The sequence below is a fragment of the Neodiprion lecontei genome, chromosome 1 (assembly GCF_021901455.1).
Source record: "Neodiprion lecontei isolate iyNeoLeco1 chromosome 1, iyNeoLeco1.1, whole genome shotgun sequence".
Classification (NCBI taxonomy): Eukaryota; Metazoa; Arthropoda; class Insecta; order Hymenoptera; family Diprionidae; genus Neodiprion; species Neodiprion lecontei.
The window spans coordinates 1232175-1499250 of NC_060260.1; the positions used below are offsets into that span (position 1 = coordinate 1232175).

At 45.3% G+C, this 267076-nt stretch overlaps 6 protein-coding genes across 18 annotated transcripts; 3 read left to right on the plus strand and 3 right to left on the minus strand.

Annotated features, from left to right (window-relative positions):
* The first annotated feature begins 2909 nt into the window (after nt 1–2909).
* LOC107224574 lies at nt 2910–8579 on the plus strand. The gene is made up of 2 exons (XM_015664675.1): nt 2910–2917; nt 3125–8579. The coding sequence occupies exons 1-2, from the start codon at nt 2910–2912 to the stop codon at nt 8577–8579; spliced, it is 5463 nt and encodes a 1820-aa protein (XP_015520161.1).
* Nucleotides 8580–10865: 2286 nt separating this feature from the next.
* Nucleotides 10866–141983, minus strand: LOC107217103 (protein pangolin, isoforms A/H/I/S). 9 transcript variants are annotated; one of them, XM_046735407.1, is made up of 13 exons: nt 141574–141983; nt 140310–141069; nt 138905–138980; nt 122148–122251; nt 33509–33731; nt 27814–27904; nt 26498–26593; nt 26143–26280; nt 22843–22925; nt 22595–22725; nt 21726–21891; nt 18695–18764; nt 10866–14919 (listed from the first exon to the last, which is right to left on the minus strand). In XM_046735407.1, the coding sequence occupies exons 2-13, from the start codon at nt 140457–140459 to the stop codon at nt 14478–14480; spliced, it is 1770 nt and encodes a 589-aa protein (XP_046591363.1). In that variant the 5' UTR covers nt 140460–141069; nt 141574–141983; the 3' UTR covers nt 10866–14477. The 9 variants fall into 9 exon arrangements, with proteins under 9 accessions (XP_046591363.1, XP_046591355.1, XP_046591347.1 ...); XM_046735399.1 differs by having other exon boundaries at nt 140310–141084; XM_046735391.1 differs by having other exon boundaries at nt 141323–141983.
* Nucleotides 141984–146614: 4631 nt separating this feature from the next.
* Nucleotides 146615–153236, minus strand: LOC107217102 (transient receptor potential channel pyrexia-like). Its single transcript, XM_015654476.2, has 8 exons — nt 151523–153236; nt 151034–151286; nt 150761–150963; nt 150480–150686; nt 150074–150408; nt 148828–149389; nt 148380–148630; nt 146615–148289 (listed from the first exon to the last, which is right to left on the minus strand). The coding sequence occupies exons 1-8, from the start codon at nt 151934–151936 to the stop codon at nt 148124–148126; spliced, it is 2391 nt and encodes a 796-aa protein (XP_015509962.1). The 5' UTR covers nt 151937–153236; the 3' UTR covers nt 146615–148123.
* Nucleotides 153237–153302: 66 nt separating this feature from the next.
* LOC107217113 (cysteine-rich protein 1-like) lies at nt 153303–159524 on the plus strand. The gene is made up of 3 exons (XM_015654488.2): nt 153303–153437; nt 158736–158888; nt 159123–159524. The coding sequence occupies exons 1-3, from the start codon at nt 153398–153400 to the stop codon at nt 159164–159166; spliced, it is 237 nt and encodes a 78-aa protein (XP_015509974.1). The 5' UTR covers nt 153303–153397; the 3' UTR covers nt 159167–159524.
* Nucleotides 159525–162482: 2958 nt separating this feature from the next.
* LOC107217101 (paired box protein Pax-5) lies at nt 162483–242239 on the minus strand. 5 transcript variants are annotated; one of them, XM_046740130.1, is made up of 12 exons: nt 241322–242239; nt 227808–228033; nt 225228–225257; nt 188069–188234; nt 185135–185332; nt 173452–173705; nt 168771–168856; nt 168319–168598; nt 167251–167349; nt 166719–166949; nt 166343–166438; nt 162483–165880 (listed from the first exon to the last, which is right to left on the minus strand). In XM_046740130.1, the coding sequence occupies exons 2-12, from the start codon at nt 227950–227952 to the stop codon at nt 165567–165569; spliced, it is 1899 nt and encodes a 632-aa protein (XP_046596086.1). In that variant the 5' UTR covers nt 227953–228033; nt 241322–242239; the 3' UTR covers nt 162483–165566. The 5 variants fall into 5 exon arrangements, with proteins under 5 accessions (XP_046596086.1, XP_015509961.1, XP_046596097.1 ...); XM_015654475.2 differs by having other exon boundaries at nt 167251–167346; nt 227781–228033; XM_046740141.1 differs by lacking the exon at nt 227808–228033.
* Nucleotides 242240–257849: 15610 nt separating this feature from the next.
* LOC107217100 lies at nt 257850–258586 on the plus strand. The gene is made up of 2 exons (XM_015654474.2): nt 257850–257966; nt 258032–258586. Exons 1-2 carry the CDS (start codon nt 257864–257866, stop codon nt 258391–258393), a joined length of 465 nt encoding a protein of 154 aa, XP_015509960.2. The 5' UTR covers nt 257850–257863; the 3' UTR covers nt 258394–258586.
* The last annotated feature ends 8490 nt before the right edge of the window (nt 258587–267076 follow it).

The window sequence follows — 267076 nt, forward strand, 5'->3', positions numbered from 1 at the left end:
CGATTGGGCGCAGTCCCAATACGCTGCGATCAACGCATCGAAAGTTACAGCCAAAAAACGAAAACCTGAATTTTCGACATTTTTCAGCAGGTGCTTTTTTCCTCGTATCTTCTCTCCCGTTGATCCCGCGCTCCTTTTGCTGCGTTTTCTGAGTTTCTTGGGGTCCAATTGGTCGGGAAAGAGTCATAAGAATCAATTCTGAGACGAAAAATTTTTTGGTCAAAAAAAAAGGAAGGTTAACCCCTTTGTATTTTTGGCGAAAATTTTCGCGATTTTCAAAAGTGCTGGAATCAATTCTTTCAGGCACTATTCCGACGTAATTTTGCGAGGGAAATCGATTGGGCGCAGTCCCAATACGCTGCGATCAACGCATCGAAAGTTACAGCCAAAAAACGAAAACCTGAATTTTCGCCATTTTTCAGCAGGTGCTTTTCTCCTCGTATCTTCTCTCCCGTTGATCCCCCGCTCCTTTTGCTGCGTTTTCTGAGTTCCTTGGGGTACAATTGGTCGGGCAAGAGTCATACAAATCAATTCTGAGACGAAAAATTTTTTGGTCAAAAAAAAAGGAAGGTTAACCCCTTTGTATTTTTGGCGAAAATCTTCGCGATTTTCAAAAGTGCTGGAATCAATTCTTTCAGGCACTATTCCGACGTAATTTTGCGAGAGAAATCGATTGGGCGCAGTCCCAATACGCTGCGATCAACGCATCGAAAGTTACAGCCAAAAAACGAAAACCTGAATTTTCGACATTTTTCAGCAGGTGCTTTTTTCCTCGTATCTTCTCTCCCGTTGATCCCGCGCTCCTTTTGCTGCGTTTTCTGAGTTTCTTGGGGTCCAATTGGTCGGGAAAGAGTCATAAGAATCAATTCTGAGACGAAAAATTTTTTGGTCAAAAAAAAAGGAAGGTTAACCCCTTTGTATTTTTGGCGAAAATTTTCGCGATTTTCAAAAGTGCTGGAATCAATTCTTTCAGGCACTATTTCGACGTAATTTTGCGAGGGAAATCGATTGGGCGCAGTCCCAATACGCTGCGATCAACGCATCGAAAGTTACAGCCAAAAAACGAAAACCTGAATTTTCGCCATTTTTCAGCAGGTGCTTTTCTCCTCGTATCTTCTCTCCCGTTGATCCCCCGCTCCTTTTGCTGCGTTTTCTGAGTTCCTTGGGGTACAATTGGTCGGGAAAGAGTCATACAAATCAATTCTGAGACGAAAAATTTTTTGGTCAAAAAAAAAGGAAGGTTAACCCCTTTGTATTTTTGGCGAAAATTTTCGCGATTTTGAAAAGTGCTGGAATCAATTCTTTCGTACACTATTCCGACGTAATTTTGCGAGAGAAATCGATTGGGCGCAGTCCCAATACGCTGCGATCAACGCATCGAAAGTTACAGCCAAAAAACGAAAACCTGAATTTTCGACATTTTTCAGCAGGTGCTTTTCTCCTCGTATCTTCTCTCCCGTTGATCCCCCGCTCCTTTTGCTGCGTTTTCTGAGTTCCTTGGGGTCCAATTGGTCGGGAAAGCGTCCTGTTAATCGAATCCGAGACCAAAAATACACTCCAATATCGCATGAAAATAAGGAAGTTACTAATGCACAGCGTTTGAATGTCAATGTATCATATATTTTCAGTCATGATTTATGTGTACAGCATATATTTAATTCTCATGCATTTAAAAATGTAGGAGTTGTTCGTTAATTCTTCAAGCTCTTTTGCCGTCCCGCGCGGTGATGGCTTTCGTTTCTCCGAGGTTCAGCTACATCTGAAACAATAAAATGAAACATCTACTTATTATTTAGTGATGACGTGGCCATGGTATAGCATAGAAGTAGAAAAAGAATTGCGCTTAATATACCCCCCTTCGAGTTTGGACCTACAGGTCATCCGAACAACTTCAATCCAAATGAAAATGTTGAAGCGTATCGCAAGAACTTTACGCAATACTGCAGATAATCTTACAAATAATCCGTGTACCGAAATTCACGCAATTCGGACAGGTAGTGTATGAGAATATTTGACAGTCACCGTGAAAAATATATTTTCGAGAACGGCGTAAAAGAAAATCCAATACGAGTTTTATATCTGATAAAAAGAGAACATACAATTATACCTTTTATCGTCTTGAACTGTTCTTCTGAATTTCCTTGCCCCATAGGCTGCTTGATTTGCTCCACAATATCCGACAGAAATACGGTGCTCGTCTCAACTCCTTACAGCTTTTCTGAGCATTCGGTTCCATTTTCAACCCTGAAAATTGTATTATCAGTACTACATTGTCATACTCATTCTCGAATATATTTATAGGATTGTCGCTATCTCAACGATTTTTACACCACATGTAGTAGTTCTTCATTGCCGACGCACTAGTCACACAAATCGATTGCGCGAACTTCAAAGTTGATGTGGATAATAGATCAAAAGATACAGCCGAAAAACCGAAAAGTTCTTCATATTCTCTTTGTATTTTCTCAGACGTTGGTTTTCTGATTACCAGGTATTTTTTTCGGATTCCAGAAGATCCAAAAAGTGTAAAAATAAGACTTCTTCTTTGTAAGAAATTCAACTGAAACGCATCGAAACACACAACGACTCACAGTCGCTTTGCAACTTGTCATCGTTAATTCCGCATTCTTTGTAATTGATCACTTGTTTCAACCCAATTTTTACACGTCAATCCCTCAAGCAGTGGACGCTATCGTTCTGTCTGATTTATTTTGGTCTTAATGCAAATTTATAAGTATACTGATACATTATCTCTACAGTAACATGCTATTCCATTCAAGTTATCTGTAGCGAAACAATTTTCTGCAAAATTTGCATATTCATAAGAATTTCACACATGGTTGGAGGTTATCTACGCTTTAGTTAACCATATTATGTACTGTATGGTGTTTTGAGAAAAATAAATGAAAATGGCAGGGTAAGTCGTTTTGTATAAATTTTTTCCCATAATCTCTTTATTAGAATTCACAAGAGTACGTATTGCACCATACATTCTCAATGGAATCCATTCCGTAATAATCAAATAAAATTACTAATTTTGCTTAGTCGAGCGAATAAGGAATCAATCCGTTGTCAAAGACAGAATATTTCTGTGTAATTGACCAGGGATTTTCATAATCCGTAGCAATAAAGGAAAAGTCAAGGCAAACACGGAAGAAAAAGAAAATGATGATAAAACTAATCACCTCGAAGATGCTGCAGAATCAAAAGATCAAGAAGAAAAGGCAACAGTTCATCATGACTTTGGCAAACGTTGGCATAACTTCCGAATGTTAGATCCATCTTCTGCTATTCTTCGAGGATCGTGGGCGATGACTCATCCACGGTTCAAGCCAAGGAGTCGTGGAAATCAAGGAGCTCCGTGTTCTGTGGTGGCCATTGTGTTTGGACAATTGTTCGAGCCGAAGGACTGGACGAAATACATGGTCGACAGCGTCCTTGAGTTTGGTGACAAATTGTTCCTGATGAGCGCAACCAGGAACCGTGTTCTCCCGGGAGTGTACATGACCGTGAATCTTGTATATCCGGAGTTTTTCGTCGGCGATTACAAGTGTACAATTTGTACGGAGGGCAGCAGCGTATACGGTAACCTCTTCAGCGAAAGCGTGGGCTGCCCGGACTTCACCGACGGCCTGCAGCGATTCTTCAAGACTAACGACGCCGGCGTGGTAACGACGCAAGGTATTTCGGTGGCAATGTGGCGTAATCGAGGCTCCGGGTTTCTCCAGTTTGATCCTTCAGAGCGAGGAGAAGACGGGAGGAAGCTTAGATCGGGTACCGCATGCCTGATGTACTTCAAGTGTATGAACGACATGCGTGAACTTTTCCTGAGCAACACGGAGAAGAAGTTTGACTCCCGTTACTGCATCGCCAAGATAACAATCCTTCGAGTTACGCCCATCCAAAGATGTGGCTTCGATTCGTTGGGTAGCGGTGAATGCGTCGCACAGATCTCGGGTATGGTACCCAACAAAAAAGTCCTGAAAGCGATCAACCCCCTCGAGGTAGAAGACGGGAAACCAGGCTGTGCGACGACCGGTCCTCAGGACTCTAAGCCAGCGGTATCTGCAGATATGAAAGTGCAAAAGGAGCCGCTCTCGATTACGATATCAAACTACAGCATAGGAGAGAAATTCGCAGCCGAGCCTCTCTTTGACCGTAATAACTTCGACACCGGTTACGGGTACTACGATATGCACGTCAACGTGCCGTCAACGTTTAAGGAGCTGCCAGGGGATATGGCCATACTGCACGGCTGGACACATGAAGGGTTCGACATCTACAAAGGCAAGGGGGCCCAGAACGTCACGAATTGCGTCATGGCGATCGGAATGAAGAAGGTACATGCGGTCAGGTCGTGGCTGAGGCCAAGACTGGATGAGATTCTTGCCCTGGGCGACAGTGTTTACGCTGAAGTAAAGGTGGAGAAACCGAGCATAAAGTCAATGACTGCGAGTGACATGAACGATACGAAGTTCAAGATCGAGAACAAGAGGCTGATCGTTGATGTGGACCTTGTGACCGTGATCGGAACGATCAGCTCGAAGATTCCCTCAGTTTTGAACCTCAGACAGGCCTTGGAAGAATTTTTCCTCGTAAATACAGAAGGCGTGTTGGAGTGCACGTCAATGGCTGTCGCAGTGTGGACTCAGGAGGATTACTACTACACATTTGACCCTCGACAATGCGGGCCACTAGGGGTACGCATCGCGGAGGAGAAGGGAAAGGGCGGAAAGGGAGGTAAGGGTAAGGCTGCGGTAGGTTCGAGCGAAAAAAAGATAATCGGAAAGTGCTGTGTGATACGATTTCCGAATCTTGACTCCCTGGTCGGTCTGTTTCTAAAGAACATTGACCCAGCTAAAAAGAACGATCGGTTTACGTTGCGGCACGTAATCGTGGTTGAGGATCTGCCCGGTCTGCGTGCGTGGAACGACTTTGCACCTGGGGGACTCGGAAAGTGGGTGCTGCAAGGATCAATTACCAACGAAGACGAGTCCCTGGAGGAGGAGAGCGCTGGTCGACAAGGCCTGGCGATCCCAGTTGTCGCGTTAGTCAACGCTAAGGAAACGCCGCCTGCAAAGTGGACAATGGACACGGTTGACGAAGCGATACGCGATGGCGATGCCTACTATAACTGGTGCCAGGAGCTCATACAGTCCGACGACGAGGAGAGGAAGTTCCTCGTCACCGATCTCCGGAAGGATTTTTACATGAAAAACAGGAAGATCAAGGTGGAGTACGAGGACTGTACAATCGTTGGCAATCTAAAGGCTCCAGAGAATGGCGACCAGCTGAATCTCATGCGAGGAATAACGCAATTCTTCAATACCCAACAATACGGCGTAGTTCAGGTGAAGGACCTGAATGTCGCTGTATGGAAGTACGAAGAAGAGCTGAAAGATAAATCCAAGGAAACTTCGTACTACTACTTTGATTCGAACGCTAGGGGTAAGATGGGCCAGCGAAATTTCGAGGGTGAAGAAAGTGAGCCTGCATCTTGCGTGATACGCACCCTAGAATTACCTCTGCTGGCCAAGTATGTCGAGGAAAATATTAACCCAGACGCTGAAGGAGTCACCGACGAGTTCATGATACACGGCATAAAAGTTGTTTCGATAGGGCAACCTATGACCGAAGACGAGATGGAGAAGGATAAGCAAACTCCAATGAAGCCGGATCTAAATCAGTACACGGCTGTGGGTGACACGGGTGCTTGTCTGAACGGAAGCATTAACCAGGGTAACGAGGTAATGTTTAAGCACCAGACGCGTAACAAACAACAAGCAGGAACGGCTCTGGTCACGCTGGCGATGACAAAATTGTACAACCCGCATCTGTGGTACAGAGAAGTAGTGGACGAGGTACTCAAGATTGGTAACAAGTTGACCTTCGAAAGTCTGGAGAACCTTCCAGAGCCCGAAGAGGAGGAGGAAACGCCTCGAGACTACCTCCACACGAACGAGGTGAACGACGAGTTCTACATTGGTGTTAATCACATAAGCATAGGCTTGGACGAGGAAACTGTGACGGGGAAACCGTCTGAATTAGCCAAGTCCTTGGAGGAATTTTTCGAGGAACAGACGCACGGTGTTTTTAATTGCGGTACGGTGATAATGCCCGTTTGGAAGGAGGGGAATGTCTTCTTCACGATGGATCCAAAGGGGAGGGACAATCGCGGCGAGCCTAAGGAGAAGGATGGTACGGCCGCTGTAATGTGGTTCATGAACATCGCAGCCCTGGCCAGTAGCATACAATCGTCGATAGAAAAATCCGACGAAGACTTCACGATTGACAGCGTCACCGTCGATAACGAGTACGAGACTCGAGTGGCGGAGGGAGACCGTCTGCAGAGGACAACTTCGACCGAAGAACTATGGCACAACTTTCCGAAGTTGTCGGAAGGTGTTTGGGGCTTCTCGGGTACGGTGACGATGAGCGATGAGAAATTCAAAGAAGAAAATCGGGACAATCAGTCAGCTGCTGTCGCCGTGATGGCCGTGGTATTCTCTAAGGTCTATCAACCCCGATTTTGGAAGCCCCAGGTTCTCGACGAGGTGATTATCACCGGGGATAAGCTGCATTCAAAGTGCACGGAGAGGCTGGGCCGGGACGGAAGTCAGAAGGTGAACGAAGTAATCACAGAATTCTTCCTATCGAATCGACGGATTGACATCACTGTCAAGGACTGCGTTCAGGCCGGCGATCTTGCCGGGAAACCACCAAAAATGCAAAACCTCCAGGCTGGAATCGACAAATTCTTCGACGGAAATGATTCCGGGGTGATTTCATCCCGTGGGACCAATATAGCGGTATGGAAGTTCAAGGACTTTTACTACTCTGTAATTCCGAATTCTTCAGATGGCGGAGATATTTCCGGTGTGCCGCGAGTCCTCCGATTTTCAAACACCCGACTGCTGGTGGAGAACTTGCTATCAAGCCTGGGCAGCGAGGGAGACTACGAAATAAGCGGGGTCGATATCGTCGACTGGAACAGACTTCCACCCTGGAAATTTGACCCCAGTCTCGGCGTTCGCCCCGCGAATTTACCACCGTTGAATGCCTACCAACGGATGACCGGCGCACGTGCCATATTACGCGGTACGACGCACCAGGGTTCCGAAATATTCCCAGTCGCCATACGGAACAGACAGACCGCCGCGAACTGCGTCGTGGCCCTGGGCCTATCGGTGATAAAGAGCCCGATAACGTGGACGAAGAAGTCACTCGACGAAATTCTGGTGGTGGGCAGCAACGTGCACAAGGAAACTACGAAGGCTAGACCAACGCGGACGAAGATCAAGCCGGAAGATGTGATCAGGGTCTTTTACGTCGGTGTGAACATCCTCACGGCTGACGTAGAGGGCGGTACGCTGACCGGGCAGGTTGCACCAGAGCCGCCAAAGCCCGAGGAGAAGGGTAAGGGCAAGGGCAAGAAGACAGCAAAACCGAAGAAAGACAAGGGCGGAAAGCAAGGCAAGAAAGGAGTTACGAAACGGGAACCACCGCCTCCACCACCGACAGTAATGCTCGAAGAAGGGCTACCGAAGTTCTTCGAAAAGAATCGTGCCGGTGTGCTGATGGCCGGAAGATACATGGTCGCGATCTGGATAGATCTGGGGGTGTACTTCATCTATGATCCGAGATCGAGAGACGAGCATGGACTGCAGGCAGATCCCGGAACTGCCTGCGTAATGTGGTTCGCCTGCATCGAGCCCCTCTACGACGTTATAATCGCAAATCTTGACGAGAAGGAGAAGTACGGGGAGTATTCGATCGCCAGGGTGATCATCAAGACCACCCTAATCAAGCCGTTGCCGTGCCCGGCTGGTTTCCGTCCAGTTCAAGATTGCACCGCTCCGCCGATCCCCGTTTCCCCATTAAAGAAGCTGACGACCCTGGACGTGGAGACTCTTTCGGAATACCTTTACATCGACGAGGAACTGAGTGTTCTCAGGGGGATTGGTCATCTCAACGACCGTAGCTTCGCAGTGACGACTCGAGGACTTCAGAGCACCGCGGTCGCCGCGGTCGCGATTGTCGTCGGATTGCTTCACGTACCCTCGACTTGGACACCGGATTTGCTCGCCGCAATAATGGTGTACGGGGACCAGCTTCACGCCGACAGTGTCCGCGTCTTCAGACCCGGCGCTCGCGTACTCTCGCCGAGTGAACTGCTCACTGTGTTCATCGTCGGTGATTTTCGAGCCAACATAAACATCCACCATCACACAGTGGCCGGCCTGCTCCATGTCTACGACCTTATCGAGGGACTGACCCTATTTTTTAGGAACAATTGTTCCGGCATACTGCATCTCCCGAATGTGGCTGTCGCCGTGATGCAACACTATGGAAAGTTCTACCTCGTCGAGCCGTTCTCCAGGGACGAAGCCGGCAGAGCAACCCCGGATGGGCAATCGTGTGTTATTAAGTGCGAAACAATATCGAGGATGGCTAGAATATTTGTATCCAATTGCAACTACAAAAAACCCACTGTTTACACTATCAATGCTGTTAATGTACTCAGCCTGCACTTTTTCTCAGACGCCAAAAACGAATGTCCGCCACCATGTGTTAAATAAACTTCAAGCGTGAAATATTCTTCGTCCATTTTGTCAATACTAATAAATTCTGCAGTGTGTTATCGGAGCCTTACCGTGTGTTCACTCTCATTTTATCCCCGCACAAACTCTATTAGTGCACACATGCGAATTAATCCATGGTGAATTTTTGAACAAATGTTTCAGACCCGAGAAAATTTTTTTTTAATATATTTAACAAGTTAAACGATGGCACAAAACTGAGACGTTGACATGCTTAAAATTTTGATTTAGTTTTTAGATCATGATTATCACTCCTCCGTTAACGAGCGCTATCCGTCATGACGGAAAATAAAGTCAAAAATACTTTAGCTATGATTTCACCATCGAGCAAAGGCTGAAAATCGTCAATTTATCGAGAAAAATTCACACGTAAGTGTTCACGCGTATCGCGTACAGTTCAGAGTCTGATTTAAAATTTATTGACCGAAAATAATTCGTAGTGTTAAAATTTTTAGCTGAAATATTAATGATGCTGGAATGGTTTGAAGTGAATTATATTACATAACGGACTGTTAAACTACATTCTCAAATTGCTAATTTTTATTTATAGTTTTATGACACAAATCACTTTTAGCATCTATATGAGTAGGAGTACATGCTATACGAGAATGAATTTGTTTGATACAGATCACTTATTAGTGTAAATACAATATTTCAGTTACACGCTATAAACTAGATACTTAGAAAACACTGTACAATGCAGCTGAACTGTCAGATACTTTACATATAATACAAGCACTCTTGGGAATGAGACATAGCCAAGCGACGAACAAATCGTTTGAATTTTTATTATTTAGTCATACCTCTGGTACTACTAAATCCGGAGTTTTTCCCGTTAATGGGCAGACGCACTACACTATCCTCGAGGCTGGATGCCCGAGTATCGAAATGAAAAGAAAACGAAAAAAATTAATAGTACGATTGTAAACATTGCACGTCGTTCGAGGCAAATAAATATATGTCTTTATTTACCGTCGAACATTCGTGTCTGTACACGTATATAAAAGTGGAAGACTAATAAAGAAAGTTAAAATCATGAATATAAGTACACACAATGCTAAAGTAAACTAAGAATATGATTATCAAGACTTTTTCTTCGCTTCGACTCTTTTTGCTCTGTTGGTTCTACAACAGTAATACGTACAGTACGTTTGCATTTATCGTGGAAGCCTTTTCGTCACAATATTGACTGTTGTAGATTCACCGTAACAATACGGTATAACTAAACGCTGGATAACGTTATTTATAATTCAAATTACGATATCAAGCTGCCGTAATCGGTTTTTAAAATCATCAATTCAGTTTACAGAGTAATAAATTGCCAAATGAAAGAAAATATTGGCACATGTTGAACCCTGCTTCAGCGATAAAGACGCTACATTTATCAATTAATTTTACATTAACATTTAACCCGTTTCTATATTTACTATCGGTGTATTTGGCTGCCTCTAACGTTATGCACAATTTACAAACTGCGATAAAAACTAATTAGATAACGCTAATCGAAATGCGATAGGTTGCACGATGATTACGATCGAATCATTTAATTTAATGGGCACATTGCTGAAAATCCGTTCTGGTTTTGTCTCATTCCTTAAAAGTGTAAAATTGCAAATTGTGGCACAGGTAGGTATGATTTGTATTCGTGTATCTCAAATAATCATCTTCTTTTTTTTAATATTATATCGGTATAGTATACAGGGATCCGGCCCAGCTCTCCTACCTGCGCCACAAAGCATATTACAGCAGGTGTCAATAGAATACATTATACAATTTTATAGTCTTTTCTTGTTGTGTCTGTTATTATTATTTTAATTATATAATATGTATAGAACAATCCATTAGATTGTTTCTTTTTCTGTTCGTTTATTTACTTTATCTCTTTATCCAATCGCGACACGTTATCATTTAATCCTTTCGTCGACTATGCGGGTTTTACTGCTATTGTCAAACGCAATATTATATAATCTGAAGCCACGATGGTGTTGGATCAGTATTAACAAGATACACCTCTCCAACACTATGTTAGACAATGCGGTTTTCGTCTCGGCGATATTTCAACTCGCAATTCTTATATTTCTTATATACGACACTAGAGCATGACCTCTGGTTTGAGATATTGAAGTGTGCACTCCTTCTGCCTTTCCAAGTTATCTCGACAAATAATTGGCAATAATTATCACCCCGAAAAAGGAAAAAAACAAAAAAAAAACTAAATCATCGGAAAAGTATTTGAAAGAGATTTTAAATCATTCATTTTGTATCTATTGTTAGGATTTACTTATTTTTATTGCTATTATTATTTTATTTTTGTAACAAAAGCTCAGAAAATTGCACACCTCAAGAATACATACGGCAGCGGCCGACAGATGATGCCATTGGATCAAAATAATTATTGTAAAAATATCTATTATTCATATATAATGTTGGCATGATGTTCTTATGGCACGTTTAGAATATTATTCTCGATGTTTACGTGGTCTCGCAGCAACGTATACATGTTAATCATTATTACAAACATTGGATTCAGTCAAGAATTTCCACGAGTTTTTTTTTTGTTTCGTTCATTAGCTTAGATACATCTATGAATCGTTTTCTATTGTGTACAGTGTGATATACAAGTTTTTCGTCCCTCTTTTTTTTACTTAATAATTCCTCCATTGCACTTTCCCATCTTGACAATAAATGCACCTTAAAATATATATCATGTATGTATGTACACAAGCAGCTATTTGTATAAACATAGATATTCACTCAAACAATTGTGTAAAATCTCTATTGCATTCTGTTCACTTTTTGCTTCCCTCCTTTTATTCTTTTCACGTTCGCGGTGATGGGAAAAAATTCAAGTTGCACCAAAAACTGTGCAAAAAAAAAAAAAAAAAAAATCAACGATTAATGATTACGTAACGAATTTTTATTAAAGGAGGCTATTATTTTTTAAATATATTTAACCTTGGGTTTTCTTTTCTTTTCCTTCATATACTACAGTACAGTAGAGGCTCGCGAAATGAAGTATGGAACATGTTTTTGCTTTGTAACACAAATTTGAAATACAAAGAAAAAACTGTTTATTGTAAGATTATTAATAATTAACAAATGTGAAAGGTTTTCCCTGAGCTACAAACATGAAAAAGTACAATACTTCATCTTCAGTAGTACACATGTAGGCCCAGGGATATAAATGCAGCAAATGATAAATACGGCCATGATTTGGTTATGAAGAATAAAACGGAGAAGATTAATCAACAAGATGAAGGAAATGGTCTAAATAGTCGACATACAATCAACAGAAAAACATTTTCTCGATGTTAGTACTTCAGAAGAGTAAAATTGAAAAACATAAGAATGCGTCATATGATTGGCGGAAGATGATCGGTGGAGCAACCCTTTCATTGGTCGAAATTCGTAGGAGCTCTATCAGTACTGTATAGGTAAATAATAATTACTTATTGCACTCTTAAAAGAATTCAAATTTAACATTTATAATGTACAAACTGTCATTAAAATTCTATCAAGAAGAACGAAACAGAATAATATTTCACGGACGATGCGGATCAAGGTGTCAGAGATATATGTATAATGTAACTGTATATATAAATTTGCATAAGACCTAGAACTGAAATTTTAAGATTTAAAAACTACTAACGTATGTATAAAGTTATTGAAAATCTGAAACTGAACGTTTTTACATGATTGTACGTGTAACAATGATGTAATAATTTTATAACTTTCATTCAAGCTCCACACAATCTATAAATAAAGTACTATACCAAATAAATCGAACGTTTAAAATATATTCTAAACATCATAACATAAAATCATCTTACAATGTATTTCGTTAATAATTGTTGAAAACAAATTTTTTTTTCCTCTTCGAACTCGTTTGAAATTAAATCAAAAAAATATGGTAGAGTGTATCGTTGATATCATAAAATATTTCTTGTATTATCTTTCGTGTAAGAATGTAAAGGCCTTGAGAATCCCAAGATGAAATGTTTGGATCTCCAATCTTTCGGTAAAAAAGAAAATATCTCCCTGACACCTCTGTATGTGAGAAATGTTCATTGCTCTGCCGGATGAAGATAAAAAACAAAAAATCCCTCTTACCCTTGTACAATGTCAGTGACACTTGAGGGAAAGAAAAAGTTTAAAGAAAATAAAAGATAGAAAAGAAACGTTACAGAAGTGACTTTCCAAATCTTCAATACAGATGAAATCTTTAAATAACGAAACATTACGAACGAAAGAGGTACATTTGTTGATAATTCAAGACAATCTCACAACTTTCGTTTAGGAAAGTTTCGTATTATTTGAAAATAGCCGAGACCTTGTATCGCAAAGCTAGCAAAAAGCGGAATAATTACTGTATCATCAGATGATTCTGTTAAGAATTAGAATGAAAAGAAGTTCTGAATTAATACAAAAAATCACCGATTGGTTAGATAAATTGTCAATATTTATCTAAGTATGGCCCATAATATTATGCTACGGAGATCCACGGATAGATTTGGTGAACAAAACGGGTAAATTTGACAAAACCCAGAGAGAGAGAGAGAGACAGAGAGAAATTAAAAAAAAAAAAAAAATACTTACAACATTGGTAAGACATCTGCCAATTATATAGCTATTATCGTCAAGTTGAAGGGGGATGGGAGATGGTAAGAAAGGGGGTGATTGATATTCTAAAAACAGCCTTAAATTAACGACTTCGCACTAAAGAGATCTTATGCTAATTAATCAATTGTATAGACTTTTAAAAAAATAACAAATTACATACAGAAGATAGATATTTTGACACAATGACGTTGAATAAATGAATGATAAACGCTATTTCCTTAATTAATTAATTATTTTCTTCTTTTATCTATGTGTTTTCTCTTGTGATATAATTATTTATAGAATATAGTACCTGGCACAGGAACATGACATGTCAGTCATTGGCATCACAACGTAACAAGGACTACGAGCTGCAGTATACGCACTTCACACTACACTTCAAGTCTTTCATCATCAATGCAGTTGAATATCGAGCGATTAACTACAGCCAGACACTTGGTCCTGAGTATTTCTGCATCATTTTCATCATTACATTGTTCATATGTGTGTGTTTGGTTGTTTAGACACTGTCTTTACAAGTGGATATTTGCAAAAGGCTGGATAATTATAAGTGTTTCAAAACTATATTGGACACATATTTCCAAATAATTATTCGTCATCATGTTTTTTTCCAACTTACTATTCATTTACTTTGAAATGTTCAAAAATATTGGGTAAAAGTGAAGTCAGAGCTGAGTAGAAACGAAATATTTTACAGACGAAATTTTGCAACAAACAAGAAGTGAAATTTTCTAATTCAGAGGCTGAAAGGAAAAACGGACTGGATCGATTAGTACTTTTTCATTTCTAGCATACCAGAAGTTCAATTTAATTTTTAGACTGCCAGTGATTTTAATGTATATTCAAATAACCGACGTTTATATTTATTTGACTATAGCTTAGCCAGTATACGGTATACTGGCCAAGCGGCGGCGTAAATGTTAACACCACCTCCTCTCTTCCTTGTAAATTGAATTTTTGCAAAATCAACACATTATTGCGCCGCCCGAGTGAAAAGAATATTTTCAATGCATTATTTTTAAACTGGTTCGTCAAATGACTTCATTTTTTCGACTTATTCATGCTTTTCCAATCCATCTCTTTGACCATTAGCAAAAGCAAGAAGGTAAACGCGGAAAGCAAAGAAATCGTAAGTGTTTTAAGGAAAAAAACAAGCTAGTTTCAAACGTTACGATTATCCAGCCTTTCTGAACTTAAACGTAGTTGAACCCCGATGACACCGAATATTATAGTTTTGTCACTTGGGGCTGCCCAGGGCTACGTGACACTGATAGCAGGATTAGATGGGCCCGAGGGGGCAGGTCCCACATCACTTTTTATACACTGTCCTGTCAGTTGGTTCACACTGAGCGGATTGTTGATGTCATGGGGATTGGTGCCAACCGGGTTCCGATGAGGAGGCGCTGGCTGAGCTTGAATCTGAGGCAGAGGCGGAGGAGGCACCGGAGGCGTTAAGGGACACGGACACGGGCTGGCTAAGCTCGAAGGCGAAGGCAATACCAGCGACGGGCTGGCCAGACTAGAAAGAGCCGAAAGTCCTCCGGGACTGCTCAGCGACTCATCTTCTTCAGGAGTGCCCGCTTCCCCTACGCTGCCCAGGTTATCCTCCGAATGATCGTCATCTCCGTCCCCATCTCCGTCACCGTCGCCATCGCCATCTCCTCCCTCCCCCATATACCTGATACATTTCTTCTTACGTCTGGAATGAATGAGGGACTGGTTACTCATCGAATAGTTGATTTTTTCCAGTTAACAACTAATATTGTATACGTAAGTTTGAAATATATGAATATTCATATTACATAACTAAAATAAAACATCATGCTCACTCGTCGTTGTTATAAAAACTGGTATTACATGTGAAATTTGACATTACAAGATACTATATATGTATAAGATGCTCTCTGCTAACAAAAGGATATAGAAAAGTTTCAGTTCCCTTCGTATCCAATTGTTATGCACGTATAATATTTTTGTATATACACACATACATACATATATATGTTGCTTTCCTCTTAAATTTGTAATACAAGCTTTGTATGTAATTGAACACACGTCGCAGAAAATGTCATGCTCAAAAGTTAAAAATCGAACAAGCATAACGTATAAAATACACATTAAAGAAAAAATTAATCGAAGGAACGAATCAGCCTGCAATAAGTTTGGTCGTGTATCTAAGATAATTTTGCTGTAAGGTATGTGACTGATATTTCATGAAGTGCCAATTGGCAAACTGAGCATTCTGAAACTTTGATTGTCATTGTTTTATTTTATCCTCTGTCCATTTATTGCAGCCTACAAGTTTTGTTGAAAAAATTATTACAGGATTGGCGTATATCAATGAATTGGATTATTTGGGTAAATATTTTGCATAGCAAAGCAATAAACTACCGTCAAAGTGAGATCTATTTGTCAGCTTAAAAAATGGGAGATGTGACGATTGTGGGAGAGGATAAGTTTTTGTAATAGATCAAAAACCCAAGTGGCTATGATTTGTAAATAGGACTGATTTGTTCTTAAAAATTCAATCTGTGCAATAAACTTTTCTCTTCTCAATAAGGGGAATCAAAAGATTCGAAAGAAGGATTAATGACATGAAGACAATAGACTTACTATAGCGGTTTCTTATCTTTGCCATGCATACTTAACAATAAGAACTGAAATAAAAGAAATACTACTGCAAATTTTCAAGGCATATTAAGTGAAAGCAGGAATCGAACCTGCCGGTATTTCAGCACTCCAGTCGAGACATTTACCGCTCTGCCATTGGCTCTCATTATTTACCTCTTAGCTAAATTTATTAGTTATTATTATTGAAAAACGATTATATAGTTGAAATATCGTAGAATACATATAATAGTTGTTACACACACATTGAACGTGAAAAACTGAGTATTACCTAGGCATATGGATAGTATGGCACACAAGTTCCACGTGACTGTAATTATTGCATGAATATTCAAAACAATACGCACGCTATATTAAAATTAAGAAAATTAAGTAAAGGAAAAAAAAATATATTATTAGAGACTAAATACACATATGTATACAACACAACATTTGTAATTATATATGAATTGCCATGCTAAATTAGAATTATAAATCTATATCAACGACTTGAACCGAAACTGTTATAATATATTATACAGATTATAGCCATGCTAAGGGTGACATCGAATAATGTGTAACGAAAGAAGGACAAAATAATAACAATAATAAGCTGTAAAGAGCCACAACAATGAGAAACAATGCGAGCATTAGGACTGTACTCTGCCGCTCACTATGTTATCAGCTCTGCCTTTCAGACATCTTTTCTTCACTTTCTTCAGTTTATCATCATAAACTCCAAATCGAGACAAATTGATATTAATTATCCTTGAATTTTTTCAAATCTTCAACCGACGACATTACGACTGAAATAACTATGAAGACTTGATACTCTATTCAATGCTTAAGATTGATGTAGTAATGAAATTACTAAATCCCAACTGCAAACATTAGCAAATTTCATAGTCACGGGTGACTCTAATTTTGCATGTCGTACGCCGGGAGAGAAAGCTGAATTTGAATTTAGTGTGAATGAAGGCAAGTTTGAAAGCTGATGAACAAAGTAAGTGCTAGTTAGCCCATAGGTTTAAGTCGGGACTGACCACTGTTTAAGAAGAAGTGTTGCAGTAGAAGGGAGGCGATAGGCTTGACTAGAGATTAACATAAGTGGGTTCCTGCTGAGGCGAGGAGGCATTGGAGGCGGTATTAGTGTTTGAGGGGGCGGAAGATACCCCGACTGTACCACCGCCGCCTCCAGCCCCGACCCCGGCCCCTGCGCTACTTCCCACACCATGATGTATTATGCTCGCGTGGATGCCCATCCCTGCTCCATGCTCCACTGGGCTGCCAAAACCAACCACCAGCCATTAAAGGGGCGCTCGTTCAACATCTTAATCCCACGTGTTAAACTTCATACCATTTTCATCACGCATACACAATTACTAAATTTATCCAAATGTTCGTCGGATACACTGAGTCACATTTTTGTTTTAATTTTTGCTCTTTTCAAACAGTCTATCAACGAACACAGGTAAATTATTTCACTAATCAGAAAATATGTCTCCCAAGTATCAATTTACAAACGTTCCTTTCGCCTTCTTTCAAAGTCAAAACTCATAGTGTAATCAGCATACAATGTTGACGTATCGTAAAAGTACCACTTCTCGATATCTAACAACGTCTCTCATACCTTATAATAATCTACTGACCAGAAAGGAATTTTGTATGATTTTGTTCAATTGGGGCTAATTCATCGTTCATGTACAATCAAAAACGATAAAATTTTGGAGAAGTTCAGGCTGAAACATCTCAATTTTACAAGTACATTGAAATTCATTGCATAAACTGTTTATTTCTACAGTAATGATGCGTCAAAATTTTTCTCACTTCACGTACAGCGTATACAAGGGGGGACGTTTATCAAGTTAAATGAAAACAAAAAAAATAACTAATTTCAGATGTTCGCTAGTTCAAAGGATGTTGAAAAATTATAAAACTACGTGCAGATTGTGTTAATCAAGTATCACATAAATTATCACAATATTGTTGTGTTTGGAAAAGATTCGTTGTCATCATAAATGCAATAATGGGATTGATTTCGCCCCTTTAATGAGGTACACATGACATTCACAAACCCAGTCGTAGGAGTTAGGGGCATTTGTTGGGATATTCTATAGTACAGAAGTTAGTGGAGCTAGACAGGTGGTATGATCGCAATACTACTGTGTGGATTCTAGAAGAGTTATTTACAAGCAGCATAGGTACTATATCATAAATAGTCCATTACTGGATAAAAAAATGCATTCGTACGTTGGAAGACACATTTTCTGACAATCTTTTCATTGCCACTTCTTTTTTGTTCGTAATTATTAAAATTATTCGTATAAGTATAGAGTATACGAAATGCAAAGGCTATAGATTGTACGGTTTTCTTGATAGTAACATGGAAAGGGTCAAGGAAAAATGTTATTTCTGTCAAACGTAATTATATTGCAATCATATTGTCACCTTACAATAAAAACCTGTTTCTTTGTTAGACTCGTTAAATAAATACGATGTTTCACAATCGAGTATTTACAGTTATACAGAGACTATGTGTTGAATTACGTAGTATACAAGTATTTTAAAATGACCATCGACAGTAGGTGCAACGATATAATTTCAAGGTGCTCGCAGTTAGAAGCTTTCCAAAAAAGTCAAATGTTAACTATACAAGTTACAACATTCCAAAAGCTCTCCTTTACCCTTTTCCATTAAATTATATTTATATATACACACATGAATCAACTAACGAGTGTAGTCAAGGCTGAAATTCAGTGAAGATTCATCATCATCGCCATCATCTTTAGCTTTAGAAACCATAAACACCACGCACCTATATTAGTAGTATGACTAAATATAATAAAGTAATAGTACGAAAGACGTACCTGCAAGGTTTACACCATTGACTTTGTTGGTCTAGTCCGTACCTGGCACGACATTTCTTCATGTTATTACCTGAGGATTGATAAATGAGATTTTAGCACAAGGTCTAGAAATTATAAAAATTAAACAACAGGCATATTCACTAAGTTTGTTATCAAGGAAAAAAAATATATATAATTAGAAACTTTTGCAGTGATATTGTGGCCTGATCGATACAAACGAAAATAGACGGAAAAAGCTCTGAAGAATTTTTATGCACATTAGTCTTGGATAGACAAACTACCGATTGCTAAAAATGCAAAAATAGAAAATGCAATTAACTACCGCAAGACAAAAGATCATCACGCGGATAGAATTCATTTCTTAAGCAAAAGAACGTCAGGGGAAATCCCTCGATGAGATGCTAAACACATGTTTTATTGGTATTGTAACGTTGGCTCTCCAAAATAGAACGAAATTGTGATGAAATCTTATAGCACGTACGATACTTCAGTAGAGAAAAAAAAAAACCTGTGTACATTGTGTATATCCATCCAAGAGTTTGACTATTTCTAATTACATCTTGGTCATGGGTGCTTTGTTATTTAAATCTTTCATGAATCAAGTACATCTTCTACGTATTGATAATATGGAATGCATTCAATTCTATAAGATACATTGGTATCACTTAGTGGAAAAATTTAAGGACAACTGATTTTGTTAAAATGTTATTATACTTTGCTTGGGATAAAGAGTAATTGGCAAATTTTAAAGCTACCTGGAATTATTGTCCCAGTGATAGAATGGTAAGAAATTTGAAAATAAATGAAATGCAGTACTTGAAATTTAGGCAACTCGTACTCGGCAACATAAATTGATATGTTGCAATGAAATTATTATGTTGCAAGCTCTACGATCAGGTACGTTAAAAGAATTCCTAAGCAAGCGATAATAATATATGATAAGTATGTCATGCAACACTTTTAAGAGCATAAAAAGACAAGATAACTACATTTTCTTTTTCGGCAAGTGCGTCACAAGCTTTAGGCATTAAACTGAATAAATATATAAATATATATATGTATGTATTTATATTTATATATATATATATATAGATACTTAAGCTTGTAGGCGTTTAAAACGAATTAAAATGGATTTCAGGTACTTGGATATGTAATTAGAAATAATAACAAAAAATTAAGGATCAGGCAACATTGAAACGATCAAAGGAAAAAAAATGTATAATTGAAATTGAACAGGAGAAAAATGACTTGTGAGAAAAATTAAACATTTAGGATTGTCTGATTGCGGAGTATAAGGTCCCTGTAAAAATGCAAGATGGCCAGCGTCCCCAAAGTTGTATACGTAATCAACATGTATATATATATCCATGTATAAATATATATCCATGAATTTATACATTATATAAAAATATTTTGTGTATATAAATTTACACATATATATACATAAATGTGTGCATATGTATTTGTTGATATACGTATACACATACATACGTATACATTATGTAATATATGATATTGTCCCAAAACCCCGAAATGGGGGAAACATGCAACATAATGTAGTATGATAGTAATAATAATAATAATAATTTTAATAATAATCATAATAATAATAATCATAATAATAATAATCATATAGTATGTAATAATATATGTAATAATGGGGGGATTGTAAGAATGTGTGGAGTGAGGCATGTGGGTACCTCCAGGATCACTGTTTGTGTCTTGTTTGCGCTTCCTCTTCTTAGTTCGGTTGGTATTTGCGCGGGAAGACCAGTCAGGGTAAAGCTGCATGTGCAACTGTCTCTCCCGTCGTGCCAACTCATAATACTTGGCCTGTTCCTCTCGCCCTAGCGCGTGCCACTACCGAGAGAGAACCAAACACTTTTGTAATATTGTACAAGAACCGTGTCTAAACAATTATGTAGGTAATGTCATCAAGGAAATATCTATGCTACTGCCGCCACCCTGTATATTGTTGCTGTTGCAATTTACTCAAGTTAGAGATCATGTAGGACAGAATCATCTATATTCAATATTTCAGTAACATTGGGGTCCCTACTTTCCGTTTAAAGTGCTAGAAGAACAGCCTAGTTGCCCCCCTCGGTTGCACCGCTTTAGTTTATCATCCGATCGGTACCTATAATTACAGGGTGTCTGATAGGGGTTTCGAAGTGGTTCAAATGAATTCATAACTTATCAACAAATTTCATTACTAACGTTACACGGGTCATTTTGTTGCAAACAACGTTAACTGTGGATATTCCATTATTATGTCGAGGAAAAATTTAGAGAGTAAAACTCTTTCCGATAATATTGATCAAGGAAATTCAACGACGATGAAGATACCTCTGAAAAGTAACAAGGACAGATCAGAGGTGCAAAGTAGATTGTGAGAAAAGATATTATAATTATTACCATTGAAGCGGATAAAAACAGATAGAAATGAAACAAGAATAATTTAACAAATAGGTACACATTCATTGAGAGACAAAAAAAATGCAGAACTAGAATACTCCACACTGTGTAACATGTGATGCGTAATTACACCATGTGTTACAGGTATGATGTAAATTTACAATTCGTACCGGTGTTTAAATCCACAGAAAACATATTCGACCAACGGCGTAGCCGGTAAGGTAATGAAATATAAGAAAAACAAAATATGAAATAAGAAGAAAAAAAAAAAAAGGAAACAACAGTGATTAATTTGATGAGGAGTGAATTCGACGCTACACCCTTTACTAGACCTACCTACCAGACATCCTGTACAGACTTTGAGACGAATACCGCTTTAGGGAGTTGGCCAGATAATGCATATTCGCAAAGTCCGTTTCTGCTGCCACATTCCACAATCCCCACAGACAATCCAAAAATAGCAATTTGCTCAGAGAATTATACAGAATTATTAAAATAAATGAAAAAACAAAAAAACGCACAAAGACTTTGATCGTTTCAATCAATCAACCAATAGGTAGTATTAATTATTATAATGATTAATAGGGCCTGCTGTTCTAGCACTGGAAAGTGGTACCTCCGGTGGGATCTGCGGAGCGCTCTTTCTTCCTCTTCTTCTTCTTGCTTCCATATCCGTAGTTATCCCTCGCGCTCCAGCCAGGGTAGCGCTGTTGGTGAAGATGGCGCTCCTGTCTGGCAGCCTCATAATACCTCGCCTGCTCCTCCCGACTTAGCGAGTGCCACTGCGTATCATATCCCCTTTTTGTTATCTTCTCTACTCCATTTTTTTTTTTATTCTAATGTTTCGTTTCTGCTGCTTTATTTTATTTTGTTTTTTTTTTTTGTCACAAACTCTTTAGTACCGTTTTCTGTTCACGTACGCCATCAAAACACAAAATAATATTTTCCTCCCACCCAAGTTTTCCGTCGTACGTGTACGTGATACATAATATTCATTCCATAGATCCCACCTACAATGCTCTATATGTATATTATTGATTGAATGAAAATAGTATTTAGTAGTATATAGTTTACAAATTGTGTACGGGTGTACAAAATACAAAAATAGAAAAAAAAAAAATCAAGTGTTACGATAGACAAAGAGAGAGGCATGCAAACCTGGAGTATATGTATACAACTATGTTACTGTTATTCATATGGTTTGTCGTATCGAGATTTTGCGATCGACGTCCAATTATTTTTGCTGGGAATATTTAGGCGTTGGCGAAAAAATAAAAACTATCTCTGGTACGGTGAAACAAAATCTCGACTCTCAGTTCCAATCGACTGTCTCGTGGTATACGAACGCACATCGTGAGGTCTGAGGAATAAACTGATAGATCTGAGTATTGAAGCGGTCTTTACTGTTACCTCAAATCTCTGACGTGGATTCGGTTGACCGATTTATCTACCAAAAAAAAACCATCATTGTTAATCATTACTCACTCGTCTTCCCAATATTTGATTAATAGCAGCGCTCTCCTTTAACGTACACTCGGCTACAACCTTCGCCCTCATCTCCTTCATGTAGAGCATGAACGCGTTGAGTGGTTTTTTTATATGGGGTTTCTTTTTATCTGATGGTTAGATAAAACAGAGAGAAATTTTTTTAATGACAATAATTCAATCGATTACATAGACATTATTGATGGAAGCGCGACGTGACATAGAAATTTGATTGCAGATTATCTCACCTTGATTATTCTGTTGACCCGTGTCTTGATTTTTTGTGTTATCTGTTGCTAACGACGTAGAATTTTTCTGATCTATCGTAGACCTGAAATCAAAAACGAAAAGGAAAATAACTAAAACGGACGTGCCATAACACAACTTGAACACAGTATTTGGCACAGTGAACGATACACAGTATCCAAGCACCCAAAATTTACCGTTTAAAATAACTCTGTTTGTTAGTATCGCTCGACAAAGTATCATTTTTCATAGACTGTGACGACGATACGACTGTGGAATTCTGCGTGCTATGCAATCGGTCCGTTATACTAGGTATAGGATTATCGAAGAACGGTTGCGGCATCGACAATGGATTTCTTATAAAATTCTGAGGCCCGGCTGTATTCCAGCTCATGTGTTGCCACATTCTATGTCTCGCCTCGACCATAGCCAGTAGTTGCATAAAATTAGGCTGAGTATTAAAGGAAGCTGGAGGTGCAACGTTCCTTGGCAAAGTCATATTAGACATTTGAACTAGACTGCTCATATACAGCGCCGTCAACACTTTATGATCAGTAGTCGGTGAGTTGATATTCGCTGTCTTTACCGCCTCTTGAAATATTCTCATATTGTCATCGTCGAGTTGCTCTTCGTCACCCTCGGGTTCAGCCTCCTCGACTTCCTCCTCCTTAGCCGCTGCTCTTACTTCTTCGTCGATGACTTTCTCCCTCGTCTTGACACTGTTGTAATTGTTATTTTTAATAAACGAAGATTCGTCGACCCCCTCATACGCTCCACTATCCTTCTTTATCACTAAATTTAATGGCTCTAAACATTCGGGCTCCATATCGCCATATGCAAAATTATAAATTACGTATGTGTGTATCTCCTTTTTATTCTCATTTATACAGGTATGTAATATATACGTATATTCAAACGTCTATTAACGCCAGTGTCTGAAAGACGCGTTATTTATTTCTCACTCCATTAAAGACATTTTCTTTACGTTCCGGTCTTCTTCTATTTACTCCCTCTCTTCGTGCGTGTTGATATTCACGTTTCAAGATCGACGTCAAAAATCGCAGCAATGCAATGCGAAATCATACTACACCTAAATATCCATTTACGTAGCACCCCCGGTATTATTGTAACATATACTATATTTTAAGCGTGTATAATAATCACCCCCTTTTCAATATTGCTGCTGGTAATAACTCTCTACTACCTCCTCTTCATCCCCCCCTTCGCCTCGTCAATGACCGCGAACGTACGATTGATTATTTGCTGTATACGAGGACCGTCGTCTCGTTGCACACGGCACACGGTCGTCATTGCAATTCATGGAGCTCTCTCTTTCTCTCTTTCTCTCTCTGTCCCTCTCTCTCTCTCTCTTTCCCTACGACTACATTGTTGTAGTGGTGTATAGTACCCTATCAATGTATAATTCGCGCAAGGGGGTGAAAATGGCATTTTTTTTTGGCGGGACGCGGGCGGCGCTACAGTCGCCCGACGCAAAACAACCACTACCGTTACCATCCACCACCCTTCTTCAAGCGCCGACGCGCGAATTTACCCGACGACTACTACTACTACTTCTACGACGACGACGACTCATTATTTATTACATTCTCATCTCGGTTCAAAAATCACCTCACCCTTTCTCTCCGTTAACTCAATCCCGATCCTAATAATACAACCTACTTTCCCGTGCCGCGAGAACCAGAACGATGACGACGACGCTTGACGATTTACAAAACCAGATTTTTATTGTTATTGTTAACCCTCTGGTTATCATTATTGTTACTGTTATTGGTGTTTTTATCATTATCGATAACTATTCAGCCGGCGGGGGTTTTACGACGATCCCGTTGAAGTTTCTAAGAGTTTATCGATCGGCACCCGCAGCAAGTTTAACCATACTTTAGGACATGAAGAGGATTTGTAGCTGCAAACACTTTTCAATTTTGGGTATCTAAAATTCTACATAAATCAATGCTGAATAGGTCTGCGCTACAGTTGCAATCACGGCAAAAGTTCTTTACTCTCCCCGGTTGTCGGCCGTTATTTAGATGTCAGTTAGTTTTTTATCCCCCCCCCCCCCCCCCCAAATCTGTTTCCTTATCTTACAATTAGTCTCTTTTCTTTTGAAAGATTCTTTACTCTCCCCGGTTGTCAATGTTTATTTAGAGGTAAGCAAGTTTTTTTTTTCCTATTTCGTCATCAAATCCTCCTCCTTATCTCACTATTTTCCTTTGGGGAACCATACATCCGGCGCGGGTCATACAGAATGCAGCGTCAGGTTATATCGGAGAGATCCGCAAGTAAAATTATGCAGGGGAAACCAGGTACTAATGTAAATTAGAAATCTGTTAAGAGGGTAGTAATGATCAATAAACGCGACCCCCCCCCTCCTTGCCGCCCCAAAGTCGTCTATTGCAGCGCAGACGCCCTGTGTGCCTATACATAGGTACATAGGTACACACGTAAATACATACACACGCAGCAGCACTACCCCCCTGATGCCCGATCCGCGAATCTGTCTCTTTTCATTCCTACCTACGACCCCCTCTCTGTCTGTCCATCTGCCTCTGTATGTGCGTTTAATGTCGCCCCGTCTCTCTTTTTCCGTAACGTGCGCGCGTTACTCAACTCTCAAAACCGTTCAGCGTTAACACGGTGTGGCTGTGGCTGTGGCGGTGGCGGTGGCGACGTCAACGACGAACCTCTGCCTCTGCTAGGTTGACGGAGGAGGGGTGGCTTCGAATGATGTAAGGGTAGTTTTGAGGGAGGTGCTACCCCCGGTGGATACCCGCGAAACTATTTTACCCATTGCACAACCGCTACAGGGACCACCACCACCGTCTCTCCCCCGATAAATGCCTTATCCGAGCTTCCTTATCATTCGTTGATTCATCCTGTCTGAAGGGTATCTTCACGCGATTATCGAAAGAGAGCGTGGTGGTGGTGGTGGTGGTGGTGGTGGTGGTGATGGTGATGGTGATGGTGATGGTGATGGTGATGGAGGTGGTGGTGGTCACATTTTTTATCGACTATTGAACATCATACCTATAAGCTATATCCTTTCGAACAGATATCCAATTTTCTCACCATCGTTAATAATAATATTTATTTATTCGTGAGTGCAGACTGTTGATGTGGGGATGAAAAGCACTTCGTCTACGGTTGTATATTATCGAATCTTTGTTACGCGCGATATATTTTATTTTATGTTTAATTATGATCATTGCATCGGCGCAGCAGATGCGTAACAATTGGTCCGTAAATCGTTTGATGGAGGAAGAAAAAACCCGACTAATCCTCACCTGTGATTGTGATCCAAGGTAGAATGGTCCGGCTTCGGGGCAGAAGAGACCAGCGGATGTGAGGCCAACGCGTGTGCGTGCGGACTGAGACCAGGATGTGGAGGCATGAGGCCGGTTGGTGAAAATCTGTACAGCTCGCTGAAAAATTCACACGGCTATGTTACATACTTGCAATAACTGATCGAACCTAATGAACATACAAAGACTTTACTGCAATCCGGAGCATGATTACTGCGATGCGAATACTTCGATGAAATAAACTAGTCAATGGGTGTTACAGGTATGATGGAATATAAGATGTAAAGAAATTAATTTTCACCCCTCTCTCAACTTCTCTTAGTCTATCGGTACCAACCTTGGTAAGCTTGAACTGGTGATCGGTAATCCCGTTGGATAGGGACTCCGAAATCCAGCGCTGGCAGGAGATATGGGATACATGCTCGGGGTGTGCCTGTAAGATGAATTATTTTTTGTTGTTTATTTTCAGAATCTAACAGTGAAGAAAAACACAGGCGCAAACATATACACACAGAGTTAGAAGAACGAAGACAAAAAGGAATGAAAATTCGAACCGTAAAAAATTAGAACGCGTGAGCGAGGGAAAAAGGACGAGGATAATAGAAAAAGTAAAAGAAAACGGAAAGAGAGCGTAATCGGGCGTGGAAAATCTCAATTTGGGGCGGGTCGGCCAGAAGGCAAATAACGAGCAGGGAAAAAAACCGGAGGCGATGGAAGAGGCCGAGGACCGGCAAAGGGGGCCAGAGACGAGTGAACGAGGGTGTATTTGACCTAATAGACCGGAACCAAGAGGATGACCACCATCGCCACGACCGTCGGTCACCCCACCCGACGTCGACCCTTATTCGCGCCACTTGGGCTCAGATTTTCTTGAGAAACAAGACTAGAATCCGTACAACAACGATCCCATGGGAATTCCACTTCGACGAATTAGCCTCACGCTATATAGAATCGACGGGAGGGCTACACGTGTCTGCTGTTGTAGGTACGTCAAAGACGGTAGTTGAAAAGAACGAAAACCGCCTCCGGCGCACGAGCATACGTTGAAAATGGATACACGTTTAAGAAACTGCTTAAATCTCGGTATCCACATTTACATATTATACGTGAGAAGTTGGGGGGAAGATATGCGATTACAAAGATCCGTGATCCAGAGATGCAAGACTTGAAACACTTTTGATGAAAAATGAATGAAAAAAAAAGAACAGGTTGTAACGAAACGCGGTTAATATTATAAAGGAGCCATGTAAAACAACCTAACCATATAGAAGTTGTATGATAATCGGTTACTTCTTGGGTGCTATAATTAGGTTTCATATAAAAAATGATTGCGATCTACTGTTCTCGATAGAAGAAACTTTTGCAAGAATTTTGACCCATTTTAAGAAACGTTAGAACCGATTGTTTATTACGTTACATCGACATTTTAGCATACAGCTAAAAATCGCAAGAATCCCCTTTCTTTTTCGGACAAGTAGCATCTAGTTAGTGGACAACGTTGAAACAACGGGAGGCAAAGAATCCTGACACGATTGAGTGTCACACAAAAAACTCTTACGATGAAATATAACGTCGAGGTTCATTCGAGTCAAGTCAAACTTGAAGAAGCAACACAAAAAGGAATTCTTGTGGTAAATGAACCACTGTACTCACCAGGATGCGGCGACTTGCGTCATTTCCGGGCTGAGCATCGGGTACGAGTATTGGCCAGTCGGAAAGGGGTATATCGGCGCCCTTGCCAGACCTAAAACATGAATCAAAAGATTTTTCTATCGCTCGACGATTTCCGCATGATAATACAATAAAAAAATTATAATTTGGAAAAAAAAGGTGAACGAGAGAGGCGAGAGTTAGTAGTGTAGTAATCAGGGTAAAACATGGATCGTGGACGTTGAGGCGGTCGTGTTGTTTTTGATCAAGCTAATGTCCAACGTGTCACCAGGAGTGGTTTTTCCGATAGACGTAACTGGAATAGAAAGACGCGGACAGAGGCATCCAAGGATAATAGAAACAGGGTAAGGTACGGAAGAACGAGTGTGTGTGATTACAACTGACCGAATAAATTTTCATCAGACGATAAAGTCATGATCAGGCTTGGCTTACTCTGTCTCTCCGATTTGATTTCTTTTGTAATATGTTATAGCAGACTAGAAACTAAGCGACGCGCATGTTTTTTGATCTGCCATTATCACTTTAACGGGGTGAAAATGATCCACAAAGATGAGCACCCAACGGGATGATTTCTTGATACGCTTGATGGACTTGAATGGAAACAAAGCTCAAATGTTTTATTAATGAATAGAAGGTTTCATTCGAATCCATTAAGCGTGTCAAAAAATCATCTTGTTGGGTGTCCATCTTTGGGGATCACTTTCACCCCTTTCAAAGTATTTAATAGCAGATAAGAAAAAAAAATCACGTGTCGCTTAGTTTTTAGTCTACTGTGACATATTACAACAGAAATGAAATCGAAGATATGGTTCCTTGTCCGAAATACCTTGACCAGGGTCTGCTGGGACATCAGTCTGGCCTGATCGAATTGCTACTCGGGTGCAGTCTTGATCGTTACCAATTGCGGAATAATTGTTAATTAATTGCGCGGTACCTTCACGATCAGTGGGCACGTAGTATTTCTATCACGTATAGATTGTACGTTATACAGCGAAGGGTGTGGCTGGTTGCGGAGTTTGCTCGACGGTATAAGCTTCACTTTAATGTTTGCTCGTAGAGTAGACGTGTATTTTTATACACCTATGTAATATTCACAACTAAATTCGAGCAATGTATGTACATGTTTTATATTAAACAAACGGACACGTAACATAGTAAATAAAGGTACGCGTACGATACGCCTCGATGGATTTTTTTGTTTCTTTTCTTTTTCAAATCTCGTTTTGTCAAAATACGTTGCGAGGGACGTCCGAGCTGTTTACTATCGTAAATGAATTCCGAAATATTTGCCCCGAGGGCTGGACCGCGAAACGTTTATTATAATCTGACGGTAAGTTATTTGGAATTGTAATCAGGCTGGTTTACTGGCACCGTTGGTGTTGCTGCGGCATCTTCTTCAAGCACGTGCGTGAAAATGCACCGCAGCACGCGATACGCCGAGTCGGCTTTGCCTGCGCTCTGGAAGGCGTTCGTCCATCCGTCCGTTCGTTCATTCGTCTCAGGATTTCCGACTGCTCGTTAACGAGGCACCAGACACACAGAAAATTGGAAAAAGACCGAGCGAGCGAGCGAGCAAACGAACGAACGAACGAACGACTGGAGCCGGCTGAGACCGTAATTACGTCGTTGCCGTTGCGGTCCGAAAAAAAGGAAACAATAAACCCCGCGCCTGCACGACGTCGGTTTTAGTCAAGACCGTGTATTTATTTATTTTTCATTTCATTCCTTTTTTCCCTTTCTCTTCTTCCTTCGTCCAATTGAGTGCGGAAAACGTTTATTATCTAACCACGCGATGATTGAGATTTATCCCGAGGTGTAATCCGACATTCTATACTAACGAAAGGTGAATAAATAGATGGAAACCTAGGGGGATGAATTATAGAAGGGTAAAGCGAAAGATAAATCAATTTTTCAAAGTGGGCGCGACGGGAATTTTTTTAATCTCACGAAGAACGAACCTTTTCAATGTATCTTAATTCATCCGCGACATTGTTGCGTTCATTTAACGCTCGCTAACTTTCACGAAATGATGCTAAAATCCGATTTTCGTCATCGTACCGAAAACCGTTTGAAACCAGAGTAACATAAAAGGAATTAAAAAAAAAAAAAAAAAATTGAATGGGAAAAACATCACAGACCACGCGATCGAGAAGGGCGCGTGCCTTTCGCAAGAAGAACAACGTCGCGCGATTGTAGGGCTCGAATGTATAAAGTAAGTGCGAGGGGGACGCGGATCACCCGAAACGACTGACGATGCTAATAACGCCCAGCAGGTTCGAAACGAACGATCCGGGGCGACCGATACGGCCACGACGCGGTTCTCCGTAATTATCGACGTCGCGACGTAACGAGGAGTCTTTTTCTGACGGAACGACGGACAGACGGACGGACGAACGCGGCGGGGGCGAGCTTTTAGCTCCCGATTTTGTAACTGTAAACCGCCCCTCGATACCCGTGGCTCTCCCACACGCCAACACACGCGCACGTGTTGCGTATGTGCGTGTTTAGTTTGAACGCGGAATAAAATACTCAGCTCGACACACGTTCCACGTGCTGGGCACCACCTACGGGGTTTTAATGACAGACTCCGGTGAACAGGACTCTCTCTACTCCAATTTTCTACCCCTGTAACCCCTGTAGAATATAGCGATGTAGCGAATATAATTTTACCCGGTTAGCTAAAGGTATATTAATTCCGCCGCTCGATCGACTGGACGATTCATCTCTGCAGGATGCGTAGCTTTTTCAGTTCCCGTATTAAGCTTTATTTCCTGATGATCACGCCGTAAGGGTAATATTTTTCGACAATTTTCACAATGTCAAAGTCCAGCAATCGATCATCGACATCGTTCATTTATCGGAATGCCGACAATGAAAGAGGTACGAACACAGCCGGTATTTCCGTTTCCAAATCAGGGTGTAATGCATCCGAGGGGGGTGCATGTACAGTACCGACCGGCTAGATATACCTATAAGGGACTTCGGGTGGTTGTTCGTGAATAAAAGAGTAATTTTCCGGGTGGTGAGACGCCGATAATGGGGTTGCAGACTGCCGAGTCGACTGGAAAATGATTAAGCACACATGACGGAGCTCGCGGACTCGCCAGGATATTGCCGTGCGGCCCCCTTTCCACCCCCCTGCCCCGACCCCTCTTCCCCCGATTTCCACTTTCCGCCGCTCCGCCCCCCCCCCCCCCCCCTCCACGCCTTCATTCTCCTCGAGTTGCTTCGCCGCGGATAACTGCGGCCAGGCCCAATTCCAATCCCAGAACGAGTCTCCAGCCCCCCCGCAGAATCAATCCTATCTTCATACCGTACCCTCGTTCCTAACCCGGTCAACGATCTCCCTAACAGCTCTATTCACTCCCGCTATGAAATACTCAAGACCTATATATCCGTGCAAAGAGATTAACGAGCAATTTGGGTTAACCGCAATACTCTCTCTGAGGAAATTTATTACGTAGGAAATCCACAGGGCGTTCGAATCTTGCGAATTTCCTCCTGGATTCCATGTCGTTTTTCTTTCAACTCTGCTAATTTCATGACTCGTGTGAATAACATGGGGTTCAGGGAAAAAGCTAGACAGCTAAAATCCCACGAGGGTCTAGTTCAAGCAGTGCAAGCTGGTACTGGATAGCGTCTCCGCCTGAAAGGTGGTACGAGCTATGCACTAAGCTCTAGGTTCAAACCGTGAGAGTCACCCTCGAAAACCGATTCATTAATCAGTCACCACGGTTTGCTAACAAAGCGACTAGCGACGTCGTCGCCCTTACAGAGCCGTTTCAGGGGGTAGGCTGTACCTACATGAAAGCAGAGCTATTGGAGCATCAGATGATGATAGCAATGAGCTGTTCCATTGGATTCGACGATAAGTAGGTATATATCTCTCATTGTCATTTCTCGCAATTATACGATTGACGATGGATAGAGAAATACTAATCCACGTCTGGTTCGTAGGAATGGGTCTAACCATGGTGCGCGGAAACAAGGTGTGCTCTAAACAAAGTCACGACAATTCTAATTAAATATAAGTGGCGTCATAGTTTTTTTTACACCATTGAGTTTTTTACAACGTGGTTTTTTTTTACACTGGTTCCACTGGCAAGACAAGACATAGGTAAAAATGGAGAAAAATATAATTCTTGCTTGACGCCGTCGATCGGGTTATCCGCGCCGATGGGGGCGAGGAGGGGATGAATCGGGGCGCGGGGCGAAGGCGGCGGCATGAGACGCAGAAGAAGCCCCTTGACCCGGCGCCGAAGGGAGGCATGCCATGCCTGGCTGATTAGCCTAATGGTGAGTTCTCCTCTTATTCTCGTACTCGACGCCAGTTCGCGAGTCAGAAGGGTCTTCCCCAGCTCCAAGCCCCGACCCTCGGACCCCGAGCCGTCCCTGCAGCCTCTCGACAACCCCACAGAAGCTGCTTGGTCGCGTCTCTCGAGCGTCGACTCGACTCGACTTGACTCGAGAGAAATATTCTTCCAATTATTCGCTTAAAAATGTAAATATTTACCCCCACCCGCTACCGGTGCTCCGCGCAACCCAGCTCGACGGATCCACCTGCGAACTCACAGTCACGTCATTTATTTCAAGCCGCTAAATACCGGGTCACCCTCGAAACGGATCCGAGAGCTTGATATTCCCGATGTACGCGGAATGTACGGAACAGAAATCCTACGTTTGAAGCTGTTGCTGGACACACGAGGGTTCGTTATATCAATACTTATCGAAATTTAGGTTCGTAGATAAGTATTGTAGATACAGGTACATGTATGTAGAGATTTGAAAATAAAAGTACGATTCTATGTAGCCACTGGTTCATTATCAATTTCCGTACAACTTACTCGAGGCGTGTGATCCTTCACCCTAATGATGACCTGTACCCACCTTTCATTCGAACAATTCACTCTTCCACTATGTTTATAACGATCGAATACAGGTGCGGCTACGTACCTACAAACGTATGATTGATCGCTTGGTGACGATTAATTAACTGAAACACCTAGCTAATGAGGTACAACGGAACAATGCAATTTCAAGTATTTCCATCACCAAATGTATTCGTTACACTAAAAAAAGAGGGAAACTTTACATCGATGCAACGTCACAACTGTCCCTTTTTATCATTTTCATCTTCCTTCCACAAAACATAAGTTCTTTGAATATTTGAGAACAACAAAAGTCTATCGGTACTCCCGACGAAGGATAATTTGAGCTTCGTTGGGTTAAAGTGTCCCATTGACAGTCCGTACGGCAAGTGTTGTATCAACATCCGATCCGAGTCGACAAATGAATTTCCCCTCTCGAAAACTTTGCCACAGTTGGATATGATAACAAGTTGGTAACTAGTTTATACAGGTTCGAGTGAAAGTTTTGCGGGGAACGTCTCTTAGCATCCTCGTTATACCGAAAGAACGAAGGGAAGAGAATTCGTCTATGAATGGTTTCAGGAAGTGGGATTGCCATGAGGATGTTACGTGATGTAGATGACGCCATTTTGAATCCGTGCAAGCTGATGCGAGTGTGGTATCTCTGTCGGGAGAATTTCAAGGAAAGAGTGGGAGCACCGACCGAGCTGCAAGTGCTTGTGAGTTGCGAGAGGGTGCAGGTGGTGTGACGGCGCGTGTTAGTATGGCTGATTGTGTTCTGGGTGGGTATAGGCGGGGGGGCTGCTGACCTGTGGAGGCTGCTGCGGCAAGGAGTCGTTTCCAGTGCGTGGGGTGTGTGGATGGGCCGTGTGGTGGCCAATACTCACCGGCCGCGGCCGCTTTGCTCACGTCCAGCGTGCCATAGGGTGGAATTCCCATGTGCGCCGGGGGTGGCTGAGACAGGTGATCACCGTTCGGGCAAAAGAAGGGTAGACCACTCGGGTGAGTGCCAGCCAGGCCCATCTTGCTCGCCTGAAACAGAACAGCGGAATGCTAGGTTAGTCGTTGAAAGGGGCAAAATGATAGTAGTTCGATTAGTTTGTGCCATTATGCACCATGATTCGCATCGACGAGAGCTTGGCGAACCAAAAATATCATTGGCTAAGTATCTTTTCACCGTCTTGTGATCCATTCACAGAATCAGTATACAACGGCAATTACAATGTATAATTTATTCTACCCCTCGTGATTTCTTATCTTTGGATGATTGACCTGTGAATAAGAGGTTTGAATGGTCCGCGGATAATATGGAGGGTATATCGTTATTCAAGGATTCTAAGAAGATGATGAGAGATGAGATTCGAGGAGTGGGTTTTTCAACGAATATTGTTCACCGTCGTTTCGAATCACTGCGTACCGGGGAAAATTGAACTTTGATACGTAGAAACGAACGAACGACTGCAGCAGAGATACAAGCGAGATATTTATCAACCGGGGCGGAATACAGAAGCGACCGAAGAATATTCTCCCTCCCGCTCCTCCTCACAGAGAGCTACTCGTTCAGATTGAAGGACTAATTTTACATTTTTTCCCTCTCTCAGTCCCGTTTTCTCCGCATTGAAAATTCTTTATTCGTATGCCGGTAAGCGTAAAGGCAGTGGGCTAAAATTAGCCGAGCCGATGTTTTTCAATCGAAACGGGAGGGAGGAAGAAGGCTGCGCCCTCCTCGCTCGGTCGAGCGATTGAGACGCGGCTACAGATAGAAGAGACCGACTGAAGGTGGTCGATGGGTGGAGTGGTTTCGCCCTAATCAACCGGTGCTTACCACGAGGACTGCGGTATCGCGGATTGATCTCACCGCGAGTAAGAGGCCAGGATCAAAGGGCTCGCTCTCCATCCACATAAGAACTCGAGAGAGTAGCGTGGTGGCTTCCTCGGGAGTGCAGGACTCCTCGGAACGGGACGGCGACTCGTCTTCATCCTCAGAATTTTCGCTTCGTTCTTTGTCAAATTTCCGCTCCTCGATACCGGGTTCCGACTCCTCGACGTTGTTCGCCTCGTAGTCAGGCTCAACTTCCTTCTTGACTACGGGCTCGAGGCTTTCCGCGGGCGGAGGAACGTCGTCGAGGACCCAGGCCGCGACATCCGCGTCGTCTACGTCGAGTCCAACGTCGCGAGCGAGACCCCGAAGCTCGTCGAGTAGCATCCGGTCCTCGTTGTGCTCAAGGACGGAGTGTAGCCGCGGAGAAAGCCAAGGCGGTGGACCCGGAGGACCGGAGACGGGGCCGCGAGCGGCTTCCGGTTCACCACGTAGGGCCGACCAGCTCCGCGCGAATGTTTCCGGCCGGACGTTAAGCCAGGCGCGATGCAGCCCGACGAAGGCCTCCTTCAGGGTGAACTTCTTCACGTGTCCGGCGAGCCCGAGCTCCGTGGCCCCCCGTCGAATGTCGAGTATACCGCTGGCCAGCAAACCACCTGCCAGGCGAACTCGAAGCTCGTTCGTGACGAGCCGAGGCTCTAGGACGTCACCGGGAACGACGACGAGACGAACGAGACCGTCGGAGGTGACGCACTCCGCTTCCGGTGGCAGGTAGTCAGCGCCTTCCGCAACGAGCACGGCTCCGTCGGGATGCATGGCGGCCGCGGCCGGTGCAAACTCGTGGTGAAACCACCAGAGGAAGAGGTCGACGGTCAGCGAACCGCGTCCCCCGCCGGCGTAGACGACTGGCTGAGTGACCATGTTAACCCGCCATAAACACCGCGGTCTCCAGTGCCTCCCCGCTACCAGGAGTCGCGTTCGATGTCGGCCCTCCTGGTCCGCTGCGCCGACGACCCAGACTCTCTCTCCCCGTGGCGAACGCCGTCCGGGCAGAGCCTTCCAGTCGACGTGACACACGTGCGCGATGTAGACGCGTCCGGGGTCGAATTCTTTCAAGGTCGAGCGGAGTGTTTCAAGGATGCCCGGTGGGCTGGGGGCGGCGGAGGCGGAGCCGGAGCCGGAACCGCCGGGGGACTGGGATGACTCGTCTTGGTTAGGTTCGGGGGGTTCCGGTTCCGGCAGGCCGTGCCGCTCCTGCCACTTCCGGATCCAATCCGGGGTTATCGAGTCGACGAGCTCGCGCGTCGCTCCGGCGATTCGCGCTATGCCGAGCGCCTTCCGGCGCAGACGATCCGGTCCAGGCACCCCCGTGGTGGTAGTCGTCGTCGTCGTCGGCGTCGTCGAGGTCGGGGAGTCGGACCTGCCCCGTCGGCACTTTTCGACCCATCGCGCCAGGGCGCTCTCGAGACCCTCGGCGTCCAGGGGTTCGCGCAGGCGCGCCGCGCCTCGGCATCGACCCTCTCGCTGCCGCCTCGGAGCCGCGGCCTCCTTCTCAGGCGGCATCTCCGGGCCGCCGCTGCAGCTCTGCTGCATGAACACTCCACCCCGCACTCGACGCGCTCCTCTCCTCGCCACTCTGGCACGCACACTTTTCACCCCCCGTAGCGACATCGCGACTCCTCGAAGAGGACTCCGCACGCACGACCCGGGCTTGCCGGTTACGTCGACGCTGCTGATCACGGTGCTACGGGCGCTACCGATGCTCCCGTCGCTGCTGCATCAGGCGAGCCGTCCCGCGACCGAGAGGTGACTGAGCGGCTGCGACGCAACCGTCAAAGGCCCGACCGGGAACCGGAGGGCTTTGATGTTCCGCCGCCCATCGCGCACAAAGCGAAAGCGACCGAGGAGCGTGGGGATCTCTCGGTATCTCTCTCGGTATCTCTCTCCTCTCTCTTCTCTCTCTCTCTATCTCACTATCTCTCTCTCTCGCAACCCCAACGCGACCCTCCGACCCGCCAACGCGACGACGTAGTAGTATGTCGCCCGCGAAAGTTAGCCGAATTGATGGGCGCCGAAACCGAAACCCAAATTTGCAAAATCAAGGCATCTTTCTTCGCGTGTTATAATCCGCCCGCCGCTATCCACGGATTGTAATAGAAACGGAAATGCAGCCTCGTATCTCGCTTGGCTATACCGCGAAGGTATTCCGAAACTTGTAGAGACCTTGGTAAAATATATCAACAGACTGAACTGGTAGGTGACGTCGTCGACCCTCAAAGTTGACGTTTGCTAAAATAAGAAAAAACGCTGCGAATCAATTCTTTTTTTTTTCAACAAGTAAAACGAATTCGAAACTGTTCTCTAAATGCGTTAATCGATTAGAAAACAGCACAGAGCTGACATCGAGGAGTGGAATATAAAACTAGAAGCCACGGTGATTATACAAATGGCAGTAAAATTGCAGATTACCGAATACGTGTAGTTTTGTTTAATCAATGTAATGACAAGCGGATATAAAATAGGAAACAAATTAACTCCAAAGTTTTTAGCGATATTCATTGTCTCGTTGATCGAGAGCGTTCATTTTTCTTCTATTTGTAATGAAAAATATGTTCAATATGAAATTTTTGGTGGTTGTACGACCGAGTGCCGCACGCGAGTTATGTAATAATTAACGTGCAAGCCTGTAATGAATTCACCCACATCAAAGCCCGACGCGTGACAACGTTTGCGGTCTGTTGCCTGTCGGGTGCAGCGCAGTGATTAACGTTTATCGAAACGAATTATGCGAGCTGGTGCAGACGACAGGAATCCGTGTCGCCGCGTAAACAAGCTGGGAATAACTAACTCGACAATAATCCAAACCGTAAGAACGTTTCGCGGAACTGAAACCACATAAACATCGGAGTTGACACACCGTATGAAATCGACCAGTAGTAGCTCCCCGAAGCGAATCGGACACGGACGAAAAGGGTAAAGTAAAAAGCAGACCCCCTGAAAATTTTACACGTTGCGGAAATCAGTTTTGGAAGATAATCACAATGTCGCTTCTACGCACCAACGAGTGAAAATCTATCTACCTGGTAAGAAAATAGTCCACTGAATTAATGAATTACCTGAACGTGTTACATTTAATGAGTGAATTTCGATGATAACTGCGTACTTTTCTTCTATTTCTTGCTTATAATTGAACAGCGCATTTGTCTATCTCCAGAAAGAAGCAATCTGCAGAGAACGAAAAAGAAAAAGTCATACAACCGAGAGAAGCTGTCCGTTAGTTCTATACAGGGGAGGTAAGAGATGGCGTAGTGGATAGTTTACCGAATCAGTGGTAATAACTTATTCAAGATTTCGAACCGCCAGTTACTTAGCAAATAGCTCGGCTCTCTCGACTTCCGAGTAAATAGATCGAGATAAACGAATGGCCTGTATCGAATAAGAGATTGGCCGCCCTCCAGCAGCTCGCGTGTTCTCCTCTTTACGCGATTCGTTACCAGGGAATAACGGAGTGGGAAGTCTTTAGACGGCAGCAGTAACAGCAGCATCGTGTTTTCGAGTCAGTCATGAATGAGGAGATGCCGTTTACTGCAGCAAGGCACAAGAGGCAGAGGCGTGCAGCAGCAGCCTAAAGGCGAGCATCAACGTGATAGCGAGAGATCGAAGCGGAGTGAGGAGAGGAGCTAAAAATGTCTGGAAATTGGCTTTCTCGGTAGTGACGCACCACCTGCCTTATATACCTTACAGGGCAAGGCAAAGCAAAGCAAAGCAAAGCAAAGCCAACGCCAGCGCCAGCAGCCAGAGCGGGGCACGGTGGAAGTGCATGAATTATTCGAAATACATTAATCCGACGGCTTCCAGTGGAGTTCCTCCATTTTCCTACCCGTGCAGGCGGGGGATGAGGGCGTTGAATGGAGCCAGTGCTCGGTGTACCCGGGGGCGGTGGTGGCCAACCCCGAGCTCAGTTGCCGGGGCAACGTGGGAGCCAGAGGAGGTGGAGGAGGCGGCCAACCGGGGGTGGCGGTGCTCAACGGCGAGGGTGGAATGGGACGCGGAGATGGAGATGGGAACGATGCGGGAAGGTGTGCGAACGAACGAACGACGGACAGCCGAGTTGTTGGAGCTCACAATCAGTCTCGATGATGGCTCGAATTATCAAACGATATCTACACGAGGATGCTCAAGCCTGGGAAGATGGGCTGAGGATAAGGGAGGGGGAGAGAGAAAGGGAAAGGGGAAGCGAAAGGGGACGACGAGTTGGGAGAGCCAAAGGATACGCTAAATATTCCATATCCCACGGCGGTAACTTTATATACACACACGATGTACAGAAGAGACACCGTCAAAGTTGACAGCCAGGCGAACGTGACGTACAGTTATTGTGTGTGTGTATATGTGTGCGTTTGTGTACGCAAATGCCGCTGATGGTTATTGAAACTGTTGTTACATATCTATTTACAGGCAGAAATTGTTACAGTTTGACGGTATAACCCATAATACCGTCACTGCATTTATTCTCTTAAAAAGGGCTTATCAGCTTAATTCTTTAAGCAATTTTAAGCAAAAATACTCCGATACATTTTGACGCAGAAATAAAGAATATTTAGAGATATACACGTCAACTTCGAAATAGACCAGGGCACACCCTTATGTAATTTTTTTTTTTCATAACGAATCGCGAGTTCAACTATATCTATTTTTCAGTCTCTGGATAAAGGGGTTGCCTGCATTCTGCTCCGTTGAGATGATCAGTTTGCATTTCGAGCCACGCATTATACAGGGTGCAAGTGTAATTTATAGCGACCCCTTGCGATCGGTCGATTCGTTTGATGTTGTCCCAAATCAATATAGACTGTATATACACGGGTACATATAGCCGTGCAACATTTTGTGTTATACCTACATAAACATGTACGTGTACTTACGCGTGTGCACACGGCAGGAAAGTTGGGTGTTAAAAATCGTTGAAAAGTGTACAGAAGTGAAAATACCTTGATTCGTTTTACGGAACGTTTTATTTTATCGAAGAGACAATTCGAGGGGGGTTGGAAACGTTTTCTCTGATCGTCCACGTCTCTCTTGTTGCCGGTCCAAATTTGAGGCGACATCAAACGTGCAACAACGCGTGTCTCACAGGCTCCTGCCGATTCTTTTTTTTTTCCTTCTTTTTTTTCACAAGTAGGCACGTTTCTGCGAAAATTCCTGCGATTCGCGACTTGGAAACTGTGTCATTGGCGCGACAAAAGGGAACACGCAGAGGGGCTCGAGCGCAACAAAGGCGTGCAACACCTACGCTTATGGGACGCACATATCCAAGGCTCGCGAAATAACGTCGAGATAAAAAAGGAAATAAAATACATCGAAAATATCACGGTTGAATGATTCGCGATTGTTGAGTAAAAGGGAACACCGGCATATAACAGGATGGTGTGCTGCATGTGCTCCGAAGAAGAAGAAGTGGAAGAAGAAGAAGAAACTCGAACGACAAAGCGATTCATAAGTCTTGTTGAATCGTTACACTTACAGGTATACACACACGGTAACCCCGTCAAGCGAGTTGGTACAACCCTTGAATCGCACCTCCATAAGTAGTACAAGGAAATAAGATGAAACAAGACGAAATTACCTCAGAGAGTTTCGATAATTGCCTGTTATCCGTGCATGCATACCTACCCAAAGAGACTCGTTAGAGGGAAGAAGGAGGAAAAAAAAAACAAAAAAATTAAAATAATACAGATCGAACGAGTTCCATTTGTATACCCATATAATAGGGACTTTAATTTGCTGGCAATTTGACCCGGTGAAAGGATTGGCTGCTAAATTATCGCCTTTCAGAGCTGTCGCACACACCTGAAAAGGTAAGGCACCTACCTGACAGACAACTGGGTTAAAGAGTTGTACATGCTGCATTTAGTTTGGCACGGGTTTGCAGAGACAAGCGCGCTCGCCCCAAGTTTCAAGACACAAGAGTTCGAGACGCAACCCGTCGCTAAAGGACCACAGCACAGAGTTATTGATTAGATTTTCAACTTGTTCGCGCTTCGCCCCTTCGCCCCTTCGCCGGCGACCCCTTAAAAGCTCGAATTGGGTCGTTGCACAGGTTTTAAAAATGCAAAGGAGATCCTCCTCTGATCTCCACGAGCAAAAGTTGAAACCTTTTCCTACCTGAACCTGCGGCTCCGATCAGGTGACCTTGATTACGGAAACACTTCTGCAGCCAACCCGAGATGAGATCAGTGGTTCTCTATTTTACCAACAATTAACGTATTTCCGTAACCGTTTAAATTCTCTTCGTGAAAATTCGATGGGTTTCAAGTAGGGCAAAAATCTTCCTACAACCGTCTAGAGATGGCGCCGCTGGCGATGTGGAGTGACGTCATACGGCAGTAGCCAATCGACGCGTGTTTGCCTGAAATTGAGATTTTGCTCCGTCGAAACAACAGCGATAAATTTTTGTTTTGCCACTATGATCAAAGATACGGGACGTTCGACTCTCCGTTCGTATCAAACAGGGTCAAGAGAGTTCCTCTCTGGGCAAACATTAGCGTTAGCGTATACATGTACCTAACCATAATCGAAGTGGGCCGAATCCCATGTGTGAGGATGAAGATAAACGGAGGGGATGGCACAGGTTGGCCGGCTGGTACGCGGAGTGTTATCGACGACGGACGGACCGCACCGGAGGCTGTGCAGGACATGGCGTACCTGCAGGAGAGGGCCGGTTGAGGGCCGCGGCGGCCAATCCGAAGGAATCGTCGCCATGGCAACCGGCGCCTGCGTCCACGGGGTGCACGTTCTACTTTTGCCGAAGACTCACGCCCCCGCACTGCCGCTACAACGATGGTTATACCGTCCAAGTGTCGAGCGCTCCGAGAAAATCCCGTCGCCCGCAACTTACTTTACTTTATAAACGCCAAACCTGGCCCGATATTTTCCGCTAGATCGTATTACGACACTTGGCAAACTTCTCGTTTCAAAATAATCGTCTAGCATTACGTTTGAGTGGCCCAATGTGCCGATGTGTTTTTTTTCTTTTTTTTTTTTTAAATCGATGTTCCGTTTCTTTCAATATGTTGAGGTTGTATGCTTTTGGGTCGCTGCAACACCGAGTGCGTCTACTTAACGACAAAAAGGCACGAGTGCACTGAACGGTCAGAAAAGCACGAGAGCTCTCTGCCACCCCGGGATATTTCTTCGAGGAAAAGTGGGTCTCAAGGTTGGCGAACATCCGGGAATTTCCTCTGGGACACTCGTTCGCGACAAGTTTTGGAAGGGCGGTAGAGATCCCGGAGGGGTGAAAAATGTAAGAAGAATAGAAGCGCTTTAAGAAGAGTGGAGCGAATATGAAAAAGCAAGAAAAGGCTCTGCAGGCACGTGGCTCCTCACGCTTCAACCACTCGAATATAATAACAACAAGAATAATGATACTGAAGAAAAAGGCTGAGCCCAAGAATGGCCTGAAGTCGAGGTACGGGGGGCGAGAAACAAGTTGAAAATAAGACGGAAAAAGAAGAAGAAAGAAGTCGAGAAGTTCCTCTTCCCCGACATCCGAATCTACTTCTCCGCCACACTTCTTCTACATCTTGCTTGAAACTATTCTCCCGAAGCGTCGCGGCGACAGCCGGCGCTAACGGCTCTACACACAGACGAGGTCCAGGTCCTCGCCGTAGCGTATTGTTTATTTCGAAAGCCTTTGAACAATTGAACGGGGCACCGCCGCGCCCTCGCTTTAACCGGAGGCCCGAGGGTGGACTGCCAAACCCAGCAGCCGACCACCCCCCCCCCCGACCCTTCCAAACTTCCTGACGTTGGCGCTGCGTAATTACGTATTACTGTTACGGGGGAAACTCTATACCTACCTACATTCGAGGTGCAGCGACAGTTGTGACAAGGCGCACACGTACACGCGCCCTGGCGAACGCGATCCAGAACGTCGCCTGTGCACCAGCTAGACACGGACCTAGTTGGCTTTTGTGCGAGTCACAAAACAGCTGCCGGCTCGTGCTACGCGCGCATCGTTAGAACGTCGTTTCACTTACAATCAGGCGTCTTACTTTCAAGATGATTCCCGTTTCTTACGGACCAGTGGCCACCCTGGATTATATCGAGTAGGTACGTAAAGCCGGGTCCGATTTCCGAATCTTTCATTTTATATTCAGCATTTTCTTCACCCTCAGCGCGCTAGCATTTCTGGATTGAAGAATCGCAGCACCGAGCATCGAGGCATGGGGGGGTCGCGAGGTGCTTTCGTTGGTTCGCTGGTTCGTTTTCCTCGAGGTATGTTTACCTAGTAACGACTTATTCAAGGCGCTTTTGATCTCGCGTACCTCGACTACAAAAATATCCTTTTAAAGTAAGCGGATGCACGAAGGTGGGTGGGCGTTGTCGGTGTGGGTGTGTTACCGCCGAGGGGTGTGTACGGCCTATTTAATATACAAAACCTATTTTCGGTGAGCGGTTCTCCCGGTGGTGACGATGGTGATGGTGGCATGACGGTGCCGGCCTTTCCGCCGATAGGCTTGAGCTGTATGCGTGGCAAAAATGGCATCAAAGGCGGGGATAGCGACGCACGCGGTGACTCTGCGCGACGCCGATGCCTCCGCATGGATACATAGGTACAAAGATTACGTTGCCGCTGACTGATCGTCAGCGGGAAACAACTTTTTTTTACATCCATTCGCCCTTTACCTTCCCTCTCACTCTTTCTTCGTTCAGCTGTACACTTTTCCGCGGAATAAAAACTTCCTCGATTTATTCTTTTCCTTTTCTTTTTTTTTTTTTATAAACAGCCAGTCTCAGATTCATGAAACATCGTCGTCCTCTAAGTCGGGGTTAGCGGCAAAGCCATGACGTTCAAGCTGCTGCAAGGCTGACATCCACCGGCATTGCCCTGTGTACTACAATCAACGAGGAGCGAGCCTCCAGCAGTCGTTTGATCTGAAAAATTTTTATACACACAATCCCACCTGCGGGTCAAAGTTCATCATCCGTTAAAACGCCAGTCCAAGTCAATCGCGCAGCAATTTTTCACCCGCGCTGCTTGTGACGCCCGTTCTCATTTTGGTCCATCGACACCGCATACGTTAGACACGCCGAACCAATCGGACCTGACGCCCCTTGTAATTAAACCCGGAATTCGGTCGACGACCCGAGGTGAATATTTTCAATTGAAAACCGCAATGGTGTTTTCTCAACCCTTTCGATCACAGAAGCCATTACAGCGATACCCTTTTTTTCGTTTTTATATTCCGTGCAAGATCCTGAATTTTTTTGCACTTTCAGGTAACTGAATTGCGTGACTGAAAGGATTAATCCCGCGACGGGAGTTCCGAAACTCCAACTTTAGAGCTGGAGTTTGACACGACTGATTATTTATTCGTAATATTCTCTCTTTGGGACAAGGTTTGGCCTTGTTTTTGCTTTCTCTCTGTTTCGCCACCACGTCAATTCTCGTATAAGAAGACCGATTCTCGTGAACCTCGACGCCTCCTCGAGCTCAGCTTAGTTCAGCTCAGCCGAGCTCAGCTCAGCTCGGCACCAGTGCGGCAGGGTGAGTATAGAGGTGGTACTTTATCCACTCAACGACCTAATCTTCTATGGCTTCAGTGTTTCCTGCGTGTCGACGCGCTCGTTTGCCACTCGACGATCTAATAGCTCCAACTTTACTTCCGTTCTCAACGGCGTTTATAGGTGTACTGCAGCTATAAGAGGAACTCTGCATGAACAACGCGAGGCCTGCGCGAATGACTCGTCGGTAATACATGAAAATAAATGTTGCGGGACAAAATTTTCCGGTCTGATTATTGGCAGCTTGCTTCTTTTGGCCTAAGTCCCTGGTTCTTGTGCTGATTTAAAGAAAACCTGCACATCTCCTGCATATACTGCGTGTGCGTAAAAAAGCGTGACCTTTGAGGTGAGAGAATTTGCAGGACAACGACCCGAAGCTTGCGGTTTCGAGATTGCATCAGGACGAAATTTCTTTTTTTTTCGTGTTTATCGTTGTTTTTTCATTCTTTCTTTCTCTATCTCTCGCACTTTCCTTCCTGGGTTCCTTTTTATTGTCGAGAAGGACAAGAGAATGCACTCGAACCGCCGACCGCCGGTGCAGCATTGCAGTCGGAACTTTAATGGGTCTTGAAGCCGACACATGACCCGCGAACCATAACGCCAGCCAACCTCGCTTATCTCCGTGCGATAAATTTCCGCACCGTTGGCACAGCTACTCGACCCTTTCTAAACTTCCGGGTTTACGTCTCGAATCAATTCTTTCCTTTTCCACCGCTCTTTTTATCCATCGCAGCTTCCTTTCCACTTCACAGAATTAAATCTCACTGGGCCCGTGCACAAAGATCTTAGAATTTATTGTCCAGGCCTTGATATAGCAGATTACACTAATCTCAGACCCCCCCTCCCTTTTTTTTTAACTCTCCTCATTTCTATAACACCGCGTTAAATATATTACGGTCAATTGAACGAGGAGAAAAAAAGAGAAGAAAAAACGTTTGCGCTCAGAAACGTCACGTGGTTGTATACAATTACTTTATTTCACTTTATTATTCAATTTTTTCGTTTCCCTGTCAAGAGAGAAATAAAGGTAGGAATTGTGAGAAACGAGGCCGTTGATTATATCAGAGGTAATTAAATTTCCATCACCGTTTTGGCATTTCATTCGCATTTGAAACTGAAGAGAGATAGAAGGGGGGGGGGGGGGGGGGGAGAGAGAAAGAGAAAGAGAAACGTGTACAACGTATGTGTATATGATCAAGAGAAAAAAAAAGAACAAATAATGCAGGGGTGTAAAACAAGGAGTAAACATAACGAATAACTGGCACCGTGTAACTTGCGTGTTTTCGTAATTTGATAAATAGCGAAATCACGAATTAACGTGACCAAAATGTATTATATGTATGAAGAAATTTGAAATCACGTCGTTGCGATACCGCTCGTTTGGCATCAGAACCCCCAAAACAAGATCGACCAACAAGAGTTAACGATAAGCGGAAAGAAGTGAGATAACAGGAGAGTGAAAGACGCGCGGATGGGATCTCGAGAGAAAACGAGAGAGAAAGTAGAAAACGGCTCGTATGCACTCGGTGGGAAGCAGAGGCCTACGGTGTCGGATATTTGCGTGCGTCGTTCTCTATTGGCAGCATATTTATCAGAACATCGAGTGTTGTCGGGGTTGACGAAGGCCGAAGAGGAGAAGTAGAAGGAGAACAAGGACGAGGGCGTCTGTCGGCAGGATCAAAGGGCGGCGCTAGCGCTAGACGACTGCTGCGTCGAGTGAGGAAAACCGGGGAGGAGGGAGGAGAAGAGGACGATCGAGAACGTATACGTCGCGAGGGATGGATGGATGGATGGATGGACGGATATCCACGAAGGAAAGAAGCGGACCGGCGTACATCCCATATACATGCGTACAAATACGGGTCCGCGTTGTGCGAGGGAAGGCATTCGGCTGAGTTTGAGGAACGCGGGAAGGAGAGGCGACAACGAGCAAATCTGATTTACACCCCACTTGGCCTCGCGACCCTCCTGCATCTTCGGCCCTCTTCTTCTTCTTCTCCTTCTTCTTCTTCTTCTCCTTCTTCTTCCTCCTCCTCCCCCACGACAACCCCGGGGGTTCGAAACCTCCTTCCTTCCAGCATGGCCTCGACTTTGGCACACTTCGCAGAATGCATACTGAACAGGAAGGGCAAAGTTCCTCGATCTGGAGTTACACACGCAGCTACACACACAGTCGTTACACCACCTCCGTACCTGGTTGTGTAGTTTACACGATGTTTCTCCCAATTGTAAACTTTTTCCATTCCTTGTTTCGGGTAACGTATGCAGTAGTAAAAACTTTATACACTGCCGGGAGATTCTTAATGAAGACGAATGAATACGGTTGAACGAACGGCTGGAGATATTATTACTCGTGAAAATCGACGTCTGCATGTAGAGCACGTTTCGTGTAGACGATTTCGATATTTATTTGTTCTCATGCTCGCGGAATGATGAAACTGAGAGAGATAGATAGAGAGATAGAGATAGAGAGGGATAGAGAGGCGATCTAGTTCAAGAACAGAGAGGGATGGGATGGCGAACAATTCCAAGGAATCAATTTCACCCCTGCACGATGATAAGGGATGTAGGTATAGGAAGCAGGAGTATCTTCTTCACTCAAGGCGGGGGGCTGCTCGAAGGGATGTTAAGTACAGGTACGCGCTATGTTCCTGTGTATTTACCAAAGTGCCCTTTGACGCCGAGGATCCGGATACTCAGCCCTACTGGCTATTAACAGACTGCCCAACGCTCCGGAGAGGAATGAAGAAGCGAATATTCAGCCCTGCGAGGACAAAGATAATGCGGTGTCACGCACCCGTTACACATACTCGTATATGATTGGTACACGCTGCCCGATGCATAAGCTTGTGCATAAACGAACGAGCGACGTCGGTCGGTAAACTTTCAAAGCTATACACCGTGTCGCAGAGCAATTGGCTAGACAAAATTACAGGCCCACTCTCCCAGTCATCCATTGTTTTGCACGTGCCCGGTGTAATTGCCCGATATTAAATCTCCGTCGAAGGTATGTGGGACGAACGATTCATTCGCACCGTTACGGACACTGCGGACAGACGCGTTATGGGTGTGGAAGGTTTGCCTCGCGACGATTGCTCGCTCCATATTGGTGCACAGGTGGGATTGGCATAACGGAGAACGTGCGGCAAGTATGCGAGTATTAATATTGCATACACCGCGGAGCAAGGAAGACTGGTACGTACCTCCAGGGAAAAAGCACGCGGCTTGCTCTGTTTTATCCGGATGAAATTTTGTCGAGAGTTAATCGGATTCTTTGACTTTTAACTCACCGCTGTATGTATGTATATACAACGAAACGAACCTGAGGGAAATGCAGAGTGCACGACTGCCTCGAGGTTTGCAGGCTAGCTCTATATATATATATATATATATATAAAGAGAGAGAGAGCTGATAAATTTTCTATTACACGAATTGCATTATCCGTCCTGCGCCCCTCTACCTGTATAACGGCAAAATTGAAAGGGGGCTTGTAAAAACTCGATTAGAAAATTTTCACAGGGTAAGATAAAAGCGCGCAACAACGGAGCGAAAGAGAGAGCCGTTAACACGTCGAGCGACGTGAAGATTGTTACCGGGCTGGAAATGAGGAGCGGGACGTGCTGACGTGACATTACCAAGAGGAGTTAATTGCAAACGACGCGATAGTATGTACCTCCCTAAATTACGAGGCAAACTAGCTAGAGACTTTGACACCCGGTTGCCCCCTTCTTCCGCCTTTTCTCCTCAGCACCGTCTGCGTCGCTCTCTCTTAAAACACCGTCACCTAAACGCACACACAGGTAAATACCGAGGTAACGTGGACGTAATGCACTTGAATTTCTCGTCTCTCCGAACAGCGTTGACGTTTCAAGCTTTCGTGTATATATACATACTGAGAGGAATAGCACGAAATGTTGACCGTCTTACCCCGCCATCGTAGAAACTTTTTCTAGTTAGATGTACAACAAACTAGATTATACTGTACATTCGGCTATACTTTGCAAACCTCTGTTTCATCAAGTTTTCGGTTTAACCCTCTTTCGACTCGACTCTGCATTTCACACATCCTCTGACTACAACGACTTAGCAAAACACAAACGGGTATACCGACCAAAGAAGTTCCAAGTTTCACAAACTAATAGATCAAAAATTCTGACGATCATAAGACACATCGGAACGGTCCTTAATCGATTGGCGGAATGGTCGATCGAATGATTAATAATATCGAAACGAAAATGCCCAAAAATTTGTTGCACTTCAAGGTTTACATACACGGCCATTATAGGCGGTCGTAAAAAGCAGAGTATTACATACATGTATCATGAGGGGGGAGGATATATGTATTTCAGGGAGGGGGAGGGGGAGGGGGTGAACGAAAGCTGTGCGCAACACGTATCATTGTGTCGAATCTGGTCACAAAGAGATCAGCGATAGGATCAGTCCACGTGCCTCTCCGGGGCCCCCCGTATTTTCCGGGACTGTGCCGTTGGTCTGTTCGCTCGTTCGTTCATTCATTAATTTGCCAAACAGCGAGATCGTTGAGCCCAAGCCATGGATGCAGGCAGGGTCCGCTTCAGCCTCCGCCGCATGTCGCTGCCACGCAGCACCGGCCGATACGTACGTACGATATAACTCTGCTGATACGATCCTCCGAGCTAAGTGATCTTGCCAAATTACATGTTATTACCGACGCGTTATTAGTCGGGTAATAACCGGTGAGAGTTGGGGCGCGTACGTACGCTTTCTTCATTTACATTTAACCCTCTCCTGCATCGCTGATTGCCAGGTGGGGCAATACTCCGATCATTCGGTGGACCAGATCTCGACCCGGTGATAAAAATGCTCTCGTTTTTAAATCGTGAAAATTATATCGTGCGGAGCGTGACACGTTGGAGAAATTCGGGTGTTTTGATGTTTGTTTGTCTTTTTTTTTTTTGCGCTTCTTTTCTCGTCTCTAATCCGTGTATTATACGAATTCGTGTGATCGAAAATCTGCCAAATTAATTTTTAATCGTATCGAAAGGTACAAATAACACATGAATGTATTTAAACAGCGAGTGTTCGGTAAGTGTGACGAATATTATACCACCGATTGGTTTGCAAGGGAAAACAAGGTTGAGGAGGACCTTTATAAAGTTCCAAAATCCGCCTTCGTCGTTTCAATGGTGGCAATTTCGCGGGCTTCTCGTTCTTCCTCAAAAATGCAAATTTGGTAATTCAGGTGCCGCAGCAGAATGCCGCTTTGCATTCGAAACGACAGCGACAACGAGCCCTCACAAAATTGATTTTTCGGCAATAACATCTTCCGAGAAGATCCCCAGGCAGCCGGATGAGAAGGAGCGAGGAACGACCGCCTGACAAACGATAAATCTAAATACGTTCGAGATGCCGCTGCTGCCGCTGCCGCTGCCGCTGCAGGCCGCTTCTTTCGTTCGAACGCGACAATTAGCACCGCATGCTTTCGCTTCTCGTTTTTCACTACTTTGTCTTTTTTCTCCATCTCTTCTCCTTCTTCTTCTTCGTCGGAATCAATTACGTTTATCGCCACGATTTATTACACCGCCTATACAGTTAGTGTCACACATTTTCGTTTGCTGCTCTCCGATCGAGCGTCTCTTACGTTCAACGTCAAGGGATCGCCGCAAGTGATGCGTATGTCTCTGTGCGTGTGTGTGTATAAATATGTATCTATGTATATGCTGTAAGATTGTGGATTTATCTTCTACTCGTTACTGAGATAATTGACCCGAGAGAGGTTTATTTTTCACAACCGTTTTACCGGAATAAACGTAAAATTAGAAAATTAAATCAAGAAATTTGTTAAAGAAAAGGAAAAGTGAAGAAATAAGAAGAAAAAATAAGAGAAAAAAGTAACGGGGGTAAACTCCCAGGATTTCTTTTCCCAACCCCAGCTAGTTTGAATATAAAATAAACATTGCACCGTTCGAGATTACACCGTCGTTGTCGAGTACGGGGAGGTAAAGAGGAAGAGAAGTTTGAGACGGATAAAGAAGGAAGGAAAGAAAGAAAGAAAGAGCTATACGTCTATTTCGAAACGTTATTTACATTCCTTCGTATTCTCGCGACGATCAAAAATATCCTTGACTTCCGGTGTTGGTTGAGCAGAGGCTGAAGCGGCGGGCGATGCGATGCGATACGATATAACCTGAACGCGTAGGATAACGCGTACGAGAAAGCCTGCGCGATCAGCATACCCGTGTCCATGTATGTACTTTCGGCCGCACCCCCCAAGAGATAGAGACAGAGAGAGGGAGAGAAAGAGAGAGAGAGAGAGAGCGTTGTGGGAGCCGGATAGCCGATGTGTGTACACACGCGTGTATATTCATCCAATGTATATACATCCATACATATATATATATGTGTATATGTATAGGTCCACTCGTCGTTCTTTAGTCAAAAACCCCCGGCCCCCGACCCCGTTTCAATCGAAACTTCAAACGGTGCAGCATGGGATCATGATTGGAACGGGCCGACGTGGTCCCGGCTAAGCAGCAGCAGCAACAGCAGCAGCGGCAACGGCAAGGGATGACGTCGTCGCCGAGGGGGGGTGGCTTCGGGGTGTATTTTGAGGGTGGCCGAGGGCGGTTCTCCTCGCAGCCACCCCCGAACCCCCGACTCCAACTCATGATGAAATTCCTAGCATTCAATCGCAGTGTAACGGCCGCGCCGGCGACCCGCCTACGAATATCGCGGCCCCCCGGCCTCTGGGCTCTGGGGCTCGGACGGGCCTCGGCGTAGTCAGCCAACGTTGGAATTCAAATACGTTCCGGGAGATTGGAAAATACGGTCGATCCTTACCCGATACACCGACCCACCCCCGCGTAAATACCTGCCCGGCTTCGGCCTCGGCGAGCGAAGAGAACGTAATATCGGAGAGGAACGCGAGAAGCCCGCGCAGCGCCGAGAACGCCGAACCTCGGACCTTCGATTTATTCACCCTGGCTGTGTGTACCTACTTCCTTTGCTCGATCTATAGGGTGGATGATTCTGTCCCTTTGACCATCGCGTCGCCGCGATGATCTCGCCGAATGGAGATAGAAAAAAAATATCGAAGAAATATTGTCGCTATCGTTGCTAAAGTGGTAGTAGCTAAGATCTTACTACTTATGATACGCTGTCCAGACATTTCGGAATGCAATGGAATTTTTGATCGAAGAATTAACGACGTACGTCGAACGTGCAATCCTCTGTAACATAGAAGAGGATTTCAAAGTAATCATTTTGCAACGATTTCAAGGAACGACGAATCTGGGAAAACGTTACTAGGTAGAAACTTGATAACCCAATACGCATACCAAAGATTCGTCATGCTTGTTGTATGAATCGTTATGCTCGTATACCCGCGAATTTATCGAATCTAAGACATGCTGCGGTAGTTCAGATGTATCGCGTTTAAACGATCAAAGCAATATAGATGCGAAAGAATCACGAAACAAATACCGAATAACTACAGTTCGGGTCGGCCAAATAGTATAGATGTACAACGCTCTTGAAGAAAAAAAAAAACATTCATCTTATCATTCATTCACATTATGGGATTTGTATAGGATTCATTTAGGAATAAAACGAGCCATTATCCGTTGAAATTGGATCAATCATTTGATCTCGCTGATTACGAATCACTGAAATGGTTCGATGAAAGTTCATGGATTCCATTCCCCTTTCTTTTTTGTTATGCACCAAGAAGATGATAATTTTGTGATAAAGCTTATCAGATCCTAATCCAGTTATTGATTTCAAGCATCCGTCTACTAATCTTTCCGTTAAAATCGGGTCTCCGAATCGGGCATTATCCTCTAGACAAAATTCTCAGCTCCCGATTGGTGATAAACGGGCACCTTGATTTTGACAATGAATCCGCGAAAGCAAAACGTTCCGGATAGAGCAGGAGTATCTATCAGCGTACGGTGTGTGGGTTGGTAGATCTGCTCGAGACAGAGGAGGTTAAACTTTCGGAACTAAAGTGAAGCAGCGTAGGTTTGGGATGCAGGAAGGAAGGGTGGGAGAGGCATGGAGAGGCAGACGGTTGCCTGTATTAAACTCGAGTTGATGTATCCCCGGCAGGTTTGCGATTAGCGCACCAAGTTTCCTGAACGTGACAAATGGAAATGGCCTCGGCGTTTGGCGCTTCGTACCTTCGTTCGAGGGCAGGTACAGCCTAATTACCTACCCGAGCCCACGGGCAAGCAGCAGGGTAAGTCTCACCAGCCTCGCCGCGGTTCTGTCGTTGACACCAAAGACTTAACCCCACGTTCTCCGTCAAACTCTGGGCACACAGTGGTGGTGGGAGGGTCGCCGCACCGAGAACGCCGTCGTCGTTCCCATTCCGTGTTCATGTGCGCGTGTGTAATAATTAAGCATGCTCGCTACAACGGCGATCCCGAACGGATTCAAGGGCTGGTTGATCATTTTTCCGGGCACGAAGCTAGGCTGTTCGGTGTTTTGTCCGTTTCAATTCATCCGGTGGAGTTTGAGAATTGACCACATTTTACATACCTGTACGTGAACTTGCCTCGTAAGGTTACAGAGATTGGAACGTATTTTGAAACGGGTAATTTACGGCGAATCTGATTTCGCCATATCGTACGATTTACATTTTAAATGCAAAGTTTCGATTTCCCGATGAGTCCGCACGATATCGCGCAGAGCCGATTTAGGCAGACCAAATCTTTAAAATATTTCTCCCCCTGGGTCTTATTCGCATTTTCAAGAAAAGCTTGCGGATTGTACGAGGATTTGCGTATTTCGTATTGCACGCACACACAGCGCGTTTTACACCCACGCTGGCTCTCGCTCTCCCGATCGGATGGAAAACCTTACAAATATTAAGAGCAGCCCCTCGCCCACCGGCTTCGGGGGTTATTTCCTCCACCTCCCGATTTTCTCCGCCCGCCCCCTCCCACCTATTTCCTCGAGGACACGGCCGACCCCACGTTGCGGAAACCTCGCGAGAGCCGATTTATTTTTATCTCTGGCTTCGGGAGGTAAAACATTTTCCCCTCCTCCTCCTTATCTTTATTTTTCTTCTTTCTTTTTTTTATATGCATGCACATCCATTCCACTTTATTTCGTACCTTTTCGCCACTTGCTCTTTGCACGATTTGGCAAAAAATAACGTAGGTACCAATCGATTTCAAAGACCGATAATCCGTCGTAAAAGAAGTACATTATAGAATAACAAATCAACGCAGAAAAGTACCTTCTGATGTACCGCGTAACGATTGCTTGACTAATTTGAGTAATCCAAGCCCAATCGCATTTTAGCAAAGGAGGAATAGATTTATACTGAATATCCGGAGGAACTTTCAAATATTTAACCATCGGTCTCTCCGCATCGAAAATTACGCGCGCGCGCGTGCGTCTGTGTGTTTGTGAGAGTTTGCCGAGCAGGTTACTGGCTGACTGACTGACTGGCTGGTTGGCTGGCTGCTTACAGATCAGGAAAACCCGGACTGTTTCTGTTTAGCTACTGATGAGCGAGACTCGAACGCGGTATAGAGATGCACATTACCAACACCCTGCAATCCAACCTACCATCTGTAAGGACTCCGGCGAGAGAATTTCTCCAAGTGTCGAGGGAATTCGAACGCTCGAATTAGCAAAGCGCGATGCTGTGCATACACACACACACACACACACACACACACACACACACACACACACACACACACTGCGAGGCACGGTACCGGTGAGTGTAGCTGGGAAAACAGGTTTATCCGCCGCACAGATTACACGACCGAGTTCAGAGCAATAACTTCGTTGGGCGAAAGAAAGGTGTTCGATGAAACGAAGAAAGCTTATATCAATAACACAGACTGCAGGTTTCCATATTAAATTTTCTCAATATTCAGACGTGCAAATCCTTGATTTGAGACGTTACTCGACCACGAATATAATCGTACGATAGTCCGGATCTACTCGTCATAATGACGATGAGGTTGCGATGGATTAAGAGTGACGCCGAAGAGGTAAAATGAAGGACCATCGTAGTCGGAGAGTCGGACACACAATGGCGAACCTCAGAGGCGGACAAAAGGACACACGTACGCGAGCAGGCGGCGATATGGATGGAACGGCGTTCGAGGCCAGCGCTCTTATTCACGTTTGCGTATATTTTCCCTCTGCTTTTAGTATATTGGTATGGCCTCATCCCCGGTTCTCGAGGGAGATTTCACAGGGCACCGCATCATCACACAATCCAAGTCCGAAGTCGGTCTCTGGACTGGGACAGAGGATGCCAATGGACGGACAAAGTTACACCGTCCTGGCAACAACCCGACCAACTCGACTCGACTCGACTCGACTCGACCCAAGAGTTTCTGCCGTTCTTCCCGGTCTCGCGGGTTTCACCCTCTTTCCGTCAAAAATACCGTCCCTGCGAACTGTTGCTTGCACAAAGACTGTCCCTTGCCTTTATTACACCGCGATGTAGTGTGCATGTAGCGCAAGATCGACTGGTCAACAACAGCCGAGCCTTGATCCCTATCCTTCCACAAATCCTGCGATAATACCCATGGATTACGCGGAGACATCGAAGCACCCTTATTTGCGAAAACCGCAGCATGTTTGAAGTCAACTTGTTTGACAAATGAATAAAAACATTTTTTTTTCCTTGTTTTCATCCCGAAGCTCGAAGAGTACCGAAGTTTACGTTGACAGAGTGTCTCTATTTTCTTCCAACACCGTCTTCCGTGTTCCTAAGATCTCTGATTTTCCTCTCATTTTCCACTCGCTTGACGGGAAATTGTTATCAAGGAATCGGTGCTAGGGTGTGTTCAACGTTCAGGGTGTAACCGACATACAAGAATGGTCGTTAGCGCTGGATCCGCGCGACCTTTGGGTCCGCCACGTAGCCACTTCCGGTCTCGAAAGAACACCCTAGCCTTCACCGTCAGCCTGGAAGAGCGTCTCGTCTCTCACTCCGCAACGACGCCACGGCGTCCTTAGGCAAGCTCCTTTAATTCACTGATTAGGCGCGGGGACCATAACAAGGACCGGAAGACGATCGGACTCCATTTTTCACCCCTCCTCCTTGACTGCCGCGAGCTTTTCCCTATTGTGCACCATCGATGGCTGTCTGTGTGCTCAACACAAGAACTGATGGTCTTCCGAACGTGCAATAGTGCATACTGCACTCCTTATATTGATACAAAAAACGCCAAGATTGTTACTACGATACGGCAAATTGGTTGGTGATTAAATTAAGATTAGCAAAAAAAAAAATTAAGACAAAACAAATAAACAGGATGAAAAAAGTGAAATAATGTTGTAATCTAACGGATGGATGAACTTTTCAATTTCAATAGATACACACACACGCAAATGGTCTGATTGCATAGATATTTTGTACTATCATTTAAAGCTGCGATTAATTGGTCTACCAATTTGTACACATCAATGCATTTGATGTACCTAAAATAAAAAAGAGTATGAAAAAGCATCGACGATTTTAACGGGGAGTAATATAATATTTCTTTTTTTATTTCTGAGGTGAGTTTATCCCTTCTTCATAATTTCCGCATAAAATATCTTTCATCCATCCATTACCTCGATTTATCTCTCTTTCTCTCTTTCTCGTTCAGACTCTTTTATTACGGCCAAGTTGATTACGAGCCTCGTGGCCAACTGCAGTCCTGCAGAGCTGAATCAGAGCACACAGAGTATAGAAGTTGAGGAGGAATGAGGAGCGAGTTTCTCCGCTGAATAATGATGATTATAAACGGTTAATTTAATTACCAAATGCAGAGAGTACGACTAAAGCGGTGTATGAATGCGGGAGCCAACTGAATCCGCAGCTCCATTCACGCGGGCACCGTTGCTTTTCCATTTGATTCCGCATCCGGTGCAGCTTTTGGTTTTGAAAACGCACTTCGAACGTCGTAGGTAGTTTCCATAGACGGTAAGTAGCGGAGAGACAAACACGGAGCGTATGCAGGAAATACCGACCCAAGGTACTTCCATGGTTAAAACCGATCCCCGTCGTTTCATCCAGCGGGTAAATTCTGCGAGAGTGCGATATTGTTCATACGTGCAGCGAGAAGTAAGAGTGGAGTTAGGCGAGTGGCCCGAACCCTCGATCCTGGTGGCTGCCGCTGGTTAGAGGGTGAAAAAAAAGGGAAGAGTATAATGTCGCGAAAGCCGTAATTTTTCCATTATGCTACCGAGACAAAAATGCGTCCGCCATGCTCCTGACGACCGCGAGACGGGGGCGAGGAGGAATTTCTTTTTCTTTTTCTCCTCGCCCCTCGGCGCTAGTTTTTCCTTCTCTCCTTTTTATACCTTACATTTTTTATTTTCAAATACTTTTTTCTCTCCTCCTTTATTCCTTCCTTTCGCTATACATATACGCCACGCAGTGAGGAGTCATTCCCGCGGCTGGCTGGCTGGCTGGCTGGCCCATTAAAAAGTTGCAATTAGCATTTAAAATATAAACCTGAGCGAGCGCGGTAGGAGAGACAAAGAGTGAAATGTCTAATGAAAAGACCTTTTAGATTGGCTAAATGCCTTTCATTGGCGTTGCTGCTGCTGCTGCTGCTGCTGCTGCAAAGCTGTGGTTTAAATGAACGTCTCCGCTGATTGGCCATTCGTATTTCATTCGGAATATCGTTTCTCGTTCTCGTCATTCTCGTTCTTGTCCTCGCATGCTCCTTCACTTTTCCAAGATTCATCATAACAGTATCGTATTAAAAATGCATATAATAACCAGAAAAAAAAACCAACAAATGAAAGACGATATCCATATATGTATATATATACGTTTTTGACATTTTTTAAACTAATCAAACGAATCATCGCTAATTATGATGACGTAGCGTTATTCCCTTTGATAACGGTGTGTCAATTGATCGAGGAAAAATGCATTGAAAATACAGATTATGCGAGTGTACGGAATGCGAATCGAGTAAAAGACTGGGAGATGACTCGCGTTCGAGAAGAGAAGACAGAGATTCCTTGATATTTTACAGTCGGATGCATCTATTGTCCCCCGTTGCTGGCTCAGCTTCAGCCTCTGGCTCTCGTGATTCGCGCGGCAGCCCCAATTATGGGCCTGGGATGCTCTCTCTTGCGCGTGTTAGTCGCGGTGACACGCGACGAGGAGAATCGGAGGAGCGGGAGGAGAGAAAATGAGAGAAGGGGGGAGGAGAGTCGGTATCCTCCCGGCATCTCGTGCATCTTTCAGTAAAATTTTAATTACAATCGTAATTATTCGAAGAAAGTTTTGCTCGAATGCAACAAACTAACAATCCCCGCAAGGCCGCGCCGAGTAGATGCAAACGACAACGTTGAAACGCGCGCGCTTGGTGAAATTTTCACAAAATGAATAATGTAAAATAAAACATGGATGAAGAGGAAGGGGAGGTGGGGGAGGGAAAAAAACGAAACAGAGAAGAATAAATTGAAATACGTCAGGTACCTAACGTGTAAGATCCAATTCCACGTAATGACAAGGGTACTACAGGGGTGTTTCCCTTTTCTCAAATCTCATTACTGCCCGGCCAAAGTGGATGTCAACGAAAGAAAAAAAAAAAAAAAAATGGAAAGAAGAAGCGAGGGACTATCGGCAACGGAGGGAGAAAAAAAAACCAAGAAAATATGTAAAGAAAACACACAACACAACGCATCCAGACGAAATAATCAAGAAAAGAAATATACATGTACGAACAAAACTGAATTAATATTCGAGCTTTTTTTCATATCAAAGAAGCGTTGCATTGAGCAATGTTGAAAAAAAAAATTAAAATTTTTCTTTTCACCGAGAGAAAAAACGTGTGACGTGTGCATTGTTGCATAGATCCCCAACCTTGATTATGGCGGTTCGGTTTTGGCGAAAATATTACCATTATTGCCAATCTTCAATCATTTTCCGTCACGGGAAACGACTGGGAAATTTTCGATTACTTATCCTGACATGAACTTAATCTCAAAGACAATTTATACCAATTTTTTGTTTCTCCTCTCAGTGTAATAAAACTGACGTGTCTTTTACTACAGACAAAAAACAAGATCCTTATGGAATTGTCAGGTGAGAGGTTGTACAGCCTTGGTAAGAAAAGCATGTAATTGTCGAAGAAATTTTTTCAACGGTTTATAATACGGTAGCGACAGATACACGACAAACAAGCAAGTTGGCAGTTGTAAGGTGCAGCTAACAGCAGGCGGGCATCGGGCAGCACGCGATTCATTCACGAGATAGGCGGTGGTCTAGTACACCTTGGGATGATCAACATCAGCAGCAGCAGGGGACAAAACCGACTACAAGAATACCGCGGTGGTGAGTTTCATTCATAAGTGGGAAAACTAGAAAGCGAAGGACAGAGAGATGGAACAGAAGACGTCATAGACGTATAAGGTCCGACGACGAGGTCCTCGAGGACGATCAACCGTAAGACGTCGGTTCGTAAGAGGTGAGCAGCCATTAGGTCCGGCGCTCGTTCGCTCATTCGGTCAGCATCAGCGACCCTCGCCGAGCCAGCTATCTACTAAGTGGTTACAACTACTTTATAAGTGACGTGCTAACGAAGTGTGTAACAGCCTGTAAATAAGGAACCTGTAATTACGGGCGGTCTGCCGCGGACGCGAAGAAGGCCACCCACCGGAGGAAGACGAAGAGAGGCCGAGGAGTCGGCGAGGAGAAGGAGGAGTGCAGCAAGTGTGGTCGGTACGCGAGTGTGTGTCTGTGTCTGTGTGTGTGGGCTGCTCGCGCCATACTGTCACTGGGCAACGAGGAGCGAGAAGAGAGCTCGGCAGCAACGGCAGCAGCAGCAGCCCGTTCGTTCGGACTAACTAACAACCTCCTCTCCAACCGGCCTGCACGGCTCGCCACTGCGGGCAGAACCGGCGCCTTGATCTTGCCGACAAACAAAACTCAACGGGGGATGATAATCACAGTCACGCGGATACCGCGGTAGTAGCCGCTACCAAAAAGGACGAAAACGTAGACCGCCAGGACCACCGGGACCTGATAATCGTCGTCCAGGACCGCGCCCCGCCCATCACCACGGTTCTTCCCTCAATTTTCACTATAATTCGGTACCGTACCCAAACTTTCAACGCGGCACGATGACCGCTAACCAGCCTTGAAAGCGAAAGAAAAAAAGAAAGAACTCCCAGGTATTTCGTTTCCTCGTTTCCATATGGTTAGCCAATTATTTGTCATCTCTTCTCGATTTTGGATTATATCTCTTCAGGGATGTAATCCATACTCCGGTTGTAGGTATATCCCGAGTAGCCGGATCACGGGGCGTACCTCAAAGTTTGCGCAACATATAATGCACGGTGTGTATTTACTTATTGACTGTACACCGTGCGCCTGGTGTTTGCGATTCCCATGTTGTTTGCTCTGGCCGAGCGAGAAATCGGGCCTCTGGACACGGTAGGTATAATATATACACACATGCGTGCTCCGCCGCCACGTAGGCAGGTAGGAGGTGCGTGTACCACCAGCCTCTGCTTCACAGGCTCGCTTGTGTAGCACGCCGTATACGCGGTGCACGCAGCGCGCCTTCTTCGAGGAGGAGGAAGAAGCGAAGGACGAGCCTTCGGCACGTTACGTGCCCGGGGTGGGAGCACCGCTGTCAACGCTTACCTAATAACCGTTATTACATATGACAATCAATTTCCCAGTTTACCCTCGGCAGTACTTAATGCGTGGTTACGGCCCCCGCTGGCAGGCTACACACTCGACGGTATTATACTCGTATACCGTACGTAGCCACGTACGTCGGCGAGCGGGGAAGAGAGAAACACCGGTGGAGAGGAGAACCAGTTGAGACAGCAGACCGTAACTTCCTGCACCTCCGCCGAACGAAGTCGCATCGAAATGTCTAATCGTCTCGAAAAGTTGTACAAGTTGTTTCTGATCGTTAAAAATTGAATTCAAACCCGAAACGTTGGAATGTTTTCTGAGGTTTTCCCGGCACTGTGCGCTAACTTGGAGGTGTTTCATTTTTGCAGAACGAATGATATTTGAAACAACGGTCCGTCCGCTGTCTTTTTAACCGGGCACCTTTTCCCATCGTCAGACGTCAGCGTACGTCGGACAAGCAATATAAGGTATGTAGAACACGGTCGATTACGACGTGACAGTAAAGCCCCCGTCGCCCCACGTGTCCTCCCGTATGTCACAGGGGCTGTCAAACAATGGGGATAGGACATCGCATGCATGCAGGTAGGATTATGCCGTGGAACCCCTTTTCCCGTCGGCGGTAGTGCTGATCCCGTATGAACATACGCGAGCGGAGGGATCGAGGAGGGTGCGTATCGCATCGCGTAACGGGAAAAGGAGGGCGGAGAAGCGAAGCGAAGAGAAGAGAAGGGAATACGCAATGTTAAAAGGACAGACAAAAGTGTAACTGCATTGTCAAATAGAAAAATCCCCTACGGGACGTCGATGGCACAATAATGGGACAGATTATAATCTTGTCTGCTCTTCACTGCGGGGACTTCCTCGCTGACGCAGGGGTCCTGAACACCGCGTGTATATATCCAGTCCGCCAAAAACCCTCATAGTTCGATCCGTGCATGGAGAGAGGGAGAGAAAGAGAGAGAGTTGGTTAAACTCGCGTTGTATAGTGGATTGCTGATACTGCTGCTGGTGATGCACGCGGCCACCGCTACAACGATGATGTAGTAGGCATACTATCTTGTCCAACTATTGACGGACATGCCTGCTTACCAACCGGGGCATGACATGCTATAGCCTAATTAAGTAGGCATAATGGATCCAACAGTTGTGTGCATTGTGCATCCAGCCTCTCCCCACTCTTAGGCTTGCGGCGACACTCGCTCGTTTCACCCTGCGATGTCCAGTGAGTGTAATACCATGTGATATGATAAATGGGCTGTTCTCTTCTTGTCGTTGCTTTTTTTTCTTTCAACTTTCGGAAATCCTTGGTGACACGATAAATGGTTTTTCGCGTGAATTTACACATTTCAATTAAGGGGGAATTTACACCTCCACCATCCGGTATCGATGATACTGCCTTCATTGGAAATGTTCTTGGAAACTTTAGATCGGCGAACACAGTGAAGTTCGGAGGCTAGAGTTTGAATCTGGTGTGGAGAACGAACGAAGAGTAGGAGCAGGAGACGGAAGGTGGGGTGGTTCTCTCTTTCCAGCTCGACGGAGCCAATTCAGACCCGGAATTTATCGTATCAATTTCTGCTCCGCGGAGTGGCAAAGAGCTCGCTCGCTTCGGTGTATTAGCGCCAACGTTGCCTCCACTTCGACCGGGACCGAACCGAACACATTCGCGAGCGAACGCCGTTGTTGGCAATACGACGGTGCGCGGAGTGCCCTGTATACAACGGTGTGGGAAGGGTCGACGTATTGTTAGCTGGGCACGACCCCCGTCGTCTGGCTTGTATAGAACGTCATGGAGCCTCATTCGGGTGCATTTTAACCTCAATTACGCGAAAAAGATCATCGCCTTACTCATCGAGTGGTTTTTCACCCCTCTGTAAGAGAGGGTAGCACAACTCTATCATTGCTGGCTCGAGCAGCCGCGTCAACGACAAGCTCCTTACTCACCTCATTCCCTTTTTCTCCCATGACTTGACTTGCCCGACATAATTCCTGAGAAATCAGCTCTTTTCACCTCAGGCTGACCATGTAGAGTGGATTCTTGAATTCTTTGTAATTGCAAGGTCCATTCGGAGACAGTCCGCGAAACATGGTATAGTCGGCAGGGGGGCGAACGAAGGTAGGTTGGTTTGGGGACCTCTTCAGGCTTGCCGGAGAGCAAAATGATGCATCATCCGTCGAGAGGCCACCTAGCTAACCAGCAGTGAGTTGGAGAGAAAGAGAACGAACGTTGGCGTTGGTTGCCGGTGTGGATATCCAGTGAACCTAAGACCGGTCGCATTGATCTTCGGACAAAAAACAATCGCCGAACCCATAGCTGCTTCTCTCACCAGACATCGTCCTATGCTTCTCTCCGTGCCGTTCTCCACCGCTAGTGCCAAAATATCAACGAAGGATGGGGTAGAGTATAGTTTACATACCCGACCGTGACTCACCCAAATAACCACACGATATCTACGTGTATAAAAATAACCACAAGAGAACACTCTGGCGATATTTTGTTTCTTTTCTCTTCTTTTTGGGCTCAAATTTTGAGGCAAAAATTACTCGATACGTACATACCACATGCATATATATATATATCTTTCCAACAAGAAAGGAAAGATAAGTTATACACGTGCCGTGCACACGGGTCAAGTCGGTTTGTTGGACTTCCAGCGACTCACGGAGACACCGTTTGATCTCAGATGCAGTTCTATTTCCCTCTATTTATTCCTTTGGTGGATAGGATCGAGAAAAATCTGACCGAGCACAGGGTAAACGTTGTCAATCAAAAGAAAAACAGAGAACGTTGTTTGTGTTACAACCTTAACCTCGACGTTGAAGAGGTTAGAGATACGCACACGTATGTGTACAATAATATGTATTTAATACACATATGCTACAGTCGGAGAGAACGAATCGGAAAATGAAAAAGCTGCTGAAGAAATTGCGTCGGGATGCAAAAGGGCGAGAGGATTGGGGGGAGGGGGGATGTGACCGGAAAGTCAATGAACGCACTTTGTCCCTCTGCGGACAATAAACTTTTCAAGTTCCATATAACCGAAGTTCCCCCCCTCCCCCCCACCCGTCCAGCATCCCAATTGAAACGAATATGGGAGAGAGGAGCACGTCAGGCAGCAGAAGTGCTTTCGTTTTCCACCGGAACGAAACGACAGAGCCGCATATGTGTGTTATGTACTCGAAATTCTGATAATTCGAGACCACGCTGCCGGTACGGCACGCACGTGAGTATATGCGTTATTTACGTGTGTCCCCGGGGTTTCTGAATATTCATACACGCGCCGATAACTCCGAATGTACCTGGACGCGTGTGCGTGTCGAGCCTCGAGTGTATACCCGACTCCAAAAAGGGTCGTTGCGGGCCTGAAGTGGTCCTCCGCGCAGTCGATGGCTGGTTCCGTTCCGTTTCGTTCCGTACGTTCACCGCGTCTCGATTCGACAGGGTTGTTGTTCCCGTTGTTTTCGTTTCCCCCCTTTCCTACCACCCCGCCACGCCCTTCGTATTCCTCTTTCAATTTGCTTTTGTATATAACATTTTTTAGGCAATGATTAGCACGCGTGTCGCCACCGCGGTAATTCTCGTTCACGAAAACATTCAGTCATAGTTTCGAAGTTGCTGCGAAGATCGACGTGGCTCCAACTACCAAATTTCAAACATCCGAATCTACTTCAATTCTCGTTCGAATTTAACACCGTGTATAGGGAACGGCATTTCTACAAATTCCCAGACCCGGTTGTTCGGCATCCGATCCCGATCTTTTTTGTCGATTTTTGCCCGGAGGACGACAGCTGAATTTCCGTCCCCACCTTATTCAAATTCGCTGCTGCTCGACCGCGAGTTCGCCTTGCGGTTTTGGATGCGACGTGGATACGTGTAGAAGAAATGTGGGTGTATCCTTGACCATAGCATCCTTTTTACGTGTCCAGGTAGATACCTGTATATAAGCCTGTTGGTTTTCAGATTGAAAAGGTGGTGGTCACAATCAGCGAAGCGGGCGTTCTTCGCGTATACATGCTGCTTTATTTCTCACTGGTAAAGTCGCGATATTTTTTCCTCCTTTTACACCTGTCCCAGCTCTCTTCTTTCCTCGCTGCCATATTCTAATCCACGCGAGTTGCACGCCGACCGGCGAAAAGAGCCGCATTGAAACGATCACGCTAACCTGCACCTCGGGGAAAATAATACCCTGTACTTCTTGTAACCTGTTGCCACCACCACCATCACCATCACGCGAAAGTTTGAATCGAGTTGAATTACAAGGTGGTGGGTACGGTTGCCTGCCCAACACCTAACTATGGGAATTTTTGACAAAAGAAATCTGGTAAACGTCGAGATATTCTACCTCTAACGAGGTGCAATTTTGGCAGAACAAGCCGCGTTCAAAGTTTCAGTCTTAGTCTGATGTCCATTCAGGATTCAAGAAGCTTAAAATATATTCTACCGCGCTTACATACGTTATTCATAGGTATAATCGCATGGCTAAAAATTTCAAGGTAAGTATTTTTATTTCTTCTTTTCCGCTGTTCTCCTCAAACGATCAGATCGCCGCCGCTGCTGCTGCTACTTTACCTAAGGCATGGTAATCGTTAGGTGGAATTGGGTTGGTGGAAACGAAATTGCTATAGAAGGAAAAACAAAGGGGAGTAAAAGAGGCGGGGATCGGCGCGTAGGTGTGCTGCCAAGTGCGACGACGTTCTTCTCGCTACGAGCTAATGCAGCAGCCGCGGTGAAATATTCATCAGACTTCCAGAGCCGGGAACCGTCGAGACCCACCCTTTATATCTGGTAATTACCCTTTTCTCTCTCGTTCTCCCCCCCCTCCCCCCCCGACTCGCTCTCCCTCGTTTCTCTTTACCCTGCTCTCCGGCTCTCCGGCTCTCTCGTCACCCTCTCTCAGCCTCGCAGCCTCGCTGCCGCCTTCCTGGTTCCGCCCGTTTTCCGGAACGCGTATATACATACACATACATACATACACACACACACACACACACACACAATTCCTCTTCGCTCGCCATTCCCGTTCGTCCTCGCCGAAGTTCGCCGCCATTTCCAATATCCCCGTTAATCCGTATACCTCGACGTTCTCCGCGCGTCGTAAAATTCAACGTCAAGATAATTTCGGACGAACGGTGTGCAATGATCAAAATTGATTATCAATTCAAGGCGTTGCGTTCGCAAGTTTCTGCGGAGCGTTTTTTTTCTTTCTCTTTTCTCTTTTAAACATTTGACACGCAGTTACCGCAGCCCCCTGATGCACATGCGGTGTAATCAAGTATATTAAGGAATACGGAAGGAGAGAAGAGAAGAGGATGTATGGGTGGATGAAAAGATAGAAAGACGGGGGTACAGGGAGAGAGAAAGAGAGAGAGAGAGAGAGTGAGAGAGATAGATAGCATCTGTAGTACGCTCGCTATCGGAGGCGGGTTTAAATATTTATACGCTAATGTCTATGCATCGGCAGACATCAAAGCAAGCCCCAGGCCTCCTGCATAGTTGATAAAAATAAATTTTACCCGATATACATATACCCCCGCCACCCAGCCTCCTTCACCGAACCCATCCACCTACTTCTTCTTCTTTCGCGGGGCTGTTTCGCACTCGCGTATATAGAGAAGCATGGTTTGTTCCCCTTCTTCTCTCGTAGATCCTTCAGGAATTCAACAGCGTTGTCGAGGAGTACATGCAGGTGAAAATCGCCGTGGGTGAACCTCTTGGAAAAAGTTAAATTATATCTTTTCTTTTATACCCACCAACCCTTTTTTTTTACCAACCATTTTTCAAACCAATGCATTCCAAAGTTTCCGTCGCGTCGGCTTACGCACGCCAAAACAAAAAAGAATTGGAGGAAAAAAGAAGGTATGTAAAAAAAAAAAGGACAGAAGAAAGTAAAATAAAACAAAAGTTGAAAAAAGAATGACACACACACGCGGTTTGTTTGCCATGGGTAAACTTGGGAAAAGAAGAAGAAATCTTCGGGGCGACGAGACGTTAAAGCAAACACGAAGTCACACACGACGACGAGGACGAGGACGAGAGAGAACTCGCGAGGAGTAGCTCACCTCGTATACCCCCCATCCTCGTGTTTCAAATTCGTTTCTTTTCTTTTCTTTTTTTTCTTCTTCTTCTTCACTTCGGGACAGGAGGCTTTCTATTATACCTATCCTTATTTTCGCATTTACATCGTGAAATCGCTGAATCGCGGCGATCGGTTTGAATGGAAAAAAATCATTCAAGGTAGGTGTACCTATTCGTCAGCGCAAGGGAAATGATAAATAATAACAATAGAGAAAAAAAATCAACGCGTGTGAATCTGAATACCATGTAGGTATCCTGTATTGTACAGTTTATACATAATACGTTACATGACACGTCCTCCAAGTAACCCTTTTTTTTTATATACATACGTTGTACCTTTGTAGGAGGCGTATGAACGACAAACGACTTTTGATCGTATTTTAATAAAACAACAAAGAGAGAACACGCACCCCTGTACATATACTGTATAATCTATACACAGGTAGGTATCTGGATATACATACGACACGTTTATACATTATTAATATGTATAGGTATATGCTATACATCAAGTGTTCGCATAGCTTTTTTGCAACGTGCAATCTATATTATACCGACACTTCAATTACACGACGTCGCGAAACACTTTTGCACGCTCTTTTCTGCGCTCGTTCATTATAATTATTTATTCATTCATTCTTTCATCTCCTTCCTTTCATTTGGCATGCATATTTGTTTGCTTCGAATCCCATCCAATCCGCAGATCGGTTTAACGACTCATCGTTATGCCTTGGAAAAGAATTTTGTGTATACGCGTTACGTATTTTTTGCTTTTTTTTTCTTCTTCTTGTTTTCTCACCTCTTGAAAAACCGAAAGAATTAGAAAAATCAAGACGAGATATACAGTTATTTGAAAGTTACGAGGAGGCAAATGAAAGACGAAGATGGCAGGGCATTTGAATTTTCGATACGTTCTTTTTGTCACCAAAGTGTATACCTGTACGACAACTTGGCATTAATTGTAAAAGCTGCTTATAAAACGGTAGTAAAGCACGGACGGCATTACAACGCGACGAGCGTGCACGAAACCGCATTAAGAGTAGGAAGAAAAAGATTGCCCATACGGATTAGCCGGGAAAAATCGATCAATCTCGGTGATCGACGGCGGATTAACAATCTGAGATAATATTGTGCCTGTCCGTCGGTCGGTCGCGCATTGCTCGCGTCATTCCAGGTACATAACACACGTCCATAATGTGACTATACACGTGTGTACACATGCACATATATATTATACCCACCATGGTCACAGCTTGTTATATTGATACACAGACTGTGCTTGGGCCTTCCGATATAACACTGTCCCCGTTTAAGATAAGGCCGTGTGCCACGGGACACGGGTTGTTGTTGCTTATAACATGCGGTGGAGGAGGGAGGAAGTCAAAATAAAGAAATTAATTTTACAAGACTGATTCCGATGACGAGTCTTTATAAAAATAGTAAGTTGAGTCATTGTTCTTCCTCCTCCTACGTCGAAAAATCAGGGTGAATTTTGACAATGGATGGGATTTGGGTTACGGTAGACATCCACGTACCTACACATATGTGTATTTTTATGTGTGTGTGTATGTATATATATATATTACTGACCACGAATTCCCCGGTCGAGCGGCGTCATCGTGGTTGGATGGCTTCCCGGTCTTACGGCGCCGGACAATGTCCACCGCCACCTCAACCCTGGTTCCCGATTCGATTCCCCCGTCACGATAGTCGTGGTAGTCCGTAGTCGTTCAAATCTCCCGAGGAGACTCCCCTCGCTTATCTGCTTGCTCCTCCATCAGCGATGGTGGCGTCTCTTGGATATTTCTGCCTCTTTCTTCGCTTCGTCCTGCACCTAGCGGTCACACAGAGTGAGCCGTTGGCCCGAGAGCCAAGGGACAAGACCATCAACTTTCGGCGACGTTCTCTTCTCGCTCGCTCACTTTCCCTCCGCGTCCCGAACGACCGAACGAACGTCCAAATATTTACCCTCGATTTATCCACCTTGGCTAAGCCCTCTATTCACAAGAGGATCTCTCCCCGGATGGCTAGTACATAATACGCCATTATTATATCCGGCCACGGTCCATTTCACGCAAGGGATTCTGACTGATTTCTCCTTCCTTCCTTCTCCTTCCCTAGGAGATCCACCTTTTCTTCTCGTTTGTTTGTTTGTTTGCCCTTTCTTTCTTCTTACTCTCGACTATGCAGCGCAGCTCTACAACTCGTCCGACAGACTCTGCTGCTCTACCTACTCTTTTGTATCGTGTGGCTTTTTGCACACGAATAATGCAGATCCTCCGAAATTGCAACGAATATAATATAAAAGTGCAACGGAATGAGCCTTGAAATTACCTTCGGTACCTCAGCTCGGGTTCGCCTATTTCACGTTCACGTACCTTGTATACAAACACGGAAAACCCATCATTCCGCACAATTGCTTCGTTATAATGAAAACCGTGAAAATTCACCATCGAAATAAGTTCAATGCTTCGTTACTGTTTAAGCTGGGTTCAGGTCGCGCATCAGACAGCTCCTCCTTCAAATTTTTACGATTATTTTGAAACGAGTAGGGTTTGGCATTGGCCAGGATACTCGGCCTATGCCCACGGCTTATCTGACAACGCCAACTCCTGATGCTGTGGTTCGACGAAGCGGCAGCAGCAGCAACTATCAGTTCACCTTGTCACTGATTTATTTGCGTTCGAAGCGTCCTGTGTGTATCCCAATCAATCATTCCGGGCAAACAGGCAGCGGTGGAAACAAGCATGGCTTCCCTACGCGGCCCTTATCGTCTCACAACTCCTCCCCGATGATTTCTCCCCCCCATCCCTCACCCGTCACCAGTCACTGCAGCGACGGTGTTACGGTAACGGAATATTTACCAAACACCGTTGATAACATTGGCAGAGTACGACACCGTTGTATATCAAGTCAAACATGTCATTCAATATCACCTGCGTCGGTTTAAACCTACAGCAGAAGAGCTGGCGTCGTTCATGTTGTACATACGTGTCGCACGATTTTCATAAAATTCGTTATTGAATACAGAAATAGGTCTATGGTATCGAGAAAAATGGGGGAAGTAGAAGATTCTTGATTAGTTACTTGCTATCATTTTCTACAAACTCGGTATAATCGCTCGATTTTACACGGTGTATTCTCGTTCCTCATACTTCACATCACATTGTATCTACCGTGTGTCGATATAATAATTAGCGCGCGATTGTAATCATCGTTCGTTTGAGACACTGCTCGCTGAAGGGTGAATGCGAAACGATAGACATCACGTCGAGGTAGGAGAGTAATTTTCTAGGCGGAATAACTCGATAGCGACGATGAAATATGTACGATTCAAGTGGCACGATACCTTCTATCTACTAGGGGTGCATCTCGAGAAATGACGGACGAGCGTGACGGACTGCACTGCACGATTTTATTCAGATTTAAGGAAAACACGCTACCTGGGACTTGACGTGCCGGTGGATTGACTGCGTATGAATGAGAGTTCAAAGAGGAAATCAATCGGAAGTGTTTCATCCTCGATTTTCATAACACGGTAGGTTTATTTTTTCCAAATTGCATTTTTTTTTTACACAATCACGTACAGCCAAATGAAGAATAAACATATCCTGAGTACCTACGCGCGGGTTGATTAAAAAGTAAATGACAGGATAAGAACAAAGGAAAAGAAATTCGTCGTTTGCCGGATTAATAAGGGGGGATGATCTCCGCGACGAACGTTAAGCCGGGCGGTGATATTTAATCTCTGTTAATACAGGGATCGAACGACTGCCTGCGTACACGGCATTTTGCTGACTTCTGCAACGTCGCTCCTTATCCTCCACGTCCGCGTCCCCTGTGTTATACGCGAGTCTTCGGCTTCTCATTTAACCGCAAAACTTATCCTTCACTCTTCCAGGGAAAAGACAGAGGAAGAGAAAGAGAGACTGGAATTATTAATGAGAAAATTTGAAAGAAAAGTTCCGACCAGTTTCAAATTATAAGAGGCGTCAATTTTTTTTTTTTTTTTTTTCTTCTTACGAAAATTTAGTACGATTTGTTACATTGCTCGTTCACGTTTTTATTTCTCACATTATTTCGACGGTTTATAGATATTAATAAACGTAAAAATCGAATTCTTCCACAAGTGGTAAAGGCATCAGTGTACGTTAGAGAAATAAGAAATTAAACCACCGGAAGAGAGATAAATCGATTGGTTATTTGCTCGAATGAAATCGCATTACGTTTCCCGAAATTCGATAAAGAAGAAAAGAAGACGAGAAAGAAGAGAGATGAGTGGGAGAAGGACAAAATATACAACACACGAAATGCGCCAAGATCCAGGAGAAGGAGGCAGGCAGCAGGAAGCGATAACTTAGTTAGGGGAGACTGACGACGAAGAGAAAGGAGCAAGAAAAAGGAGGAAAAAGAAGGCAGAAGCGCGCGCAGGGCGCGGCGCTGAACCAGATAGAGGAATTTCAGCTATTTTCTGCCATTTGCTCCTTCCTCCGACGATCCTCGTCGTCTGATCTCAGTTCGTCGAAAAAAAAAAAAAAATAGAAAATGAAAAAAAGGAAACGCAAACCGCCCCCACCACTCGTCGCCAAATTCTCCCAAAGACACGAAGAAAAAAAAAGTCACGATAAATCGAATCAATCATCGTTCATTGGGTCTACACTATATGTACAAGGGATTTTAATTTCACGATAGTCCAACAATGAAAGTATTTCCCAACAGGTCGCATCGCCAAATTAAACTTACATACATGTTTACAGGGTGGCTACTAAATCTCCGCGACGAAATTCCCTGACTTTTCGATGGTTTTCCAGACAAAAGTCTTATAATTTTTCCTGACTAATTCGGATAAATTGGTTACATAGCAAATTGATAAAAATATACACATTTTCCAGATAATTTGTTTTTGTTTTTTATGAAAGTACGAACTGTTACTTGGGTCAGACCGTCCCATCTAGCCGGCGAGCACAATCGTTTGTAAGGTAATATTTAGGAATATTCAAAGTTCAAAGAGAAATTTCCGGCGATGGTAAAAAAAAATTTGTTTTCGATCCAATTTATCTAAAGCTTAAAAAAATTGTGGGACGTATTTGTAAAAATAATAATAATAATAATAATAATAATAATAATAATAATATATTAAACGATTTCCTGACTTTCCGCAAAAACTTCTAACATTTCTCTGATTATTCCCGAATTTCCTGACCATTCTGCTATGACAATATACGTCATAAATATAGTCAAACTAAACTTGAACCATGAAAAAGTTCTGACCTACGAACGAGGGTCGATTCGTCCCCGTGATTTGATTGCAAGTTGCCTGTGCGTACAACAAGGCGAAGGTTGGATGGTAAAAATAATAGAGAGTGGTAAATTGAGATGTTTTGCGGGCGTAGGTGGGTGTCCGCAAGCCTCTTATACCCATGAGGAACGCCTCGCTCATGCACGACGACCGAGAGCAATGAATTTTTTATAAACTTTCCCCGTACGTGGCTGCGAGGAGCCGCGTTCTTAGATACCTACGAGAGGCCTTAAGACGTGGCGCAGGTACGAGGTAAGGTTCGATTCCCGTTTCCTAACCACAAGGGCGACCGCCGACTCCTCCTCCGAGGTTGACACAAGCCGAGTTTATGCAATCTGCTGCATGATTTACCCAAATTGCAGCTCCGGAATTACTTCGTAATTATTGCACAACACGCAACGGGGCGCAGCGACTTGGAATCAATCCCCGGCTTCGAGTGTACCAAAATAAAAAGATGGAAAAAACTTTGCAACAAACTAGTGAGGATCGTTCGGCATATTTCTGTCAAAATGCAATCAGCAGCCACATCGATTAAGACGATAAATATGGAAATTTGTACATTTACTTTCTAGATACATCGATTCTCTCTTGTACGAATAAATCGTCGTCTAAATCAGAGGTTGAAAATAACGAAAGTGAGAAAAGTCTGCACCGCTTGAGAATAGAGAAAATAGAAAATCGTAGCAGCTAGGTAAATACTTAAATAGGAGAGGTGGAATTGTAAGGGCATGAGCGGCGTAAACCGGACTTAAGGAAGCGGCGGCGAGGTGCCCGGGCCTCCATCTCCTCCTCGGCGACACATAACTAATGCAAAACTCCGGGGTCGCGGTTTATACGACATTCTGAGCCGGGCGTCGCTTCTCTACCCTCGACTGTCGCGTCGCGCACTCATCCTCGGGGGGAACGACGACGACGACGACGACGAGACATACGCCGAGTGTGTTAGTACCTTCCACGCGTGCGAGCGAACGACACCAACACACGCGTGACGGCGAAGTGCAAGACCTTGCATCGTGGTATGCAACAGACGGTAAAATTCGTGCATCTGCGTCATCGAGTACGCGTCGCGTATTATTCGCGAGAACTGTGAGTGTATAAAATAACGAGCAAACGCATTGAAGACCAATTTGTTGTAACTACGGAGGACAGAGGTAAGGAGGGCTATCTCTTTGTGGATAAAAAGTATCCGTAAAATAGAGTAAAATTGTTTGTAACAGGGCGTTGCTCTAGGAAAAGTTTCACATGCTTCATCGTAACTGTCAAGTTCAGATTGAATTTGATTACATATTAATGTCAGTGTATAGAAAAGTTGAAACGGAAATTAATATTTTTCACCTTTCGAATACCCGAAGAAGATGAATGGACAAAATCTGAGTTTGTTGATACGCTGTATTAAAAGTTTACTAAATTTCAAGTGATCCGAAAGTTGCAAAATAACGAATTTTTCCAAAGATTCATCATTACATTAACGTCGCAAACTTCAGCCCAATTATTAGCGCCATTCTAGCGACTTGTTGAACCACTATCCGTCGCTTTTTGTTGGACACTTTTTCAGTTGTAAACCCATGTGAGATACTTCTCTTTACCTCCACCCTCCACGGTAATAACCAAACAGCGAAAACGACCGGAAACTGACTAGTTCCTAAACAATACGATTATTGCCATGCCCATATACGTCTACAATACTCGAATTCTACGAGTAGAGTAATAAGCGAATTTCCGCGGGTTAGACAACCGTGCAGTTAATTTTCGCAAACGTCGGCAGGCTGCAAAGTCTGGGAGGTATGAAAGCGGCTTTCGTCGTTGGTCCCGCAAGCCTCTCAGCCTTCGCGGGCGAGGAATTGGCAATAGGAAGGTATTAGCGTTGGGGGGCGGGGGAGGTGGAGGGTGGGAGGAGGATAAAGTAGCTGCGTATGTTGTACGGATGTGTAGTACCTACACGGTAAAGCGAAACGCGGGGCAAGTAAGTTCGCAAAGCATTTGACGGATGCGTAGGAGAAGATGAGGTAAAGAGAAGGTGATGAATGGTGGTTTTTTCTCGAAGAGGAGACGAGCAAACGGAAAAGTTGCAAGCTTGGTACGTAACGTACAACGAGTGATGCATTTTTGTTGCGCATTTAGCAACACTGAACCGACACTCCCGAAAGCTCAGCCTTAACCCTTCAACAATAAATTGTTATGTAGCTAGTTCCGAGCTCTCCGTATCTTTGATTTGCTGATTCTATGATCCGCGGAATGAAAATTCACTCGTTCGTTATAACGCAAGGATTGATCGAGTGGCGTTTGGTACGATGACCTCGGAGAAAAATGGTCTCTCATCCCACACGAACTGCACATACGTACAATATCCTGCACCGAAGGATCGAGTGAATTCGAAAAGGGAGAAGAAAGAGAGAGAGAGAGAGAGAGAGAGAGAGAGAGAGAGAAAGGAAGAGTGGAAATCCGAGCAACCTGCAACCGCCGTCCGAGGAAGGAACGACGAATCGAGATCAAGAGGCACTTGAAATCCGGCCGTCCGGCACTTTGCGGAGTGGAGAGCGAGAGCTTTTGCGGCCGTTGTACGGCGGCAGAATGTTGTAGGTAGTACGTGTGCCTTAAGGTACAGAAATATGAGGACGGGGTGAAGGGGGGGGGTGGTTATAACAAGGGGGAGGTGAGGAGATCCCGGCGGTCAGACGATCGTCTACTTGTACGAGTACCGCGTAGATGCGACGAAGCGTGGAGCCGCAGCGGAACCGTGAAAATCATGCTTCAACCGAAGTTTATAGCTATGTGTATACATACACATATACATGTATACAGATGTACGTATGTATGGCAAAATCCTCGACAGAAAATAATAATCCCCGGTACCGATCATTAAATTGTTCCGGCGGTGGTTAACACTAGGAGGAGCGTGCGCCGAGGAGGGTTGGTATGTGCTGCCGCTTCCCTTCCCTGATTGGTCAATTAACGAGTGCATTAGAAAATAACGAGGCTTTACTACCCCTGCAGTGGGTATCCCCGTCTCGCAAACGTTCTCAAAACCGCCGCTGTTATACACCATTTTCAAAATTCAGCTTTACACGCGTAATTTATGCATGTTTATCGTATGCCAAGCAACTGCAGCGTTAATGCAATTTTGATGATTGCTTTCAATGTAAGAAAATAAGAATACTAACAACAACAACAACAACAACATCAGTAATAATAATGATAATAATAATAATAAACAATAAATCTCTGGCTATGTATAATACACATATATATTATATTGTATGTATCTACATGGGTATACGCTGTGGTTTTAATCACTCGGCGTGCGTTAATTAACCGCGGATAAATGCCCGCAGCGGTAATTACTTCCGTAGGATTCTGGTTTACGGTGCGAAAAGTGTTTTTTTGAAATTCATCAGAGTACCTAGATGTGCGTATAATATATATAAGGTTCTGCAGCGGCCGTATAGGCAAAGAATTGTAGAATAAGAAAACCTTACGTAGCGCAATTTAAAAATCCTTTGCGTCTTTTAGCTTTCCCCGCATGTGAGATTGGGTGGAATATTTTTTTAGGACGAAGAAACGAGAACAGCCTACGTTTGCGGCAAACGTACTCGTAATTCCGCCACTTCACGGTTGCGGCGTAAGGGATATAGGTGTATATTATAAGTTTTGCAAAATACGCGTACGATCGAAATTTCATACGGTATTTCGAGTAAAAGCAACGACGAGGCAAAAAAAAAAATTAAAAACGGTCAAAAGATTTGCGAAAAATTCTGACAACAAAAAAACTCGTAAAACCTGGAGGAGTAAGGAAAATATTTACAATTCGCTACTAATTACTGGGATATTTTTTATTTATTTTTTTCTGTACACCGTACAGACTTACATATACATTAGTTTATTTTTTTCGTATCGTGATCCGCTTAACGATTGTTCATGAAAATCAGTACCGAAAACGAAACAGGGACATTAAGGTGATGCGATACTCCTATTTCGGTGACAAAAACTGTTATCCAAATTTCTCCGAGAGGATTAATCTTCCGGATAAAAAACGAGAACAGCCAACCGCGGAATTGTTAGGCGCAGTTTGTCGTTGATTGATGAACGATTGATTGGACCGCGATACGAAAAAAATGTACCAATATATACATGCAAGTTTGTGAGGCGTAGACATGAGAATAAATAAAAAATATTACAATAATCGGCACCAGCCTCTAATTATTTTCCTACCTCCTCCAGGTTTTACGGACAATCTTTTTATCAGTATTTGCTACAAATTTTTCGAGCGACACCTTAAAAAAAATAAAAGTTAAAAAAATGAACCACCCTAATGTACATATGTACATTGTACATACAATAATAGCTTAACGTATGTACCTATCCGTTGGTTACAGGTACGCGGGTCTGCACCGTTGGTTGGTCAATAATGAATCTGATAATAATTACACGCCGCGACAGTACGTTAATCTTTGATTGTATTCTCGCGTGTCAATTTTAATTAAGCGCTTAACCTATGATCTTGTACAAGGTGGGCTTTACACGTGTAAGTTATGTACGTCCAACATCGCGTACTGCCTGCGACAGTTTTCTGAAATATTAGTCGCAGAGCAATTTTGAGTCACGGTTAATTACAACCCTTCATCGTCGGCGATGCGATGGGATCGTTAATAAACCGCCAACCTGTTCCATTCTATATACCTACTTATAGGTGGGCGCATACGAAATATCCATTCACATATAATATGCGAAGCTCACGAAACGCGCTTATTAATATCCTTCATATCGCCCGAACCACTTAAAACTCAAATTCTACTTCGTTATTCCTCCAAAATTCAACCTCGGTTATAAATTCGAGATGATGCAGAGTTCTGCATTTCTTGTACAAAATTTGACGAATAGACTTTTACCAAATTATCAACGTTTCGAATCTGATTGTGCCAATTTATTAAGCTTTCACAAATTCGGCGCTAAGCGCGACGTTCGTTCTTTGACTTCCTCGGATTTCAATCAAATTGCACGTTTTCGAGCCGGGTGTCGGAACTATCAAATTCAGCTTCCGAATTAGAAGAAAATCTTTTTCATACCTCCCGACAAGCGTTACGCGTTATAAAAATTCACGTACGCACATGACAGGTAAAAGGCGTGTTCCCTTAAGATACAGGATCTGAAAGCGGAGCCACAAATCGAGTGCAACCTTCAAGTAGGTCCAATCCTTACCTCAAACTGGTCGGTACTTGGTGCTGGCCAGTGATCAGTAGTGGTTTAATTCGAAGGAGATAAAGGTAGAAAAAGAGATAGCAGATGCTAGTCTCTAATTCATGATTTGAAGAGTTTCGACTTGAAAAAAAGAGAAAGAAAAAAAAAAGGAAACTAAGTTCTCCCACTTTTGTCGAAGCGAAATTTTTACTTCTTTTCTTTTTTTTTATTTTTGCTCGTCACGCACGTGTGTTTTATTTCCCCGCTACTTCGCGTTTGGGCGTTTGATTTTCTGTAGGTATACCTGCAGGCTCGCTCCTTCGCCTCTTTGCGGACGAATGCTGATGAATCGAGGGGCTCGAGAGGCCGAGGCTCGTCTCTCTCTCTCTCTCTCTCTCTCTCTCTCTGTCTCTCCGTCTCTTTCTCTCTCTCTTTCTCTATGCTCTCGTCGATTGTACAGACCGAGGTGGCGTGGTGCCTTCCCGAGCCACCCGCTTCTCTGCCTCCACCGAAAACCCACCCACCTCCTCGTATACCTGCCTACCTGCCGCTTCTCTCGACTCGGCTCGGCTCGGCCTGACCTGGCTGACTGCGGCAACCCACCGAGGCTGCCGCTGTTGCATTAGCATACATCCCAACCGTGCCGAATTTATTTCAAAGTACCTTCCACTTGAGATTATTTTAAATTACTAATCACCCGAGCGTAACACCGAGCATCTGCATCCTTCTCATTCTCCTTCTTCGTAACTCTCACCTTCGTTTTTTTTCCTTTTCTTTACTTTTTTCTCTCACAGCTCGACTTACCTGTAACAGAAAAAATGAAGGAATAGAAGGTTAACAAATTATTTTCCAAATGTCGTCAAAAGTCTTACATATTATACGCGTGCAGTTGTGACACGAGAGAAAAAGAAGAACACTAAGAAACGTACAAGAATAGGCTATACAAATGAAACGGAATGACAACAGGGTCATTTGTAACATTTCTTTCCGGAAAAAGAAAAAAAAAAAATACCAAAAATTTCTCCCAACTGCGCCAAGTCCTCGACCAAACCGTCCTGCGGGGAAAAGATTTATCGAAACCTGTAGATGAGTATAAGGATTGCCGAATATCTGTACGTGTAGTACAGCATCGGTGAAGTGGTAGTCGGCAGCGTAGAGAGCAAGTCGACGATCCATAAATACATATATATTGTAAATTTAGAGGGTAAAAGCCCGGCACTCCGCGACACGCAGAGCGGTCGAAATAAGGGATGGAGGGAGGAGAGTTTGCGGATACAGGTTGCTGTGGAAATAGAAACACAGAAGAGCAAGAGGAGCCGAAGGTGCTCCGGTGTCCGGCAGGCGGGCGGGAACGGTGGTGCGCGGTTGCAAGACGGAAAAATTATACGGCTTGTACATAGTACGATACACGTGTGTATGCGTATATATGTATGTATATACGTCGAGTGGCGAGGAGCGAAGAGAACCGGGAGGAGGGACGGCTGTCCTCTTCTCCCGACTCTTTTGCCCTCCAAACGGAATACTCGATCGCGATTAAACATAGATTGAGAAAGGGGGGGAGGGAGGGAGAGAGAGATATAGACGCACACAGAGAGAAAATCCACACACGCACACGGGACGCCTCCTACGCTCGCTTTAATTTTACTTTGCCCGTCCTTTCCCGTCGACTCGACACTCCTCTTTTACATCCCTTCATCCCCCCATCCCCTTTCATCCCTCATCTCGCACTCTGCACTCGGTCCACCAGTCGGATGGCATTTCCGCTGCCAGCACTCACTCGCCAATTCATCCATCCGCCTACCTTTTCATTTATCCGCCAGGCACCGCATACGTACGCGTATAGAGGCACACGCAATTATGTCATTCGCATTGAATTCGCCTTTCGGTAGATGCTTTCTTCGAGCACCTGCGTCGCAGGCATACGGATGACGGTGATAAATGGTAAGATGGTCGCACCAGCAGCATCCCTGCAGCATCGAGCGGAGAGCTCGTTAGGCCGAGGTCAATTTTTGGACAATAGGATTTAGGGTTTGATGGCATGGAATTAGGACGCCGTTGCTTCGCGTCCGTCCCACGTCCGTTGGAACAGAGCGATGCGGGAATGCGGAGACCATTGCTTTGGGATGGCTCGACGCCTCCGAGGCCATCAGGAATCAATCCGTTCTATAGCCGGCTTATAGAGTCTCCAGGGAGGAAGACGGAGGAAGAGAGAAAGGAGGAGAAACTTTACGGAGCTTTTCTCTAATGGAACCGTTTAGACGAAGCGTTGAGAGTGGCTTAGTTTTAAAAGCTCCGTTGAGAAATCCCACCGACCGACCGACCGACCGACTGACTGATTCAGTCACTCACGATCAGTCGAAAAGAAATGCTGTTTCTGATGCAAACTAAACGGGATACTCGTTCCTGGCGGTTGACTGCAGCAGAGATCAGTAACCGATGGGACACAAAATGAGACGTACACCACCTCTGATTGCAAGATGTTTTATTTGAACATTGATCAGGATCAATCACGGATTGAATATTTTATAGATTTCGTCCTCGTGCGTAGACAGAGAACGAGACTATGACGACGCCACACGCGAGGATTGTCGGGCGTTGTGTGAGAGAGGGAGAAGCGCAAGTCGCGCTTCGAGAAAGACAACATCTTCAATAATATATCAAGTTCGACGTAGGCCAAGGATAACTTAAAGCGACAGTCGCGTCGGGCGAGTCAATTTGTATATAGGTAAACAAGTTTCGTTGTCCGCTGTAATATCTTTGGGGAAAGAAAAGAGTCGCAGGTGCTCGTCGTTCATTCTCGCCCGCGTGATCCCGTGAAAACGGTCAGAGAAAAGGACCAATTACCCAGTACCGATACGCATCGAGAAAACGTTCCGTTCTCGTCTTCAACGCGCAGGATATAAGAGAACCCGTCTGCAGGTACTTCTTGCCTCATCGAGTTATAAGCGGAGAATGGAGTAAAGTGAGAAAGGGAGGCTATTGAGGATTGTCGAAGTATTTCACCGGTCCGAGAAGAAGCGAGAGTTTCCTGCATAGCTGATCATTCTGGGTATATGTATGTATGTATGCACGAGGTGTACGTACGGAAACGCAGTCAGAATGCAAGTCGACCCCGAAGAATCGGGATGCCGTGGTTAGAGTCCGAGAGAAACGGAGAAACGACATGAAAGAAGACGAGGGGAAAAGAAAGAGAGAAGTCTTTCCGAAGGAAGAAAACGCAAAGGAGAAGACAGAGAGAGAGTTAAAAAAAAAAAAAAAAAAAACCAACAACGAACGGGGAGAAGCAGCCGAGGCAACGAGACAGTGATAATAACGTAATCTCACGGGTCATTCTCCAGACGGACAGACAGCGTTAGGAACCACATTTTTCAAGTCATGCCTGTTAATGCGGTGAACAAGGGGCTGACTCCGTGCCATTCATTGGCGTAGCTATTCGAAAATCCACTTGGCCTCACTCCCTGCGTATCCACCTGAGCTCATCCTCGGAAGAACCTGATATTTCCACCGCGAGTTCGCTCCGAGTCTTCTCCTCGTTCCTCGCTCACGTGTGCCTGGCCAACATCTGTCCTCGAATATTGGCCAAGTTCCAACACAGTAGCTGCACCGGTAGAAACCGTTCAATTCGCGGCCGAATTCAAGGTCGACAGTATCTGGTCTTCTTAGTTGTACCTAGACTGGTGAAGGATCTTCCCAATAAAGTATAAAATACAATTGTTTAATCTGTCCGGCTTCTCTTGTACAAACGACACAGAAGTCAAGAAGGATCGCTTAAGAGATAGCTGGGGAAAATAAAATGCCGGAATGGTCTTTGAATCAATTAAGAAGACGGAGTGATGATGATGGTGACGGTGATTATGACGAGGAATAATTTCTCGCGTTGAAAAACGAACGACGAGTACGTTATCTTGAATAATATAATCGAGAATACGGGAGAGGAAGAAGACGCGAAACTATACAGCAAACTAGCCACACTTCCAATTATAACTCCTTCTCGAGCTTTGTTTCATCAGTTAATCGCATGCGACGAAACGCCGTCCGTAGCCGAATATAACACCATGGAATAAAGAACACAGCATCTAGATATCCGTCATCGTGAGGGAGAGGAGTTTCACACTTGTAGAAAGTGTTCCTGAAGTACGAATAACGAAATACCGCATGGCCGTCGCGCCGGTAACTCAGACAGCAAATTCCGAAAGAATACGAAAAGTATGGGAAGAAAGACTGGAAGACGGGTGTTTATTATAATACCATAGCGATGATGAGTGAAATTATAAACCGTTCATCCCGCCGCTGCCGCCGGTCTTGGGTTTTATCCTCGGCTTCATTTGCTTATTCATTTATTTATTCATCACGTGTTTTTTTTTTCCCCCCTCCCCCGCCATCTCACCGTTCGACGCCGCGCACGCGATTTTCGGTGGCACCTTCTTTTCAAGTGCTGCCAAGACCCGCCGGCGTGATACGCCATTGGCATCGGGGGTCCGGACTCGGCGCGGTCCGTCCGTTCAGGTGATTACGCTGTCGCTCCGGGCCAGGTCTCTCTCTCTCTCTCTCTCTCTTTCTTTCTCTCTCTCTATCTCCCTCTCTCGGCCCCGGGACCACCTCCTCCACTGCCACCTTCCTCGTGTCCTCAAACGAGAGAGGAAAAGAGATCCTGAGCACGGACCGGTGGAGCGAAGGAGCGAAGAAGAACGAAGGGAGGCGCGGAGGGCGAACGAGCGAGAGAAAAATAGAAGAGAAGGAGAGAATCAAGGGATAGCGTGAAAGGTGGGTCTCATCTCGCTCGAAAGTCGAATCAAGTTGCTCACGGGGCAAGAAGGGAGACGAGGAGGAGGAGGAGGAGGAGGAGGAGGAGGAGGAGGAGGAGGAGGAGGAGGAGGAGGGTCGCCCCTCAGTCATCGGCCCGTCCGATGTATTATTTCTCTTCTCCACCTTTAATCAGGTGTTAAAATACAAGGGTCATCCTGCACAACCCCCGCGTGCGGTGATATTATTTCTTCCATCCTTCAAACATTGTGGTTACTCGCAATTAACTGTACGAAATGAAAATGAAAAAAAGAAGCACGAAAAAACGAGTTTTCGAATCAAGAGTTATTGGCGAGAACAGGAATGTTTTTTTTTTTTCGTAGGATTACAATTGTTGCAATAAGTCAGGAACAGCTTATCCAGTTTGATTAAACATCCGTTAACCTCTAATCAAAGAAAAATAACCTCGTGGATTAAAACCCAAATCATAAAAATCCTTGGATTCGTTCTCGATGTAGATATCGTCAGACAAAAAGTTCATTAGGCACCGAAAAGGTGATGTGAGAATGGTCATAGCTGATTCCCTGTGCATCAAATCGTCGTGACCCATTGAAAACTGAACTTTGAATTTTTGGTACGACCGTAATAACTTTTCATAAAATCACGCCAGAGGAATACAGATACATGACGTAGGCGAACGGTGACCACCGCTTTGAATTTATGGATACACAGATCGGAAAAAAGTCCCTCGATAATTCGCGTGACTTGATCAACGGAACGTGCGCTCTCGCTCTACTCGTTCGTTCGCTCACTCAGTCACTCACTCAGTCATTCACTAGCCAGCTAGCAGCTACTACTCGCGCGCATTCGCGCGCCGCTCGGTGTGTTAATTAGTTAAGGTTGTTGGTAGGGACTAAATTACACCTCGGCAGCTACTCAAAGGAAGCAATTACTGGTGTGCAACCGGAGGGGAGTCCCAACTTCGTTCCTGACTTGCTTCGCTCTCCTCTCCTCTCCTCTCCTCTCCTCTTCAGCTCTTGCCCCGCTGGTTCTGGTTCTGCTTCTGCTTCTGCTTCTGCTTCTCGCGTCGTTGGCACAGACTGAATGGATGGATGGATGGATGGTGCGACGGCGTCGTTCAGACTTGGTTCACGGTATCCTTCGACGCTCACTCAACTACCCATCGTTCGCTCGTTGGCTCGCACTACACGCGACCAACTCGCGCTCGCTTCTTGGTACGCCCCCCTCTAGGCAACGACTGCACGCATGCAGGCCCCTCGTCGGCGGTAGCGGGCTTTTCCAAATACATACCCAACTGCTGCTTTTTTTCTTTCCAAACGTCGACGAATTCCACACGGCGAGTTATTAATCATCGATCAATTTCACACGACGTCGGGATTATAAAAGCTGAATTTAATTACTACGCCGATTGTGCGAAGGGATAAGCCCGTCCGTCTCTGCCCGTCTACTCCTTCACCGTTCACGGTTGATCACGGGCGATAAGCCGGCAGCGAGCTCTCCGATACACGCTGATGATAATTTAATAATAACAACGCGGTAATCACGATCGCGAAGTCGAGCGGACCGCGGCTGCAGGTCGAGATGACAAGTCAGCAATATTTCCTAGACCGTATCTCCACCCCCGGTCACATTCTTTCCATCCTGCAGCATCGGTCAACGCTCGGTAATTTGGAAGTAATAAAATCGCGATAAAGCGATAAAGCGATAACGACACCTCGGAAACCCCGAAACTCGACTCGAGCCGGCGTCGATCAAACGAGGTGATCGCGTGACAGCTAAATTCCAACGTCAAAACTTTCCACCCCGTCGAAAAGAACGAAATAAAGAATTTACATCACTTGCAACTGGTAACCATGACGGTAACGCGTGTGAAATTATTATTCCCGCACAATAATACTGCACAACGCAATGATGATGATGATGATGATACTGCTGCACTGTTGTATAAAAATCGGAAAATTTTACAAGAATATAATAGAGTCCCGTCTGTCTGTCAGCGGTGACGGTTCTGATTGCAATTGGTACGAGAGAAAGATGAGAAATATCCGAGGATTTATTAGAGATCCTCGGATTGAAGCCAGCCAAGGCGGTCGAAGTAACTCCACCCTCACCGCGAGCCACCGCGACTCACCAATCAGTCAGTCAGTCAGACAGTGATTTAGTCAGTCTTCTTTCTTCCCGAGTCTTGCATCCGAGAGTGAACCGAAGTGGGCCACTCCGTGTTCATCGAGGACCGATTCCTACCCCCCTGGCCCCTTTATCGCAACCTCTTCGCACTGCTCGAATAGGTACGCGTTATAAAGAGAACCCTCCTCCGTATTCGGCGCAATGCTTTCATGCTTAATTCATAATTGTACGCTCTACCGTGAAGCCTCTGACTGTTGATTGAAGATTACAGCTATTCCCGTTTCGTATCTTCCTCACTGCCAATCATTACCGTATCTACACTTTCGCGTCCTCTTCCCCTTATGTACTTCTTCATCTTCCCTTTTCGTACAAATATGTAAATCCCTACTATTTACTTTTGATTCCATGTGCCCAGAGTTCGCTGGATTTTTACTGACCACTCCAAGGCCACTTTAATTTAGCAAAAAAAAAAAAAAGAAAGAAAAAGAAAGTAAACTCTCATCACTCTAGAAAATATATGTGATTTTTATATACTAGTAGATACGAAAAACGCGAGACTACATTATACTTAAAAAAAAAAAAAGAACTTCGCTCTGTATGTCAGAAACACGAATGAAAACAGAATGAGGTAAACCTCAGTTTGCAAACAATGCAAGAAAGAAACAAAACCAAAGCACAAGCTGAGCTCTTTGCACAAAGTGGTAAAATGCACTCTCTCTCTCTCTCTCTCTCTGTCCGTCTTTAGCATTGTTTCAACGTAGCTGAGAGACACAGGGAGCCAGAAGACACGGCGGTTGTTGCGGGAGATCGGATCTCGTCGTCATCGTCGTCGCAGTTCCAGCAACTCTGATCCTGAGCGATTCTAAAGGTATGAAAGCATCGCTTTAGTGAGGGCCGATGTTCAAAAAGTAACAACTATACAGGCTGGTCGTCAACCGGGCACAGCGAGGGTCGAAGCACAAGGAGTCATCCGTCGTTTCTGAGGGTGTTTCCTAGCTTCCTCGCAGTTTAAAACTTCGAAGGGCGAGGTGGTTGGTGCCCCATGCGGTGTGCCCAACTCGGCGACGTCAACCAGCAGGACCCTGGATGGTCTACGTCGTATTTCCAGGAAGGAGACCGCCTCCGAGAGGTTCAAAAATCACAGAGCCTCTTTTTGGGCTCCGATTTACACAATGCGAACCGAACTACTCCCTCCTTCTTTTTCCTTTTTCCAACTCGGTCGTCCGATTCTCTCTCTCTCTTTCTCTCTCTCTATCTCTCTTTCTCTCTTCTGAGATCTTCGTCCTTCGAAACGAACGAAAAACAGACGAACGACCCCTGTACAATGGCACTAGTAAACTCGTCCGCCAAGAACAATTGGTCTCGTACATGTCGTTCCTCGTCTAGTTCAGTGAGGTTTTACATGGACTCAATATATGGATGCTGGGTGTACAGCCGAAACAAAACGTTGAAAAAGAGAGACAGAGATAGAGGCGGATTAAAATACGGCCACGTTACAACCGTTCACAAATTCAACGAGCCTTTGGTTATTTATTAAAAGACTTTTGCTGACAGAGGCAGCAGCAGCAGCACAAGTTCTAATTGGAGGGCCCCAAACGCTGTTAAGGTCCTTAAATTAATAACCATAGCTGAAAAACTGACGAAATATATCGATCCCGAAAAGCAGGTAGAGGTAGAGGTACATACATTTAAACACACACCGACGCACCATGGATCGGCGATAATCTCGTTACACGCGAACGAGGATGATGATCGAGTTTAGCACCACACGTAAGAGCATAAACGAAACTGATTGCGAGTCGAGTCGTTCATTCGTCGTTGGAACGCGAAAAGGTGTATGACATGGAGAACGATGAAATAGCGCGAGGCCAGCGTGAGCTTCTAACCTAAAACACACACTGTCAAATGACACACGTTGCACGGTGTATCGTTTCGTTTCGGAAAATGCAGCTTAGTGCTGATGACTTGGCGTGTTTGCCGATGAAAATCGCGAGGACCCGGCTGCCGTTACGCTGTACCAACTAGTCGCAGCTGTGTGCAGGTCGACGTTTCACCGTGGCAGCAGCATTTTTAATATATCCTCTGGCAGTGTTTGCACGTCTGTCATTTGAAACCTCGCCTCGCCTCGCCTCTCCGTCCACCTCCGGCTGGGCTTAGAAGGAGGAGGACACAGTCCGACTAGAGCGACTCGCTTTTTTTCTTTTTTTTTACATCTCTCGCGTTTTCGTGGCGCACGGCAGCACAATGGCACGAGAGAAAAAGGGGATGAGAAGGCGTTCGCCTCTGGCCGGTCGGTGCAGCCACCACCACCATCGCCACCATCACCATCACCACCACCACCACCACCACCTCCACCAGCCACCAACCACCAGCAGCAGCAGCAGCAGCAACGGTAAGGCACACACGTCTGTGTACGCAAGGGTTGGATGAATATAAAGGGTAGGACTTCCGGGCATAATCCGGCGTCGTTCCAGAGAAGCGCCGGGAGTCGCGTTAGAACAAATCAACCTCAACACCGATCCCACTTCTTCTCACTCTCCTCCTCGCCTCCTATTGTCAAAGTGTGGGACACCAGCCCAAGGCTACGTTACCCCGATTGGGGGGTACCGAAGACGCTGTAAGCGTTCTGCACACATACATACACAAATGCTATAATGATGCACGGAATACTCGCTGAGCGCTAGATTCTCATCCGAGCGAATTTTAATTAACCACCGCCCTGCAGCAGCAGCAGCAGTTTCGACTCCGTTCGACTGTCTATATTTTTTATGGCGAAGCCTTAATTGTTAGAGAAACATTTTTCAACTGTTGTACGAATGAACAAAGAATAAAATAAAATCCAACCCTATTTCACTTTAATAAAAATCATGTGTCACTGTGACGAATTCCTCTGATCTGTTCGACAAAAATTTTGAGGTATTTTACATAGAACCGCACTCACTGAACTTCACAACATTATTTCACTTATGGCGTGTAATAAAATGTGTATAATTCGGTAAACTTATTTTTCGTCTTTAACAATGTAATTCAGATCTTCGATGACTTGAAAATTTTTACTCGTACTCATATCTGTACGTATATCTCTCCGATTGTCTACATCGAACATGAATACACAATAACTGGAAAATCTATCAACACTAAAAATCTTTCTGGTCAAGTATTACGAGAAACAAGGAAGTCCAATAACTTTCAGGGCGTCCAGTTCTTTTTTTAAAACGATTTTCCACATAAAACTTACGATTTTTTCACGTCGACATCACGTACACGATAAATGAAAATACAATGGAAATACGAACAAGAATAGTTAATTTTCGTAACCTCGAGATAGATACAGATCTACGGTCAAAATTTTTCTAATACTTCAGTGTTTCAACGACAATTTTCAAGATTTGACTAAATCTTTATGAATCTAGATTCAAGTTCACAAGATTCCAAAGAGGACATGAAATTCCATGAGATTTCCAGGTTTTTTTCCATACGGTATCAAATTCCATGAGAATTCCCTTCACGACTCGACACCTTGCATCCTTGATTATCGTCGCCGATTTTGTTCATAAACCGTGAAAAAATTTCTCTCATCGCACCCGAATCACCCTGTACATCGAGTTTCGCCTGAGAGAAAGAGATAGAGAAAGAGAGAAGATAAAGAAGAATGAAGAGGGTAGGAGGGTGGAAGGGAGGGGGGAGCAAACAGACAGATAGGCAAACGCATGGCTGTCACGTCGAGACGAGCGTTGAACGACGGTATTTTCCGTCGTTTTGTTACTCCCGGGTAACTCCCGGCGATGGTGATGGTGATGGTGATGGCGATGGCGATGCGTGTGTGGCAACGGCAACGGGAAAATGGGAACAGTGCAAGCAACGAAGAGAGGAGAGCCTAGCATCAGCGTCTCGTCTCGAAGCCTGCAGCCAGCCAGCCAGCCAGCCAGCAAGCAAGCAAGCAAGCAAGCAGGCAAGCAGACCTCGGCGACGTGGGGTCGGTTGTGTTTTATTTACTCAAGACCAGTAGCGAGCGAGGAGCAGGTAGAATTCCACCGGTGGAATCTTAATAAGGGTGGGCAGAGGTTCTCCTCTCCTCGCCTTACGCTCGTTCGTTCTTTAGTTTGGGTTTCAGCCTCCCGTAGCGTTTCCCCCCTTTTTCTCTCTTTTCTACCCACGTATATACCCCGGAGAAAAAGATTACCGAACGGAAGTCTCATCTCGTGTGACCATCCAGTAATTAAGGCAGATATTGTATTCATCCACGAAATAATTTTGTATAACGCTGACTTACATGTTTTGTTGTAATATCCTATTTCTGCATCGGTAATGCAGGTATCATTTTATGGTAAGACCTTATCGTCATACCGCACAACATACGGTTTTTATAAGCAACGTTCCAAAGCATGATTAAAATAGACGAAAAATTTCTGAGATATACACGATATTGTACTGAATTTCGTGATTTCGTTAACGTAAATCGTTTCAAATTTCATACGAAGTAACATAAGATTTAGACGTTGCGTGTATGTGTTACATATCTATACACACATACACGCCTATACGTGTACCAACAGAGAAGTTTGTCAAGTTCTCCTTCAACTTGATATGTGATTAAGTATAAAAAGCAACATGCCCTGTATTTCAGAATCTCGGACACGCCCATGTAAAATCACCGATGAATGAATAGAAGCTGTGGTACATATTCATATATATTTATCTATATATATATGTGTGTGTATATATATATATATATATACACACGTTATGTATGGTGAAGAAGCAGCATCAACATAATTATAATGCACGAAACGTTGGCAGACCCTAGACGAAACGTACTATTACGTGAATATAATATAACAGGTAGTGTATACCTGCAGTATCATATATAAGATGTACATACTCGTTGGGAAACGAAGATGAAGAAAAATGAAAATAAACTCGAAAGGAAAAGGTGGAATGGAAGAAGAGAGAGAGAGAGTGATGAAAAACAAAAGAAACAATGCAAATGAAAGACTAAACAAAAAGGAGCGATTTTTTACCTCCATTAGCTGCGCGGTTACCGGAAGTATACGCGACGTAATCAAGGACTAGAGAATGTGTTTAGACTGGTGTTGATTTGCAGGTCTGAAATATCGCCAAAAATACACGGGAGGATGACGACGATTCTCTATTTCAGAGTCAGCGGTTGAGTTGTCGCGTGAAGAAAAGAAGGAGAAGGAAAAAAAAATCAAAGTAAAAGCAAGGCAGCGTCCAACGATACGAACCGCAATTTTATACGAGGATGAAGTTGGTAAGGTTACTCTAACGGAGCATATTTAGGAGAAATCGTTACCTCGCAACTTTCATGATCGTCTAAGACTTGATAAACCACGATAAACAAAACAGACTGATATTCTTAAAAATCAACTCCTCAAAAGTGATTAAAACATCGAACGTAACCAACATCACCTTCGTGATTTTGAGTCACTTAAACAATAACTTTCGAAGTTATCACCACATCAAGACTCACAAGTGCATCGGCGAGGTGGTGGGAAATTCGCCGCACAGACCCAAAGTCAAAGAGAGAGCGATGATCAAGAGTCTTGGGGTAGGTAGATATACAATGTACGTACATTGCATTGGTGCATGCACAGTGGGTTACACGCGCAAATATAAGCACCGAAGAGGACGTCCGTGGTTTCGATGCGCGGTCCTCAGTCTGCCGGATGGTGAAATTATTGTTCGTCATTATGTACCAACCGTAATCCGCGGTACCTACACATGTTACGTCGCCGCAGGACCGGGACGAAGGGACGAAGGGACGACGAAGGGCCGAATTTCATCCCGCAGATGCCGGAGTCAAGTGCGGAGGGGGGTAACGGGTGCGTGAAAATTTCGAGTACATATGAATATGAGGACGCTGCGCCCTCGTCGGATTTCGCGGCTGCTATCGCATGTCGGTATGTATGTACGTACATAAATTCTGCGGCAGATCATCAAGGCAGGGGGATGCGATCATTGGATTTTTCGTAAGCCCGTTACGAAGGCTCGTCAGGGAGAATTCTCTACAGAGTGTGTAAAAAAAAAAGTCCACACCAACCACGTAACGTAAATGCGTGAGATAGTAAGCCGAAGCTTTTTACAAAGAGGGATGATGACGGGGGAGAACCACAGCTAGGGCTGCATATTATATAAGAGCAATGAACAGATCCGCTAAAAGGGATTATGATTCCCGTGCTTTAAACCTCGTCCCGTTCCACTATCATCTCTCCTTACTCGTAGATGTCTGAGCCCCGCGTAATTGTCGTTTCGCTTCCTACGAGATGGTCCTGCTGCAGTTACAAAGTGCATATACGTTGGACTGTATCAAAAAAATCGAATATTTTTTTTATAAAAACTTCAAGTCGAACATATTGTTTCAAATGACGAGAAAAAGATGCCATCCAAGTTTCAGCTTTAAACATTAATATTTAGAGATGCGTTATCGATTTTTTATTTCCCATTTAAATGACATGGGAAATTTTTTTTATTCCAAACTTTGGAATTTTATAACTCGTCAACGCATCAGCGTATCAATAAGAACAGAACGTATTTTTGTAGGCAATTGAACGTTCTACAAAATAAGGTCTCGTTGTCATTTTATGATAAATCGTGAAACGTGTGCGGGTGAGAAACTTACGCGTGTCTTTTCCGCGTGCGTGAAATAAGTGAATGCTTTCGAATAAAGGAAAAAAAAAAAAACATGCACCTCGAGTGCATGCTGCACGAGTCAATATTCATCCCGCAAAAATTGACGAGTACAAATGCTTGTATATATAAAACAATTTTTACACGTCGCGCTGTAACATGTGCACCGCTCCAATTTGCCGTACAATTCGCGCACGTAACTACATATACACGCGTATGTGTTTTGCAAAAAGAAAAAACCAACATACAGCCGTGCATACACAAGAGGCGCACGCATGTCGGTAGGTACCTACATAGAGATTTGTAAACCCCATCGCGGCAGCATCGCCATCGCCATCGCCATCGCCGGAGAGCCGATAACGCTCCACTTGGTTCGGAAGCCCCTTTAGCGTGGGGCGCAGGCAGGCAGTCAGCCACCCTTGTTATAGGTACGTTGGTTGGTACTCGGGGGGTTCTCTCCTCCTATTTCTCTCTCTCGAGCTTCTCTTCCTCTCTCATCGCCTGCACCGACTGATTCGTCCCCCCCCCCCCCCCCTAGCTGCCACTATAGAATATCGCAACGCAACGAAACGAAACGAAACGAAAGGAAAAGAAAGGAAAGGAAAGGGAGTCCCTCTCCACCCTCCCGGATTCAAACCTCGGCTGAAGCGGTGAATTATGTTTATATTACGATATTAATAGCGGATAATAATGCCCCACACCCTCGACCCTTGTACACCCTTCAGTCTGGTGGATACGGTTCCGTGCATCGGCGTGATCATAGTGGTGCGGCAGCAGGTTGTTTGCCACGGTGGTTATGTGTATGTATATATAGTAAACGCAGGTGATTTTCTCACCCTTCACGATTTTTTCCCTGCAGCCTGCGTGCCAACGTGTACGCCTGTGCAGACAACGTCATCGGTGCATTTAGTAAAAAGAAATATGTATTTAACCGCTGATTGACAAGAGTTAAGTGATTGAAACAATAAATCAGACGTTGCGCTCTATACCTGTAAGCCTTTTCTCTAAACCCATTCTGTGTATGCGAATATACGCGAACATTCAAGTTACATAAGCCCGTAAATTTTTTTTTTTTTTCTTCGCGTAAGTAGGTGATTATTTTGTACGTAGAGAAGGAAAAACAAAAAAAAAAATAAATAATTATTATTACGATAGAACCGGCATTAAAGAACGATTTACTTGAATACAAGTGTGAAAAGCAGCATGAAGTTGGATGTATGTAAGAAATAAAGAGGGGAAAGAAACAGTGACCGAAAAAAAAAGTAGAATAAAAAAAAAAGAAATGGTCGACTCTTGGCGATCGCAGCTGGTGATAAACGTTCTTTAATTTTGTATATTTGGAAGCGTGACCGCGTACGCCCGTGGTTCAATTACCTACCTACTGCGGCGTCGAGAGGAAGGAAGAAGGAAAGAAAGACAGAGAGAGGTAGAGAGCGAGGGGGGGGGGGGGGGGGGGAGAGGGCCGGGGGGCGAGAGAGAGAAGAAAAATTAATGAATAAGAATGGAAGAGCCGGAGCGAACGAGCGAGAAAGAGTGAGAGAGAGAGGGAGAGGGAGGGAGAGAGAGAGGGAGTGAGAGGAGATGAAGGATAAAAAATGAAATAAAATAAAATAGCTGAGAAAAAGATGCCGGACCGGTTCTTGTGTCAAGAACCTCGTTGGTTCGGAACTCCGTTCGCGCCTCGAACCTTTGATCCGGCGTCTTGTTACAATTTCGAAATTTCAGTCCCCGCTAATTTTGTTAGAAAACAATTTCAGAACCCACTCATTCGCTCGCTACCTTACCTCTTTTCGAGTTTTATCAACCGCGTCACAAACGACTGTTTGTATAAATTCCCGCCGCCCGTTGTGTATCATACACATAAACATACATATATACGCATTCATATGTACAAGCGATAAATTAATTTCTTGGAAAAGAAAAGAAAACTAAAGCGATGCTGAAAAACGTCGGTATGAAATTATTATTATTATTTTTTTTTATTTTTATTTTTTTTTTTCATCGAAACGGAACTCTATGATTTCGATGCTGCCGGGTACGGATCGAAAAGAAGCGAGACGAAGAAACGGACAAACAAGACTAGAAAAAAAAAAAAAAAAAAGAAAATAAGGAATGTGGTGAAACGGAGAATCATAAAACGGAGTGTAAGAGAAAAATCAAAAGAAACAGATGGGAAAAAGTAGAAAAGAAACGTGGCCAAGCCCTTTCCAAGATTGGCTCTGTATAAGGATAATCGCATAGCTGCAGCCTCAGCCTTGCAGCTTACACTACCAAGAATCGGAACCGCGGTCTCTCTTCCATCGACATCATCGTCCCAGCAGTAATTCCCTAACCCGCATCTCGTTATATCAAATCGTACAATTAGCACGTCGTTTGTTGGATGGTATATGGGTGGCAGTAAACGTATAAAGTGGGACTCCTCTTCGTCCTTTTATTTCGTATTTCGATCTCCCCGTTCAGTGCACCAGCGCCTCGTTCTCATCTCCCGAGGAACGTCGTTCGTCCGAAAGATGATAAAAGAAAGAAACGACGATCCTACACCGCGTTGCTTCCGGTCGCCGAAGACGTAACTAATCGAGTCAAATCGTGAGAGGATATCGGAGAAATAACTGAGACGAGATGTTATTACAAAAAAAAAAAAACTTCTAACCATCAATTACGATCAACGTTTCATCCCGAATACCGACATTCCGTTGGATCGCAATTCTGGCCCAACTTCCGGCACGCCTTGGAAACCCAGGTGCGGCCTTGAAATTTCACCACACAAGGATGCCTCGATTTTACTACAGCTGTACGCGTACAGTCACGCGGCAACGTTTGGAATAAATAAACTCTGAGAAATTACAATAGAGAGGATATTTCATTTGCGACCATCAACCTCACCCGACATCAGGATTGGTGAAAACGAGGTGATTCTTTTTTTTTGGGAGGGGGAGATTTGAAAATCGAAAAGGCCAATTCAACACTGTGTATAATTAAACAAGAAACGGAGGACCGGATTGAAAAAAAATATAAATGAATAACTGACCACGTGATTAAGCAGAAAAAGACAACGATCTAACGCCAGTCTTGTCGACGCAAAGGTCACGTAAAATGAATCACTTCGGAGTTGAATCAACTTGAATAAAATCTTTTTCGGCACAGGTATGCATAATATAGTCGAAGAGAGATACGTGTAAAGAAACAGCGGCGGTACAACGTTTCATTAACGACGTCGAATATATGTAGGTGATAATATAATGCTTGCGAGTATCGTTCGGTGCTTGTATGATAAAATGTGTATTATAATCGATGGTCTCGGACCGGAAATGAATCACCGAATGCCATTTTCGAAACTCTCGTTGGTCCTCCTTCTCCTTCCTCTTCTTCTTTTTCAGCTTCTTCTAGAATCGTTCAAACACAGTCTCTAACTATTAAAATTCCAGAAGCGACGCCAAGTCAGCGCCTCCCGCCTCCTCCTCCTCCTCCTGCTCCTCCTTATCCAGAAGGAAGTGCCGTCGCAGGTATATACGCGTAAGACGGTTATAGACGCAGTGTTGGACTGAAAAATCTAACCGTAGACCTGGTGGACGCACAAAAATACAGACCAAGTATATCGCTCGTTGGTGCATCGTCGCAGGTAAAAGACGCGACACCTTGTGAACGTGAGAAAGCAGCGAGAAATTACAGTCAGAAAAATGTCCGTGTTATGACCATTGACCAGGAGTAATCGTTGCAGCAGCAGCAGCGACGAAACTAAACGAACGACATAAAGTAAGTAGTACCTCCCTAACCTATAGGTTTAAAAAAGACGAAGAATGATTTTTTTCTTCTTCTCAAAGGTAGATACGTGAGCGCGTAGAGATGACGACGACGACGCGACGTCCGGCACACAAAGACCTCGGGGACGAAACGTATATTTCACCGTCTCACATTTTTCTGTATAATATGCAACGGCATTAGGGACGAGCCTCGCAAGGGACAATTTTTTCCCCATTCCATTCATTCGTTCATTCGTTCATTCATTGGTGTGAAAAGACGACGAGACACATTACCAAATGCCTGGGGCCGTATCTAAAATGCAAAACGATACTTCGTTACCATCTAGTATAATGTATAGTATAGACGCTGGGTTGGCGTTATTCTCGAAAGATCATCATGGACCTGGGACATCATCGGTAGTCCATAACGGAATTCTAAGAGCCAAGGGAATTTAAATTTAGCAGGCCGGTTGTTCGGTCAAGAACCGATTTAATTTTTCGTTCATTTTACAACGAGAAAATCCCACTTCGAGTATTGTTGTAAAATTTCATCTACATTAATCAACAGCGATTGATATTTTATAGACTAGTTAGAAATAAGAAATGAAAAGAAAAACGGTCATCTCAACAAAATAAATTATCGTAGAGTAAAATCTGACTCTTTTATTGGAATTTTAACCACGTTAAAATGATTTCAAGTATAGTTTTGTCAAACCGTTTCCTTCCGTCTTACAAACATATCATGTAATTCGTTGCGTATACTCAGTATACCGTACCCACATGTAACTGTAAGTGTATACTTGTCATCAGATTTCCAAAAATTATCAACTTTCAACGGAACATTCATCCTCCTTACAAGTCTCCCGAATCGTCAAAAGTAGCGAAAAACTCGACGATCAATGAATTATCAACCAAAGTGGGAAGAAAAGCGATAATCTCAGATCTTTCTCGAGTGGGCAAAATCGTTTCGTCACGTGTAAAGAGAGCGCGGTACGCAGGCATTTTGCCGTGCGACAAAACAACCCATGGCTGATAACCACAGCTGGTCTCCTAGCCGCATCCATGCAGGTTTACGCGCGATACAAGGAGGGACGAAGAGAGAGGGAGAGAGAGAGAGAGAGAGAGGGAGAGAGAGAGAGGGAGTGTATCTGGCACTCCACATCTCTTCTCGCGGCGTTCTCCCTAAGCGATGCCGCGCGTCGCGGCGGCGGCGGCGGTGGCGATGCTAAGCTAAGCGAAGCCCTCGCTCTTTGATCTTCTGCTTCCTATATATAAACACCCGATGAGAGCACCGAACCGAAAGAGAAGGAGAGACGGAGGGGGGGGGGGGGGGGAGCCGAACGGGAGCAGAACACCGTATCGCTATGATCTCGTCCTGAATCATCCATCGCGATATGTCCATAAGCACATGGTTAAAAAGAAAAAAAAAAAAGAAAATGTCACATATACATGTGGACGATTAAAAACATACACATATACATCACGAATAAATCGAGATTCAAGTGAGAAGTATACGTACTTTTATGATATAACGAGAGTTGATTTATTCAAACCTTTCCTTCTTCTTCTCAATTTTAAATCGCGCAATGAGAAAAACAACGAATCATGGCACTTGCAGAGAACCAGAAAAAGATTGCCCGTACAGCGTTCTGTGGAAAATTGGTTAGAATTCGAAGCCGTATAACGCGTTGTAATAAAATCGACGATAGATCGATCGCAGTGATAAGACTATCCTGCTGTTAAAACTTTAACGAGTATTTCGATACGAAGAAATGTAATTTCTCTCCCTCCCTCTCTCTCTCTCTCTCTCTTTCTCTCTGTCTATCCTCACTTCTTTCTCGCTTTCACTCCTCAGCGCACCCAAACGACGTTAGTACGCACACATGGGTATAAAATACCGTAGTTTACATTCTGTCATACATGTACCTGCGGCTGCAGGGTGCGCAGGGGGCGAAGGCTAACGAGTCAGACTTGGAGCATAAAGTATTGAACGAAAGCTAGGCGGGGCCCGTCGTCGTGCACCAGAGCAAAGCACCAGCACCCAGCAACACCGACTGCTATTCGACTAGATGCTCGCTACCAAATACACACCGCGAGCATACCTCTATGCCTAGTCGTGATCAGGATGCGAACGAACAGCGCCATCCACGTTATGTGAGAGGCGTTAAACCTAAATTATACGTATAAGTGCATGTGTGCGTGTATAAATTATACACCGCCGAATGTATTATCTACGTACGCACACACGTGTACGACGTGATATACAGACTGTCGAGATGGATTGTTATTTATTGGTAGACGATGACAATAGTCCAATGATTGCCTACTCGTTATATTAGTAGGTTACATGTGTCTGCGTAATACAACATATTATAATATGTGATACGGAGACCGCTGGTATATGTAAATGAAGTTTAAAAAAATCCTGTGAAAATTGTAACATGCGTTACAGCCTACGTCGGGTATATCTCTGTAATAATAATAGCCTGCTGCAAAGGGAGCTTAGAAGAGGAATGAAAAAAATATTTTCTTTAACGTAAGCACGTTTTGTACAACAATGAAACCCACGAATAAACCTTGATCGGTCGATTCTTCGATTTTCTCCAAATCTGTAATTCCTCCCTCTCTCTCTCTTGCACGCGATGATTTTTCATACTGAAAAATCTCAATAGTTGAATTACAAACGCTTTGACGAGTCAATATGACAGAACAATTAGGAAACAGAAAAAATAAATAAAAAAAAACCTATTGAAACGCAACGGTTTTAGGTATATCCGAAAACGAATGTTAAAGAAAAGTCTACGAAATTCCTCCTCTCTTGGCGTATGAAGTTTAGTTGGCAGTCTGGTTTATTATAATACACGGTCGCGCACTGCAGAGGTACCATAAGCAAAACGCGAACTTGTCTTTGAAATATTTCTAGAGAAATATCCGTACACGCGAGCTGGGATTATGACGCTTTCTCTCTCTCTCTCTCTCTATATATATATATAATGCATAAGGAGCAGAAAAGTCAGCGTGAACGGTGCGCACTGCACATCACGCTCTTCGTTTAATCCAAAAATATGAAAATCTTTGCTGTAAAATATAACAAACAGAGAAAAACTGGATATATTTAATACCTACGATATACGTACGTGCAATTTCAGGAGAAATTGCAACAAAAAGAAATATGAATTGAAAGATTCTTACATTTTTATACCAGTAGAGGACGATCGCTTTTCTCATCTCGTAGTGTAATTTGCCGTGCAAAAATAGAGAAAAAAATGAAAAAATAAAAAAATAGTTCTTTCATCCGTTGTACAAGACGTATTATTTGTTACACGTATTATATTACCGACTACACCTACATACAAACTCGCATCAGTGGAGTGAAAAGCAGCGATTAGCCGTGCGACAAGTGCGGAGAGATCTTACCTAATACAACCCACCGGCGGCACAACCCGTTGGGATTTCGGATTAATGTCGGTAGGGTTATGATTTTGACACTGAGTAGACATAACTCGAAACGGGGTCGCGCCCCAACCCCGAGTGGATATTATACACACACACACGCACTCACGTGTACACTTTGCACATGACCGAGACGGATAGCCTAACGGAGCATATCCTGTACGCCGCATCCGCACAACCATAAATGCAGGAACATCGAACCCCGACGACGACGGAGTGTAGGAAAATATCATGGGGAGAGTCGTATAACCGGGGAAATATGAATGTTACACGGTTAGTTGGGTAGCCAAAGTAGACATATAGACGTACGCGGGCACGCACACACGAAGAGTGGAGAGGAGAGCATCAGAGCCCTTCTCGCCTCGTTTCTGCTCGGCACTTGTAACCGATTACCTCGCAATTATGGCCCATATTGTTATGTTAATAATTCGACCTGCAACCCCTGGGTGTGAACAGGGGTGTGCTTTTCGTCAAGGGGGGGTGGGGGCGGGGGGAGGGGAGAGGGGTGAGATCCCGATCCCCGTATAGAATGACGTTATAATATTTCAACACCGCAACTTTGGGGTTGCTCGGTCAATTGATAAATCATTTCATCCGCTACAACCTGTACGTTATTTATCTTATTGTATGGGTATGTATCGCATAGTACACGTATAGCGTATATCTATAAAAAGACGCGACAGGTTAAAGACACTTGTATACCCTGTGTAACGTGTACAACCGACAATATGTGTAAAAACTGATTTCAAAAACATCGATAAAATATTTTCACTTCTTTTTTTCGAAATCAGTAAGCGAACGAGTAAGTACCGTCGTTTTTGTTTTTTTTTTGTTCATTGTTACTGCCAAGATGTCTGTGCACTTTGTGAACAACGAGACGACTAAAAGAGGGGGCGCGGATACAGAGAAATGAAATTGAAAAACGATGAGGAAAAGAAGACGAAAAAAAGTAGCGAGCGAACGGTTGGATTAATTAAGAAAATTGTTGGGAGGTGGCTAATTTAGGTAAGCCGCAAGCAGATCTGTAACGTGTGTAAATATCAGTGTCGGCGGTGAGCGCGTGCGGATAGAACAGAGTAGAATAGGGAATAGAGTAGAACGGAATAGGTGGGTGCGGAATGGACAACCGCACGCAATAATTGATGGGGTGCAAATGGGGTCGAGCACGGCGCTCCTGTAACAGCCCGGATTACCAGAGATACGTGTTATATTTATTTAATACACCATGAGAGTGAAGAGAGAGGGGGATCCAACCCCCGACCGCGATCATCGCAGCGGCACGAACTCGCCCCGTGGCATCGTACATAACCCCATATCGGTTATTATTTCTTTCTCGCATGACCGTCGCCTGACAATGGTATCAGGTTAATATTCCCATAATACGCACCGGCAGACCTGCAGCAGCGTCATCCCGCGTACCAACCCTTCGATTCTATTTGGTATTGTGCGCGAGGCTTTTCGCCGCAACCCCTAACGTTTAGAAATCGTTTAGGATTGATACTCTGTGTATAGCCGCGTAATATGGATACCTCCCCTGCGCGGTTCGACTTTTTTTCGTTATTCTTTTTCATTTCTTTGATTTCGCGCGCTAGGGATGTCAGCCGCGTGGCGTGGTGTAGTTTCTTTTCGTAACCGCGATAATTGCGATAAGTATACAATAAGGTATGCGTGATAGTTTCCGCGATATAGTGTATCGATACAGCAGCACGATACGCTGTCAAATAACAGAGAGGGGTTTAATCTAAGCTTGGATTTATACGGACGTTTCTATAAATCCATATAATAATCGATCCATTTATTTATGATCTACGTATTTTTCATACGTATGATAATAATGAAAATTACGATTAAAATCTATGAGTTTATACCTACGTGATATTATTTTTGCTGTGCATGATCTTGGCTTGAAAATGAAATGATATGGAATAAACTGAGAAAATAGATTCAATATTGAAATAAAAAGTGAATTTAACGTCGACAAGCTTGTACACGTACAATTATAATCCGAGTAGAAAATATTTACCCGCACTATATTTTCTTTCTTATACGTGTCTGTAATTCCACGAATGTTTAAAATTTACCGGAGGATTTGATACTTTTATTCGATAAATTTATACAATGTTTCGATTAAATGTTTGCTCATATTCTGTCGGTGCGTGATTCGCAAAGTTTACGGTAAATACTACCGCAGACACTTGAAATAAAACAGCGAGACGTCGCGTCATTAAATTCTCACAAACACTCGCATTTTTTAGAAAATGCTACTACAACAACAAACCTTTAAACCTAATAAGAATTAATTAAAATCAAAGTAGTATTACAGGCATCTGTGCAGGACCAGCGCACACGAATGTGTAATATAATAAGGGTCCGGGTTCTTATCGAGCGAGGCGATTAGTCGAAATGGAGGAAATAATAAAAAAGAAAGAAGGAAAATTAACCCAAAGAGAAAGAAAGAAGGGAGGGTTTGAGGGAAGGAAGGGGATGATAATTGGCCCCTTGTAACGTTACACGGCAAACTGCAGCAGCAACCCAACGACGACGTACGTAATTTCTCCGCTGCGCCTTATCTTCCTGCACCTTGTGGGATTATATTTAAGAATAAAGAGAGATAGACAGAGTGAGGGGGAGAGAGGTAGGGCACACACGTTAATCGACGATTATCGTAGACACGGTGAAGGTGTAAGAGAGGAATTTAGGCGTTGCGTTCACATCAAGTACGTATGTGTCCGTATGGCCCACCTTAACCCGTGTGCATATTACAGAGAGGAAGAGAATCCAAGCGGGGGGTGAGAGCAGGGGGGAACACAGGTAGGATGGTGGCAGGCATGGCACGCTATATTGTTCATAAATTAAATACATAAAACCGTCGCAAGACGGCTCGTTTGATCCAAGATAGAGGATATTATCCTACGTATACGACTCTGTGTCTGCCCTGCGTGTACGGATTTATATATTTACGTTGTGCGTGGTTGATTCTGCAGCGCGCGGAGTCATTCCAGTAGACATGCGTACACACACGTGCGAAGAGAGTGAGGGAGATAACGCGTAATGACGCTTATGCCGCAGCGATTAAACCGCATTGAATAGTCTAGGATATAACAATGGTATAACGAGAGAGCTCGATCCGTGATATTCTGTCGTTTTGAATTCCATGTCTTTGAAAAGATCACGACTGAAGGCTGAAGTCGGTAACGTCGCCGTATCGAAACGTTGAAAGAAAAATAGTTATTTTGCACGTTTGAAATAGGTGGAAAAGTTGAATTTACAAAATCTTAGTTTGCTCATGCTTTATATTCAGGAAATCCTAATGTTGCAAAATGACGAGTTTTTCTAAAAATGCGTTGTTACAATAACGTTTAACAAACTTCGGCCTGATAATAGATAAAGTCTAGAACCTAAGCGCTATTTCAGTAGGTTTATACTTGCCAAAGTGAATATATTCCTTTTTTTTTAAAAAAAGAAAAACAAAAAAAAAACCTAAGCAATGTACCAAGTTTCGTCTAGATAACATCATTAATTTTTGAGTTATTGTAACGGGGATGATTATCTCCGTACCTCGAAATGTCGCGATCTGGTGATATTATACCCAAGTTTCCAGTATCCGATCGACTATAATAACTTCGCCACTTTTCCGAGCACATCAAAGCGGAACGGTTGAAAGAAAAACACTGACTCAAATGAGAGCCAATTATTCACCGAGCAACGTGAATATCAAATCTTTCATACCGCGGGGAAAAAACCAAAATAAAATTATCAAAGACGAATGAAAGGCTAAGAAAAATTCCAAAAATCTACCATGCCCATCCGTATATTCCTTGATAATTGCGCAAGAACGACAATAATCATCTGAAAGGATGTTATAAAAATGTTCGAAAAATCGTACGACACATCCATTGTAGGCAAATTAAAGTATTAATCGTCGACGCGGTTTAACGGTTTGGTTTGTTAACGAGTAACGCGTCACTGCACGGCACGTGACACGTGTCGTCGACGTCGAGAGCGCAACAACGTACGGATCATGTTAGCAGCATGCACCAGGAGGTCGTCAGCGAGACGGCGGCGTTGCACGAAACAGCCTTTCTTTATCTTTTTTTTTTGTTTCTTATTTCTTTTCTTTATTTCTCAAACTCCTTTTTATTCCTTTTCTCTGCATCGGTCCGCACAGTATTCGACGTATATTGTACAACAACTCTCGGTGTATTCGTACGATCGCATACCACAACAACGCGTTGAGAACCACTGTAGGTTGTGGCACGTCCGGTGGGGAGAGGAAAAACCAGGGCTGTCCACTAAAAACCCTGAAAACCCATAGGCGCCCCTCTGGGAATGAAAATCACAGACACAAGTCGAGTAAAGTTATTGCAACGATGCGTGTTTAGGGAAAAATCGCTAATTCGCACCTCAACGACTTTCCGAAATTTAGAGCAAACTGTTTATAAACAATGTATATATATATACTCTTATTCTAAAGAACCAAATCCTTGAATGTCATTCTAAAATTGATCGATGACTTTTTTTTTTCCTCCTGACGTACAGTTACGATAAGGTTACTATCTTCAGTCTCGAAAATAATTCGCCTGCATTTCTGATCTCGAAATTTTTACCTACACTCGAATTCGCAACTTTTCCACCGTTCGTCACCCTTCGACTGCCGTGCCAGCGAAATTTTCCATTTAAGCCAATATCTTTTATCGTAAATTCGTTACGCTCTCGCGATTAACGCTGTCGTTTACGGAAGGGCGGGTAGGACTTCAACCAGCCGACACCCCTTGCGCAGACTCTGTCATCTCGAAATCCCACATGCAGGATGTACACCCGATAGGGGTATCCAATTTAATGAACAATCTATAGTCGAGGCACGATTATATTATATAGCAGGCAGGTAGACGGCTCAGATCTATTCACGATATATTATACACACCGTGAAGGGAACCAAAGGATCATTCCTCCCCCTCGCAGGAAGAAAATAAATTACCTCTGGATTGTTTTGAATAAATGAAAAAGAGGGAGATGTTCTTTTTTTTCACCATTGTTTCGGCGTTTTCTGTCTTATTTTTTGTTCGTTTTCTTCGTCAGAATATAGAATTACTAAAAAAGAAAAAATCTTTTTCAAAAATATTTTATCCCCTCTGTAGGTACTCGAACACTTCCACATACTCATAATTTATTTTAAACTTTCACCCACCACAATCCCAGCGTAGCTGGTCAGTATCCCACCAAATTTTGTCGTATTAATAAAATCGACCGTCTGCGTAAAAATGTGCGGAAAAAACCAAATAAAAAAAAATAAAGAGGAAAGAAAAACGCCGAGGTAAAAACGAAAAAAAAAATAAAATAAAGGAGAGGAGGGGGCCGGGTTCTCAGGTCCCATTCTTCGTCCCTGGGAATGAAACCGCGGAGTGGGAGTCGTGGTGGCAAAAGAGGGGCGGGGGCGGCCAGGGTGAATAGTGGAAGGGAAAACGAGCAAGAAGAATGAGAGGAGCGAGGCTGGTAGATCATGTCGCGGGTTACAGGGGGGCACGCGGGGGACAAGCATCGTCGCGGTAACGAGGATAGGAACCGCCGACCCGTTCTCGACGCTCGACGCGTTGCACATTCACTTACACGTCCACGTCCTCAGACACGGACGGCACCCACGGCCCGGTCCCCGATCTGCTCTCTTCTCCTCTCCTCTCCTCTCCTCGCACCGCTTCTCTCCTCTCCTCTCCTCTCCTCTCCTCGCCCCTCATCACCGACTTCTTCCTCTTTTCCTCCGCGCCGCCGACCAACGCACCACCTCCTCCTTACAATGTTGCCGCTTTGCGCTTCGCGCCCGCGGTACCCCGGATTACATGCTCGGACAAGCAGTCGCGGGGCCTCTTCGAGGATGAAAAGAGAAGAAAACAAAAAAAAAAAAAAAAGAAAAAAAGGATGAGAGGGAGGGGGGAGATGAAAAAGTGGCGGTATCAAACTTGCGTACCTTTACGCTGTAAGTCCGGTTTTTCACCCCGTCACAATAAACGATCCATTTATAAGTGGGTGCCCTCGTCGATTTCGACACTTCGCAAACAAGCAGGATAAAAGAAAAAAAAAAAAAAAAGGTTCAACGATCTTATTTTACACGCAATTGTGAAGGAAACCACTCTAACGCATTCTCGTTTGACACAGAAATAAAATGAACTGGAGTATTTTTGATCAGAATTGCGAATATAATAAGACTGTTGCTAAGCACCTTTTGGAGTTTTAAGATACGTGGACTTTCGATATTTGGCGATGTATTCGACAAGTCGAAATCGACCAGGGCATCACCTTAAGACGCCCAAATGAGAACCGAATGTTCGAGTGAAGAAAGTATGCGCCCGACGTCGGAAAACGAAATCCAACATTGTTGCAAAAACGTTGCATTTGATCGAATAATTTTTTCTCCTCTTTGCCCAAAGTAAATATATTACATCACCTCCGAAATGAGTACTGAATTATTCGTTTGTACAGACATACTACTTAGTATCGTAAAATCAAATATTTCGTACATTCTATCCAGAAAATCAAATCTGAAAATATACGTAGTACCGATGATAATAATTTGTACAAATCAAATAAATATTCGGTTAACCGTTATACAACATGAGTATAAGGCAGGAATTTATTTAATTCAACCAAATTTTGCTTCGGAATTAAAACAAACTTTGTTTTTCCGATTGAACTGGCGACTTCTATTTACATTTGAATTCCTGAATTTACTTTTATCCTCTATAAAGTCAACTTTTCATTTCTGTTATTATTCAAAACTGGGGTGATTCTACAAACAATTCGATTTCAGTCAGGACGATTATTGGCGTACTTGACACACGGTCCAATCTGACACCAACGTAAAATCGTTCCATGTTCCTTGACTCGATTCCTACGTATAAAATATATTTTCTCCGTTACACGTACAATAATTGTTCACCTCATCTTTCCTTCGTTCCTGTATTTTCCGATCATTTTCTTCCCTCCTCAATTCTCGATCCAACAAGTGATTACGATCGGCATGAGAAGGCGGTATTTTCTGTACATATGTAACCTAGGACATAGAATATAAGGTATTGAAAAGGCACGACACCCAAGTTCGCGTGCATCACGCTCGCTTGCTCGCTTCGTTCGCCTCGCCTCGCCTCTCGTATTATCTCCATAGTTGTTAACATCGGCACACAGTTTGCAAACCGTCATGTTTACACGATCAACAGGCTAAACATCTTAATCGTTAATCGTACGTGACACAGACATTCGTCGCGACGCGATTCTCGATTGTATTTTTCACCAAATTATATACCTACCCATATCTATAAATAAACAATCTTCAACGAGCACGATTCTCAACGGAAAACATCTCGCAGGATGCATAATGTAGGTGCGTAGGTACGTATAAGCGTGAACGTAGGCCTATGCGGGGTCGCCATGGTAACTCGATATCCATATTTCTCTCCACCCTCCGACCGAATTCCCTCCCTCCCCGGCCCTTCGCTCTTACTCTTTGTTTCACGCTCTGCGCGCAAACTCCAGCGTGTATGTAATAGCTATGTATGTGCAATGTACGGATGTAAATACCTCCGCACACCAATCGCGTCGTCTGACGATGAAACGCGCCGTTTCAACCTTGCGGAATGAAATTTGATACTTCCAAGTTCCTAGTTTTTCCACGCGTTAAAGAAAATTATTTCTATTTATTTTTCAGAAAAGATGGCGACATTTTTCTGAATATTTTTTCGATTTCTTTTGATACACGGACATGTATCTAAAGGATATCGGCAACCGATCTCGTTCCAATCGGTAACTTTAAATTCCTCTTAAATAACAACGATCGATTATTCGTACGCTGTGTCCATATCGATAAATCGATCTCAAAGGTAAAATTTGAAAATTCTCCGTTTGCATTCGCGACCACGTTTCTTTTCCTTTTTTTCTTCTTACTTTTCTTTTGTGCGATACACGGAGCATCCAGGAAGGAGGAGAAGGAGAGAACGGGATGATTCCAAGAGGTAACAAACGACGGGGCGTCAGTTTCGTCGTTGAGAAGAGAAGATGAAGAGGAGATGAAGAGAAGAAAAGGGAGAGAGAGAGGAAAGAGAGAATGGGCCCTATCTCTACGGGTCTGCATGGGATCGGTGATGCGGGAGGAGCCAAAATACAATATTTATGTTTATGCCGCGGCGTGTTGAGGCTCGGTATTTAAGTTGTGTAAATCCAATATAAACGCCAAACGTGCAATAAATAACAACGTCGGTTCGTTCGTTGCGGTCGGGGCAGCACGGAGAGCTTTTTCGAGGAACGGGAACCTATAAGGGGTCCCAAAACCCAGGCGTTATACCTGCAAGGCCCGCGCATATCCAGCATCCTCCCTCCTCCAGGTCCCGAGGGCCTTACACCTCTCCCTCTCTGTCCCTCTTCCTTTTCCTTATCCTCTTCCTCTTCCTCCCCTTCTTTGCCGAACACGACCGCGTGCACATGGATGCGCGCACAAGTGTAAGAAACAAGGAGAGGCGAGAGATTGCCGGATAATTTTTCAAGCCCCGAGAGTAACGGAACACCGCGTCGTCGTTATTTTATGCTCGTAAAAGTTTTTAGTATGTACACGAAAACTGTGATACATGCGTAACGAGTCGATAAAATGGAGAGTCGAAATTTAAGCTTTGCAAAGTTTTGAACCGGGGTAGGTAAGCGTATACGTACATGAGTGTCAGAGTTGGGCTTCGTTTGAAAGCAACGTTTTTCACGATTTTCCGCTTCTACTTGAAAAACGAAATTGTTTTGTACGTAGAAAGAAGTATATCGTATTTTCCGTTAAGGATATCTTTTGAAAAGCTCACTCTCGGAACTCCTCCACATTCGAAAAACGTGAGGGAAATATTTTTTTTTTTTTCGTTCGATTTCGAAAAAAATTCTAACCTTTGACTCAAAGTTGACAATTTTATGTGAAGGTTCGTGTTTCGAAGTCTTTTGGAAGGCTGAACAAATATTGACTAGACGGCAAAATTTCGAATTACACTTTTGCACGGAATTTAATTCTTTGCACAAAGTTCTTCCTATAGGATAAAATCGTATAGTTTAACGCGATTTACTTTTATGTGGCAACAATTTGAAAAAGAAAGTGACATCATTTTTCCCAGTGATATTAAAATGGCGAAAATTCAAATTCCACCAATTAGAGATATCATCGTTTCTTCATCGAAGATTTCAAATGAGTGTTTCAAGCGGAGTCTCGGAAAGAGGAAAAAAAGAGAAAGAAAAAATATATATGTATGTCTATTCCAAACGCAACAGTCTATAATGCAAGTATATATTATAATACACGTATGTCTATAAATTACGCATCTTCCAATTATGATAATTCGATATAATTGCGAACCGATAATTAATAATCGGTGATTAGATCACATAAACTTGCTTGCTGGATGCTTCTATAGGAGTAAAAAATATATAGAAGCATGACTTATATAGGGTGGCCATAAATTTTTGTGAAAAAAATTCCATAACATATCCGGAATTCCCATGACCTACAAAACCTAGTTTTCCCTGACATTTTTCGAGTTCTAACAATAAGTTACTAGAACCTAAATCGTTCAGCTTATCGACTCTGTAATATTCGATTGAAATTCAATACGAATCGAAGAAACATGTTATGTATGTATACAAGAAAGAAAAGAAAGAAAAAATAAAAGAAAAAAAAACCGGTCAAAGCCAATCAGTTTTCTCGACAAAAACCAAGTAAACTTATTGCCTTAAAAAAATCATTCCTAATTCCCACGATAAAAAAACTGATATTTTCACTAGTTTTTCCAGATGTGTGCGACACTAATTTCCAGATTGCACAGATCAAGGCACCTACAAGCAAAATCATCCTTTCGCTGCACTCTGCGCGTCCCCCCAAAACCCGGCTTCTTATCCCTCTCCCTGCAACGGTTGACCAGGGTGTCCAGCGCGTCCCTGGCACATGTGAATTCCCCTACATTTCCCGGTCTTCCAGATTTCCCCGACAGCTATAAGACACCCCGTGAACGCTCTTCCGGGCATAAATGCCAGGGCGTCTAATCGTCGATTGTGCGACGTCAACGGCCGCAACGAACGTTGATAGATGCTCGCACCCACGGTGCTTCATGGTGTTTTGCGACGTTGTTGTGTAGGTATAGACGACGCGGCTTATACCGTATATAGGACGCAGGCAGGTGCGCTGCGGCGGGACCGATTAGACTCGATGGGAGAAGGGGAAGCAGGCTGCATGGGGTGCGGGCTGCTGCATGGTTATAGCCATATAATTGCGGCGATTCGTTAAACCTCGGGGAACCGTTTAGTTACATCGAAAATTTCCGGTCAGATAGACTTTAAACCGCAATTCTATTAAACGATGCGATCCCCCCGCCGCCTCGCCGCCCGCTGCACGATATCGATGCTTATAACACAGAACCACCTCCCCATGCGTGACCGCGGTATCGATATATAATATAATATATAATAACACCCCGTAATAAATATACGGGGTTCATAGCCCTGCAGCCGCATCGAGACTTGCAGCGCCTGTATCATAAATATATATATATATATATATATATATATATTTATACATATCTATATTATACATATAATGATATCAAATTTTTTTCATCATTTTCCGTCATAATCGACACCGTGCAGCTGTGAAATATTGTAATTATTAATTGAGAGTCTGCGCAATATATATATATATATATAATTTCGGAGTAACGATTCGGTAAAACTTTCGAAATTCCGACATCTCCTTAATATTATAAACTGCAGGCATATTGCTAGGTGCAGGATATGTATAACTAAAAATTGTGAAACGGTATGGATTATGCGAAAAACTGAAAAAACTGCAAGGAATTCATTAAAAAAAAAAAAAAAAAAAAGAGTATCAAGGATTACGTATCACACTCCATCTCGAATACATATCCGAAGTATCATACTTTACACCCATAAAATCAGAGGTACAAAATATAACATGAATATGTACAAAGTGGCGAAGACGAGATGAACACTCAACACGGGGGTGATCGGAGTGTCGCTCTGTAGTTATACACGATACGACGTCCTACCTACATATATAATCGAAAAAAGTGTACGGAGGGGGCGGGGGGGTTGATGAGTGGAGAACAATGGCAAGGCAAGGGGATAAAAAACATACTGTTAGGTATTAGTGTGCACGTCTCTTCATCGTAATACCCCCCCGGAGAATATACGTTATAGGTATCTAAGTTTATAGCACCGAAACTACGACAAGCATATTTCCGAGTTCTGTACATGTAAGTAATAACGAGAGATAAATAATCCCCCCCCCCCAAAGAGTAGCGACATGCGGCGAGCGGCACACCGGTAAAGTGGAGGAAGCGTAGTAACAAGGGTCTCAAATACTTCTATACTCCTCTCTCTCTCTCTCTCTCTTCATCTCCCTGCACATTTTTCTCGCATCTCTTCCCGTAACCGGAGAGAAGAATATTGTTCTCGTGAGTAGGCGACAATTACAGCCTCGCTAATGGTCGCTGTATTCCCGACACCATCGTCAATGGTTGTGGATATCCAGCCCGCGCGTACTCCGCCGTTTGCCCCCGCCCCTCCAAGACGACGTATTAGCGTTTATGGTGACGAGAACCGATTGCTTCCACCATACGCACCGGACGAGGCAGAGTAAGGAATGAAGGTGGGAAGGAAAGAAGGAAGGTAGGAAGGATAAGCGTTGTCCCTCGCCGTTCGAGGATGACATTAATAAGAAGCGAGGGCGCGGAGATGAGATGAGATGAGATGAGATGAGATGAGATGAGATGAGGCGAGGAGAGGAGAGGAGAGATGAGAAGAAGGAAAAACTCTAAAGACCGACTTTACACAAGAGGATAAAAGGATGCGTGTAGTACCGCGGTACTACGATGCTTTTAAACGACGAACGAACCTCGCTGCCGGATCGCTCGACGCATTACAAAACGTGAGTGGGCCGTATCATCTATCTGCGGAGAGGGAGTTTGAAGATGAATACATCACGTATTTAGAGAAAATGCAGGAATGTTGCAAAGAGGTGGGGAGGGGGAGGAGGAGGAGGAGGACGAAAAGCGAAAAGAGAGGCATTATCTAAATGCGCGACACTCTTCGGTTACACACGTTATCCACCCACGCCCCCTCCCCTCCTCTCCCCGACATTTTGCACCGCTCTTTGTCTCTCCTCTATATCCATCCATCTTTACTTGTATGCATTATATATAACACATATATGGAGATATTTATCTCACGCGATGCGTAACTTGGGATTCTCTGTCAATTATCGACTATCAAGACCATCGGCACGGGAGAATTTCCAAAACTTGTACTACACGAATAGAAAAATATTGTAGATTTTACATTTTCGGTGGTAAATATATGTAAATATATATAAATATAATCGGTCACTTGGGGTGATTTTCACGCCAAACATTTTTCAAACTCTTCGCAGAGTCTCTTATTGTCAGTCATGGGATCGGGCCTCGTGGCGTCGTTCTTCGTGCAAGATAAAGGACTATTTTTTTAAATATTTTTGGCACTTTCGTTAACTTTTTCCGATGTTTTAAAATATTGAAATAATCAACTTTGGTTGGTAAAACTGATGGAAGTTTTGCCGCGATTCTCAAACAATATTTGGAAACTTGTTTTTTTCCAAGATTTTTAAAACTCCAATTTTCAGCAAAAACGTCACTTTTGGGTTGAATTTCACCCAATGTGATCGTTATCCTCGTCTCTCGTTTAGACAATGTTTTTTCGACGGCTAGTAGAAACGCGTGCATGCATACCTATGCACGTGATATACGGCAGGCCGAAAGTAGTAGCTTCACCTCTCGCGATGCTTAACAACCGCACACCATAAGCTGCGCGAAGCGCGCTCTTCGAAGCCTTGTCGGAAGTATTTTTCACGGTAGTGCAAAAGAAGTCTGCTCGAAGGACGGAGCAGCGTTATGACGAACGATATAACCGTAATTCACCCTGGACGTTACGTGCAAAAACGTTTCGAAATCATCTCCTTCTCGTTGTCAAGGCTGTTAAAAACGGTGGATTAATGGGGCCTAAGTGGCATCGTCGATTTTGCAATTAGCTTTTTTGAACCGCAAAGATTACGGCCTATGGTGATCTCGCGTCAAGCAGTTGAGCGCAAAGACTGTACAAGGAGCACGATTCGCTCAAACGGGTGAATTGACAAAACTTGTCAGAGCGATCGTACACGTTAGGTTTATTTTTTGTACCACTTTCGTCGCTGGTGTTCCTTTAGCACCAAAGTGTCATTGGTTTCTGGGATGCCCAAGATGGAGTAATCGATGATCTTGCAATGCGATTCGTAGAAAGTCCCACCCGCAGGGTTTTGGAACTTATAGAACACTAGTGCCCTCTTATTTTGGAAAAAGATTTGTATGCGTGAAGTTCGTGTTCCTTGCATAGTCTCCGTGAGGATGAGGTTGAGGGTTGGAAGGAGAAGAAGATGACGACGAAGAAAAAGAAGACGACGAAGAGCAGCGAGGCGAAGCAAACCGAAGCTAAAGGCGAGTCGGGAATGAAGAAAGACCGCGCGCGTGGTTGTTAGTAAAATTTGAAGGATGCGTATAAGTATAGCTAAAAAGGCAGTCGGTCGGAGAGGCGCGCGCGCGCCAACGGCGCAATGCGCATCGCACCGCGAACTCGAAGAGGCATCGTCGTCCGAGAATTGCCAGAGGGCGCTAATGTAACGAGGCATGTAACGAAGAAAAACGCATCATGCTCGCTTGCAGCGTAAACGGAACCACCGCCATCATCACGGTGCGTAAGTCGACTTCTTCGGTCTACCTACCCGTAATACAAACGTGTTCCCGTGATACCGCGTATCATATATTATACATACCATAGTCAAAATATGTCGCACGCTGGCGATGACTTGGCGTTACAGCGACGCCTTGTTCAAAAATTAGTCACGTCTGATTATGGTTACGTGACGAATACACACTGTCGGAAGAATTCAGAGTGCCGATAAAAGTCCACGCCGATTAGTGTAAGATTAAGCGTCATCCGTGTAAGTCGTTCGATTCTTGACACCAACTGGTCTGAGAATCAACACCCAAAATAGTGCGGACTTCTCTGGAATATTTTCGGTGCTAGATCTAACACCGCATTTCTAACGGTGTAGGGGTGTTCTGTATCTGAAATCTCGGGTACTTAAACTCGGCTTCGGGACGGATTTTTTGTAAACCTCGAAATCTTTGGGTAGTCCGAAATCTTCTGGTACCCGGCAAGAAGGTAATCCATTTTACCCGACTCGACCCAGAGAATTTCAGTACCCGCACACCCCTGTAATGGTCGATGGTAAAATCATTTAACGACGATGTGCTAATGACGCAGATATGAAAGAAGTCGAGAGTATATTTCTCGGTAAGCCTCTAGTCCGATTTTTTGAGAATAGAACCTCTGGAATTCGTAATTTCAGGCGGCTACGAAATTGTTGTCCTTCGGATTGTCCGAGATTTCGGAACTAACATAAGAAATTTTCGAAAATCTCTGTTCGGTTTGGTAATCCCGGTATTTTTGGAGAAGCGAGAACAGCAGTGACCAAAATTTTCAAAAACTCTACAATCTTCGGTAAGCCCGAGATTTTCGGGGAAGTCGGGATTTTTAGGTAACTCGAGATTTACGGGTACCAGAAATTTTTGGATAATCCGAAATTTCCGAGTACCCGAAAGTAATCCATTCTACCAGACTCGACCCGACCCGAAGAATTTCAGTATCTGCACACACCCAGTGATGAATAATGATGATCGGATAACGAAGCGAGGAAAATGATTCGTGTAATACCTATTTTTAAATATCCAAGTATTATCAATTGAATAAATATATCGACGAGGATGATAATCGAAAATTCGTTATCCCGGGAAAAAAAAATAAACGATGCACCGATTAATCGAATCAAAAAAAATAATCGAACAAGTCTCGATTGAATCGATAAAAATAAATTGATTCTTTGAATATGAAATGAAAATTTCGTAAATTTCAGCACGCAGTCTTGACAGCGGAAAAGTTTAATAATAATTTATAGTTTCGATCAATAGTTTTCAAAAAATCGATAATTCCGCGTCATTCTTATCAGCATATCCAAAGAGATGTATCAGTATGCAGGTCTAGTCCACCGGAAAAGGTACTTAAATTGTTTTCTCAAGTACGGCTGTGTAATCAACGATCAGAGGGGATCGCGTGGAATGAACAAGGAGAAACTCGAACGCAGAAAGGAGTACGCCCGACCACCATGGATCGTCCACGTCTACGGGGATAAGGTGCACCACACCCCGCGTAGTCGCGATTGTCGGTTGTTTTAATTAACACCACGTTAGGCTAGACCGGATTTCGAATGGTGCGCGTTGCGTGGGTGCCGGGTATGCCGGTTGCGTTCGCTGGTGGAGTTGGAAGTAGTGGAGGAGGAAGCCTCCGCTTCTTTTCTCTCACTCTCGCCTCTCTCGCGCGAGATACAACTCGAGAAGAGAGATGAGAGAAGAACGAACGAACGAACGAACGCTCGGCGATAACAACGATACCGTTGTCTCGCGCAGCTGTTGCCACCGACCTCCCGTTGTCGGTCGTATCTTTCGCTTCTTCTATTTTTTTTTTTTTTCCTTCTTATACCCTCTCTTTTTCTCTCTTCCTCGCTTCATCTCTTTCCCTGATTTAAACTAAAAGTGAATAAAAAAAAAAAAAAGAAATAGATAAAACCAACGAAGTTTGCTATTTCTTTGAAAACGATAGCGCTTTTTTTTATCATTCCATTTTCTGTTTCTTCTGCTCATTTTCCCCTGGGTTATACATTTCACAGAGATGATACATTTCTTTTTCTACCATCGTCCGACGGTGTCCACCTGTCATATTTGTGCGCCTGTGTGCGTGCATCTGTGTGTGACGTATATTATTTAGCATCGCGTCCGGAGGCGTTAAAAATTGTCTTGTTAAACACGGAAGTTATTTTTCCATCGTCGCCCCGTACATGCACCGCATGATGCACAAACAGCATCGCTATCGAGTCAAAGAAGATTCCGACTAATTATTATCGCACCACGAGACTGCACCACGCGGTCTCGATCAATTTTCATTTGAATCACCGTCTACATGTGTGTAGATAGATTATACGCAAAATGATGAAACGCACAATTTTATTGAAATATATACAATTCCATATTTTAGCAAGGTTATTATTATTTTTATTTTTATTATTATTATACATCGTATATCACGCCAGACGGAGAAGAGAGATTAGAACTGCGTCGAGATTTGATAATAATAGTGATCAAAGAATAAGACGAAAATCAGAAAATTACAATATACGACGGTATCAGAGAACAGAAAAAAAATACGTCAGTTGTCGATAAATCGTAGTCAATAATTAAAGATTCTACCTATTATGATCACACATTTGGAACGTCATAATGTGATAACACGATAGACGTAATGATGAAATTCTCCTACATGATTAAACCCATTACATATAAAGAATGAAGAAAGGGAATGAAAAAACAAACTCCCCAAAAAAAAAAAAAAAAAGAAAAAGAAAAAAAAATGAAAAAGGAAGAGGAATTAATTAGCTAATGAATTAATTGAATAAAATCACTCAACAAAAGGCGAGGACGCGCGTGCTTGTTGTACCTATATGCATGTGTAACTTATACTACACCTATACGTATAATAAGCCTAACTCGTTCGTTTGACTTATGACGCGACGAAATTACTCTTCCTTCCCGTGGTCATGCGGCATGCGCGCCCGGCATATTATTCATCAGGTGTAAACGTTACACGAACACAGGCACACGCAGGCATAGTAGACGGACGGACACACGGAGATGCAAGTGCAATTTGAAACGCATTTTATTGCGTATAAATGACACTCTACTCACGCAAACGTGGCGTTTTATACAATGAATAAATAAATATATATACACATACACACACCATACTTTGTTTTGTTTTATTCGCGATGTGGAAGAATGTATAATTATTACATAGTTTTTTTTTTCATTCTATTTTCATTGAATAAGACAAGAAGTCTTGTACATATATGTATATATTCAATGACTTCACGCATAATAAGATATTTAGATTTATCTTTCCGTCATCTCTCTCTCCCTTTCTTTTTTTTTTTTTTTTTTGGTTTTCTTTTTTCAATCCACTATTCCCCCCACGATTTCATTCACCACGTTCTCGTCCTTGTTGTCGTTGTCGTTGCTTTACTTTTCTCTCTCTCTCTCGTCAATTTTTCCCTCGCCAATGCTTTTTCCTGACGGCGTGGTTATAATAGCGCCGCTTACCCGCTATTACCACGCCGGGCACGACGGGCACGCCTCTCTCATCGCTGGCAACCACCGCAATGCCTCGGGTACCTCCGCCGCATTTACCCTCCTTCCATCACCCCCCCCCTTCACCCAGCCCTCGAGGCTGAACCGGAGGCAACCCTAACCCTGGGGGCCCCCCCCCGGTCAACGAAGTTCCGCGACAGCTCGACAGGGTGCGGTTACGCCGTTTCGTTTCTCGCGATCGATAGCCTCGCGATTATCTCATCCGCTGTGCGACCTGTCGACTTGCGGAAGGAAAATTTTTTTTTATTCATTGGTTTCGCCCCCCTCCCCCGACCCTTCAACCATTTTTAAAAATCTCTTCTTTCGGGTATCGACGTTTAATTTCTGCCTGAACAGGTTTTACTTTTACTTTCAATACAATCATAATAAACGATACGAAAATTGTAATCAAATTCTTCGATAAATTTTTGTTCGTAAGCTTCACGTTTTTTTTTTTTTCCCACCACAACTTTCACTCTAATTCTTTTCAAATTTTATTCAAGCGTATTGAGATATTTATGTAACAGAGTAAGCTTGTGTTATTGTTATTGTTGATCATCGATAATCCATTGATTCGAGAAATGAATATATAATCCAGCCATAAAAATGCGGCTAATGGTTCCGAACGCGCCTTTAATCTGACGTAGCCGTCGTCGTAGTCCTCGCCTCTCTCTCTCTCTCTCTCTCCTTCTTTCTTTCTCACTTTCTTTCTCTTCGGCACGGTCCTCTCTCTTTATCCGACTATACACGCGTCTTTCTCTGAGGCTCGCGGGCTTGCATGTAGAATAAACCCTGTGATGCAGGCTGCAGGCCAGCCAGCGAGCCAAGGCTGGACTTGCTTTTGCTTGCCACGGTTGGTGAGACGTGTAGTGGCTGCTGCTGCTGCTGCTGATGCACAATTACACACACAGACACAGGCAAGAAGACTCACACAAAATATCTCGACCGGAGAGACCAACTTCTCTCGTACTAATAGCTTACCGCCTCGCTATTTCTATTACAAACAAGAATACAACCCCACCTGTATTATATACGTATTATAAATTACGTATATACGCGTCCGTCCGTGCATACATGTATATATATATATAGTATATAAAGTAAAGGTATTTCTCTCCTATATACATACGGTGTGCATACCTGTTGCCATACATAAGTCTGTATGTAATATATACCTCGATGGCTAACCAATCCTTCTCCTATCTTTGTCTTATCCTCCTCCCTACTTTTCGTATTGTGTTTTTACATCGCACGGTATTATATGCATTATATAAAGCCTAGGTGAAATATTAGGCCCGACATACACGTATACTTAGTAATATATGTAGTATGTTAGCCTGCTGCCGAAAGCCGCGCGAACTCTTTTTTTTTCCTTTCTATTTTTGCTTGAATTTAAATTTTCTTTTTTTCTTTTTTTCACTTACTTCTAATCATTTCATATATATAACGCATATCCGTAATCTTTTGATACATATAACGTATGTAATTATTCGATAGTGGTTTTTGATTTTCATTCAAGGTATATGCATATTTTTAGATGTTTCAGGTTAAAGAAATCAAAATTGTCTTTTGCTTAAGAATAATTTTGAAACCGGGTATACGATCTTGTATACCTACAAATAGAGTATACGCTAGGTTATACAGCGCGTAGATACATACACGACAGATACTTGAAGAATCCAGCACGGAAATTTACGACCTGCACTTCCGGTATGTGATGGACATACACGTACCTACCTATAGTGTAGAGATTCCGTGGTATTTCGTCAAGCCGATAGATAAACTGTGTACGTATAACGTATACAATACTGATATACAACCAAATACGACGCGCGTTCCTTAATCAACCAATATACATGTATATATATACAATATACGCAAAGCTTCCGTTAGACATTCTTTTAACATGTACATAATATATATGTGTATATATATAAACATGTATACAATCGGATCCAAATTAATCACGATGTAAAGAGAGAGGAAATGTGATGGAAAATATTTATACGAATTTTAATTCAACTGAATTGATTTTTTCTGTCTTTCTTTTTTGTCTTTCGTTACCACAAATTTTGTCCTTTCTTTATTTTATTTTTTTTTTTTTTATCAATTGCTATTCAAGCAGCACCACTTCAACATATTACGACAGTCGATATAATAAATCCTTCGCGGAATCAGGTCAGACACGATCTAATTGTTTCTTGCAAAAAGTAACGAAACGAAGGGAAAAAAGAAACAAGAAAAAGAAAAGAAATTGAGATAAAACTCAGTTTTCGTATACGGCGAGAACCGAGGTTTATTGTACAACACCATGACCAAAGCGATAAGAATTTCAGAGAAGAGAACATAATCGTAGTGCGTCGTTGAAAGTAGCGCGCGAAGCCGTGTGTGCGTGATGTCGAGTATGTGTGATGATATACGTATAGATGTACGAACGATATTTGCATGCCGCGTGTTTGTATATAATAATAATAATCATAATACACCCATGGGCACTTATTTAGAGTCATTAGACGGACATGTACGAATGTACGAAATGCGATTACCAGGAAGTCGTGCACCATGGATATAATATACACGTGTCGTATATATTATCATGTGATTTGAAACATGGAGCGACGAGAACGAGACGAAACAAATCTTAATTACACCAGTCGGATAATTTTCAATTAGGTGTATACGTACGTATACATATATTAGAGTATTAGGGTGGTTAATTTTTTAACGTTTTGTTGGTTTTTTTTTTTTACAAGACACTGCTCGAAAAATTTTTGACGAATACTGGAAAAAAAATTGTCGTGAAATCTTGAGGAAGTAGAAAATTATAAAATAAATAAAAAATATTGCAAAATTGGTAGCGACGTCTTAAATATTTTCCTACCTCCTGCATGTTTTACGACAATCTTCTTTTCCGTATTTTCCATAAAGTTTTAGAGTAGCACCTTAAAAAAAAAATTTTTTTAAATGAACCGCCATAATATGGATATGTGTATTACGATGTATTCATCCTAGTTTTGTTTTGATAGATAATATATTATAAGTGTAAAAATTATATTAATTTGAAATTCGCGGTATGACGAGAGGAAGTTTTCAAACGAGATAATTGGGTAAAGATGCGTACAAATTAAAACGAATCGAAAATGCTAAATTAGTCGTGAGTAATTAAAAAATCAAGACGAAAAAAAGGATCAACTTTTTTCCTTATAAACAAAAGTCGAATGAAATTGACAGATTGAAGTATTTATCGTGTCTAATTAAAGATATCGATATTGATATATTTTAATCAAATTACTCAAACGGCAATCAAAGTTATTTATATATAAGAATTGCATAGATCTTAGAAAATAACGGAGGATGCGAAAATTATTGCGCTGATCGCTGCTCAAATCAAATTTGATTATACAAGTTTTGCTGTTTCATAAAATTGGATTATAACCGCGGACGGATTTGTATTTTTATACGAGAAGCAGTTTTAAATCATTAAGCTGCAGTGTTCGTAGAGCGAGGGAGGATATCGAGTATTTATTATTGTATATTGGTGAGAAAAGATCGATATAATTGATAAGAAATATTTGTCACGCGTATCCGTTGCGCGGTTCAATGTCATCGCGATCGGTGATTTACGGTACACACATATACATATTACATATACATTACGTACTATACATAACACATCCATCGCAAAACCTGCACAGCATATACATGTGACACGTATAAATAGGTAGGCAATTATATCGCGGTGTGAATGTATAAGTGAATGTGTTGAAAAAAATAAAAGACAAATAAATAAAACGGAAGGAAGAAAAAAAAAAATCCAGACGAGTTGAAAAAAAATGTGATCGTCCTCATTTATCATAACCGCGGCACGTGCGGCACGGAAGTATAATGATTATTAATAATTACAACCACACTGTATTGCAAATAAATACGATGAATTATCTTCTATATAAAAACGTCGTACGCAAAGTAATTGAAAATTGTAAAAAGGATGGGATGAGATAAACGATAATTTCTAAATCAGCGCGAGAATAGAAAGCCCGAATTTCGATGGATGAAAATGCGGGAAAAATCCCTTGACGGACTGTGTCGGATACAATTGAACGTGGATATAATATAATTATTTATCGAACGTTAAATTCTCTCGGATACGCGAGCAGTGGCCTCTTATTTACATATGTATATGTATCGGTGATAATTGCTGACCCCTTTGTGATAAACTCGGTTGCTTGCGACTGCTAGTCCGTAAAGCGCCGTTGTCAAAATCAGCGCGTATAAGTTATAACATATTGTCATATTTATATGCATAATTATAAACGAGGGGAAAATTTCCGAGATATATGCAAATGCGACAATCAGAAGGGCGGAGAATAGAAAAGGGTTGAATATTATGAGAATGAGAATGAGAATAGGAGGAATAGGTTGAGTTGAGTCGGAGGTCCCTCCCCTCCAATTTCAATTAACCTGTCGCTCCGAGCGAACGACGAGAGTTGTTTCAGAGGAGATGAGAAAAAAAAATATCACGCAGCTGAAAGTAAATATAAATTCGGAATCGTTTCGTGGCAAGACGGGGTGACCACAAATTTTTGAGGGAAAAAAATTCCATGACATTTCCCGGTTTTCCAGGACCTAATACCTAGTTTTCTCTGACATTTTCCCAGTTCTAGCAATAAGTTACTAAAACCTAAATCGTTCAGCTTGTCAACTCTGTGATATTCGGTTCAAATTCAATACGAATTGAAGAAAAATATTATGTATAAAAAAAAAAAAAAAAAAAATTAGGTCAAGCCAAATTGGTTTTCTCGACAAAAAAAAAACTCAATTTGTTAGCTCAGAAAAATCATCTCAAATACCCGTGATAGCAAAACTGATATTTTTCGTTTCTAGTTCATTCATTCTTTTCTTCACCTTGACTTCGAAGCAGAAAAAATGTTTTTGTCCATAATTTGACAAAGTGACAAGCAAAAAAATCAAATGAATAAACATACAGTATAACATAATATTGCGTCAATGTTGATCGATTGATCGTCGCGCTGTTTCATCTTATTTTTTCTCTCATTGTTGGTTCGTTCTTACCGCACGTATTTTGGATTTTACGGTTCAACCGCTCATTCGCATCGAATTTCTTTCGCCTTCAACTTTTTACCCTTCAATCTCTTTCTATCACATTTATTCGCATTTCATGTATTCGAATAACCGCAAACGCGGATACAGTATTAATTTCAGTCCGAGAGCACGTTCATAACGCGTAAGTTGTAGGTTGTATAAGAAATCTTCCCCCCGGAATCGTGTATTATAGTCGAATTAATAACGACGACGTCGTCGTCTGATATCGTCGCAGTAAACCCCGCATAACCAACAATAGAGGAACAATAGGTTCGCGCATGTTCGTTCAATCCTGAAGCACGTCTTCCGTTCTGGTGCGAAAGACAAAGCTTGGCCGGTTCGCCCTCCTTCTCGTCGTTCGCGAACCCCTTCCTCGTGCCTTCCTTCGTGCCAATAACGCCACGGGTATGGTAAAAAGAAAAAAAGGAGGAGAAATTGCAAAGAAAAAGAAATAACCCCCCCACCACCACCACCACCACCACCACTCCCCTTGGTTAACGGCAAAGACATACCATGCATGAGCGCGAGATCTCGTTTGAATTATACGTATACACATGTAATAATAACAATACAAAAATAGAGCAGGTATGTAGAAAAATAAAACAGTGAACTCGAATCGTGAGGTGAAACAAAAAATAAAAAATAAAATAAACAAAATGAAAATCAAAGGACGCAAGCTTCGGGAGCAGGAGTGAAAAGCTCCGGTGTTCTCGACGCGAAAACGTCGCGACGCTGACGATGAGATGACGGCCATGTTTTAGAAGGCATTATTATATGTGTATTATATTGTTTTGAATTAAGAAAGTGGGCGTAACGCGATGCAACGGCTGGTTGTGTTTCAATACCTTGAGGAGTAAAAACGTACACGTATTATATTAGGTATGTATAGATGTATGTATGTATGCACGAACCTACGAGGGTTTTGGATTTCACTAGCTCGTTCGCTCGTATAACTCGAGATGCATCCGCGTTGTACGCGCTCTTTCATCCCCCTCCTTTTCCTCACCCGCCTATTTTTTCAACATCGCCGTAGTCGTCGTCGTCGTCAATCGTTAATTCAAAAATCGTTCTCTAATTAAACACAAGCTCTTTGTTTTAAGACAACGAATTGGAGAATAGAGGAAGAAGAAATGAAAAGGATAATTATTTCTCGACTTTACTATTTTATTCCTCTTCTTATCAAAATCACCCGCTTTGACCCCCTTTTTAATGGTCTAGTAGTCGTCGTAGATAAAAAATGCATATAGCTCTCATGCGCGTTTAAATAAAAGTAAGGTTGCTGCGCCAACCATCGTTATTTCAAAAACAAACCTGTTTCAGACCTTAAACCGTAAACGGACATTTTGCCATCAAAGCATTGTGCGAAAAATTAAATTTCGCCGCTTGACAATTCACTTAATAAGCTCAAGAAAGTAATTATTTATTCTTCAACGCCTAGTTCGTTACATTTGGTGTTAGAAGTGCTTTACTTTAAATTTAGTGCGCGATTTTGAACCGTTACCGGTACAATGTATAAATTGACGACGAGAGAGAAAGAGAGAAGGAGAGAGGCGTTTAATCGTCCTGGGACAAGTATGCTCAGGCGATGTAACACACAGACATGAAACGTGTATTAAAACACAATATTAAAATTAGAACTAGAGTTGCAGGAATAACGCGAGAAGAAAGAAAACAATGGGTGAGGATAAATTCAACGAGAATGAACGATGACTAGACAAAAAAATCAACAAATAGATAAATAAATAAAGAAATAAGGTAAAAATGAGTAAAAATAATAACAAACAGAGTATAGGAAGAGGGATAAGAAGAATGGCGACTCAGCAGCATCGCCGTGTATCGCGTGCAGTGAATGCAAAGGACGCATCGAGACCTTAACGCCGATCCGGACCATCTGCATCAGCGGCGGGCGACGACCGGCTAGTTTATCAACTCCGAGGAAGAGCCGCACACACCAGACTCTTTAATGGGGGGCTGGCTTGACTGGCTATGCGCGTATGCGCAGCCATCGGTTCATGCCGTTCTCTTTCTTTCTTTCTTTCTTTCTTTCTTTCTTCCTTCCTTCCTCATACCAACAACACCGAATTGCCGGCGGTCCGACGGCGATCATTAATAATCGCATCCGCGAAACTAATTATTATACAAAATCATCGCTCTGCTGTTAAGATTTCAGGGATGATGTACGTATAATTGTATAACATGGCAGAAGTAAAAAATTTGCCCGACTGACCCAAAAATATTATCTCTCTGAAATGCGGCTTTTTTGGGCAATTCAGTAAAATCGTTACATTTTTTATTACTCCTATTATTATTTACCGCAGGTATAAGTTAGATCGGAGACACAAGTTTTTCATCGTTTTACATTTTGAATTTTGAAAATTCCTCGATCTGATCTCACTTTTGAAATCAATCGATCCCTCGTGAACCCTTCTACGCTTACTCAGTTTCAAGGAATTTAACTGCAAGTAAAAAATGTATGCTTCGAAGGGTTGAATCGCATTGTCGGTTAAGTAGGTTTACCCACCTACGCGTTTCTTGTCGGAGGTGACGTTAAAATATTTTATAAAAAATCCCAGACGACGATCGACGTTCCAATATTCCCTGAGAATTGAAGATTTCCCAAATACTTTCAGAGTATATAGTTTGCAGACACCCAGTGATTTTCATTTACTATTTACAGCAGCGGGTGCGATGCGCGATAATCGAAGACTCGTTGCAATTGAATTTTAGGAAAAATGAAAAGCGACTCACCATAGAGACGGGGATGTGTCCTCCAGCGCCGTTTGGGTAAGAGTACGGTGATACGAGGTAGCCCATGTTGAACGATGAGGTATGAGGAGTAGGGTCCACCTTTCCTGCTCGCCACCGAAAAAAACACAACGACACAAGAGAAAACGGATTAGACGAGTCGTCATCGATCTTGGTTTGAAATGAAAGAATTTACATCTGATCATACGCAACGTGTGAGGGGAAAAAACAAGTACATGAGGATCTGTAAAGGTTGATCGAAAATTAGACATCGGTTTTTAGTATCGATGCGTATCAAGCGGAACTTTGAGCATCGGGTTTCGGACTATTCAAAACTTTGACGTGTCGTCAAAGTCCGACTTCTTTACTCCAAGTTTCACCACCAAAAAATCCGGACTTTAGCGCTTTCGGAACTTTTCAAATTACGAATTTTCACCCCGCTCCCAAATTTCCATCATCCCCGCGTTTCTCGGTCTTTTTTTCTTCTTCTTTTTCTCCTTCTTCCTCTTCTTACGAAGAGTAAAAATTGAAGCGAAGAACAGCGCAAGACTGCATTACGTTTCATAAAATGACCAGAGAGAACATCTCCGCGTACAGTTTTTGCGCGAGTCGTTTTAGTACCTATAAGCCCAGTGTTTCGTTGAACTGGGTAATGCATCCGGTCCGCAAGGTTGTGCCAATCATGGTTGTATAATAACACGAGGTGCAGGTATCGAAGCGCAAGGTGTATAATGACGGTGAAAAAGATAATTATCTCAACCCTTTTATTCGTTTCGAAGCAGGTGAAGAAAGACCGAGCGCCCGTAAAGTACATTTGTAATAATATTTCGCCCCGAGCTAGGTCCAAGTTTTCTCTGAACTTCTGTTATTATTCCTACCAAAAAACCAAAAAACCAATATATATATACATCTATATTTATTATTATTATATCAGTCACGAGTTGCAAAATTTGATCCAATCATCGATGATTGAGAGACGTTTTGACAATTTATTACATTACATCTTTACTCAAATTCCGGTAGAAAATAGGAAAGAATCATTTCGCAATTTGCCATCACCACCGATACCAAAAATATACTTTCGGACTTCTAAACAACGTCTCGAGAACGTCGTCGTTTACTCCGATTCTCGTTTTTCCTCACTTGGTTCTAAATACATTGAAAATCGTACAGCAACGCGCATTACAGATATACGCGCGTACGTCTATCCATGCCAAGAATCATCTCATTGTCAGTCAATTAGGATTTCAACGCGACGATACGATGCGATGCGATGCGATGTCGAGTCCGGCACGCGGCGTTTCCTCTCCTTCCCCTTCACCGCCATTCTTACCCTTTATTAGAACCACTTTATCTCCCCGTTCAGCTTCTTAATCGTCGCGGTTCCCCTTTTCGCATTTCAACGAAACATGTCAGTTTTTTATTACAATTATATATCTCACCAGAGTTTAATAAACTGCGAAACATAACTTGAGCAATTTTCGAGCAAAGAACCTTAAAGCTTCCTCAGCTGCGCCAACATCAAATGCAAAATCATCGGGAACCGCGGAATTCGTCGGTCGTTAAAAAAGATGAATAAGAAGAGAGAAAAAAGGCAGAACAAGAAAAAAAATATAAAAAAAAATTAAAATTAAACAAACTCTTAAAAAATATTGTGAAATAGGAAAGACGTGACCGAACGGTAAATAAAGTAAACATTGTTTAGATTTTCTCCATTATATAACGTACGATAGTCATCCCTCTCCTATAAATTTCAATCTATATGTTTCCATTCTCATCTCATTCCCTCAATTCCTCAAAATACTTTCAAGCCGCTGTATAACTCACGCGATTATCCACAGATTACACGGCTGTACAAGTTTTACCCTGCATGCACAAATATAACTTACCCTAGATATCTATTTCAACCCTCGCAGCAAGATTCTTGGCTTGTATAATTCTGCCGTCGTCGCGTTTAATCCCGTAAGACCGTTGAATGGATATCGTCTCGCGAATTTCCTTCTCTCTCTCTCTCTTTCCTCGTTCTTTTTACCTCTCATTCGCACCAACCCGTTCACTCGCTAACTCAGCGGAGAATTTCGCCGGTCGCTTCGCCGCATCTCCGAGATATAGTTATAATAGTTCTTTTCGCGCCATCTTTAAGCGCTTTATGCATGCACGTCTATGTATAACAATACCCTGCGTATACTATAATACGCACATATGCGCACACGTGGAATCTAACGTACAATGAGCGTAGGCAGGTTGCCCAGTGCCAATGAAATATCGAATTCGCTGACATTTCCCGGTTTTCCAGACGAAAATAAACGTTTTTCCAGGACTCGTTTAAACCTGATTTGACTAAAGAAACGCACTTTTCCATGTAAATTAGTTAAAAATTATTATACGTCAGATGTCGATGTCGTAAGTTAAAATAGTCCATTTTTCTTAAAAACAATTACAATACATCAATAAACGTTCCAATTATAAGAAACTAACCGAAGATTAGGATTAGCCATTCTTTCGAGACGTGACGGTAGAAACACCGACCTGAGAATATTTGACGCTTTTCAGTACTTCATCTTCACATTTTTCATAAATCGTACATAGTACTCGACATAAATTTAGCAATTCGTAATATTCCTTCATAAAACCATATTTCTCGTCACTTGTACCCTTTTTCCACTAACCCCTTCAATATTTTCAAAGAATCGTACAACACTTAAAGTGAGAAAGAAAATCCAAAAATTCCTCGACACGTGCCCGATTTCCGTGACAATTCCCGATTCTCCAGAGATTTCCCTGACAATTGAACACCCTGCATGGTAGATTCCTATTAATTTACTCTCTCTCTCTCTCTCTCTCTATCTCTCTCTGTGTCTTTTTCATTTCGTCCCGCATCCCCCGATTCTAAACGGCTCAACTTTCCTGTCTCCTTATAACGCATCCCTCTGAAAGACCCTCCCAAATTCCTCCTCCTCCTCCTCCTCCTCCTCCTCCTCGATGAGTATAATATAAGCGAAGGCGACCTGCACGGCCTGCATGTGTATCGCGTGGGTGTAAACAGACCCCTTCTTCGCGCCGTCAACGTTCCCTGGGCCCTCTTTCCTGGGCATCCTCGTCGTCGTCGACGAAGCGAGTGTAATACGCGTCAACCCTCGAAGGAAAGCCCCCCAACCTGCGCGCAAGCAGCGCACAACTGCAAACACAAACTTTGAGCTTTGCTCTCCTCTGAGTTTGTTTACTTCTCCGTCTTGTTGGAATAATACTCGGATGGTAATAATAGATCTATCTATATATATGTATATATATATATTTCTCTCTCTCTCTCTCTCTCTCGCTCTCTCTCCATTTCTCTATTTCTCGCCTCTCTTTGTTCCCACGTGTCGTTCTTACATGTATATTCTTTATTTTCTCATCTATCGCACAACGGGTTGAATTTTCCAGTCAAGTATATCGTGTCGACGACGATTTTACAATGCGCAGTTTTTTAGGTCAGAATTACATAGTTTCAGTCCATCGATTTCATCTTTCATGAAATTTTTCACAAAAAGTCGATTACATATAAAAAAAATCTTCCTTACTCTTTTCTTTGTAACTAACATACGAATATTGACTAGAGATTCAATTTTCGTCCAACATACGGACCGAATATATTATTAGAGCATTTACTTCATCTGCGATAAAAAAATAAAAAATAAATATATAAATCGCCATTCCATCAAATGTATAACAAGGAGAGCAAGTAAAATGTGCGTATCCGTGCATAACACACACACACACAAATCGGCGATGCCTACGTGTAGCACAGACATAGGCTCAAGGGGGAGGAATCTGGTTCTCGTAATAAATTTTGGCAAAGGAGTGCAATCAGAGAGAGCTGACGACGAGTCGAATAAGGAGGAGGAGGAGGAGGGGGCGGAGGAAGAAGAAGACGAAGACAAAGAAGAAGAAGAAGTAGAAGAAGAAGAAGAAGAAGATTGAGAAGAAGAAGAAGGGTAGGGCGTTAAGGCTATAATGGACAAGCTAGTGTGTACACCTTGTTGTCGGCTGGTAAATTACTATAATTGTGAAGTTCCGGTGATTTTTAGATTAGCTCTGGTCCATCAACGGCATACCCACCACCACCACCACCACCACCACCACCGTCGTCGTCTTCGGCCAACCTGCAGCATCCTACGCCGGGTTTAGCAGCGCGAAGGAGGGAGGGAGAAGACCCCGAGGTTCTCAAGCCCATCTCACAGGTATAATGCTGGACGAATAAATGTGTGTGGTGGGTATAAGTATTATCCGAACCCTGGAGCGGTGCGGCAGGGCCGTTCCAAGGAATGAGGAGGATCCACTCTTCGTAAGAGAAAAAAGGGAATAGAAAAAAGAAAAAAAAAAGAAAAACGTGATCACGAGATTGGAGATAGGAGATGAGGTAACGATTCTTTCAATTGGGTCAAGGGAAGCTGGTGAACAAAGATCGAAATTTCCACGATCTGACACCTGACTTGTCGAGCGTATAAATGCTACAATAAACATTACGTTTCGTATGAATTCTATAAACTTTACCGATTTACTAATTCTTCCTTTGATTCCCCAGTTTAATTAATCTCTTCCGCTACAATATTGCATATATACTGATTGCGAGTCTTGCTTCCCTTTTGTTGCTCGAGCTATATGTTATAAATGTGTCTGTGATAGGTAACGTTAAGAAAATAACAAAAGGATATTTCTTCTCGTCGTCAGCCGTTCTAGCGAACCAATACATAGCTTGATACGGTAATAATGAAATTAGTCTCGGTTTTAAGATTGTGGTAAGAAGAAATGGATCCGATCGTATCGTCCTTTCGCCTTGTCTTTCTTGTCACGACAGGTCCGCAAAGCCCGAATCCCTTTGGAAATGAGTTGAAAAATCCTTTCGACGATTCTGAAGGAATGGAAAACGACTAAGATGAAAGAATCACAGAATATGTGAAATCAAATAATCTAACAGTGAGAAAATATACAAGTACTGGGATGTTTCAAAAAGAATGATTCACGATTTTCAACCGTGGTACCCATAAAAAGGTTGTTTACGTTAAAAGAAAAATTGCGCTCATTTGATTTTTCCCGTTTTTCCACACTTTTTTAATTTGCAATGAATCGCGTTGTAGCACTTCAATTATTATTTCTTTCCTGACATTCGTATTCAACCCAAAGATCACGATCCAAAACGCAACGAAGTATTAACCAGGAAGTGTGTACCTATGTAAAATAAATTATTCAAACAAGAGATTCTTTCTACGTTTCATGATATATAAATACGGAACGTAACTACAGATTGAAAAAGTGATCGTCAAAGTTCAAATATCAATATCGAATTATCCGTACCGAATCTACAAAGATCAATTAACACCCTGCGTCCTGTAATTAAAAAAATCGCGAGTAGCACGTCACAATCGAAAATGTCAAAAAAAATTTTTTCAAAAATCTGCAACAAGTGCAAAACATCTCTACCGGATCAGGTTATAGATACGAGCTGTTTGGATGGCATAACAGGTGAACAGCGGTTCAAAGTTCACTGACACAAACACAGGGTGCTTGACAGCTATTGCCCTGCTCTTGTGAAGGGGCAAAAAAAGGGGGGGGGGGGGGGGAGGGGAGAGAGACCGATGAGTATGAAAAACTGAAACTCTGCGTAGGGTTTTTCAAGGCCTACAAATATATCTTCGCTGTAAGTTATCCTCCTTTCAGTCTTTCGGAAGATTATTCCGAGAAAAAAAAGAACAAGAAAAGATAAATTTCTGACTCCGAACAGACGACAAGATATCCCTGAGAAGGGAAAAATTTATTTGAGAGTCAGAATTAAGGATCCCTGAAGAATCACGTGTTGCAAGAGTGTATTGGATCTTGAAATTTTTATTTTTTTTGATAGATACGTACGTATAAAGCAGTGAAAGTAAAAATAATTGTGCTGTACTTTTTTTTCGTTTTTTTTCTTCTTCCTTTTTCGATCAAGTAAAATTTGAAGTAATTATACACATCGAATTGAAAACTACCGCTGCAACAACATATACGAGGTTAGCCATACCAAAGAGTATAGTTCTGGAAATTGATTTTGAAAAAAAAAAAAAAAATTTCAATTATTGAAACTCGATCGGCACTTGTACATACTATTTTTACAATTACGCAGATGAATATTTGATTCAAACTTTTTACATTACTATATATATATATCAGCGTTTTGGATATCCCTACACATCCGATCCTGCCGGTCGCAGGTTGGTAAGAAGAAAACGAAACGGACAAACGAGTGTTGGAAAGAGAGTTTCGCATAGAATGAGAATCGGAATGAGAATGAGAATGAGAATGAGGATGAGGTTAAGGGGGGGAGTCCATGTGCAGGCAACCAGACGTCGTCTCTCCGAGAGGCGAGAGTCGGGAAAGGAGGCGGCGGAGGCGGGGAAGCCGATCCTGAGGCTCGGCCGACGCTCGTATGCCGTAACAAGAGAAGCCCCCAAGACTACGGACAATGGGTGCCTTGCTGCTGCTGCTGGTGGTGCTGCTGGTGCTGCTGCCGTCGCGACTCTCGAGGCGAGAGAGAGAGAAAGAGAGAGAGAAAGAGAGAGATGCGTTACAGTGTACGAAGAGAGAGGTGGAGAGGTAAATAATGTACACAGGGTAGGTGGATGGACAGATAGGAAAATGAATAAGGATGCTGTGAAGTTAGCGAGCAACGTTAACGTAACGAAATGTCACGGGAGGGAAAAATTATTGCTGCGCAATATTAGAGAATGACTTCTGAGGAATCGGTTTTTCAAAATATAAATATGTTTTGTCTGTATCATGGTTTACTAAATTTCAGATATTGTCAAAGGTTCGAAGTAACGATTTCTCACAAATATGAATCGTTGTAGTAACGTTACTAACTTCATACTTATGTTGGATAGGCAGCCAGCAGATGATAATGATGACGGTGATGGGTGTAACTTGTGAAAATGATCGTTGCACCATTGAAAGTAGACATTTGAAGGGGGAGGGGGCGTTCGACGTGATTGATTATTCATACTTTTCGACACCCTTCTCATAATGGGGTAAAATTGAAATAAAAAGAATTGAAGAATATGAAATAACTAGTTCAGCATGATTAACGTTTTGGGCATTTCGATTCTTCCAATCTTCGGAATAGATAAAAAAAAAATTTATTTTTGTGCCTGAGTTAAGTTAGTTTTTTTTTTTTGTTACGCATCGAAGTAATAGTAAAATATGCACACCCCCCTTCAAAGTTTCCTTTTGTAGTCTTCGGAGAAATCATAACAATTTAATAAATTCGCTAGCACAAGTCTGCAAAGATTTTGCGTTTCAGATTTGTGCACGTGATTATTATACGTTAAGTGATATTAAAGAAATGAAAATGAATATTTTTTTCTTAATTTTGTACTTTGCAGCCAGGTAAGTGCGCTATTTAAAAATTGAAGAAGAATCACGATTTAAATTATTCAGGTAATAAAAAACCAAAATAATATTATTATTTTTAATAAAAGTATTTCAAATGAAAGTTCCTTCAATTGTAATTTACAAAAAATGTTTAAGAAACTAGGTCATTTTTCTTAAAATCCGAAATATCCGTCAGGTTTCTACAAAAGTAAACTTCATCTGATAAAACCATTTTCTCTTTTCTTACCTACGTGGATTAAATCAAAATTTGACATCTAAAGCCCAGACTCAAAACTCGCATTGACCGGTATTATGTTGCATGCATACTTAATCAAGCTAACTCCTCATCGCACATTTCGCATCCCGATATTACAGCGAGTAAGAGTGATCGCGAGTAGAATCTCGAGAGTACAAGAATAAGAGGCTGAAGAGAACAAGAAAAAGCAGCGTCGTTTCGGTACAGCGACAACAAGCCCAAGTCCGAGAGACGGACGGAAAAGTGAGAGCATGAAAGAAGGGGGAGGGGAGGGGGAATGGGCGCAATTCCTGGGCTTCGTATCTCGCCGGTTTGTGGGATGGGATGATGGCATGGCATGGCATGGCATGGCATGGTATGGTGGTTGCCTGGCCGCGTGTAACTGCAGCGTCGTCGTCGTCGCCGGCGTCGTTGGTTATAGGCTAGACGGTTGTGGCGCGGATGCCGGTTCGACCGACCTTCTCTCTTCGCTCGCTCCGCTCGCTCCTGGCGAGACACACACGACGCCTAAAGAGAGAGAGAGAGAGAGAGCGAGAGAGGGTGAGAAAGAGAGAGAGCGAACCCGACGTTACGGCAACGCCGCGAAGGAAGAAAGCGCGGAGAGGCCTTGCTTGCTCGCCGGATACCCCGACTTCTTCTTCTTCTTCTTCTTCTTCTTCTTCTATTGCTCCTTCGGCATCGTTCGAAAATCCACGCGGTCCCAGGGACCCCCAGCACCGATTTAGAAACGATTTGACAAAATCGCGAAAACACGAATAAAGAGACTAGGTGAAGTATCGAGTTCAAGCTTATCATACTTCACACTTGCATGACGATTTTTTTATATTTTGGCATTCTTGTAGACTTTTAATCTGCTCTTCTTTTTTGTTTTTTGGAATGAATTTTAGTAGATATTAGGTGTAATAGCACGAAATTTCTATCCGATGAATAGTTATATTATACCTATACTTTTGATTTTCATTCCACGCGTGTATACTTAATCGCAGTGTGAACAAGTTCCTCTTTCTCTTTCTCTCTGTTTTTTTTTTTCTTCTCCCGTTCTCTCTCTCGCCTTGTCATAACCTCTCTGCAGACGCTGTAAAACCAGCAGAATTTATGACGTGTATAGATCCAAACACACTTTTGAAAGCGTAAAAAACTTTCGTACATTTATAACGCGGTATGGACGCGCACACGCGCGCATGCAGTAGGTATATATCCACGCACGCATAACGTTGCACTGTACAAGCCCGGTAGGTAGGTAGGTAGGTAGGTAGGTGGTAAGTTATAAGTGACGTCATCGAAGTAGCGAAGCAGCCAGTCAACGCGGCGCGAGTGATCGAATAAGCGAGTGAGTGAGTGAGATTTACACTCAGAGTGAGTAATGTGAGTCGCGAAAACGGTAACACTGGCCGATAAATATCCATCTACTTTCCATCTTCGAGTTATTTTTTACTTATATTTTTTATTCGTAATACATGTACATGGTGTACAACTTTATCACGACACACAAGTCTCATCACTGTCGTCAGTTCCGCCAAGGTGGTTAATGAAGTGGAAAAAGTTACGGCGATTCGTATACGTACACACAAAAATCACGAGACTCGTGTTAGTAATGTCAATGTATCGAAATGTTGAAACAAAAATCAATATTCTGCATCTTTAGAATAGGTGAAGAGGTTGATTATTACGAAAACTGAATTTGTTGACTTTTTACAAAGATGCGTCGTTACAATGACGCTACAAACTTCGGCCTGTTCAAAAATCATCAACAGTATTGATTTTCAATTTTTCAACAGTATAATTAACGTAAAATCCCAACATGTGTTTCGTTAAAATTTTGAACCGGATACGCATTTGAAAGAAGAAAAAACAAAACGGGAGAATATAAAATGATCGGCAAAGTGTATGCAACGATCTTTATCTAGTCGTAAAAAATCCTCCAAAGTTTCACTGCACGCGAGTTCAAATTCCGCCTCGTTCAGCGTGCATTCTCATTCTCTCTTACTCATTTTCTCACTTTCTCTCGACCGATAAGATTAGCGGCAAATTCCTCCTGCGTCGCAGCAAAGCCTGCAAGCACCGGATCGTCCCCCTCGTCTCTCGCCGTTCCTCAGCTTCTTTAGCCTCCCTCGATGACGAAAGTGTAAGAGATGGAAAAAGAAGAAGGAAAAGAAGTATTTTAGCACCTCTTGAACGCGGTGTCTTTTCTCTTCCTTTTCCTTCCACTTTGTATTTTTTTCTTTCATCTTTTTTTTTTCAACGAGATCAATTGGACTGCTTGAACTCCCTCTTCTTCTCTCCTCTCTCGTTATATTGCCCATTATATCACATACGTATACGTACATAACCTTCGTATGCAAACAAACGCGAACGCTGCGGGAGGAGGTATAATAATAACAATAACGGTAATAATAATCTTGCTGCGAGGCGGAATCAAAAATAATGGATTAAAATTTGCCGCTGCTTAATCAGGTACAGGCTGAGTTATTATTGCCAGCTTTTCTTTTACACGAGAAAGACAGGGTGAAAAAAAAATATATAATAATTTACTGTTGGTAACTTCTCAACATTTGTTTGCTTCTCACGCATGATTCGATAAGATAAGAAAAACAAAAAAAAAAAACGAATTTGGCGAAAAAATTAATGGTAGAATGAATATGATGTTGTAGAAAACAAAAAGAAGAAATAAAACGTCGAGGATTCTTCATCGATGATTTCCATCTTCTTTTCCCACCTTTGTAACAGTGTGACGACTTTCAGGTTTGACAAAATGTAAACTAAGTGTATACGTATACCAAAGGAAGCGAGAAGCGTGTGCGAAATGGAAACAAAAATTTTCGATAACGTTCTCTCGTCTCTATATAATGTTGTAATATTATAAGCGAACGCCGCGTGGATACGTAGAACGTCAAAGAGAGGAGAGAAGTTAGAGGATTCCACGCGCGGGTGACTTAACGAAGCAATTTCAATTCATGCACACCGCCACGCGGACTCGAATGTTTCCAACCGACGAGTAACGACAACGTTGAATAAGGAGAGGAAAACGAGAGAGAAACAAGGACGATGCCGTCGCCGTCTTCGTCTTCGTCGTCGGCATTTACGATGGTGTACCGTGTTACACACGTGCTCAGCGACACCGTGTAAGCAGAAGAGGGCCGAAAGAGACACTTGAACGATACGGAAGGAGAAGGTGAAAGAAGAAAAAAATAAAATAAAAACTAAACGTGTAATAACTAAAGTATGTACGTTGTAAAAACGTGTCTTGGAACAAGAAAATTCAAGCGAAGAAAAAATATGATAGTTAATAGAGAAGTGAAGACAGAGAAAAGATAAGGAAAAAAAAAAGAACCACTTCGATATCGCCAAAGACGGATGTAACAACCCTACGTACGTATAGGTAAATACAAACGAAGCGCGACACGCCGAAGAAGACATGGATCCGTGTCACTTGTCGTTCCTGGAATTCTCTGCGCCATATTCAGTACATGTAGTTATACATATACATATGTCACACACACACACACAGACCTATATATCTATGTATAAAAGAGATAGTATCGCAGCTTGTTATGTTATGTTAATCCCCGCATGGTCGATAAGAGCCACCCTACCGCTTTCCCAATTCCGTAGACCGCTGCACGGGCACAGGTTAATACGCGTCATTACGTGTGTAATTTTCGATTACCATCGTCATTATTATTGTTATACAGTGCCAGTTGCAAACTTTTGTTATACCCTGCAAGATCTTCGTTTACCAGGGTGGACACTATCTCCATCACGAAATTCCTTGACTTTCCGATGGTTGTCCAGACAATAATCTTATAATTTTCCCTGATCAATTCGGATGAATTGCTCGCAGCAAATTGATGAGAATACGCGTATTTTCCATGTAATTTTTTTTTTTTTTTTTATTGGAAGTGAGAACTGTTACTTGGGTCACACTGTCCCATCTAGCCGATGAGCGCAATCGTTTTTCAAAGTTTGAAGAGAAACTTCCGGGGATGATAAACAAAGTTTATATTCGATCTAATTTATCTAAAGCTTAAAAAAAATTGTAGGACGTATTTGTACGAAAGAAGAATATAACAAAGGATTCCCTGACTTTTCGCAAAAACCCCTGACATTTCCCCGACTATTCCAGAATTTCAGAATTCCGTGACATGTTCAGGTTTTCCAGGATTCTCTGACCAGTGGCCAACTTGAATTTTCATATGGCAATTTTTCTTGTAGCGTCACGTAAAATTATCTCTCTTCTGCGCATAAGTTCAGTTTCAACTTTAGAATCAAAATTGTTCAGCAAAAAACAACAAAACAAACTAATAACAATAATAATAAAAGAAATGGCAATTCGTAATAACTAAAGAGCCTAAAGTTAGTAACGATAACGTAACGAAGCATTGAGAGCGAATTGATCACTGTGCAAATTCCGAATGACTTTCAAGGAGTTGGCTTTTCCAAATACACGCGAGTATGTTCCATATATTGTGATTTATCAAATTTCTCAGATTGCTCCAAAACATGCATCGTTACAGTACCAACTTCACATATTCATTATAATTGTTACGTGCGTTAACGTGTAGTCGAGACACAATTTCGCTAAAATTGTTATAATTTCTTTCGACGTAAATTCTGAACCTCTTCCGAAATGTACAAAAACAACAAAAAGAACTGCCTTGTAGGCAGTAAATTATCTCCCCCCAAGTGATTATACGGTAGGTAGCCGAATAGCAGCGGATGCGTTACGTAAATATGTTATGTTAGGTTAAGGTAGGGTTGTAATATTAATTTGGGTAAATTAATTAATGAAATACTTAATTAATTAAAAACTCTACGGAACGAAGCGCGCGGAGTGCGACCCGCGGCTACCGGCTTCGAGGGACGCGGCGAGTGGTCAAACAAAACCGGACAAGTATACGACGTGGCCGGCCGTGGGTGAGAAGAGAACGTTACAAGCTCGGAGCTCTCTCTTGGGTCCCGAGGATCCTCCCGATTCGTATTCTTCAAATCCGGACCTCCCTTGTCTCCGCGAATAGATTTCGGACGTCGATTTATCCACCTCCGATAATCGCGTATAGGTAGCGAATAAGCATTTAAGGTTTTCTCAGAAACGAAATAAGAATTTTTTTCCAGGACCTTATCGACAAATATTTAGAGTATAGAAAGCATGACTTGACATTCAAATTACGATTTTTCGGCTTTCAAATCATCTTAGCAATACGCGCAATAAATATTACAATATGTTCCGTATATAGGAAGAAAAACCAAATCACATTTACTTTAAATCGATCCATCTATACGAGAGTGAAATTTTTTTAAAAATGCTGAAATCTGAGTCACTTGTTAACCCAGGAATAAAATTTTCAGATTTGTTAGTAAAATTTCATGACTTTACAAGAGTCGCATTGAATCTGCACGACATTTGAGAATTTTCAGATTTTTCGAGATCGTTAGACAACCTGGAGTAGAAGAGAAGATGAAGAAATTCGACCAACAAAACAAAAATTGAGGTGTAATAACCAAACGAAGGATGAAACGAACTGTACCCGCTGTTTCGCCGGTCCGTCCAAACCGTCAAGCTACATACCTAAACGGCTTTGAGCAACGAACCCAACGTGAAAGGAGGGAAGGAGGAGGAGGAGGAGGAGGAGGAGGAGGAGGAGGAGAGGAGAGACGAACCGAGAGAGAGAGAGAAAAGAGGATCGAGGGGGCAGAGCTCACGCAGTTTCGAAAGCCCCACAGAGCACAGACTGGGTCTGCTCTAAACAAAGAGCTTTATGGCCATATTTATAGTTGTCGTAAAACACTACACAGATTGCTAACCTCGCTCAACGGACGCGGCTCCACGATCCCGACCGACCACGACGCTGCTTGTGGCGATAGTGCTGCCGTCATGGTGATAGTGGTGATGATGATGGTGGTGGTGGTGGTGGTGGTGGTTCCCTACACCCTCTCTCCTTCGCTCTTTTTCTCATTCCTCGCACCCCCGAAACCGTTCTTAGCTTCTCGGTCCTCCGCCCTACTTTTTCAGTCTTCTATCTCTTAATTTTTATCTCGTTTCACCCCACGATTATCCTCATTGTCCTCTTCGCACGATCGACAATCCTTGATATTCCTATTCGTCACAGGCTATGTCACCACGTGTGAAGCGTAATTATGGTACGATGAGAAGAAAAAAAAAACGGGATACTGCAGAAAGTATTTTCATCTACTGCTGACGATGAGTGTATTAAATTATACTTTTGGGAACAATATCAGCGCATGTAATATTCCGCAATTAGAGTTTAAGCTCATTTTCGATTCATCTTTTCTCATTGTTTTAAGTAGATACTTGATTCGTTCGGTACCTACACTCGGTTCAACGAGCACGCGTTGAACTTGATCTTTGCATATCTCATTCCCTCTTCGCCTTAAATTACTTATACACTCAATAAACGATATTCAATATTTGAAGATAAAAATACTATGCATCGTTCACGAATTTCGTAAACTGCTTTGACATACATAAGTCATGAAAGAATAAAATTAGTAAAAGAAACAAAAAGTTTTACTCGAAGCAGTAAGCCTGCAGCACGTTCAATTCATAATAATGTACGAAGTAAATTAAAAGTATGAAAAAAACGTAAAACGAAAGAACGGGGAAAAAAAATAGAGAATGAACCGACAATACCGAGAAACCAAATCTGTGCAAAGAAAACGAAAATGAAGAGTCCTAATAAGACGACGATAGTAAATGATGATAAAAGAAAAGGACAACATGGAGCAAGCAATGAGACGCGCGTACGTAGGTAACCCGTTATAGTGTCGGAATGGTAAATATTTGGCCTTGCGACAAGTCACCGTCGTCGTACAAGAAGTAGAAGTAGTAATAGTATTCGTATTCGTAGTGTGAAATTGTTTGAACAAAGCGTTTCATAAGTACAAACTTATAATGGACCAGACCATGAAACGTACGAACGAAGGAAGGAAGGAACGAACAAACGCAAGAAAGATATAAAGAATAATGCAAAGCAACGGCAAGTGCAGTAGTACAAGGTGTACCTACACCGTACAATGTCATCATGTTTTATAATTTCTGTATACGAAAGACCCTGAGCAAACACGTGTTGAGTGACAGTAGAAAGAAAGAAAATACACGCTGTTTGAAGAATTAAAAGTATTACATTGGTACAATGTTCTCAAAAAAGCTTCCGACAATATTTTCACGATACTTTTTTCATTGAATTAATCGTAAATCAAGAATTTACGACAGCCTTGCCGATTATTTTTCAAAAAGACGAAAAAACCCGGCAAGCATTTGACATTGCTCAACGGATAAGAGAAGGTATGGCGGGACCGGCCGGTTTAAATAATTTCGCGTAATTTCTACATCTAAGCCCTACGCTGTACACACCTGCACGGTTTCGCGTTTATGAATCAAGTAAAAAACATGTAGGAATGAGGAACGTAGAGGCGAGGCGAGGCGAGGCATAACACCTCGGTAACCCCGAACGAAGGTGAAACGTTAGGACCGGGGGTAAAACTCGCCCTGTCGGAAATTTTCACGGAAAAGCATCTTACCAAGAGAAATTTGTTTAACCAGTTATAAAGGGAGGTGGTGCAGCAGCAGCAGCATCACCTTCACCGTCGTCACCCCAAAGGCAAGGTGTGTTGCGGGGGCGAAGAGAAGAAGAAGAAGATGAAGGTGGGATCTTGGGCAAGTTCTCTCTCGTGCCTCGCTCCCCGTAACCTTTCTCTCTCGCACTCCTCCAAATATAAGAAGAAGAAGAAGTGCAGCAGGTAGCCTCGTTAGCGGGCAGGTAGGCAGAGAGGCGGGCAGGTAGGGTGCAGGTAAAGGTAGGTGTATACACCATACTGACTGCACGTTGCAGTGGTGGAAGAGAAGTAAGTGCAGCAGAGCAGAGCGCGGGACCTCGGAGAGTCTGTCCGTCTGCATCTCTGGCCCACAAGACATACCGGGTGATCGTATTTGATATATCATTTATCGCACTCTCGCAGAGCAACCGAAGCGGGTGAAATTTTACCAGAAGAACATATCCGTCGTACAATGGAGTTTTATCGAGATCCGTAGAACTCGGCAAAATGTTGAACCGAACGAGGAGGATCGAACAGGAGGCAGCAGAAAGGCAGGTACCGTCGAATCCTGTCTCTGGAGAGTTGAAAAGTTGAAGAAGAGGAGGAAGGCGGTCGAGAAAAGTGAGAAGAGCGGGCACCGACTGCGAGAAAACAGGCTCTGTTGGGTGCCATGTGGATCGACGGCACGGAAGGGGGGCAAAGCCGTGTCTCCTGCGGAGAGGAAGAGACGAGAAGAGAAAAGAGGAGGCATGGCGGGCGGTAGGTGTAACCTAGGCATACCAAAAGAAGACGACTGAGGAGAAGAAGTCTGTCTGTTTGCTGGTGCTTTTTGCCTCTCCATTTACACGTCGCAGTGGAAAACAGGCAAAGCCTAATACAAAACTGAACGAACTGACAATAAGGAGAGAAGGGACGGTGCTGCAGGGATCCCGCGGACTAAACTTTGCCGATGTTGAAAAGCAGTTTGTCGATTGTGTGTCTCTCTACCAACGGACAACGGCGCAGCGTCCAGCGAGGCTGTAGTCGGTTGCCTAAATGACTCGGGGCTATCTAGCGGGAATACGACGCGCCTCCTACACCCGAAGAGCGAGAGAGAGCGAGAGACTCGCCGTCGTCAATTACTCGACAACGCAACGAGATATCATTGCCGCTCATTGTTATGTCGTCGTCTCGGCGCTCGGTTTAACGTGAAACGGAGTCAATCCATCCGCCTTACTCGCGTTTCGTAATTCGTTCTTAAAGACGACCGGGTTAATCCTGGTGACAAGATTTCAAATCTATTTTTCGCTTTTCCAATTCCAATATACCTCGCACACTTATTATCACCCGTCTTGTATTCCTGTCAATGGAGACAACGTTAATTAGATCGATGATATTGATAACAAATCACGCAGAAACCCACCCCATGGGCGAGAATTTTAGTACCGACGGAACTAATACGCCGAGAGAAATATATTGTACGGTATATTTAGACGGACAGGGTAAAACGCGACGTTGAAAATTTATATCGATTGGCGGGAAGGTTGAGAAGGAGATAAATGAACAGAGAGCAAAAAGCTAGACTCACCGTAAACGGGGCTGAGGTCCGACCTGGCCGTCGTCTTTCCCGTCGAGTAGCTACCTCCGGAGAGTGATCCTTTTTCCTGTAACACAGATTATACGGGGTGTGGTGATTTCTGTGACACCTGTGTCCAACGACGACGGGTTCTGCCTACTTCCCGTCCTTGTTTACGTTAAAATAAGGCATAATAAGACGATGTTTGCTCATCGTCGTCGTCGTCAAGCGAGTTTATCTCGTTTCTCATTTTTCTTATAATACTTGAATCGTTTCTGCACGTGCTTGTTTATTTGTTTGTTTGATTTTAACACGGACCTGCTATTCGAGGATATTCGGGGCGTCCGTTGTCTGAACACAGGCTTGGGACGGACACTTATTTCACCGTCGAGTCTGGCTTATAAGATGATAATCCCAGGTTTTCTCCGCGGGCAAAAATTATTGGGTATACATACCTCCTGCACACAGTCAGTTTGCTATTCGAGTTTGCGTTCGATCTCATTGGCAGCGTAGAATTATAACTTTCTAGTCACGATTTCAACTCACAGGCGTCAATTCGAAATAATCTTCAGACGAGGTATTAGATTAAAACATGATAAGGTGAAATACATATTTATCACAATGTGGAAAACAATCTGACAAAATTTCTAGGAATTATGGGTCTGTTTGTAACACCTTTCAAATTAGGTAAATCGTACAGAAACGAATCGATATTTTGAAAACCCGCAACACCCGGTCACCGAGAAGAGTGATGTAATAAAACTGGACGCATTTCACTTGTGCATGAAGAAAAAAAAAACATAACAAACAAGGTTCAAGTTCGCAGAAGCGATGAGTCTTACGCAGACAAAAAAGGTCTTCCAATTGTTTGAAATTCGATAAAGTTAACGTATTCCCCGAAAAGCGAGCACTATGAAGTTGCGTAAGAGATTCGTTTGTTCCGTTGCGTTTGAACGAGCCTGATGTTAGTAACGATATCGTAACGAAACATTGGGGAAAAAATCACTATTTTCTTAATGTTACAACGACTTTTAGGGAATTAACGTTTCGAAATATGAGTGTTTTTGGTTTATTACGGTTTTCAGACAACTCCAAAATCGCGAAACAACGGTTTTTCCTCCACACGACTCGTTTACGATAACGCAACCGACTCGAGCCTCGTGCGAATCGACCGGACACTCCGAACTTGGCAACAACAAAGCCCGCGTTTTATACCTAGATTATGTTTTGTTTTATCACGAGAAGCGAGCACTCCGAAGTTGCACGATAGCGATTCGTTTGTTTCGCTGCGTTTAAACGCAACCAACTTGAACCTCGTGCGAATCAGGCGGATCGCCCTAAGTTGGCAACGATGACGAAGCCCCGCGTTTTCTATCTACATTTATATTTCGTTTTATAATCATCAGCAACGACTAACCTCCGACTCTGTGAGGTCGATAAGGGAGCTCTTCTCCTCGGTGAGGTTCTCCGAGGATCGTTTCTCGTCCTCGCCCTCATCCTTGAAAATTTTGACCTCGTCCTTGCTTCCGAGATCATCGCCACCGCCGCTGCTGCTGACGTGCGGCATTATTGCGCTCGGCTTACGATTAGCTCGAGCCTCCGATCGGCCGATCTCCGATTGTCTTTTATCCCGTCCTCTCGTTATCGGCGTCGGCGTCCGCGGCGTCGGCTTCAGGAGGCGAGAGTCCGGCTTTGTCTCGACGTTTCGCCGAACTCAATGCCCGCCTCTGCTTCCTTATTTCCCCGTGAATAGAGAATAGGCGACGGTAAGAGCACGATTATTAACCGACACCACTGCTCTCCGAGGGATAATAAACCGAAATAAACAAAACAAAACGAAACAAAACAGGATCACCACACACTTTGTATTAACGGGCCAATTCTTGTACATGTATCGAATCAATATCCTTCCTCCTCTCGTTATCTTCCTCTTCTTCTTTTTCTTCTTCTTCTTTACACTTCACACCGTGACGACATTATTAGCGTAAAATCACATACGCGCATTTTTATGGTATGATTAACGGGAAGAAACGAAAGAATTTAAATTAAAAGTAACGAAAAACTTATTGGTCACAACTATTCTCCTCCCACGTCCTTTCTGCATTTGTTCTTCTTTTCGTTCACAAAACTCGTTCGACGACGAATTTCCTTCTTACTTTTATTATTTATTCATTTTTCTGTCAAAAACAAAACTACGTTGTACAAGAGACGTCGACGAAGATGATGATGATGGTGAAACGATGACGATGACACACAGGCACACGCGGGCACAGAATAATTAATTATTCACAGTGTTAAAACAGGTCGGTAGACAGACGATGCACGATGGGGGGGGGGGGTCATCAACAACAACAACGACCACGACGTCGAGGAGAGATAGAGATATGGGAAGAATAAAGAACGAGGAAAGAAAAGAAAATAAAAACTGACCGTTAGAAATTCATTAAGAAACTTGTCAACTTGATTGTTATTGTTGTTGTTGTTGTTGTTGTTGTTGTCGTTATTATTATTATTATTGTTATTGTAACGATTATTATCAGTGCAACTGCCGCGTTAAATCCAGTTTACTCAACGAGCGTGTACGCGCACTGCACACGTGTGCATGTATACATGCAATATACTATTACATATTATATACACAGGAGACTTGTATACACACACGTCCAACTGTATATACATACATGTACATGTGATACGTGGGTGGGTGTATGTCGTTGCGTTTCGTATATGTATATATGGTATATACGTGTGGATATATATATATATACAAAATGTGGGTGGGTGAGCGTATGTATGTATGTATTTATGTACGTGTTTGCGTGTGTGTCGAGTGTGCGTGCGTGCGTGCGTGTCGTGTGTTTTTTTACACGCGAGCATGGAGCGCGCAGCGCCTAAAAACTGCACCACCGCGTGGCGGCCGCGTAGAGTGATCGAGGAGCAGCAGCAGCGGGTGATCGTGGTGTAGAATAATAACGGGGTTAATAAACACGCGGACGGCCATCATACCACCGCGGTATATGTAAACACCGACGTGTTTAGACGGCCCCAAGTAAGCTTGATGGCTGCTCGGTGCTAACTGCGAGGCTGCCGAGACGGCGGCGCGAACGGAGCTCGAGGTTCGGCGGGCGGCTCCGAGTCTCGGCCAATCGCGGCGAGCCTCTCGACGCCTCGGCTTCCCTTCCTCGACCTAACCAGTGATGGCAGTCAGCGGACCGACGACGGCCGAGCAACGCCGGAAACGCACGAACGCTGCGCCCTCGCCTCGATCCTACGAAACGAAACCACGCACCGCCACGGATTCTTACGCTCGCTCTCGGATCTCTCTCGTCGCGCGACAATCCTGCGACACACGCCTACCTCCCGAGTGACCCTGGATCAGGCTGGATTACGGCTCTGCCAACGAATTTATCGACTCTCGATGGAACGACAGATTCGACATAGCTTTCGGACCTTTATCCCTAGCTTGTTGTTCGTTTCTCTGAAAATCTTCTCACCCGTTATTGGGAGGTTTTTCAACCGTCGATATCGTCGTGCATCGAACAATCGAAGTCCAGAAGTCCCGCTTCGGCGACGATCCGAATTCGAATCGTCGTGCGTACGTATCAACGGTGCAAAGCAACAAGGCCCGACGATCGAAGGTACGGAAGCGGGATGTTTGACTTGGAATGTTCCGAGAAGAGGACTGTTTGGGGAAATTTGTTTCGAGCCTGTGTTATAGGTAGCCCGAGTCGGGGCCTCTGCACCCCTCCACGTCGAGATGAGATATGAGGCGGTGGGACCGACGCCCGGCTCCTCAGCCACGAAACTAATGACTGCGTGATAGGTGCCTCTGCCTATAGATCGTGAACCGAGGAGAGAGAACCCGTCGGCCGTTTCGGCCGTTTCGGGCCCGCCCCCCTCCTCGAGCTCCGCGCCGCGACCGAAGTTTCGTATATACCTGTACGCAACACTCGACGTGCATACACACGAGAGACCCACCTACCTGTACGCGATTCTATAGCCGGCCGGCGATCCGAGGTGCATACAACGCACGGACTCCGGAGCTTATATACGCGCCTTTCGGAGTAAACGAGATCCTCCGAGGCCCCGAAGACCGGCTGTACTTTACGATGCAGTTTACCTCGTTTGCGCCGGCAGGCTCGGGCCTCGCGCGGGCCCCGTTCAATTAGCTTCCTTTTTTGTCTTTTGGGCCGCCTCCTCGTATCGAACCCTACCCGGAGGATCTCTCGCATCTCCGAAAGGCGCGAAAATAAGCCCGTGCTTTTCCGAGGAAGGGGGAGGAATTACGTATGCGCAGGTTGTCGATCCGCGAACCTCCTCTCTCCTCCTCCTCCTCCTCCTCTTCAGTCCCCTCGTGATCCACGCAGCCTTGGTCGACGATCGGAATTAAGAAACGGGATTACAGAAACGGGAGCCTCGCAGGGAACAATGCGAGACCACTGAGATTTCGGTGATTCAGAGAACAACGGAGCCACCACCAGCCTTTGAGAAATCTTTGGCAATACGATCTTTTGACCCGGCCCGGCGTTCCTGGAAACCCTTCTTGACTGGGTCTCGACTTACCCACAGCTCCCACGTACATAATACATCCGTACCATGTACCCGAACCTTTCTACCCAACCCAACTCACTCTCGGAGCGATAGAAGCTATACACCGGCTAACCAAATATTAGTTTCCTACACTAATCATAGATTATCGTTTCTATTAGACATGTTGTATCTACAACGTTGCATCTTTTTTACTTCACCTTGTAGAGGTAAGGAATTTGCAAGTCTGTTCTGCAGTGGGGTTATACATTATATACGCACAATAGTCCTGCACGGTCGAGTCGAAATGAAAACAAACATTGCGTGACAATAATGTATGAAGATTGTTAATTTATTCGTCCCGGGGTCAGTGCCGCAGGACAACTTGGAGTTCGTGTCCTGGCGGCTGCTCACCTGAGGTTTAAGGTGGAAGGTAAAGGTGCGCTGCGACCGTCACGCGATTCTTTTCACCTGCACGTTGCAGCAGCGGCAAGAAAAACAGATTCCCTTTCCCTTTTCACATTTAACGATTTTCACAATAACGACCAACTCCACGTTTTGCAAAATCTACACGCAGGGCACGCGGTTTAATCGTCGTCTCTACCGACCCCAATTATAAACGTTATACGTATACGTTATTTGGCTGATCGTTGGATCGTTGGCCGCAGATTAACAGTGCGAATATCATACATGCAATATGCGTGTACCTTTGTACAAGTATATAATGTATGTATATAAATATGTATACATATTGTATATCACCTGCGGGGGTCTTGGAAGATCGCGGGAGCTGAAGCTAAGTATATAAATAACGCTAATGAGTTGGTGTTAAAATTTCGGTCGTATCGACTCGCGATCTCCGTAACGGTTGTGTGTTCGCGATAACACAATGCAATCGACTATCTAAGGAGAACAGGCATCACACTCGACGATGAGTATCCATTAGTAACTCGGTCGTTAATCCTCGAACGACATTGTGCCTCTGGTTATCGAAATTTATAGATATACCATATTTATAGATACGCGATACATGCGCACTATGTGTACCTAATATTCATGTATATGGTACGTTTCATCATGTACTCCGCATCGATATAATTATGAAACGGCATAATGTTGGGCATCGAAATTTTTCCCATTCTATAACGCGTTCAGTGAAAGTGCAGAATTATATGTACATTCAGCTGTGATCTGCACAATTTGAACTATGCAAAATTCAGAATCGCGTGTCGCTTATGAAATGGAAAATCAATGAAACAATGAGAGAAGCTGTCAGATTGGAGAAATTTGCATAGAATGATGGCAGCACTTCGTAGGTAAACGTAATTCGGCACGATGGCTTCTGGTGAAACGTTTTTCCTACTCGCGCGTTGCAGCACATCCTGTAAAAGTTAAACGTTAACTTTATATCTCTTTATTTTCATATCTTTCAATCTTTACTCCCGATATCTTCGACGTCAAACGCAGCATATAACGGCAGGTATAAAAATTTCGTAACGCATTTCTAAACGCGCAAGTATAATCGGTGGGCATCAGGTTTGCGTAAGTCTAACGTCATATCAATTACAACCCCGCGTAGATGATTCCATGTATATCCTTCCCGTGCACGATCGTATGTAATTTCACGCCTTCGATGTACATAGACACAATAATAGACTCGCGGGTCATGGTCAGAGTTTGACAGTCATTCACTGACGCACTCTACACGCCGTATCGCGCGCAAGCCAGGAGACGAGGAGATAAGTCGTAGTATGTATGTATGTACCTTCTTTGGGTTCCTCGCGGTGTTGGGTGACAACTATGCACACTCGAGTGTCAGTGAATTCAATCCGTTAATCCCCCGTCCCGTCGAATGCCGGGTTTTACCATTTATAGATCACGGCTTTCGGCCTTTCAAATTATTACCCAGGTATTCCTCTAATTGTAAGATCGCGGAGAGGTAAAAATTCGTCGGATTTTCAATCTATAGATAAAATTTATGCAAACCAGACCTTGTATGTTTGTCGCTGGGAAACCGGATCGACGGCTCGAGTTGAAAAGCTCCGCGAATTACCTGCGCGATGGAATTAACGCTCTCTTGAATTTTCGATTACGAGTTGGGGATTAGGACTGGTGTGTTTCCGATTAGTATTTTTCTGCTTTTTAGATTCTCAGATTAGATATTCAGGCCGACATATTTTTGTAAATGTGTGTCGATGTACGGAGAAGTCAAGATTGAAAAGCGATGCCTGGTAGAAACGAGCACGCTGCTAATGCCGGCATCACTGTCATCGTTATAACATGCATGGGTACCTTACACGTTCGATAAAATTTCATAACTTATGTATGCCGCTTGATGGCTGAACAATAATCAAATGATCATTATAAGAGAATTCCGATAACGACTATCGTTGTCACTTGTCGGACGTTTGTTAAAGATTAATACGTATAATTCACCTGTCGCGGAAACCTTGTATTGCGTCGAATATTATACAAGTGATTATGTACCGCCTAAAACTCCAGGTATCACTTTGATCTTTGCATTCCAAAAAGGTCTCCAGACTGCACAGGTCTGCAAAAAAATATTTAGCGATGTTTTTGATAAATTTTATGTTTTCGAGTGTGCTGAATCCAAAAATGACTTTCATTTCCCTGCATCACGTACAGTATTTCTGCAAAATACAAGGTGTTTGCATAAAAACAAACGTAACAATAACGAAAAAAGCCACTATCTTATTACATGAACTAAACAATATTTCTTATAAAAATTAAAGAAACAATTTCTTTGTGAAGTGTATTCAACATTCCTTGTTCGTTCTTTTCGCCTATAAAACCTTTTCTTTTTCTCTCTAATACAGCTTCGAACGCGCTTCTGCTTTGCATTTTCTGTTTCCCTGTTTGTATTTATTTTCCAGTCTCACTCTAATGCATATTAAATGAAAGTAAAGAATCACTATTCAACAGGATTTTTTGGAATCAAAAATAGGATACCGGGCTTCGAATTAAATCGGAGTTTTCACTCTAAATGAAACTACAAACACGAGTTGAAGAAGAAACCCGACGTAATGGAACTTTGTGAGTATTTTACCCGGTTTCAGTGAATCAAAATCCATAAAAAAACAGTATAAAAAACCTGTACAGTTTTTTTGTTGTAGATCTGTCCATCGTCCTTACGTTTAACGGCTGACCGAATCCTTGGAAGGCAACCAAGTCGCGTAATGAAAGATGAAGAACATGAAAAGAAAGGAAATATACATATATTCATAAAAAAAATAAACCACAATTTATTTTACTTACAGGTAAGAAGACGCATGCGACATCATTGTGGAATCAGACAAAATTACTGGAAATGTGACATTGCTGTATATAATTGTACTCCAATAATTATAATTAATGTATAAATATGGAGTAGTATAGAATAAACGAAATAAAAATCATAAGTTGCGAATACAACCGAGTGATAAAATATAGACCTATGATTATTTTCTCCTTAATCACCGACACGTTATAAATGATTATCATAAATTTCTCGTGACCGAACAATTGTCCGACTACTTTGCAGATTTCGGGGGTCTGGTTTACAAAGTACTTTAAAAATCGGAGGTGCCTGTTCGCTTGTGAAAATTACAATAGTATATCATATGTATAACCCAATTGAAACAAATCACTTATTCTCGGATCATTTGTACCTGCGCATCACAAGTGATGACTGAGAAAACTGAACTGATTGTGAAGTTGCTGCATGGCCAGCGTGCGTAAATCGCAATATGCAGTACAAACACAAAAATGTATATTTGAATCAACGTATAGGAAATGATTTCCGGACAGCTGGTGCAGGGAGTACTTGTCGAAAAGAAAAAATAACTTGCTAAACCAGCAAGTTTTGGTATCAATATCGTCGTAGCAAAAAAATTCGGTTGCAGCAGCCAGGAATTTGCAAGGTTAGTTGACGGGTTTGCTACATTGGAACTTCGCTTGGCTATGCTTGTGAAACCTTTGCTGTTGCGTTGAAAATTTTGATTTCGACAGCTAATATCTTGCTGTGACTATATTATCATTAAAATTTGCTAGTCCAGTGAATTATTTCAATCGGATGAAATTCAGGTTTGAACACGGATAATTCACTTGCCTTATATCGGCATTCTTTCTGCCTACCTCTGACATCTGTAGGGCTACAAACAGACCGTATCTCGCGGGTAACCAAGTCTCTCGGCAACTGAACACGACTACACACGAGCCTGCCTTCATTACCGGCTGAGGTGAATTCTACGAGTATTGCTATGCTTTTTATCAGTGCATATTTATTCTCGCTACGTCTTTTGATCGAGTATCTTGCCTTGTTGAATGAGTATTACGTTTTTTTTCTTCAGATTTACGTGTTCCTGTTTTACCGATTAACTACACATTCAGATTTTAATTTTCCGCGCTTCAAATCATCCGTCGCTGTGGAACTGGCTGAATTTTTAAATCTACGTTTTAAAGTTCTTAATAAAATATGTTTGTGACGTATTTTCAATATGACCACCATTACACGCTTGGAATTTCATCTAGGCTGCAAGATAATTTCCATCACCTGTCATTGGTCAAGCGTTGGTTCACGGCAAACAAAATTGTAGCAAGAATAGTTCGGTCATAAATTTTCCTGTAACAAATGCCCGAGCACTGAGAATTCAGCTTGTAAAATTCCATCGTACCTACGTAACGCGCGTTGCCTATGGTTTTCAATCAGATTGCGCTTTTTCGCCGCCTACCCAGCTTACGTCTTATGGACTGCATTCTTTGCGTGCGCAGATTTTCACGAAAGAATTCCTTGACTCCATGCTGGCAGGAAGGTACCGTTTCGTTGAAACAGTCTTCGTTTCTTTTGGAAGACGGGGAGTGACTTTCGCACCTGAAACACAAAACAATGAAGCTTACTTGAAACGTTCCCGTAGGCAATGTGTAGCCTGTGGCCGTAGAAAGTTTCGTTAAGCCGAATTACTCTTTGTCAAGTTCCCGGTTCCTCATAGCGATGTCGAAAAGGGCGTCGATCAGCTCTTCGGAAATCCCAGTGTTCTTCTTTCCGTACTCCGTCAACACGCCGAGCGTTATTTGGGTCGGGATCATCTTCTTCGATTCGTACATCATCCTCAGGTATCTGGGAACCAGCCGGCTTTTGAAAATCCGGTGGGACGTCACCCACTCCAAGTGAGCAACGAACTCGGCCTGCTTCAGCAACCGACGAATGTAGCCCTAGTCGCGCAGGAATTTCAAAATTTACATGCATTAGCTGAGTCATTTTCCGATCTCTCCCACAGATATAACTCATAGTCAAGGGCAATCCGGGTCGGGTTGCTGGTTGCACTACCTGCTTTCAGGTAGGTCCGTCGTTCTCGAATAACACCAGGACCATGCCAACGCTAGTAGAGTTTCAAAGGTCATTAAATTACCTCCTTCAAGATTCCCTGGATATCGCTGACCGCCAAACCGATCATTAGATTCATCAGCACAATACTGGCAAGCATGACAAACATGAGGAAAACGATCCTTCCGACAAATTGGAGAACGACGTTTTTCTCCGTAATATCCATCGTTTTCACGAGGTCGTCGAAGTTGTACTCCCCGGTCATCATGACCATGGTCTTGATCACGGCCTTCCAGGAGTCGGTGAACTGTCCGCCGCCGCAGAACAGAAGCGAGAAGCTCAGAGCGAAACCAATGATAAGCCATACGAAGGCTATGAGCACCTTGAAGACGTTTTTCAGTACGGTCGAGAACATGAGCGTGTAGTGCCCCAAGTTTGGAAATCTCCCGATGAGCAGCATTATCTGGATCCAGGCGATGAGTATGGCCACGCTGACGGACTGCAGGATCCACTGACGAAAGCTTTCGCTCTCAGCCTGGTTCGTTGCTTCCATCATGGTCGGACGGTACTCTCCGGCAATCGCCACTCCGATCGAAATGGTCACACAGATGGCTGACAACCAGGTTTCGAACTGCCTCGTGTGGTGCCTGAAAAAGTGAACCTCAAATAATAACTCGGTCGATCGAATGAACTCGGCAAAAATTAGCGAGGAGCCTGATAATCGCTAATAAAACTGTTCTCTCGGCGTTATCTTGATAATCTTGATAATGTGTATGGACGTCTCGATCTCGAAGGTCTCAATAAATAAAGTCAAATTTATCACGCCTGACTTTCGTTTAATTGATCTTAAATTCAATTACATTATGTCTCCAAAGGAACCGAATAAGAATGTGTCATTTTTCTCTCAACCTAGGTGAGCTTTTTAATTCTAAGAATGGTGGATCAAGGTGGATTTCGGTGTGAGAATAAACTTATCCCTCTCCATGTCATTGCTCGGGTGATGACTGGACTACCACATGGACTAACTGACGTTTAATTGAATTTACCGCCGCTATACACTTTTATGTATTTTCACCGTCTCGATGGCTGTTTGATCTTTTGTATTGAAAGTTTCACCTCCCACGTGAGGTTTATTGTATTTAAACGTAAGTGATTCTCAATGTTTTTCTTCTTCCTTCCTTCTGGTGAAACAATAGTGATGTAATTTCTATCAGTTACAGTAAATGACATATGATAGTTTTCCGAGGAGGACCCCCCTCAGAGTCAAAGCGTCGAAATTTGACCTTATTCATTAAGACCTCGACACCGAAACGTCCATACTTAAGAATCACCTCGGCACTATGAGCAGCTGGAGTAGATTGTGGCCAAGAATAATACAGGCGCAGAGAATGAGGACTCTGCCTGCAGGTATCGCGATATCGAAAACTTTCTGAAGGAGGATCATCGCGTAGCACGACAAGGAGAGGACGAAGACCACGTGGATGATCACGAGGAGGAAGAAGAACGGACGAAGCCGGTGCCACTTAATTCCAAGGAAGGCTTCGATTAGCGGGTGTTGGAGGATCGTCATCTGCTCGATGCTCGGCACAGCTCCAATCAGGGCAGAAACCACGGCCATCTGAATTTCGTCTCGGGGTGCCAGCGGCTTGAAGTCCAGGACGACTTGCTGAAAGGAGAATATCAGTCTTGTTGTAGATCAGCGCCGATGAAGAGGGACTAGGGTGGAGGTGTGCTTACGTTCACGTTTTTGTCCGTCCCCCGCACCAGCGAGTCTAGAATGTTCGTGATGAAGGTGATCGGCCGGGCGATGTTTTCGAATATGGCGTCGATAACCGTCACTCCCGTCTTTGTCTCCGAGGCCAAATTAGACCCGCTGTCTACCAGAACCCGAATGGAAGCAAGGTGACCCTGGTAGGCTGCCGCGTGAAGCGGTGTACGTCCAACCTGCGCGAAGCCAGCTTAAGGTGAGACTGGATTCCACCTCGTGCCGGCAACTTGGAACTCAAAAACACACTAACCTCGTCCTGGACATCGACGAAGGAGGAGTCCATGTGAAACAGCAGGATCCGTAAGATGTCGTGGAACCCGGCGCTAGCCGCAATATGTAGCGGGGTGATTCCTGTTCCGATGCAACGAGCCGTCGGCCAGGCACCGCCCTCGAGAAGTCGCTTCGTAGCTTCCCGGCTACCCAGGGTCACGGCGTGGTGCAGCGCCGTCGTGCCTTGGTGGAGAGCAAGAGGTCAACCATTTGCGACTGAACCACAGACGATGGGAACTGGATCGACACTCACCTGTGTCCGGGTGGACGATGTTGACGGACGCCGAGGCGGACACGAGGATATCGACGATCCTCTCGAACCGCGACATGTCTTTTGGGTCATTCGAGTCCACAGTAACGGCGGCCAGATGCAAGGGCGTCACTCCTCGCTGGTCCCGGGCATCCGGGTTCGCCCCGGCTTTCAGGAGGAGGTTCACTATGTCGACGTGTCCAGCTTTCACCGCCTGGTGAAGCGCCGTTCTTCCCCAACATTCCGGCAGTGGCAGCTGAGGATTTGGATGGATTTGGATCAAGATTTAGATTATTCGGAAATACCATGCGACCGGATACTTATACGTATATCAACAGGATACTTGTAAAATAAGAATGAATTTACAAAATTTGGTAATCCTACCGGAATAAAAAAATAAAAGCCTCAACCGGCTTTCCCTTTCGCAAATATCTGAACGATCAATTGTCTACGGACTCAACTCCTTGGACACACTGTGATTTTTGTACGTACACTATGTCCGATATCGCACTTTGGCCAGGAGTTTAAAGCGGTGGCACTGTAAGGTTCATCCTTGGGTAAGAATCTGACTTCGAATCGGTTTTCGACGGCAGCTCCTCGCTCCAAAAGCCACTTTACGACGTCGACGTGATTTTGCTGAGCGGCCAGGTGAAGCGCACACCTTCCTAACTTGTCGCTCGCGTCAAGGTCCGCATTCGAGATTTCAAGCCGCTGGAGGATGCTGAGGTATCCTTGCCAGGCTGCGAGGTGGACGAGGGTTACTCGGAGCGAACCGCAAGGCTCGACGAAACTTCGGTGGTCGTTTGTGTTGCTGGACTCGATGATTTGCACCGCTTGTTTCACGTCGCCGTTCTCGACGAGAGTCATGAGCTCGAGTTTCGTCGCCGGGGCCCGGCAGACCGTCATCTCTTGATCAGATTTCAACCTGGGGATCTACGAACGGCGTTCAAGAAAAGAGCGATCCTTACTCCGACTGTAATCTCGTGAGTATCAAACGCAACTAACCCCCAACACCCACGAACGAAAGAACACCACTAACAATTTCCACTTCCATTATTTATTCGAGGATGTGGTTACCAGAGGAAGTCATTTAGCTGTTTGCAATGTCGCTGCTCGGTGCGCTTATAACTCCTAGTTAATTCTTGTGAACCTTGTTATCGCCCCGCCGTATATCGGCCTGGTAACGACGAAATCTTGGTTCAAACACTGATTTCGGCTAAGCCAGATTTTCGTCTGAGATTGAGCCCAGCCCCTGATTCTGAATTGTTACATTGAACCAAGGAGACGGAGCTCTCGACATCGGTCAAAGTTCCGAAATTCACTCGAGTCAGTCTTAATTTCTCTTCGTCACTGGCAGTAATTGGAAAATTATTCGATATATATCGTATCAGAGATCATAGGGCATAGATCGTAATAAATTTTTTCTGGCTTTCTCCACGTGCGTGGGACGAAATTCATACTCAATAGAATGAGAATGGACGAAGGAAATCATAGGTTGCTTACGCAGACGCAGGTAAGGTTTTACTACGACAGGAGTAGGTATTAGAGGCTGATCAAAACTTTCCAGCCTGCGCCTCGATGACTTATGGCTTCGACCTTGTCTCAATCAATCAATATCAGATCCCGCCGAGCTTCTCCCAGCGTCTGAGATTCTTACCCATTATTTTTCTCTCCTTTCCTTTGGCTCCTTTATTCCTTCAATCTTCTATGCCAAAGCAGTAGATTCCATTCACCACAGATCATTGTCGAATTTAACTGCGGCGATAAGCTTTAGGCGTAAGTCAATTATACAAGGTATTGACCTACGGGTGAAAAGAAGAGCCAATGAATTGATTTTTCAGAGAATAAAAGAAAATAATCCTCGGAGTATCTAATTGATCTTCCTTGAAGGTACTATGTCAATCAATCCAAGCGTCACAATAGATCGGAGCACAAATCACCCGGTCTTGACCCTAAAAAATTAGGCCAAAGAGTACGAGGGTGATAAAAATTCGGGGTCTCTGCGTCCAGTTGAGGCATTTTGAATCGGGGTGCTTGTTGCATTGATTCCAGAAACATTGCGATTGGCCGGATGACAAGAGGGCCAAAATACGAACCGATTACATCAGCGTTTGCGGTGATCTCATCTCTCAGAGCCGGGCTGCGATCGGCTCGAGTGGCTGCTTGAACGGATCGAACGCGATGCATTATAACGCAGAACGTAACGCGTTGCGGGACGCAAGAAGCAGGACGGAAGGCCAAAGGAGGGGAAACCCGGCGACCGGGACCAGACGCGATCTAGTGAGCGGTTGACCACGCCGAAGAACGCTTCTCAGACTTCAGAGACGATTCGCTTCTAGCCACGCTCACGCCCAGTTAGCCTGCATCATGCCGAACTGCCCAAAGTGCGAAAAGCCGGTATACTTCGGTGAGTCCTCTGCTTTCACTGCTTTTCCATCTTAGATTAGATTTTCCCCATTTTTCTTCTGCACCCTGTTCCACACTTTGAGGCTGAACAAAGGTGTGTCGATTTTTATCTGCACTGCCTGGAAAAAGTAGTTGTACAACTCAAGTTATTGCAAGGAAGTTTGATAAAGTGGGCAAAAAATAAAGAGCTGCGGAAGCTGCGGTTAACTGGTCGAAACCATTTACCGAATGTATATAACTCAAGGATAATTTCAGGCTCGCTTAACAACGCTCTTAGTATTCCTTGTTTATTCCGGTTTCATTCTCTCGTATTGTTGGTTTTGATGTTGAAGGGAAATCGGTTTGCAGGTTGATACGCTGCTGAGTTAAATCAATTACAAATGAAGCCTTAGGTAAAACAGTGTCGCGAGTCTTAGCACCGAGCTTACAATTTTCGCTAGGATTCAGTTTTGATGATCCGGAGATTCCCGCGTCACTTTTATTTACGACTATGCCGTAATAAGCTACGAGCCTCGGTGTATGTGGGTGGGTCCCTCTGTGATTAATTATAATTATCGTTACGAATGTGTGAGCGTCAACACGTGAATACATCAGCCAAACGCAAACGAATGTGATGACGGATGTCTGAGCTCCGTATCGCGGTGCACAACCGGATGCGGAAAATGTCGAGAGACTTCCATGTAAAAATTAAGAATATTTTATAACACGAATTTACGTTTTCTCGACTGGACGTGACGGTATATTCCTGGCCAACACGACCGGCGATTCGTTTACACGTCTCTCTTGGTCAGCGATTTTTGGCAAACGTTGCAGAAACGAAGGAAGCGCGAGAGTCGGCAGTTTGCTCGCAGCGCAACGCGATCCGGAACGAACAAGAGAAAGAAAATTCGCAAACAAAATTTTACAAGAACGAAAGAAAACGTCCACAATTTCGTTGAAGAGTAATTGGTGCAACGAACCGAGCGCATTTCTGCGAACAAAGTCGAAGAGAAACAAACGTCCTTGCGGAAACGCGTTGTGTGTCAGCGGATGGTGGAACTGTGTCAAGGCATTGTTATCGGCGCTGTTATTCCTCGATAACGCGACTTTCGAGTTGTATTTTAATTAGCGATGATCTCAGTTATGCGTAAGAAAGAAGGCACACGTTCTCTTTTACTCTCCTCGTGCAGCGTACTTGAAAAATCGACGCGATTCTCGTTGAGTTTTTGCTACCGAATCCGAGCCAAGCGCGGAATTATGCACAGGTTGTTTAAAATTATGCGGACGGATGAATCACGCGGACCTAACCGTGACCTCATCTTCTCAACCTTCAAGAACTTTCTCTATCCACGCTTCGAGTTACGTGTAGGTTACAACTGCACCTGAGTACACAGAGCTCTAATACGTACAGGTGTGAAAACATGGACGTCAGTTCGAAGTCGTATGTTAATATAGTACATGCGAGTTGAGAAAAAAGAACTTCATACCTTTCACCTTTACCGATGAGCGCGTCGTTCAATTTTCCTCTTTAATCCGACAGTGATCGATCACGAGACTTGAATTCGAAAAGCTGTACATTTATCGCGGCGATTTATACATCGGTAAACCTTCGATTTGATAATCATATCGTCGAAAGGTTATTCTTTTGTAACGTAATCGAATTCGACTCCTCCAGTCGATTGATTAACGATAGATCCCCCCTCCGTGATGACGGTGAAAGCAACGATTACGACCCTGCGGAAGGAAATGGCTCTGCACGTTGATCGGTTTCACGGCGAGAGTGTTGAGATAACATTTTAGACACAGCGTTTAACGCTACGCCTCAAACATACGGTTCACCGTATTTCCTTGATGCGCAGTGTCAGTATTTACACCGCGAATGAAATACCAGAAACAGAGTTAAAAAGAAGCTTGTGAAAAATTGAGGAAAGTTACGCGAGCTGACGCTTCGTTGAAGCCGACGGATATCCGCGTGAGCGTATAAAATTAATTATCAGGTAGCGATTAGTCGTTGAAAAATATCAGGCGTCAGTTGCACGGTTAAGCAGGAAACTATGTCGTTATACGGTAATAAATGGCACTAAACGTAATTGGGCGGCTTATCGCCTAGGTATATTGTTTGTTTTCCCATATAATCGGTATCGCGTTATATTATCAGCTTACGAAACATTTCGTAGTATTCGATAAACCTTCGCACACCCCTCACAGTGAAATAATCTCGAAATTGTCGGCGGATTAGATATTTAAGCTTTTAGAAATTGGTAAACTACAGCTGATTACATGAGCGTAGCAGCGTTGAGTAACTGTAACAATTCTTTCTCGATATAGCTCAAAATCTTCTCCAATAAGTACGTACTTATTATCATACCAGTATCAACGAACGCGGCTAACTTCTGGCCCCATAATACGACTCTCGCTCCGCGTACAAGGCGCGCACTTTTGGACCCCGTTTTACACGGTTCGGTACCTCGTGCATACCGACGCATGCTGTACATCGGAGTCTTTTGATAAAAACCCGTCTACCTCGTGAATAGAGCCCAGCTCTGTTTCGGAGTCGTTGACGAGTGACGCTGAAAGCGTCGTGCGTCTCACGCACCAGCGTTGCATACTTTAGCGTATACGAACTAATGTATCCATACGTGGAACCGCACCTACGCGGTGACCGAAAAGAATCTACGAGCCAATCGCGGTGTCATCCGGTCACAAACCGAACCAATCCTGAAACGTTTCCTATGAAATATAGAAATGTAGCTAAAAATTGTAGCCTCGGTCGAGTAATTGGAACCGTGAAAAATAAGCAGACTCTGCAGAAAAGGGAGCATGTAGGCAGAAATTAGTCAAGGGATCAAAAGTTGGTAAAAAAATAATTACCGTATTGCGGTCTTCTGATTCTACCCACCGAGTATCCGGACTCATCAGCCGGGTGCGGCGATATGCATGTACACTCGACGACGTTGATTCTCTCGGTAAATATGCGTGGGTGATTCTTGAAGAGGGGTGAAACGAGGGGTGAATTTTGAGTAGCTGCGCACTAGGGTGATCCTTGAAAATATAATTTTTTAATTTCGACCGGCTCGCTCGGCAAATCGGCTCGAGATAGTTCAAGAAGAATTTCCTATTTTTTTCAGACTTTCATCTCTAACCTATATCCCAAAAGGGATGGATCCCATTCCACCCTTTCAGAGGAAATCAGTTTTACCGAACGGATCTAGATGAAATTTGGGTTCAGGGGGGTTTCGTGGGTCAGTAATTACGAATCTGAACTAGAAATTACAAAATTCAATATGGTGAATCCAATATGGCAATATCAAGTGACGTTTGCGGTTTTAATCCACCATATTGGACCCGAAACTTTGAATTTTGTAATTCTGAGTTGAAATTCGTAATCAGCGACCCAAAAATCCTCTTTTACCAAATTTTGTCTAAATCTGTTCGGTAGATTTGATTTGATATGCGCGGGTTAGAGTCGAGATAAAAATCTGAGAAAATTAGGGAATTATTTTAAAATTACGTCGGGCCGATTTGGGGGGCGCGCTGCTGGAAATTAAAAAATGACCTTTTTAAGGACCACCCTACTCCGAACGTTTCGTCTTTGTCGAAAGAGCCGCGAGGGTTGCCGATGGCAGCATCGGAGTCGTTGATGAGCTTAGAGCGATTCGGTCGAAAGCTCGTCAGGACTCGGGGGCGGAGTGAAGTTGGCCAGGTGTACGCGGTGCGCAAATCCACACACAGGCGCGAAACCGTAGAGAGGAAGGTTGCGTATACGGACCCGGCGTTTCGACATCGCCGTCGCCCACTGTACAACAATGAAGCATCCATCCGCCTGCGAGGACAGCAACAAAGCTCTTCTGCCCGCTCCGACGGCCTTCTTCTCTGCCTAGGTAATAACAAGAAGAGCGGACCGGGCGCCCGGAGATGAGAGCGACAGGTTTGTTTGCGGCGAAATGGCAATGAAAGTGGGGTTGCCCAGCATCCGTTATCCTCCTCCTCGTCCCTCCGGCCCGCACTCTTTCCATCTCTCGGCCTAGGGAGCGACTTGGATGCTTCTGGTTTACATAACGCGGATTTGTTACGCTGATGGACCCGTAGATGAGAGCCACTACACAACCGCAGCCTGCGAATTGTTCGCGCTAATAACTAACCCTCGAGGGTTTGGATACGCTGGTTAAGGTCGTATAGTTCTGCTACCTTTACCGACCAGGCAAACTCACCCGTTTGCTTCCTATATTAAATAAACGTATGGACAGGGTTCAAATTTCGACGGTGCATCGATAATCGTCAAAAAAATGTGCGGTTTTTTAACACGTGCTACTATTCCCAAATTTCCCGCATTTCAGGGGTCAAAAAGTGCATGGTTTAGATACTTTGGGCAATGACGGAAACAATGAGGAGTAGAATGAGCCTTCGTGAAACTGTTTTCATACAATATCGAAGTCGCTAGACGAGAACTAGGAATTATAATAATTACGTATGGACCGTCAAAATTTGAAGTATTTCCGTTCGTTTGCTTATCTAATATAGGGAGCAAAAGGGTGAGTTTGTTCTTTCGGTAAGGATAGGAGTATTACACGACCTTACGGATTGCGGATCCCAATTTCTAAACGTCAGATTTTAATGACTCTACTCTCGATTCACGAATCAGCCCCGTTGTTCGCAGAAATTTCGCGCGATCATTTGGACCAATGAGATTCCGCGTGACAACTGTGAATCTGTATACGTTTTGACGTGCACCGATTTTACATTGGCGCGGTGCACTCGACGCTCTTCGGTGGAACGATGAATCGGTGCCGTTGAGAAACAAAGGCATTGGCTGTTACGGCTGCCGATATCTACTCGTGATTGCCACGATGCGGTAATTCAAGTACCTAGCGGCGAGTAGCGGCGCGTAATAAACATCCCCATTGATTACGATATCGCAAACTCATTTGGGATGATGGATGCATGCATGCGCCGCGGATTCTTTGAAAAGAACAAAACACCCGGTGCGACAATGCTCGGTTTTGCGGGCTCCGTGTTCGCTCCCCGCGGACATCGCCGAGTTCACACCATGCGTGAAAAGGGGTTTTTCATGAGAAAGAAAGCTCCGGGTCCCAGAGGGCGCCTGGTGTCTTCTTGAAATTCTTAATTAGAAAATTGCTAATGCGTCGGCTCGGTTGCATCGATTTATTCATTTCTCTTGGTTCCAAAGCGCGGCCTGCGAGTCGTCTCGCATTTTCATGCTTATTCCTCCCCCTTTTACAACCCGTTGGTTTTCCTTTTGTTCCTGTTTTCTACAACGCGTATATGTGTAAAGTCTCCATACTTCTCTGTTTTTGTGCAGCGGAACGAAAAACCTCCCTGGGAAAGGACTGGCACAGCGCATGTCTGAGATGCGAAAAGTGCAACAAGACTTTGACCCCCGGCAGCCACGCCGAGCATGAGGGTAAACCGTACTGCAATCAGCCTTGTTACGCCGCGTTATTCGGCCCCGGAGGTGAGACACTTTTTGATTCTCCGATTCGATGCCTGCGAACAAACGAAACCAGAATTATTCATAATCACCACAAGCGGACGAGAATTTCTTCAAGTTTTATGCATTTTATTATTCTCCTTTAGCAATTTTCAATTTCATTTTGGTTCACATTTAGCTTGTAGAAATTAATTACCACTAACAATTCTCACGTCTTAAAGTTGGATAACTCATAAAATCCCTCTATGATAATTACAGGCTTTGGACGAGGCGGTGCTGAGAGTTATGTTTACAAGAAGTAAACGCATTTCACACTTGAGGGTGGTGGCGACCTACATTCCAAGAGAAACGTTCCAACCACAATAACGCCAGTATAATAACCGTATATGTTAACGACACATAAATATACCCTACATTATCTATGTAATAAGCATAACGTACCTAATTACATATCGCTGATATAAAGTACCTTCAACTATAAGCGTATAAAATAACAATTGTTTTGTAATTACACATGCATATAACGTTACAATAGCTATCGCACAAAGTTCAAGCGTAATGCATTTATTGGAACAGAATAAGATTAGAAAAAAAAATCACATGACAAAGTTCGCATGTAATGATCGTTCGGACTAATAAACATATTGTCATGACTCGTAAGTGATTATAACTCGATACCTCGTTACCCATTCGTGACAACCGGACAACATTTACGTCTTATCTCACAATCAGGTCCGTTTATTCATCCCGTGTACTCGCAGTAGTTTTGCCAGTTGCATCTTTTGAATTTATCGAACGAGCAGCTCGAGCAATATCGCAATTAGTAAGCTTGCAGTGTAAGACGAGTCGATGCTTTAACTGGTCAAGATAAAACGCAACTTTCCATTAGCCGGAAAGCTCAGATGCTATGGATCCTCGACCGGTAAGACAGCCATTTATCAGTTTCGAATGGTAATCTAGCTGCCTTACCAGCAGTCGACAAGTTAGCAGCGGTAAGTTTAAATATTGTGGATCCCACGCTAGGTATACGGTTTGGAATTGATTCTGATTTCACGCACTCTTGCAGAATGTCTGCAATTTTTTCATTCACGCATTCGGTACTTTGTAACTCGATATGAAAGAAAAAAAAAACATCTCGATTGTGAAACAGAGTCGAGGGGCAGGTGAATGGGCTTATTAATGCTCGCCTTAATAGGCGCGAAGAATACGAATAAGGGGATTCGAGATCTCGATAGGCGCATAAATAATCCAGTAAAGATAGCGCATAAAAGTAAGCGAACATCGTTATGCTCCAGATGCGTCGCAGTCCACTTTACACATTTGTGTACAAGCTTCGCTCACCGAGAGCGCTACACCCACACGAATACCGATCTAGGGTATAAAACGGCGACGATGGTTTGACACCCATCGTATATAAAACGGACTAGTTTCGTTAAAAGTTGACGCGGCAAATAACTAACTGTTAATACAACACGATCAGCGGAAATTCCGCAAGTCAACCGCAAGTCGAAACCGTCTTACAACACCAAGAGTCTCTCGACCGCGGTCGAGTTGAGCCAAATTCAATGATTACACCTCGTTTGTTTCCTCGATTATATTCCTCGAACTTCAAATTTATTATTTTTAATTCACCCGTGCCGTACACTGACAAATAGTACACAAATATTGCCCACATATTGGTGGATTCCCATATCGATATTCATTGATCGGTAATTCGGATCGCGAACGCCGAAAAGTTTCCATTTCCTCTACGGAGATGTAGAAAAAAGGCCCCAGCTTCGACACGGAATGAAATGGAATTGTATATTGAAAAAAGCGCATTCGCGACAGCGCGTATTAGAAATCGCTCCAGATTCTGACGGCAGGCGAGAACAAGGCATCTGTACTACAAGTATATTTTTAATCAGAATGGAACGGTGCAATTATACACGCAAGGTGAGAAGATACGCTCTCGCGAATAAACGCGTCGCTTATAATTCGATCCGATTAAAAGGTCTGCAGCTGGGCGAAAAATCGTCCCGGTTCGGTTGTACAGCTCAGCTACTGCATGGCGGGAGCCAATTGCAGCCTCATCATCGCTGCGAGTTTCCTAGACGACCCAATTACCGGCTCCAAATGAAAAATAGAACCGGAATTAATTGTCTCGTAATTCAAAAGGGTTCGGTGACCGAAAAATCGGCCTCTCATAATTGGAAATGGGCCTTGTTTACCAAACTGTAAGTGGTCCTCGGTCAAGTATTGCTTTGATTCGAATTCTGTATCGATTGATTTTCCTCGCTTCTGGGCAATGAGATATCGCGCGATAAAGCAGGTTATAGATCTCCAAGTGTGCCGATTCCTGTGAACCGAAATTTCACCGCGAGATATTCCAAGTCCGCGACGCGTTTTTATACTTTTTCTTCGCGACTCAGGTTGGTTGTAAGAAACGAGAGGGGCGAAAAAAAAAAGAAAATGTGAGTAAGTATCATAAAATCGTTTACAAACGTTTAATTAAGAAATCTGAGCTACGATCGCGTTACGCAAAGTTGAAAGTATAATACACAGAGAAAGGATATATAAACTTCATATTTATTTAAAAAGGATTTACAGAGTTTTCATTCTTTTGGTATTTTATTTATTTATTTTTTTTTCTCTTTTTCTTTCATTTCTTCTGTTTTCTATTAATAATTTTTTCAATTCTCCATGAGTCGAGAGCGAAACATGAGAAAGAGTGGTGCAAACGGAACGACGAGTTCGGAGGTTTAGGTTGAGGGCTTATTCATTTCAAACACGCATGTACACGTAATCACACCCGCGGAAAAAACGCACGCACATCGAACGCCGAGAGTCGGACGATATCAATTAATCAATTATAAGTTCTAGAAAACAACACAACACAATGATAAATTTATTGTACAAAAGTATACCATATACTTTACGCGTGTAATAAAAGTTTAACTGATTTAAATTTTGGCTCTATACGTATATATTGCAAGTATGTGTATATGCAGATTCAAATAATTTAAATACAAATCCTTGTGGCGTACTTGCCGGTCGCAATAGTTAATTTGAAAGTTTTTCTCGTAATCTTTTTCACTGTTGTTGAAATTCTCGTAGCTCTGTTTCACGAGGAATGTACCGGTAGAATTCTGAATCGGTGTTGTACATTTACACAATCGCATTTTCGATCTGACGGTAACTGTTCAATATTTTTATATATATATATATATATATATACATATACATGTACGTATATATGTGTATTAGAGAGGTGACTTTCCATTTCATAATTCTCTATATAATTCTTTAAATCGTTATATTTCTCATTCTTTCTTGCTTCGTTTTATTCTCCCTTTTTTATATAATTTTTATTCATTTATTAAAATTTTTATTTCAATTGCATTATTATAGTGGGCTGTATATATAATATATAAAGTATTACCGTTATATTGCTTTGTTCTGTTTTTTTTTCTTTTTTGTTGTTTGTTTGTTTGTTTGTTTTCGTTTTTTTTTTTTAGTGTTCTTTGGCAAAACTTATTACACATAGGTCATCATCGTATGTAATTAATAAATAATAAAAGTATTAAATAATAATAGTAATAATAGTCATAGTGATAATAATAATAATGATAATAATAATAATGAAAAAAAAATTAATAATATTCATAAAGTAGCTTCAACAATGAAAAGTACGTACATTTGTGGATAAATCGTAGCAAGTAATAGATGATGGTCGTGTTTAAATTATGGGTGAAATATGCACGTATAAGATCATAATTAAATACGCTAATTTGATAATAATAATTATTATTACAGATCGCGATCAGACTCTGTTTTCTCGAGGATCGCGGAAATCAAACGTGACACAAAATTGTTTTGCGATTCTGTCTTCGAGTTAATGGTGAATACGTTATTACTCTTATTATTATTATTCAAGTTTTTTGGTTTCTTCCTGATTTTCGTAAAATGTTCGACGCGGAAATTTAGAAGAATAATAATAATTATTATTAAAATTACCACGAATTGGATTTTGAATATCGTCATTTTGACATATCATCAAGTGCAGTATTACATTATTTTATATATATACCTGTAAAGTATATGTATATACATATATTTATACAAATATACTGATATATACTTATATCAATTTATGTTACATTCTATTATATAGAGGTTGATTTTCACTAGTTACAATTTATGTAATCTATCTTACATAGGTGGTGATATATCGTATCATATATACCTACTAGTGTACAGAAAATAAAATGTAATTATCGTACAGTAATATAATATTATATATAAGCATTTATATAATATTATGATTAAGAACGTGATAATCAGAACGATCATCGCATACGGTACGTCGTTTAGCATACCTACGAGTGTATGGTTCTATACTTTCTTTCAGTTTCATTTCGCAAAAAAAAAAAAATTTCCGGCGAGCTTTTCTGCCCCTGTATGGACATCGGGAGACTGTAAAGGCGATTCCGCGGCGAGACACGACGGACATTTCCGACTGGCGAACCGAAAATGGGGGTGCAAAACGGGGTAGTCAAAATTCTTTCAGAGATCTACGACGTGAAAGAAAAATAGGGTAACGCGCGCGAGGTATAGTCTTTACAAATATACTGTAGATTAATCGAGAAGGATACACAGCGACCATCGATTCGCGAAAATTTTAGTCTTGTTCGTTTTTCTTTAGTTTCTTGCTGTCGCAGTCGTGTTTGTTGTTTTTTTTTTTTTTAAATTTATTTATTTCAAATTAAACGAAAGTCGGTTTAGACATAGGATTTATATATATGTATATCTATGACAATAATAATAAAAACACGGTGACGTACCGGCTTTTAGATGTATGTATATATATATATACCTATATACATGTACATAACATATAGGTGCTGTCAAAGAGTTGAAATTTAATCGATTTTTAATACACTCATTGTTTATTATTGTTGTTTGTTCTCATCAACTTGCGACTTTGTCATCTGCAGGTGTTATATCCCTCGACAGCTTTATTTTAGCTGTTATTTGACATAAACTGTCTTCCTTACGAAAGAAAAATAATCCATTTATTCTCATACAATTCGAGCTATTCATACAATTTTTATATGCATGCATATATAGGTACATTTATGTGTATACTATAATATTGAAAAACGTCGTGCACGCATCACCGTGTATAATAAATTTTATTTACAACAATTATGTATGATATAATCGTGATGATAACATATACCGAGAGTTCTTCTTAAAAGGATCCGTTCGTAGCGCGCGCGATCCAACTTCCTTAATCTTGATTGGCTGACATCCGTGCTCGAAGCCTGAAGCAAACCTTTGCTGGTAAGAATAAATTCCCTAGAATCGACACTACGCGTCGTTGACTCTGCCTACCATGCCGGTAACATTTTTACGAAGTTGGCCACGCTTATAAACTAGACGAGTAGCAATTGTCGAGCGGGTCCTTTCAAGAAGGACTCTCCGTATATTTATACGTGTGTATATGCCTATAGTAACCTGCACAGATAAGTATAATATAAAAATAATAATATAGTTTTAATAATAAGAATCGCGTAATTAAAGTCGCTGTAAACTCTGCCTGTCGAACACGACTTCGTGGTCTTTGGTTTCTACAAAATATATATATATATATATATATATATATATATATTCATGTATATATAATATATTCTTAAAAGTACGATAATAATGACGAATAGATGTAATTACAATAAAAATGTGTCGTTATAATTTGAACAGAGAAGAAAATTTAAAAAGAAAGAAAACAAAATTGAAATAAAATAGAAATAAATAAATCTCAATCAAACCGCGATTATTATAATTAATTATAGATATCATACAAATAACAAAAGATTACCTGGGTTTTAATTAGTACGTACCGGGGAGACGTTATAATCACATCTGCGCACGTTAACGCAACTTATTCAAGTTATAATTTAATACAATAATAATCATAATCATAATCATAGTCATAATAAGGATACCATGTATCTCAGTGTGTATAAATAGGTATGTTCGGTGTGATTGGCAAAATGATTGCATAAAAATTACGCTCTATGTTATAGGAATTAATGATTAATCAGTTAATTAAGGATAAAAATTAAACTATCTAAAAGCTGCGGCAGCTGCTCGCGGGTCACCGGAATATACCTGCGTGTATAATATTGTTCTTTCACTAATCGAATTTCAGAGACGATGATGGTATCGGCTCGCCTTTCACCCCGATTCGCACATTATATACATATAGTACACGACAGACGTATGCCACGTGCAACGTTGCAACCAGAAAAGGAATCATTTCAACGAACGCTGAAAGCGTCACCGTCCGCTCACGATTATCATTCAAGTCCAATTATACGATTATTCTCAATTCGATACTTTCACTCAGGGTGAAGGTTTGGTATATTTATCTACAATTTCTCCGCGTGTTGCAACAATCGGATGACATTGCATCGTCGTACGTTGTAATTGAACCGCGAAACTCGTCGCAATAACGTCATTCGTCATCAGACATACTACGTCCGTAGAATAAGAGATCAGTGGTCATGATTTCCCCCTTCCCTTTGCACCCTCATCAAACTTTCGGCAAGCCCCTCGTCGGCGTTTTCTCTCCCCCTCCCCGTTATGATATGGCGTCAGTTCACAAATCGAATGCTGCACTTTCGTCGTCACGATAACAACGATAACGAAAGACGAGATTCAACCGAGGTACAAATCCGTGGGCGTTGCGATCGGATGCTCGGGTTTTACGCAGGCGCTTCCGGTTGGCGAAGCTGCGCTAGCGCCGCTGCTCGCCCTCGTTGCTGCCAACGGCGAACGGCTCGCTACTTCTGCGCTGCTCTCCGAACCCGCGTTGTGATTGTGGTTATGGTTGTGGTTGTGGTTGTTGCCGTTGTTGCCGTTGTTGCTATTGCCGCACCCGACACCGATTCCCATCCCACTTCCGCCTCCCTGGTGCCCAGCGTTATGGGAAGACGCCAGCGTGTCCCCATTGCAGTAGTAGTACGTCGAATCTAAGCAACGCGAGATCAAGGGGGGAAAAATTAGCCTCAAGGGTCGGTCGATCATCGAGACTTCTTTCTCGTCGAATTGCCGCTATTCAAACCGCTTGAAACAACACAAAATTAATCGTCAAGGTAAAGGTTCGAAAAGCGGTCCTTATCCGAGAAAAAGAGGTCTTCGGGTCAATACGCGCCTTCGTATATCGGCACACTGAATAACGTCTACGTCGGAATATTGTGACGAATCTTCACGACATTTCGCTCCGTTAGACAGAGTGTCAGCTTTAGGTACGATACAGGAGTGACTATATTTAAGCATCGAGCTGAGGTGGAGTTTTCATCGAAAATCTATAGGCAAGTGCGAATATCCTGGATCTGGACAATTTACAGCAGACTGTCTTAAGTTAGGATGAATAAATGACGACTCTTGGATCTACCTGATCTAATCGGTACTCATACTCACTGTTTACTTACTGAGCAACCCGCTTGTCGCCGTCCCGTACCCGTAACCGCTGTAAGGTGCGCTGGAGTACTGAGAGTACGCCGCGCTGTAGGCGTAGTCACCACCGCCTGTTGATAAGACAGATAAAACGAGTCGGGTCAGCAAAGGATTTATTCGTTGCGAAGGCAGGCGTCGTAACTCCGTTTCTCAAACTGCGGTCAACGGGGTCACCCACGTGGCTGAAGTCACCTTTGCATCCAGGACTTATTCAGGAGCTCGAGTGACTTTACGGAAGACTTTTTGCAAAGAAAGCGCGAGTCTCTTCGAGGCTCGTGACCGGTCGGTCAGTTCGGAGCATCGGTGAAGCGGAAAGTACGGTATTTCGCGACTATCGAAGTGGGTACTCACCGGTGGCGTAGTGTCCGAAGCTCGGCAGCATGCCGGAGTAAGGCGGTATAGCCGACGATACCTGGGACTGGGAAACTGGTGGCTGAAGGACCGTCAGTCCCGGGTCCCCTCCGGGGGTGTTGGGGGCGGCAGGGGCAGCGTTAGCCTCGCTGTGGAGCGATATCGGCGGACTCTGCTCGCCCCCGCCCGCCCCAACGACAACGTACGGCACTGCGACGGCACCGTTCTCTCCTACGCCATGCACAACACAACACGACATTCGAATCAAGCACAAGCCAATTGAACGAAATAACGAAACGAAAGTTAAATAAAAACGCTCGGCGGTGTCTACTGGTTCGCGTTCCACCCCCGGTTGGTCCAAGCTTTCCTCTTCGACAATTATATTCGACGAATTCTCGTGACGATCTTCGACCAACTGGCGGTGTTATCGAAGCTTTTGCACCATTTCGTCGAGTTCTCAGCGACACGCGGAGTCGACTTGGAACCGGGAAATTTGCTACATAGGTGAAGGTGAACGTGAACGTGAACTCACCCGTGGTATGGTAAGGCGACATGTTAGCCGGGTCCAGAGTTTGGCTTAATTTAAGTTCCTGCATCGTCAACGGGGCGAGGGGCGTCAAGGTACCACCTGCTTTCGAAAAATCCCCCAAGGTTTTTCCCTATTTAGTCATCCCTCGACAACGTTCAGTGATCCGCTCGCATTATCGACGTCGCTGGCCGACCTCGCCTCGCCTTTAATCGTTCTTTCTTTTTGTCCTTTTTATTTCACCCGAAATAGGAGAGGGGGTTACTTTCGCCGATTTGCGAAAACCCCGAAAGGGTTTTTGATAGCTCCCGAGGTCAGAACCGGGGGTTGTTGTTGCCCGTGGTCCCCTCGAATGGGGTTCAATCCGGCCACCCCAACCCACGTTACGTTATTATTCTCCGATCTCCGGCACAGTGCAGGAGTCATGTGTCTGAGTGACATTTGACGCAATCCATTATCGAAGGTTATTGTTGTACAGTTCGGTACGCGCCAAATACGCACACGATGCAAGGCGAGGTGAAAAAATGTTCGGCGACGTCGATCACGCGGCTTTTTTTCACGACTAGAAACATTACGCCTTTCTCTTCCATTTTCAGGAATGATAATCAGCCAAATTCGAGCTTCCCATGGTCCCAAACCACCGCGATACCGTTCTTTGACCTCTGCCTGCCACCGCCATCATGCATCGTTTGGAAATGCGAAATTATAAAGCATATAAAACACAAAGCCAGCGATACGCCGTTGCATCTAGATATTTACCTGCAGATGATATAACGGTAAAAAAGCTCACGGCCACTAAAACAAGACTATACCTACTTGAATTATACAGTAAAAGTGAAGAAGAAAAAAAAGAAAAAAAAAAAAAATACAAACAAACAGACGTGCACTTCTCGCAATCATTGCACAGCCGCAAATCGGCCAGCGGTGACGAGGAGCAAAGGTGCGATATACGTATGATAGGTATAATCAAGAGGCAGAGCAGAGCGCGGAAGAGAGAGAAGGAGATCAACACGATGTGAAAAAAGTAGCAGGAGGGAAAGAAAAAGCTAAGGGCAAATAGAGGGAGAAGCTCACCTATGGTACCCCCTATGGGCGGGGTATAAAGATGGGGTGTTTGCGCCTGCGTCATCGTTCCGATGGAGCCGAGGGAGTCGTAGAGTTCGGTGGAGGTGGCCACGGCGGACCCGGGGAATCCCCCGTGTTCGTAGTACCCCGGACCACCGCCACCACCGCCGTTCGCCCCACCGCCCCCACCGCCGCCCCCACCTCCGCCGCCTCCGCCACCTCCTCCGCCGCCCCCAAGTTCACTGAGGAGCTTATGCTCGTCCTTGATACTCCATTTACTCGACCACAGCTGCGTCAAAGAGGAACAAAGAAAGGAGGATTAAGCAACGTCGGACAAACGTGTCTCCCGTGGCTTGACCGTGACGGAAAAAATGCAGTTTCTCCAGTACAATCGAATCGTAGGAGGCCCGACTGGTGTCGTTTCATATTTCGACTGACGATAGAACGAAACGTCGACTTACGTTGGAGTAGAGCTGATCTCCGTTGTAGCTACTTCGTTGTCTCTTCAAGTCGTCCTCCGGGTGATCGCTCAAGTCGCGATTATCGTCTGCGGACAGATAAAGCGGGGGTGTAACGGTACGGAGAGATACAAATAATAGGCCGTTGCGTGGGTATTATATGGGTAAAAAAAAGCTCGAAGGCGGGCGGTGCAGCATCTCAAGTACAGAGGAGGCATGCACGACGTGCCTATTATACCTCGGACATATTTGCCGTCACCGCTCCGCATCCGGGAAAAAGATTTACTACACATCTATCGCGTGTTTATTATATATCGGGATTTACGATGAGAAAATGACGCGTCCCTGGCGCTTCGTAAATGTTTTACACCTAACTAAGCCCCCGTTAAACACGCCACGAATGGTTATAATGTATAAATTTTATTCGGTTCATCGATGCCGGAACTGTCCATACGTTTTTTTGTTTTATTTCTTCAATGTGCTTTTTTGCGCCTGGCCTATATCGCAGGTAGTAGGGTCGTTAACTGTTATGGCGCCCCATCCACGGACTGTGGAATTTGCAGGATGCGATTGAAAGACTCGTTTTCGTTCCATTGAAAGATCGATCGTGGTTTCGATCGGTGGAAGACCTTCTTCCCTTCGAATATTCGAAAATTCTAGGACAGTAAAACAGGCCTTCAATGTTCCCTCTTACTTTACTCATTGTCAGTAATACCAAAGCTATCGAATGATCCGCAATTTGCCCGAAGCTGTTCTGCGGCCGTATCGATGTACATTGTATTTCTCTTTTTTACTACTGAGCGCGATCTTACATGCCCACATACCTGAAACACACGTCCCGTTCTGACATCAGACACGGGTGTATAGTTATACTGTTTCGCGGAACGGTCTTGGATCGAGTACAGTGACACTTATCGATTTCGCCAAGAGCAGCGTTCACCCCGCATATTGTTCCGTAAGATGAGGGAATGATGCCAAGCTGGAGTCGAGGTTTCGTACCGCGGATACAGGGCGATTCAGGTGTAATTTCGAGAAAAATTTCACTTCGAGGGACGGCAAGGTTTCCAGTTCGAATCGGTGAGTGACGTTTAATTTCAGAAAACGTGGATCTGCCGCTGCAAGAGCAGAAATTGATAAAAACGGCTGATTTCGTCCCGTCGATTCGAACCAAGGTACGGATATATGAATTTCCGGTATCCGGAAAGGTCCTGTATGGCAGGTAGATCGACGTCACCTGCGCGAGAGGCCAAAGACACAAATGAAACGTGCGATTTAAATTGAATCCGTCGAGTCGTCGGTCGGGATCGAACGAGTTGTGCACGTGTTAGCGGCAGAGCCGTTGCAGCATCGCCGCGGGCATTGATGGATATAGAGAAACAATTTCGACTCCATTATACGTACACACATCTTTATTATCAGCGGGCGCAGCCTACATCCGGCGACGAACAACGCCGGCTCTCCTGGCTGCTCGGGGTTCGTTTGGGAATACAGTGGATCCGAGGGGCGGAGGGGGGCTCGAGTATCTCGAATAATTAAATGACCGGTCCGTCGGGGGCCTGGGGTCCGGGGACGAGCGTCGAGCAGAGGGCTCGTTAAATCCCGTCCACCCTGTCAAGTCGCTCCAATCGCAGATTGTCCGGCGTTTCGTCCGCGTGTGCGTGCGCCGTCCTCACACGCACGCATTTTACACCGTCGCGTCGCCAAAGTTCGCCGACACAACCCCCGTGTTTTACACCGCTCCGGCACTACCACTCGGAACCCGCTGCTGATGGCGGTAGTATGGGACTCGCCCCTTGCTCGGGATGACCGCCATAAAATCCGCCTTGCCGGAGGTACGCGCGTCCAGCCCGCCAGCTGACCGAGCCGCGGTCGTTGAATTTCGACTTTACGATTGAATCGTTTGGATTAATTGTCGTTGTAATTGAACGCGCATCCGACTCTTCTCTCTATTTTCTCTCTCCTCCCGAGAAGCCGGGGTGGTTTTGGAAGGGGGGCGGATTCCCGTACACTTGCCGGCGCGAGGTTTAATTAGATATCTGTATAATTCAAGGTCAACGGATCACTGGGTACCGATTAAAGAAATGGAGGAAAACAGGGAATTCGCAGCGTCGAGCTGGCTCTTCGGGGCCACGACGTTGCTCCTTTGACATTGAGAAGCGGATGTCGAAGCGCTTCTTCTCCTGCTTCTGGTATCCGTCGTCGGGGGAGGGGAGGGGAGGCATGAATAAGGAAAATTCTAGGGTATCCGGGAAAGAAACCGGCGACGCCAGAGGTAGGCAGAAAAGTTAACGTCTCCTTGAAAGGAGCGGTAAATTGAATAATTCGATCATAGGTTTGAAAGGACCCCGGTAGTTTCCCATGCGTTATTCGAAAGCAATTGAGTCAATGTCGAGCGATACAATACAAGGGTAATAATGGACTTTGGGATGAACCCGGCCCCCGTCTACGTACCCACCCCTCGACCTCTGTAATATACCAACGTCGACGTGTTGGTCCGACACGCACACGCTCTCGAAATATCCTGACAGGACAAAATCTCACCCGGGGGTAGTGGAGGGACGGGGCAGATGTACCGAAAACATTGATTCGAATTTCAAATATGCACCGCAAATCAACTCAATTATACTCCAGTATTTAATCAATTTAACACAGCTGTTATTCTCCCTCATTTGCAGAATTATATCGGCAAAATAGAAACATTGCAACGATACTGTGTAAATTTGTACAAATTATATAACTGTGGTAATTTTTATGACCAATTAGAGATAATACTTTTCATCCGGAGTTTGCTGCAGTGAGAAAAATTTCATTTGTTACAGTAATTAGAAAAATTTAGTGAACCATTTTGCGCTACCGTCGATGCTTTTTTGGTAATTTCAACGCAAAATCAGTTTTTTTTCGGTGTACTCTACTTTTTTATTTAAATAAGGCTTTATCGTCAATTTATCGTTGCACAAGCATTAAATTTTCGCAACAGTTGCAAGAAAATGTAGTAAGAGTGATCGTAATGAGAAAGAATAGTAACGGATACTAGACTCTCCGGTAACAGCTACGAAACTAATTTTCATTTTCTACCTACAACTATATTTTTCGATTATGATAAAAAACGAAAATAATTAATGACTGAGCGGTAACCGGAACTAAAAATTTCTCTCGGTGTGTCATACTTTTTCGGAACAAAATCAGTTTTCAGGGCAAGATACCTAATTGATTTGCATGCGATCAAAGGCGCAAGAAATTCTGCGCTGTATGCATAAGCATAATAATCGCTGCGACGACGTTGGGAGGTTAAAAAATAACCGTGTGCAGCATATGTGACTCGGCGACGTCACCGGGGATTTTAGCCAAATATGAAAACGACGCCGGGCGTCGACTCTGATGAGCGCTAATGCACCCGCCGTCCGTTTGAATTAGAACCGACCGCGGTCTTTGAAGTTTATAATCCGATACGCTCGCCCCGACGCTCGTCGCCAGGGCATTGAGTGCTTTCGCCGCAGTACCTACGCGCCACTTTGCAGTCGCCTGGGTGTAATCGAGTTCCTCTTCCCGATGCCTGTTCGTCTCTCCTCGACTCAGATCTGCGTATACGTATACAAGGCACCGACGTTACAACGCGTCGCCGTTGTTATCGCAATTTTTGTCCTACCTTACTCGTTAATTTTTAATTTTATTCCTTTACATTTTTCGATCTTCCAACATACCCAGAGAAATGTAACAGAGATACAATTCTCTGTGAAAACTAGAAAAAAATAAAAATAAATAAATACAAAATGGACCAAGGGAAGAAACCGGAGGTCGGCCGCCTCGAGTATTCGACACGGTTTCGCAGGGGCGGATGAGCGGGGTACCCGGGGCCCCGAGTCCACCGCCTTCGTCGTAGTCGTCCACGTGTCGGGAATATTTCAAACGCGTTATACTCACGCCGCGTGACGTAGAAATGAATGGCGGCACGTGCGTCGGGCCCGTTGACATTTGACCGATAGCCCGGCAAGCCGGGCGGGAATTAGAAATTCGTGTCGATAATCGCACGCACCTTACAACGCTACAGACGCCATCGTCGGCATCGCTGTTGCGAAACAAAACCCGATTATTACCGCACTACGGTCTTTTTACCCGGAATAATACGCCATTGTTGCAATTATATAGTCGAACCTCTTCCTCTCTCGATTCAGACCCCCCCCCCGCTCCTCCCCTACGCTCCCTCCTCAGCGTCTCTTTGTCGCTTTTTGCTTCCTCGTCTTTTCGCGCTCGCGTAAGTCACTTTTACAGGCCTCACTCTCCCTCTCTCTCTCTCTCTTTCTCTCTTTGTTCCCGTTGTTATAGATTTAATTTGTATCAGAGCGACGAGCACCTCGGTATGCACACCCCTTGACATCCGTCTACTCCTACCGCGAGCCACTCTATCTCCGAAAGTTTGCAACAAAGTACGGCTGCATAACAATCGTCTTGTTTCTTGCGAAAAGCATTGTTTTCTTGTACGACGATTGTAACAAAAGCTGAATAGCTCAAAACTCGCCTCTACAAACGAATTCTACATCTCATTTCGTTCTAGATTCTTGCAATATTTCAAGTAGAATATAACAAAGTGAAGCTTTTTGACTCGTTCAGAGCTCGGTCAGCTCTTATACCGTAAAGTACGCTTAAAATTCTACCCTGTAGGAAATAGCGGAATTTGGTCTCTTACCGTCGTCGGTGCGTTTCCGCTTTATGCTATTTCCATTGGGGTCCTGATGGTGAGCCGGGATACCGAGGATGCCGCTGATGCTGTAGGCGTTGGGGGCAGTGGCGGCAGGGTGTCCGGCAGCGTTGGCGGGGGCGTGGGTGATGACGGATACGGAACCGCCGGACCCAGGTTGACCCTGGGGTTGTCCTTGCTGCTGGGCCTGCTGCTGTTGGTGGGCGTGTTTCGCCTTCTCGGCAGCCTTGTTCCTCACGATCCTGGAGCGACGGATGGTTCATGAAAAAGAATAACCAGAAGAAGAATTGCGATTAGACGATGGTCGGTGATCTGCCGCGGCGAACGCATATACGCAGGTAGAAGAAAGGTCGCAGCGATCGACTACCGAAAGTCGAACGAAACTGGCATGGCGGTGGCTATTCACCGCACGCGGCATTGTTTTCACCGGTCGAGTGGATCCTCGGTTATCGAGTGATTAATTACGATTAGGAGGGTCGCTCGTAGGCGGTCCCGGTTACTGCCGACGTATGCAACACGTATATTATACGTTATTATAGGTCCTTCTGGGCGGGTTAACGTCGGCTGTGCCGATACACGCATTCACGGATGCAGACGAGGAACCCAGGATGATGACTCGCGTTTTGCCACGCGTCGAAACACCGCGTGGTGCCGGCGATTCACCGTGCTACATCATCCCTCTCTCCCTATCCTCTCTTCGTCCGATACACGTAAAGATACCTACGACGTCTACTTACGCACGTGTATTGTACATCCGCATCGATCTCGCATCATGATGTACCTACAACACTCCGATACCCCGTACCGGGGAACCTTTACATACATCGCGACAACCACTAGACGTCCGCATCGATTAGCTAGCCAATATTGTAGCCGGTATTACTTGCTAGTTTGCCCTTGGTATCAGATTATATTTATCATTTCTCATCCCCTCGAGATTGCACCCGCTGTCGTTGGCGCTTTTTTCTCGACTTCCTGTCGACTGCCGCCTCGTCTCATTTGCCGCGAATAGTTAATCGGTAGAAGAAGCTACTCCAAAACTACTTTCAACACCTTGAAAACATCGAGCTACAGATCTAGACGTCGGGTGTGGAATTAACGACGCGACAAACTTGGATACAGAGTTCTTTTCATTCATCAGATTGATAGAAACAACACGCGTTTGAATGGAAGGTAACCTTATCTTCTTCCTTAATCGCCAACCACCATAACCTGTCCTGATACCATCGCTTGACCGTGCAGGAAACATACTAATTGCCCGAGGCTAACACCGATTACCAAATATCGATCAGTTTAATCTTGATCTCGATCTCAGGAGTTCGTGACCAGGCGGTGGGTTCTGCATGGTTATGCGTGGTGAAGTAAATTCAGGGGTGGGGTTTCGGCTCGGGGGCGACGCAGTGATCAATCAGGCGACACCTGTTGCCCCGTAGCTCTGGAAGTTGGGTAGATACCTCGACCTCCGCTAACTCGGGGTGATTAGGCCCGATTCTCGCGTCTAGGTCCGTCCCTCACCCCCGCATCTCCGGGGGCCGCGAGTGCAGACGATTGTGAGATCGGTCTAGGCCGATAATCACCGCGGTGTCCGCTTTGCGTTACGCTCGAATCTCGGCTCCTGCATGCCCGACTGGCTTCGATTTAACAAAATTGCGATGCCCTCGGTGATCGCGGCTCGGGCGCCACTCGAGTATCGCGTTATTGGAGCGCTGCGGGTGCTCCAGGTTCTGTGGATACAGATGGCACGTGACGCAAGGACACGAGGACTCGAGAGGAGAGCAAACAACGCCGTTCTGCCGCTTCCGAACTCCGGAATTGCTTTTTAATTACCTCACGTGGTAATGAAGATCACTTCGAGATCGGTCAGGGAGATTTTATGAAATTCGCACGAGTCCGCATTGTTTCGGTAGATACTGTTTACAAAGTCTGGCCGCAGATTTCATCCGAAGGACATCAAATTTCAATTCCATCTGTTCGTTTTTTCTTTGCGAAGATCCGAAATGTCGGAAGAAATTTTATAGAGTTTTACAGCTTTTCATTTATCGTTAGAAATAGTTTTCCCTCTTTTTCGGAAAATCTAGAAACTCTGAGTGCCTACCTGATCCCGCGCACCGATTCGGTTCGACTCAAAATATCGACCTTACGTTTTCCAACAACTAAACCACCATTCACGGCTGGAACACATGGACGCCAACTAGGGAATAAAGGATAAATTGTAGAGAAGCGGCGCAACACCGCGAGGTTAAGGATAAGTTGGAACCGGGAACGGTGGTCGTAGGACGCAGAGATTCGAAGGAGGCGCAGCCGGGGGTCGGGGGGTGGAAAGGTGGGGTAGAATTATGGGGGCAGCGAGGCGAGGCGCCACGTGGGTGGAAGCTATGCCTCCCTTGGCGCCGGACGATCGCTCCCTAACGGCCACTCGACGACTAAACTACCCCGAGTCCTCCTTCTCCACCCCCGCCGCTGCCGAGGTCGTCGTTCCCGCGTCTTAACTCGAGTATCTCGCGGCTCTCACGGAGAAGAATAAGAGCGAGAAAAACCAGAAAAAGATAAAGAACAGGGAGATGAGCAGAGAATTGTGATGTTAGGTATGTACCTGTGGTAAGTACAGCCCGGTGAAAAGAGTTCCTCGTTCGATGAGAGCGAAGAATGAAAGAAGGAGAAATTGAGTAGAAACAAAGAATTGCGTACCATCGATTCGCTCCGAACTGTACGCGATATAGTGAAAGAGCCGGAAACTCGTCTGCGGTCGTTTTCAATCATTGCAGGAGTGATGAAAAAAAAGTTCATCGATGCGACAAAAATGATTGTTACAATTGTTCCAAATGACGAAGCCAGGGAATATCGTTTGTGGAAATAGGAATTAAAGCATCCTGCGCACACGCGTGACCGATGAAACGAGTCGTTCCGACCAAGTCTTGTTCCAAAAAGACGCCTTCTTCGCAAAGTTGTTAAAATTCAAGTTTTACACGTATACGGAGATCTCATGCGACCGTTAGAAATGAATAAAACGAGGAGAAATCGAGAGTCGGAGTGGAACAGCGTTACCGGTACCTATGGGTATTAGGGAGGTGGATAACGTTTGAGTTTCGGAACTTGTATACGGCGGGGGAAAAGGAGACGAAGCGGAGGCAAAGCAGCGGCTCCGGTCTGGAACCGCAAACTTTAACGTCGGCATTACTTTTATGCGCAACTTTATGCCAAGTATCCCATCAAATATATGACCCAGGTCTTCTACATTCCGAGTGGGTAAAGAGAGGAGTGGTGGAGGAGTATCTGCGTGCCTTCGTTATACGTTGTACATAGGTGTGCAGGTACATTCGCGTATCCAGACCCGTAGCCAGCTGTGCCGACCGACGGGAGGCCGCCCATATCCACTGGGCTAAATTATTGCAAATAAAACTTTATACACGCGAATTTCCCGCCTACCTCTGCAGCTCAACTCTAGCGAAAACTTTATCGCATTACGCAGCGTGTCTCCCGGTGGGAGTTGTGAAAACGTAACACATTCATCCCCCTCGTGTGGAAAATTCCGGCAAGGTTAGACCGGCGAAAAAATACGGCCTGAAATTTTGATTGTTCGCGGATTTGGAACGCCCGGGTAAAAGGTTGTTGCGAAATTCATGCTTCACACTTCGGGATGGAGCTATTACGAGCGGTATTAGGAGTATTACGGTAAGAGGCGGCGTCCTGCGGCACTCGAGAACGGATTACAAGGGATTTTGGTATCCCCCACTCGGTTCGACCGAACCCCGGTTCACGGGGAAACGGCAAAGTCAAGAGGGTCGCGTTCCGGTGCAGCAGCCGCACAATACTCGGGAGTCACTCTACCTATACGGATATACACGGGCATTGTGTGCACCGGGGCTTCACAATGCTCTGACTGCACGACTGGGTTATACATATACTCACACACACACGTACGTGCGATGCCTAGGCGAGCAGGCAACGCCACGGTGTATCAATTCATCTACTTATGTACTACACACACTCCGCGGTACGTACATGACCATGTACGACGCGATGGTTATAGGTACTGCACTACGACGACGCGCACACTCGGAGAAACCACCGTGTCGGGTCTCTCACTGCGTAACTTTTTACCCCGTGCGGTAATTCGGATTTTCCTGTAATCAGCACGGATGCCTTTGTGCAAACCCTCGGTGAGGAGAAAAAGTGAAGCAACGCGACACGCGCGATACGATTAACGTTTACGAAATAAGAGAGAGAATCGAGATGACTGGTCTGGTTCAGCGCCGTTGGGAAAGTCGACGACAAACTTCGTCAATCGATTATCAACGTCATCGGTATAATCATCCGATCGGAATTAGCAAGGATGAACCGGTTTATACCGGAACGGTACAAGTCCGTACAGCACGGTAATCGAGTAGTGAATAATTTGTCGATGCAGCAGCAACGCCAGCGAGTATTGGGCTGGATGCGGACAACAAAGCACGAGGCGGACGGTATTCGAGGACGAGGAGCACCCCTGGTGGTCGAGCCATTTCGTCATTTTGATGAACTGCCGTGTGTATAGTGTACGGTAGCAGCGTGGAGTGCATTATATTATACGTACACCTATCTCGGCGTATATACCTGAATCGCATTGTCAAAGAGGAGCAGCTGCCGCATCCCGATCCCCGAGCAGCATTTACCCGCGATGTTCAGCGGTGCTGGTACACAGTGAGAGACGACTATATTAACCGAGTATCCCTGACGTCCCGGTGCACCGTCGCCTCGGATGCCGTGCACGCCGCCGTCGAGAGGACGCCGTGTTTGTTTGCGTTGTGTCCCCGACTGCACAAAGGGCCCAGGGGGCCCCCCGGAATACACCGGCGAGTCAACATCGACGAGGACGCTTTTCCCGCTCGCAGTCCCATACAGCTCGCTCGATTTACGATGTATCATTCCACGCTGCCCCCTCCCTTCCCCTTTCACCCTCCATGGGGGGCACCCTCCTCATGGGAAGCATGGCAAGTTAGTTTTACACCTCCGAAGTCGAGGCAAGGGTCCGATCGTTCGGTGGATTGTCAATTTTTCTTTATTCTTTTTTATTTAGCAATCAACGGACCGATTTGATCCTCTTTACACGTGCAACATTCTGCTTTACAGAAAAGCTGCATTATCATTTGATTGGAACTTTGAGAATCGGTCGTTACGGTTTCTTGACCAAGGCACTGATTAAAATTCTATAACTACAAGACCTGAATCGAAACGCGTCGGAAGGCCGCATTTTTATGGGAGCTGTACGCTCGTACAGCAGTCGAACCGGATATCCGAAAATGTTGAGTATCCGTAGAGAGGATTTCTTTGGTTTCCTCGCATCGGTCCTCCGACCTCGGATTCTTGATTTCAAACCATCGGTGACAATCGAGGAAGTTCCCGTGTCTCGGGGTTCTCCAAAACCGCAGAGGCCACCGAGTAGAAAAGGTCGGCGGAAGCGAGGGTCACCGAGTGGGCGTATCGCGATATCATCACCCGAAACTTTGATCGGAATGAATAAAGCCCGCGTGAATAGGTGGCCGGGAATCCGCGGCAGCATCGTCGAGTCAAAATGGAATTTAGCGAGGTAGGATTTTCGCGAAGCTGTGGAAAAGGGTCCCCGATATTAGGGCGAGCTTCCGGTCCCGTCGTGGCTCCGTCTGTCCTCTGACGTCTCCAGGGCAACGGTTGCTCTCCTCCCGATTCCCAGGCCCGTTCTCTCCGATCCTCCGAGTGTAAGAGAGTCGAAGGGATCCGCCGCCACCGGCGCGTAATTGTAACTTCGTTTGAGGCTAATTTCGGGCTGGAGGGTATGATGAAACGCGGTAATAATTGCGTTATTCAGACAAAGGGCCGTTATGGATACGCGCCGGTGGTAACCGCCCTCACCCTCCGTCGGCCGGGAATCCTCCGCCACCGTCGACGTTACCGCGTTTGGCGAATAAGGGAGGAGGGTTACACTCCGCAAATATGGCCGCTTTAACGTACCTCCGCACCCGGGAACCATATTGTCTCTCTATGCCGTATATTGTAAAACAAAATTATGTCCCTCGCCGCCGTGTCTACCCGCCCGAGGCAAATGGCGACCCTTCCACCATCCCCGTTCCCCACCCCTCTCCTCTCCTCTGCACCTACACCTCCACCTACACCCTCCTCGTCTCGTAGGTCTGCCCGAATACCCGGCTCACGTAAATCTCGTTACTCCCGAAAACCCTCTTTGTCATTTCGACGAGTCGAACGACGGGGATACTCCGCAATTGCACAGTCAACGCTTGTGCCAATCTCAAGGATTCGTTCCGTTTTGATCGTTTAAAAAGGTACTTTGGCTTTGACACCTGTGAATTTTCGTCCACCTTAAGGCACCGCGATCATCTTCGACGCGAAACGGACCAATGCACGTCACGGATCAAGATGTACGTACACGGTTGGTACACCTGTCGCGATATTGGGCGGAGTGAATTTCCGCGGGTTATTTATGTAGGTGTAATTTAATAATCGCGAGATGAGGAGGGTAGATAGGAATATGTGGGTTCGAGTAGAGCGGAGGTCGAGTAAGTGGCACAAAAGTAGCGTCGGCGTGGCCGTTCCTCGTTGCTTACGCCGGGCCATATGGCTGCGCGGGAGTTTTCGCAGGGGTGCGAAATGACATGGAAGTAATGGACCCGCCCTTATTGTGCATCCGGCAGATTGACCCGTCAGATAGAGTCGAGAGTCCCGCTCCCGGTATTCACACCGAGAAAAATCTACGCGATGACGGATTGATACAATTCCCGAGAGCGAGATTTCGCTCGACAGATTTTCTACCAACTGTTACGCCTCTCGCTCGACTTCCTTCGGTCCGACCCGACGCCACCTCTGCCTTCGACGACCGTTCTCCCGCTCCGCTGGCCTTCCAGCTTCGTACCGCGAACACCTTCTGGGTACACGGTGTCAACATTTTCGCATGGTTTCCGACATCCGTTCCGTCCACACAAGCGGTTTTTACCGTACCGATTCGACCATTGTCGGCCTCTGGAGTATGTTCAGGGAGTAATTCCTTGTCAAACTATACCGAAAAACGATTAACCTGCACTGTACAGATTACTCTCCAAGTGCGGTAACGTTTCCATGTAAGTTGGAAGAAGCTTGGTATACAAAGAACACCGGAAGTTCGACACTCGCAGTTTTCGCGCAGACGCCAAGTTGATTTTAACTCTCCCATGACGAAAGATTTCCAACGATTCTGTCAGCTCTGACGTTATCCGATTTTCTGCTTTCTGTTTCACGATACTCGTACGCCGATATTCCGTTCGGACAGCCAGCTATTGAGGTTTGTCGCAACAAGCGGTGGGAATAAATCGTTCGCATGGGATCAACGATCGATTTGCAGTTTCCGTGAACCTGACCATCCTGACTTCGAAAAAATAATCAAACGCAGGATTGATTTCTGACGAGGTACCGTTTGAATGCTAATTTTAGACTTCAGTACCTAATCCGCGACGATAATTTCCGAACTACCAAAGATGTGACCAATTTTCATAATCGAACAACGCCGACGACAGCTTCGTTCCAAAAGTTTGCCGGTCCTTTTCCCAAGGTTTCAAAGTAGTGAAATTGAACCGATCTCTTGAAAAAAGGTAAAAATAAAGCGCAACGAAAATGCGGCAGCGAGTTGGATAGGTAAGGGGATGAGAAGGACGGGGAATTTTCAGGAGGAAATATTGATAGGCTCGGCTTTGGCTGCGGAGTCACGGTTGAGCAGGCGGTTCTCCGCCGAGGTATATCTTACGGTTTGCTCGACGAGAGTCGTTTCGTTGTGTCTCGCACTCACACCCCCACGGTTAAGCCGGGTACCTAAGGAATACGACTTGCGCACACGATCGCACGCACGGCGGCACACCTACGTGCATGGAAGGAGCGAGTGGAGCTCACGGCAGACTCTTAGGCGCGGATCGATAGGCACCGAGCAGGCTTGCCCAAGGTTCCCCTGCACGCTCCGATATCCAGCCATCCAGCCATCCAGAGTCCAGCCGCCTCCTCCTCGCGCCTATCCAGCCGCACCACTTTACGGAGCCCATGGAACCCGCAACCCCGGCAGCATCGCAGAAAGCCTTTTTCCCGGCTTCCTGTTGGTCCAGATACGTATTTATCACCCCTGCGGCCGGCTTCCTCGTCCTTGGCCTTAATCCCGGTGGTCCGGGCCGCTTTTCGCTAGCAAAGCACCACGCCGCGGTTCGAGCGGAGCTTCGCAGCTTCGGTCAGTTCACAGCCGTGAAATCGGCGAGGATTGGAAAGGGATCCGTGCGATCTCGATTCGTCGCACTGTCGCAAAAACAAATTCGTGTCTTCTGCCTCGTACAAAATGGCCGGGATTTTTTGCTCGTTTATTCACCGCCGATGGCTGAGGATCGTTTTCCTCTACTCACTGAGCTCGGGCTCCGACTAATTGCCTTCCTCGCTCTCGCCTTATCCCCGTTTTTCACTCTCTCTCTCCCTATCTTTTTCTATCCTTTTCCGCTCCATCGAAGCCTCGTGGTTCTCGGTCAATCGGCGAAAACCTTCGCTGACCTACGCGCGACAAAACACAGGTCTAATCGGAGGGCGATAGTTTGTCAGAAACGGAAGGGACCAATTGAGTTTTGACGCTAGATTGCGGCGAGTTTTGTTCCAATGTTTTCTTTTTTTCTTACCGCAGGACACTCGTCTCAGATTCCCCTTCGTCAGAGGATCGCTTCAATTTTTCCTTACTGCAGCATTTGCGTTTTAAAATAACCGACGGGTAATTGTGTAACGGATACCTCACCGAGACACTTGAATACAAGCGCGTCACTTCCGGACAAAGAGTAGGGGGGGAAACAGAGAAGAAGAAAAACCGAACTGAGAACGAGAAAAAGAAACGTACGAGAAAAACGATCGTCTAGTACAAGTAAAATAATGGTCGAGTGGCTCTTTGCGAAAATAACATCCAGGATATATTTCATCCCTAAACAGAAGAACGGAGGTAAATATGTCGCGTGATGGTCGGTTTTCGGGTGATAAATCCTGAAACGTGGAACAAAAGGATAGCTGGAATTGCCCGGACGTCGTGGCGATTGAAAAATTCTCGCTCAGTTCCCGCGTCCGCGTATAATTTGTCTGTGTTGAAAGATCGTTAGCGGATCCTAGGCTTGTGTGGGTATATTTATAAATTGGTTTGAATGTTCGCATTATGCGCGAGCTCGATCTGTACCTAATTTTTTGTTCCGCTACTCCGCAACCTTTGAGGGGGCTGGTATACAAGCCGGTACATTCCCACCCGCGGAGGTTTATCCTCTCTATAGAAGGACTCGAGGCGAGTTTTTCCAAGCGATCTACTCTCCAGATTCAGATCAATACCCGACATCTGGGCTCTCGGATCGCGCGGGGCCGAAGAGGACAAGGAGCGAGGAAGAGGACGAGGAGCGAGGAAGAGGACGAGGACGAGGAGGAGGAGGAGGAGGAGGAGGAGGAGGAGGAGGAGGAGGAGGAGGAGGAGGAGGAGGAGGAGGAGGAGGAGGGGGAGGAGGAGGAGGAGGAGGAGGAGGAGGAGGAGGAGGATAAGGATGAGGTGGCGAGGTGGAGGTGGAGGCCTCGCTCGAGCAACAAGCCACAGCGGCACACCCTTGGCTGCAATCCTAGGAATACGAAACCACCGTTTTCCGACGCGGCGGTATAACTTGATGCCCGTTGGTGTAACAACGCTCTTTACAAACCCGAAATTCGAATCGGGAATTTCGCTTTGTAACTGAAATTCAATCAAATATTGACTACGAATGAAAACACAATATCAGTTCAATGTACCCCGGGAAGAAAAGCAACAAGATTAAAATTGACTTTACGAATTCAAAAAACTTGACCCGATATCAATTCGAAAGGCCCAGGAACTTGGACTTGTACCATGATTCCAAATTAATTTTCATGTCACGATTTCACGTGACTTCTGATGACTTTATAACAATTCTGACAAATTACAGCGGTACTGTAGATGATTGAAGCGAAAACTCGTTTTGTTTACACAACCGTGTCGTTTGTTCGATATTATACAGCCATTACCGATAGCACCGTCGCTTCGGCATATGCCGACACCGATCGCTCGAGTGTTTGGATCGAGGTTAAGACACTCGAGATCGCTAATCACTGACAACGAGACGACTGCACTGTCAGGCTGACGACATTCGAAACATTATCTTCATCAAAAAGTTAGCAGAGAATTTTTCCGTGAAATAAAAAAGTTAATCATCGATCCTGTTGATCCGTAGTACAAAATGAGTCGAAAAGGAAAAAACAATCCGTATCTTAAATTCACTGATCAGTCCAGACCACCAACATGTTGTTTTTCGGTGCAAATCTTCGGTTCTCGACTCTCTTACAACAATCCAACACGATTATCAGGCTCTTATCTTCACTTTGAACACGCGTACCTACGCACCTGATTGCGTTTCTTCACCCCGCGATCTTTCTTATCGCTATTCATCGGTACAAAGTACAACCAGCGACTACTGCAGGGCGGCGAACATAAGCGTAGAACGACTACCGGCATGGTATAGTCCCGAGGGCTGGTTGACCTTTTGGAGAAGCGCGGCAGGTCCGCCGAGGGAATTGGGGGATTAATTCAAGTGTTTTTGGCCCCCGGGGGTCCGCGGCTGGGGTAGGGGGGGGCGAAGCGGGCCGATCGACGGAGCCACGTTCCCGGCTGTTCCCGGCGCAGAAACGGGAACTCGGGGGTGGATGCGGCGCCCCCAGGGGAGGGCATTACGGCGTATCAGCACCGCACAAACCCGAGATCGGGTGGAAAGGTGGCGAGGGGGCGATATGGCGGCAAGGGCGCGGGGGTGGGGGTGGAGGGGGGGGGGGGGGGAGAGGCGCCCCTCTTCATAGGCAGCCCCCGAGCCCGAAATTCGAATAGTCGAATGCTCGAACACAGCCTACATTCAACCCCCGAGTTTCCTTGCCCCCGTCAGTCACCTAGCTCGTCGTTGATCTGCTCACATATGTCCCGAGATTTAATCAGCCGGTACTTCAGTCGGCTTTATCTCCTGCTTATCTACAACCCCGGATCCCTTCGCCCCGCAACACTCAACCTCCTCCCCCTGCGCTCTTCGTGGGTGCTAATGAAATTGAGTGTAACGCGTATCGAATTCGCTACAAGTGGAATCCGCTAACGCGATCAACTAGTGTTAATGGTGCCTCACGCAAATTAGTTTGTTAGATGTGCGCGGAACTTGAGCTTCGCTGTTATTATTATATATGTATGTATCGACCGAAGGGGTTTCTATAAGTGTGAACTTTTCTCAATGCAATTTTATGCCCGATTCGAAACTCGATGTGTGAGCGAGACGGGGGAAAAATATGTCTATATTTCATGAGAAGGGAGAGGAGTTTACGCGTTTCTTGATTTCGTTAAGGTCTGACGGAAAAACGAGAAAACAAAACCAAACTCTTCACCGCTGATTGTCAAGTATAATAATTTCCAATTAAATGACGTTCGTAATACAAGCATACATCTTTACATCCATCTTTATTTTATCGAGTCAAATTTTCTGTCCAAAAACTGTTGAAAACTTCAAGGATCTCGTCGAAAATCGTAACATCTATCGTATAAGCTTGACGAGAGTCAAAGTAATCGTATTCCTCTGCAGAATCTATTAATAAGTTTGCAACCGACTGATTTTATTTATTCTTTCATTCGACTCACCGGTTGATCGACGAGACGGAGGGAACATTGTCCTGGGAGCAGATGCCCTCAGCCAGGAGCCTGTCCCGGATCTCCCACGCGAACATCGTCGGGTTGTCCCTCTTGTAGTTGGCGATAGCGTCGACGACCGGCGGCGTTGCTACCTTAGGTTTCGAGCCGCCTATCACGCCGGCCTTGAAGCTTCCGGTCTCGTAGTACCTGCGGGGTGAACGAGCGTGCGTATATACACAAGGAAACGCCTCGTGAAAATAAATGATACAACCAAAAATAAAAAAGTAAAAAGAAAAAGAAAAAAAAACCAATAAAAAACAAACGCCCGAACCAAAATTTCACCGTTACGCAACAACCGCGTTCGAGAAATGGACACAACAGGATCGACCATTACGTAGATATAGAATACGTGGATTAGGACCCCCCGCCATGGCCTAGGCGGCGTCCGATCTTATCAATGCGGGGTGGCCGTGTTCTCAACGAGCCCTTTGTGCCTAATTAGTTAAATAATATCTTCGCTCGTACTTTGATTCAATTACGGAGAGCCCGCAATAATGGTTCGGTTGTGGCCCCGGACTCGGTTTAAGGTCCTGATTGATGCCGGTCTCGTTGCCGCCGCTGACGCCGCGTTCTCTAATTCTCACCCATGGACAGTTTTCCACGTAAGTATATTACGCGTGATACGCCTGAGATTCTCTGCTTATGCGAACGTGAAATTTTCCACTTTTCCCCATGGAATTTCGCAACGAGAAATAAAAAGTAAACTAAGAAAAAAACCTAGCATAAAAGAAGCACTCCAAAAGGGTAAAATTTTGATCGAATTTTTTCCATAAAAATCGCATAAAAATTCAGCCCTGTTGTTCAAGGCGGGTCCAGACCAGGAATAGCTTGTATAGGCATCGTTCTGCACTGTATGTGCGATTAGGTTTATACGATTATGACCCTCCCCACATCCCGGCTCGAGTCGAGGGTAGAAAAAAGGAAAAATTTCACCCGCGAACACATGGCGTCGTATTATATTCTCGACGGGTGAATAATGTACAGTGTGTGGGTGTTTGTTATACATATATTTACAACGTACGATACTTTCTTCTCTCTTATTATTCGCGATATCCTCCCTCGTGCACACCCTTTTCCAGAGTTGATTTACTCTTCTCGTTTTCACAAATCTACCGAAAGTCGCTTATATCCGAACACGTGTTGTGCTGCAACGTGTTATAACGTTCCGAAATGCATGGTGAACTTGAAAATGTGATGGAAAAAAGGCGGGTTCGTAAAGGTATGAATCGCACATTTTTTTTTCTTCCACATCGTCTCTTCGCGATTTCAACCCTTTCCGACAAACTGACATTCGAATAACGGTATTATTTGAGACGTAGGTGCATCGATTCGTACTCTTCGAGTGTGAAATAAGATTGCAGATTGCAGAGTACAAAGAAAAAGAAAAAGGAAAAAGAAAAATAACCCGCGACGACGATAAAATGGCGAAGGGCTCGCTAGAGGTGGAGGGGAAATACCGGAAGGAAGGCCCCGGGCGGTGCCCGATGCGGTTTTCGTGTTTTTTCGTCCCGGGCATAACCGGCCTCGTGCCCGTTTGATGGACCCCCGGAATTGGCGACGATTCCGGACCGCACGCTAGCGGCCTCTCACAATAACAGATCCTTAATGCATACATGCCAGAATTGCTACCCAAGTGAGCGCATAAATCTAAGCAGATAGGCGTACAAATTTTCTAACGCTACGTTCGTCACTCATAAATTACATTATATTTATGCAAATAATAATACATATTATAATAGTTATTGTATTTATTTTATTTTATTTTATTTTATTGTATTTATTTTCTCTTTGCAAATTTGAAAGTAAAGTTGAACCAAAAATAATCCCTACATTATACTTCGAAAATCATCCCGAATTTGTAAAAGAAAGTATCTGTTACTATTTTGTGTATTCGGATACGAGATAGTATAGAACATTGAATATTTCACAAATTATTGACGCATCTGGGAGCCAAGATGGTTTTCCTGAGGCAAAGCAGGAAGCCGAACACTGAAATTGTGCTCAAGATTTTAGATACAGATCTTCTAGTAGATTAGTTTTATTCCGCTGCAGAATAAGAGTCGTTTGTTCTACTGGGACAACTATTTTTTACAAATTCATTGGAATAGTTTCTTGTTAACAGTCGATTCAATATTTCTCTTTGTTTATCACTGGGTACCCGGACAAATATTTAAATAGTATTTAAAATGACAAAACGTGTATATCCAATATAGACTTAAAAAAATAAATTATCGAAAATTGAAACTGCATTTTCTTGCTGCCAACATCACACTTTACGTAAAAAAACTAAATAAGGAATGAAAATGTTTTTTAATAAAAAATATTTATCTACATATTAATCCGGGCTCTATCGATAAAAATCACTACAAGCCGTTGTTTACAATACTAGTCTACCATGTCTTGCGTCGTTAAAAAATTTCCCGTGGCTTGCCGATACCCAAATTCACCCAACACACAAAGTGCAACTACCTCGCGATGAAATGACTAAAAAGTATTGATTCTCGACTCGGCAACCACCTTAAACACGTTGGTTTAACGTCTCGTCGACGGATCTGTGAATGGGTACGAGTGCATTCGACGCGCACATCTCGGTATTGAACAGAAAAATATTCGCCGTTATACTCGACCCTCGAGTAGTTCAATCGCTTTCCTCCATTCCTTGAGCTTCCGGTCGCGCCAGCTTCCTTCCCGCAAGGGGCAAGGGGTCGTTTATACTTTCGCCTGCGCACCCCTCGACCGCGACGCATCACGAATCCCGAATTTTCCGGCGGCAATCGCGGAGCGGCGAACTTCCAAGGAACGGAGGAAATTTCGCGAGGCGCGGAAGAACGAGAAACGGACGAAAGGCGAATCGATGCTCGAAGGAAAACTCGAGCTACTCACCTCGACAGTATCTTCGAAACGCAGCCGTGAGATACCCTGAGTTGCCTGCTGATGTCGCAAGGTCTGACGCCGCTGTGGGCCAACTCGACGATTCTCTGCCTCACGACGTCCGGCAAAGGTCTTCCGTTAACAAAAACGCCCCCAAGTTGATTTACTCCACCGTGGCCTGGAAACAGAAAAGAAAAAACAACGATCAGACTTGAAAGTCTTTTTTTACCCTTCGACGCTGTCGGGTCAACTCGTGCACGAGTGTATAACGCATGGGTGGGTACGTGCCGAAATAAGGAATCGATCTGAAATCGATCGCGGTATAAAGTAAAACCGGCCGATTTATTTTTTAACTGTCCGTTTCTCGGTTTTCAAAGAAAAAAGGTAGTTATTGTAGTCGCCGCGAAAATCGACAGTTTGGTTTTCACTATATCTCCATATTTTCAAGTTTAGAGATTGACCTCCAATCATTTTCAGATGGACGTCTGTCCGCGTGTATGTTTATACGCATGGATTTACGTGTGTCGTCAATTTTTTTACCGAACGAGTTACCGGATTTCAATGATTTTGGTCTCAATCGTTGCGGCTTTTCCATACTTAGAACCGATAAGATTTTGTTTTTGATCGGTACCGTACTTTTTCAATTATTTAAATAACAAAATTCCAAGGAGGCAAATAAAAATTATGGTATTTTGAGAATGGATTAACGGATTTGAATGAAAATTGATACCTTGAGATTTTGCTAAACGAATAAGCTGAAAAAATGGAATAACATAGTGTGTATTTTGCTGAAAATTAGCAGTCGCCGGCTCGTTGGATGTCTGATCACGAATCTGCAGTCGGATTGCAAAATCTAAAATAGCGATTCAATATGACGGGAAAAAATCTTCAAATATCCCGATTACAGTAGAAATTAGTAATCGGAATTTTTTTGGGTCACCGATAACCAATCCAAGTTCAGACTTCCAAAATTTATCATAGTGGTTCGAAATGAAAAAGATCGTCATATTTTCATGTAATACAGTATCCGAGGGCTTTAAAATCATTAATCACGAATTTGAATTTGTAGTTCAAAGTTCGAATTCGGTATATTATTCTCTTTCTTTCGCCACGAACTTGGAACCTGCAGTGCGAGAATGGAAAGTTCGAAGGCTGGCTCATGACCAGTCTAAATCCGCTTATTCACTGCGGAATTGCAATTTTTGAAACAGCGTCAACGATTGTAACGTACCGAGTGTAACTTGCTCCCGATTCGCTACGGAATGAATTTCAGCGAACCGTCAATTTCATGGCTGCCTTGTCGGAAAACAGCAGCTCGAACAAACTTCTCTCCGAGAGAGAGACGTACGTGGAAAGAAACATCGAGTCGTAATAACACCGTCGACAGAGACCAGGGCACGAGATAATTCTATTAGCCGGAGGGGTGGTTCTTAGGGGTTGTTGTCGCGGGGCGGCTGATCATTTGATCATTGGTGCGCTGGCCCGAAAGCAGGGACATATGTCGCCGAGGCCTTTTCGCGCGTGTTAAGGTGCCTCGCAGCCCTGCCATGCCCGACAGGCGAAAACTTCCATTATAATATTAGGCCACTGGCCGCACCGGGTTATGCGTCAATTTATTGCCGTACCAACGGTATATAATCTCATAACCAACCGCCAGGCTCTCTTTCTATCTTTCTCTCTTATTTTTTCTCTCTCCGTTGGCCACCCGGGGCAGCCAGATGTCGTCTCAATTCGCAGGACTAGAGGTTGCTTTTCATCCGCACAACTCGGTCGAAGAATCGGTTAGCGTCTTAATTTTCAAAATTAAGAAGATCGAGTAGGTATGCGAACAGAGAACCCGAGGTGATCGGAATCTCAAACGTTTCCTGTCACGGCGCAGCTTTGCAACGCTCGATAAATTTCCTGCGACGGTTAGCGCGGTGGAAACGAATGAAAAGCGACAAACGTTAACTCTGCGTCGTTGATTTCGAAAATAGACGAAAAATTTTTCGCCGCAATAGCGAAACGGTGAAAATGAATGAGAATATTTCCAGACCTGGGAATCTAGCTTCGACTAACGCGATATCGTGAAGGGAATACTAATAACGTCTGCAACTTGCAGTGATAAATGACGTCGGTCTCCGAGAAGCGATAAAAACGTTTTCACCCCGCTGCAGAAATAAGAGCAGGGCATGGATGGCTAGGAAGTTGAAGTCCGCGCGTACACGCGTAGATTCCGCGTTTTTTCCACCTCTCATTTTCCCCGATCGATCGGCCGAGAGAATAAAGAAACAATGAGGATATTCGGAGAGAAAGCAGACACATATACGCGTTGCGGCTAAGCGCGGTGAACGGTCGTTATCGAAATCGGACTGCAGCCTGCACGGCTCCCGACTTCCGGTCGCAAATCAATTGCTATCCGCGTTTATGGTTGCGCCCCGCGGCGCGGCATCGGGGCATCGAAATCGCGGTTATACGCAAAAAGCTCCGCTGTGAGATGGACACTCTGGGATTTCCTACGCCGATCGTTCTCTGACCGTCAGCGACCATCGCCTCGCTTCCGATTGCCCCCCCCCCCCCCCCCCCCCCACTTCACCCTCCAGGGTTGACTTCATTTTTCTTCTTCACAATTCATCGCGAAGCACAAAACGAACTCACGCAAATATATATATATAGTATATATATACGGATTATAGATGCGCTGCTACATAATTGTGAGGTTTCGGGCGTGAGTAAAAATATAGAAAGATCATTAAATTGATGGAGCAGAATATCGAGTTTTTAAAGAAGCGAAAGCTCAATTTATAGGATTTAAAATTTTTTAAAGTAAAGGTATGGAGAAGTAAAAGAAAAGAAAAGACAGAACATGGAATACCGAACTGTACAATCGTCCGAATTTCTCTCGATGATATAGAATCGTATAAAGATTTGCGATTTTGCCGTTCTACGTTCCGACTTTCTATATTTACAATTTTTTATACTTGGACTTTTCGAATTTTAAAATTGTATGCTCAAGATTTTCGCGTCTATGAAAATTCGATATTCTGATCCTTCTGTTAATCGAAAATTCTAGTTTCTTACCCCAACCTGATATTTTTCTTTTTATTCCGAAAAAGTTTTTCTGTCATATCAAAAAAAAAAAGCCTTCCTAAAGTGAAAATTCAGGATCGAAACGATTTCTGCTTCAACGAGTTAGTATTTCTTTGGTTTCAAGGACTAGACGCATGATTTACACGCATTATAAAATCGAATCGTATCTATACGTAGGTCTGTGGGTATGAATCCGCATGCAAGGTGAATGCATAATGAAAAGTGGAAGGCACGCGCGTTCACGCAGATCTCAAATCACCGGGGTAAAGGAATACTCATGCGCCGCGACTTGTGTCACCAGAGAAGACGGAGTATCGAATACGGCGGGAATATCCTGGAGGTGATATTCGATACTTTTGTCGCGACGTGTGTGTATAAACCGTATATTCTGTATACTCGGCGTCGTTTCCTGTCGAGATAGATAGCTGGAACTCTGTTATTCCGCTCGCCGATTCACATCGAGATGATAAATCTTGCCGAAAATAATTTGAAATGGAATAAAAATATTTATTACATTAAAACTACGAAACGCGTTACAAATCCCAAATTCGATAATCAAATTCGTTGACATCTGGCTTACAGTCGTACTCGAAACATTTCCTTGCGCAACTTTTTGATGTAAAAAAAGATTAATCGTCAATACTTGTTTGCGTGTAAATTTAATTACATCTCACGGTGATAACACGGTAAAAAATCTTTTCAACGAGTGGTCGAAGTGTGCAACAAACAACGTCTTGGACAAAATTCACATCCGTCGGAGTATCGCATCCGCGTGCAAAATATCCGCTACGAAAGAGCTGCCATTTTTTCTTACTGTTACAGATTGAAGCTCAGTGTACGAATTTAACAATTTTTTACTGTAATTAAAAAATTTAATCGGCACTGTTGACACAACAAGAAAATGAGAAATATGGAAATAGAATAATATCATATGATGGATAAAACGAGTGTGAGAACGAAATCTCTGACTTTGACTGTAATTTGATTCCTGTTCTTTTTTTTTTCTTGTTTTTCCGTTTTGCACTCTCTTGTCTCCAAAGAATAAAATTTCGAATTTTCACAGTTTGCGAATATTCTGTACCAGATTGTTACGTCGTACGTTTCAAAGTACAGAGACCGTCGATCGGCGATGCGACGGCTCGACGACGCGGTCAGAATTTGCGACAGTAAAATATGAATCGCGTGAGTGAACGATATTTGTATTATTATTAACAGCGGTAGTGACGCGCTAAAGATCGCATGAGCTTAAGTAATTCCTCAATTATACTCTTCTACAATAGAAAATAAAGAAAAAATAATAACGTTTTCCACATCATTCCCGCTCCTCTATCAAAAATTTGCAACACTTGTATGAACAAAGCTTTGCCGGAAATTATTGTCACAGACAAACAAATTGGTCAACGATTGGCTAGAATCGAATCCGACGTACACAAATAGTATACCATGCAGATCGTTGAGAATAATTATGGAAATTATGTAACTTTTTAGACGGTATACAGAGCTCAGGGTGCAAAAAATCGCAAAATCAAAACACGTCACACGATTCCTTGAAACTAAAATAAAAAGAAGCAGCAAACGTCAACGACGGAGCAAAATTGATAGAACGAAGAAGAAAAATAAAATGCCAACAACCGCTCACACTTATCCTAGAAAACTGTTTCACCGTTGCTACCGCATTTAATTAACAACCGCACGTTTGTCACTGTGAAGCGAAATTAGCACGACAACGTCCGAAAATCACGCGCGAAGGATGTAAATTTTATCAGGAACCGATCGAGCATTTTACCGACTCGTCGTGAAAAAAATCATGATTCATTACACGAGGTAACATCCGTCTCCCTTACAGGTATAATATTCCATCATGTTCTGATTGTATCGATAGGCGGTGCTCAGGTCCATGGCGCCTGTTTCGAGCACCTGGTCGAGCTCCGTTCTTACTCCGGGCTTCTCTCCTCTCCGGTCACTCGGAATCGCCTCCCCCGCACCAATTGTCAAATTTGAAAAGCCCGAGGCCGGTGATCTCGGTTTGGCGCTTACAGACGAAATCCTCGTTGATTTTTCACGGGGACAAACCGTCGTCAAGAAATCCTTTGTCGAGGACCGCGGGTGGCTCTTCGAGACCGCTGCGGCGGCCCGGCGGCCCCTTCATCCCGGGGCCCAGGATACGATTCTTCGACCCCGAGGATGGGAAGGGAATAGAAATAAAATCGAAAACAAATATCGCACAAGATTTCCACGAGTCGCACGGATTTCGTTCGTCCTTTCACGTCCTTTTCACTTCGGCTACTACGTTTCCATTTCGCACCGCTGACCACCTATACCTTTATACACGTCCGAATAATCAACCGGCACCACAACTCCCGACACGCACTGCACTGCCGCGGCCGCGGTTACTCTTTCCCCCGAAAATAAATAAAAAAACAAACAAACAAACAAACAAACTTATAATCCTCCCGCACTGGCGTAATCGCGAAAATCGGGGCCGCGGACGGAGCTGCGAGGCGGCTGCTCGCGGGCAGCGTGGCACGTGTGATTTTGACTTCTAGAAGCCCGCGAGAGAGAGAGCGCGGTGGCTCTCCTCCTCGCTCTCGAACGGCGCTCCGCCCCCAACCCCTAGTCAAGGATCCAGCATCGCGACGCCGGGCACCGATTCGTTCGGTGGCAGCGTCACGTGGCCGAAAGGGGCGGGACGAGCTTCGGGGTTGCTACGACGACGCTCCCGCGACGCTCCCGCGACGCTCTCCGCACCACCGAACTATCCGACTCGATTACGACGGGATCGCGGGGCAAAGATTCCGCCAAATAAACGCGACGATTTTGAACTCGGATTCACGTTCGCGCTTCGGGCTGTTGTTACCGTACGAAAACAATATCGATTATTCCCCTTGGCTAATTCCCGCGTGCCCACGTGGGGATGGTCTTCGTTCCGTATACGTGACGATACGCATGTTTATGGATTTTGCGCGCTTTTAAAAAAGGGGATCGAACGTGCATGCACTCTCCTTGTTTTCTCAAATGACATTGGAGAAATGACTCGCAGCGGAAAATTGCAGGCTTTGCGTATCGAAGTTGGAGTACCTGGGAATTCAAAGTCTGTAGAGGTTGAAAAAATTCTATCATTCGTAACTGACATATCCTGTGAGTAATGGATTTAATATAATAAGTAACTCGTAAGTTTTCCAAAGTAAAAGTAAAAATAATCCCAGACTCGCCTGAGTCTAGGTCTTTAGGATCGGCTTCTGTATTGAAAAAATACCAAATTAAATTGAAACCTTTTCACAAAATGAAAAACATTCAATATTGAATCAACAATAAAAATCATACAAGACAAAATTTTCAAAAATACACTTCATCCAACATATATTTCTCGTTCTACCCGTAAGCCAAAAAATTATGTGACCGTTCGAACGACTGCAAAAAAATGCGCTAATAAAATTAGCTCCAAGAAGACGATATCCCAAAACCCTCAGGGACAGATATACCAAGAGTCTCGCAGTACCAAATTTTTTCAAAAAGTTCGAACGGTGAGTTTTCCGTGAGACTCGCCGTGCACTTAGAAGCTTACGCGTATAGAATTGAGCAGCGGGTTTTACAAAAAAAAAAAAAAAAAATTCCCAGTATATTCAAAATCCGCAATATATATAAGTATATATTTTTCAGTATACAGGATCATGTTTTTTGATGACAATCAGCGAAATACTGAACATCGCGTCTCCTAGCCTATGAGGTATAACGCCGAAGGTGGATCGGCTCGCTCGGGGGTCGACGAGGAGAGGGGAGGAGAGGAGAGGAAAGGAGAGGAGAGATCACCCCGATCGGCCGGAAGGTGCGGTCAGCCTCTGTGGGATCGCCACCGAGCCGCGAATCTCACACGGACCGGCTTACGTTCGAGTGTGACACCCCCGCAACCCGGCGCCCTCTTTCACTCATTCTTTACAGCCGCGCTCTATACTTAAACACCTACTCGGCATCCAGTAGGTGTACGGAATTAGTTTCGCGTTGTCACCAGACACTCGACGGCCACGAGGCGACAGGTGCAGCCTGCATTCGTCGTCGTGGTGCTCGTTGTGTGTCTTGTATATTACACGTCTTTCCGTCCTCCTGCGCCGTCGCAACGTTAAGGAATCGCGACACCTTTGTAAGGGCGCGATGCTGACACGTTCGCGTGTTGATGTCCCGCGTTACATACCCACTACTTTCGCCGTGCGGATTGACCGGTGTTTCTCTACGGACACGTATGGAACGCAGATAATGTGTCGACGGCACCGTAGCGTGACGTCAGGCAAAAGGGACGAAAAATCATAAGCAACAACTAGATTTTAGCGAGAATCGAGATTTGAGGATCGTAACGGAGGTGCCTGATAATTACACAACACGTAGGGATGGTAGTTTTTTTCAAAAATAACTTGTGCAGATAATTAATTCGTAGTGATAGCGATGAGTGGAAAGGTTAAAGGTATCTCGGTTCGAACAAGAAGATAAAAATTTTCACCCTATCCATTTTCCAAATGGGAAATACTCGTTACAGTTTACAAAGTGTATATTATCGTTACTGTATGGTACACGGTTTAACGTCGCTCCTTTCTTTGTATTTCCAAGTTTCATCAAATTGTGTAATTTGAGCATGATAAGATTTCAATCAAATTGCAACGAAAAATACAATTCCCCTGGAAAAAAAAAATAAAAATAATCTCTCATCGCTAGAATAACGACGATAGTAACAACGACAAGCCCAACCATACTAGCCTAGAAAACTGATAACGAAAGTAAAATATCCGGTAAGAACTTCCAGCCTACCGCAGGCGGCTGCGGAATATCGGCAGGGGCATCGTTTGTCACAATTCCGTTTATAATCCGGTTATAAAAGGAGCGAGATTCTCAGTTTGGCATATAATTTGCGGAAACGAACGAGGAGCTCAGTCCCCGTTGACGTGCAATATGTCCGTAACATGATTGCACCGAGGAGCAGCGGGTGCAGCAGGGCTGAAGAAGGTCGTTCGGGTGCATGCAGGGTTATCTCCGCAGCTCGTAGAGAAACACGCGAATCGGGGTGCCGGGGGTCGAGTTTAGAGGGGGGGGGGCAGGAAGGGGGCAGCGCCAGATGCAGATGAGCCGGCCCGCCGCGGGGTGCATCGATCACGAGTGCACCGGGACACGTAATCAGTGCACGTCCGGGTCTCGGGGGTGGTTCCCGTCCTCCTCGTGATCTCCGCCGAGTCCTCGCAGCATCAATCATGTCATTTTTTGTTTTATTCTACTTTTTGCCAGGGTTTGCGTCGGAGTAGGTACTACCGACGATTTTCAAATTTAGATTTTCTTCTCGCTGCGTATCGTTGCAAGCGCATTCAAAGGGCTGAGAATTGTTTTTTTACGCCATGTAGAAAAGGGCGCACGCTGGATGAAGGAAGAAAAATTTACAATCGGTGCAATGTATTATATCAAGAGACGGAGAGAGAGAGAGAGAGAGAGAAAGAGCAATTTATTTTTGCAGTATCAAGTCGGATGTGTCTAACTAGTTTGCGATCCTGGGTTTCGTAGAGGATAGGGGGCCGGCAGGGGCACGAGGAAATAAGAGGCCTTTTCCCAAGATTAACGATACTTTAGTGCTGTTTTAAAGAGGCCAGAGTCCCTCCCTCCCCCCTTCCCCCTCCCCCCATCCAACCTTCTTTCTCGTTCTCCTTCTTCGTTTCTTCCTGCTTTTCCGAGTCCCGCGAATCTCTTACATACATATATACATGTACACCTATACAACCTGTACAGCGTGCAAATGTATATATTTGTACACGGATACAACCGTTGGCGAAGTTGTGTGCACGGGTTGCTCTCTGCGGGATAAACCCTATTTCGTTATTTTATACACCCCCGCTGCCGCCGCTGTGTTCCCCGTTCCTCGCAAGAGAAGAAGAAGAAGAAGAAGAAGAAGAAGAAGAAGGAGAAGAAGAAGAAGAAGCAGAAGTAGAAGCGGGAGGAAAAAGAGAAGCACGGCAATCGTCGAGAGTTGAGAGCAGGGCATTTTATGATGACTACAGAAGTGGTCGCGGGATATCGCTCGACCCGGACCATCGCGGTACGTACAGCAGTCTTGGTGCCGGTGTCTGCAGGGGTGGGGTTCCAAGAAAAGGAAACTTCCCCCGTGGCGGCGGTTGAGAGAGAGAGGAAGGGACGAGAGGGTGGATGTTCGGTTAGGGGGGGCTGGGAGTTCGCCCGGGGAGAAAGAGAGGGACTTGAATTGATTGCTTTCATTACGCAAAAAAAGTCTCCCCTTACTTGACTCGGTATTTTTAACTTCGCGGCTCCCGACGTGGCGGTGGCGGCGGATAAGTAAGTGCGCTATTTACATCAGGGATCTCGATAAGTTATCGCTTGTCGACGTTACGTGTACGCGTAGGCTATATGTATACCTCTGCTACACCTGAATATTGAATATCAACACACGGGGATATTCGGAGTTCCTAATTAACCCACGCAATCGTCAAACCGTACGATGCCGCGCGATTTATTCTCTACGGGAGTCCGAAACAATGAACCATTAGCTGTCCATTATCCCTCGTGCACAGAGCAACGCGGAGTGATCATTTGCGCCAGGGAAAGAAGAGATTAAAAAAAAAAAAAAAAAACTCGGCGATGCGATGTATCGGGGTTTCGGTTTGACGGTGCGCCCCGCGGGAAATGCTAAATGTCAAACACACCCCCGGAGTTCTTACCCGGGGGACGTAAAGGGCACGAGATCGTAATATTATTAGGCTCTATCCATCACGAGCTTATTTATGCCGAATAAGCTCTCACGTATATTGCACGTATATTACACGTATACACACGCATACCTGCACCTCCGGGCCTCGGCGAAACGAACGGCGGAAGGTGACGACTTGTGGTATTATTTCTCATTCCATTTTCCCTCTATTCATCCAAATTATAGTCAAAGTAAACAGTCAAAGTTTACCCGAGGCTTTGTCGCCCCGCAAACAGTACACAGCGCAAACGTAAACTCGCCGTTGCCTCTTGTCACTGTTCGGCCTTTCGGTAATATCGAAGCATTGTACACACGCCGTATGTTTCTCGCTTTACGTGACACGCGTCGTCTCTCCTCTGAGGATATGTATTATCCTCCCCCCCCCCCCCCCCCCCCCCCCACCCTCCTTAACTTCGCGCGTAAACCAATCGACCTGAGAGTTTCGTTGGTCGGACGGTATCTTTTCCCACAACCTTTTCCTACGAGGGAAGAAAAAAATCCCTACCTGCGCAGAATCGCAACGACGAAAATCTACGGGTGGGGAGGGGGGGGGGATAAAATTGCAAAGATAAACTTATCGTACAAACCGTAACCACAACTACTTACTCAAGAGGAATATTTGCTCGTTTCCTACGTAGAATTCATTGGGTTCCTGGGACTGTTTCTGCCAGCTCTGATCATCGCCCCAGCAGCTGTTCGCGTGCCGAATGGCCACTGACATATCGTTAAGGATCACCTTTTAATCGCAGCCGCCGATACAGAACCCCACTAAATTCACTCGTTTAGTCGTTAACGTAACCGCGGAGACCGATTAACGAGCCGCTAAATAAACTCCGTACACATCCCTCGCTCACCGCACACGCAAGTGATTTTTTTTTACCACCAACAAGTGTCCCGATTCTGTGCGCGTGTAACACGGCTTGGCAGGTACTCGTAAATCGCTCGTCCCGTCGCGGTACTTGGCTCATGACTGAAGCTTGGACAGGTGTCCTCCCTTCCCCCCCTCCCCCCCCCCCTCCCTCTCTCTCTCTCTCCCTCTCTCTCTCTCTCTCTCTCACTCAAATCCTCTTACTGCCGAGGCTCAAAGTTTGTTTTGATTTCACTCAGATTCCGTTCCCTTCGGATCGCCGAGTCAAATGTCGGTGAGCGGGTAAATCGCGTAACCGGAATGAATGAACGTCGATGACGTTACGATTCAACGGCGTTTCTCCGTTTGAATGACGAGTTTTCCTCTGCGGTTGGATAAAATATTCTTTTCGGCATGGATGACGGAATAATTGAAGGATCGCTGGCTCGAGGTTATCGACTTTTCCCCCCGTAAAAACAACGGGTAAGTATAGTAACAACCCCTGTATTCCGGCGATGCTGGGGTATTAAGGGTTGGCTGGCTCGAGTGGATTGTCGCTGCGGTGTCGCCGGCTCGTTTTGGCCGCGCCGCGCCGCGACTCGCCGCGCGGCTGCTGCGGCACGTGCCGGCGCGTGGCTGAAGGGGGTGCTGCTTATGATCTATGCCCCGTCACCGTGCCCATATATATGGAAATAGTTGCTTCGTCGTCCAAAAATACCCCCTTTAACGTCTTGCGGCGACGTGAAAGTTTCATTGAGTTTCCCCGAAGAGTCAGGGGGGCTCGGTGTGTGCGTGTGTGTGTGTTCATGCGTGTGTGTGCCGGAGCCTTTTAAAAATCCGCTCCGCACTAGCTGCACTCTTCGCCTCGAACTGAATGCCTCCGAGAGAGAGAGAGAGAGAGAAGCGGTGACGGGGTGAAGGAGAAAAAGGATCGGACTCTCTTTGTGCGGGTTTTTCGCTCGGGCCGACCTCGATCAATCGTGAAAACGGCGAAGAGAATTCTGCCGATTTTTTAGGAATGACGGTTCGGAAGCCTGACAAGACATGGGAATTATAGACTCGTGTAACGTCGCATTGTTTTAGTATGTCGCGTCGGTCTTGAAGGTGGCGATGTAATCTCGAAAATAAGGAAGGACGGACGGAAGGAAGGAAGGAAGGAAGGAAGGATGGAAGGAGCGAAGGTCCTTCGAGATTCCAGCGCGCCCGGGGTGCGGTACATATTTCACGCTCGGTGGTTTCATCTCGCGGAGAGAGAGACAATCTGAACCAGGATGGATACATCATCGCCGTGACGCGGCGTATAATAACCGGTGGTCCGCCACCGCCGCTGCCGCCGTCGACGTCGACGACGACGGGCGAGAAAAATCCTCCTTATTTATCCGTATCGTTGTCGTTGCGTGCGTCGGGGGGCCGAGGAGACCGGCGTCGCGGCGAGAAATCGCGGAAATCGAACATCGCGAGGCCTACGCGACGCCGGTAATGTATTCTGGGTAAGGAGGTGACGGTTGGAATAAGAGCCGGCGAAGAACAAGAAGAGGCGGAGGCTGAGGAGCTATTTGTCGCGTGACAAACGAGCCTCGAGCGACGCCGGGCGTCGTGGGTGGCTCGGCGCTACGCGGCATCGGGATCGACGGGCACCTCGCGGTCCCGAGGACGAGGACGAGTCGAGGAACCGAACCCAGAGACCCGTGTCGACGGCTCGCGGGAGCCGGAGGAGAAATCAAAGAGCTGCATCGGCCCGCACACGTGACTCTCCGATCACTCATTTCGGTAGTTTCAACCTCGTTCCTCCCCCTCCTACACCCTACGCGGCTCTGAGTTGCAACACCGTCCCCGTATGCCCGATGTGTGGGTAAGTACAGGGTGGCCAGAAAAAGGACGGGAACGATTTGAAACGTGAATAAAAAGCGAACGCGTTGCCCTATTTTCGAAAACTTTCTTTTCTTCAAGTCTGGAAGAATGGATCTTTCATGTCGCGTTTTAATATCCGAAATATCTTTATTCGCTGCTGAGATAAACGCTCTTCGAAACCCGGTTTTGTAAAAAGTCGATCTTAAATTACGATTTAAGGAATAAATTATTTTAGTTTAATTGATTACAAAAAAAAAATATATATATATATACAACACTGTGCCTTTTATTTATTTCGTTGATTCTTAATATTTCAAAGTTTTCCGATAATTCATATTACCAACGTGGTTCCTCTTTTTACGGTTTACCGAATTTCAAACAATTCGAAAATACCGAATTAACGGTTTTTCCTCAGCATGAACCTTACGATAATGTTACTAACTGCAATACGATTGCCAGAATTCTTCTTCGCCATGATGCAATATCTCGTGCATTGAAGGGTAAGAGAACAAGCCATGTGACCTCAACTTCCACGAGTGTGTGAAGAATTCTCTCCCGCAACTGAAAATGTGACGCTCTAGGTAATTCGCAAATATCAACAAAGTCAGTCGCAACACCATCTCGAAAAGTCTAAAATGTTAGTTATAACTGCCTGGTGGTTGGTCGTTGACCGAATCGATTTTGGTGAACTTCTCGACATCGTTTACAGTCGACTTTCTGGAGAATGTCCCGAAAACGGAAATTTAACTTTGAAGCGTGGGTTTTGATTCTAATTTTACAAGAAACGTTTCACGTTATATGAATAAAATTTCAAAAGGGAATTGAGTTGAACATTCTTTAATGCTAATTTTTGTCAGTATCAGTTTTCGAGAAAACAAAAACAGGTTTTCGAAAATCGTTCAATACGTTTGGATTTTATTCACGTTTCGAGTCGTTACCTATTTTTTTTATTCAAGCCCACCCTGTACATGTGTACGCATGTATGCTCAGCGTCGGATGCGTGCTTCTCGTTTCCTGGGAGCTTTTTAAACGAGCCCGGACTCATGGACCGCGAAGAGTGACACATTGCACCTCGTTTCGGTGCGGGACAATATTTATCAAAAATGAATTATCGCGCGAGTGGCGTTGCAACGCACGTAGGTGCAGCATTGCTTTATATAGCTCTGCTGCACGTATCACGGGATACAAATGCCGTTATGTCGCGTTTTCAAAAACAGCTTGTGTGAAAAAATGCTCTGCAGCTCAACCGATGCACTTCTCAAGTTCATAAACGGACTATTTTAAGCCACCTTTTATTCTATAACAGCATGTGGTTTGCCTGCAGCGAAAAATATAAACAAATTCTTCATTCATTGAGTAACGATCGACAATTTTTAGTTTTGCGACTGTAAGCAGATAATCTAGTAGGTAGGTATTTTTCGATACAGTCACGCGTGACATATTTTGACACGACTTTTGCAATAGTAAATTTGACGTAGAGAGATCGTTGCTGTGAGTATTAGAAATTTTAGTATCGACAGGAATAACAGTCATTCTATACTGTATAAGTTAATCGTGCCACGTTTTACTGTAATCGCGATACAGTTTGAAACTATTTCGCCATAATCTCTCGCAAGAGTAGCAAAGTGAGATCCCTCTTATCGTCGGTATGCCTTTCGAGTAAATAAAAAAGACCATCAGAGACCACCTTTGATTCACTCTTGTCTTTCTATTCATATTTCATCCCAGGTACCCACCACATTCGCGTATATCTCCCCAATCCAGTTTTCTATGACACAGTGCAGGAATAGGTCGTACAAAGCGCGGTCGTATAGACGGATTCCATCCGCAGGGCGATGCGAAAATGCATTTCGGTGAGCCCAAACGGGCGGCGGCACGAGGGTTGGGGGGTGGGTACGGTGCTCTTGGATTTCGATGTGACCGGGAAACACATAATGTCTAATGGGGGTGATTGTGCTCGCCTTCCGTGACGGATCAATCTGCCACCCCCGGCCGCACCAAGCCCTGTCCCTCCCTCCCACCCTCTCGCTCTCGGCAGCCACCCCTACAGGACGGCCGACAACTGAGCCGAAACCCAGGCGCGAACTCGAGCGAACAACGATCGTATACAACGATTTTATACGTTAATACAGATCGGGCCAGTGATCGCGAAGACTGAGGAAGGACCAGAAGTGGCGCACGCGTAAACGCGTTCAAGGACTGTTATTATATCGTCGAATTATTATTAAGCGTCGTCGAGCGCCGATTTTCACCGGATTACACGGGGGCGAAACTGCGGGCTGGTTCTGAGCCCCGCTCTCAATTCCGTGGAGATTTATTGCCCCAAATTTTTGATTACACCGCACCCGGCGGTAGCCGTTATAATCCCGCCGTTGGCTCAACCGCTTGATTCAGTCTAATCGCCTCGCGTCCCTCCGCACGTTTTCGACTCTCCAATTTGAACCCTTCGAGTCCCCTCTCCCCCGCAAAAAAAAATCTCGTCCGAGCAATTATGCAGAATCCCGTTCCGCTGATCGGCCGATCGGTTTGCGCGGGTTACGTGTTATAATCGCGGGCGAGAAAAGAGTGGCAAATTTTTTGTAGAAATATTTTTATGTGCGGTAGCGTAAAAAATTCGTCGAGCCGGACTCTTCGTTTAAATCTTACCGCACTGAAATTTCCCCCCATGAATATATGAATAACAGGAAACACCGAGACGGTCATTCTGGTCGTCTGTATGTGTAGAGACGGTGGATGGCGAATGATTACCCGAGGCCAGACAAATAAAGAAGCAATAAAGCGTGTGTCATAAACGACTGGAAGATTTATGCGAGTGTGAATATTTCTCTATTTCTGTTTCCTTAAGTTATATTAATTATCATTAATGTTTGTTTCTGTTTTCTTTTTTTTTTGTTATTCTTTCTTCCTTCTCTCTCTCTCTCTCTCTGTCTCTCTCTCTGTCGTATTTGTCCGGTCAATAAATTAACGAGAACTCGTAGAACAATAAATTGCGTTAGCGATATCGTGCGAGAGCCGAAGGGAACTATAACGCGTTATACGGTCATGTGTGCGGTATTACAGTACCAGTTCGAAAGACGTAGCGGTTGACATCCTTGCTCAATGAACGAGGCATCGGGAGAGAAAGAGAGAAGAGAGGAAGAGCGAGAAGGAGAGCGGGAGAGCGAGCGAGAGAGACGGGAGATCCAGAGGCACTTCCGTCGTGTGGCGTTAGGTGGCAGCAGATATTCGTCAAAAGTAGAAGCAGCCGTGTACCGTGGATATTGTCCGACTTTGTCGGAAACGTAGATTCTCGTTACCCGAGTCACGAGGCACTCTCACTCTTGTACCAACAAAAATTCACCCGATTATCACGAACCTGCCGCCATTGCTGCGAATTTTATCGCCCACGCAACGAATCTGGACCATAGAAGCTTAGTTTGAATTTTCGTCAATACATGGTTTGCGGATTTTGCATTCAACGAGAAAATAACAGCAACGAAATCATGCTTCTGGCAACAGTTGTCATAGTTTGTACGGTCGGAAAATAATCAAGAAGCCTCGAATCGGCTCAAAGAATACCGATGCAAGCCAAGTTTATAAATATGCCGAAAGGCGCGAAGCTTACGGTAACTCTGCAGAGTTAATAGTTTCGCCGCGATACCAACTCCGCTGCAGGCTTCTACTTCTCGTGACTGAAGCGCAAGACGCGTTAACGGAAAGGAGAAGTGCGTAAACGTTGGAAGTGGTCTCAATTTTTTTGCCCAGATACGCGCGGAAAAATTTAGCGAATGATCGCCGGAAGAGAGGTAGGAAAAAAGAAGCTGAATACCGTAGAGAATGAAAATCATAACGCGGCAACGGAACGAGGCGAAGTGTCTTTATAAGGAGTCGAAGCGACGTCGAGATGCAGTCGTTGAATGTTGAATGGTGCACGGCATGCGGTGGGCACAACATCGCAGTCTCTTATACGCATAGCTCGAGTCGAAGCCGTTCTTGGCGCAGAGCAGCGCAGCAGAAAGTGCATTAGGTAAGGCGGTGATTATCTCGTTGTGTAGTACAGCGTTCGCCGCATTAGCATTACTATCAGTCGAAACCTCTCCCTGAGCGCTAAGGCAACGCATGCCGCATTACGCAACTCCCGCGCTCGCACACACACAGGCGTTACAAAACACCGAGCAACTCCCCAGCGTGCGGTAGGCAGGTACCCGAGTTATGAGTTTTGTCGAGACATTCCTCGCTGAATTACACGAGCTTTCGTCGCAAGCCGCGGATACGCGCGTTGTCCTTAGGGAGCACGGAATCCGATCAGCTTCGTGCGGTGTCTCTTTTTCTCCGGGCGAGGCCGCGGGGACCAGGACCAGGATCAAAAACTGCACGCGCGAAGCGGCCGCACGGATCCAGCGGCGATAAGTGACCGGGAGCGAAAAGCGCGCGTCCCTGATCGGGCACTTTGGCACTCTTTAGCGGAGTCTTGCGGTCGGGCGGATACCGATAATTGGGTTCCTCGAGGTCAGGCGAGTGTGCGGTACGCGCAGAGCGGCACCCCACGCGTCGAGCTTCGAAATCGAGTTCGGCAGCTTCCGTTGATCCGCAAGCTAACCGTCAGACCGCAAGAGCGCGGCGCCGACCGCAAAAGCTCGCGACTCGTTGTCGAAATACTTGCGGACGAGCGTATCGGCGCGCAGGTATAAGCCGCGTGGAAAAATCGGACAATTTTAATTTCGGACGGACCGCCTGACGTCATGTCAGCGAGACGACCGGATCACCGGGGTGAGTCATTCGGTCGGAATAGCATCGCGGCAGCTCCGCTGGATGCCGGGACAGAGCGACTCGCAGCCGGCCTCGCAAATCGTTTCCTGCCGGCTTCTGCCATCGAGGCAATTACCGCAGGTAGGATACGCGTGTCTGTGAATCACGGGCGTGCGTTAACGCTCACACCGACTCGTTCTGTACGTACAAACTCACGCTTTCGGTCGAGCCTAACCTGCCTTTGTGGTCGACCGAGGCCTCGTCGTCAGACGCCGATGATAAACTCCCGGGCGCGCCTCTCCCTCAAGGCTCGTCAAAATACAGACAGAAGTCGTGTGTCTCGATCGTCATCGTCATCGTCGGCCGCGTCCGCCGGCACAGCGGCCAAAATAAACTTTCCCCAGAGTTTCGAGGACGAGGATTAATTAACGCGATTTTAATGATAATTGCCATCGACGTTGCGGGTACGCAATCGAGCTACGCGCCGATGAATATTATACTCCTCCCGCCTTGCATATTACACTCGTCGCTTTCTTTCGCACTTTCCGGCTGCCTGTCTGGTTTGTTTTCACCCGCAGCTCTCGTAACCCGCGATGAAAACGAAACTCGTCCACGCGGGAGTGAAAAAGCCAAGGCACGAGGCTCGGGATCCTCGAGATCCACGCCGATAAATCATCCCGACTGCACGGCTCTCGGTTAAAAAGCTGCAGCACGCCTCGCCCTGGGACGCGATTTTACAAGCTCGCAGCGGATGCGCCGACCCGCGGCGATGCCGAGTCGGCCGGAAGTCGCCGGCTATCCCCGTGAGAATCGGTTATCTAATTTTCGGATTGCGGAGGAGGAAAGTTCGGGCGACCGAGCGCCGGGGTGCCGCCGTTGGAAGTTTGGTCCTCGTTGCGGCGACCGAGCGCTTCGACCGTTTTTCTGTCAATCTCCCGTGATCCCTGTAATTTCCTGTCTAGAGAACCGCGCTGCGGCTTAATGTTCCATTGTCTCAGCACGCTCCCGCCCGCCGTGCACACCGTACACCGTACCTTTGCACCCTCCGCTTCGGAGCCTTCCGAGGAAACCGAGGAGGAACGCTGCACTACCTCCCCCTTTGACTCCCACTATTTTAACTACGCGCCGCCGCCAGAGATTCTCAGTCGAGCGTTGTTCCCAGTCGTTCTCATTTTTGTATCAAGGCAATTTTTATTTTTTCATTACTTCATCTTCTCTCTTGCTCGTTCCAGGGAGGTTCAACGATTCACAGGCGAGACCGCATCTGGATCAATTCCAGAATGGCATTGTGCAGGGAGTTCAGCGCACACGGGTTAACCGGTCGGCTTTGTGTTGCAACGGGAGAATAGAGAAAAAAAAAAAAACGAGCAAAGCGGTAGGAACATTAACGCCGCTAGAGAACGTTTCCAGGAACGGCGTAGGGAGTAAAATTCAAATTTCTGTCACGGTAGATGAAAGGAGCGGGCCGATCTGGCTCGCGTCGATCGCGGGATCCGAATTACCGGGAGCCCTGGTCTAATCTAATAACGAGGCGCGAGTTGAGTGGAGTTGAAACCCATGAAAGCGGACCGCGGTTGCGGGCGTAATTGCCTCGAATCCAGGACTCGTCCTGCGGGGCGACTCGGAGGGCAAAAAACGGGCTTAGGTACTGAGGGCTCGCCGCCAGAAATTCGAGAGAGAGCCGCGATCCGTATGGCATTGCGGCTCTCGGAGATCGGTCGCACGATAGAGCCGGTCAAGGACGCGGACTTCGTTCCCAGAGCGGGTCGTCTTCGCGTTTTCGCACCTTCGGTGAAAAACCGATGCCGTGGAGCCATTAGGTACCGGAGCCGGTTCGCTATTCTCACGCCGGCCGCGGCGCGTCGGGGCTAATTTCGTTTTTCATCCGACACCCTCGGGCTCCGGGGGTCGAAGGTTCGACTTCGCCGAGGCGAGGCGAGGCGCTACACTTTCACCGCGCACCTGCGCTATGTGTGTTATAGAATCGCGGAGTTTAAAGCATCCTCGATGAGCGTTGCGGAGGCTCGCGTTTCAGCCAGTAAGTCAAGGGGGACACAACGGACAATGGGGGCCGCGGGAGCAAACACAAGGACGCTCCCACGTCGCGCTCCTCCCGATCCCACCGCGTCAACCTGCGGCTCAAGCTGACTCGAGAATCGGACGAGGCCTGCGGCGAAAATGGAAGGAAGATGTAAATTACAAAAAACAAGCGATTGAATCGATCATCTTTTCCCCATTAATCGAGTACAATCGATTCATTTTCCTCACAATCGGTTTTTCATTTTTACTCCCATGAACGACGCGATACGATATCAATTTATGGGATCAAAATTTCAATTATTATCATTGTCCTACTTACTAAGTACCTATTTGATATAACAAGTGAAAGATGAATGAATATTTTCACCTCGTATTGAAAAATATCTGGAATGAAACTTTAAATTATCAACAACTCTTCCGCTATTGAGACTGCATTCTGAAATTTACAAAATTTTGGTTTCGTTATATACCTTTTCAAAAAAATGCGAAATAAGCGATTAATCGGTTAACTTTTACCGATTCAATCAAGTCGTCTTCGATTATTTTTAGCTTAGTGGCCATCGCTAGAGAGAACAAGGGAATTCCATAATGGAACGGCACGCTGTCATCGTGTTTGCTTCGATTTGGCCTGACTGTACCTTTCGTACAACTTCGAGGCTCTCGTAACCCGCAGAAATCATCAAATTAGCCTTAATTTTAATTCTGTTAAATCATCTCCAAGTCGAACAACCAAGAGAGACGGAAGGCTCAGGAAAGCTCGCGAGCTCTTTACCCAATTCCAGTTTCGAAAATCTCGTCAGGGGTGGTCGATATTCGTCCTTGGTCGAGGAATAGCTGCGGAAGGAAAGCTGAGCCTGTTCGGCGGAATCCTTTGACGAAGCAATACGGCGATATAGGCAAGACTGTTAAAGTTTCTTCACCGGGAATTGGATGAATAGAGGCCGACTACTCTGAGTGAGGTTTTCGCCGAGCGTATTTACGGAAATTACCGGCTCACGAGTGCTGCACCTGCTCCGAAGATCCTTGTCGGGGATTCGTACTGAGTTACATTCCGGGAAATCCTTTACTCGCTTCCTTTTCCCTTATTCTCTCTATTGTTCAATAATTTTCACGCCAAATTCACCTGGAGAGAACTTGCACTCGGAGTAAAGCCGAGGAGAAGCTTATACCGTCGATTCGAACTAGAAAACTCGCCGTTTAGTCGCTTTTCGTCTCTCGTAGAGGCCATGAGGATATTGAGGATACAGAGGACCCGTAGAAGTCCTGAGTCTATAGATGACCTGTAGAGCTTTTAAAGATATTCTACTCTAAGCCTAAATGTGGAAGAAATGGAAATATCAGCCAAGCTTGGGTCTACAATGGATTCTCTTTTCGATACAAAGTTAGTCTTCCAACCAAACGTAGGACTTGCAGGTCTACACGAGGGTCTAAATTTCGACTCGGGCTATAATTCAATGATCCAAGCAGGATTAACTTTCCACAACTCTGGTCGTAAGTGTAACCAAAACGTTCTATACTTGGGAAAAAAAAAATTGCACTCGCCCAGAAGAGTGGCCCACGTTTCGTTTTCCCCTGCGCCGGATGAATTCCAGGTTCCACTGGGTGATCACACTTCCGGTGGTGCAGTGCGCGAGAGCACAGGAGGTTCCTACGTGCGAGACAGGCCTGCCTCGGGTTCTCGCACATTATCGTCGCAGACCAACGAAATTCTCGGCCGTTCGAATACCGCCTGCGTTTCACTCGCGTTAGCCGACATGTCGACACGCGGAGCGGTTTCGCGGCGCGTGATTACCGCGATCCTTAAAAGGATACGCCATGCAAATATATTCCCCCCAGTTTGATCGTTAGAAAAAGGAAAACTTGGTGCAGCGTTCGCGGGGTTTTTTCTTTTTTTTTTTTTTTGTTTTTTTTTTCAATTTTTCAAACAGGCATCGAGGAAAAGACAAATTCGAAGAATAATTTCGGATATCCTACGAATTCCGCATCGGTGTTCGAACCGCGAGTCCGACTCGCGCTTGAAGCCTTATAATATTATGTGGACGGACACACAATGACGGAACGACCGCGTGTGTAACATGGAGATACGGGTGTAAAATGTGGGTCGCGTGCACGGGCGCAGTGTAGGTATTACCTGGGTAAGTATACGGCGAACGCGAGGCACCGGATTCCGAGAGGAAGGAAGGGGATCGCAACGAGCAACGGTCCTGGAGCCGCAGCGGCGGTCCGGTGGCTTGTTAGAACTCGGGCTACATATCTACATACGTTTCATGCCGTTTTACGGTACCGAACGACGCGACGTCGCGTTTCATTTCTCCAGCCTCGGCTGCGCGCGCCTATTTTTTGTCGAGTATACTCCGGAGTCCGAACCCCTTGAATAATTGCCTGCGGAACTTTCGAACCACGTTGGCTTGTGCCGGAAAAGTGCGATTCGAGTTCATCCGGAAGGAGGACGACGGGAAAGACTCGCGATTTCGAGACGAGTCGGGATCCTGGATTCCTTCGTCTTCGATCTAGTCAAGCTTCCGCGAGTTACGACCGCACAAAACATGCTAAACGCCGTCTTCGGCTAACCAGCTGAATTCATTCGCGCCGTCGCGGTTATCTACCTTCGAATATAAACGAGCGAGGAATAAGGCGGAAAATTACTGCGCAATCCATCTTCTCTGTCGGATGCATATAAAGTCATTAGCAATCGCGCCGGGAATCCTGCACGGCGATCGGATGGATCTACGAATTTATAAAAGCTATCGCGAAGACTTGTCAATCCTTTCCTATACGAATCGTTTAGCTTTTTATCGCCGCGTTTCAATCGCTCGAAAGGATCGGCGTGTATAAAACAAACAGATTCAGGCAGAAAATGCTCGATCTTCACGGATTTGCATGTCCCGTAGGGTAGCTCATTTTTAACTCGTTTGTTTCAAGGTGCCACTTCACAAACTTGTGACAAATACTGAAAGGAATAACTGTCGTAAAACCTGGATGAGATAGGAAAATATATAAATGTCGCTACCAATTTTAATTTGAAATATTATTCATTTATTTCTATGTCTACACTGTACGGACTTATTTGCGGTCCAATTAATGATTGTTCATAAAAATCGGTACTAAAAACGAAATAGGGACATATTAAGGTGATGCGATACTCCTTGGACCACGATACGAGAAAAATAAACTTATATATACATACAAGTCCGTAGGGTGTACGCACAAATATAATAAAAAAATTTAACATTAATTGGTAGAGACCTCTGAATATTTTCCTACCTCATCCAGATTTTGCGACAATCTTTTTTTCAACATTTGTCACAAATTTTTCGAGCAACACCTTGAAAAAACAAGTTATATATAAAGGGAAGAAGTGCGATTGGACAGACCGAGCGCAGGGATGCGGAGTGAAGTGATCCGGCGTGAGGTTAGCCGGGCGGATCAGGGGCGGGCGTATCTACTGCAGGGGATCCAGAATCACGGCTTGTTTCGTTCGGCCGATTCCCGTTGCAAGCTCGACTCGCCGCGGGCGATATCGCTAATAATAATACTGCCCACCATCGCGGTAGACACAATAAGCGCGTTTGTGCGAGTGACTCAATGCAGCCTGGAGATCCGACCGAATACACCGTCATTAAGGTTTTACTGTTTTTCCGCCTCACGATCTCCTCTATCGTCTATCTAACCGCGTTACGGTTATCTCGCCTATATATTCGCGCGTGTATTTCATTGCTAATCGCCATTCCTCGAGGACACTATTCCGCGGCCTGCCGATGTTTCTTGTCACAGATCCTACCGTTTCTACAGCTAATCACCAGCACGTTAATCGATTTCCCCAACGCTATTTGTCTCCGAGTATTATACGTGCAACGTTTAACGCGGCGTCTTACACATCGCAATTATTCTCCGTCGAAGGCTATCGCTTCATTTTTTTCTTTTTTTTTTTTCTTTTATTCTTTCGTCCTTCTCACTTTACGGATTTTCTCCTCGTTAATGTATTATATACTATTATATCGCTTCCATAAGTGACCGCGGTATCTAATTCGATTCCCCAAGTCGGTTGTGAAAACATTGCTGTTGGAAGTTTTAACTGCTCCTTTTTTTCCCCCCGTCGAAAGTCGGTGCAGGCAATTCGTGATTACTGCATCCCGCAAACTTTTAGTCAACGATTGTTATTCCCATGACTTTTCAAGCATAGGCAGGTATAGCTTTTCCTATAATTTCAACATCTACCATTTAATCTGAAACCCAATGTCTAGGTACCACGACCATATCCTAAACCAAATCACTCTTCAAAAATTGTACCAGGGGTGAGGAAAAAGCGAAAAAAAATATATAAAGTCCTTCCTGAAAAGGGAAAGCCGAGGAGGATCAAGCGTCCGCCTGACCTGGGTCAAGACCCGAAGAGGAGCGAAGCGCGGTTCGTGGCGCCGGTCGTGGACACCTGTCGCGGGCGTTGGCCGCTCGATCGCCCAGGAAGAAGAGCTGGAACCTCTCTCGGCGAGCTCCGACCGAGTGGCTTGCGGAGGTCAATGGTCCTCCCGGGTTCCCCCGTTTACCCCGGGGCAAGGACGCCGATTATATCCTCGGCCCTGAGTAGCGCCCGGAATGCATCCTTCGCGGAACAAGAAGGCCGCCCGAATCGATTCCGGATTTTTCCCTTTGAACGGGAACTTTCATACCTTTCGACAGCCGAAGGTGCGATTACACCCAGAATATAATCGCGAGTCGGGATCGGTAATTCGCAGCGTGCGGATTGGCGGTCGACTAACCGACTGACTGACGGATCGAATAGGACGAGATCGAGACGCTGCGGAAGACAAGACCGGGACTTGCAGGATCAGGGCTGCCGCTCGGAATCGACGGACGCCGAGTTAATTTATCCAACCGGAGCCAGTCAACCGCGAAAGAAATCTTTCCGCTTGCTCGCATCGTCGAAGGTGCTAAGCGGACCGTTTATGCTAATTTTATGGATAAATTATTGTTTACAAAACGGAAAATTATAAACCCAACGACGATGGCCGAGCGATCGTCGTAGTCCTTATACCCCGCAATCGTTTCATTATTTTCACTGCAATTCTACGTCAGATCGGACTAAACGATTTGTCGTATATCTTGATCCTTTTCGTTTCTCCTTTGACAAGTTTTCGTCTTAAAAATTGGCGGGTTGGAATATCGCCTGCGTTTTATTTACCTGATTGTAAAAAATAGTAGTGGAAAAATTCACTTTTTTTCTATTTACTTTTTAGTCCAACATTATACCGAGGGAATAATTGTGATGTGAATACAATCTCGGAAGGTCAAGATCCGCGGACGAATGTATTTTCGAAAAACCTGTAAGGTCGACTCTCGAGTTATAAAAAGTTGGAATAACGCTCGACCCACCCAGCGAGTATATCTTCTTTCTGAAAAGTTCTAGTCCCTTCAGCTTGCGACAAAAACTTGGACCGAGGTCGGTCCGTGCCTTCGAACGAGAAGGAAGAGTCCCACGGAATCGAATACGCACTTTTTCCGTCGACTCGTAACCACAGCTCGAAGTACCACCGCCTGCGGGATGAATATGCCGGCTCCCAGGGGGAGCGGGAAGAGAAGGGAGGAGAAGGGAAGAGGAGCGAAGATGAGTCGAGATGAGAAGGAGGAGGACGAGGAAGAGGAGGAGGAGGAGGAGGATATCGGGCAGCTAATCAACACGGAAGTGTTCCGCGAAGGAGTTCCCATGGTCGCGACGACGAGGCAATAGACTGTAACCGCAGAACCGGGCAGGGACTTGGTCGATTGCTCTAGTAGAAGAAGAATAAGACGAGGGGTACGAAGGGGGGGCAATGATCGTCTCATTGTGGGCGTCGCGACGCAGCGTGAGATCTTTTTCGACGGGTGATCATCGCCCTTGCGCTAAACGAGTGAAGACAGCGGCCCCGAGGCGAGCCTGACAGTAATCACTCACTCCGCAGTTTGTACAGCACGGCTGTTATAATATTCCCATTCAGTTTTCACCTCGTTCTCCGCGTCGCAATTACCGCCTTCGATCGGCCGCCCCTTTCGCCGAAAGACGTTGACCTTACCTATCTGACGCGGTTTATGCCTACGAGTCACGTTGCAGATGGTTGTGCAGTTTGCCTACTTCGATTCATTGACGAATCGTGGGATTTTAAGTTTTAGGAAATCGAAACAAGTTTGAAGTACAGAAAAATGTATAAACGATGACGATGGGATGGGATGAATAGTATTGCAAATTTTGTTTCACAATTCGCTTCACCGATCAGTCAAAAATAAAACACGTAAATCAGTGAAAACGTCTTAATAATAAACACCCGTTCGGCACGTACCTGCTGACCACATAATGCTTATATTCAACTAATAATTTTTCAACATTTCGTACAATAATTTATTTAAAACTCGACCGTGTTGTTACGAATTATAAATCGCGAAGAACAAGCTCCGTTGCGCGTTACTTTCACCTCGATTAAAAATTGTCGCTCGAGAAAATTCAGCGAACCGAAAGCAAGTGAAAAGAATGTACGAAAATTAAAAGAAAAATTGAGAAACGAATCCGTTGTTTGATTAGCAAGGAACGTTTTTCCGAGGATCTCGCCGGCGTGGGGCTGACCACCTGTTAGCATGAGACGAGGATCGATGGGGCATAAGATGGGCTATTCACTTGGGCCCGTTTGCCCGAGGAGCAAGCCGTAGTACCGGCAGTAAAATAGCATTGATATTCCCGAGGAGGATCGGGAGTCCGTGTGCCGATGGTGAATAGGCGAGGAGTCGTGAATATACCTGTAGGACTCGAGTTGGCCTCCTTATTAGACGCGGGGCGAGGGGGGAAGATTACACCGGAGGTTGTAAAATGATTACCGGGATACGGACGATCGGGAATCATCCTCCGGGACCCGGACCGGAGCGGCACCGAGAGCCCGAGATAGAAATCGCGTCGGCCTCGCCGGACCACTTTTACCGATCTCGATTTTCGATACGGACCGCTATCCTTTGCGCATCTCAAGATCCTCCGCCTCCGCCTCCGGATTATTCCCGCCTGCCCGCCTAAGTGTAGGAAGCAAAACTGTCGTCGGCTTATCTCGGCTCGTTCAGCTTCTTCCTGCACTTTTCACCTTGCGGTATCTTCACCCACCTTTTTACCCGTCGCCATTGCCTACGGCAGCTTTTGCCACCGCCCCGTCGCTACTTTCAACCACGATGAACGTATCGGGTATAATTTTTATTCCCGGCTCAACCGTGATGTTAAGACGGAGGGGTATGTACAGCTTGGAGGGTCCAAAATCGTACCTATTTTTAAGACTTTTTGTTTTTTTAATCAAATGAAAACACTCGGAGCAATTTGAATTTGAGGGATATATTATTTATAGTTTGAAGAACACTTTAGAATTTTTTCATCGAAATTAAATCAATTTTTATCCGTTTGATTTGACATTTTGACAAAGTCTTTAAAACTTGTTTATCTATGTGGCTAGATTTTTGAAGTTCAGCCCCACGGAATACGACCTCCAATTCGAAAAGGTGTTTATAACTCGAAATTTTTTGAACCGTGATGTCAGGATATGCGCCACGCGGCTATTTTATTATTAATTTCAATGAAAAAATTCCAAAATGTTCTTGAATAATGTGGCCAGAGTTGAGTCGGAAATAAAATCTTTTACAATCCATACAGAAATAAAAGTAGATTACCCCCTTGTTACATAATGTACTGTTACCAAAATTGCAACTCTCTTTTCAGTTCCCTCGAAAATAATGAAAAAATAAATGTAGCATTCCTACAAGAAGAATGCAATATACGACTATAACATACAGCTTTTCCGTGCCTGTGATTATTCGCTTATTTATTACATTCTACATTACATTTGGTACTGAATTCCGCGAGCAGAGTTCTTCCGAGTAGTAATAGGAGTAACGTCGTCGTCGAAACGAGTCGAAACAAGGAGGGCTGTAATTACGGGTGTTTACCGCGGGATCTGCGCAGCTCTCTACCAGTTTGTAAATAAATGTTGGGCTTCGGTTGAAGCGCCCGATGCCGCTGTGTAATACCTACGCAGCTTCCATTGTTTCTTGTTATCGATCCTTGAGATCTTTCTAAAGTCAAACCTTGAAATCGGACGCCGCTATACCTACACATAACGTACGAGCTCCAAGGACAGAGCGGCGTCACTTTTCTCGCTAAACAATTATAAGCTTATAACGTGGCTAAATAACAACGTTCTCGATCTATTCGGCTGTCTGTCGTATCTCGAGACACCGGAAGACGCGTGTGCCTCGGTCATCGTCGTGACGATGTTAGTTGAAACCGGTAGACGTACAATTTCATGCCTCAAATGTACACAGTTTACGAAATTATTCCTATGGATAGATTTTCGGCATTGGAATTGTCATAGAAAATGAACAAATTCCGAAAATTTCATTCAAGTACTTGTCAAACATTGCCTGTGAAGTTTACAATCTTTCTGCGCAGGATTGATATTTTCATCGATTGAAGTACGGGACAATATCTGAAAAAAATTGAAAACCTATTCGAGGTAGATTTGTATAAGCCTAAAACTGCAGGATAAATAATTCATAGGGTGGCTAGTCGATGGGTTTACGAATGTTAGATTAAATCGAGGCTTTCTACGATACTCGAAAATAAAAACTTACCCCAATTGGTTGTAAGAATAAGGTGAGAATCGGCAAATGATCCGTGAAAATTTAGCGCGACAAGTTTCAATTACAATCTTCACGCCTTGGATCTGAATTATTACCGGGGTATATAAGAAGGGCGATAATAACCTGTAATGCTAATGTATAATGACAATCGAGTGGATAGATAACTGCACTGCAGCAGTCGGGCGTTCAGGGAGCTCCAAGTTGTGAATGTAGCGTTCGCGTGGACGCAACGAAGCATGGCGGGAGTAGTTCGCATCAAGCTGCTATGCCGCCTCTTACACGGGCAGGTATCTACCTACCGCTCGCAGGTTCAGGTAATATCATTATTTCAAGCTAAATAATAATTGAACAATTTTAACCGTTTAACCGTCGGTCAGGACGACCGACACGAGCCGCTTTGTGCACCTCCTACCGGCCCGCGGAATACCGTAATACGTGCTGCAATTAGCGCGGTGATGCGGTCGCGGAATGATAATCGATGCAAAAAACGCGTGGTTCGTCGAAGATGATCAGACATTAGATGGTTCTTGTTATAATTTCGGTGATTGGATGGAACGAATTTTGTTGGGCTGGAAAGCAGGAAAGCTTCCTCAATGGCACAGAGGTGGAATTTCATTTATCATGCCGTTGTCTCAAGAAACAAGGTACGAGTAGGCTGAAATTGAAAACTAGAAGATAAAGTGAAATAAAAATAAAAATTAACATTTGCAGGTATAAGTAAACCTATCAATGTGACGACGTATACAGAGACTGAAATGGATAGAACATGGATATAAATAAAACCAACAAGAACACCGTGACACTGGATCGTAAAGTGCAAGAAAGTGAAACTTCTCTAGCGCGCGTATTGACGCAAGGAAGCTAGTTATTTACCCATTTCGAGCATGTGTTTTTCCTTGCTGATTCCGATTCACTGCAACTTTGAAAATCACGAGGTTCGAGATCGCTGGTTCTATACGAATCTGAGGTAAGAATTCATAATTTCGGAATCAGTGACGCTTTGATGTTTTTTTTTTTGTAACTTTGACTTCATACAAAATCTCGTCGTTCTCAAAAACGTCAAAGTAGATACCAAGTTTCATACGAATCAGGTAACTTTTTAAGCCTTATATTCATATCACGCCGATAATCCGAATGCCCAAGTTTTGAGTTCACACATAAGACAAATATGAATCGTTTCGTTCGTCCCGTTTTTGAAATTCCCACCCCAAAAAAATTAATAATTCCACGGCGATTTCGAAGTCTGCGCACCATCTCGAGCCTCTGTCGCCTATCTCCGAAAACTATTTGCGGGGCCTGCTGCGTGACAACCTGTTATCCTAAAACCGCACACCGCCAGGGTTGTATTGTATTAACGGCATTTCAGCCCGCAGAGAGCGGCGTCGGCGACGTGTAGCTGATGCTGATGCTGATGCCGACGCTGATGCTGATGCTGATGCCGATGCCGATGCCGTTCGCTACCTGTACAGCATACGTCGAACACCAGACTGCGAGCGCGGTTGCGGCCGCGGTGCGACCAGACCGCAGTCATTATCCACGTCCGGTCAATCGCTTTTCGATCCTCCACACCGGCTCCTCTCCTCTACCTAGGCCCGCGGATCCAGACATTGTACCAACTTTGGCCCTCATTTCCCGCCATCTTAATTTCAAATAGTGCACGTGCAGCTTCTTAACGAGAGTTCGATTTTTTCACCAGGCGATGCCGAATGATCTTTATATCCGCAAGTATGAAGCGACTGGATCACGCGACGCTTGATAAAATTATTATCTTTTAAAGCCACTGCCAAACAGTAACAATCATCTACCCGCACTGCAACAAATCGTGATCCAAGGCAAAGACAAAGCCCCGTACGCGAAGGAATTTTGCGGCGGAAGTGAGATTTTGTTTTATTTTGCAAACTCTTTACTAGTTTCATCTGGTTTTCTTTTTTGCTCTAAGAATTCCCCACCTCCGTCCCTCAGGTTTTATATTTCCACCGGCTTCGTTCCTTCTTCCAAGACTGACGTAATCACCTTCAAATTGTCCATCACCGGAAGTTCGCTGACCGTTATTTGCAGTTCCTAATGATATCTGTCAGCGCCTTGTAACGAAAATGCGATCGCATGTTCCGTATAATTCATTTGCGATGTACATAATGAAACAAACAATACAGGTACCGATAATTTTTCCACAGTGTGAATCGACGCAAGCCGAAGGTGAAAATTTGGCTGAAGGATCGTTGACCCGGCCGATTCATCACGAAGAGCACCTGTTACGCCGTAGAACCGAGGCTTTGCTGGAGGTCGCATTAGCCGGGCACTGGGCGTGGATTAACACGTCAACCGGACAATGGCCGGCGGTCCTAACGCGTCATTGTTACCGGCAGGTAGAGGTGCACGGCATGCTATGCATGTGCGGAGACAACAACGGCCCGGTAGAACGTGGACAATGAGCTCCGGTGTTCTGCCCGAGTCCAGAACCCCCCGGAAAGACGCCGCGGCTACGCTTTGGCGTCTGTGTGAGTGACCCGAGAGCCGACGTTGACGCCCAGAGTGAGAAGATGAGTATCTGGTGAGTTTTTTGCCGAGTGCAGGAAGTTTCCCTTTGGACTCGATCGACCTTTACCGATCGAGGTCATTCTGCCAGGTGGCTGCTGATTCTTATTTTTTACGAAAAGTTCCACTTCTCCTTTCTCCGGCTCATCCCCTGGTAAGTCAATTTCGCCGGACACACCCTGTAGAGAATGCACTCTACGAGGTGGTGTTGGGTGGAAAGGCGTGCAGCGCGTAGTCAGCGCTGCAAGGCGTCTATGACCGGTCTATAAATCGAATAAATCTTAAAACGATAAAACGATCGGTGTTTTGCCGAGCAACAAACAGGTTACTAATGCACCACGATCCAATCACTGCCCGGTGTTCATATGTGCTCGAACTTTTCCGACTCGTTGGGTCATTTTTGTTCTTCTTCTTCTCCTTCTTCTTCTTCTTCTTCATTTTGTTCCATTGCTTCGGTTTACTTCAGCCTTTTTTCGCTATCCTCATCCTTCCTTTATTTCTGCAGGAGCCTCGCTGGCGCACCATATTATACACACTCTGCACTATAATGTGCTACAGTGAGTAACAACCGTCTCATACCGAGTTGCGCGGACTCGTGTGCAGCCCTCGGATTGAACCTATGTAGGTATACAGGTACGTGGGCATACACCATACACCTTCCAGGCCGACACAGGACTGCCTACTTCGTAATTTGTTTGAGTGAGCCAACGAGCCCGCGTTGTCTCTCAGATGGCAGGCTATACTTCCTGATCACCATGAGCTTGATAATAATTTATTTATAATTATTTATAGGCAGCTAGTCTGACGGTGGGCAATTCTCGCGACTGGCAGCTCTGCTTATAATACAACCCGTTAACCAACCCATGAAACACAGGAGGACAATGACCACCGTCGATCCTTGTCGACTTCGTACACACTCTCAAACCGATGCCTCGTTGAGATTTTCTTCGTTTTTTTTTTTTTTTTTTTAATGCATCGGTCGATATTTCATCTCACAAGAGAACTCGAGTCCCTTTTGGTCAGACCACGATCAGCGATGGGGATTGCGACGAGGAAAGATGCCAGCTTCGCAAAATTAGAATGACTGGAAAGCGTCGGATGACATCGTCTGGTCATCCAGAAGTACCAACATCATCAAGGAAGGTGATCGCATATTGCGTTATATCCACGGTTCCTTATCTGCTCAGCTACAAATGTTCCGAAATGTTTGCGACGGTGCGAACAGGTGAAATCGAAAAATCTTTCCCTAAAGCGGGAGAAGAGACTCGCCATCGGATCGTCGAGTTATCTATCGCCATCTTGACGTGTTAATTAGGCGTTCGTGTCTTGCGTCGGTCTTGACGATGACGCTCTGTAGCGAAGAAGCGAGACAGCTGCAGGACTGGATTCTCGATTCTGCGAGTCCGGGGTCTTCGAGTTCGCAGCATCCAGGGCGTGGGCGTATCGCAGTTCTCGCATGTGCAACAGCGACGTACATGAGCACGGGGTTCGTGCATGCAGACCGCGGAAGCACCGGATTACAACCAGTCCTAACATCGTACTATCAGACTCGAGCTGTCATCCCCGTTAAAAGTCAAAGCAGTTATGCAAATAGGGCCAAAGACTGCGTATTACATTACACTATCAACCCCGAAGGGTAGGCGGAATGTACACCGAGCGTTACCGATCCAGTTGGAACCATTGGAACCAGTGCCGGTAAGTCGAGTGTCCCAGTTATTGACCCTGTGCCAATGGAACACTTACCTTAGTGACCCCTTGATATTTTTTCGAGGAAAATTTGAAAGGTTCATCGCTTCGATAGATCTCATGCCATCGCTCTATCTCTTTTCCCCTTTCTATATCTTTCACCCGCAGGCCAGGTGGATGGCAGATAAGATCTGAAATAATTGTCGAGGCATATGATTGTTCGAAATCGAGTTATTAAATCGCCGCTTTACGGTTAGGTATACAGGCATATATTGTATCGGCGCATAATACCCGCCTGTATCTCGGTTCCTATCCCGCCCCTGCGAGCGGGCAAGGGAAGGTCAAAAGGTCAGTCTGGCTACCGATACCAACTAACCAACAACTTTCATTTCGCAATGGTCTCCGTCCGCCCGCCTGCCGTTACAGGCCGATCGATTGTTGCACGTTACATACCTACACACACATATAATATCTAATATACGATATCGTTTGCAATATCCACTATAAACGGCGAACGTAATTGCGCCTAATTGCACATACCGAGGAGAAAGAAAAACTGGGAAGAAATCAGGAATAGAATCGGATCTTCTGCCCCGTCTGGCTGGAGATTAGCGGAAGGATCTTCCGACCAGATACAATGTTACGTTGCCGATCGCGTATCGTGCCGGGTGAATCGACGGATGCATACGTGGAGGAATAAGGGAAGATGAATTGTAATTCGCGGTTTCCCCACCATCGTATTATCGCGGGCACGAGTCAGCGTACGTCAAGCCGTGCAGCCTGCTGCGGACCGGCGCAGGGTCGACCGGTCACGATACCCTGGATAAGTAATGATAGCCTGCCCTCGCCTCGTAATCAGTCCTCCATCTTAATTTATGTTTGCCCCTGCCGGGGGGTCTTCCCTTTTTTCTATTCCCAGCTGATCCCTCTTACCGCCTCCCGCTCTTCTGCCTCGGGCTCTCTTCCCGTTCATCTCGTCTTTCTCCCAACTCTCATCAAACCGATATCTGTCTCAATCGAAAGCGATACGTTCGAGAAGTACGACTCAGCGAAGAATGTTCGAAGCTGCAGTCAACGAAAAAGCACTTTCACGGTGTTCTGGAGATGTCCTTGAATTTTTCTCGTCTCCTGGAAATGTTCTATTTTTAATGTCCTTGAATTTGTTACCAATTTTTTACCGGACACCATGACTTTGCACGGAGCATGAAAACTCAAATAGCCAAAGTTGCAATATATTTCGCTTCATCTTCGAGTGTAACCGAACATTACGAATGGCTAATCCACGTAAACGCGTGTAACGTTGGAACCGCATACGGAATGGTCGTAGCTGCGATCGTTTGAGCTCAGTTTAATGCATGGCGACATAGTGCAAGGGTTGAACACTGCGGGGCAGAATGGTCTACAACTTGTAGCCTCGTTACGGTAACGGCGTCATGCACCGTTGCTGTTTCGGTCGACGTGGCTGCACTGCAAACAAACCCCCCTCCCCCCTCCGAAATCCCTGCACTGTTACAGGGTTCAACATCATGCTCCGTTGACTTCTTGTAGTTCCCGCGTCGCGACTATCGCCATCTTCGAAATCATCCATCCCGACGTTTGTTTTCCCCCCTGCACGATGACGCGACGAAGTGTAAAAAGGTGAACACGAGAATGGAATTCATCCCGCAACCTGCTGTTCCGAACGCGCTTCCAGATGGCGAGGTGGGCCGGTTTACAGTTCGTAGGTGGGTAAATCTATGGGGCAAGGGTCGGTCCCGCCGACTGGCGAGCCGCCGTCCCCATAACCACTACTCACGAGCTAATTGCCGCGCGTGTCGAGGAGCGTAGCTACCGACACCCGCCTTTCCCCATTCTTCGTTTCTAAAGAATGACCGTTAAGCCTCCACCTTGTAATGAGGGATTTTAACCATTCGGCAGCCGTTCGATCCCGTTTAATTAACACCTTGTCAACAGGTGTCGTCTTGGAGGCCAAGCACCGGTCAGCCAGTGGAAACCGTGTCCAATCGGGGAATTAACTTATGGTCGTTGGTTGTACGCTACATCGAAGGAGTCGCGATGCTGAAAAACCGCATTTTCATCCATCGGTAGAAATTTGTTCAGTTATTCGGTCTAGCGGTAGAGCGGTCGTCCAGTCTAAAAACTCTTCCGTCCGAATGACCGTAGAGCTTGAGTTGACCGATGGACGGTCGTTACTGGATTTTCAACCAACTTTTCTCTCCGCAATCTCGACGCTTCGCGATTTACCTGGCGAATAATACGAGCACTGCAAACGGCGCGCGTCCTGTGCGCCAGTGTTCCGAGCACCTTGGCTCGGCCACTGCTATGCATCCACCGACTGTCCGTTGCCCGCTACTTTCTCTACGGCATCTAGAGTAGCTCCGCTCTGCATTATTATCTGTCTACGATCTGCTATCAGTCTTTGGTATTTTTTACGTGCCCCCATCGCCCGTCGTACATGCACGTACACGATACACACGTAACAGGATACCGATTATACACGCTGTCCTCGGCAATCTCTCACTGCATTATACGAGCATGCGGTGCACGATGTGGAAATTCAATTTGACGGCGTTAGCGAGGGATCGCAATTAAGGTGTGATAAATTTTTCTCTCATCATCCACCGAATCGATTCATCGGGAAGAAATTGAAATAGGAAAGAACGAACGAAAGTGATGGATGGGCTTATTTTTGACGCGATGTTCGAGACGGCGATCGAACCACGAGATCCGAAAGGACGAAAATGGGCTGTTGCCCAATTTGAACGCGAATAGCGTTCGATCGTTGCTAATCCGCAAAGGCCGCGTGCGCGTGTAGATGATCTAAGCCGAGGAAGGCGCGTTATGCGATCGTCTTGAGAGACGAGCGCGAGCCGGGAGATCTATTAAAATAATAAATTGAAATAACTGGAATAACTGCGGTAGAGGAGCGCAAGAAGCATCTCTCGGTAATATGTATGATAATAATTGCGCGTTGTACCAGAACTCGAGCGTATTATTTTACAGGTAGGTAGACATCCCGCGTTAATACCGATGTAGATGATCACGTATTACCTACTATCGTCATCCCGCATACCTTACCGCTATACATCCAGTCAACGCGCTCGCGACGTCCAACGGCCTTCAGTCATTTTCACCTCCTGATCAGGTTTCCGTTCTTTCGCAGCGTCGATTTTTCCCCGCTTTGCGAGAATCATTTTTCCTCGAGCTTCGAGAACAGGCTCTCTCGAACCATGTGGGGCAACTAACGCTCCCCGATGTTATAACGCGGCACAACCGGCGCTCGGTCGTAACCCGATCGTCAATCACGCCCACGCGCCAGCTCAGCGCCAATCGGCAGTTGCAAACGGGGTACCCTGTCTCTGCTTTTCTCCGACTAATCGCCATCGCGTTTAAGCGACAAAAACCGCTGCGACCCAGAGTGGAAAAAAGCAACGGACACGTCTTCGACCGTCACAGACGTATTGTACGAGGAGCAAATTTGAGGATATTTGCTTTTCGCCCAGAGACTGGGGAATCGTGCAAAGACTGCGATGCAGCCGCGTGCAGAACGCGTCGGTTCTGCATTAGATCCACATAGGCATGTGGCGATGTTCGTTGATGATACCGTTGCAAAGGAGAGAGCCACACCCCTGGGACAGCGCGAAGAGCGGACCCAGGTACCTGGTACGCCAACACCTAACCGTTCGTACAGATGCGCGTAGTTATACGTGTTCTCACTATATTGCTACTTATACTCTGTACATATCCTATAACAGCTATACCCGCTCCGGCTCCACGGGTAGGTTACTTGTTCAATTTGTTCTCGTGCAGTCCAGCCTGCGAGCTGAGACCGCGTTTCCTAGTCGCTAAATCGGCCCGATCAATTATATCACTGACCTCGAAAAGCTCAAAGTCAAACGAACCGTTTTTTTGGATGTTTTTTTTTACGTATCAAGAGCACTGCGCAAAATAAATTCATCTTCAATGATTGGTTATAGCGATGGTTAAATTTCAAAGTAAAGTTTCGTGAACCGAATCATGGATCAGTAGAGTAAATTGTGACAGAATGATTGTTTTTCATCTTAACGGATTATGGTATATGTCTTTAATAAAATCAACGATCTTGTTGACTCTTGGAGAGGAGGTGAATCTTTGATCATCTAGACGGTCAACGGGTGACGAACCAGAGTCAGTTACCGAACGATCAGGCGTTCGGAAGGTATTGGAACAGGGATATAGGAGATGCCCTCGAGGAGAGGCGCGATACTGGAAGTATGTAGGTCCGCGCGCACTCCGCACCCACACAACGGACCTGCGGTACCGCCGGATCCGTACGGCGTCACGGGCGTCCTTTTGCGAACGGTATATCGGGGCCTGAAGGGCGAATCGTGATTGGTATCCGCGGCTGAATTTCCCGGGGTGGGAAAACCACGAGGACGAGGACGCAGGTCCGCTAACGATAATCTCGGTGATAACGCGCGACAGTTATCACGGAAATGAGGATGCCGGAGGCGCGGTATCGCCGGGGTTGTCGTTAAACCAGTTTACAGCGCGGCTGACTGTTTATTTATGAACGTACAGACGCTGGGCCCACGTGCAGAAGAGAATTATCAAGGGAGGATAACGCTTCGGAGATGCTCCACGCACGCACCACCGAAGAACGAGCTCCTGACACTTCTCATCTCTGACCCTGACGTAAACAATTTCCGAATGTAAATACCCCGGCTCGAGATACCTTCGCTCTCTAAAGAGGCTCATTCTCGCACCACGTCGCTCTCCCCCCCGGGCTGCCGCATCTTCTTCACCCCTTCAACCCGGGTAATTACGCTTCACCGTCCGAACTGCTGCGCCCGACTTTCAGAGAGCGAGATCGTTTGACCCCTCACTTGTTAAGTCGACTGTCTTCCCTCCTCGCCTCGGGCGGGTCGGAAAAAATCACTATACTGATACGAGGTCGCAACAAGTCCGAGGGACGTCGTCCGTCCAAATCCCGGTACTGGATTGGTCAGTTTTTTGGACATTGGGGAGAAAGAATATGAATAAAAAACGATGCGGGCTTTACTCACCGTCCTGGTTCATCCCGTGGCTCCCGTCATCTGTGGCAAAGCAAAAAAGAGGTACATTAGAATCTGGGTTGGCCGACGCAATCGGTGCAACGTCGTGCATTGTGACGCTGGACAGGATAATACCTTTATTTGCCAGGGTTGTGTACCGTAGGCACGAACGGCCGAGCCTATTTGTACCGCGAGCTGCTATCGCCGCATCGTGAGTCTTCCTTTATTTAACCCCATAAATTGCAAGGCTATCTTGAAGTGCCTTCGCATATAAATACACGGTGAAAATATACACGTCGGAATGTGAAACGTTGCCCCGCACTCGCCGGCGTCCACGCGCACGACGTCTCACCGCGGGTGGAGGGAACAAAAAATCAATCTCGAGGTAGGAAAAATTGATACAAGTTGATCATTATACGCGCCCGATCGCGTGACCAAAATGTCCGAAACCCTGCCGCGACGGTTGCGCAAAATATCGCGGGGTAAAAGTCGTGCAAAAAGAGCATCCAAGGTAAAATAGCGGTTTTCGCGTCCCGGGCTGGCCTCTGTCAGTGTGGGCCAACCGATCGCGAGTACCGAGTGATTCACTGCAGTCAGCGAGCGATTATTACAATTCTTCGGCTCAAGTCTGAGCGCGGAGTGACTTTGGAGCGTTTGTCGAGACTCCGAGTCGTGTGTAAAAGGTGCTTAGAAACTGTTGAACGACGTAAAAAGCGCCGCTAGCCGCGCAGCGTCGAGCAGGACGAATCGGTTTTACGCAGGTATAACACCGCGATCAAAGTACAGCTGGGATCGGAAGTCGATTAAGTAACCGTGGTTGTAAAAAATGTCTTAAAACCCGTTTAATTAGCCGGATTAAGCGACGTCACCCGGTCAAAAAATTACCCACAACAGAGGGAATAACAACACAGAGCGTACCCCAAGCCACAATCATCGCCATTAATCAACTCATGCACTACCACGCGATCTTGCCGGTCGGCTTCAGCGCAGCCTGAACACCCGGATCATTTACCTCGATGCACGTGCCTCCTAACGAAGTTTACGTCCCTGACAGCCGCGCGTATGCTAATATTTCCAGTTTCGATTTTTTCCAGCACCAGTTTGAGTTCCCGGCACCCGACGATTCCTCCGATCCTGCAGCTTCGACGATTCAAATATCGCGCGTGGAACCCGACGCGTCGATGATGGGACGGTTTGTCGTTCGGGGAAAAACGGCGCTCCCGTCAGCCGATCGTGACAAGGACGAAGAGGACGCGACGCCCCCTTGCCCCTCGATCTTAAAACCCTCCTGGTTAATTCGGCGTGATATAGAGGCATTCGAATTGATCCTACGGAGAGACAGTCCCATTTGTATGCCAGGTTTATCGAGTCCGAGCGATCGGGATAGCGCGGCATCTCATCCCGGGTCAGTGATACCGGGAGGCAGTTACATATTGAGCGTATTAACGAGGGAACAGCAAAGTCAGGGCCCGGAGTCATCGGCGATCGGCGGAGCGCGTTTCGTGCGTGGTCCGCACGCTTCTTCCTCTAGATCCTCTCGACCCTCTCGATTCTCCCGGTCTCTTCCCGGTCCATCGTCCGTCTGACGCGCTTTGTCAAATACTTGATATCATTAGGTTTAACGACCCAGACTCGTGCAGTGTCACTGGCTCCCGGCCCCCGCGGCTCCTTTCATCTCGTTCGCCCCGTACCTACTTACCGCTTACTTACCTACTGGGTTATTTGCTTAATACGCCGTCCGCATCAGCCCCCGGCAGTCGAGGCTCACCTACGGGCCGAAACAGCTGCCCGTTTGTTCCCGAACCGTATTACGTGAGTGTTTGTGTACAGTGCAAGAAAACAGCGTCGGTTACTGCCGATCGAAAATATACCTGCTCGAACTCGATCGCTCGATAGTACAAACGCGATCGTAACCACAGCGGTACCACGGCAGTGTCTCTGTTCAAAGAAATCTTCCCGCCAGCTCCTCCCTGCATCTCGGACAGTCATGCTCCGCGCTGATCATTAGAGAAACTCCGATAGCAGCGACAAGCGGTAATTAATACCGCATCGTAAAACGCTTTCGCTTCACCCGCACCGTTTCGAATTCATCCCCCCGTTCCCTTCGATTTTTCTACGCCCACGTCTTGCCGATTTTTCCTGTCTCCTTCGGGCTAATCGGTTGTACCGATACGAACGCGTTACAGCGTAGCCGGGTAATCGTCGGTTTCTGATCGTGTATGGATCGTATAAGGTTACGGGCGGGTGTATATAATACTGCGGTTGAATTACGAGATGATCGGCGCGATGTATCGGCGTGTATGGCGGTTTAATCGACGGTGAAAAAGCCGCGTTCCGACGCCTCGTGTCTTTTTACACCGGAATGCCAGCTCCCGTCGCAAACGCGCGAATAATGCTGGCAAGAAGCGTTCGGCGAGCAATTACCGCGAAAAGAGGCGCTCCGGCACACGACTGAGAGATTGGCATCCTATCTCAACACCCGACTTTGTCATACCCGTGAGACATTTACACCGCGAGCCGGTGTGATTTTTAGAAAAAAAAATGGATTCGAAAGAAGAAACATACGTTTTTTCTCGGAGTCCTCATTCATACCTCCGGGTGTTGCATTGCCTGAGGCATGGTGGTGGTGCATTCCCAGGGAGTCCTGAGGGTGCGGGTGAATCGACGCCAGCGCCGAGTCCCCAAGGTGGAGCCCCCCGTGCTGCGTCGCGTGCGAGGGCAGCTCCATGCTGATCATAGCCGTGCACCGAGGTCCTGGTACCGCTTCGTCCTTCCTCTGCCTCCGAGGCTCCGATCCAAAGCCGACGCGCAACGGATCCTGAAATCACGAAATTAGATGGGTCCTGGGTTTTAGGAAATCGGGAGATCTTGACGACTTCTAGAGATTCGGGAGGCCGGTACGATCCGGCGAAAGAGCAACGAAGGTTAAAACTTGCTCGAGAGCGATCTTTCGAGGAATGTCACGTGATTCGATGCTAATAAAGACGGTGTCCGTAGCGGCTAATTTGCAACGGAATGAATGAATTTCTGCCCCACTCGGCACGGCGATCGTTATAACATTCCACAATCCGATCACGAAACTGCGTGCCCGTATGTATCGAGTTGAAGAACCTGCGAGTCAATTACCTTATCTGTCAGTACCGAGGATGTTATGAGGATAGAGAGAGAGAGAGAGTCCAAACAAGGTTGTCTGCCAGTGCACGTGTGCAGTACCTACGCAGATCGAGATCGGATCTACACACGCGCGGGTTTTGGTGTAGTTGAGGAATGGATAGCCACATCGAGTGACTAGAATAAAAGCATAATAAAAAGTGGAGCGTGTGAGGTGGCGGCGGCGGGGGGAGATGAACGAAGGATCGAGGAGTTGCTCCGGGTTTTAAGAATTGGTTCTCGTGTCCCTCGCCGTCCCGCGGCGGTGGTCACGTCTTCTTACGCTGATAGAGTGTGCACGGAGCGACTGGGCATCGTTGTTACCAACACATTTCGAACGACCCAGTGTGGTGCGGTGGATGCGATGGCATGGCCAAACCCCGCTCGGAGCTCTAAAAATAAAACCTGGTGGTCCACGTTCCGGAATTGCCTGTGCTACGCTTTTTGTGGTCAAAAGTAGATGATTTCTTAGCCCCTTTCTACGTAATGGTTTACCGTGCAGGCTCACCGTTTCTTTTTTCTTCCCCACTCTTCTTGCTTCTTCTCTTCCTTCGACCTACCGGTTTTTTATTTTTTTTTTTTTTTTTTTTTTTGTTTTTTGTTTTTTTCTTTGTTTTTATTTTCCTTTTTCACTGCCGTACCACCTCATATTCCGCCTTCGGCTCCTCCGGCTACCGCCGATGAATGAACGGATGAATGAAGTGTAATTGCGTTCCTACCGTGCTGCAGGGCCGCCGTCCCATCCCGCCGGATCGCACCCGGTGTAGCGTGTGCGGTGTTGGAAGTACATGCAAGAAAAGTCGAGCTTGGTAGGTACCAGAGACCTGCGGCCCAACGAATGAAAGGCCTAGGCTTCTGGTGTCGGCTCGATGCTCTCCTCTTCTTTTTCACCTTCCTTCTCTTGTACGCGTCTCGTTCTTCGTCGAACGAGAGGAGAGAGAGACGATGGAATTATTTTCGAGACGTTTTCTTCTTGTCCGGGAGAGGGGTAAAACCGGACGATATTGGTACGGAGTTGATATTTTCATCTCGGGCCTGAGAGCCGCAGAGAGTAAGAGAGAGAGAGAGAGGGAAATCGACGGGGGGAGAGAGACGGTGATAATAACAAAGAAACGAGAGGCCTCAAGCGGACGGACGGAGCGGCTATATAAATCAGGTGGAAAGTAACTGTTTCACTTTTTCTTTGGGCTAGCCCGCCGTCGTCGCCCCCGCCTAGTTTCAACGCCATTATATTCCGCGCGCGGTAATCTAGTACGAGTACCTATACGTGCAGCCTACGAGTATAATAGATCCAGTCAAAGTGCTATATTTCGCTGGTAAATTCCTGCGTTGCCTTTCTTCTGATCTTTCTTCTGCCGTACCCACTACCTGCAAGTCCATCTTGCGTCCAGGGTATCTTTTACACAACTTTTATTTCCTGGTAAGAGACCGGGGCCAATTACACGCGACTAGCGAAACCCGCCTGCGTTCCCGTATTTTCATTTCACTCCTCTCTCTCTCTCTCTCTCTCTCTCTTCCCGCAGCCGGCGCGGATATACCACGAATCGAGCCCGTTCAAAATATTCAATTTGCGCTAGTCCGAGGATCATAAGCAAAGAGCAAAATGGGCCGGGAATTGTTTAGAAAATTGGCTATAGTATTGAGTGGGTCGTAACCGGCGTAGATGCGCCTACTCTCGCTGGAATTTCACTCAGAGCGCCTTGGCGAGTGAAGTAGGAGTGTAGATCAGCGGAGTCTAGCAGCAGACTCGGCAATTCTGGGTTTATACGACGGCTCCGTATCCTAATGGACCTCGGCCGGGTGGAGAACGCAACGCGCAACGCAGACCGGCGCTGCGTAAACGCCGGAGAGATTGGCTCGTAAGTTTTAAGCAAAGTTCGAGCAGTCCCGCACCCGCCGATGTTCCGTGCCTACTCGCGTCATAACCCCGCGTGCGTCGAACATTGCACGTATTACGCGAAGGTATTACCTCCGACCGATGTACCTGCCTCGGCCCTTGCCGTCTAACTCGACCAAGCGAGCGAAAGATTGCCGTGGGAGTTTGTTTGCACCGGGGTGCCAGGCATCGCTTAACCGTTGTTTACGGGCCGTCAACCACTTTGTACTTCGCTAACTACCTTCTTCTTCTCCTCCTGCCTTCCTCGTCACCCACCCTTCGCGACCTTCGTCTTTCTACGGCCACTCGACACTAGAAGAAGATACTCCGCCAAAAGGAGGCCTCTTCATTCGACGGACGTCTGCCTGAGACGAAATTTAGCGCTTACTTTAAACCCTGCGTAGGGTTAAAGATGGAAAAGTGGGTTCTATTTCAGTGCAATATCAGACCCTACTTTGAGCGTAAACTTGGTAAATCGGTAAATTTCGGACATTTTTAGCCTCGAAGTAGGGTCTGATATTGCATTGAAATAGAACCTACTTTCCATCTTTAACCCTACGCAGGGTTTGAAGTGGGCGCTAAATTTCGACTCGGGTTGTGGTTCAGAGATGAGACACTCAGGCAGCATCTTGTCAGTTCGACGCCTGGATGGTTTGAATGATTCGCGACATGCTCAGTGTCCGTCGTGCAGAAAACATATCCTCATCCGGCTTCTCGTTGCAGTGGCAACGATCAAAGGGGAGAGCTGCATCTTCGGCTCTTCGAAGTCGAAAATCGCAAACGTTCACGGGGAGAAGTAGACGTTGGGATTCAGAGAAGTCGAGTAGAGTAATGGTGGCGGATGATCCGTGGGATTTGTACAACGGAATTGTACCTTTAATGCAATGGTTCGAGGAGGGGTTCAACAATGCGTGACAATATATTCAAATTGACGGAACAGCCGGAGATGGAAGTAGAAGCGTAACACGGAAGAGGCTGCAATAGCAGGTTCAGGGCGAGGATGGCAGGTTCTGCCATACATTATGCAACTTCTTGGTTCGTAAACGAAGACCTATGCGAGGAATTCGAAGAAGCATTCGAACGGCACCCACCCCCTCCCCAATTACCCCCGAGGAAAAAGGAAGAGGAGTGGTATACATGTATATTTACACTTGGCTATTAACCTATTCCTCGCTTCCTGCACCTCTTGCCTCCTGATCCTTACGCAGGAACCTGTGAAACTGCACAGCAACACGTAATTCGTTCGTATATTTCGCGGTTCGACGCCGAGGCTTCTTTGTTCGCGGTTTTATACTTCGTTACTTTTCTTCTTCGGGCAGATTCCATGCTCGTCTCGTCCGTTGACACGCACCTCGCTAATTCCACGCGCGGCTATCTGCCGATCTACTCAATGCCGCGAGAAAAGGAACGCAGCGGCAATTAGCAATTTGCGCAACGGACTCGAGTGTTGCCGACTGGCTGGTGCGTTCGTTGTTTGCGAAATTTCCCCATTTTCATTTCCCCGTCTTATTACCCGCCCATTTTTTATTCATCGATTCTCCGCATCCCGCAGAACAATTATTTTTCATGGCAACACGATACCCTCCTCTCTCCCTTCATTCTTATTCGCTGCTTGCGCACTTATCCACTTACCATGCCACTTAATTACACAATGTTTGTACGTTCTTTTTCAGACTGGTACTGGATCGCGTCCTGAGCCAGGCGCAAACGAATATCCCAGCCTTCGTTGTCGCCGTGGTGAACACGGAGTGGTGGACGCATGTGTCACGGTGCAAGGTAGGTATGATATCTGCACGGGAAGGCGAGACCGCGCTATTACTCAAACGCGTGACACACGCGTTACGTATTCAATGTGCGTATGATACCGGCCCCGGTATAATCTATGGATTAATGAAGAAAAATCCGCACGGTACCTAGTAGAGCATGGCGACGGGACAGGACGACGCGGCCTACGTACGATCCCAAGTCTCGACTCTCAAGGTACCGCACGCATGGCTCTGCGACTTGTCGGGCTTTCTACCTGTCAATCCGGCAGTATTTCTGCATCCACTTCTCGTCTCTCGTTCGCCCATTTTCGTTGCACGGTATCAAACACATCTCGCTGGCTAATCATGGCTAAAATTCTTCACCGGGATCGAAAGACGTTCGCTTCCCGCAGCCCTTGTCGGTAGAACACGTACGTTGAACCATGTACGAGGTCCGCGAGCCGAGTGACAGCTTCGCATGTGCGAGACGGGTACGTAGGTATGATTGGCGAGTGTACGGACTCTGCTTGAATTCGCATCCATTCGGTGCGATAAAGACAAATCGCAGTTGAAAGTTTTTCTTCCTAACTTTTACAGCTTAATTCGTGCCTAAGACCGTGAGAGTTTTCGAAAACGGGCTTTATTCAGATCGTCCTATGTGATTAACAGCTGTTATAGAGACTCTTTTTTGCAACTGTTTGGAAGGAGAGGTAAAAGAAAGAGGTTCTAGTGATTTGCGCTGTTCATTCTGTGCTCGTAATCGGCACAGGGCAGTCTCAACTGGCCATTAAAGTGGTGTGAGGATCGGAACAAACGATCGGCATCGTCGTCTAGACGCCACGGATATTATGCTCCAGATGCAGAGGTATACCTGTAACGTCTATATACCCGATGAATTACGACTGCGGAGCAGCCATGTTGCAAAAAACAATTATTCACACGGAACGGCGCCGCGCAGATTTTACCCGAACCGGAAGATCGGCTCTAGGATTGTTGATACGATCGGCCATGGATCGGCCGAACGGATCGTCCCAGAAGTTGAGGGAATATTGCGCTTCTGCAGCCACTCGATTCAGCTTCCACGGATTAAATTATTCCGGCTAACGGTAGGTCGGATTGATTCGGTGCTGTGATCAATCGGACCCGAGCGTGTAGCATCATCAACGAGTACAGTTACGCGCTTACAATACCCACACTCAGGGAATCGACGTGATTCTCGAAATATTCTTCGGTGACAGTGCCTACCTGTATAATAAATTGATTCGACGAAGCCACGGCACGGATTTCCATCGCCTGACGCTGTACGTAGGATTCGATCCAACGCGATCCTGAATGAACTCGAAATAGGACCTAGGTGCCACATTTTCCAACCTTGGCCCGGTTCGAGGATCGCGGTAGCTGTGCCGTATATTCTTGGCTCGGCTATCGGAACGTGGCTGTCGGACCGATTACGGGTGGAACGAGACGTTTTTCGTACGGCTCGATCGATCAACGGGCGATCGAGTTTTGTTCTCTACATCGTGACGACGATGCCCCTCTTTCAACTGGAAGCTGGTAGCATCAACCTAGATGCGATGTACAGGTAAATATACAGAGATGACGACGACGACGATGATGATTATGCGCGCCTGTGTCGACAATCACGAGCCGTTCGCGACGTGATCTGGCAAGTGAGGATCGTGAATAAGAACGTCGAAAATGCGGAAGAGGGGAAAGTCCGACTGGCTGGATCGAAAATATGGATCGATTTATACGCCTGCAGGTTACCGCTTGGCATATTATTGTGATACCTAAACAATAAATCTGGAGTAGTGACACACTTTGCTCGCATTCCAAATTTTTCGACTATATTCTCTTTCATGGGTTATACATAATATTGTAACGGTACAGGTACGAGTATGAGTGTGCACCGCCTCGGAATGGTCGTTGATAAATCTGTCCGATGATGCGAGCTAGCCAACTCTCGTCTCGCGGCGAGCTTTTTATCATTCGATTTACAAAGCCTCCCGACTCGCGGCAACGATAACAATGCGGCTTGATCGGGCACGATCAGGTGTATAATCGACGTTTCCTCGGTATTGGTGTAACACCGTAACACACTCGATGCCCAACGACGAACAAGAATTTCTTTTACTCCGTACCCACCCAGTGCATGTAGTACCAGGACCGAGGCACGCTGCCGATCAAGAACGCGTCAAGAGAAAATTACCACCCGGCTTACAATGCTCACGAAGAGTGTTGCGAGGAAAATTTTCCAAGCGAACGGCAGTCGACGATCCCCTTTCTCACCCCCAAGTCGAGACGCTCGACACCGGAGTTAAGAGGGAAGAGGGAAGAGTCTTACATGAGGTTAATATTCGACACGGTCGCAGTCTTGCGACCGACGCGTGGCTCGGTCACTGGTCAAGCAATCAATCGGGGAGAGCCAGGCCAGGTAGGAAAGTGGAAAGAAACGAAAGACGAGATAGCGAGACTGGGGAAAGGGAGGAGGAAGACGGGAGGCGAGGGAGGAACGGATCAGGAACAGAGAGACAGAGAAGGACCGGCGTGTTCAATTGATTGGTCCTGGAACATCCTGCCCCGCATCTATGGGAAAGTCGAGTGAGACTTTTTGCCGGTGACTCTAAACCAAGGGCCGCGAGTTCTCTCTGTCTCACTCTCTCCATTCTTCATCTCGGTATCTTTCTCCGACGAAATAAGACTGCCGAACCAAAACTGCCTCATTCATTGAATCGGTGTTGCCCGCCTGGCGGCGGCGAACTGGAGCAAACGGCACTTAATGCCAATGCGCCAATTTTGTTCCTCATATCCAAGTTCACCCACGTTTTCGTTGATAACCTTGACGGGCAGGTTGACGGCTACGCGCTCGGCAGAGATACCAGGTGCCATGCCGGACGACGGAATAAAGTTGCCCTGTGCTTCGGCACGTAACGGTGATGACCTTGGCCGATGGTGGGTGGTACGGGAAGTCGACAAGGTTTTTATCGCGGCTGACTACTCCGTTACCACGCTTTTCAAACCAACTGCTTAGGCCTACTCGTTCGGACGAACTACTTTACGCGTTACCTTTGCTACGATTGTTTCGCGGTATACGTGAAAAAAATACTGTCTAGTAAGAATGAGAATCGGTATCAGTCTGGTCAGTCTTGTCGTCAATTTTCAGGGATTGAAACGATTCGAGAACCACAATTATGCCCAACTGGAGTTAGTAACCGCGGTTATTGCGACTTAATTGTAATATCGGTAACTAGAAATAAAAGTTATGGCCATAGAAACGCGATAAAATAACGGTCTAACCTCAGGTCCTTGCAGTTCTTGAGACTCATCTCTTGTACAGTGGCAGGAATTGAAAGACAAGCGATGGAAATTGACCATTGGGGTATGATAATTGGTTGCATTAAATACAAAATACATCGATTTTCTGCGAACAAAATTCGATGATTCTGGAAAATATTCGGGACCAAAGAAACATTTTCTCAACAAAAAAAAAAAGAACCGAAATAAAATAGTAACGTCAGCGTAATATTGCGAAAGACACGATGAGAGTCATAGTTTCACTCTCGCCAAACTCGAGCGTTTGTCTAACGCGTTTAGGTGCCTGGTAGGCATGGTTTGTACACTTGAACAGATATACGCGGAGCTGCGGGTTCCCCTCAGGCCGGATGCTCCCAGCGGACGTCAAATTCCTTTCAGGTTTTTATACCTCCGTTTTTTACTATTTCTTTTATTCTAGCTCTCGCTCTCACTCTCCGTCTCTCTCTCTCTCTCTCTCTCTCTCTCTCTCTCTCTCTCTCTCTCTCTCTCTCTATTCCATTTGACTCGTTTCCGTTGTCGCGGTTGCCGTTTTGTTCGAAAGAAAATTAGGCTGTTTCTCTGTAGCACATGCAGGACTTTCCGTGCGATACCGGACTGCGAATAATCGAAGACGTAAAACTGGGGGACGATTCGAGTCTCGAACCTTAGGGTCTCCCAGGGTCCTCGATCAGGCTCGAAGCGACTGCAATTACCCGTAATCGGACCCTCTCCGGCACTCAGCGACTTATACCTCGACGACAAACTGTACGGTGGCTCTGTTTTGTGGCCGGTTTCCGTTGTAAATATGAGCGAACGTGTAAAATGTGGTATGGAGAACGTGTTACGCTTACAATGCGCCCGCTCGCCTTCCTGACTCGGCGCTGAAGATTCGATCTGATTCGATTCGATTCGATTCGATCTACCGATATCACCCGAAGCTCGCAAATAATGATTGTTAAACAAGGGGACCGATCGTGCGTGCTAAACAACGCCCGGTCTCACCTCGTTAAAGTCGAGGCGCGACAAGCGAAACGAACTTTTCAACTCACCAACGTCCGAGAGAATCCGCCTTGTCTTAACTATTTATTACACACCCGCGAAGCCCGTTTTACGAGGCCGCAGCTCGACCACCCCCAAGGACGCCAGATAACGTCTTACCATCTTTTCTACATTTTTTCACTACTCTTGCTCAATTCAATTTTATGAACGTGCAAATTTTAATACGAAACATTTTTCCGTTTCGTTACCTGCAAGGCTGCCACCGTGAAATAATACCAAATTGTGCGTCTCTTTCAGCGAAATCGTTGCCGAAATTTATGTTTCAAAACCTCACGTTATGGGTATCTATTCTGGTTTTCAAACTATCAAATCCCACCGACTCCCCAACCTTCTGTCAAAATCGCTAAAATTCTTGGCCACGGTGTATCCGCAGAAACGAAGAATAGTCGGAAACTGGCAAAAAACATTTTCGATACGCAACAAGTATCGTAGGTAAGGTAAGCGTACCAGTTATCGACAAGTTTAGACCCAATTATTAACCATCTTATTTTTCAAAATTATAAATTGACAACACAAATTGTGAACTTCTCGATGACCAAAACCAATTGCTAGAGGGTTAGACACACTACCGATTTATTTTTTGGTAATTTCAGAACTAAGGATCAAACAGATACAGCCAAAAATGGTAAATAATTGGGACAGGGTCAATAACCGATACACTTACCTCAGACATATATCCGAGATGCTGGATGGATGACGGCTTTTTGTATATCCGCATCTGAATATATTGGATTTCAGAAGAAAAGGGCATGGTAAATATTGTGAAAAAGCGCGAAATCCTTGGCTGCATTCGCGGTAACAAAGAAACTCGATTAATGCACACACGCGGTCAATTCGCCTTGCGTAGGACCATCGGCAGGGATCTCTCGTTGAAATCCTGCCAGTCACGAAGAGGCGGACGGGTGTTGCTCTTCTTCGTAATGCCCAGCAGCAAGCCGAAGCCGGGCCGGTGCGGTGGGAGCAACGCGGTGCGGTGCGGCTATTAGTTGCTCGCATTATTACAACCTGCAATTCCAATTAGTTAGGTTTGATACGGCGAGAGGGAAGGCGATGCGGCGCATCCTACGCCTCTGCCGTGTAATTGCGGTATATGTACAGAGATTAGACACGAATCGGGTCTGCAGGGTGTGCGTCGGCAATCGGTCGGTATCTGCCTCCGATTCCGAAGCGAACCGCGCTTCAATCCCGGAGATGAGAAGATGAACGCGGCTGCGGCTCGTTGCCGCGCTTCATCCAGCCTCCGTGTGCAATGAAATTATAAACGCACCTGTACGAGCAATCGCCGATTTACCGTCGTTCAATTATTGCAAAATCACCATCAACTCCGGGCGAGCGGGCGGCAACTGCCATGCTGCACTTATCCGCGTCTGGCTTCGCGGAGGAGGCGTGAGGTGCTCTCGATGCCAGGCGAACTGTTTCAGAAGCATCCCAGGTTTATTGGTCGATAATTTGATTTCCTCGTTCCTTGGCATTTTAATGAAAACGTCGAAGATTCCTCGCCAGGAATCAATCGCTCGCTCTGTAAGCGGTTATTCGCGCAGCTGATAACTGAGCTTCGATAAACTGCGTCAATGGGAGCTTGGATTCGGACTACTCGAGTTACCCTCGTCCTTCGATTCGACGAAAATTGTCGATTCACAACGAGCACAAGTTGTTGGGAGGAGGAGGAATAATAATAAACTCCGAGGTAACGATATTCTGGCCGGTTTCTCGAGCTCAAGTTCGTGCGCTCTTATCGGTTGGCTTTGCCTTCACCTTGCCCGAGAGTGGGCAGAGGAGGAATCCTCATGCATAGTCGACGGTTGCACCTGTTCCACGCACTTTGACTTTATTACGTACAATATCTATATATCCTAGATCTATATACATACTAATAGCTAAGTTTACGACTTATAAGCGGACTATAACTCGATTTATGACTTAGTGAAAATTTCCAACCGAGCTGCCACTGCGCCGAGTAATTACAATGGGCTTTAATGGCCTAACAACTATCCCGATCAACTGACTCAGGCCTCACTCGAGCTGCGATCACTCCGGAGCCCCCGGGTATCGCGAATAATTTTCAATTAATACTCACGGACGAAACCCACGGCCGTTATCCCCACCCACGTGAATATTGTGCCAGTCGTAAATATGCGGTATGTATTCGTCGCTACTTCAACGTAGCAACGCTCTTACGGTTGCATTCGCGTCAGTTTCAACAATCCGTTTTTCCACAGGTAACCAAAGCCCAGAAATTATATACACAAATAAAAACGATATTCTAACGTATTTATCGACGACACTACTGAAGGGAAATACGCGTTCAAGAATTCCTTTGCACTGATTGCGCACATCTGTTATTCGAATCCGGAAGACGGAGTCCTGATTGATACGCTCAGGCGAAACGAGTTCTTTCACTTCGCATGCAGAAAACGTGTCGACGAAGTCCTGCCGGGCGCTGCGCTGCTAATTCGCGCGTAAAAATTCCCGCGACGGGATTAAAATTTGAGCGGGAAAGTTGCGCAGCTGCGCAGGAGCTAATGTGTCAGGATAACGCGTCCTATAAATAGAATCCGGGAGCACGGCTCTAGCGCTGATCTTCGGGTCCATGCAGCCGAGTGCACGCGGCCGGTTCGCGCGTCCGCACGTCTAACTGTATAACTCGGTGCAATGCCACTATGCAATTAACCGTCGAACGAGCTCCGCAGTCTCCGCTCTGGATACCAACAAACTAAACGGGACGACCGCACCCGCGCCTCGCGTCTTTTTCCAACTCTTTTTCGAAAGGACCCCGCAGAACCCTCATGGAAACTTTAAGGGGATTTGAAATCAGACAAATCACTCAAATAACTGCGCAGTCGATTCTCGAAGATAGGCGGAAAGCTGTGATTGATTCCATTCATGAACCTGCTGGTTTAACGGAAGGAGGTGCGACGTCAGATTTTGCCTGGAGAACGAGACTCTCTGACTCTTTCAATAATCGACTTGTCCTGTTTTCCACACGTCTGCGGAGTCTCTGTAAATCGGCTTTGCAGTCTTTGAGTGTTATATTTGATTTCGTGTCCCCTTTGAAGCTTTGTAATTCATAAAAATCGCGTCATCCATATATATTAAAAAATCCATCGACCCCCCTTCTGAAGTCTATATCTCGGAAACAACTAGTTTGCGGGACTTGTGTCCATGAAAACTTTTGATCGAGAGGATATGTTTTGTAACATACTGTAGATCCAGCCAATTCGAAGGGAAGCCAGTTTCCATAAGGATTCTGCGGGGTTCTTTCTTGGGGTCCAATCCGCTTTCGTGCCATGAACCCGTCCAATTTGGAGTTCGTTATCTTCGCTTGTGCCTACGTACAATCGCAGGGGCATCGCGGTTTTATCTTGGCGCAATAATCGTCGGTTGAATACAAGGATACACTCGCAGGGCCGACGCAGGCCTGCTGAAATTTCTCTAGGGCCGACTACCACCTGACGCTCAAGCAACTGCCTCGGAAGTAGCAGTTGTCTTAAACGCGTAGTTGCGTTGCACGTCCCGTTTCGAAAAGGGTGACTCGCCCTTCGCCTCGCGGCACCCGCCAAGGGCAGATGCTACCGTGTAACGTTCGACTATTAGGAGAAACGAACGAACTTCTTTTGGGGGCTCGACGCCGACTACCCCCATCGGCCGCGACGCCGGAAGGGAAGATACTTTGTTCCTTTTCCTGTTTTTCACAATTTTTTGCTATTTTTCGTATTTTTCAATGGCAGAGCTCGCAGAGTTGCGAAAAAGTTCGAATCTCAAAAGAGCAATAAATGACAGCTTACAAAGGGACGCGGAGAATATCAGCGGATTACTGCGCTTTGAGAGACGGATTTTTAGAGATCCGAGAACGTAAGTAACGGTCTTTCAATCGGATTCAGTTAATTATTGTACTCTGGCCTTTTTCCCTCTGTCATCGCTCAAGCTACGTGTAGATCATACCCTATTTAACGGTGTTCGTCGATTTTAATTTCTTCTTCGCAGATCGATTCGCCTGCAGTAACTGTAACGTACCGTAGGTAATCCAATATGCATATCTCTAACCATGTCTATCGGGACGTGAGTAATTATGTCCAATCTTGAAGTATTGTAAATAATGCAATCGTGAATGAAACAAATCTCAAATTTTAACAACCGCGAGAAGACTGTTAATAATAATAATTCTCAGGACATAAATCGTCAGCGTGCAAATCGATCCATGCAATCGTTCCAAATCGATGATCGGTACTGCCCATTGAATTCCTGGTGTCAATAACGTTGATATTCTCGTCACTCTTTGGGCGATAAAACAGAGTGTGAAAAATCGTGGGTAAAATATCAGTCATCGTGTAAAATAATTGTGAAAGAATGTTTTAACAAAGTGCAAAAAGACGTTGTCGGAATATATTTCTAACGAGGAAGAACAGAAAAAAGAAATGGGGAATAATAATCAATTCTCGACCGAGTAGTGATCGAGGGACGGGGGGAGTGGAGAGAAGGCGATGCAGAGTTGCAGTATAATGTAGAATCAGGCAGGCTGCACGCAGAGAGGCGATGCAGGCTAGAAGAAACATGGGCATAGGTGTGCCTACGAGACGCTCGCACACACACGCGCACGCACACATACACGCGGACGGCTCGAAGTCGATATTTGCCCGTTCATTATTTTCCGGATAGAGTTGATACGTGCACACACCGAGGAACGCGATCGCAAGGGAGATATATTTACGGAGCGTTACTGCATCGCGGCTGTAATTGGCGAATGTAAACACAGTAGTGGCGTGCGGGCCCCGTGCCCGGGTATCCGAGCTGTGTAACCCACCTGTAACCATGCACCTAGTGCACCTAACCCATATAATCGGCGAGCCAGGCTGGCCCGGGTTCAGGCGGAGGTATATGCAGCGGGTACAGAGAGATAGACGGGTAGGCAGGGCTGAGAGAGGCGGCAACGCGAGACACGCGATCGTCGCAATACTCAGGCATGCAAAACCGCGGTTACTTACCTAGGATGTGTGCCCGGCGATTCACCGTCGCGCGGACGCCCGAGTCGAGATCCGCAATTCCCCGGAGGTCCAACTTCCGCTGGAAGCGTCGCGGCCCAGGTTTCCCAAGCGTTCAAATCTCCAGGGATCGCTGCAGGCCGCCCGGACCGACGGATCGACGGATCGATCGATCGATCCTCCCCCGCGATCGGCACTCCCGCGCTGTCGCGTATTCCTCGACACTTCTCAAACACCGTTATCTCATATCCGTTTGCTACGGGAGGTTTACGTTTTGTTCACTGGCGGTGACCGGGCTTGTCGGAATTCTACCGAAGTTCACACTGATCCGCTTGTAATTCTCGCGCACTAATTATTCCCCATATCCGCGGTAGGATACATTTTTTCCACTAAAATACGCCGGTCCGTGGTTTCATCCGCCGATCGGCGAACGATCGGTAACGAAACTGAGAACGGAATACTCGAAAGTTAGCGGGAAAATAACCACCCGTAAAACTTCACCGCGACGTCACTTCTCCGCAACAAGGGGGTGAGTAAGGAAGCGAAGTGCGCGTGTGTTCCGAACCGGTCGTTGATCACCGAGTGAATCCTTCCGGATCGATGATCACTGGAGTTTTCCCTCAGTTGGATGTGTGTCACAGTCGAAGAGTCAGATCCTCCCTCTCTTTCTCCCTCTCTCTCTCTCTCTCTCTCTTCCTCTTCCTCTCCTATCTTTCGCGCACTTTCGTCGCAGCCTCCCGAAGGACGAGGTAAAAATCGAACGAAAGGAATCGATCTGTCGGCTGTAGATCGCGGTGCGACGTAGCAACGCAACGAAACGCGGGCGTAGTAAAACGCGTAGCGTAACGAGACCGTAGTCGGCGAGAGTCCGTGAGAGTATCACCTAGGCTTGCGTACCTCTTGAAGCGTGCAGCGGGAGGCGTGCTGTCCTGGACTGGACTAGTCGGCGGACGGCGGACGTCGGGGCCCGCGGAGGGAGTGCTCGGTCTCGCCTCGGTCCCCCTCCTCAGGTTCCTGACGCTTGTACCTTCGTCCCAGAGCTGTCTTTGCTGCTCGCGCTTCGCGCTCCTGGGCCCCAGGAATGAGGGGTGAGGGGCTGTGGCAACGGGGGGAGGGGGGGGGGGCGAGGGATAGATCGGCGCGGTGGGGGCGGGAGGGGGGAATGGTTCCCCGGCCCCCCTCCCCCCCTTCGTCCGTCCGGTCGGCTACTCCTTCCGCCCCCGCGACCGGAACGAACGAGCTAACACCGAATCGAGATCGGAGTCCCGATCATCCGAGCTGTCTACAACCCCGGAGGGACAGGTGCCCGACCCTTTCACGGGGGACAAATCGGTTTTTTCTTCGAGACCAGCCTCCGAGGGTCGATGACCTCGGATTTAGAGAGTCCCTGATGTTATGAACGGGGCTTAGGAGCTGCCGATTTGCCGTCGATGCCCGTTTGTGTGCCGATTTGTTTTATCCTATTTGTCGATTTTGAAACGTCACCGTGGACGAAGAGTCAACTTCATTTTTCGAGGGAAGATACTGACGATGAGTGTGGAGAATATGATGATAGAATGATCGGTCGTGAAACGTTTCTAATCGCTGTGTGTACACGATTTTCGGAAGCGAGTTTCCTTGCCGCGTTGAGGAAATAAAAGAAACCGGCGAGAGGAAAGAAAGAAAAAAAAAAAAGAAAAAAACAGTCGAACAACAAATAGAACCAGGTACCCGAAAAAAAGGGAACGAATTGAAATGAAGTACAATTTTCCACAAGAGGTGTTACGACGGGTGGGTGTAGAGAATGGATCTGGAAACTATATCGGAGGCGGTGAGGGGAACGAAGAGCGAAGTGAGAAATAACGAATCGGCAGTCATTAGTCGTTCACAAATCCCTTGTGAACCGCTTAAACGTTCGCGCCAATACCGTTACAGGTGGAACGACGAGCGGAAGCACGGTTCTTGATCAAGAAACACCCCGTGGCTTTTCCCCTACCGCCTGTACGCCGTCACGTTATGGCGGTGCGATGGTCCGCTTCTCTCCCCCCGACGTAATCGACGTCATTTAAATTCGACTCTTTGCATAAACTTTATGGGTGTGCACAAAGCTCGATCGTTCCGCCAACTTTTATCGTTCCGGTGAGCTTTAGTTCGGGGACTCGAATCGTACTTTTATCGTTCAGCTTTTCGAAATTGAAATTGTTCCATCGCTGCCTCGTCCGCGGTCGACGATTATCTACTAATTAATTCATCGCTCCGGCTCGAATACCGTGACACTGTTATACCGTTTGTTTGCTTATTACCGACAATTTTATATCCTTATCCATTCATTTCCCACGCTCAGTCGGTCCCGTGCTGAGCTTTTCAAGCTCTCAGACACAATGCCGTTTTTCCGTTTTACCGAATATGTTGACGATTTTTGAGTTGCAACAAAACTGTCTCTCGCCGATTTCGATGCGGGAATTCGATTCCCATTCCATCTGCATTCTTGTAATTCTGCAAGTGACACAAAGTTATGCAAAATATTGTGAGGTGAATTTACAAACTCGAAGGAGCAGCATTCGTTATATACAAACGCCAAACTTTCTATGCGTCACCACGACTCGTGGTCACGAGATAACAAAACGCAGTTTCGCCACATGCGGCAGAAAGTTGTCACCACGAAAAACGCCTGACGTGGATACATGAAAATGTCTACATGTAGAACAAGCGGACATGTCGCAACGCCGAGAGCTGACGTTACGCCCGGTCATATCGTTTTAAGCAAACAAACGTCTCTTTTCTTCTTCGTCGTTACTTGGTTGAATTTTTGGCGTGCTCATCACTTGCAAGAATCGAAGAAGCTTGATGACCGCATGAAACTTTACATACGAACGCGACGTTAAACTAATGTAGGACAAAATATCGGAGCATTGCTGCTTCAATGGTTCTTTTATCTTAAATGCAGAGATTCGATGGTGGCTGATTACTTTATTAAATCCTAGCGGGGGTTGGCCACCCTTGTTGCGTGGGCTAGCCAGTCATTAATCCTTGACGAAGAGCGATTACCACGTAGGCAGAACTGCGGGGACAACGAACGAGGCGAACGGATGTCGAGGGGCGGTTGTTCCTACCTCGCACTTTACTCGGGGGGCGAGGAACGACGACGACTGCTGACAGGCCGAGTGGGAAACAGGTGCTACAGCTGTACAACAAGTGCATCGGTTGCATTCGAATATCGGCAGACACATGGGCAGCGCCAAACGCGGGGCTATTTAACTGAAACGAAACGAGAAGGCGTCGCGCCCTCCTCGAGCCGTTGACCGGTAGCCGAGTCCAACGGCTCGAGCCACGCGTCTCTGAAAACCAGGAAACGAGGGAGAGGAACCTTCGATGGAAGGGAATGCTCGCAGATTTTACAGTCACGAGTCTTTCCTGACAAGGAAAAGCTCACGAAACAGGGTTTGAACCTCAGGATTGAAATTTTCGAAGCTACCGTTATATTGGGTACTCAAAATTTCTACAGTAAGTTCATAGAATCCATTCCAAATTCCTATAGATCTGCCAGATTCTTATAGAGTCCCATCGGAAATCGGAACGAACTATATGGATTCCATGGACTATATTCACTAGGATTTCACGTAGTGAATTGACGAGGTGTTCCAAAAAGTGTAAAGTATGGCCATCGCCTTATCATTCCGACAGCCAATTTCATCGGTGGGTTGAAAAGTGCGGGAAACACCGCGTGTCTGATGCCATCAGCTGGTCTTCGTTGGCGGGAAAGAAGCTCGCCGTTGGATCGAGGGCCCCTCCGGTTCCCCTCGGCTAGCACATGGCCCTTAAACTCCAGGGCTAGTTCTTCGACTTCCGAAGACTCGAGGACGAGGGGACGATCAGTCGTTTTTCCAAGACACGCACGCGCTTCGTGAGTGGAGGGTTCGCCTAATGGGTGATACCAACGGACACCAGGAGTCAACGGCTTTGGCACCTGACGCCATCCGCGTCCTCCTTCTTCCCCTCGAGTCTGTCTGGTGAGGACTTACTTACTTATGTGCTTTTTACGACCTTTGCCGAACATTGCAGATACCATGTGCAATGTGTCTTTCAAATTTGACTCTCTTTTTGGCTGAACTCGGAGGAAGACGAATCAATCTCACATCGTTCATGATTCTATATGTCGCAGAAGACGGGCCAGGGAATTAACCGGTAGACGAAGACAGCCACCAGCCGGTACCGGCACTTTGTCCGAATTCGAAAGCCGATACCAAATCCGATTCGCCCAGCTTCCTGTCGAACATTAGAGATGTCGATACCCATACCGTCGGGGTATTTCGCGGTGATGAACTCTTCTTCCAGAGCTTCTTCCGCGCGCTAATAACGGTCGTTACGTTTTAATTGAAGGGCCAGGAGCGGCGAACGGTACGTTTGTGGAAGTCGAAGACCGAAGGCAACGGAGCCGATATCCATTACGGCAAAGTCAACTCGAAGCCGCGTCGTTTAAGTACAAAGTGGTTCGCGGTGACCGCGGGGCAACGATTAGCCGGTATCGGAGTGACGAGCTCGGCTCTCGATTGCGTTTCCAGTGTCCCCGTGGGGCGGGGGCGACGCGCTTTGGTTCCCCGAGGTGTTCTTCGCTTCAGCGAAGCCTCGAGCGTTCGTTCGACCGCCGAGTGTGGTCCATGAGCCAGGGAGCCGAGGCGCGGAGCGTGGCGAGCTAAGCGCCCGGAGCAACGGGCGTCGTTTACCTCGCGATTAGCCGCGACGCGGTAGGGGAACAGAGCGGATCCTGCGGGGCCACGTCGTGACGGCGAAAACGTCGCGGCGCGCGTTCGCTAATCGAGACAGACGAGGCGGCACCCGGTGTCCTAGCCTCCGGCAAGGCTGCAGCAACGCCGAGTCTTGCACTAGCCTCCGGTATACCCGATTCCTCGCGCTCCACGACCATACGCGCGTACTCGGATATGCACGCAGGGCGCTACCGCGGTTCCAAACGAACCTTTCGCGAAGACACCTCTCACGCGGCAGAAACTTGACCGTCTTGCTGACTCATTTATTTTGTTGTATAGCTGCAACAGCTACACCGACTTTAATCGCTGCTTCTTCGTCTTCATCTTCGACTTCTTCTGCTTTTTCTTCTTCGTCGGAGAGGAGTGTAAAAAAGTATGGAAACAGGCCTAGGATAAACCCTTTCGACGAGGACGTCGTAGGAGGTAGATCATCGGTCGATGCGGCGCCCGAGGTGGACCCTTGGCTGGTTATTGTTTGGACGCCTTCATCGGCCCTGCCGGCGTCGGCAACTCGGTTCGTAAAGGCCACGGCGCGTTAAAACGACTCAACCTGCACTCCACGGTGCGTCCCCCGATCTGCCCAGAGGCGGCTCGCCTGCCCCGGCTGTATATATTCTCTATCTTTCTCCCTGAAAGTAATGAGAAAATAATAGGAGATTACACACCCCGCCAGAGCGTGGCTGTCTACCGCTTGACTCGACGCATGTTCGATGCCTGTTGCTCGTCAGGACCGGCCTGTACCTAGCTTGGGTGTAGAAAAACCACCACCAAGGCTTATGTCGCGTCTTCGATGTAAAGTACCAGTGCAGGTCTTCGTTTTCCACCAAGTCAGGAAATTACACCACTCAATTCAGTATCGGATACCCCAACAAAATCATGATCCGGAGATGGCAAGCCGAACGATTGAAATTGGAAAAGGGCCCGCTGGTCAGTCGGTGGTTAATTTTAAATCCCACGGACCGTGAGACCGAATATCGGGAAGCTGAAGACCGTCCCAGAATCAGCGATGAATGAAATCCGTTCGGTATTTCACTCCTTTAGTCAACGTCTGTTTTCCCGATCACTTGAAAAATTGAATTTCAAGAGCATAAGCGTCAAAGTCGACGACCACGGACATCCCCCAGAAACGCGTCGCGGCACAGGCGACCATTGACGACCGTATAAAAATCCGACGTACTGGAATTAGGATGAGAAGCTGGTCGCGTGGAGAGGATTGGTGAGCCAAGGATCTCCCGCAGTATAGGCTTTGTGGCGCGTGGCAGTTTCTCGGGGTCGTGAGGTTTGGGCCCGGCCGGCGGGCCGCCGTTGGCCTGAGCCGAGAGAGGGCAGAGAGGGCGAGAGGGCAGCAGAGAGTAGCATCTAGCAGCCAGAGCCGGGTGATTACGTCGCCTGTCGGCGCGGAACAGTCTCCTCCCAGGCGCGTCGCCCACCGACTTCCCATTGGCTATCCTCCTGGGCTGCGAGGAGGCGAGGTGAGGCGAGGTGAGGCGAGGTGAGGCGAGGCGAGCAAGGAGAGGCGAGGAGAGACAAGGTGAGGCAACGAGAGACAAGCCAAGGCAAAGAAACCCGAGGCCCCGCGGCCGCGGGCCCAACGTCCGTCACACTCACGGGGGGCCGCCGATCTCTCCTCGGGCCGATTAACCCCGGCTTCTTCAACCCCCGCGGACTTTACGAACGAAGTTTGCGCCATTCGGGGATGCGGCAAGGATGCTTGTTCGATTGCTTTCTTTCCTTCTTCGATCTTTGCTTTTAACAACGAGGAAAAGACCCTCTCGTCAACCTTGATTTACTCACTGTACGACAATCCGACAGTGCAAACACATCTAGACCATAAAATCAATAAAGAGTAGGTATACCATATTTTTGAGGTTGAATCAACCATAAAATTGGGTTGAGGACGTTCCCATGATCGATGCCGATTGTTCGTTTTTCGGTTTAGATGTAGCTAACATTTTTTATTAATCTTTCTCTCTCTCTTTCCATCTAGTACTCTTAGTATCCGTGCGCATTATCGATCATTGTGCCCACAGCATAAGCCAATACTCACATTTTTGGGTATCAAAGCTACTTGGACTTGAATACATCACCTTTTTATACCGGCCTGATGGTTAACCCAACCAAATTCAATCGCGATTCGAATCGTCTGTTCGAGATTTATCTTTTTTCCGAACATACACGTTCATTTCATATTTGGCACTCGAATGATCCAGTCGATATCAGAGCTTTTCGCTTTTCTTTGTATTTCAAATATATCCAATCACATTAGTGCTGAAAAAACACCTGCGAGTAATCAAAATATTGTAAACGATCACGACACGTTAATTTTTTATTCCTCTGCAAAGAATTAATATCAATATCTGTATGGGTACACGTTCAACTGTCAAATTAACGAACACAGCCTCACCCATTCGACATATACATATATCAGGAGAAGCGATTGGTTTCAGAATTAAGAATGGTGGAGGTTCGGTGACAGGCGATTGGTGTGTTACAGCTCGATCATTTACATAATCCTTCATTCGTCAGGTGGGTGGGAGTTTCTCAATATCATCGTACCTACGTATCAAACAGTTGAACAAACCGCAACTGTCTGTGTGCATAACGTGAATGTATGCAATGTTGGGATTCGAAGGACCGAATTATTGCGGCCGCAAACCCGACGATATTTATATATATACATACTTCTCTTATTAGGGAAACCTCGACAGTTACGTAAAGTGTCAATGACTCACCCGCGCGGAGTTACTCCCGCAGATTGCGAAACTATTTTCACCAATTTCTCAACGGAAAATAAAGAAGCAAATACAAGAAAACAAGAGACAAAGGCAAAAGTAAAACGAAGAAAAGAGAAAAATCTATACTAAACCTCGACAGCTGTTGCAGGGTAAAGTACTTTTTTCATCATCTCGGTATGACTTGGCTCGGTGGGTTGAAACAGAATTGATAAACCAAGTAGGATGTGCCTAATATAAACGGGTTTTTAAATTTCGAATCAACCGATTTTCGCCCCTCAGTGAGCACGGCTGGACCTGAATCCGACTAGAAATAGGCTAAATACGCACTGGACACTGCAGTATTGGTCAGTGATCACTGGCCAGTGACCACAATCCTCGAGGTAAACAGTGATTATCCGCAGGTGGTGATACAAATGGGATATTGACGGAGAGCTATTAGCGGCTTGTCTCAATTACAGATTTGCGCAGCAACGGTCTATGGTCCATTGGCCATTCGCTGTCGTGATAGACTATTCGGATTACGGTTTAGACCGGCCGTCCGATAATTCTCACAATTTCTCATCGAAAGACAGCGAACGTCCACAGCCGTGAGAAAAGCGCCGCCTGCGGAAACTGCCTCGAGTGCAGAGAGTCAATGGTCGCCGATAAGCTGGCACAGCTGCGATCGAAGAGGAGGAACCAAGTTGCTTGCTCGAAGACCGAACATCGTTCATACGCGTCGTGGATATAATTACGCGAGTACTCGAGGAGCAGTCGGTCCGGGGGCGTTGGAGAACACCTGGATGCACCTGTCTCTTCGACTCTGGCAGTCAGCTCGAGCCGCCGTCGCTGCCAGGTCGCTCAACCATGACGCGGCACTCCACTTCCAGGTAAACGACACACAGCCAAGAGTCGAAGAGACGCTGCAACGACAGATACGGCCTGCAGCGGAGAACGCCGAGAGTCTTTGCTCATCGCCGAATGGCCGTTACGCTTTTCTTGTCGCCTCTACACGAGACTCTGATCAACCGTCGACATTGTCATCCCGATGAACACCACTGACGAATGTTCTTCTCGCAGGATTCAGGGAGGGAACAGAGCTATCCGCAACTCGATGTCTCCAATGCTTGGGACACTGTGTCAGTAGCGTGTTTTTGCCTGAGAAACGTAACGCACGGTCTTCTTTTGCCTCGCAGCCGCGAAAAACCAACAATCATCCAACGATCACATGGTGATTCGTTCTGGAGCTTGACGCGAATTGATCAGACCGAAAGATTTTTTCTTTCTATTCTTCTCGTTCTTGATCTCTACGTCGCTGAAAACGTCCTCGAATAAGATGAATACTGTTTATGACTGGAGTAATGTATTATTTTCACGATTCCATGACTTTCTAGGGGGCAGTTACGGTAGGTATCTGTATTTGAGCACCTAATCGCCCGTGGACCGGCTTTTAAGCGTCGATTCAACAGCCGGAAGCGATTCGTAACAGAATAGTCCGCGGGGCAGTGTAATGGCAGGGCAAAAACTGGCACCAGGTTAGAAATAAAAAGTTGAGGCTCTTCTTCACGTTCAGTTACGAAACTGACGGTGTATACCTGCATTTTCTGAATCCCCCGAAGCGGGGAGCACGAATTCACTTGACTTGGGTAAAATTACGATCTCGAGTCGAGAACCATTACGACCGATATCTGCTCGGAGCCCGACACCGAGGAAGAAAATAACGAGAGCAAAATGGGTGAAACGCATTTTGCACAAGAGTGGAAAAAATGAGGGCAAAAAAATCGGCCGCGTTGTTTACCGGTCTGCCTGCCGGGGGCAAGGCAGTGGGAATAACGGCACCGCAGCCGCGCCGGGACGAGCTTATGCTAATGTTTAGCCTCCGAGACACAATTCGCGACAAGGATGCAAGGCTATCCGTGCAGCGAGCCGGAGGCTGCGGAGCTCGCGTGACGGGCAGCGGGTACCTCGTAGATCACGCGGTTGCCGTTAACCGCTCGATTAATCAATTTCCGCACGCGGAAAATCGATCCCCTCAAGCAGACTGATCCGTTTTTCGGAAAAGTCACTGGCCGTCCGATTGACTTCGAGTTTCGGCGCTACGGCGTCGAGCTTGAGCTCCGTTGGTCTACTTTTTTAGGTGTTTGGGTTCATTCATCGATTCGGCCGCTAGGTAAACCGGTTCAGGACGTAACTCCGGTAGCCCAAAACACCCGGTACTCCAGCCTCTCTTCTCGATTTCGGTTTCACTTAGCTCCTAGCTCCGTATTTCAATATCCACGAACTTTCCTGCAACCCCTTTTTCGCCGTCCCGCTGAAAGTCTCACTGTCGAGTTTCAGACTCTGCAGTATCACGATCCAAAGAGATCTTTTCATTCGTTGTGCAATAATAATTAGCAAGTTTCCGATACTGACTGAGGTAGCGAATGATTATCGATATTGGAAAAGTGATGTGATCAATACGGGAATGGAAAATCCTGAACGAGATGACTGGAAGAAACAATTACCTTCGATACACGCCGAACATGTTTGGCAGTGGTCATTTAGAGTCGGTGGTGCCGACGGAGGATCTGAGAATAAATAAATATCTGTATTAAAGGTCCAGGGTGATATTGAACACGAATATTACGCGCTGCACAATGTAATAAACCCATTCCAGCAAAGGAAAAAAAAGGGAGAACCCAGCCGGGCTGTTTGACGTGTGAATTTTTCGACCGCGATCATCAGACCTTATTACATTGATTAGCTGCCGAACGGTGGCTGTCGATACCGATTTCCTATACCCACACCTGCGGACGGTGTGGATGGACTGAGGCGCGTTTTCGGGCAAAGACCGACACTCGGAGCGGCAGTTTCGGAGGATTATATTGTCCGACGCACACGCGCACCGCGAGATTTGCGGTTTCGAAAAAATAATGAGGCGGGGCTTCCGATCGCGGCCTGCGGCCGATCGTCTGTGGCCACCGTCTTTCGTCCGGATCTCTGGCTGTGGGTAAAGCTCGCGGTTCACCCATACTCAGCGAACGGCGTTCATTCACACATGTAAACGATAACTGGGGACTGGCATGGGATCGCTCCAGAGATGGATTAAATTGTGAAAGACTCCTGCGAGGTGAAGTCAAGAGGATCGGAGTCACGTGCGACCTCAGTGGGACCGGAAACATGCCGCATAAAGACAACTAAAGACTAAGTGCGATCGAGATGGTTTGACCCAACGACACGGCGGACTTGAATTCGTTTCGAAAAATGACCCCTGGGTGATTTAAACCGGTTTTTGATCCAACCTCCCGTCGCAGCGACAAATCCACGACGCGCTATCTTTCGATTTTGGAACTTTTTCGGCTGCGGGATTAACGACGCCGATCGAAAATTCGCCCGTTCAAGATCCCGAGTGCAACAGTAGCGAACGTTGAACGAGTCAAGTTTTTAGCCGATGGAAAGGCGGCCCACGTAGCAACGCGGCTGAACGCCTTCCTGCAGTCTGATCTCGGCAATCTCGAGGTCTCAACACTTTCTTACGCGCATTCCGAATCTCCAGGATCCCCCGAGTCTCAAGCTTGCATCGAGTTTATCGGGTAACTATAAGTCTGGTACCGAGTACAGGCACTGCTGACGGTTTGCACCATTTACCTCTGAATTTCGAATTTTAGATATCAGGATAACGCAGACGCGACCGAAAACGTCGTGTCCCGAAGAACGATGGACGAAAAGTGTTATTCAAATTACAACCGGCTGCTCGACTTTTTCCGGTTGCTTCCTTCGGTCATTTCGAAGAAAGTACGCATCAAAGCCAGAGCCACGACATTACGCCTGTGTGCGAAACGAGAGCGTCGAGAAGAGCCGCGTGCACGTAATTCGTGAATCAGAGCTGAACTATCGTCTCTATCAGTGCTAGAGAGCCCTACTTGGCATGCAGATTGAATATTCCACGAGATTAGCGTTCTCTCGACTCTTTCACCAACAGAATTCAAAATTCTCGTCTCTTCTCACCAAGTCTTCAAGTTTTACATTCCGCAAAGAATGTCCTCAGTTTCCCAGTCAAGTTTGAATAAAAAAATTTAAATCGAACCGCGACACGAAAATATTTTGCACGTGTCTGAGAAAAATCACAAACTCCCGTGAGAAAATTTTCACGGTCTACGGCCTGAAATTTTTCGCCAAGCATCGAGGGTCAGGGGACGAATCTCTGCGGCCTGATTCAAGCGATACTGGACCAGGAGGCTTCGAGGTTGTGCGAAGGTATTGTTGGCTTGTGTCGCGGGTTGTCCGGGTGACTGCAGGAGCGTGATAGCTCACTCGGTGCAAGTCCAAGTCCGCCCTCCGTGGAACAGCAGTCATAGCTGGTCACCCACACCGATGCAAACGAGTCGATCCGGCTGGTGGAATCGTACGTGGAGTAGAACCGCGTTGTCTGTCTACTACGATAGAAGTCCGAGTGAAAGCTAGGTGTGGAATAAGAGGCGTGACAAATTGCAGAATTGGGTCATCTATGCGAAACGTTGCGCCGCTGGAACGGCGACAGCAGTACAGACTTATCGCCGTCGGCGTGGGGGATTCGCTCGTGATCGATGATAATAACGCCGCACAGGGGTTAACGACATCGATCGAGCTTGGCTCGGTTTTCATCGATTTCCAACGTAGTTCGTCAAGTTGTACCCATCCTTAAATCGGACAGCGTCAGTTAGAATTTTTTTAATTTGGTGATAATTAGCGACACGCACCACGGTGACGATGAAGTGAAGGTTACGTACAGAAAGACCGTCACTCAAGTTTTTTAGGGAAATACCAACTGCTATGAAATTGTCTGAAACATCCGCTCATTGTTTGTTTGCCGATTATTTTTTCACCCGCAGATTCAGTCAACTGACTGATCGAGGTTCTCGGAACAAAGTCACCTCGGCGTTTCCGACAGTGTAGGCGGTATTCGGTATTTTCGAAGAACGTGCGATTGATATTTGTTTTTTACAAGAAAGAAGATCGCGGTAAACTTTATTTTTCGATTCAAAATGGCCGCGGAGCAATCTGGAGAACGAGCTTGCGTTCGTTCGGTTTAAATAACGAGTTAACGGTAAGCAGTGAGCAAGAAACGAGAAACAGAGGATAGGCAGACCTCAGACCATGCGGATTGTAAATGCAGGAAAAATCAGGTGGCACACAATGGGGCTAAGAATTTTTTCGCCTCACTTCCGCCGCGAGGTTTCCTTATGCCGTACTTATAACCATACCTATACCTATACCTTCAATTTGTCGTTCGATTTCTCTTCGCGGCATTGAGCCACTAGATACGGCTCCGTTTTTGCCGGTGCAACAGGCGGTTCGATCGAATATGCAGCGGCTGAACGACTCTTTGCCGTCAGACTGCGTAGTCGTGTAATTGAGCAAGGTGCAGAAAGAGACTTTTGGCCCTTGCGCGAGTCGAAATTCAGCGACTGCGTTTGACCCTCCAAGGTTCGCGCGAACCTACTTTGAAGGAAACTGAACTTAGAAATCCTACATTGACCCTCCAACTCCTAAGACTTAAAGTACCAAACCCTACTTTGACGCTCTCAGTAGACGATTGAACCTATTTTGATGGTATTGAATCTACGGCTCCTCCGTTGGACCTGAAACTCCTTTTCTATAGATACATTATTACAACGACATTCAAGTGTTCTCAATGAATGATCCAATTGCTTTTCAACCGTATTTAATCAACATTCTTGAGAAAATAAAAACCCTTTCAACTGATTGAATATACAGAAAATACGATTAAACGCATGTGTAAACCAATTCCTATGCGTTGGGATTTTAATTTAATTTCATACGGTTTAGTCGGGTTTTTTGTACTTCAATCATGACCAATCCGAATCGATGGACCTTTATCAGCGGGTCAAGATTTTGAGCGTTAAAGGAGGGTTTCAAACAAGCAGGTTTAACCCCATCTCTGGAGGGTTGAAGGAGGTTCTAAACGGCCTCTAATTTCAGCGTAAGCTTGGTAAATTGGGAAATTTTGGACATTTTTAGCGTCAAAGTAGCTTCTGATATTGCATTGAAATAGAACATGCTTCACTATCTTGAAACCGTACGTAGGAGCTCAGTAGACTCTAAGTTTGGACTCGGGTGAAAACGGATCGAAAGCACGCTTGGTTTTGAAAACCAGTGGACGAGCAACGTGTAATTCCGCCCTGTCGAGGCACCTACTCGAGTTTAACTCTGAACCGAGCGAATGGCGAACCATTGTGCGGGTAAGGCCTCTGCACGCCAGTATCATAGACAAAGCGTAGGATTATTTTTCATCCCGTCAAAGGAAGAGTGACTGCATTGTGCTCGGAGTAACAATGGTTTCGCTTTTTGTACCCGGCCTTGTTCGTGTTACACTTGTTTGACTTGTCTTATATAGGTAGAAGAGCTACTTCCACCTCTGCCCGTAATCCCAGTCTCTCCGACAACGGGCGCCTCTTCTACCCGTCTCCGATGACCCAGGGATCTCGATCACGACCGAGTTTACATCGAATTTCATCGGAAGGCGAATCCCCGTGAGGTCATTACTTGTCAGAGACACGTGGTACGTCTACCATCACCCTCGCAAACTGTCCTCGGCTCGTCGTCAGTCTCGTCGCAGAACTGTAAAACCTGAAACTGCATCGTACCTGCGGTTGGGAAGGTGATTCTTGAAAATCAGCGAAAGTGCACAAAGAAATTACGATATTCATTTCATTCAAATTCGCCCAATTAATTGGACTGTCGTTATGGTTGATTCTGTACCGAACGTTCGATCATTTCACAAGAAAGTACAACGAGGTAATTGATTCTGCTATTTCTATTCGCGAAATCGACTCAATAATCAGCGACTGGTGACTCGTAAGAACGTTGGGCAATGTTGCAAGTAGCTTGATTGAATTATGAAAATTGAGTGGAATAATCCGTCACGTTTTCTTCCGCTCATTAAAACGCGAAGACGCGCAGCGAACGCAAGAATCGTTCCGACCGCGCTACGAGCGATTGCGGTCCTGGACTTTTTTTATAGGCGAATGGAGTTCTTGCGCGAAGCATGGTAATTTTGAGGAATAATAATCTTCGAGGAAAGAATACCGGGTCGGGAGGTTAATTCAGAGCCAACTGTGAATCCGATTCCCATTTCCCGGCGGCAGCGCGAGTCCCGTTGTGTGTCAAATGTGAAATGAGGGCTCGTTTCGGTGTATCCGCGTTACAGCCGCTTGCTTCTGGGTATAATATCATCCGTACATGCGGTCCCATCTAAGCCTAACAAAAGGCGATCGGGAGCGAGGTTCTCCGCAACCTAGGTGGGCATGCTGGTAATATAAATTTATTAATTTCACGGGTTCCCTTATTTTTCGAAGGGGGTGGCCCGGCTCTCTCGGGGATGAGTCGAGCCTCTCCTCGCCACTCGAATCGCTCCATAACCGGCGGCCGGCGGTGACGTAGCTTGTTCAGGCGGAACCCCCTGCATCGAGCCGTACCGAATCACGGCTTCCTGCCCCGATGCGGTACCAGGCCACGTCCTCAAGCTCCGATCCTCGCCAGTCGCCTGCGACGTCCAACTGCGACGCGACTTTCCCGAATCGGCGAAATCACGAGGATTCTCAGCCGAAAATCGAGAGCTCGAGAGCAACCCGCTTGAGATGAAATTTGGTCGAGGAGTCGAGTGATCGGATCACGACACGCCGAAACTCCGTTGCCGTTACAGTATCGTTCGGAGACAAGCCACGAAACTCGAAAGTGGTGCGAATTGAACGTCGATGGGACGAGTTTGACGCTTTGGAAAATCGTCGAGGTACCGATCGATCGCGGGGTCGGGCGATGGATCATTTGGTTCGATAACCGAGGCGTGGAGGCTAGAGGCTAGGATACGGGTGACGAGGCGATAATGGTAGAGTCGATGGTCTAGGCACGTCGGTGCACGGGCTCGATAAGATCTTGGATCAACTCCGGGGGACCTCGGGGGCACCGGGTCGACTTGTGAATCGGACTGTACTAGGTGTGAGTGCGGGCCCGGCGGACAATGAGAGTCGTCGGAATCCCTGGGTCCGCAGGGAGTGACGGAGGGCGCGCGCAGCCCGCGTTGTCCCTGCATCTCATTCTTCTCCTATCGGAGCCAAAAGACAAACGCACAATGCCGGCGACCCCCGACGTCAAGACGGATGGATCCTCTTGTTCGCGGGGCACCCCGCGAATGCCGAAGAGCTGCTCAACATCGCGACTTATCCAGCATGTCTCCGAGATCGAGAACCCCGATTACGTCCGCGGTGAGGCCCGGAGCCGTTTGATACTCGCGCCTCGATTTGAGACATCATCGACGCCTTTGCTCCGTTCTACAAACGTGACGCAAAGTGTCCTCAGGTACGATTCACCGCGGCGTTGTAGAAAGCCGCGGCGTTCCGTGGCACGTGGGGGAAAGGCGGATTGGCAGCGTTTCGAAGAAAGGACGTCGGACGTCCCCAGGATGTTGGAATGATACACATTACCGGACTGTCATTACATACACTGGCCTGCAACTCTAGCCGGAAGAAGCCGCCTCCCCCGCTTATCGTCCAGCCTACCACGACGCATGCACGTTGCGCTTTCCATCAGCGGAACCGCGGCCGTATTTTCCTAGTTTTCCTCGCGCCGTTTCGTTCCCTCGTCGAGGGCTTGATCCAACGTCTTTCGACTTCGTCGGAGGAAATGGAAGGTGTGACGTGCAACGGAACGTTGGTCGAAAGACGATCCTTGAGTGTCCGGAGGCCTGAATTTCGAGCTCGTGGCAATGCGGGGGGGGGGGGGGGGGGGGCGGCGGACGAATCGGTGAACCGGAAGTGCGGGCGGTTGGTCACGGATCGGAGAACTCGGCCGTCGCGTTCCTCCGAAAACGCACGGGATCGGCCGTCTGCATCACGGAGGTGATTACGCTCTGAAGGTATGGCAACCAGCGCTGTGATATAATAAAAAAAATAAATGTATCGTCGCAGCGATTCTATTTGCGCAACGCATAACGAGTCTCTCCCGCCTCTGAACTGCATCCGCGCTCATATGCGCGTACAATGTCGGCTATAAAAGGAGAGCGTTGATCGGCTGAATCGCGTAGTTTGTAACGAACATTTGTCGCAAGGATGCAGACTCCTCGAGGGCTTCGCTGCAACCTCGGCATCCTCGCGCTCCTGACGGCCGTCCTGATCCTGCGGACCGACGCCCAAGCGCGCGGGGTCTTGAGAGGTGAGCGAAGAGGAGAGGATCTTACGTTTTACCATGCAAAATTTTTTTAACCCGGTTTTACGCAGACGCCGCCATCCGAGCCGCCCTCGCGGCCATTTCCGGCGGAAAACTGCCCCTCAGTGACGATCGTCTCGTCGAACTTATACAGGAATACGTGCGACGCGTCGTCGCCGCTCAGGCTGACGGTCATCCGTCGGACGGAATCGAGGCGGCCGCCAGTATTGCACAGGAAGCTGTGTCCCAGGTTACCGCCGCCTACGCTGCGGCCATATTTCAATCTACGACGGCTCCGGAGGCACAGCGACTATTCGCCAGATTCCAAGACACCGTTGATAGGATCGTCCAGTTCGCCAAGAGTGGCGACTTTGGGATCGGCGGTATTGATCGGCCCGCCGATCGAGGAAACGAGCGCCGGTTCGATTATTAGATACCTTTTCTCACCTCTTCTTCGATAGGTGAGAAATTCTACGACGTATGAATTTGTATGCGTAGATTAGAATTCCTACGCGTAGGTTCTGAGCGTCTTAATTGCGATGAAACTTCACCATCGCGTTTTGGTGGCTGTGAAATTGATTCACAATTTTTTGTCAAATTATACTTAATAAATGAATTGTAAACTTCTCGAAGTTCTTACACCCGGTTTAATTTATCGATTTTGTATTTTTATTTACATCAAGTTTGTCTCGCGATTATTTCTCACCCAATCGAACAAGTTGATAATAAATAAGTTGATAATGAAATCGATACGTTGACGAATCGTTCGATGTAGACGAAGATTCGTTAAAAATTCTTCGACTTCGCCCTGGAATTTCATATAAAGAATAAAGATCACGAAATCCTCCAAAATTGCAGATACGTAATAATAAATTATAACGTATTTGTATTTTGTTCCTAATTTTTCATGTCTGTAGAAAACAATAGGATTATTTAAAAATGATTACGCCTATCTGTTCGACCTACGCGCTAAATTACGGACAGGCATTTGCGCACGAGTCTCAGTTTTTATTCCGAGATTTGAATCCGGCGGTCATACAATATCTGGATGTCCGAAAGTGTAAATTACTTTGCTCCGCGTACATGTATAATTTATACACGCGTATACGGTGAGCAGCAGCGACGTGCGGGAGTTGATAATCTAGCGATGTAGGATGGAGAATCTCCTCCCGGAGTGACCGGAACTGCGCCTATGCTCGCGCCGGAAGTACCGCTGCCACATGTAGTAATATAAATTGTAATGCCCTTACGGTGTGTTCTTCTAATTTTTCTCTCTCTCGCTCTCTTCTTTTTTGCTTCTCCCTGCTTTGTTTTGCTTTGTGTCGTTTCGTTCGGTTTTGTCTCCCCCTTTTCCCTTCTCCCCGTGTTCGTTTTCCTTTTGCCCGTTTTCCCCTCCTTGCCGCCCGCGTACGCGACTCTCTCAAATTTGCATTTAAAATACCGGAATCTACCATTGTTGTGGAAATTGCCAAATTTATTTTTAATATGCTAATATAATTAATGTATGTACCAGCTGCTGTTCTTTATTACTATACCTACGTATAATGTTACCTTCGTAATTTATATTTTATACTTATAACCTAACGCGTATTATATGTATACGCTATACAGCTACGTATACTCGCCATCGTGACACGATTAATCCAATATTATACCGACTTTGTTTGCCGATTTTTATTTGAAAAAATTTTTTTTTCAATTTATTTATATAATAGTTAAATCACTGCGGTATTTAGTGAAAACTTTGCCCATGCTAATAACTATAACAACAACTATGTCCTTGTCACAGTTTGGCGCTTTTTTATTCAACGTTCGATCTTGCCGCGAGATTTTAACCATGGTTATTACCATTGTTAGAGTAGCAGCTCAGCTGATTTCTAAATCGTCGCGCTAGTATTATGTACGTGTATATTATATATCTTTCGGATAAATAGAAACGTCCTTCTACCCGCAATTAAAATTTTTTTATCTTCTTATTATAGTTATACACGCTTCGTACCATAAAACAAAAGAAAAACACTGCGGTTTAAAATAATCAAATAATTGAATTAAACCATTCATTAGATGATTGTAGGAACAATCGTTGAAACGACTACAGGAATATCTCGTGCCTCCGAAGCGAGGAAAACCGTAATCAATTTTCATTTCCTGTCTTTTCCGACGGGGTTTCCTTAGATTTATCACCAGTTCGAGTACAGGATTGATCGGATAAAAGAGGCAATATCGATTTTGCAGAAAATGAAGAATTCGCGTTCTGGTAAATGCAAAGGTTGATGCCGGGGTCCAGGACCCCTGCCCCCGGTGTACGGACATATCCTATACCAGTGCCGCACGGCATCCGGCGTGTATTTTGCTTTTGTTTGTTCGCTATACACGTACAATAAACATGGGTGGCTATCGAGCACGGCTACCGCATCTCCGCTACCGTTGCCTGCAACTTGCAAGCCGGCTAGCATCGCTGCCTCCCTCGAAGAAAACAATGCCGCATTGTCCCCCAGGTCGGCAGGCAGGCAGGCAGACGCCGCGACTTAAACCACCACCTCGAGAGATTAAGCCGCACGGTAGATATCCTATTTGCTGTTTTTGGCTTTTACGCCTTCCCGATCCACGGGGCCAAGGCAGCCGGGACGGAAGATTTTTTCCCTATCGTATCGTGGCTGCTGGTATCCGTTAATCGTCGAGAGTTGGCTGCTCGCCGACGAAAACTGGAGAAATCGATAATCGAAAAAGGACAAATTGACACCGGAGCTCGGAGAGAGGCGGGATCGCGACCATCGAGGCTCGAGCTCGGACGTGGAAGGGGTTGGAGCGGCATTCCGAGGGCATAACTCAAACACGGATCCTCCGAGCACGAGCCTCGAAGACGGGTCACGACGCCACGTGTGCGGCCGCCGGACGACGACGTCCTAGAAGCCTAGATTCAACCACACCCTTCCTCCTCGAACGCGCCTGCATCCTTTATCCATCCCGAGGCGATATAAATTGGCGATGTCCGAAGGTTCGGGAGTGGAAATCACTTCCCAACAAATACATACGTCGAGAATTTCCATGCTTGGAACCTGACGGGATCCGGAACAGAGAATAAACAGTCGACAAATTCGCATGCGTGAGATCTTGGTTGAGACTCGGGACCGGCGACTTGGAGGCCGTAGAGATAATCAGGATCCCCATCGGGTGCGTGTAGTGCAGATACCTGTAAAAATTCTCGCCGCGATGTCGGCGTCTGTTGAACCTCGAGGCTTCTTGCGACCCTGTCACGCGGAGCGATAATTAATTATCATGCGGAAGCCGCAGCCAGCCTGCCGGAGAACTTTTCCATCAAGTTTGCGAGGCAGCACTCGAGCTGCGTGTATTGGCTCGGCAGAGGTACACAGGCAAGAGGACGCCGGGAAACCAGCGATGATCCGGATGATCTGGATGCCGAGGACTCGAGCCACCTGCCTTGTACCACGCCACTTTCTGCAGCCGCCACGATTCTCCTTGTGGGAATCTTCCGCCGTACGGTCGGGGAATTCCACGATCCTTTGGCTTCATAATCGGCGCTGATTAATCTAATCGCGCTCGAGAAATTGTTCGGAATATTGAAATAATTGGGTAGATTCATCGAACTGATATGATCAGGTACCGAGAAGGTACGGTTTTCTTACGCACCTTCGAGTCATTCGTAAAAGTTTACTTTTCTAATACCATCCTGGAGCACCAACTCGTATACACGGTGTTCACTGAACAGTCAGTAACAAATTCACGGACATTTCCAGGACATTTTCAGGCTGTTCAAGGATATTCAGGAAAAATAAAAATACGCGAATGCAGAGGTCAGAGGGTACTGTACATAGTCGGCGCGACGTACGAGATATAAGTTATTTCTACTATACAACCTGTTGGTAGGGAAAAACGGAAAACGCGATTCTAGCCGGGAATTCCTTTTTTATATAAGAGTTACTCAGTGAACACAAATAAATATATCATTCGTGGTAAACCTTAAAAATATAACATTTCCAGCACCTCAAGGACTCCCAGGACCACTGGTCACCATGGTACAGTTTCGCATTTGTTGTTCATTACTGAGAGTCAAAGAACAAAGAATTTGAAACTCTTGGTGGATATCCTGATTACGGTTAAGGATTCAACGACAAGCTGAAAACGACGTCCAGTAATAACTGGAAAGCGGCCTCTGTCATTCCGGAGTGCCCGACATCCCGATACCGTAATTAATTCGCAAGATTCTGGTCCGAAAGAGGCCTTCGGCGCGTGTCTGAGATATCTGGCGTGTCGGGTCTTGTTGTAGTGGTAAATTAACGAGTGAAATTATCGCACGACGAACAGCGGTAGGTACCAGCTGGGAACGGAGTGTGACGACGGTGCGCGTGTGTCTCCTCTCGTTCCTGTGTTTACGACGGCGTGGGCGGTGCGCGTGGCACGCGGACCCGAGTCCCGGATCGTTTGGTTCCCCGGAAGACACCTCTCCTTCTTCTTCTTCTTCTTCTTCTTCTTCTTCTTCTTCTTCTTCTTCTTCTCCGTCTCCTCCTCTTCTTGTTCCTCAATCTCCGCCTCCGTCTTCCTCCCGTCCGCCTTCCTTACCTCGTCGGCTCCTCTTCTTGCGGAGAGGAACTGCGGGTCAGAGCCTTCGGGCCATGAATACGTGGAGCAAACACGACGGAGACGAGCGTACGACGCCCGGAGACGGCCAAGACAACGTACGAGGACGCCGTGGCTCGTGCCCAGATTCAGTGGCGTAGCCGCTTTTCATCCCTGACCGATCCGGGCCTCTTCATCTTGATTCGAAAGTCCAGGTTCCTCCTCATCCCGGCAATCCAAAGCTCAGGGTTCCCTCTCGCATACCGACGTGCAATACCTACTAGGATAAGAAAGCTTGCAAAAGACCATGCTGCATGGTCTTTGTGACAGTATTATTTTCACAGGTAGCGGAACAATAAGACAAGAAGAGAAACCTGCGAAACCAGACGAGCATCGTCAAAGTCCAGGAATATCGAGGATGGGCTCGAAGGACTCGGTCGATGACAAACGGCAGAAACGGTCGAGGTCGAGTATCGTGAGGCTGCGACGAGCGTCCCGAGGTGCTCACGACTACTTGTTGGAGGTGCTGCTTACGAAGCCGATGAAACGAGTGGTTCGGGAGTCGTTCGGCACGGCGTAAGCAGGTGTGGACGATGGTTTTTTAAGTTTGCGGGTTTCGCGGAGTGCGACGCCGATGTGTTGATAATGAGAAGCGGCCCGGCATCGAGCGAAACGAAGTAGCCTAGCTTATGGTCGGCTGGTGCCCGCGGAGCATAACAGTTCGCGGAGCATAACGCCACGAGCCATCATATCCTCAGCGGGCCGCCCGCGCGCCGCTCTATCCGTACGAAACACGCACTCACGCACGTATTCGCTGAACGCATGGAAACGAGGCACAGGTAGATTCCACCTATCGCGCGGCACACATCGCGCGTGCATATCGCCTCGCCGAGGGTAAGGGCGACTTCCGCGAGTCAGATCGTCGGCGATACCGCCGGGAGCGGAGTCTGGTCATTGTCCACTGTCCACCGAGGCAGGAAGCTGCCCCGGAGACGAGAGATTTTTAACGGATAATCGTTGCGAAAGCTCTGCTTTCCTCTCCCCCTCCGCCGCGCCATTGTCTCGAAGAATATTACTCGCCGTCCGGTCGCTTCCAGGTGTAGCGAAACTTAATTGCACCGCCGATAACAACCCACGGAACTCGGACACGGACCGAGAGTTGGGCAACCATAATCGCAACCCACTCGTCATAATCCCGGATGTCACTCGCGGACTCGTAGTTTGAAACGAATTTCCTATTTATAGCACCGTGACACATCACGCCTTGTCGTACGTACTTTGTACTCGGGCTGCGATTTTACTTCGAGCTTATTCTCATCGCTTCCGTCAAACTTTGGCCGCTCGAGCAAGTCATTTCTGTCGTATCCAGCGTCGAATACCAGGATGATAAAATCCTTGCTTGATATTTGACGAGGGGGAGAAATCTCTCGGCCGTTGCGGAATGGCCATAAGCGAGGAGGTGGCCGCGTTGCGGCTCTTCGGGGCAAGGGGGAACACCTGACCGGATACGGGTCGTCACAGTGAGTGCCTCCGAAGTCCTTCCGTCCATCCTTCCCTCGGAGGGGTTGAACATTCGTAGTCTTATTCGGGGTTTTCCTCGGCCTCTTTGCCGTCGTGGTTGTCTGGTACCCGGGGCAGATCCGTAATATACTTTTGGAGAATTCCAAAACCATGTCGTCGGAAACCAGGCAAAGTAGATCCTTCTCGATCCCGTTCGCCAACCAGTTTCAAACCGAAATCTCGAACCGTTCCATTCGCTCCAGTTTATCGCCGTCCTTATATAAGAATGGAGCGTAAAAGTAAGAGAGATATTCCGACCGGGCGAAGGACCGCCAGCACTTCTGCATGCGGATATGAATACCGTATACATACGTATACCTACTCCGGGAGTACGACTTAATGTCGCAATATCTAAACAACTGTATTATCAGCATGCAGCAGCGAAGGTCCGCATAATGTGAAATTTGTATATAATGGTGCTATGTACGTATGCAGGTTTAAATATATGTATAATATGATGCGAGGGAATGTCGATATCGTAAGGCATAAGCCAATATGGCCCCGGACAATTGTATGGAAATATAGCCATCGCGCCCGCACGCTGTTCCGCAGCGGCTGCACCTATACCTCTACCTATTCGTCTATGAATGAAGACACTTTCATTTATGAAACTTGCAGACATAATAATGTAACCGCCTGCCTGGGCCCGTCCACCGGACACGGGCTTTGTAACATCCTGCTATTACGCGTCGTCCTTAGTCTTTAAACCCCTGGTTATCGGTTTGCGTTCCGATCCAAAAGGAGAGAATCAAGCGGTTGGCATTGGATGTTGGATAACTTTTATGACCAAAAGCTCTAAATTTGGTTGTAAAAAACACCCTCGCATTGCTTCGTTTCGCACAAACAATTACAAACTGAACAATGTACCATTTCCCAAAGTTAGCTTAACCGAACTTACGAAGCATGGCTGAAGTGTGAAAACGACTTATTCGTCGTAACTCCCTGACCTTTGCCCAACTTTTCCCGATAGACGAAATTCCCTGACTATTCCCAGTTTTCCGGGTCTGTCGCCAACCTGAGAGAGTGGGAACGTTTTTTTATGCACCTTCGGTTCGAACAGGGGAGGATTTTCCTTGCGATCGGGAATGGCCGGCGACATCGTTCGCGAGCATGCGAGGATAGGCGTCAGCCACACCGGACAGGAAATCTCAGACGCACCCACCGAAACACCCGCCGACTCGTCCGAGCCCCCCAGACTCGATTTAATGTTTCGTTTCCTCCAGATATATGCGACCCATGCGTTACCGGCTGTTTATGTGCAGGGACTACTGGCTACGATTCTAGAAAAGTAGAGACGCGTATATAAAACCTGGATGTATACGTAATACACGCCGGCCTGCGTCCGCCGACGTACGGGAGGGACAACCCGAAATTATACACCTAAATGCACCGTATAAGCGCTGCTTCTACTTATAACCTGCACGTTTCAAACGCCCTCCGCTCTCCGGTTCAGTCCTTGGCTACCGATCCCACGATAAACGGATTTAGAAAGGTGAAAGAGTTGCATTTTTTTCGTCCTTATCACTCGTATTATACTGCGACGTTTTTATCATTCCCTCGGATTTATCGCCCGGATAACTTCTAGACTGAGAATTTGTTTCGGGTGCAAAATATCGAAACGGGGTGACGAATCCTGGGTTATGTAAATCTATTTTTCGAGGACTTTTCACGAAGAGACATTTCAATTTATTGATATATAAATTTATATACGTATTGGAGTGACATTGAACTTCGTTCTGATATTTTTTAAATGTATAAACAATGATTTTTAAAACAGCTATAACCGATCTCCGGAAGCGCCTCTAAAAAAAGGCGGCTTGCGGTGAGCAATATATCTCTGGACTGGATTATCCGAAATGAAAAACTAATAAATATTTACTTGATATAAAGTATTAGCTGGTCTTTTCAATCAGCAAAATATTGAGTTTTACCAAAACGGCGGTTAATCAAAAAAAAAAAAAGTTCGATTTTCCATAAAAATTTTCGCCTTAATTTGTTTATAAAATGAAAAATATTTATCGGCGAGAAAAAACCTTCGATCAGGGACTGAAAAATATATTCACAAAGCTCGTGTAAAAATTTAAGACTGATCGGTTCGGCTGTTTCCAAGAAATCTTGCCACCCATCTTTGAAAACACAGTTTGATAAAAATGCGTTTCAAAGTTTCAAAAGCATTTTCAAACGCTTCGGGACGTATTTGCAAACGTGCGCGTAACTTTGAGAACATTTGTCGGATCGACATGAAATTTTCTGTGCACATACTTGAATATATGTACATTACGAAAATGAACTTGAAAAAAAAACAATTTTTGAAAAATCCCGACTATGCATAACCCCTCGACAAACAGGATTTTCTGCTGGTTCTCCATCGTCCCCTAGTACACGTTCTAAATAATAATATTTCCGTCATCTGCACGGCGGCAGAAGCTACCCTGCATGGCATGACCTTGGTCCAGGGGTTGCATATTCATTTTTCCGGTTGGTTCTTACGGCGGACGGTGGATTTGCATGAGTGTGTGACATGCGCGTACGGTGTATACGTATATGCGTATAGGTAGAAGTAACGAGGGAGTCCGAGTACCGCCGGCGTGTGCATATGTATGAGGTTTTACAATTCGAGTGAGGTTCCGCCTCGGCGCCCCTGCACCCGCGTTTCATTTTATTTCATTTGTTGCGATACCGTTTTTTTCACCATTTTTATCCACAAAATTAACGAGAGCCGCAAATTACTCGAAATTGCGGCCCCGCGTCATTACTGACCAACCTAACGAGCCAGAAACTAACAAACTTATGGAATATCGGAATAAAACGGATCCCCGCTCTCGAACCGTGTGCAACTTCCCTACCCTGGAGTTTCTCTCTCCACATGCACTGCATTCACGAAGAAATTTTGTTGCAATATAATCTTCGTTTTTGGCCATTGGAAAATGTCCTCATGACGTCAGAGAGCCCGGTTGTTGGCGGCGCCATTTTATCGC

What these genes read in the sequence shown, in the direction of transcription:
- LOC107217103 (XM_046735407.1), bottom strand. Translation starts at nt 140,459, where the DNA reads ATGCCGCACGTCAGCAGCAGCGGCGGTGGCGATGATCTCGGAAGCAAG. An exon ending in TCGACCTCACAGAGTCGGAG is followed by an intron (nt 138,981 to 140,309) that starts GTTAGTCGTTGC and finishes TCTGTGTTACAG; the next exon opens with GAAAAAGGATCACTCTCCGG. An exon ending in ACCAGTTCAAGCTTACCAAG is followed by an intron (nt 26,281 to 26,497) that starts GTTGGTACCGAT and finishes TGAATTTTTCAG; the next exon opens with CGAGCTGTACAGATTTTCAC.
- LOC107217102 (XM_015654476.2), bottom strand. Translation starts at nt 151,936, where the DNA reads ATGACGGTCTGCCGGGCCCCGGCGACGAAACTCGAGCTCATGACTCTC. An exon ending in CATCGTCCACCCGGACACAG is followed by an intron (nt 150,964 to 151,033) that starts GTGAGTGTCGAT and finishes CTCTCCACCAAG; the next exon opens with GCACGACGGCGCTGCACCAC. An exon ending in AACCGGGAACTTGACAAAGA is followed by an intron (nt 148,290 to 148,379) that starts GTAATTCGGCTT and finishes TTTGTGTTTCAG; the next exon opens with GTGCGAAAGTCACTCCCCGT.
- LOC107217113 (XM_015654488.2), top strand. Translation starts at nt 153,398, where the DNA reads ATGCCGAACTGCCCAAAGTGCGAAAAGCCGGTATACTTCG. An exon ending in CGAAAAGCCGGTATACTTCG is followed by an intron (nt 153,438 to 158,735) that starts GTGAGTCCTCTG and finishes GTTTTTGTGCAG; the next exon opens with CGGAACGAAAAACCTCCCTG. An exon ending in CGCGTTATTCGGCCCCGGAG is followed by an intron (nt 158,889 to 159,122) that starts GTGAGACACTTT and finishes TGATAATTACAG; the next exon opens with GCTTTGGACGAGGCGGTGCT.
- LOC107217101 (XM_015654475.2), bottom strand. Translation starts at nt 227,952, where the DNA reads ATGATCAGCATGGAGCTGCCCTCGCACGCGACGCAGCACGGGGGGCTC. An exon ending in GAGATCAGCTCTACTCCAAC is followed by an intron (nt 168,599 to 168,770) that starts GTAAGTCGACGT and finishes TCTTTGACGCAG; the next exon opens with CTGTGGTCGAGTAAATGGAG. An exon ending in CTTCGGACACTACGCCACCG is followed by an intron (nt 166,439 to 166,718) that starts GTGAGTACCCAC and finishes TCTTATCAACAG; the next exon opens with GCGGTGGTGACTACGCCTAC.
- LOC107217100 (XM_015654474.2), top strand. Translation starts at nt 257,864, where the DNA reads ATGCAGACTCCTCGAGGGCTTCGCTGCAACCTCGGCATCCTCGCGCTC. An exon ending in AGCGCGCGGGGTCTTGAGAG is followed by an intron (nt 257,967 to 258,031) that starts GTGAGCGAAGAG and finishes GGTTTTACGCAG; the next exon opens with ACGCCGCCATCCGAGCCGCC.